Source organism: Haliotis cracherodii, unplaced genomic scaffold (genome assembly GCF_022045235.1).
Source record: "Haliotis cracherodii isolate W230 unplaced genomic scaffold, xgHalCrac1.p SCAF_2, whole genome shotgun sequence".
NCBI lineage: Eukaryota > Metazoa > Mollusca > Gastropoda > Lepetellida > Haliotidae > Haliotis > Haliotis cracherodii.
The window spans coordinates 30,133,877-30,422,234 of NW_027266275.1; the positions used below are offsets into that span (position 1 = coordinate 30,133,877).

General features: G+C 39.4%; 7 protein-coding genes and 1 pseudogene across 8 annotated transcripts; 4 read left to right on the plus strand and 4 right to left on the minus strand.

Annotated features, from left to right (window-relative positions):
* The first annotated feature begins 8,308 nt into the window (after positions 1-8,308).
* Positions 8,309-14,111, plus strand: LOC139467966 (uncharacterized). The gene is made up of 3 exons (XM_071249583.1): positions 8,309-8,496; positions 9,743-10,176; positions 11,874-14,111. The coding sequence occupies exons 2-3, from the start codon at positions 9,744-9,746 to the stop codon at positions 12,275-12,277; spliced, it is 837 nt and encodes a 278-aa protein (XP_071105684.1). The 5' UTR covers positions 8,309-8,496; position 9,743; the 3' UTR covers positions 12,278-14,111.
* Positions 14,112-15,550: 1,439 nt separating this feature from the next.
* Positions 15,551-57,831, minus strand: LOC139467967 (nuclear factor NF-kappa-B p105 subunit-like). Its single transcript, XM_071249584.1, has 21 exons — positions 57,637-57,831; positions 44,406-44,537; positions 43,334-43,473; positions 41,850-41,998; positions 41,099-41,232; positions 39,023-39,181; positions 37,519-37,623; positions 36,839-36,933; positions 35,205-35,343; positions 33,555-33,743; positions 32,781-32,825; positions 31,255-31,725; positions 30,466-30,625; positions 29,109-29,226; positions 27,485-27,707; positions 26,359-26,528; positions 25,070-25,309; positions 23,959-24,142; positions 22,970-23,151; positions 21,465-21,567; positions 15,551-20,567 (listed from the first exon to the last, which is right to left on the minus strand). The coding sequence occupies exons 1-21, from the start codon at positions 57,731-57,733 to the stop codon at positions 20,473-20,475; spliced, it is 3,330 nt and encodes a 1,109-aa protein (XP_071105685.1). The 5' UTR covers positions 57,734-57,831; the 3' UTR covers positions 15,551-20,472.
* Positions 57,832-69,679: 11,848 nt separating this feature from the next.
* On the minus strand, positions 69,680-98,932 carry LOC139467968 (poly(ADP-ribose) glycohydrolase-like). The gene is made up of 20 exons (XM_071249585.1): positions 98,810-98,932; positions 95,813-95,914; positions 94,811-94,904; positions 94,043-94,113; positions 92,628-92,763; positions 91,807-91,909; positions 90,954-91,049; positions 89,264-89,389; positions 87,478-87,561; positions 85,967-86,041; positions 82,430-82,522; positions 81,242-81,402; positions 80,334-80,416; positions 79,067-79,209; positions 77,132-77,279; positions 76,864-76,942; positions 76,173-76,281; positions 75,104-75,209; positions 74,687-74,818; positions 69,680-73,717 (listed from the first exon to the last, which is right to left on the minus strand). Exons 2-20 carry the CDS (start codon positions 95,895-95,897, stop codon positions 73,443-73,445), a joined length of 2,199 nt encoding a protein of 732 aa, XP_071105686.1. The 5' UTR covers positions 95,898-95,914; positions 98,810-98,932; the 3' UTR covers positions 69,680-73,442.
* LOC139468893 (uncharacterized) lies at positions 83,275-85,359 on the minus strand (annotated as a pseudogene).
* A 28-nt stretch (positions 98,933-98,960) lies between the features above and the next one.
* On the plus strand, positions 98,961-104,352 carry LOC139467969 (small ribosomal subunit protein eS24-like). 2 transcript variants are annotated; one of them, XM_071249586.1, is made up of 6 exons: positions 98,961-99,004; positions 100,041-100,109; positions 100,464-100,673; positions 101,630-101,743; positions 102,216-102,239; positions 104,276-104,352. In XM_071249586.1, the coding sequence occupies exons 1-5, from the start codon at positions 99,002-99,004 to the stop codon at positions 102,219-102,221; spliced, it is 402 nt and encodes a 133-aa protein (XP_071105687.1). In that variant the 5' UTR covers positions 98,961-99,001; the 3' UTR covers positions 102,222-102,239; positions 104,276-104,352. The 2 variants fall into 2 exon arrangements, with proteins under 2 accessions (XP_071105687.1, XP_071105688.1); XM_071249587.1 differs by lacking the exon at positions 102,216-102,239.
* A 3,589-nt stretch (positions 104,353-107,941) lies between these two features.
* On the plus strand, positions 107,942-118,081 carry LOC139467971 (pentatricopeptide repeat-containing protein 1, mitochondrial-like). Its single transcript, XM_071249588.1, has 9 exons — positions 107,942-108,012; positions 108,917-109,506; positions 110,074-110,191; positions 110,715-110,855; positions 111,814-112,131; positions 113,284-114,114; positions 115,176-115,292; positions 115,816-115,998; positions 117,727-118,081. The coding sequence occupies exons 2-9, from the start codon at positions 108,944-108,946 to the stop codon at positions 117,904-117,906; spliced, it is 2,451 nt and encodes an 816-aa protein (XP_071105689.1). The 5' UTR covers positions 107,942-108,012; positions 108,917-108,943; the 3' UTR covers positions 117,907-118,081.
* Positions 118,034-125,503, minus strand: LOC139467972 (Golgi apparatus membrane protein TVP23 homolog B-like). The gene is made up of 7 exons (XM_071249589.1): positions 125,451-125,503; positions 124,786-124,859; positions 124,307-124,461; positions 123,417-123,496; positions 122,468-122,593; positions 121,661-121,789; positions 118,034-120,455 (listed from the first exon to the last, which is right to left on the minus strand). Exons 1-7 carry the CDS (start codon positions 125,466-125,468, stop codon positions 120,405-120,407), a joined length of 633 nt encoding a protein of 210 aa, XP_071105690.1. The 5' UTR covers positions 125,469-125,503; the 3' UTR covers positions 118,034-120,404.
* Positions 125,504-125,746: 243 nt separating this feature from the next.
* On the plus strand, positions 125,747-131,410 carry LOC139468983 (uncharacterized). The gene is made up of 2 exons (XM_071251122.1): positions 125,747-126,233; positions 129,879-131,410. The coding sequence occupies exons 1-2, from the start codon at positions 125,804-125,806 to the stop codon at positions 130,157-130,159; spliced, it is 711 nt and encodes a 236-aa protein (XP_071107223.1). The 5' UTR covers positions 125,747-125,803; the 3' UTR covers positions 130,160-131,410.
* Positions 131,411-288,358: the final 156,948 nt, after the last annotated feature.

Here is a 288,358-nt window from a genome sequence, read left to right on the forward strand (position 1 = left end):
TTTAACCACTAGGCTACCCGACCGCCCCCTTCAAGTTTGAACTCACTTTTCAGTCGATACCATCAATTCATTTCAAAACTAAAAAGGTTTCAATTAAAGTGTGTGTGTCCCCCCTCGTTATACGGCTTTCAAGTACAAAGTAAACAAATATACAAACAACGAACTCATAGCAACTATAAACATATCAATTTCTGATCGCAGGAGAATAAAAATTGAGCTATGTGTTGTTTATAACGCCGCACTCAGCAATATTCCAGCTATATGACGGAGGACTATAAATAAACGAATCTGGACCAGACAATTCCGTGACCGACAACATGAGCATCGATCCACGCATTTGGGATACGATGACATGCATCAACCAAGTCAGAGGGCCTGACGTCTTGATCCCGATCGCCTCTTCCGACAAGCATGGGTTGCTGAAGATCTATGCTAACCGGGATCTTCACGGGTTTTGAGGTCTGGATACTGGTCACATTATGTGAAAAGTTATGAATATGATGCTGTAGTCGGCGTGGACGTCAGCAGGTGGGGCTCCACGCCGTGCACGTCTTAATCACGGCGGGGCGTTCATTGTACTACATCCCCAAACTGTCCGTTTGGAAATACGTAACATTACTGATGTTGAGAGTGGTAGACTGGCAGAGTGACACAATGGTTTGAGAGTAGAAGGGTGGCACAATGATTTGAGAGTGGTATAGATGCAGCATGAGTTGAGGGTGGTATAGATGCACCATGAGTTGAGGGTAGTATAGATGCACTATGAGTTGAGGGTGGTATAGATGCACCATGAGTTGAAAGTGGTATAGATGCACCATGAGTTGAGGGTGGTATAGATGGACCATGATTTGAGAGTGGTATAGATGCACCATGAGTTGAGAGTGGTATAGATGCACCATGATTTGAGGGTGGTATAGATGCACCATGAGTTGAGGGTGGTATAGATGCACCATGAGTTGAGAGTGGTATAGATGCACCATGAGTTGAGGGTGGTATAGATGCACCATGAGTTGAGGGTGGTATAGATGCACCATGAGTTGAGAGTGGTATAGATGCACCATGAGTTGAGGGTGGTATAGATGCACCATGAATTGAGAGTGGTATAGATGCACCATGTGTTGAAAGTGGTATAGATGCACCATGAGTTGAGAGTGGTATAGATGCACCATGAGTTGAGGGTGGTATAGATGCACCATGAGTTGAGGGTGGTATAGATGCACCATGAGTTGAGAGTGGTATAGATGCACCATGAGTTGAGAGTGGTATAGATGCACCATGAGTTGAGGGTGGTATAGATGCACCATGAGTTGAGGGTGGTATAGATGCACCATGAGTTGAGAGTGGTATAGATGCACCATGAGTTGAGGGTGGTATAGATGCACCATGAGTTGAGGGTGGTATAGATGCACCATGAGTTGAGGGTGGTATAGATGCACCATGAGTTGAGGGTGGTATAGATGCACTATGAGTTGAGGGTGGTATAGATGCACCATGAGTTGAGAGTGGTATAGATGCACCATGAGTTGAGGGTGGTATAGATGCACCATGAGTTGAGGATGGTATAGATGCACCATGAGTTGAGAGTGGTATAGATGCACCATGAGTTGAAAGTTGTATAGATGCGCTATGAGTTGAGAGTGGTATAGATGCACCATGAGTTGAGGGTGGTATAGATGCACCATGAGTTGAGGGTGGTATAGATGCACTTTGAGTTGAGAGTGGTATAGATGCACCATGAGTTGAGAGTGGTATAGATGCACTATGAGTTGAGAGTGGTATAGATGCAGCATGAGTTGAGGGTGGTATAGATGCACCATGATTTGAGGGTGTCTTGTCATGACATATTATAATGTTCACTAAGGTTCTAAATTAGCGAATTGATATCAATCAAAATTATTTTCAAGAATAACTACCTTTAGGTCACATTCTCTGAGTACTAATACGGGAGTTAACCAATACATTAGTTAACCCCCGTATTACATCGACTATTGACTACTGAGAATGTGACCTAAATATATACATATATATATACACCTGGACAAAGTGACAAAATCATATTGAAATTCGGAAACCGAAATCGGTTGTCTGATGGCATGTTACGCAACTGTTCCATTGCTATAGTTACATGACAACCATGTGACCAACTGGTGAAATATACAATGCTCTGTTGTCATGTAGGCATTGTTAGTGTATTAAATATTCATCTTGAGATTGACGTTATATGTGGATATTTCCTCAAGATACAAACGTTCGTCATATATGCAAATAAAGAACGATCGGTGTTTAACACGTTTCTGTCTGTATAGGTGTACGGTGACAATATCTATAACGTACGAGCTCGAATGTCAAACCTATATACGGCATTTGACTTTTTTTAAAGATTTTTTTAAAAAAAACATTACCCATCATGAATGTTGCATAAAAATGAAAAAAGAAAAACATATTTTATTGACAAGTCAAAATGCTTGGACAGTGAATCCACTGGTTTGCTGCTAGCCTGACTTACATTTCAACAGGTAGTTGCAAGATTGTAATTGGATACCAAGACAAGATGGGCGATGAGCGTGGTATGTACAGGAATTGTTATATGACAAATTCCCTTGTTATTGATACAAGCTGTTCAGATTTTATAATTATATATACCGGAACTGCTTCAGTTTGTTTTTAGCCGATTCCTCATCATCTTAAACACATTACATAAATCAAATCAATAATCCTATGCTAATTGGATGTAAAGAATACGTTGTAAGAGTAGCTTAATTAAGTAAACATAGTAGACTCAATAAACGGATCTCGAGTAGGTGATCTGCACCGTAATCCGATAATCTGTTTCTACAATCATGTTTTAGTGTCGGCGTGCATCAAAGGGAAGGACATCACGCGCTGCATCAAACAAATTGGATCAATCATCACAGGCATTTCCGGTCTCACGACTGTTTGTTTTTTAAAGAATATTTCAAAGGTGGTAGAGAAGGTTCGTTTGAGACACTTTTTCACCCGTATACAGGTAACGTACATATTTTAAATATACAATAATACAATATACAATATACAATATACATTATCTGTAGAAGGAAACAAAGGAAGTGGTTCATTAATCCGACTTCGAGCTTTGTTAGGGTGCTGTTTTGTATGATGCTAGTTTTGGAAATTAAGAAAAGTATTTTGAGGTCTTTGATATTTTGCCGTCTAAATAACATCTCTCTACACTGTACAAGAAACAAGTTCAAAGAATAAGATTGTTGCAATACACAGAAAGGAATAAATGTCAGTATGTCATTGCACAAAACGGAAAGTTATGTTTACTTGCCACTCCCATCTATAGGCATATTTTTATATACAATTATTTTATGAAATGCCTTAAAAACGATAATCTAAATATGTTATTTTACTTACAACCCCCATCAATAGGCATCTTAACATATCTAACGTTATCGCCAGCCTACAGAGACAGCGATCGTGCTGTAACTTAACTCAGATAAGACTTAAAATGCACTTTTACACTACCGGTTATAACCTGGATACTATTATGAACGGAAACAATGAACTTGCTCACTCTGAAAACCAGATATTAGTTGAATCCGTCCACGATTTCATCATCAAGACGAAACGTTTCAGCTCTTCACAAATTAATAATTAAATTAACCGGACAATAACCTCATGATTGACTATTACTTTTGTATCAAACGACTTGTTAGACACACACAAGCTGTAATTTTCTATTTATGTTCACTTTGTATTTGTATTTGATGTTATATGTAAAAACATATTATTTAAATAATGTCTATATCGATGACGTCACATCTTTCATTTCAATATGTGATATATGGGAGCGGTGTTAACATAAGCTGTAAAGCTTGTTCACCAATCCCAACTCATTCCAATGAATAAAAATATGTTTAAACCGTCGTACTAGAAACTGTACTTTAGTAAGTCAGTGTTTATTCATGTCGCAACTACTGTAATCTTCCGAATAATATGTACAACTTTATAAAGGGATATGACTTGGCGTAAAGGGATATGACTTGGTATAAAGGGATATGACTTGGATTCAGTATTTTATGGAAATGCTACATCTACTGATACTAACCTTGCTATTGTACAATCTGTCCATTTGTTCATTGCAAAATCAAAAAGATTTAAAATCTAAATATGACTTCATAACGATTACATCGACCAAATAGTTCTTTGTACGTGTGATATGCTGGTATGCTGTTTGTTTATGTACCGATATATGTATGCGTGTATTTTAGTATATGTGTATTTGTGTGTGACTTGTATATCATCATAATATTTACAACAGTAGACATAATCAATCTAAATTTATCATTTTATGTACAGTTTACTCTTATTAATTGTTCAATGTTCTTTGTAGGGAGAGGTGTTTAAATAGGTTGAACCTGTTCACCAATCCCATTCCTTTTTCTTGGAAATAAATATTGTTTAAATCAAGTGTTTATTCCATGTATAACATTTGTTACATCTGACAACTTTCTATATGGCATTGTGTGTTGGTAACTTTCGGCAATGGGAGCCGTGCCAATGTACATATATCAAAGGGGTACACAATGTACGTGATCTAGACTTCCAGATCTGAGAGTGTGGGTTCGAATCTCTTCGAAAAAAAAGTACTAAAATTTGTACTTTACTAAGGATGTGTTTATCCCGAGTATAACATTTGTTACATTTGACCACTTTCTAAATTCATTTGTATTCATCTTGATGTATAAATTATTTATGAAATGCTTTACAAAAGGTTAATCTAAATATGTTTATTTGCTTTCCATCCCTTCTATAGGCGTTTTAGTGTATCAATTATCATATGAAATGCTTGCGAAAAGAGAACCAAAATAATACATTACTTTCCTCCCCAATCCGTAGGCATCTACCAATATCAGTAATTATGAGGACCGGGGTTCAATCCACGGGCGCGTCATACCAAAAGACGTTAAAAATGATACTTGTTGTTACCCTGTCTGGCGCTCGGCATTAAGGGGCTAAAACAAGCACTGGTCGGCTCGGAGTCAGTAGAATGTGTCTGAGTGGGGTATTCATGTTAAACTGCGGCATGGTATCTCAGTTGGCTAGCACTATGAATCGGCATCAAACGGACTAGCACAAACAGCCACACACACGCACACACACGTGCATGCCCGTCGCTATATTTATAAGTGCAATAATCTAGCGACGTTAAACCCCATTTCACCTCACCTCACCAGTTATTATAAGACAGATTTAGAACTGACAGTCAGAATTATTTTATCTGTCCACACTTTCATCACATTTGTAGTAGATTAACATTTAATCAGTACTCTAAACACTCACATATAATATCAAAATATGTATACACCTTGAATTTCTTCTGTTACTCGGTTTTTATATAGGGAGAGGTATTAAAGTAAGTATTGTCATGTTTACCGATCCCAATTTTAAGTCGGAATACAAATATGCTTAAACCAATTACTACATAAATCCTTTACATAGGGAGAATCTAAATACAAGAACGATAAAAATTCAAGGCAGCTGCCGGAGCACAGTTTGAAACGTGGCAATCTAAATTTTGTTTTTTTCGTCGTGTGACCTGGCAAAGTTTATATTTTCATGACTTTCGAGACACAATGTGTTAATTCTATACCTACATATATGTATGGAATATTAGTTGAAGGAAACATGATATTATAACTTCATTTGTTTCATGTCATTAGTCATTTCGCATTATCTCAGGAAATGTATACCTTCTTACACAGGAGTATGTGAGTTGCTCAGTCTACCACGTCAGCAAAGGACGGGGTAGCGAAACGTGTTCTGTATCAACTGTTAAATACCGGAATACGCTAATTCTCATCTGCGCATTATTTCAGAAGCAAGTGTATTGTCAAAACTAGTCAATTAATGACTGGTTGCATGGGAAACAATTCCTTGAGCGGAACCTTAGAATAAAACTATATTCTATTTGTAATTTTTTTTTATCCAGATTCACTGAATAAAGATATGTTTAATCAAACATGGCAAGAAAGAACGAGTGAGTTTGGTTTAACGCATTAAACCAGTTTGGTTTAACAGTATTCCAGTCACAGCTCAGCTCAATGCGGAAGGTGATGCAGATCTTGGGTGTTTACCACACTGATAAAATCCAAAGAGTACGTGCTGACACACCGGGAATGAAAACTAGGGCGAACCTGGGATTCGAATCAACAGCAAGAAGATTCTGACACGCTTACTGCATGACGTAACTCTGTCTAAATTCTGCACCTCAGACGATAGGACCGACCCCCACTCACCACCCCACCCCACGGAAAGAAAGACACTGGCAAACTTTAAGAGATTTTACGAGCTCTTCCAGCTATTGATGATAGTACACACATCCATCTATCTCTTTCCTGAATCCATCTCTTGATTTTGCTGGAAATGGACCTAAACACGGTTTCTAAAGATTCTTTCAGATACAAATGTCAGCAATATCATGGTTGTATTCTTGACACAATTATGTCGATATGAATGATTATTTCTATTTAAGACGGGATATGAACAAGGAATTGAAGGTTCAGTTATGTCTTTACGTGATGATATAAATATATAAAGATAACTGCATTGTATTTATTGTGTGTGTGTCCGTGTCTGTGTATGTGTGTGTGTGTGTGTGTGTGTGTGTGTGTGTGTGTGTGTGTGTGTGTGCATGTGTGAGTCTGTTGTGTCTGTGTGTGTGCGTGCGTGCGTGCGTGTGTGTGTGCATGTGTGAGTCTGTTGTGTGTGTGTGTATGTGTGTGTGCGTGCGTGCGTGTGTGTGTGCATGTGTGAGTCTGTTGTGTGTGTGTGTGTGTGTGTGTGCATGTGCGTGTGTGTCTGTCTCTGTCTGTGTGTTGTGTCTGTATCTGAGTGTGTGTCTGCCTGTGTCTTCTGTGTCTGTGTCGGCGAGCATAGGAGCGCAACCTCTCCACCACATGTTTGTTTGATGGTGGCTAAAAATAAAACACACAAGAAGTGATTATTCGCCGGTGATGTATTTCATAGGGATATCATAGCCGATATTACATTTACATCATATTAATGATTGTCTCACAACAGCTCAGTCGTTTTTAACTTTTAGGTCACATCCAAGTTTCAAGTGTACATGTACACCTTTTTTTGCCCGTCAGTATATTTTACCTAACTGTTCAAAAGTTTGATATTCTTTACTGACATGTATTGATTTAGGAGATTTTGTTGTAGTCCCACCGTAGAGGAGATACCTCTTATTTATACATTTGAAACCGAGCACTTTAATCTTCAAACATGTAGGTTGACGTTTAAGTTAATGTTGCACTAACTGTGACTGGTTATACACAGATTGCATTGCGCATTGCACACACTCTATGACACCCCGTGGGGACCCGGGGTAGAATGTGTCCCCAGCACCCCATTGCTGGGCCCCACAGGCGACTGAATTTACAAACACGTGAAAGTCTGGGTTAGAATTGGTCTTCAACAACCCACGTTTGTCCTATGAGGCGACTAACAGGATCGGTGACGCGGCTGATGCATGTCATCTATCCCAATTGCGTAGATCGATGCTCATGGTGCCAATCACTGGATTGTCTGGTCCAGATTCGATTATTACAACGAATTATGTTTGTATTTTCCATCAAATATGTATTTCTGGATTTTATTATGCAATTTTGCAACATTATATGTACTGTGTTCGTAGTCATTGCAGGTAGATTTTATATAGACATTTATTTACATTTTGTTTACTAATATTCTTCCCAGTATGTAATATTTGGAAATAAATATTGTCAATACAAATATACCAGTAAGAAGATTGAAGAACATCGTAAGTTAACACTTTTGTCCGATCCTAATGTTTTTGTCATAAAATATGTTTAAACGATATCCCTTACATTTCCTGATCTCGCATGTCCCCCAGAATTTGTTTTGATACAATTCGGCGCTTAACGTGTTGAATACATTTTGCTTCAAATGGGTTGGTCAACAGCAATGTCTATTTGAGGACCTCACCGATACAAACATGCATATGAAATATATCACAACACACAGTGGGTGGTAAAAGGTTCAAATGCGTACTTTAAAGTCCTTCAAAAGTGTTTTGTTTCACACGCATGAACAAATACTATTAGTTTAATATCTACTTCACATGGCAGAATTTACATTTCCAAACAGCACGGTTTTAAGATCTTACCCTTATAAGAAATTTGATGTTTTGTCCGTATATGTTATAAGGGAGATTATCTTAGTGCTGAATGTAAGTGAGAGAAGCGCCCCAAAAATCCCATCCCATTGCATTTGTTTACATTGTCAGTTCAGTGACGGAACTTCCTTATGACTAAGCACAATGACTACGCGTTTTACGATATCAGGTTCTCGGAACTGCCGTTTCTTCTGGAAATACACTATATGTATGCAATATATGACGTGACACCCAAGTAACAGTTACATGGTGATATCCGTTTGTGCGTAAATTACATCTGAACAAGTGATTGACCGACGCTACACAAACAGGTAAGAAGTAGCAGTTTAAGTACCATAACATAGACGATGTTGGGTCCTACTGACTAAGGGTGGTGTAGCGTGTTAGACAGGGAATGTGTATGTATACTAACAGAAGCTGGTGTTAGATGTTACGCTGGTGTAGGTATAACGTACTGACTGAGGGTGGTGGAGGGTGTTGGGTGTGTTCGTACCAACAGATGACGGTATAGGTTGTTAGATGGGGGTGGGGTACGTACTGACTGAGGGCGGTGTAGGTTGTCAGAGGGGGTCGAGTATGCTCCGACTCAGGGTGGTGTATGGTTTTAGACAGGGGTGGGGTACATATACTGACTGAGGGTGGTGTAGTGTTTTAGAAGGGGGTGGGGTACATACTAACTGAGGGTGGTGTAGGGTTTTAGACGGGGCAGGGGTACATACTGACTGAGGGTGGTGTAGGGTTTTAGACGGGGGAGGGGTACATACTGACTGAGGGTGGTGTAGGTTGTCAGAGGGGGTCGAGTATGCTCCGACTCAGGGTGGTGTAGGGTTTTAGACAGGGGTGGGGTACATATACTGACTGAGGGTGGTGTAGTGTTTTAGAAGGGGGTGGGGTATATACTAACTGAGGGTGGTGTAGGGTTTTAGACGGGGCAGGGGTACATACTGACTGAGGGTGGTGTAGGGTTTTAGACGGGGGTGGGGTACATACTGACTGAGGTTGGTGTAGGGTTTTAGACGGGGGTGGGGTACATACTGACTGAGGGTGTTGTCGGTTGTCACAGGGGGTCGAGTATGCTCCGACTCAGGGTGGTGTAGGGTTTTAGACGGGGGTGGGGTACATACTGACTGAGGGTGGTGTAGGGTTGTCAGAGGGGGTGGAGTATGTTCTGACTGAAGGTGGTGTAGGGTTTTAGACGGGGGTGGGGTACATACTGACTGAGGGTGGTGTAGGGTATTTTACAAGGAGTAGGGTATGTTTAAATGACAAGAGTTACTTCCCTTTCCATATTAATGCTCCCCCCCCAATATTAATCAATTAATTGATATTTTTGTTTAAAGCATTCAACTATAGTAAGTTATTCAGTAATGAATCAGTAATTAGTGACATGTTAAACTGATATGGTCTCCGTGTTATTAGGTTAATGAACAATTGCTAGATTTGTATGTTTTATATAAATCTAGTTTTTAAGAATGGTTTTGGGAATGACTTGAACCAATGTTGCTTGGACTTCCATTTAACTGTCTGTGTGGCAACAAAGTACGTTCCATGTTCCAGCATGTCTGAGACTCTTCAGCCAGTAGTGTTCCTCTCCCACGGCGGCGGCCCCTCCTTCTTCATGTCAAGGGACGACTTCCCAGCCTTCAAAGCAATAGACAAGGACTCCAAGGCCGCTGACTACCTCAGGAACATGGTCGAGAGAGAAAAGATGCCCCGCCCCAAAGCCATCCTGGTGGTCAGTGCCCACTGGGAAGAACCCCGCCCCACAGTCATGACCGGCCCCTCCCCACCCCTCTACTTCGACTACTATGGGTTTCCTAGTGACACATACAAGCTGAAGTGGCCCTCCCCTGGGGCTCCGGAATCGGCCCAGAGAACCAGGCAGGTGCTGGAGGCAAGGGGATTTACTTGTGGTTCCGACCGAAATCGAGGCTTTGACCACGGTGTCTTTGTCCCACTCCTCCTGATCTACCCTAAAGCTGATATTCCAGGTAGGTCAGATTGGTCCATTTATGTAATTCTGTAATATCTGTAATTGAGAGTGAGATTTGGTTTAATGCTGAATAGTAATAACCAGACACTGGTACATTTTGTACCAAAAGTCATTTTCCAGTCAACTAGCCTCATTTTGACAGCAGTCTATTTGTAATTCTATTATCAAAATGGATGATTTTAAGCTGTGACCAAACAGAATGTTACTAGACTTGGGATTCAGATGAGTGGATTTAGTTGTAAACTGCTGAAACATACCAGCTGGTCTTTTGGTTGAAAGATATGTACATGTTTGTGATGACTTGTCTGAATTGTTATTCAATTGTGGCTCTCAATCCGACATCACTTTTGTAACTGGTTGGCACAGTTACAAAAATCTATTTTTTTACCTGCTGATCTCTGTTAGGGCATGTGTGACATGGAACTCAGGGATATGTTTTTTTTCATTTGATTCGATGCAAGAACTCGAGATACAATAACTTCTATAGTATCATAATGCACTGATGCATCGGTCATTATATAGACTCACAGCCATACCAAAACTGTTACAAAAGTTCTGCGATAGAGATTTGGTTGCTCTTTGATTTATATTTATTTGTCTGACTGCTATAATTTTGATGAATTTGAAAAAGAAAAAGAAATGACTTAAAATTCACATAGAGTGACTGTAATAATTAGTTACAGATCAAATGTAGGGGAGTCTCTTAGTGACTGTAAACATATAAGGAGAATAATGAAACCTTTCTCTGAATAAGTAAATACATGTACCAATGCTTGATACTGTAAACATTAACACCCTAACTTGGTAATTTGTTAGTGAGAAACATCCTTTGTATCTCCAGGGCGAGCATTTCGGTAAATCTGCACTAAGCCCTGGATCCATCCTCGTGGTTTCTCGTGCAATCTTACATTACCTGCCCTTGATTTTCATTAACATTTTACTGACCAATCAAAAGTTAAGATAAGAAAAAAGAAAATGGATAAGGGAGATAACTTGTATTGCCTAGAAACTAAAGCCCCCGCCAGTTTTGATGGACAAGAAGACATGCTTTCCACCTAAAGGATTTTTGACGGCCTTCTTTTGTGTTTTTCAATGTTGAATTTCCCTCAAACTCTATCGATATCAGTGAGACTGGCCAATATGTTGTTGATATCGCCACCTCAACATTGAGACTGGTTTGTAACTCGCATTCTGATTGGTATGTTAGACCTTGTAGCGTAGCCAATCAAATTGGCTAAACGAAAACAAGGGCGGGTAGTTTGAGATTGCGAGGATCACAGGGATAGGGTCCAGGGGTTTAGTGTTTAGTGTTTAGTGTTTACGAAATGCTAGCCCTGGAGATGGTGAACTGAGCAGTGTTTACATGGTGTCCCCTCAAGGGAGAAAGAACAGCATTGCAAATTCTTCAGACCATATTGAGGGACTATTGTGACAACATGTGATAAGCCTGGTACTTTATTTCCTTCACATGTACATTTACTTACCTTTCTGGCACCATATGAAAGCATATGTTCAATGTTGAGTAGATAAGAAGAGAAGGTGCTAAGGGAGGTAACTCTGATTTTGGCCTGATCAAGTTATGAACTGCTTCTAAATTGATTACTATGTTACTTTAAACAAAGATTCTTTGGGTTAAAAAAACAAGTAGTAAAGTTCTCACAACAGATGTTAATTCAATGTGTGTAATGTTTTCAGTGTTCCAGCTTTCTCTCATGTCCAACCTCAATATGGAAAAGCACCTTGACCTTGGTGAGGCATTGTCTGACCTTCGGAAAGAGGGTATCCTGATCATCGGCAGTGGCTTCACAACCCATGGAAAGAACATGCTGGGACCTCCGGGTCCCCCTGCCCCCTGGGCTCTGGAATACCAGAAGTGGCTGCATGATATCCTGCAAAATCCGGAATATACACGGGAAGACAAACGGAGGAAGCTGATTGGCTGTGTCAGTAAGCAGGAATTTCCCGTAGCACATCCGCGTATTGAACACTTTCTGCCGATTGCAATGACACTTGCTGCTGCAGGCTACACAGTGCCGAGGATTGGATACTCAGAGTACATATCTACAGGGGGGATTCTGGAACATTATGTGTTTCAATGACTGATCTGCCACTCTGACTGTTTCATGAATCTGCCACACTGACTGTTTCATGAATCTGCCTCCCTGTTTCATGAATCTGCCTCACTGACTGTTTCATGAATCTGCCTCCCTGTTTCATGAATCTGCCTCCCTGTTTCATGAATCTGCCACCCTGTTTCATATATATCTGCCACCCTGTTTCATGAATCTGCCTCCCTGTTTCATGAATCTGCCTCCCTGTTTCATGAATCTGCCACCCTGTTTCATATATATCTGCCACCCTGTTTCATGAATCTGCCTCCGTTTCATGAAAATGCCACCCTGTTTCATGAATATGCCACACTGACTGTTTCATGAATATGCCACCCTGTTTCATGAATATGCCACACTGACTGTTTCATGAATCTGCCACCCTGTTTCATGAATCTGCCTCCCTGTTTCATGAATCTGCCTCCCTGTTTCATGAATCTGCCACCCTGTTTCATGAATCTGCCACCCTGTTTCATGAATCTGCCACCCTGTTTCATGAATCTGCCACCCTGTTTCATGAATCTGCCACCCTGTTTCATGAATCTGCCTCCCTGTTTCATGAATCTGCCACCCTGTTTCATATATATCTGCCACCCTGTTTCATGAATCTGCCACCCTGTTTCATGAATCTGCCACCCTGTTTCATGAATCTGCCACCCTGTTTCATGAATCTGCCTCCCTGTTTCATGAATCTGCCTCCCTGTTTCATGAATCTGCCACCCTGTTTCATGAATGTGCCACCCTGTTTCATGAATCTGCCACCCTGTTTCATTCAGATGGAATAAGGATGGTGTGACCCGGTATTATGATGAACATTATTGTAATATAGATATAGCAATTAGACACATAAGATTCATTTTGTCGTATAATGTCATTTTAAGTACAAGTGTTTATCAATAGTATACACTGCATAATGATGAATTCCCTTGTAATAAACACACATTTACAAGGAATTACATGGACATAGTTCCTAAACCTTTCACACTCTGTCAAGACATTAAAAGGGGTTTTGTGTTATTTGTGCAGGTGAGTCTAGTGATGACACATGGGGTTATGACTCGACTCTCTTGTAAACACTTTTGAGACGGTTAAGCTGAGATAGGATCTATCTTGTTTTGGTGCATCTTCCCGAGGCAAGAGAGTGAACTGACTTTAAAAGTTCAGTTTCCACCCTTGCCGAACTAGGCTGGAATTCCTGGGCTCGATCGTAGCGCCACCAGTGGTTATTACGAGTTATGTCCCTTCTAAGCCTCTCATATGGACCAATCCGATTCCATCACTTGCATTTGTTTCAAACAAAATGGCGGCGTCCAGTCAAGATGATCTGATCGATAATCAAGATCTGTATTGTGATAAAAAAAGGTCTTACATCTGAAAGACAGTTTACGAACCGGGTTTCATTGCGCGATGTCGATTGGACTATGCATAGACTCGTTAGTCCAGCCAAAATGTAACTCCATAATACCAGCCTAGTTTGGCAACGGTGGAAACTAGACTTTTTTTAATGAAGAACCATAAAACTTAAACTTCACTTGGCGCTGAGCTGTTGTGAGGGGCAGTGGGGTAGAAAAGTGGTTAAAGCTTTCTCTCATTATGCTGATGCCCTGAGTCGATTCCCCACATGTGTACAATGTGTGAAGCCCATTTCTGGTGTCCCTCGCCATGATATTGCTGGAATATTGCTAAAAGTACACCACACTCACTCACTTTCAATTCACAAGTATGTGAATCCTGTTTTATTTTGTTGTTTCTTCTTTTGTTTTTTTTTATGTTCAAAGATGTTGAATCTGTTATTGTTTACCATGAATGTGATTTGAGAATAAGACTGTACAATAAATCTTGAAAATAAACAACCATGTCTTCTGTGTTTGCTGCACATGAGCAGATGTGGATGTGTGGATTACAGACATCTTAAAAGTAAATTGTGAGTGAATATAATGAAGACATAACATTCGTTCTACCATGAATTTGTAAAATACTCAATTTTGATCGGTCAATCAGAGGTATCAAATTACAATAAACCGTCTCTGATTGAAACAGCAGATTTGACATCCACATCACCACTGAAACTTATATTTTAGAATGGTACTTCTTATACAGTCATTGTCGGTAGGCATATTTAAATAATTATATGACCAATTATAGGCTGCAAAATGCAAAGATGCGGTTACTACAATATTCAAAAGGTGTGTGGCAATACATTTCTATCAGCAAACATGATACAAATCTACTAAGAAAATGTATTTTTCAGGATTTGAGGACAACGGAGAATTTGATAAGAGGGGCTTTTGTCATGGTGACTGTGATGTCATATGTTTTGATTAACAATGAGCAATATGATGTCATAATAATGTCGTGTGGTGTAGAATGAAACCTCTGCAAGGCTTGCTTAGATTCTTTCAGGGTGCACTTCTCCTGTTAGCTTAGGAAACTGTCGTGCTACATGCTGCCAGTGCCTGTCATAAGTTCAAGTGATATATTATGGTGAAAACAAAACTGATAAATTTAACATTTGAAACCTCACGCTGCGTATTCAGATCTAAATTCAATTTAGCACGGTTAAATCTACAGGTAACCTACCTCTACATTGAAAACGCAGTATGTTTATTTCCTAAATGATTGCTTTGTAATGTATATGATCTCATTATTTGTAACAGGTATTTACCTTGTTTTTTTATTTTGGGGGTACCAGGGACTCGCAACTGTTAATTGTAGTCCTAGGGTTAAAAATACGGGTCCCAGAGAAGTGTCACATATTGAATACAACAGTGTGAATTAAAGCAGCTTAATTCCTTCTTGATTCATCTTATATAATCTCTAATATCATATATAATGTTTGTTTGCACTTGAAGACGTACTTGACCTTCACAAAAGTTGTTGTTTTGACCAGGGTTTGAACTTCAAACTTTGAAGCACACTAACCCAATCAATACAGAGACAGCACACACCACAAGTGATATAAAATTGCTCAAGCTCAGAGTAAATAAATATGGAATTCCCCAGCTGAAATTACAAGTCCTCTCACTATAAGATCGTGAAGCTTTCAGCTGTGAATTAAATATTTTAATGATAACATAAGGAAATTATGTTTGTTAAGTTATAGCAAATCATGAAGTAGCAGCATTCATGCATACACATTTTCCACATGTCAGTGGATGCACTCTATTTCTTTTGCAAACACTTTAAATGCACATAGGATGCCGGATTTCACATCCAGTAAATCCCAGTTTTTAACCTTAACTAACAAAAACTAGAAAACCAAACTCAAAGATAAAATAAGTTTATTGGGTAATAGTAGGATATGTAGAAGCCATCACTTCACAGTGGAATACTGCATGTACAAGCAACATCTACAAGTCCTTACCATCAACAGCATCTTGTCATCTTTCCCTTGTCTGCATTAACTGCAACTTCACATGCTCCCAATATACACAAAAACTGCATTTAACAAGCTGAAGTCTAACAGAACAGTGGTGAAGATACAAACATGGCCGACGTGTGTTGTGTCCATTACCAATATCAGTTGTTTGGATACCAACACTGATGCCATCCATTTTGATAAATACCCTGGAACCATTTGCTTCCATTGTTTTGCTTTTCAGGCTGATTCGGAAGTCACAATGCTAAAACCAGTCTTCCAAACAAATTACTCTCATGTGCGAGAAAAATTGTTTGTTAACAATTCGGAGCGAATGGAGGCAGTGACAGAACTTCTTAGGTGGCAATGAGTCCAAGGTATTCATCATAATACAGAGATAAATCACACAGGATAAACGAGGATGCATGGTTTTATTTCAACAGGCCTTGGTCTGACTGCCTGGCTGGCCTTGATGATACAACGTAAATGTCAACAGCAACTACTTCATTAGCACTTTAATACACATCCCCCACATCATTGGATACACCTGCCTGGGATAAGTGCCTGACTAACAAAACACTGTCAACCAATGCAGCATAAGAACCGTGACTAAATCCTGATCAAATACCAAAACTGTCTGTGTTTCCATAGTGAACATGTCAAAGATAATCGTATGCAGAGGAGTTGTTTCAACAGTTCCATACTAGGTTTTAAGGGTTAGGATATGTTCCTTTATAACTTGTGATCAATTCCATTTGAACACTGTAAAGAGACAATTGACTCAAAATTGATAAAAATGAAAACTTGAAACGCCTGCCTTGAATAAATGCTCGATCTAAGGATCTTCCAATATGATAAACTTGCCACACTTGTTTCATGGTGAATTTCTGCAACACAAGATACTCATCATCGTGTCAGCAGTGATGCAAAGATGTGCTATGACCTTAAACAAAAGCAAGCAACTTTGCAACAGGACAGGGAACAAGTACTGAGGTACTGAAGCTCACCCAATGGGACAAAGAGTTTACAAAACGTCTTTCCAAAACTCTGATCATATAAAAACAACATCTATTACAACGTCTTCATAGTTGGTCCTGCGTCTTCAGTGGAACTCCCTGTTTTCTTTATTGCAGAATTTGACACAAAAAATCTATCATGTTACATGGTTATCTTAATAACATCAGCCAAAACCTTCATCACCTAACATGTATTACCGTATTCGACGTAATAAGCGCCCACAGAGATATTTGCTGATATATTGGCTAGTGAATAAGCCCAATTAGTATGCCATCAAATTGATCAATGTACACAAGATTTATTTATTCGGTATAATACGCACATGTGTGTTATATGCACCCTTATTTATGGGCAATTAAATTCTGGAAAAATATATCTGTCGTACATAAACATTTCAGACTGTCAGCACAAACCACGAAATTTATCTTTCAACTATGCTTTTTTTCCACCAAAATAATATTCTAATAAGAGCCCCCTATTTCTAATTTTGAGAACGCCCTGGGCGCTTATTACGTCGAATATGGTATTTGTATTGCCGTGTACTGCAGTCACTGAATGGATGTTGTCCATGCTCCTGAGTGAATGTTGTTTTACGCCAGTCAGGTGTAATCAAGCTGTCCACTGCATATCTAATGAGCTATGTGTGCAATGCGCAAGAATCATAATGATTTCAAAAGAAATACAATTCAAATATATGGATGGACAGGTGTATTTGTGATATACTTGTATATTTACATTATACAGAGACATTAACACAAGAATCAGTGTGTAAAAAATCAAATAACACTTTTATTTACCTTGTAAGCAGGACAGTGTTAAGTCTGGACAAACATATCAATAGCAAGGTCAACAAATTCTCACTATGGTAAATATAGGATCAGTATATACAGCTACTGATCCGTGGAAACAGTTACAATGTCAACCCTCAAATATATTTCCACAGAAACAGATCCAGTGTCAACCCTCAAATATATTTCCACGGAAACAGTTCCAATGTCAACCCTCAAAAATATTTCCACGGAAACAGTTTCAATGTCAAGCTTCAGATATATTTCCACGGAAACAGTATCAATGTCAACCTCATATATATTTCCACGGCAACAGTTTCAATGTCGAACCTCAAAATATATTTCCATGGAAACAGTTCCAATGTCAAAACTCAAATATATCCACGGAAACAGTTTTAATGTCAAACCTCAAATATATTTCCATGGAAACAGTTTTAATGTCAAACCTCAAACATATCCACGGAAACAGTTTCAATGTCAAACTTCAAATATATTTCCATGGAAACAGTTCCAATGTCAAACCTCAAACATATCCACGGAAACAGTTTCAATGTCAACCTCAGATATATTTCCACGGAAACAGTTTCAATGTCAAACCTCAAATATATTTCCATGGAAACAGTTCCAATGTCAAACCTCAAACATATCCACGGAAACAGTTTGAATGTCAAACCTTAACTATATTTCCACAGAAACAGTTTCAATGTCAAACCACAAATACAATTCAATGGAAACATTTCCAATGTCAACTCGACCATGTATTTCTTAGGAAACAAGGGAACATATTTTACAGGAACTCGTTTCCAATGCTCACTGTTCCCTCTGACCATTTTGCTCAATTTGTGATGACCTATAGTATATGAGTTGCCATAATGCCCTAACTAGCATCATCTACGTCTCCTGTTTGTGGAAAACGGTTCCACAGAATTTGTAGAAAGAAATATTAATAGAATAATAATGATAATGTAAAGGTCAGACTTTTTCAAAAACTGGGTTTACAAATCTGCTGACTCCAGCAAATGAACATGTGAATAAAGCCACCCATGAAAATCAGTGGGTTAGATACATTCCACGGACCAGAAATATATAAAATGTTTATAAACAAAAAAACTAAATCAATGTCACTCTCAATATAGATAAATTAAAACCTGTTGAAATATATCTTTAAAACTCCCACCCCCACTTCATTTGGAAAAAACCCATCCTACTTTCTTAACATTTGGTGGGAATAGAACAAAAATATCTAAAATTGGTATTTTTTTAACCTTCCAAACTGATTTTTGGGGGCAAAAATCGCTAACCCTCTCCCTCCCCCACTGAAAGAAGTCTGGCCTAATTTCGGGAAAAACTGTTATCTCGTACTCATGACCTGGGCCCACTTGCACAAAACGATTTTAGCGCTAAGATGATCATAACTCCCATATACATTAAATTAGGCTTACCATAATCTTAGCGCTAAGATGGCTTTGTGCATGTGGGCCTGGGCTGTGCAGACAGAGATTTCAGTGTTCATATGTGATGACAACAGAAGCAATTACTTGTACAATTATTACACATAGGTGCATATCTTAAGCATTCCACACATACATATTCCAAACCTGAACAGATTGAATGTCCAAATAATGACGTGAAGATCATCAGAGAGGGATGAGGAATGGTTTAAACAGTGAAGAAAAATGACTTTATATTTTCTTGTATCACAGTTGCTGAAGTGATGCTGTGGCACATAAACTGATATCCCTAAACGTACAATAACATTTCGAACAATGTCTTGAAGCAATATAATGTTAGATCACTCATACTTTTTTTGGTCATGTTCCCTCGTCTTTTTCAGTTTTGTTCTTGTTTAATGCCACACTCAACAACATTGTAGCTATCTGACAGTAGCCTGTAAATAATTGCGTCTGGACCAGACAAACCAATGATCGATATTGTGAGCAACAATCTACATTGTACAATGGCATGCAATCAACGAAGTCACTGATTCGGCATGATCCATTTGGTTGCCTCTTACAACCAGCATAAGCTTCTGGGGACCAATTGGAACCCGGAATCCCCACTGGGGTAATTTTTACTACATTAGTGTATACTCTCCAGGGAGTTGAGAATGCAATGTCAGTGCACACTGATCTTTTAACAGGGGTTATATTGTAGCAGGGCGTGGAGTCCTTCCCCTCCATAATCTGCAGTCCAGAGCTATTGAGTGGTAAATTATTATCATTAACAGAATGAGTGAGTGAGTGAGTATGGTTTTACGCCCCTTTAAGCAACATTCCAGCAATATCACGGCAGGGGACACCAGAAATGGGCTTCACACATTGTACCCATGTCGGGAATCGAACCCGGGTCTTCGGCGTGACGAGCGAACACTTTAACCACTAGGCTGCCCGACCGCCCTTATCAGAATGAAGTGGAACAACTGTGGTGAAAGTGTTCACCAGTCTTGGAGGGTGCAGGGTGCTCAAAGAATCATGTGGAGGGTCGAGTGGGATATCAGCACGTATTATACATTTACTGGAATAATCTGCTATATGGGAACAAACAGGAATGAATTAACATGGAAACTAGTACCACAGCACACTGCCAACAGGCTTTATGACTTGACAGACTAAAATGTAACAACGAGAGGACATTCATGAGTATATTTGTAACAACAATGATGTATGGCAGAGGCTGCAGAGAGATTCTAGGCAGAACTCAGCGCCAGGAGCCAGACTTCCAACTCTCGGGTATCAAACACCTGAAGTTTGTAAGTGCATGTCTCATATGCATGTTCATTTAATGTAAAACATAAAAAATGTGATAAAAAGTTTTTATCTAAATGAATGCCTTTAAGAAAGTAAAATATTCATTTCAATATCCCGATGTATGAGAACATCAAAGAACAGAGATGTAACAGGGTAGGCCTGAACACTACCTATCCTGTCCTACAACCTGTCCCGCTGTGCTAGGGGGATCCTAATTGTGAGTCTATGTACTTAATGGACAATTTAGGTGTGTTGACCTCAGTTGTGATGGATTCTCTATGATGATGTGAGGTTGCAGCGTGACGGGAGGGCCTTCCCCCCCATACTCTCCACCCCCGAGTCAACACGCGTGTCTGTGGCTGTCTTGTCCCCTGAAATAATAATTAAGGACTAACTTCTTGTGTAGTTCCTGTACAACAATCACATATTAAGGCCTTTTTAAATTTGGATCAAAAATCCGAATAATTGAAATTTGAAAAAAATAACAAGTGTTTTTTTATTCTGCTGACAAGAAATAAGTAAAATGCTACAAAACCCAAACCCATTCACCAGTCACTATCAATATGAAATTCAGCTTAAAAACTCCCCCCAACCCCCACCCCCGCATTGTTTTATTAATTATTTTTTGTCACAAGTAACTTTACATTTTGAGGAAATAAAGATGATAATTGAATTTGGAGTTTATTCATATATATCCCTTCATTGAACCCTTCCACTAGTGTTCTTCCATGACACTGAAGAATGCTTAATTCTGATTGGTCAAAATCAAGTATCTAATTTTGTCTATCCCCAGGTATCAAATTGTTCAAAATTAACATGCTCTGTCACACAAAATGCTTGCTGATAAAAACATCAATCTAAATTATTTGAGTATGTTTTCACTACTTTTACAACCTGTCACCACTACAAATACAATGGAAGACATCACGTTAATTTCCAAGAAACAGCTTGTGATGAAATCAAATATACATCTATGGAGGGTTATTTCATCAATTCTGTTTGAAAATTTGTGTATTTTGTAACCATTATTTAGAACTAGTCAAGAATATGAGTAAAAAATCATGAACTTGAGTAACATTTTTTTATTTTTGTCACTTTCTTTGACCCCTTTTCTGCACGTTCTAAGATAGCTGGGCCAAGTGTTTTTGAAGTGCTTCTGTTATCATGGTAGAAATGGTGATAAAAAAACCTACTAGGTTCTAAAATTGCCCAACACAGTGAGTTTATGTCTTAGTTATACAGTGGGAAGTTTCTTACTCTGTACCTACCAGGTCTGTCTGGTGAGAGGGCTGAGTCAATGATCGTAACAGCGTCCTGTCGATCCATCACTTGCAGTGAGCTGCGTAACTTCGTCACTGTCCCATCAGATGCCTGTAGAGAACAATGGATGTAGTCTAATTCCCATATGTTCATGCAGGTATAATGTCTTTCGTATATACTTTTATCTTACTATGCCAGAGCTGCTTGATATATATATTACTAATAAAGATGCTCTTAATTGGTATACAAAGTGTGAAGCCCAATTCTGGTGTCCCCCGCGTGATATTGCTTGAATATTGCTAAAACCGGCATAAAAGCATACTTAGTCACTCTTATTGGTATCCTAGTTAAGGGAGATAACTGATATGAGAAAATTACCTCCCTTTCATATACATTGATCCTTTCCCAGCACATGACACCTTTATTGCCATTCCGATATGGTGCAGCCACCAGTGTGTAAGCGGCCATTACAAGAATCTTGAAAATTTTCCTCACATTCGAACAACATATAGCTTTGTGTATGTCTTTTGGAATGCCATAATAGTTAATTTGTAAAAGGTTTAGACTAACTGACAGATGGATTTATGTTTGTTTATCTTAATCAGATTGATACAAGATTGCAGACTCCCGGACAAGCATCAAACTTCCCCCTTACATTCTCACTGGGGGAAGAGTATTCAGCATCCAAACAATCTTCACTTGTTTGTTAACAAGATAGTGAGTCGGTTGCAAGTTAAACTCCATGCATGGTTGCAGTGGGAAGCTGTGACTGGTGGCAACGATACTATAGAGTTCCATGAATGAGCTATCAATGTGAGGAGCTTGGACACTGATGGTGTTCAACAGTACTAATGTACAGTGTTTGAAACAATTTCTCAACAAGACAGTCGGGCAGGGGACCCATAAATGTTGCCTGCCCATCTTCAAACTTACCTGCTCGCATTCAACATTATAAATATTGAAAAATCGCGAAAACGAAAAGAGACAAATCACGTCTTGATTCAGTTGAAATAATGCAAACAATTACTTGAAAATCTACAAGGTGTTATAATAAAACTGAATATGTAAGAAGTCTTAAACTTATCTGCCAGACAGGTGGGCAGGTGGAATAAAATTCCAGACAGCCCAACAGAAAACTTACCAGCAACGGGCAGGCGGGCAGGCAGTTATTTTGGACACTGATAGATAGAGTGAGTGAGCTGTACCAGGAATACTTCTAGGGTGGGGCTTTGTGCTTTTAGATGCTAAATTTGAAAAAAAGGCCCACATTTTCAAATACAAAGGGGCATTTTAACATTGTGCTGTATGGGCAAGTGTGGGTGTACCTCTGGAATATTTGGAATTTTCACCCATGTCAGAAAATTCCTAGAGTGAACCCTGGAGTACACTGACACACAATCATCTAGGTCACAAACAAAGAATATTTTTCAGAATACAATCAAGTTTATGAAGCATCCCACAGCAAAAGACTCTTCACTCACGGGGGGACATCAACAATAACAGCGTGACCTACCTCGAAGTAGTCGAGCAGGAAGCGGGTGGGGCTGGACTGTTCCTTCATGGCCTCCAGGGCGTTGTGGAGGTTGAAGTAGTCCAGCCTCTCGGCCAGGGAGAAAACGTCACGGCCAGGCTGCATTGGGTCAAGCAACTTCGCCAACTCGATTCGTGTCAGGAAATCCAGCTTCTCAAGGTCACCTAGGTCACAGAGGTGTATGTGTTTTACATGTTGACTTGTTCAGCCGACAGTGCCATAAAATAACATATATTCAATCTTCATACAAATGAGTGAATGACTTCTAATGCCATTTGAAAGTATTTCAGTAATATTGCCATGTGCCAACTCAATGTGGGAGAAAAGCCCAAATCGACAGCCATAAACTTTGGATGGTGAATAATCTTAAAGAAGGATCTTGTTCTAATAATAATAAGGCTATTTGTATAGGGCAAAATACACATCACTGAGGGACATGCTCAATATGAAAGTTCAGCATATGTACATATATACAACAGAGAGGGGACAGTAAGATAGTAAAAATATACAAATTCAGTTGTAGTCCAGACTTAAACCAGAGACCATATAATATGGTCTCTGCTTAAACACAATGATATGAGGTGCACCTTTGAGGCTGAAGGGAAGGGAGTTCCATAGAGAGGCACCAGCATTAGAGAAGGATCAAGCACCAAAGGACTTTAGTCTGTATTTTGGTACGGACAGGAGAACATACGTTCTAGGCAAATCTTGGAACCAAACCCACAACCAGCAGATCCTGGCATGACTAAGGGACACAACTCTGTACAGCAGTGTGATAGTGTAAGTGAGTAAGCGTGTGGTAGGATGAGCATTGCCAGAGTAAGATACATTATGACCTAAGACTGAAATAATGACTTGTTGATACTGAGTGTATTCTCATTATTTTGATAGGTCAGAATCTGGCCCAGCTTAAATTAGTTTTTTTTCCATAAGCAGCAAAATTTTCTCTTTGTGATGTGGCTGTTGTTTACCTTGCTGAAACAGTTTAAAATTCATACTGTCCACTCCACTCTCGTTACGGCACGAGTAAATAGACGTAATCTCCGTGGTCTCCCGGTTGTCCGAGGGCACCGAGTCCTCCTGAAGGTCAAGGTCATCAAAACCACCCAAGGGATCTTGTGGGGTGTATATTTCACCTTGCAGGATGCTCAGGATCTAGGTTGCATGAACACAGGAATGGCTCAGTATGAAATCGCTTAAAATCTGTTCCTTTATTAAACAACATAAGATGATTGGATTACCCTGTACTCATCTGTTATATATTCTATACCCTTCTCTGTATTCACCCATGTGTATGTTATACCTCACCTGTATTCACCTATGTGCAACATACCGTACCCTGTATTCACATACATGTATATGTCACATGAGCTATATATCTATGCTGTATTCACATATGTGCAACATGTGCTGTATACCATACACTGTATTCACCTATGTGTTATACACCCTACCCTGAAATTCACATACATGATATGTCACATGTGCTATATACCCTACCCTGTATTCACCGTTGCTCAAGATATGATATATACCATACCCTGTATTCATGTATGTGCTATATACCCTACCCTGAAATATCCTATACATGATATGTCACGTGTGCTATATGCCCTACCCTGTATTCACCATTGCGCAAGATATGATACATACCATACCCTGTATTCACCGATGTGCAACATGTGCTATGTACTATACCCTGTATTCACCTATGTGCTATATACCCCACCCTGAAATTCACATACATGATATGTCACATGTGCTTTATACCCTACCCTATATTCACCGATGTGCAAGATATGATCTATACCATACCCTGTATTCACCGATGTGCAACATGTGCTATATACCATACCCTGTATTCACCTATGTGTTATATACCCTACCTGTATTCACATACATGTATATGTCACATGTGCTTTATACCCTACCCTGTATTCACTGCTGTGTAACATGTGCAATATACCCTACCCTGTATTCACCTATATGTTATATACCCGACCTGTATTCACATACATGTATATGTCACATGTGCTATATATCTATCTATCTATGCTGTATTCACCTATGTGCTATACCTACCCTCTCATTCTCCTGAGTGTAGTCCGCAGGCCTCATGCCGTGCCTCTCTCCCCAGGAGTCCAGACTGTTATCCTCCGCATCATCCCCATCCTCTCCCAATGGGGGGATCTCCTCGTTCTCGATGTTGGGATCAGCACCAGCCGTCATCAGCAGCGCCACCATCCCCACCAGCCCACGCCCACATGCAATGTGTAGTGCAGTGTTCCCATCAAAACAGCGTGCATTGACGTCGGTATCAGTCTGGAATTGCAGATAGTTTGAACACTATGTGTACTTTGAACGCTGACAATGAACAGAAGTACATGTGGAAAGATTTGCAAAATGTTTTTAATCATGGCACACATCTTGATTGTTGTTGTCAGTGTCAGTGCGGCTGTCTTGGTCGCTGACAGTGCTGCTGTCAGTGTCACAGCATATTCACAGCAGCTGGCTGTCAGTGTCGTTGTCACTGTTGCTGTCAGTGTCACAGTCACTGTTCCTGTTGCTGTTGCTGGCTGTCATTGATGCTGTTGCTGGCTGTCAGTGTTGCTGTCACTGTCACGGTCACTGTCAATGTTGCTGTTGCTGTCATCGTTGCTGTTGCTGACTGTCAGTGTCGAGGTCACTGTCATTGTTGCTGTTGCTGGCTGTCAGTGTCACTGTCAGAATCATTGTTGCTGTTGCTGGTTATCAGTGTCATTGTTGCTGGCTGTCAGTGTCACTGTCAGAATCATTGTTGCTGTTGCTGGTTGTCAGTGTCATTGTTGCTGGCTGTCAGTGTCGCTGTCAATGTCATTGTTGCTGTTGCTGGCTGTCACTGTTGATGTCACTGTCACTGTCAATGTTGCTGTCATTGTTCCTGTTGCTGGCTTTCACTGTTGCTGATAGTGTTGCTGTCACTGTCACTGTCAATGTTGCTGTCCTTGTTGCTGTTGCTGGCTGTCACTGTTGCTGATAGTGTTGCTGTCACTGTCAGTGTCACTGTTGCTGTCATTGTTGCTGTTTCTGGCTGCCAGAGTTGCTGTTACTGTCATTTTTACTCTTGCTGGCTGTCAGTGTCGCTGTCACTGTCATTGTTGCTGTTGCTGGCTGTCACACAATTCACACTGGACACTTCTCACATCTGTTTGTCCAGCTAGCTGTATAAATACTGGGTACCCATGAAAAAACCCTTTGGTATATGAGAAAGAACACTGGTTGTGCTTGTCCTCTACTCCTAGTCTGAAAACATGTGCAATCACTGAGCAGCAGTATTAATGCATTAACCACAGCAAGTGTATATTCATATTCATCATCATCTTACAACTGACCTCCATGAGAAGATATCCTGCTGTAGGAAGGTCGTCAACCTCAACAGCGTGGTGGAGTGGAGTACGACCGCTCTTGCCGTCCTGGAGATTCATGTCCGCCTGACCATACACCAGCGTCTTCAGCATCTCCACGTTGCCGCATCGGGCTGCCAGGTGGGCGGGAGCATACCCTGCAGACAAGTTGGGAGAGAACGTTATGGGCGGGAACTGAATAATCCTTCATATTTGCATTACCTGAACACTTTAATACCCTTAAAGACAAAACTGTAATAATTCTTCCATTTTTATAATATACTACTCAACTTATGAGAAAGATACACTTATTATTTCGTGACGCTGATTACTGATATGTATTTGTAAATGTCATGAAATATCACAGTATCCAAATACAGAACTCTTCATAAACCTACTGCAGGTTGGGGATTATTAGGGCTGGGATGAGTCCAAATGGACTACCCGGGTGCCCAGCCCCCTATTATCCGACCCTACCCAGGTACCCACTGTTGGTCTCAAGATTGGTACAAATGTTCATTTGGGAATAGTTGTTACCGGAGCACTGGCAAAAAGTATTTAGATATAGTATAAACCAATCAGATCATGCATATACTGAAATTGACTGAAGCCTTGTCTTTACTCAAACAAATAAAAGTCAGAGGGAATGTGTGCATAGTCAGAAAGACTACTAGTGTAACCATGGAGTCTTATTGTTATTGTCATTAAACAATGTATCACATGACTAACTATGGGTCCGGGTCGTCCTATGGGTATCCAGGTCCTACTCAGGACCTACCCGACCCGCGTACCCGAGTTACCTGTGACAGTACTAGTGTTATAGATGGAATGAAATATGATCCTCCTTTCCCATCATTTGTTTCAGAATCGAACTTGACCTCTTTTGCTATTTTGAGGAAAAAACAACCAGCCAATGGCTTGCAGAACTTCTTTTGCAATTTTTTTGAAAAACCAACTGTTTTTGAAGACTTCTGTTAAAAAACCAGTAGGGAACTCACTTATTTTGAGTTACCAGAAAATGTTTCTACATACTTAACACAATCTGCTTGTAAGTAGATAGCACCATGATACAGCCAATAAATAGCACTATGATAAGGTAAACAAACAAATGTACCCTCAAAATTCAGATAATCCAACTCTGGGAAGGGCTTGTTCTGATTTGCTGTTGGCTGTATATATCTGACAAGAGACTGAAGACAGTCTACACCTGCACCCAACACAGCCAGGTGTGCCGGTGTGTTGCCATGGCGATCGGAGAGGGTGGGGTCGCCCCCAGAATGGAGGAGAATCTCGATGACGTTCTTCTGTTTTGTGATGACGGCTAGATGGAGTGCAGTCTGTGAGGAGAGAACAATAATAAGTCAAATGATTAATTAATCAACTGCCATTTTAAAAAAAAATGCATTTTGAATAAATATCAAGATAAATGTACCATTACATAAGCAAGAATTTGCAACTGATGAAAATATTCTGAAAGTTCCTGTGAATCTAACTTAAACGGATGTAATGTATTTGCCTTTTTGAACACGGCTATAATGTAATCACTGGAGTTTCCAAAACAATAATTAACATAAAATGGTCCGATATAGTAGAGGTATCATTACTACAATTAATGAAAGTCTAAGAACAGTTGTTGAGCAAACATTACTTATACCTTTGCCAAAAACTTTCAGTGTAACATAAGTAATTTTCTGTTTAGATACAGTACAAAAACTGACAAGAACTGGCATAGAGATTTAAGAAATTCAGGAAAATGTGTCCAATTACAAATGTCATCTGGATAGAAAAGAATTCCTACACGTGGTTGAGAGCCATTTCCTTCTTCATTATGATGTGGCTTTGTCCACAAGCATGTACACACTTGACTAACACGTGTTATATCTCCATTCTATTAGGACAAACACCCTGGACCTATTTGCAAGCATAGTTCCTCTTGAAGTGATATCCCTATCTCCATCTCACATACATGTACCACCAACTGAACACAGAATGCTCTCGTTCATGACAGGGATTTGATTGGATAGGTATTTATTTGTGCTGTGCCATACAAATCATGCTGAAAATGAAGCTGTTGTGGCAAATTGTGTGAATTTTTAAATATAGAATTGAAATGTAATACACAGAGATTAATATACGATTATTTTACGAAACGAGTGTCAGAATTCTTGTATTCCCAGGCGAAAACGAGGGTAATACATGAATTATGACTCGAGTTTTGTAAATCAGAATGACAGACATGTAATAATTTCTTTATTACTTATTATTTTACTCTTTTTGAGCTCCCCATTAGTAAACAAATACACTGATCACGACCGCCGTCTTAGAAAACCACAATTGTCGAATGATGTCAATAATATGACGTCTTTTCTAGTGAGATATCATTACAACCCTATGACACCATAAGATTCGAATGACGTCAACAATGCCGTCCAGATGATGTAAACAATACACTGTTGCACGTGAAATGATATTTGCACTTGTGCACAAACAATTTTTATGAACTCGGTTATTTCTAACCCTAAGGTCATAAACTGGATGATTTCCCTACATTAATTACTGTCATTTTGAAAATAATGAATTCAAGCTGATTTTTTATGTTGGGCCAACTGTTGTGTCAGAATGTTATAAGCTGCAGAAGTCAAAATTATTTCTGCTACACTGAAATATCAGGAAGCTACGGGTTGACGAGACTTGTGGCACATGCATTTAAGGAACCAGACGCTGATGTTGCAACTGACCTGTCGGAGGAGGTTGAAGGCGTTGACCCTTGACCTGGCCTTGGGGAGCGTTCCCATTACGTCCAGCAGGTACTGCAAGGCTATCACCTGGTTGTTGATGACTGCCAGGTGGATTGGGCTGGATAGGTACAGGAAGGAGCAGTTAGCTTCAAATTGGCATTTATTCAAGCCTTCCATTCTTTAAATGTTTTTTTTAGATTATTTGCTTAAAGGCATTGGTCGATTATTTGTTGTTGTTGGGCATTGGTTGATAATTTGTTGTTGTTGTTGTTGGGCATTGGTTGATTGCTTGTTGTTGTTTTGGGGCATTGGTCTATTATTTGTTGTTGTTGTTTTGGGGCATTGGTTGATTATTTGTTGCTAATGTTGTTGGGCATTGGTCGATTATCTGTTGTTGTTTTGGGGCATTGGTTGATTATTTGTTGTTGTTGTTTTGGGGCATTGGTTAATTATTTGTTGTTGTTTTGGGGCATTGGTTAATTATTTGTTGTTGTTTTGGGGCACTGGTAGATTATTTGTTGTTAGGCATTGGTCGATTATTTGTTATCGTTGTGGTTGTTGTTGTTGATGGACATCGGTCGATTATTTGTTGTTGTTGTTACTGTTGTAAGAATGTAGAGCCGGTAGGATGACAAGAAAGTACATTTCAAATTCGCTATTTTCTTTCTGGCGTTCTTGTGAAATGTATCAGGAATATTCATTTTATTAAAGCATGTGAACAAATCTCCAGTGAGACACTGTTTAGAATAATAAGAAGTTGAGCTTGTTTTTTGGTCGTCTAAGGCAAAGGAAGAACAATTTTATATTCATAAGTGTGATTCTCAGACTTGGCATTAATTAAGAAAGCCTTAAACTAAATGTTGAAATAGATTCACATTCTTGACTTGTAGGGTCGGTGGATCAGTAAAGCTGGTAGCAACAATTAACACCTAACACCTTTCCAGCAATTTGTCCTTTTTACTGAACTGTGATGAAAACCAAATTAAAACTTCATACTTTCAATACCAATCTTTGAAATTTCTATTGACATTGTAAACATATTTCTCCTCTTTGGGAACCAAGTTTTCATCTATTTCACCCCCCCTCCAAAGTATGAGTAAAGGGTTACAATACAATCATGTATTTTTGCTAGATTTGTTATGAAAAAAAAAGCCAAATATAAAAAAATGCAAATCTTCAATTGCAATCTTTGAAATTTGTTTAGACACTCTTATTTTTTTTCCCTTTTCAAAATAATTGCACAAACTGTTTTTTATATTCAAAAGCTTCATGCATATCTCATCTAATGTAAAGGACACTATGCTTGGAAAGAAGCTTAACTTGTTAGTTTGATTTTCATGAAACAGACAATGCTTACAGATCTCCATTTTCATTTTGTATGGATGCTAGATGGCGCTGTACCAGCAGCAGATAGCGGATGTCCCCGGTCTCTGCGTACTCTCGGAGGGCAACAGCTGTACGCTGAGCCATGCGGATAGCTTCATCTTTCTTCTTGCTCAACTCAATCTTGCCTGGAACTGAACACATTGTCATTGTAATTTGATTGGTTTGAAAAATAACCAGGGTGCAGAACCCGATCCCAACGTGAGTGGAGGGGATGTGATAAACCTGCTGCCTTGTGCTAAAGCCATACTACCAGACACTAGGAGATTGATAATATAATTTTTACTGATATTTGAAGTTAATGTTCTTTGTTGAATGTTTTGAAGTGAAACCAAGTAATTTTTAAACATGTTACATTTCTTTAATACATTAATGCAGATTCAAATAATTATTAAATAAACAAAATACAGTCCAAAAATAAAGCAATTGTCCTCAAGAAAAGGTATATTCATACAATGCATGAGTGATGGCAGCATTTTCATGAAGAGTATAGGACATTTTCAAAGTAGAAATGCAGTCTTCAATTTTTTAAGAAAATATATTATAAAGTGTGTTTCAATTTTTTTTGGCTAACCAGTTATAATCATTACCAGTTATCTCGGAAGGTTAAACATATATAATAAAAAATTATGTAGGCTATTTAAAATCTTTTTTGCATAAATTAATACTAATTTTGGCATGTGAAGATCCAGGTAGAGAACATGTCTTCAGCATCAAATGCTTGCTGCTTATCTCATGCAGTTGCATTGATGTATTTACCAACCTTGCTTGGGGTCTTTCTTAGAGGCAGACTTGTCATCACCATCGGGTGCCTTCTTCGGAGACAAATCTCCAGGAATGGAGGATGACTCTGAGAATCCCTCATCAGTACGTGCTCCCTCTGTTGGTGCATTAGAACTGCTTGTGTCCGATCCAGAGTCCTTGACCTCGCTGTCCTTCACATCCTCAGATCCCTTCTCCATCGGCTCACTGCCAGGACTCGTAGGCTTGTCACTCAGCTTCACCGTGGCCATCTTGGCTGTTGCATCATGGATGTCTGTTTCTCTAACAGTTCCTCTGATTTGTCCTTTGTGTTTGAGTGAAGGAGGATTATCTACACCTGTGATATTCATGCTACGAGACATGTGCTTTATAGGCTCACAGTCCATTGACAGATCAGCATAGGGATTGTCCAGTTCATCCATGTCAGTGCGGTATGGACTGTTGACTGGGCTGTCGTAGCACTCTTGTATGGCTGCAATTCCAAAAATTAAAGATATCAAGTGTTTGTCAATGTCATATTTGTACAAAAAAGTTCAAAAGCTTTGAGTGAGAGAGAGTGAGTGAGTGAGTGAGTGAGTGAGTGAGTGAGGTTTTACGCCACTTTTAGCAATATTCCAGCAATATCACGGTGTGGGACACCAGAAATGGGCTTCACACATTGTACCCATGTGGGGAATCGAACCCGGGTCTTCGGCTTGATGAGTGAACACCTCTCGGCTGCCCCATCACCCCAGCTTAGAATTTCTAGCAAAGATATCAAATAATGATAAAAAAAAGTTATCTTAAAAAGAAAAATACAGAGGAAAGTCTTCTCTGAAAGAGCCAATACCTGTCACTGATGTATATCATGTGGTTTCTTCAATAACAACTAAACAAGCAACATTGCACATCTCACTACACCTTCTTAGCTATGATGTCTCATTCAAACATACGAACCAGGGCAATGGAACTTACAAAACACAATATCGCATACATCTAAACAAATAATAATCATAGGAACATATTTAATCAAAAACATCTGAGCTTTATTTATCAGTGATGCTCAAAGGGCAATGTGGAATGTCGTGTGGAGGGTGTTTCTGTTTTTGGCAGCTCTTGTGACAAGTGTGAGGTACTGGGGTCCTTCTGTGACCCAGATCCCGAACAGGTGAGTGGGTGAGTGGGTGGGTGAGTAAGTGAGTGAGTGAGTGAGTGAGTGAGTGGGAGGGGATGAGTGAGTGAGTGAGTGAGTGAGTGCTTGCGTGCGTGAGTGAGTGAGTGGGAGGGGGTGAGTAAGTGAGTGAGTGAGTGAGTGAGTGGGAGGGGATGAGTGAGTGAGTGAGTGAGTGAGTGAGTGAGTGCTTGCGTGCGTGAGTGAGTGAGTGAGTGGGAGGGGGTGAGTGAGTGAGTGAGTGGGAGGGGGTGGGTGAGTGAGTGAGGGCAGGCAGACGGGCTAGTGAGTGTGAGTGTGACAGAGTGCACTACCTAATACAGACTGCACTACCCACAACAGAGGTAGAATGGTGGGTGTGACCTGACCCTACCTACCTTGTTCAATGGTGGCAGGAACATTTCCTTCTTGATAAACCACGTCTACAAATATCAAAGACACAAAATGAAATTCGAACATTCAAGAAGCAGAATTGCATAGATTAAAATAAAAGATACCATTCTTTTCAGGAGGTATGTGTGAGAGAATGGTTATGATTACAGCACTATTCCATCAACATAACGGCAGGGTATACCCAGAATGGGTTCATACATTGCACCCATCTCAGTGAGTGAGTGAGTTAGGTTTAACGCCGCTTTTAACAGTATTCCAGTTATATCACGACGTGCCAGCTTAATGTGGGAGGGAAGCCTGAAGTTATGCAGGTTCCAGACGTTTACCACTTCAGTGAAACCCACGAGCATGGGTATGGTGCTGACAAACCTAGAAACATAATCAAACCGGGATTCGAACCCACAATCATAGGTTTCTGGCATGCCCATGGGACGCAACTCTGCACAGCAAATTGCGGCGCCCCTGCACCCATCTCAGAACCCAACCAGGCAGGAGCCAATGGTTAAACCACTAGGCTATCCCACTGCCTCTCAAGCTGCTGGAAACAAGTTATTCTGTGTTGTTTTCAGCCAAATTTGCTAACTGATCAACTCAAACAAAGATGTGTGTCAATGCACTACATTAATAATACACACAGCAAAAAAACTAAACTTCTTCACAAACTGCATACAGTTTTAATTCATAATATATTCTGGAAATACAAGAATTAGTCTATCAGATCTTGAGATTTGTACAACATAACTTTTGACTGTACTTACTTCCATTGGGCAGTAGAACCCTGTGGGGGACTTGTCCTCCACCCCCACCCCCTCCGCCATCAGACCCACCGAAACCTCCCCCACCCCTCGAGCTGCCAAACGACCCCCCTGCACCCCCAAAATATGCCCCCCCAAAACCATCCAGTGATGGCATGGCCTTCCTCTTCTTCCTGGCTATTCCATCTTTGTCTGTGGAGAGAACGAAATCAAATGCAACAAACATGTGACCTTCATACATGTGAACATCATACACATTCCACGAGACCCATGGGATCGGGTTGTCAGGCTCGCTGACTTGGTTGATGCCTGTCATCGATCCCAATTGCGTGAATCGATGCTCATGATATTAATCACTGGATTGTCTGGTCCAGACTTGATTATTTACAGACCGCCGTCATATAGCTGGAATAATGCTGAGTGCAGTGTTAAACAACAAACCAACCAACCAATATATTCCATGACTTCAGTACTCAGGAATGAAACTTAAATCTAATATACATTTTGAAGGTTCTATGGTATTAATCTTTTCCTGTTTGAAGGCTCCATATGTTTTGTGGCCAAATTACACTCCGTCTATTAATGGTTGCTGTAAGTTTGGAGCCGTAAGCCTGGAGCCATAAGTGTTCTTGCAGGGTTTCACTGGAGGACATACTGTGTTGGAAACAATGTAATACTCATTAGTTAAGATACCTTATGTACCACTTTCAGTCTGAACAAAACTAATCTTGTTAATCCCCATGGCCAATTCAATCACAAAAGGATGTTTTGGGCCACTAAAATAGTTTTCAAGGCACAATGAAGGGAACCAACCTACATACAGACAATATGGGGCACCAACCTACATACTGACAATATGGGGCACCTGTCTAGATACAGACAATGAAGGGCACCAACCTACATACACACAATATGGGGCACCTGTCTACATACAGACAATATGGGGCACCAACCTACATACAGACAATATAGGGCACCAACCTACATACACACAATATGGGGCACCTGTCTAGATACAGACAATATGGGGCACCTGTCTAGATACAGACAATATGGGGCACCTGTCTAGATACAGACAATATGGGGCACCTGCTGAGATACAGACAATGAAGGGCACCAACCTACATAGAGAAAATATGGGGCACCAACCTACATACAGACAATATGGGGCACCTGTCTAGATACAGACAATATGGGGCACCTGTCTAGATACAGACAATATGGGGCACCTGTCTAGATACAGACAATATGGGGCACCTGTCTAGATACAGACAATATGGGGCACCTGCTGAGATACAGACAATGAAGGGCACCAACCTACATACAGACAATATGGGGCACCAACCTACATACAGACAATATGGGGCACCTGTCTAGATACAGACAATATGGGGCACCTGCCGAGATTGTGGGGGTAGTATGTGATGGCCTTGACCCACCTACCGGGATTGTGGGGGTTGTATGTGAAGGCCTTGGTTCACCTACCAAGATTGTGGGGGTTGTATGTGAAGGCCTTGGCCAACCTACCGAGATTGCAGGGGTAGTATGTGAAGGCCTTGGTTCACCTACCAAGATTGCGGGGGTAGGATGTGAAGGCCTTGGCCCACCTACCGAGATTGCAAGGGTAGTATGTGAAGGTCTTGGAACACCTACCGAGATTGCGGGGATAGTATGTGAAGGCCTTGGCCTCACTTGTCTCCTGGTCACTCTTCCTCTGCAGCATTATCATCACGTTGACGGCCTTGTCGATGGACGTGTTCCGATATGGAGGTGTGCGGAACACGATCGCATACTGAAGTGGGAAGTAATTATGATTGTCATTCATAAAAGTATAAAGATAGTTTTTAATTTTGGTAATGACGTAGAACTTCCTATCAAAATTTGCAAAAAAATCATTAGGTGTTCTCATGACATTTATCTCCAGCAAAGAACTTTGCAATATTTGCACATGTACTATTAACTATCCTGAAGCTGATTGGTCAGTGTAAGCAATGTGACATTGTAATGCTGTACTGCTGAGATGTTCATGGTGTCAATAATTCGAAAACATTCTGTTATTTCCAGATAGTTGAATGATTCAACAAGTTTCTTTTTATGGATGACATTTTACATAATTCTCTTAAATTGTATATATAAAACTTTCGATTACAGATTATCTGTCCCAAGCATTTAAAATGGAGTAATCCCAGGGCATTTAGAATGGAGTAATCCCAGAGCATTTAGAATGGAGTAATCCTAGAGCATTTAGAATGGAGTAATCCCAGAGCATTTAGAATGGAGTAATCCCAGAGCATTTAGAATGGAGTAATCCCAGAGCATTTAGAATGGAGTAATCCTAGAGCATTCAGAATGGAGTAATCCTAGAGCATTTAGAATGGAGTAATCCCAGAGCATTTAGAATGGAGTAATACCAGAGCATTCAGAATGGAGTAATCCTAGAGCATTCAGAATGGAGTAATCCCAGGGCATTTAGAATGGAGTAATCCCAGAGCATTCAGAATGGAGTAATCCTAGAGCATTTGGAATGGAGTAATCCCAGAGCATTTAGAATGGAGTAATCCTAGAGCATTTAGAATGGAGTAATCCCAGAGCATTTAGAATGGAGTAATCCCAGAGCATTTAGAATGGAGTAATCCCAGAGCATTTAGAATGGAGTAATCCTAGAGCATTCAGAATGGAGTAATCCTAGAGCATTTAGAATGGAGTAATCCCAGAGCATTTAGAATGGAGTAATACCAGAGCATTCAGAATGGAGTAATCCTAGAGCATTCAGAATGGAGTAATCCTAGAGCATTTAGAATGGAGTAATCCCAGAGCATTTAGAATGGAGTAATACCAGAGCATTCAGAATGGAGTAATCCCAGAGCATTTGGAATGGAGTAATCCCAGAGCATTTAGAATGGAGTAATCCTAGAGCATTTAGAATGGAGTAATCCCAGAGCATTTAGAATGGAGTAATCCCAGAGCATTTGGAATGGAGTAATACCAGAGCATTCAGAATGGAGTAACCTAGAGCATTTAGAATGGAGTAATCCCAGAGCATTTAGAATGGAGTAATCCCAGAGCATTTTGACATACAGCATTCATTTTTGTGGGACAGCTATTGCTATTTCTGAGTTTCAAGTTATTCTATATATTACTCATTGCCATTCTAATAAAGATAGAATATAAAAAATGGAAATGTCAATCCTACAGAGAAATCTGTTCCATACATGTTGTTGGCATATTTTTTTATATGATTAAACATAAAAGCCAGTATGCACACTGTGTAAATCTGTGACTCTCACCTGTCTATGGACATCGAGGGGGCTGAAGTTACCGAACGCCTCCCACAACACCGACCCATCCTTACTGAACTCCACGAACCTCACCGAGATATCATCTGCAAAAACATCCAACAGTTATCTCCCCTCATTCATAAGATGTTACATATTAATCTCTGGTTCTCACCTATCAGGAGTGTAATACCTAATAAAGTGTCTACTTAGCCTGTGTGAAGGCAGATACACAACCGATACAATTTCTCATAACTGTGATGCTCATCAAATGCTCAGAGTCATTTCACTGGACTGGTCTACGATTGTCAATTTTTCTGCAACCCGTTCCACAAAGTGAAGTTAGCACTATGACTATGATAAGGCTTAAGTATGGGAGTTCAGATCATCTTTTCGCTAAGATCATTTTGAGGAACAGGACCTGAAAGAATATTATTTTCTGAAATGTTTAGAACATACATCAATTCAAACAGAAATCACACAATGATTGTTTGCTCCATGAAAATAAAGTATTTGCTTTAAGAAAGTGAAAGTTTCCTTGTCTTTCATTAGTCGTCAGTCATGGTGTGAATCATACTTTTACAATACTGTACAACTGCAGTTACGAAAAGTGGCAATACTGCTGTCATACTGTCATACTTATATCAGCAGAAGTATCTTCTCACTGAACGAGTTGAGAAGCAAGAACTCACCTTTCTGGACCTTCTCACACAGGAGGAACACCTCCTCATTGCCCGTGCAACAACCACCGTACTTGTCCATCCTGCAGATCTTGAGAGCAGACGCACCTGGGGACTCTGCAGACAGGGAGGAAGGGCGTGGGTTGAGTTTATTACTGCTTTTAACAATATATACCCTTGTTACATCATGGCGTGTCATAAGGGTGTGAGGTTTTACTGGTATATCGGTAAATTGAGGTTCATTCTTTCAACGATACGTATCACAATATCATTTTTTCATGCTCGATATATCGGGTGATTTCAATTTGGGATTTTTTTAATGTTATATACTTGCCAAATGCCTTTGCTGCCCAGAGCGAGCACCCGGGGCCCAAAGATGGCTGCGTATTTATTGAATGAGTAAACGTTATGTTTTACCAGCATCTTGCTTTGTTCCATGTATGAACTGAAGTTCATACCTGAGTGTATCAGATTGTTTCTGAATTAAAAATTTAGAATTATACAATATATCTTGATATGTATTGTAATGCGGCCTAGTGCATTGCAAAATATTGTGATACACTTTAAACCACCAATACCCATCCCTAGCATGTCAGCTAGGTGTGGGAGGTGAGACCAAAGTGATGCAGGATGTAGACGTTTACCACTTCGGTGGTGAAACTCAAGATCATGCGACTTGTACTGACAAACTAAGGATCAGTATCGTGATGAATTTGAATCCATGATCATAAGTTTCTGGTGTGCCCAAGGGATGCAACTCTGCACAAAGCCATCCGTGGCCCCATTTGAGATTCAAACCCATTACCAGTGGATTTTTGCAGAGACTTCAAGGTTTGCTCCTTTTATATATGAATAAAAAGACACCCCAAAACATAAACTTTCAACATAGGGGGAATGACAAAAGTCCTCATGCTTAGGCTTCAAAAAATACAAGAATTGGTTCTCAGGCAATGACTTTTGAAAATATAGAGCAGACGGGAAGTGTTTCTTTTTTTTTTTTTGCTTGTTCAAACTAGTAAGTAACCAAATAAACAGCTGTGTACCATAAACCTAGGAAAGGGCCTCCCTACATAAACAAGCATACAAACTCCCATTGCCACTATTACCATAACATGAGATCAGGGTTAGAAACTAACAGTTTTGTCCACTAGTCCTTATAATGATAAAATTATAAAACCCTTAAAATGGGCCAATTTCTACTAGTCCTCAGGATACCTTTACTATTGGGCAGTTTGGTAAGGACTACAGGACTAGTGCCAATTTCTAACACTGGAGATGCACACTAAAGCATTGCACATGTAAAGGGAAGTAACTGTGTGCTATATTGGATCGCATTGTTTATAAGTATTAGTATTTTAAAAAAAATAAATTTTAAAATGAAAATAAAAAGGAAAGGTGCGTCAGACTTTATGATGATGCGGGCAGTGAGGAGAACCAAGACTATTATTTTGTTTAGCCTTCGTGATGAAGAACATGAATTATTTTCATTGAGTCTGTGATGACTGGAGATACTCACTGCTGTCGTAGATCGGCCTGGATACCACTTGAGGGAGATGCTTGGTGAAGTTCTTCTTCTCGTCCATGAGAAACACCTGGAAGCACAGCCGCACCACGTTCAGGGACATGCTCTTGGCCTGCTCCTGTGCTTGCTTTCGAACTTTTTCTCTGTCTTCCTCTACCAAACAGACAACAGGTTCAGTAGTCAAGTATATCATATAGTGAAAAGTGTTATCGATGCGATAAACTTGTCCGATATACTTCGTATGATGATCCGATAAATGTGCCTTTGAGATCAACATGTAGGAACTACTTTTAATCTTCATACACCAATTCAGTTTCGGCTTGATATTATGCTATTGAAAAAAGTTCCCAGGAAGTTCAGATAAGGTTTTTCCAATGTTTGGGTGATTATGTAGACGAACATGGCTGCAAATCATTTGGCTATAAGATAAATGGGACGGTTCAGTCACAGACTATATTCATCTGCAATTTCTAAACTTACTGTATTGAACGAAACTTTAGTGAAAGGTGAGGTGAAATGTGGTTTAATGCTTGGTGTAAGATTAAATTAAAAACATGAAACGGTTTGAAAAATATATGTTGACATTAGTTGACAGTATGTACATGCTTTGCAAATCCTGCAATAGACCGAAATCTGCACAGCATTTTATGAACTGGATATCAATTTCGTTACACGGTTTTGATTGGACTATGCATAGACTCATTAGTCCAGCCAAAATATAAATCCATGATTCCAGAAAAGTTGCCAGTCATGGGCAGGCAGGCAGGCAGGCAGTTATTTCGGACACTGGCTGACCGTTTCTGGAACCAGGCCGAGACTTCATTGGTTGGTTAAAAATAGCATTCTAGGGAGATGAAGGAGCATAGTGAATACAAACCCATGAACTTATGACAATAATAAACTAGCAGAGCTCCAGATAAGCTTTTGGTGTTGTGGGTATTTTACCCATGCATTTTAAAGTCATTGGGTATCAGTAATTCTATCTGCGTATTCAAATTTCTGTTACCCACTAGTTTTTACACATGTGGGTATTTAAGTTAAATATTCAAAAACATTATTCATCTAGTCCCTGCAAACTGGTGTCGTGTGGGTTCGAGAGCTTTATAGGACTAAAAAATACCACGATACTTCCACAAGAAAGTGTGATGGCAAATGATCATGGTGTAACCGTCATCATGGAGTTTGGCAAGGTTGACGGAATGCCCGTTTCTAATTTCAAAATAAGTTGCTGATTTGCTAATCGAATATGCAGGGTTACTTCACAATATTTTGATGATATGCACAAGTTTTATTTTAGTAGCATTTCTGTAATGTTCGTTGCGTATTTGATACGCTTGGATTATATTTTACTGTGTATTTCTGCATTTCTAATGCGTATTTCACGCAGATATATTTCCCATAATGCATTATTCCCCTCCCATTGCCCAATGTTCTGAAGTGCTGCAATCTACGGTGTATTTGTGTTACTTTGTCAAGATCTAATGACTGTTGGTTCTAATCCCTAATCCTATCCCAGTTATAATGTTTGGTCTGTCAGCATGATATCATGTTCATGTGTAACTATGGCAACAGGAATTGTTCATGTTTTCAAGGTTTCATATTTCTTTCAACAACCTTTTCATTATTTTGTATGACATTAAAATCATGATGAACAGAATGCATGCCTCTTTCAAGCTTGTTCATCGTTAATGACAAAATATGCAGTGGGTCAAGGCTAAATGAAAACCTGCATCCTCTTGTGGAATCATCCTGCTGCCTGTTGGAATGAGATATGATTGCTCTTTGTTTGTTTGTTGTTTAATGCTGCACTCAGCAATATTCCAGCTATGTGACAGCGGTGTGTAAATAATCGAGTCTGGACCAGACAATCCAGTGATTGAAATGATGAGCATTGATCCATGTTATTTGAATACGATGACATGCATCAACCCAGTCAGCGAACCTGACCACCCGATCCCGTTAGTCGCCTCTTACAACAAGCACAGTCGCCTTTAACAGCAAGCCTGGGTTGATGAAGACCTATTCCACCCCAGATCTTCACGGGTCAAATAAGCAATGACAAAAACGTACTTGTGATGGGTATCTCAACATTCATGTGTCCCTGCTGGACCTTCCTCTCCAGGACGAGGGACTCAATGATCCGTCCCTCCAACACCTCGGTCGCCTTCTTCCGTGTCACATGCAGCACGCACAGGTTTGGGAAGCTGGGGACACAGAAACTGCTTTAGCATCTTCACTTCAGTGTGCTATTTGTGGGGATGAGAGTGCTTTGAATTTTTTGTAATTATCTGTACTTAATTTTTGTTTTAAAAAAAAAATATACACTGTTCACTGGTCAGTCGTGATGTTTAAATTGCTTGGTTCTTCCTTTCCGGAAAACACTCCAAGAATATTATTTGGTTGGTTGGTTTGTTGTTTAACACCGCACTCAGCAATATTCCAGCTAAATGACGGCGGTCTGTAAATAATCGAGTCTGGACCAGACAATCCAGTGATTGATATCATGAGCATCGATCCACACAATTGGGATTGATGACATGTATCAACCAAGTCAGCGAGCCTGACTACCCGATCCCGTTAGTCGCCTTTTACGACAAGCATAGTCACCTTTTACGGCAAGCATGGGTTGCTGAAGACCTATTCTACCCCAGGATTTTCACGGGTCCCAAGAATATTAAATGGCTGGACCACATCTAGAACTGCCCATGTCAAGTGTTTGTGTCTTGTGGTTGTGAAGTGAGGAGTTGCTTCATTACCGAAACTGTCCCCGAAAACGTGTCTGTGTCCTGTGGCACCTGATTGGTAACAGTAAAACACTTACGAAATAATGCCACTGGTTGACTGTGTCTCTTGCACACAGATCCCATTTTGACAGTTCCTTCCCACTAGTTTGTGGGCGTGGTGTTTAGGACTATCCTCGTCTGTAACCAGGCTCACCACAATCTTAGCTGGACCATTGTAGTTCTCAATCTGCCATGAAATATTGAAGTGATACTCTATGACAAGCATATGTTTAACAAATGAAGTCAGGTAACATGGGGTTTAATGTCGGCTTGAAGATTATTGCACATAGTGAAGTGCATGCAGAGTGTACGTGTGCGGCTGTTTGTACTAGCCCTGTCTGGTTTATAGTGCCAGCCCACTGAGATACCTTGCTACAGTTTATCATGGATACAGCCTCTGAGCAGACCAGTCCTTGTTTTATCCCAAATCATAAATGCTGAGTGCCAGGCAGGCAAACAAAACGAACAACCTTTTGACATCTTTTGGTATGATGCGGCCAGGGAAGGAAGCACCGACCGTGTTGCTAGGACACCCCTGTGATAAGAACCCCTATCTAGTTGCTGTGATGAGAACCCATGTCATGAGAAGCCCTACCTTGTTGCTAGGATACCTTCATGATAAGAATCCATGCAATGAGAAACCCTACCTTGTTGCTAGGATACCCCTGTGATGAGAACCCATGCAATGAGAAGCCCTACCTTGTTGCTAGGATACCCTTGAGATGAGAACCCATGCAATGAGAAGCTGTACCATACCCCTGTGCAGAGAACCCATGTGATGAGAAGCTGTACCATACCCCTGTGCAGAGAACCCATGTGATGAGAAGCTGTACCATACCCCTGTGCAGAGAACCCATGTGATGAGAAGTTGTATCATACCCTTGTGCAGAGAACCCATGTGATGAGAAGCTGTACCATACCCCTGTGCAGAGAACCCATGTGATGAGAAGTTGTATCATACCCCTGTGCAGAGAACCCATGTGATGAGGAGCTGTACCATACCCCTGTGCAGAGAACCCATGTGATGAGAAGCTGTACCATACCCCTGTGCAGAGAACCCATGTGATGAGAAGCTGTACCATACCCCTGTGCAGAGAACCCATGTGATGAGAAGCTGTACCATACCCCTGTGCAGAGAACCCATGTGATGAGAAGCTGTATCATACCCCTGTGCAGAGAACCCATGTGATGAAAAGCTGTACCATACCCCTGTGCAGAGAACCCATGTGATGAGAAGCTGTACCATACCCCTGTGCAGAGAACCCATGTGATGAGAAGCTGTACCATACCCCTGTGCAGAGAACCCATGTGATGAGAAGCTGTACCATACCCCTGTGCAGAGAACCGATGGGGTGAGAAGCCCTACCTTGTTGCTAGGATACCCCTGTGCAGAGAACCCTTGGGGTGAGAAGCCCGACCTTGTTGCTAGGATACCCCTGTGCAGAGAACCCATGGGGTGAGAAGCCCTACCTTGTTGCTAGGATACCCCTGTGCAGAGAACCCATGTGATGAGAAGCCCTACCTTGATGCTGGGGTAGGACTTCCTGCTCTTCTCACTCTTCTCCCCCTGCAGGCCTCCGTGGGAGGGACCCTCGCACTCATAGCGGAACCGGAACCCACGCTGCTGGGGCTCCTCCACGATTTTGATGTGAGGCTGGAACTCTGGACAAACAACCACACTCTAGAACTCACACTAGAAACACCACAATATACACACCATGGTGCCACATGCTCTGAGCTGGATGAGTGAATGGACTTTTATGTCCCGTGAGCTCTGTACTCATGGCCGGTATTTATCTAGGACTTCAAACTTAGTGCCCTTGGCTGGCAAATTGGGAACAAATAAATACTTCTATTCAATTTGGATTCATTTCTAAATTCGTATTTTCTGCAACTGTGTTTTACAATGCATTGAGTGAAATGACATAAAACTAAGTAAATATGCATATATATCACTGCTGGTTCTGTTATTAGTGAAACAAAAGCCACTGATACAAAGCAATAACATAAGTTCATTATTATGAGTTGAGAAATTTGTATTTCCAATTTAGGAATGTCTACAAACATCTGTAACAGATTTAGAGCCAAATATCGGCCTCTGAGAATGTGTAGACAAATCTCTGCATGGTAGCAACTGAGTGTCTGGATAAGACCCACCCAAAACCAACAGCTGAAAGAACTGGAAGACACATCTGGATGTGACCAACACAATCTCAGTCCATTACAAAAACACTGGTGTCTACTTATATAATATTTTAAATAGACATTATTGTCAGTAGATTTTCGTCTCTGCATGCATATGGACCAAAACAGCTGATCTTAATCATGAGTTAATTAACTAAAAGACAATAACTAGACTCAGTCTTTGTACATGATGGCTTAAGTCAGAGACTGCACCCTGGGTAGGACGACACAGAAAAAGTCAAGTCATAGCTTGCCCGTCTTTCAGTTTATTGTTGGGCTCGATTTAAGGAACTTGGTGTAACCCCACCAAAGCATTAGGCTAGGATTAGGTTGTAACCATAGTAACAAGCTCAGGTATTATTTCACAACTAAAGGAAGTAAATTCACATAGAGTGTATGCGAGTACCTACCCAACGTCCCATTTCCATTCACCATGGTATAGTCACCATTGTCGACAAACTTGGTCTGCAAGTCGACAGGGAGATGGGACTGCTCCAGTGGAACTTCCACCGAGTCATTGGAGTCACCAGTGTCGTCCATTCCTGGAAACATTAGTCAACATCCATCAGAAAACACCTACCCATAGACATCAGTTAACATTCATCAGTAAATACCCACCAATAAGACATAAGTTAACATACATCCGTCAACATCCATCCATGAAACATCAGTTAACATCAATCACTGGACACCTACCCATGAAACATCAGTTAACATTCATCTGTAAAAAAACACAAATGAGGCATCAGTTAACATCCATCGGCTAACTTCCATCCATGAAACATCAGTTAACATTCATCTGTAAAAACCCACCAATAAGGCATCAGTTAACATCCATCGGTTAACATCCATCCATGAAACATCAGTTAACATCCATCCATGAAACATCAGATAACATCCATCGGTACACACCTACCCATGAAATATTGGTTTACATCCATCCATGACACATCAGTCATAACATTTCAACCCTCATCATTTGCCTACAATACACTTTCAGTATTCAGTGATCTACCCTACACTTACAGTATTCAGTGATCTACCCTACACTTACAGTATTCAGTGATCTACCCTACACTTACAGTATTCAGTGATCTACCCTACACTTACAGTATTCAGTGATCTACCCTACACTTACAGTATTCAGTGATCTACCCTACACTTACAGTATTCAGTGATCTACCCTACACTTACAGTATTCAGTGATCTACCCTACACTTACAGTATTCAGTGATCTACCTGACACTATCATGGTAACAGTATTAGTATGATGTTACACCACATTAATTACAACAACATGGTCCCAGAGCTATACAAAATGTTTTCCTCATAACAAGGAAATTTACATAATTCATTGATCCTTTGTAGAATACATTTTTCTTAAATACATGCAAACCATTTACACCTTAACACGATTGCTTAACAGGACGGTCAAACTGTTTGCCGATTCAAACCTTTTCCTTTGGAAGGCATTGTCAAAAACCTCATCTCATTGTCATATCTTTAACCTTGGCCTGTCACACCTTTTTGTACAGGAAGTAATGTCATGTTGCAGTTGAACATTGAACTTGGCATAAATACCCGTAACTCAAGCCTCAAAGTTGCAACTAATTTGGTTGCCATGGTGATTGAAATTTCAACTTGGCAAAAAATGTTATTTAGGCAGTTGCCACTTGGCTACTTGGTAAAATCAAGCTGGCAACCTGATATTACTAACTGCATAATATTAGAACTTAGAGACAGAATTACAATACATTAATAAATACTGATCGACTGAACTGAAAGTCATCTAATCTGAATTGTGAGGTAAAACCTTATCGATAAGTATGTCAGGTATTTACAAAAATGTAATTCACAACAAAGCTTGTTGGAAACGCTATAGCTGCAGTTTGTCTCACCCAAATTGTCAAGATACCATAAAGGCACATATGCCAAGGTTGAGTTCTTCCACAATCCAATGCTTGTTACCCAAGGGGTAAAATGGATTAGTCCCAGTTATACCAAATTTGCCAGACATCTCGTTTGTTCATTCGTTCGTTCGTTCGTGAGTGAGAGTGAGTGAGTATGGTTTTACGCCACTTTTAGCAATATTCCAACAATATCACTATATGTGGTTATCATGGATATTTTCTACATGTGATTATCATGGATATTTTCAATATGTGATTATAATGGTTATTTCTATATGTGATTTTCACGGATATTTTCAATATGTGATTATAATGGATGTTTTCTATATGTGATTATAATGGTTATTTCTATATGTGATTTTCACGGATATTTTCTACATGTGATTATCATGGATATTTTCTATATGTGATTATAATGGTTATTTAAATATGTGATTATAATGGATGTTTTCTATATGTGATTATAATGGTTATTTCTATATGTGATTTTCATGGATGTTTTCTATATGTGATTATAATGGTTATTTCTATATGTGGTTATCATATCATGAATATTTTCTAGTTGTGATTATCATGGATATTTTCTAGATGTGATTATCATGGATGTTTTCTTTATGTGATTATAATGGTTATTTCTATATGTGGTTATCATGGATATTTTCTAGTTGAGATTATCATGGATATTTTCTAGATGTGATTATCATGGATATTTTCTATATGTGATTATAATGGTTATTTCTATATGTAGTTATCATGGATATTTTCAAGATGTGATTATCATTGATATTTACTAGTTGTGATTATCATGGATATTTTCTAGATGTGATTATCATTGATATTTACTAGTTGTGATTATCATGGATATTTTCTAGATGTGATTATCATGGATATTTTCTAGATGTGATTATCATGGATATTTTCTAGATGTGATTATCATGGATATTTTCTAGATGTGGTTATCATGAATATTTTCTATATGTGGTTATCATGGAAATATTCTATATGTAGTAATCATGGAAATATTCTATATGTGATTATCATGGTTATTTCTATATGTGACTATCATGGATATTTTCTAGATGTGATTATAGCGGTACCCCGCTAGGAACGCATTCGCACGTGCAACTCGCAGTAAACACAAAATTCAAAGTTCGAGGATTTATTCAGATGCATGTCAAATACGGGAGCCATCGCACATCACACAACATATATAGTTACTCAAATACACATCGTAGACTCCGTGAACACCATGGTGCCTCTTCATTTACATCGAACATCGCAGTTTTCCCCAATTCTCAACCACATGCTTTCATAACAACAACTCGGTTTTTTCACTAAGGGAGATAATTCTATAAACACATGTTCTGTGCATACCACTAAGAATATCTCGTTTCATCGCTTTCTCCTACCGCTACACTCCCCCTCAAAATTAGGATAATCTAATTTTAAAACGTCTAACATCATCGTCACATTTGCACCTACAATGACTACCTACATATGACAAGCACATAATCCTTCATAACATTTCACATCAACTTTGATTATTGCAACATAACCCCTACAATAAAGTAAGACCTCATATCAACTTGAATCTCAATATCAACATGATAAAATTATAACAAAATGTTCTCAAATAATGTCTTAAAAGATCAGTTCAACTAGAACTGAACACAAACTGTCCAAGGCAACTGTTCAATTCAGTTGTTTTCACACTCCAGGAGAAGTATTAACTTCTGAATCGGACGCTCAAGATAGGCAATGGGTGCTTGCCATCTTCCTTTAGAGTCCAATGTTTGATCTGCAATTTGCAGCTTTACTTTACGAACATGTCCATCTTTACTTGGAAATGTCTCAACAACTTTCCCAAGCTGCCATTGGTTTCTCGGCATGTTGTCATTCTTGATGATCATAATATCTCCAACATGAACATCTCTACAATGGCGAGTCCATTTTTGTCGGGTCTGCAGATTTTGAAGCACTTCCTTCTTCCATCTGGACCAAAACTCATTTGCATAGTACTGCACTCGACGCCATTGCTTACAAGCATACAAGTCAGTCTTCTGGAAGTTTCCAGGAGGAGGCAGTATTATCCGACTCTTCATTGTCAACAAGTGATTTGCTGTCAGAGGTTCCAATGAAGAAGGATCATGCAACGATTCTGTTGACAGTGGACGACTATTTACAATGGCTGTAGCCTCACACATCAAAGTTCTGAGATTCATCATTTAGCTGTTGACTGGCTTGATCCATCAAGACAACAAGCACTGAACGTACAGACCAAATCTGTCGCTCCCATATATATATACCACCCATGTGGCTAGCAGCAGGCACATTCATCTTGAATTCCACCAAGTCACAGTTAGATTTCAGAAGGAAATCTCTTACTGTATCATTCTCCAAACAGTCCCTCAATTCATTCGAGGCACCAACAAAGTTTGTTCCTTTATCCCATCGCAGTTCTCGCACTGGTCCCCTTATAGCCTGAAACCTTCTCAAGGCATTGATGAAAGAATCAGTGGAGAGTGAGGATGCAGCTTCTATATGTATGGCACGGCAGGCTAAACATGTAAAGAGAACTCCATAACGCTTTAGAGTATTCCGACCATCTTTAACCAGAGAGGGTCCAAAGCAATCCACTCCGCAGTAGGTGAATGGTGGTGATTGGTTGACTCTTTTGGATGGAAGATCTGCCATTTTCTGCTGCTGGGCCTGACTGCGAAGCTTTCTGCATTTCACACATTTGAATATGTGAGTAGACACTGCCGAGCTACATCTGACTATCCAATAACCATTGGACCGTATCTCGTTCGTTGTCATTCCACGTCCTTGGTGACATGTCGTCTCATGACAATAACGAATAAGAAGGTGGGTCACGTGATGCCCTTTTGGTAATATCACTGGATGTTTCTCACTGCAAGTGACGGACGACCATCTGATTCGACCTCCCACACGAAGTACACCGGTGTTATCCAAGAAAGGATCAAGGCGGTACAGGGAACTTGTTCTCTTCAATTCTTTGGATGCACAAGGATTTTTCTTCAAAGACCTCAACAATCTAATCTCATCTTCATATGTATTTTGTTGAACAAGTTTCACAATCTCCCATTCTGCTTCCTTCATGTCCATCACAGTGACATTAGTACATGGTCCAACACTTTCCCTAGTTTCACAATCTCCCATTCTGCTTCCTTCATGTCCATCACAGTGACATTAGTACATGGTCCAACACTTTCCCTAGTTTCACAATCTCCCATTCTGCTTCCTTCATGTCCATCACAGTGACATTAGTACATGGTCCAACACTTTCCCTAGTTTCACAATCTCCCATTCTGCTTCCTTCATGTCCATCACAGTGACATTAGTACATGGTCCAACACTTTCCCTAGTTTCACAATCTCCCATTCTGCTTCCTTCATGTCCATCACAGTGACATTAGTACATGGTCCAACACTTTCCCTAGTTTCACAGGCCTCATCACTCTTCTGTTTCAAATTGATTCTCAGTTTTCTCTTTAGTTTCAAGCACATCGCAACAACACGCTTTAATTTGAACCAATCTGAGACACGCTCAAATTGTTCTACATCAAATACCACATATCCAGTTGTCATCGCAAGACTCTTGATACACCTCACTTCTGGATCAGCTGCTGTCAGCGAACTACATTCTACTTCTCTATGCTGCTCAGGTACATGCTTGTTCCAGAGGAAGAGGGGTCCCTTCAACCAGTCAGATTTGGTCATCAAGATTTGCGGTGTCAACCCCCTAGATGCATAATCTGCAGGATTCTTTTCACTCTCAATGTACTTCCACTGAGACGGTTCAGTTTTCTCACGGATCTGTGATACTCGATTGGCTATGGAATCGCTTAGAGTCATTGTTTATGTAGCCCATGACTACTTTGCTATCAGTCCAGAATACTTGTTGCATATCTTCATACTCTAGTTCTCTTGATAACAAAGTACTGATTCTAACTGACACAAGCGCTGCTGTGAGTTCGAGTTGAGGTATGGTCACTTGTTTTAGAGGGGAGACTCTGGATTTTCCCATCAAGAATGAAACGTGTACCTTCCCATCATCATCAGTCAATCGGATATAAGAACACTGACCATATCCCAGGTTACTTGCATCAGAGAAATGGGGAAACTCCACAGTTGTCACTTTGCCAAACTGTTGTGGTTTAAAGCATCTGTCCACATGGAGATTTGTCAGTTCTAGAATCTCGGTTCTCCACTTCTCCCATTGGGGTCTTAAAGATACAGGTCAGCATGATCACGACACATGCTTTGCAGTATAGTCTTTCCAACCATGATAATGGGCGCAATACATCCCAAAGGGTCATACACAGAACTGACTGTCGATAGCACACCTCTTCAGGTAAGTGGACTATCTTGCAACGCAACTCTGATTGAGATTGTCTCTACACACCAATGGATTCCTAAAGGCTCTACAGTGTCTATGCCCTTAAGCAGCTGCAACTCCTTTGGGTTGGGACTCTTCAGGTGGGACTGTGGCTAGAACCTCTTTGGAGTTTGACACAAATTTGTGTAATCTAATGCCACCCTTCTCACAAAGCTCTTTGCTTGCACTGACAAGTTTGACAGCTTCCTGAACTGTCTGAACTGACTTCAAACCATCATCGACATAAAAATTGTTTCTCAGAAAATCAGCTGCATCATGTCCAACATCTGATTCATAGTCATTTGCGCATTGTCGAAAGCCACAGTTCGAACATCCTGGGGAAGATGAAGCACCAAACAAGTGTACCTTCATGCGGTACTCCAATGGCTCAGAATTAAAGTCACCTTGGTCAAACCACAGGAATCGCAGATAATCTCTTTGTCTCTCATCAACTCTAAACTGGAAGAACATCTGTTCTATATCACAGGTGACTGCAATCTGTTCTTGACGGAATCTGTTGAGGACCCCGATCAGGGTATTGGTCATGTCAGGTCCCTGAAGAGGGTGATCATTCAGGGATTGGCCATGAAATCGAGCACTGCAGTCAAAAACAACCCTTATTTTGTCAGGTTTTCTTGGGTGGTAAACCCCATGGTGTGGAATATACCAAGTGTCTTCTCACCATTCTCAACTCCTTCTATTGCAGGGGCTCTTTCGGCATGTCCATTTTGGATAATCTTGTCCATGAATGCCACATAGTCATTGTGGAATTTGACATCCCTTTTAAATCGTGATGACAACTGTTGCAAACGATGAGTTGCTTGAACTTTGTTGTTAGGTAACTTCGGTTCAGGGAGACGAAGAGGAAGGGGCATTTGATATTTATTGTCTGAGCTTTGATGAATTCCTTCCTTCATAATCTTCAGAAATCTTGTATCATCATAGGACATCACTTTATCTCTGGTCTCATGTTCAACAAAGTCTCGCTCAGGCGATTGGGCAACTTGAGATGTAAATACCGCTTCTCTCACAGTAGTCTGCAAGGATATCATCACTCTGTTCAAATTGTCACATGTCTCTTTAGCCTCACATCTTGAAGATAACTCTGGTGGGACATCATATGTGAGGATTCGATGACTTGTTCCTATAGGATCTCCATCTGCAGCCTCTGGATCCATTACACCAACTACGCTCCATCCAAGATCTGTCCTCACTGCAAAAGGTCCACCTAAATCAGAAGGAATTACATCTCTGGGTGCGAGAGCCCTGGGGCAATTGTACCCAATCAGGATACCAACTTCACAATCTTTTAACTCTATCAGTTCGTTCGCAATGCCAGCTAGATGTGACCATTGAGATACATTCTCAGGGGTAGGAATGTGATTGTGATTTGCAGGCATTATACCTCTGGTATACGATGTTGGCAAGGGTTTTTCAGAGAACCGTTGTATCCTCTCACTGTCAGATGTTTTATCTTCTGGCATTCAATAGTCTCATTTTCAGCATGCATTGTGGATAACAGTGTTCCACTCACTTTCAGTTTATCACATGTGTCTTTCATAATGAAGGTTGCGTCTGATTGTGTGTCTAATAATGCATAACTCAGTATCTCCGAATCTGGATTGTCTTCGTGGGATAACCACACTGGTACGATCATTGCACACTTGTTGCTATGAGAAGTGTCATTCAGATGGCTCACAGCAACTTTTCCATTGTCTCTTCACCCACTCTTTGTGGCTCTGACTTTCTGTCACCTTTCACAAATTTTACATGTGTCTCTTCACCCAATCTTTGTTGTTCTGATGTTTTGTCACCCTTCACCTCACCATGATCACCATGAAACACAGTAGAGTGTTTCCTGGAGCAAACTTGACAAGTTTTTCTAGCTTGACAATCCTTGGAGCGGTGACCCTAGTGTAGACAACCGAAACATATTCCTCTTCACATCACAAACTCCTTCCGGTCATTCGTGCATTTCTTCAGGAAAACATTACAATGTTCAAGATCGTGATCCTTGCTGCACAGGAGACACGACTTCTTCTTCAGTTCTGTTGACAGAGATACAGCTGGTCTCTTATATGCTGTCTGCATATCTCTGACCTTATCTCTGTGTGAAAAGGGCTCTTTCATCTTGTCCTGCTTCATAATAAGAGCACCTGTCACTGGTTCAATGCAATATTTGCTTCATCAACAACAAACTTCGCAAAATCAGCAAATGATGGATATTCGTTGCTTGACCTTCGTTTCACAACTACTCGACTCCATTTTTGGATCAAGGCTTCTGGCAATTTAGAAACTAGCATCCTATTCTCCTTTTCAAAATCAAGGGCCTTCAGACTTGGAATAGTTCTTGATGCTATTGAACATTGTTTCAAAAAGTCAGCATACTTTCTCAATGCAGTCCCACTTTTTCCACTCAGTTTCGGCCATGTATCTAGTTTGTCTCTGAAAGCATCTCCTAAAATGACTTAATTTCCATATCTTTCATCAAGCAACTTTTTTGCTTCATCATAGGCTTTGGGAGTTCTCATGAGAAAGAATCCTTCAAGGTCATCTTTCACACTGCCACCAACATATTTCTTTAAGTAATAAAGTTTCTCTAGAGGCTGAATTTCACGAGTTTCAATCAAGGTTTCAAAAGCAGTCTTCCATGAAGGATAGAAGAGAGGATTGCCATAAAATATACCAGGTTCAGGAACAGGTAATCGACTCAAACTGAACTGCTCTGCAAAGGTTCTTGTCATACTGGCAATCTCATTTGCTGCTGCCAAAACACTGTCCATGTTCTCATTTTCTGGCCTCCGACCCCTAGGAATATAATCAGGTGTAAACTTAAGTGTAAATTCCTCTGCACCAATGTTCAGTTTTTTGTAGAAGCAAAGGGTTGCCTATCACAGGCACTGTTCATATGTGTTTGTGTTTCTTTCACGGGAACAGGTGTAGAATCAAATCTTGATTGGCCTCCTTAATCAGGTAAATTATCATGACCATGTTTAACAGGTTGCTTATCAGCATTGGCCAGTGACTGAATATAGTTTTCCACAAGTCCTTTCTTGTTTTCATCTTGAATGTTCATTTGTTCACTATAATCAGGAGGAACTTTATCAGGACTAGCACCATAATGCAATGTGTCACTCAGTTCAAATTTCTCAAATACCTTTACCTTTGCTTGTTCCATGTCATATTTCTTCTGTAATTCAAGCTTCAACAGTTCACTATGTTTACTCTCTTCCTTGTCAATATATTCTAACTGCACACGATACTCTGCGGCTTTAGCTTCGGTTTCCATTCTCGAGTCACGTGACCTTGCACTAGTTGTAGATATTTTCTATATGTGATAATCATGGATATTTTCTATATCTGATTACCACGGTTATTTCTATATCTGATTATCATGGTTATTTATATATATAATTGATTTCCATGGATATTTTCTATATGTGGTTATCATGGTTATTTCTATATCTGATAATCATGGTTATTTCTACACGTGATTACCATGGATATTTTCTATATGTGATTATCAAGGTAACAACCAAACAATGTAGTTCTGAAGGGAATGTCATTAAACATCTGACTGTTTCAGTTTCTTACAAACAACATTTGGGTTCAAATAATTTCCTGTTTTTTTTTGGTGGGGGAGGCATACCCCACAGTGAATGAAACACTATAAATGTTGAGTCATACATTCACCATCACCAACACCTACTGAGGCCAGGGCCCTCTTGCACAAAGCAGTCTTAGCACTAAGACTACTTAAGCCCTTGATTAAGGATAGGAGTCCGGATTGTTTTTGCGCCAAGACCACTTTGCGGAACGGGGCCCTGATCTTATTTTAATTTGTTGGTTTACAATTTCAAACGATGTTCAGTTCTTCAAAAGTGATCTGAAATATGTTGTCATGTGTACCATCCCTAATACTGTCTCACAGTTATACATAATTGATTTCTGAGGTGCGGAATAAGATAAACCTCCTTTCTGATGAGGACAAATGTTAAATGAACATGCTTTATCTGATAACCATGAAAATTCACCATTTTACATGTTAAGAAATATATCAAATTTATTGCTTTCCATTCTTCATGTTAGCATATGAACATGGTAACCTAACCAATTTATGTTTACTGGTCTGTTAAATAAGTATTTAATGTTTGCGAATTGGTATTTCAAAACTATTTGTAATTAATCTAACTCTCCGAATAAGGAAATAAGAAGAGATTAGCATTTGTTTTATTGCACTTGACATGCTTGTTAACAACCGCCTCCAATTCACACTTTGCAATAATGCTACATAAGGAAAACATTCACATTGTTAACAGCTTTGCATAAATATATAATGGTATTTAACTTTAAAAATATGTTAACCACTAGCTTTATCTCAGAGAAAAAAACCATGCCATTTATTTGTTAGGGTGCAAATGTTTTCCCAAATCAATAAAAAAATGTGCATTTATACGTTTCCCCCAATTTTCAAACATGTAGCTCATCCTTGGATATTGGGTTATCATTGTATGACATCACACATAAAAAATATACAGCAGTGATGTCATGGTTTAAAGAATGCTGGGACAATTTTTCATCATTGTATCCTTTTCATGTCACAGGTCAGAGATCTCGTTATCAACTATGTCATAGAATGAGCTAGCTGATACTATTTACTCAAACACTACTCACAATGGCAATACACTACACTCCTCCACCTTAAATTCAGGGTTAGAAACTAACAGTTTTCCTCCACTAGTCCTTATAATGAAATCGATAGCAACACCCTTAAAAAGGGAAAATTTCTACTAGTCCTTATGATACCTTTACCATTGGGCAGTTTGGCAAGGACTATTTTCTAACGCTGAAATTCATAACAGGTCAGAAGATATGTTACCCTTGACTTGACACTATAGTAGCACAAATAGAGAATCTCACCCTCGTGTCTTTTATATCAAATATATCAACACAGGTTGATAAAAGTGGAACAATTCAGAGGCTTGCCGAGAATTTTTGCCACTTTTATCAACGAGTGTTGATATATTTGATATCAAAAGACACGAGGGTGAGATTTTATTTATCATCCAACATCATTCTTTCAACTTTTTCAATTTGTAGACAGTAATTAGCAGTGTCTTCAGTGTAAAAAGTACTGCAAACAGCTTCAGTAGCAGAGCCGTTAGTGATGTCATTTGATTGTGACGTCATGGTAACCAGTGATGTCACAATGGTCTGCAAAGCATTGTGATGTAATTTCATTGCAGCGATATCTACAGTGTAGATATCGCTTGATCTCATCAAAGTGATATCTCCTGTGGGAGCAAATTTTGGATGATAAATGACATTCACCATCTTGCTACTTTGATAATACTTTAGAATATCCATTTGACAATTACCCGGGTCACTAATAACGATAATAATAAAATTCACATTATCTGATAACTCATTAACTTTCAAAATATCCTTCAGTGTTCAACATATTAGAACACATTTTAATTGTAATACATTTTAACCCAACTACTTTCCGGACAACATATTTATCATATCCAACAATATTAACATACAAATGCAATACGCAACGTAGAGATCACTGCAAAGTTCAGTCTGCTGCTAAACATATGTCGTAGGAATCTAACATCTGTGAATATTTCGTCCTTGACATTTCAATGCTGACAAAATGCAAGTTTATCAACACCAGAGAGCTGAAAATACTAAATGAGTTGGGTTTAACGCCGCTTTTAACAGTATTCAAGTTATATCACGGCGTGTCAGCTTAATGTGGGAGGAAAGCCCGAAGTGATGCAGGTCTAAGACGTTTACGGAGAAACCCAGGAGCACGGGTATGGTGCTGACAAACCTAGAAACATAATTGGGGCGAACTGGGAGTCGAACCCACAATCATAGGTTTCTGGCGTGCCCACGGGATGCAAACTATATAAGTGGAATAAGCTTGTACATGACGTTAATCCCCTCCCCACCTCCCCTCACCTCAAATAATCATCTAGAAAGTTTGTTAGTGTATTTATCCCTGTGGCATTTGTGGGAAAACTAAACTCAGCAGCTCCTACAGTCAGTTGTACCCTGTATTTACTCAAAGTCATTGTATTTTTTCCACCTGGGTCTTGATTTGTTACGTACGTTCACATCAAACTAACATCTGATCTGTCAGGATGACATGACAGTCAACAAAGTTGTCTAATTTCGATGACAGTTCTTCAATACTTTACAGAGAAAATTTGAAATGATAAATCCCTGCATCTTCTCGAGTTAAAAGGCAACTACTAGACTTTTTATCAAAGTCTTGTTTCCACCCTTGCCACATCAAGACCAGTGTCCTGTGCTGAATATGATTGGACAGTCGCACATATCAATAGTCCAATCAGAGAATGTTTCACAAAATCAACATCCACAACTGTGTACACCTTTGTAGGAAAGTGATTTTCCGCTGCCTGTCTTTCTTGACACGAATATGTCTTTTTCATCTTTTAAACCCCCCAACGATTGCCTATGTTTTTGTGTCAGGGATGAAATCTTGAGTGTTTCGATATCTGATCGACTAGGTTGTCGCCTATGGTAGTCGCCACCGAAGAGATAAGAACAGCAATCTGATTGGATACCGAGTTTTCATAACAAGGGGCAATCTTCATGAGGTGGTGTCAGGGTCGAGCCAAGAAATGTGGCCTTGATGTGGCAAGGGTAGAAACTAGGCTTTCATATAATGGGAAGATGAGATCCCTGAAACACTAACGTAAAGACACAAACTGAACATACAATTGGATGTCAACTTACAGTTAGAGAATGACCCTTCAACTCAAGCATTAATAGTCATGCCCCTGGTCAGAGGTATTGCGAAACAATGGTGTGTGTTAAAGAGCGACTTTAATCCACCTGGTGCCCATTTTTTGTCAAGATCTAAACATTGTAATTCGTCAAATTTGTGAGAAATTTGCATGCTGCTTTAAATCAAATACTTCTAACATTACTCTATGCTGAATCTGTACGGGTGTTTCTTTGAAAAATGCACATGATATGGTTGTTCCAGTAGCAAAGTGTCTGATCACAATAAAGACATCTTTGAATACTTTTCCTCAAAATATATCAAAAGACTTCAATTCTTCAAACAGTGATTCTCCACTGAATCCTAGACAAATCCCTGATCTATTTACTTCCTGAATGTACCATCAGTTTTAGGCGATTAGGTTCGTTCAAGTTATGGCAGGTAATGAGTATAGGGTACATATAATATATCAATACTAATTCATAAAGGAAATACATTTGTGATGGCGTCCGATCATAGTTAAACTTTGGGAACAATAAGTTTAATAAGTGTAGCAGTATCGATCTAAATCACCTGGACCACTCTGTACCACCGCAGATGGCAGACATTCTGTGAAATATACGTCTTTCATGCCAAACAAACTGTGTCGTTGCATCTGCAAGTCACCCATACTGTCAACATAGTACACTGATCACAAACACACTGATGAATGGTTTAGTTCAAAGACTTTTCCTCCGAAATCAGCGTAGTAAAAAATGTACGTGTGAATTCCGAGAATCCTGTTGTCTAGTGTGTAAATATAGTAACAAAGCAGGAACTTGAAAGTAAAACTTGCCTGTTTCAACCAACCACCGTATGCTGGGCCTTGTGTTTGTCTTTATTTCTTGTTGTACAGGGGGCCCAGAGGGCGCATCTAATGTCGGGAAGATGTCTCCCTTTTCCACTCGACTATACTAACAGACGTTGTGTTTTCGAAATGTTCTCAGCTTTATGAAATCTGGTAATTACAATTTGTATTTTTGGTCGTTGCACTTCATCCGCCATTGGGGGATTCCTATCGGGGAATCCCCGCATCTCATGCATTGGCCGAAACCTACCACGTGACTAGTATCTGATTGGTTCATGGTATTATCAGTTCTATTAATAGAATAATTCGTCCTCATGTTGTTGTCTGTCGACCAAAAACGAACACTGGGTTCAGTCTTTGATGTCGAAAAAATTAAAACAGACTTTCCTGTAAACGTGTTGGTACTCAAAATGTAAACGTGTTATCAGCTAGTTGTGTAAGGATCAAGGCAACTAGAACTAGAGTTATAGAATACTTTTCTGAACGATGAACAATTAAAGAAAGGTGTCTCAGGTGATTTCCTTTGTTAAATAGTTCCATTGATTTATATCTGACATGTGAAAAAAATGTCACTAGGAATGGAAGATCCATAAAATGTTCAACCCAACATGTGGACACAGATTTATCTATATTGTCTGCATGGGGACTATTCTCACAGAGACTGGTTCCTTACTGTACTTGTGCTGCAGAATCTTTATGAGTTGGAGACATTTAGCCATAAAACTATTGTGTTTTCCCTTTTGTTAAACAGCCACTGTTTGCTATAGGCAGAGTAGTGAATATAGTATGGGTTAGATATTTTCCCCCACCAATAAGAATTAATTTGGATAAACATTTAAATAACAGGAATGTTTAAGCTGACTACCACAGGTTCAGAAGCTCACCTTTATTCTTTGATATATACCCATCACTTGGACACCGTTATTTTTATTTTTCAAGTTCTTACAACACTTAATATATGGTAACCTTTTTCAGTGACCTTGTTGTTTGTTGTCTATGTAGAAACCAGCTATTTTAAAGTCATATTTCCCAAATATCTACAATTCCAGTCTAAATCATGTAAACAGACACTCAGAAACATATTAACAGTGACATTGAAAAAGGTTATCTTGAAAACGTTATGTCCCACGTGAAACCTGTATCATTGGGCATGACCTTATAAATAAACTACTGAGAAATCTATTGTTGAAAACAGATGGATATTTGGCATAAACAAAAGAGTGAAGCCAGTAATCTAAACAACAGGATGATCACTGATTGTTTGTTTGTTTGCTGTTTAACGCTGCACTCAGCAATATTCGAGCCATATGTAAATAACCGTGCCTGGACCAGACAATCCAGTGATTGACATCAAGAGCATTGATCTTCGCAATTGGGATCAATGACATGCATCAACCAAGTCAGCGAGCCTGACCACCCGATCCCGTTAGTCGCCTCTTACAACAAGCATAGTCGCATTTTGTTTGAAGCAAATGCAAGTGATGTGAGAGGTGGAATCTGATAGGTCAATAGGAGGGACATAGAAGGGACATTACTCATGGGCGGATACAGCTTTTTTGAAAAGGGGGGGTGCACAATTAAGATCTATTTATTGTCTTTGGTGGTAATTTATACAGAAATAACGATTTGTTTTTAAATAAAAAGGGGGGGTGCGCACCCCCCTCTGTATCCGCCCATGTTACTCATAATAGCCACTGGTACGAGGATTAAGCCCAGATATCCAGCCTAGTTCAGCAAGGGTGCAACTGGACTTTTATAGTCAGTTAATTCCCTTGCCTAAGGAAGATGTAGTTTATGAGAAGAAATTGGGTTCTAATCAGTGGAAGGCAAACATGGAGCCATAAAGTTAACATTGACAATGTGAAGGTGACAGTGAGTTATTCCAAATTTCACTTCAATCTTAAATGAATTGATGAAGTATTACAAATTCGCAAAACAATGATATTGCTTATCACACAAGTAATGATGCCTGGTGAAATCACTGCGAGTAGACATGGGGTTAAATGTCACGTTCAAGATTATTGCATTTATGTTCAAGATTATTGCATTTATGTTCAAGATTATTGCATTTATGGCAACGTGAATGCATGTGAGTGTGTGTGCAGACTAATATCTGTTTTATAGAGCTAGCACTCTGAGATGCTAGCAACACTTTGACATGGATACCCCACTCAGACAAAGTGTATTGATTCCAAGCCGACCAGTCCATGTGTAATCCCCTTAATGTTGAGTGCCAGGCAGGGAAACAACAACTACCATTTTTTTTACATGTTTTGGTAAGAGATGGTAAGAGGGGATTGAACTGACATTCCACTCTCTGGGCAGATGTTCTATCCACTAGACCATGTAGGCTGTCTAATAACTGTGACATGTAACATATTGTATAGTCTTACTTTGGGACTTGGGTTTTTACAATTACATTTTAATGAGGAAAATTAGTGAATTTGGTTTAATGAGGCTCTGAGTCATATGAGGTTGCATCAGATAAATGTGGAAGGAAAGTCCAAAGTGATGCAGGTCTAAGACATTGAACACTTTGGTAAACATGGCCGCAGTGCAGATTTCGGTCGATTGCAGATTGCAGATCATGTAGACCATTAAGTGGACATTAACAGTTGTTTTCCAAATCTTTTCATGCTCTTAATCAAGGTGCTCAAGTGATTTGATGTACTTCGCGAGGTAGAACCTATTTTATTACAATAAAGATCTCGATTATCGATCAGATTGTCTTGATAGGGCACCCCCATTTTGTCAGCAGTGCAAGTGATATGAGAGGTGAAATCTGATTCATCAAAGTGAGGGACATAGAAGGGACATAACACATAATAGCTACTGGTGGTGCTGTGATCGAGCCACGACAATTCCAGTCTAGTTTGGCAAGGGTGGAAACTTGACGTCTACAGTCAGTTATCTCCCTTGACTCTGGAAGATGCCTAGAAAGATAATCAGGGCGAACTGGGATCCAAAAGCCATGATCATAGGTTTCCGGCCCGCAACTCTACAAAGAGAATTGTAGTGTGTTGGGTGACAGGGCAGATCATTACTGCTTGTAAATTATCACTTTGGTGAAACCCACAAACATTGGTGTAGTGCTGACAAACCAAGGATCATAATCAGAGCAAAGTTAGAATTTAAATCTGTCATCAGCATATCCTGGCACAACTAAGGGACATACTTCTGCGCAGTGAGTTCTCGATTGAGCGCTGCCATTTTGTTTGAAGTAAATGTAAGTGGTATGAGAGATGAAATCTGATTGGTCAACAGGAGGGACTTAGAAGGAAGATAATTCATAATTGCCACTGGTGGCGCTTGTGCGACGAAATTCCAGTCTGGTTCCAGACTGGACTCTTACAGTTAACTCCCTTGCCACGCGAAGACGTACAGCGCAGATCTCACTCTACCATGCACTCCTGGTTATAAGAATAAGCACTATCAGTGAGTAGTATGATGTCTTGGAACAGCATGGATACCAAATAAAACAACAGGAGATGCATGGTTTCACTATTATTGGATGTTGTTCACAAAGGGACATGTTTATTTGTGACATAATATCATAAACAAATCGTACACATCACACAATGTCTACCACAATAAGTTATTCATGACAATAATTACGTGATTCTTACATACCTTATGAATTACACACACATTTATTTACATTTTCAAGTCATTTACAAAAACATGCCACATTTACAGACCAACATGACAATGACAAGCCAATTGGTATGGATGGTATACTTATTACTATTGGTACGCCAAGACACTGCTAGAAGACTGACATCGTCCTAACATCTGCACCAGCCTTCCAGCAGATGAATACATTCACTTAATTTTGAAGCCTCTGATGCTATGTATGCATTAATTGTGATGTATACAATGAGTGAATGTTTTAATAACTGGATGGATGTACATTTGAAAGACATAATAATCTTACAGAATATCCTCCAATCACAGCCTGCAGATATCCCTCTATCTGCACTGAAGGCTCCCTACAAAAAACGCACTGTCTAAACTGGTTCTGATTTGGTGTAGTAGAACCTTAACTTCATGTTTAACTTAACTGTTAAAGTTGTACACTAACCCTAGAGATCCTGAATACAAAGTAAGTTAAAGATGTTAAACTCACAATGATAATTAATTGTAACCAGACCTTCATCATAATTACTTTCTAGAAAACTCAACACTTAATAATGTGTTAGTATGGGGCTGACAGCCAAAGGATCATTATTGGCAAATCTTATATATATTGTATCATTGGATCCTGGCATGGCTAAGTGATGCAACTCTGCACAGCACACTGCACTGCTTGCTGCCATTGATCCTCATCATGCACCAACACTGAGTCACGTCAGGGGACTGGTCTTGCTCTGGATCGCTGTACATCATTACCAGGTAAACTGCAATACTCCCAAGTACTGTATTTGCCATTAAGTGCCCCTGACCAATATTTATGCCAATTGGCAAGTAATTTGTATAAGCACCATAAAAACAGTGTGTATTTTCTTGTGTACAATACACATTTTTACATAAAATACAATGCATGAAAAATTACCTTGACATATTTAATTTTTTTAAATACATATCTAAAAAAAAGCAACTTGACAAAGGACATGTCTGAGAATTTTATTCTTGGTATTATGATGGTCTCAGATTAGTTTCTTTCAATCGTTGCACTACACAACCGAGGAATTAAGATGTGGGTAATTTTTTACTGAATCACTGAAAGCGCACAGGATCAAGGGTAAAATATATAGCCTGTTATTGTCAATTCCAGGTTGTCATAATCATAAGAAAATCTCCCTCAACAATACTGTATTTATCACAGTATTTATGGTAACTATAAGATGCAATTAAACTTGTTAATCATCTTGTCTAACTTTTAGCATCATGAATGTTAGAACAATTTTCTAAGTGGCTGGTGTACTTGTTATGGCAAATACAGTAAAAACATGCTATCATTGGTAATTTAAAGGTCTTTGTCCATGTTCATACTAATCAAAGTGTTTGTGAGGCAGAATTTGATTTGGTGGTCATAACGGATGTTTCAGGTGGACAAAAAGGGTTGCTTCAGGTGGACAAAAAGAGTTGCTTCAGGAGGACATAGAGGGCTGCTTCAGGTGGACATAAAGTGCTGTTTCAGGAGAACATAAAGGGCTGTTTTAGGAGGACATATAGGGTTTCTTCTAATGGACATAAAGAGCTGTTTCAGGAGGACATAAAGGTCTGTTTCAGGAGGACATAAAGGTCTGTTTCAGGAGAACATAAAGGGCTGTTTCAGGAGGACATAAAGGTCTGTTTCAGGAGAACATAAAGGGCTGTTTCAGGAGGACATAAAGGTCTGTTTCAGGAGAACATAAAGGGCTGTTTCAGGAGGACATAACAGGCTATTTCAGGACATATAGGGCTGCTTCCGATGGACATAAAGGGCTGTTTCAGGAGGACATAAAGTGCAGTTTCAGGAGAACATAAAGTGCAGTTTCAGGAGAACATAAAGTGCTGTTTCAGGAGAACATAAAGTGCTGCTTCCAATGGACATAAAGTGCTGTTTCAGGAGAACATAATGGGCTGTTTCAGGAGAACATAATGGGCTGTTTAAGAACATAAAGGGCTGTTTCAGGAGAACATAAAGTGCTGTTTCAGGAGGACATAATGGGATGTTTCAGGGGGACAAAAGGGTTGCTTCAGGTGGACAAAAAGAGTTGCTTCAGGACATAGAGGGCTGCTTCAGGTGGACAAAAAGGGCTGCTACCGATGGACATAAAGGGCTGTTTCAGGAGGACATAATGGGCTGTTTCAGGAGGACATAAAGGTCTGTTTCAGGAGGACATAAAGTGCTGTTTCAGGAGGACATAATGGGCTGTTTCAGGAGGACATAAAGGTCTGTTTCAGGAGGACATAAAGTGCTGTTTCAGGAGGACATAATGGGCTGTTTCAGGAGGACATAATGGGCTGTTTCAGGAGGACATAAAGGTCTGTTTCAGGAGGACATAAAGTGCTGTTTCAGAAGGACATAATGGGCTGTTTCAGGAGGACATAAAGAGCTGTTTCAGGAGGACATAAAGTGCTGTTTCAGAAGGACATAAAGTGCTGTTTCAGAAGGACATAATGGGCTGTTTCAGGAGGACATAATGGGCTGTTTCAGGAGGACATAAAGTGCTGTTTCAGAAGGACATAAAGTGCTGTTTCAGGAGAACATATAGGTCTGTTTCAGGAGGACATAAAGGTCTGTTTCAGGAGAACATAAAGAGCTGTTTCAGGAGGACATAAAGAGCTGTTTCAGAAGGACATAAAGTGCTGTTTCAGAAGGACATAAAGTGCTGTTTCAGGAGAACATATAGGTCTGTTTCAGGAGGACATAAAGGTCTGTTTCAGGAGAACATAAAGAGCTGTTTCAGGAGGACATAAAGAGCTGTTTCAGGAGGACATAATGGGCTGTTTCAGGAGGACATAAAGTGCTGTTTCAGGAGGACATAAAGTGCTGTTTCAGAAGGACATAATGGGCTGTTTCAGGAGGACATAAAGAGCTGTTTCAGGAGGACATAAAGAGCTGTTTCAGGAGGACATAAAGTGCTGTTTAAGGAGAACTTAAAGGGCTGTTTCAGGAGGACATAATGGGTTGCTTCAGATGGACATCAAGGTTTTGCTTCAGGAGGACATAAAGGGCTGCTTCAGCTGGACAAAAAGGGCTGCTTCAGGAGGACAAAGGGCTTTTTCAAGTAGACATAAAGTGCTGTCTCAGGTTATTATAAGGAGGAAAAGATCCTCTATGCATGGGAAACAAACTGACAAGAAAAACAGATTTCAAAAAAATATTTATTGAAGCATCTCATTATCTCTGACTGGTTTGACAACAAATTATTTCATCACGGCGCTTAGTTCTGTCCTTAGAAATAACATTATTGAATTGAATTTTACATTATATTTTACATCTGACATTCGAAATATACATATAGCCATACATTCTGGTGGTAAACCTACTGAATACAGATAAAGAAATTCAAACATGGTATTTTCATGCTTAAAATCAATGATTTTCTTACAAATGTAAATAGAGTTGAAAACAAATTTTATAGAAAAGTAAACAAACAATTGTCTGATCATGCTGATGGAAATCTTTAACTCAAAAGAACTATTTGAAATCCTTTGAACATATTGCATCAAATATCAACAATATGGCACTCAAACCAAGGTTAATACATGCAAATGTGGAAATTAGTACCGCAATATCAATAACTTGTGGCAGTGATAGACTATGTCAATAGATATACTGACAGTCCAGACCCTCGTAAATCCAGAAAACCCACCTTCTGAACCATTACGGCTGGGCATGAATACTAAGTTATATTACTCAATACCATAATTCTTTAATCCAAAAATTGGTTAACCTGGGCGATTTTATGGGGAATGCTACCATCCAGATCAACACAATTTTTCACTTCAAAATGTGAGTGGAATTTTCATTGCCTTAAACAGATCATGTCATATTTTTGACATCCAAATGAAATATAGTTACAATATTATCAGCACAGCAGCTGAACAGGAAATATGAACATGTCAAGGTTGCACTGCACATTATTTGCACACTGATCACTAGTTTCTTAGCCATTCAAATGACTATCAAACCTGCATTCCCATTATACAGCGAAATGCACACTCCTGTAATTAAGTACCACACTACCTGATGCCCAGCGGTAGAAACTAACAGTTTCAGTCCACTAGTCCTTATAATGATAACATATAGCAAAACCCTTAAAAATGGCAAATTTCTACTAGTCCTTATGATACCTTAATTTACTATTGGGCAGTTTAGCCAGGACTATAGGACCAGTGCCAATTTCTAACCCTGGATGCCACATGTATGAGTGAGTGAAAAGGGTTTCAGGCCACTTTTAGCAGACTTCCATCTATGACATAATGATCTGTACTAAACATTCTGTATGTATGTATGTTGTAGGATGCTACACTGTATGTAGCTTATTATTTGGTTTATGGATGCAGCTTAGAGAACCCCTGTTACCCTTGCCGAACTAGGTTGGAATTTCGGAGTTCTGTTTTGGCTGGACTGACGAGTCTATGCACAGTCCAATCAAAATCGTGTAATGAAATGGACATCAAGTTCGTAAACTGACGGGCAGATATGAGTCGACTGCAGGATTTGCAAAGCATGTTTACCGCCAACTGGGCATCAACAGATCTTATCAAATCTTTTCATGTTTTAATCAAGGTGATCAAGTAATGTGATGCAATTCTCAAGGCAAGACCCATTTTGTTACAATATAGATCTTGATTGTCGATCAGATCATCTAGACTGGGCTCTGCCATTTTCTTTATAGCAAATGCCAGAAATATAATAGGTGGAATCTGATTGGTCAAAAGGAGGGGTACAGAAGGGATGCATCTAGTAATAGCCACTGGTGGTGCTACAATCGAGCCACGGAATTCCTGACTAGTTTGGCAAGGGTGGATGCTCGACTTATATAAGAAACTAACTCCCTTGCCTCGGGAAGATGCACAGGATGCGAAGTCAGAAGAAACAAACTGTTCCAGATTGACAGAATCACAAGCTTCATAATGAAAAAATAATAAAAATATCATGGAGCTTTCACCAAGATATCATAGATTTAAGATTAGCATTACTCATGAAAGTACGAATCATAGAAAATGTGTGTGTGTGCGTGTGTGTGTGTGTGTGTGCGTGCATGTGTGTGTTAACATCAGCACATACTGATGTGTTCAACAACCCAAATATTTAAAAGATGATCAACCACGAAAATAAGCAGTAGTTTGCATATTTTGGGCAAAGAACTGGATTCCACAGTAAAATCTAAGTTCACAGTAAAATCTAAACCTATGTTTTGTGCAGAAAGTTACATTAAAACAACAGGGTTTGCCCCAACTGGGCAATGAAACAAGCCTGCTTGTCAGGGAGGTAACAGACTATAAACGTCTGGTTTCCATCCTTGCCGAACTAGGCTGGGATTATGGAGTTATATTTCTGCTTAACTAATGAGTCTATGCATAGTCCAATAAAAATCACATAAAAAATCAACATTTAGTTCGTAATCAACATGGTGACTGCCATGAGGATTTTGGTCAATTGTGGGATTTGCAGATGACATGTACCGTCAACTGGGCGTCAACAGATGTTTTCGAAATCTTTTCATGCTTTAAGTCAAGGTGCTCAAGTGATTTGATGTACTTTCCAGGGTAGCACCCATTTTATCACTGAAAAGACATTGATTATTGATCTGATTGTCTCGACTGAGCGCCGCCATTTTGTTTGAAGTAAATGTAAGTGGTATGAGATGTGAAATCTGATTGGTCAACAGGAGGGAAATAGAAGGAACATAATTCATAATTGCCACTGGTGGCGCTTGTGCGATGAAATTCCAGCCTGGTTCGGCAAGGGTTTAAACTGGACTCTTACAGTTAACTCCCTTGCCACGGGAAGACCTACAGCGTAGATCTCACTCTACCATGCACCCCTGGTTAAAAGCATAAGCACTATCAGTGAGTAGTATGATGTCTTGGAACAGCATGGATACCAAATAAAACAACAGGTGATGCATGGTTTCACTATTATTGGATGTTGTTCACAAAATGATTACAAAGGGACATGTTTATTTGTGACATAAAATCATAAACAAATCGTACACATCACACAATGTCTACCACAATAAGTTATTCATGACAATAATTACGTGATTTTTACATACCTTATGAATTATACACACATTTATTTACATTTTCAAGTCATTTACAAAAACATGCAACATTTACAGACCAACATGACAATGACAAGCCAATTGGTATGGATGGTATACTTATTACTATTGGTACACCAAGACACTGCTAGAAGACTGACATCGTCCTAACTATAGTCCTCGCCACATGAAATAGAATCACAAAGCAGATTCACATGACTGACGATCCTCAGTCAGATTGTAACCACGTGATCAAAATGTGATCATATGAAGATGTTTATTGCCAGGAAAATGGATATTTTTTTAAAAGCGCACTTTTCATTTCTAATCATTACTGTAAGTAATATTCCTAATTGCTGTCAAGACTTGTTTTCATTTGATAAGTATTAGCACACATGATGCTATCTTTGTTAATTAATCATTTCAAGTGATTCTATTTCAAGTGGTGAGGACTATTGTGGAACACAGGTGGGTAATATTGGCTACCTTCTTTATGAGGGCTCAGTGAGTGCATAATGCATTGTGTCTTTGTCTATAATACTTCAGCTATCTTAGATCACGATGACCTGTAGGTTGCACAGCCTTGATATCAGACTGTCCTATGGATCGGTGGATGAACAAGTCACCAGTATCCCATGCCTGTTGTAAAAGTCATCTGATGAGGATCTGGGCCCTCTTGCACAAAGCAGTGTTTGTGCCAAGTCTATAATAAATATGTTTGCTATGGTTATAGCGTTAAGACTGCTTTGTGCAAGTAGGCCCTAGTGGTTACAATATATGTCAACGGGCTGTTGATGTTGATTGATCATCTTAATGGACCAATGGTTCATATTGCCAGGACTATTTACAGCCTTCGGTGATATTGCTGGAATATAGCTGACTGTTGCTCCATCCACTGATGTGAGTGTGACCCTTCATCTGTGCCTTGGGGGCATGCCTGAAACCTATGATTGTGGGTTCAAATCCCCGTTTGCCTGATTATGTTTCTAGGTTTGTCAGCACAATACCCGTGCTCGTGGGTTTCACCGAAGTGGTAAACATCCGAGACCTGCATCACTTCGGGCTTTCCTCCCACATTAAGCTGACACGCTGTGATAAAACTGGAATACTGTTAAAATCGGCATTAAACCCAACTCTCTCACTCACTCACTGTGCTATTGCTGTTTTTGTTGTACACACTGCAGTCAGAAACATTGCAGAAATAACATGGTGGCATGTAAATAAACGAGTGATTGATATAAGCAACAATCCATGCCATTGGGGTGCGATGACATCCAACCAAGTCACCGAGTCTGACAACCTAATCCATTCAGTCAATAAGCATAGACTGCTGAGGCCTTATTTCAACCAAGAATCTCCAAAGGGCAACATAGTAGCAATATCGGGCGCCACAAATTCATGTTTCAATGACAAAATGAAACTGCGTCTATAGATTTCTCATAATGATTGGATGATTCTCATAAAATGGAACATAGTTAATGAAATGTATTGATCATCAAAATGTCATTAAAATTGTTGTCAGCACCAAACTGGGACAAAAACAGAGATGGACAATAAACTATTACACAACTGATCCTTAAACATTTCACCGACTAATGGGATGAAAATCACGGGATTTTGTTGGTAACTGGATGTAAGATTAAGACAATTAAAATGAAATATATGGTTTTAAAGCACTGGTTGAAAATTATCACTCAACTGGACACCCTCCATACTTCCTCATGTTCATGGATACTATGAGGTGAATGCTTGTAAACTGTGTAGGCACATAAGCTTTGAGACCCCTTACCCAGTGTTCATTACGAATAAGTGAGTTGCGTTTTATGCTGATTTCGTTCCAGCAACATCTTGGCGGGAGACAAGATATGGGCTTCAGATATTGTACCCATGTGAGGAATCGAACCCAGGTCTTCGTTGTGAGGAGTGAATGTTTACACCGCTAGGCTTCCCAGCCACCTTGTGTTCATTTGAGGCTTGCGGATTGCAAAGATGTGGGCCAACATTGGTAAACACACATACCTCATGCATGGAGACATCACTATAACAAATGTGATGATTTTTACAAAAATCAACTCCCGAATTAGTGTACTGCCTGCTCATCGAGTAACTATTCAAATAAAAACATAATATAGAATTCAGATACTAAATATGGCTGCCATTATATCTTCATAAGTCAGGTGAGCTACAGGGCCTTGTGGCTCTGTGTTTCAGACTCCATTCCCAGCGGCCATTGCACCATTCTCAAGCTTTCAAACTTCACACATTAAAACTACTGATAATCCACCTTAATTATGAAGAAATGATAAATTATGATATCACTAGTCAGAGATACCATAGATGGGATTATTCATACAAGGTTTCAGCTCCATTGGCCTGTAGTTTCAGAGAAGAGGTCAAAAAGGTAAAAGTTAACAATGGACGGACAACCAGATGACAAAGCAGTCAAATGATCTAAAAATGTGTGGAAATGTACACCTTCAACTTCTGAAATACTCGATCTCATTAAAATCAGACTTTAGTTCTCTCTACCGCTAAACAAAGATCTGAGGACATTCCATTAGGGGTCACGTCAGAACAACCTTTCATCTGACCAATCAGAGTGTCACTTACCAGATCATGAAAGTGACAGTCGGAATGTGATTTCTGATCATGCAACCTCGAAAACTTTAAAACGGGGTATTTCAAATGATTGTTACGGGCTTAATGACTGAATCTATAAAATCTAGACCATGTGTTATTCAAGCATGTTCTTTTGTTCAGGTTTCAAATTTTATGTGAGAATTTGTCAAAATATGTTTCGAAGCGTAGTCACCAATTTGAAATTAGTACCGTAAAGCACGAGAAAGCTGCCTTCTGATTGGCTAATGTCGACTTCTTGTCAGTAATTCCATTGGTCAGTCAGAGTAACCTGTAATGGGATGTCCTCAGATCTTTGTTTAGCGGCATTGGCTGCATACTATCGTGTCACCAGTGTCTGTTGTTGACTGTAGACAATATATTCCCAGTAATGAAGAACAAACAGAGGTAAACACAATTATGCGGGTAGGGAATACTTATTTTGTTACACATTATTGGTGCTTTTAATTGCAGTGGTTCAATATTTCACGCTAACACTTAGCTGTGATACGTTATTTCTCAACAGTACTGATATCATGAATTTGCCAATAAATTGAACATTTTATTTGAAATGTCTTTTTTCCCTCATGATTATCATTTTTATATCAAAATCAGAATTCTATGTTGTGAATTTATAGAACAGCCCCAAACTATCAAGAAACGTCCGTTATGGTCCGTCTCACAAGTTGTTACCAAGTTTACATGTCACAAGAATATGAGCTGCAGTCCTACTTAATACATACAAACACATAAATTTGTCAATGATATGGCTTAGTCACTATTAGATTGAAGTAAAAATGGGTCAATTCTTATTTCGATGAAGTATGAACTAATTTACATGATAATTATCAATGATTTTGAAAAGGGTGGAAAAATTACATGTGATCTGTGAAAAGGTGGTGTGAATTACCTGTGACTAGTTATTGGGCATAGCTATTCCCTACCCCCACTTAAGGAACTGTTTTCCAAATAAAATAGTTCATGAGAAAGCCTGAAGGGATAAAATAACACAAACTGTACAGTACTGACTAAAATGTCCCACACAACATAAACATCTAAAACTAAAACAATTTTTAACAAAGTGGTGTACGAGGGTATTTCATTAATTGACACAATGATTCTACATGATGTTGACAAGTTGGATAGAGTGTATACCAACATTTCGGAAACTCCTGAAACGGATATAATCGTTTATGATGAAAATATATACTACTCAAAACAAGTGTAAGAACACCCACAATTGGAATAACTGGTTTCCATGCAGTGTTTTACTAAAACATGTATGAACAAGTTTGCAACATGGGTAATTTTTTGTCTTTCATGCAGATGGTAAATTATTTCATGGTTATTATGCGATGCTGACTAATATTGAGACGTGAAATCTCTGCACATCGTCCAGCTGCCGATGAAGGATGTTACTGCAAATACCTAGAGGTGTGGGAGGGGGTACGCAATCAAGCCATGCTCCCTTGTTGGGGGAGTCAAAGTGGGAGTGGGAGTTGTTGGGGTTTTTTTTTTTTGGGGGGGAAGTTTGGTGCATGTAACCATATAATTAATCACGGAAGGTTCTTTTTGGGTGTAATCATGACAGGCTCTCTAGTAGCGAGTTGAGGTGGGTAGGGAGTGGGGGAGTGAGTGGGTCATCTTGCCAAGGCAAGGGAGTTAACTGACTATAACATTCCAGTTTCCGCCCTTGCCGAACTAAGCTGGAATAATGGAGTTATTTTGGGGTTGCCAAATCCAATCAAACTTACGTAATGAAATTGACATCTAGTTTGTAAACAACATGAGGACTGCACTTTGCGAGGTAAGACCCGTTTAATTGCAATAAAGATCTTGATTATCGATCAGATTGTCTTGATTGGGCACCCCCATTTTGTTTGAAGCAAATGCAAACGATGTGAGAGGTGGAATCTGATTGGTCAGTAGCAGGGACATAGAAGAGACACAACTCGTACTAGCCACTGGTGGTGCTACAATTGATCAACAAAATTCCAACAAAGTTCAGCAAGGGTGGAAACTGGACTTTCACAGTCAGCTAACTCCCTTGCCTCGGGAAGATGGAGTGGGGTAAGTTTGGTGCATATAATTAATCAAGACACACCCTCTACAAGGTGTAATCAAGACAGAAGTGAAGCCACACTAAGGACTGGTGCAGTCAGTGGCTGCCAAGCTATATCCACTGTGACACTCCATGAGGATATTGCAGCCTCCCTTGTGTATGTGTGGAGACAGGTGGGAGACACTGGCTTTTACAACCTACTTGTTGATTATAGCTTCACACAGCCTGTATTTAACCCTTTCTGTATGGATGAGTGAGTGAGTGAGTGAGTGAGTTTGGTTTTACGCCGCTTTTAGCAATATTCCAGCAATATCACGGCGGGGGACACCAAAAATGGGCCTTACACATTGTACCCATGTCGGGAATCGAACCCGGGTCTTCGGCATGACGAGCGAACGCTTTAACCACCAGGCTACCCGACTGCCCTCCTCTGTATGGAGGAAGGAAGACTGGGGAGTCTACTGTGTACACGACTACAATCTAGCTGCTACATCACTACACTACCACAGATTGACATAGCTACCCACATAATGGCGTTGCCACCTCTGTCTCGTCTAACTTCCAGCCTCATAAATTAGCATTTACCTATAGTCAGAGTGCAAAATAACTGCTAGCCCATGCCTAGCAAAATTTTGTCGGGATAAATATTCTCAAATGTTCCAAACCAAACTGGCTATTGATCTTGTTACAGTAAGTTTTAATGTTTTATTCACTCCTCTTAGTTGACCGAAATAAAAAAGTTCTTCCATCTAATCAAATTAAATTGGTAGTGAATTGACATTGCGAGATCAGAAATACCAACCATCATAACGTTTGACTCATGAATTGCAGGTTGGAATTATTTTATCGATACCTTCACAGAATCAAATTTCTTGTGAAAAAAAGAATGTCACTTTTTTAAGCGAGTGAAGTTTGAAACGGGACAGCAATATTTTGAGACTATTTCACACACTGCTTATACTTCTGTAGTTATGGTTGATACATAGCCAGACAACCGCAAACACTCATTACAGGAGTCTACAACATGGTCAGGGTGGGATAAGATGGCCGACTGACTCCCTTGGTGATTATGATACATGTCTTCACAAGTTTATGTTTATCACAGCTTCATTCAATCTGGCTGACGTAAACTCCATTTGATGCCAGTCACTTATGGTGTATTTGCCTTGTAATCAGGCTCAATCACCTTTTCATCCGGCGTGATATCAACCTCCACTTTTTCTTCGTTGCCATGGTTACTGTCGTCAAGGTCTCCTTGGGCTTCCAGACTTCCCTCACTGAAGTCATCCCCTGTAGTGTCTGAATCAAGGGTGCCTTCAAATGCTGCCACTATGTATTCAAACAGGTTCTTCTTTGGTTTAGCGTTCCACCATGTCTTCTGCATAACATTGCGGCTGTACTGATCAATGAGCTGCATCACATTGCCTGAAACACAGAGTGAGTGAGTGAGTGAGTGAGTGAGTGAGTGAGTGAGTGGGTTGGTGGGTTGGTGACTGGGAGAGAGTGAGTGAGTGAGTGAGTGAGTGAGTGGGTTGGTGGGTGGGTGACTGGGAGAGAGTGAGTGAGTGGGTGAGTGAGTGAGTGAGTGAGTGAGTGAGTGAGTGAGTGAGGGGGTTGGTGGGTGGGTGAGAGTGAGTGAGCGATTGAGTGAGTGAGTGAGTGAGTGAGTGAGTGGGTTGGTGGGTGGGTGACTGGGAGAGAGAGAGAGAGAGAGAGAGAGAGAGAGAGAGAGAATGTATGCGTGTGTGTTTTTGAGAACGTTACAAAATAATTGAATCTATTTGACCAAGCAATGCTTTATGCCATAAATGTATCACGACATGCAAAGAGTCTGGATTGTAGTAGAAGTTTAGAACTATGTATGAATCTTTGACATTGTTACTATTAATGTTTCGGTGATCATTTACTGCTAGAATAACATTTGAATTAGCAGAGTAAGTTGACTTAAACTTGCTGTGAATTGGCCTGACCCTTGTTCAATGCCACACTCAACAATATTCAAGCTACATGATGGCAGTCTGTAAATGATCAAACCTGGACCATGATTGACATCATGAATATCAAACTATGCCATTGGGACACAAGATCAACCATCAACCAAGTCAGCAAATCGGACCACACTATCCCACGTGATACTAATAAGAAAGAATCGGGTGATCGCCTCTAACAGGTACAAGACTCTCCAAGTACCATCCTTACTTGGCAGTGAGATGGGTGTAAACAGATGGTGTAGGAACTATTCTAACAAGGCTAACCATGGGGAAATTCACATTAAAGGTTGTGGCCAATATGTCTGACAGGCTGGACAACTGAAGGACAATCATATATGTATAAGTCCCCTACAGTCAAGCAGCAGAACCCATTTACTTCTAACTACATAACTGACATACATACCAACTTCCAACCCGTTTTCATTCTTGATGAAGGCATGTATTTTGTACAGCTGGTCCGTCAGGTGATCGTCATCAAATGTGAAGTAGCAGACATCCCGCTTGGCAACTGATGCGGCCATCATTTGGATGAGAGCTGAACACAACATGAACACTTTGTGAGCAACTTTTCAAACAATTACAAGCCAATGATAGCACGAAGGGTCACATTTCAGGTCTGGAAGTGAAATTGAAAGATATCTTTAAGAATAACTGGGATTATTCCTTGCACTAGAGTGGCAAAGACATGGTAAAAAAACTCCCAATTGAAGAAAATAAGAATTCAGAAATGTGCCCAAATGTTTAACCAAATATTTTCCCTAACTTTGAAATCCCAGATAAATCCCTACTAAACTGTATGCAGTACAAGTGGGAGTCCTACCTTTCAGACTCTTGTCCCCTCCAAAGGCGCCACACCCCCAGTTGCCGGTACAGACTGCCGACAGGTTTTTGGCGGACTCCTCCCCACAGTGGAATCCCACATACGCCTGCGGCATAAAGAACTGGGTGAGTAGAGATACATAGCTGCTGATATTCCCCGTAACTGTTCATCATGAAGACTTTGAATACCATCACACAAAACACTCTCTGACAAACATAATACTCCTGACTAACAAGGTAGCGATTAAGGAGGATCCCGACTAACAGGGTAAGGAATAAGGAGATCCCGACTAACAGGGTAGCGATTTAGGAGGATCCTGACTAACAGGGTAGCGATTTAGGAGGATCCCGTCTAACAGGGTAGGGAATAAGGGGGATCCTGACTAACAGGGTAGCGATTTAGGAGGATCCCGTCTAACAGGGTAAGGAATAAGGGGGATCCTGACTAACAGGGTAGCGATTTAGGAGGATCCTGACTAACAGGGTAGCGATTTAGGAGGATCCTGACTCACAGGGTAGCGATTTAGGAGGATCCCGTCTAACAGGGTAGGGAATAAGGGGGATCCTGACTAACAGGGAAGCAATTTAGGAGGATCCTGACTAACAGGGTAGCAATTTAGGAGGATCACCTCTAACAGGGTAGGGAATAAGGGGATCCTGACTAACAGGGTAGGGTATAAGGAGGATCCTGGCTAACAGGGTAGCGATTTAGGAGGATCACCTCTAACAGGGTAGGAAATAAGGGGGGTCCTGACTAACAGGGTAGAGAATAAGGGGGATCCTGACTAACAGGGAAGGGTATCAGGAGGATCCTGACTAACAGGGTAGCGATTTAGGAGGATCACCTCTAACAGGGTAGGAAATAAGGGGGATCCTGACTAACAGGGAAGGGTATAAGGAGGATCCTGACTAACAGGGTAGCGATTTAGGAGGATTACGTCTAACAGGGTAGGAAATAAGGGGGATCCTGACTAACAGGGTAGAGAATAAGGGGGATCCTGACTAACAGGGAAGGGTATAAGGAGGATCCTGACTAACAGGGTAGGGAATAATAGGGATGCTAAACAAACCTTGTTGAGTTCTCTCTGCACACACCACTTCTGGAACTGTTTCTTCCTGTCTCGGATAACCAATGCATCTATAGCAACCACTTCTGTATGAAGACGGCCATTCACATCCCTGTTAAAGGAGAAATACATCTCCAATTTTAGCAGGTAAATACTGTAAGCATTGTCAATTGTCACAATCAGACGGTGAGCGAATGCTGTAAATAATCAAATCTGGGCCAGGCAAAATGGTGGTTGACAGCATTAGCAAGGATCCACACTGATGGGGTAACATGACACGCTATCAGCCAGGTTCCACATTGTAAGCACCCAATCCTTCCCAATGCTCTTGGGACATATTCTACCGTGAACAGTAGGAATAATGTTCTTGGTGCCTATTCTAAACAATAAGGGCTTTCACTAGCATTTCAAGATAAGTGCCTTTGTCTGGCAAAATCAGAAAAACAATTGTGATATTGTTCAAAATTGGATTTTTTACAATTGATATTTTCAATTGATAAATTCCGCAGACTCCTAACATTGGCCTCTCAGCAGGTCTAGATAAATCCCTGAAAAGGTGTTGATTAAAACAGGAATCTTATCAGCTCAAAGTTACTTACTACTGTACACCATATTTTCTATGACAGCTCTACACATAGTTCATGTGCCATGGTCACAGCTAAATAACAGAAATACAAGAGAGAGGTTGACGTACCTGGGAGTTTGATCTTGGAAGTCTCCATTCCAGGTGAAGGAGTCTGCATAGCCCTCGTACTTGCTGAACTGTTCACAACCTGCAGGTATGGCAGTGTGTGAGTGAGTTGGTGCAGCACAGCTTTCAACACTGCTTCAGTAACTTAAGTATTCACTTCAATATTTTTTGTGTTTATGGAATAAACATAAAACTTGGCGTGTACCCAGTGTGAATTTGTGTACATATATTTGTCCCATATGCGTATACATAATTCAGCATAGAAATTTACCTAGCATGATAAGACTCTCATTCTTATCCAGCACCTCAGTGAAGAGTCGTGTGATGATCATCTCGGGGCAGATGAGGAAGCGGATCTCCTCCTGTACTGCCCCCATCCCCAGCACTCCGCCCCCAATGTACTTGTTGGCGAAATCCACCTGCAGGGGATGCACATTATCAATATTTAACAGTCAAACATTTGCTCACAATTTTTATACCCATCTTTTACTCTGATATACCTTTCTGATGACACCTCCACAGAAGGTCACCTCAGATCAACCATGACTGAACTTTGACTGCACAATCTCAGTGAAAGATGCGTGCGTTCTTGAGCCAATTAGATGTCAGCTTCTTAAAATGATATGGCTTAATTTCTTTACCACCTCGATTCAGAGATTTTGGAAAATTGCCCTCAATAGTACTACGGCACTTGGATGTATAAAATTTCAACAACAATACAATAGTGTGCGTAGATTTTTTTGCATTCGAATTCACTTATTTTGGTTACTATGGGAACCATACTGATCATAAGATTAGAACCTCTTGAACATATTGTTGAAAACATGCACATGATTTTTTTAGCTTCATTTTTCAGTGTATTCTGAGGAGATGACGTTTACAGTGCAAGGACATGAATTTGAGAGAACATAGGAGCCTGGTTAATGTCAAAGGTCAAATCAAGGAAAACAAAATGATTTTATGAAAAAAAGAATACATGTGTTGAGCCACACCACTAACTACATATACACTAAATTTCATTGTATATTTAACAGAAATCTCCCTTCTCATCATCCTCTATTGTCTCACCTGTGACATCCCCTTCCATCATCCTCTATTGTCTCATCTGTAACATCCCCTTCCCAATATCTTCTATTGTCTCACCTGTGACATCCCCTTCCCAACACCTTCTATTGTCTCACCTGTGACATCCCCTTCCCATCATCCTCTATTGTCTCACCTGTGACATCCCCTTCCATCATCCTCTATTGTCTCATCTGTAACATCCCCTTCCCAATATCTTCTATTGTCTCACCTGTGACATCCCCTTCCCATCATCCTCTATTGTCTCACCTGTGACATCCCCTTCCCATCATCCTCTATTGTCTCATCTGTAACATCCCCTTCCCAATATCTTCTATTGTCTCACCTGTAACATCCCCTTCCCATCATCCTCTATTGTCTCACCTGTAACATCACCTTCCCATCATCCTCTATCGTCTCATCTGTAACATCCCCTTCCCAATATCTTCTATTGTCTCACCTGTTACATCCCCATCCCAACACCTTCTATTGTCTCACCTGTGACATCCCCTTCCCATCATCCTCTATTGTCTCACCTGTAACATCCCCTTCCCAATATCTTCTATTGTCTCACCTGTAACACCCTCTTCCCATCATCCTCTATTGTCTCACCTGTAACATCCCCTTCCCATCATCCTCTATTGTCTCACCTGTAACATCCCCTTCCCATCATCCTCTATTGTCTCACCTGTAACATCCCCTTCCCATCATCCTCTATTGTCTCACCTGTAACATCCCCTTCCAAACATCCCCTATTGTCTCACCTGTAACATCCCCTTCCCATCATCCTCTATTGTCTCACCTGTAACATCCCCTTCCCATCATCCTCTATTGTCTCACCTGTAACATCCCCTTCCAAACATCCCCTATTGTCTCACCTGTGACATCCCCTTCCCATCATCCTCTATTGTCTCACCTGTAACACCCCCTTCCCATCATCCTCTTTTGTCTCACCTGTAACATCCCCTTCCCATCATCCTCTCTTGTCTCACCTGTAACATCCCCTTCCCATCATCCTCTATTGTCTCATCTGTAACATCCCCTTCACATCATCCTTTATTGTCTCATCTGTAACATCCCCTTCCCATCATCCTCTATTGTCTCACCTGTAACATCCCCTTCCCATCATCCTCTATTGTCTCACCTGTAACATCCCCTTCCCATCATCCTCTATGGTTCCAGCTGAAGACACATGCAGATTGCTAAACTCGGTTCCCAGCTCATCCCACTTGGGAAATCTTCCAGGAGCAATGACTTTCCGCTGGAATGTGACTGTACCTAGGGGCACTGCAAGGGTTGTGAAAGATCATTCAAGATACTGTACTTAGGGGCACTGCAAGGGTTGTGAAAGATCATTCAAGTTACTGTACTTAGGGGTACTGCAAGGCTTGTGAAAGACAGAAACAAGTTACTGTACTGGGGAACACTGCAAGGGTTGTGAAAGCCAGTTCAAGTTACTGTCCTTAGGGGCACTGCAAGGGTTGTGAAAGACAGTTCAAGTTACTGTACTTAGGGGCACTGCAAGGGTTATGAGAGACAGTTCAAGTTACTGTCCTTAGGGGCACTGCAAGGGTTGTGAAAGACAGTTCAACTTAGTGTACTTAGGGGCACTGCAAGGGTTATGAGATACAGTTCAAGTTACTCTACTTAGGGGCACTGCAAGGGTTATGAGATACAGTTCAAGTTACTGTACTTAGGGGCACTGCAAGGGTTATGAGATACAGTTCAAGTTACTGTACTTAGGGGCACTGCAAGGGTTATGAGAGACTGTTCAAGTTACTGTACTTAGGGGCACTGCAAGGGTTATGAGAGACTGTTGAAGTTACTGTACTTAGGGGCACTGCAAGGGTTATGAGAGACTGTTCAAGTTACTGTACTTAGGGGCACTGCAAGGGTTATGAGAGACAGTTCAAGTTACTGTACTTAGGGGCACTGCAAGGGTTATGAAAGACAGTTCAAGTTACTGTACTTAGGGGCACTGCAAGGGTTATGAGAGACAGTTCAAGTTACTGTACTTAGGGGCACTGCAAGGGTTATGAGAGACTGTTCAAGTTACTGTACTTAGGGGCACTGCAAGGGTTATGAGAGACTGTTCAAGTTACTGTACTTAGGGGCAATGCAAGGGTTATGAGAGACTGTTCAAGTTACTGTACTTAGGGGCACTGCAAGGGTTATGAGAGACTGTTCAAGTTACTGTACTTCAGAGCACTGCAAGTGGCATGAAACCAATAGAATAGAGGGAATATTATCATCAAATAGAACTGATGATAGTATATTTAATTCCTTACATTAGTCGGGTTTAAACATCAGTTCTTGCATTGTTACTGAGGTGATTGTAATGGGACATCAGGTACTGTTATGACAAGCATTCACAATACTACAAATCAACTTTGGCACCACTTCTCACCTACCTTTGTCTGTTACTCGTTTAAAGTAGTGGATGACACACTGTAGTTTCTCCATTTTCCTCCGACTGGGGTGGCCCTGGAACAATCTGCAAGCAGTAGTTATCATACCATGTTTTGTTGGGTACAGTGCAATACAAACCTCCATTCTTGGGTACAAGTTTTTGGGCAATTGCTATTTCAAGTATCGTGAACAGTAAAAAAACCTACAGTAAACTACGGTTATAACGAAATCAAAGGGACCACTAATTTTAGTTCGTTATAACCGTAGTTCGTTATAAGCATATATATACAGAATAACGACAGCAAATAGTCGGGACAATAAAGTAAGTTTGTTATATCCGTCAATTCGTTATAAGCGTGTTCGTTATAAACGTAGTTTACTGTACATCGTTTTGCTTCAGGTGAATGAACAGAAGATAATTAACATGGTCAATGAAAATGTGAAATTTGTGATTAAACATGAATTGAAATATAGATTTCCCATTTCAAACTTCCTGTTACTCTTGAAATTGTCATTATAGGCAGAGATGACAAAATGACAAACGATAAATTTATTATTACAGTATTACCCTTGTGTGCTTGGCACAGCATATATAATACAATTTCATTCATAAAAAATGATAATTACAATATGGAAACACACTCCACTAAAAATCCCTAATTTATGTTACTGCCATATTAACCTTTACTACAATTAGAAAACAAATAAAGATGGAGATACAAGCATTTGCTAGCAGGAATATTGCCAGACAAGATTCTATCTATGTTAGGCACTTTGGATCACATACATCTAAAGACCATGTTATGATTTACAGATTACAGATTCAGTCAGCTCTTACAAGTACAGAGTGTTGAGATGAAGACCTACTTTGATATTTCTCAAATTCCAGTATAAAATAGCTTTTACTTACACATTAAAGTTGATCTCTGGGTAATTTGAGTACTCTGCATGCCGCTGTCTTGCATTCCGGCGGGGAAATGTACAGAAGAAGGCATTGGCAAGAAGACACGCTACTTGTTGTTGACTCATGGTTATAGATTGTGGCTTGCCTTGCTTCAGCAGTGGAATAGGCTGGGAATACATGATACCAACAAGTGAGTGGGTGAGTCATAATGTTAGGACAATATGTCAGCTTTATTGTGACTAGGTGAAGTAATGCATTTATAGTTTCTAAAAACCCTGTCTAAGGACAGTAACATTAAACAGTAAAAAAACCCTGTGACATCACAAATTTGTATTTAACGCTATTTTGAAAAGAATTTTAAGAACAGGCTATTAACAACGACACAATATAAAACTCAGGCCATAGTTCGCCAGCAATCAAACGTACGCCATCTTCCTAGGGACCATGGGGGCTTAAGGTACCTCTGCTACCTGCATGGTGCACTAGCAGGACTGACACCAACTCTCTAGCTGCGCATTATAATACTGGTAGATATAAAAATTATTTGAATGACTATGGTTCTATGAGACCCTTGAAGGGGATGATAGTTTTACACTACTTCAACCCCCCATCCAGGGCACAGACACTAACAGTCTCGGTTAAACATGATAAAACAAAGAATAGTTGGTCATGTATTTATAAGTCACCTCACTCACAAATTGCAAGGGGTGGTCGGGTAGCCTAGTGGTTAAAGCTTTCGCTCGTCACGCCAAAGACCCGTGTTCGATTCCCGACATGGGTACAATGTGTGAAGCCCATTTCTGGTGTCCCCTGCCGTGATATTGCTGGAATATTGCTAAAAGCGACGTAAAACCATACTCACTCACTCACAAATTGAAAACGACTCATTTATTGGAAAAGAAGTGATTTACTTATAAGCCAGGTAAAATGTGTGTGTGTATGTATGTGCCTCTGTCTGTGCATGTCTGTGTGGGCATGCGTGTCTGTGTGTGATTGTGTGTGATTGCGTGTCTGTGAGAGAGTGTGAGTTTCAAATCAATCAGACAACTTTCTGATTAATTTATCTGAAATGCAATGTTACACAGTATTAATGCTTGACTTTGAAACCCCATCATGAAACCCCTCCCCTCATGCCACCCAACTCCCCCAACTCCGTCACTGAATCAAAACAGTAATCACTAAATGACCACTTACCGTTGTGCACAGCAAAGGTAGTTGTAATGCTAGTTTTACCATCTTGGGAAGAGTGTTGGCAAAAAAGTCATTACGTTCTTCTTTCCTGATAAACTGTAATAAAAGATATTAGTAAAATCTAAATATTTTTTACATTTGTATACTTATCCTGCATTACTCCATATTGCATTTACTGCTGTCTTTGACAGAGAGACGAACTGTGTGAGATCCAGCTGCTGAAGAAAGTTGTTTCCATCTGTCTTGGAAGCAGCGCCCCCTCCCACACAGTCGGCTCGTGACCCGGAAGACATGACGTCATGTCAAAACACATAACTGCTTTAACATAACATCGGAAACTTCGTGGGGAGGAAGCGGAGCGCAGGGGGGCACTTAGACTTCGTAATGCAGGATAAGTATACAAATGTAAAAAATATTTAGATTTTACTAAATTTTTTAACTTATCCTGCATTACTCCGTATTGCATCTTTATCAGACGGCACGGCCGGTGGGCATACCTTCAGATGTGAGCCAGAAGAAAACCCTCGACAAAGGTCCGATGAAATCGCACCGCATGGACAAGAGATGACCAGAACACCAGCGACCATTCCTGTCGAAGGAAACGAGGGTCGAGGCAAAAGAGGGAACCCGAAATAACAGAAACAGTAAGAGGCAGGAATGCCAAAACTAAAACTGACCTAAGAGCGAATGCGGAACGCAATAGAGCCCTCTAATCTGGGGTGATAAACACCAGAGAGTTCGACGGGCCCCGCTCAGGGTAACGGAGAATCAGTGGCGTCGGGGGTTGGTGACCTGTTGAGCTACCACCAGGGGACCAAAGCTATGAACGCCGGCGACATCTTCCAAGGCTACATCACGGAGGTAGTGGTTGGCGAAAACGGTGTCAGATCGCCAAAAACAGCCTTCCATGATCGATTTGAGGGAACAGTTACTGTGCAGAGCCATGGTAGACGTGACCGCCCGAATCTCGTGGGGGTTGTTAGCCTTGGGGGGGTCCAATCCGGCGACTTAATAAGCTTGGAGGATGACCGCCCGGAGCCACAGGGAGATAGTATTCCGGCTGACCTCCGACAGCGACGAAGGGGGAGAGCGGTAGGAAAAGGCGTTTCCTAGACTTACAGCAGGCTTTAGACCGTCGCAGGAAAACCTTCAGGGCCCTAACTGGGCATAATAAAAGCTCCTCCACGTCGTCGGCACCCACAATCGACGAAAGGGGAGGGATGGTGAAGGATCTATCAGGCTGTCCGGGGAGTTGATTCTTTGCGATGAAGTCCCAGCACAGCCCAAGATGAACTGCTCCATGAGTCCCGCGTTCGAACCGGACCCGAGAGACGTCGAGGGCGTGGAGCTCACTAACCCGGGCGGCCGTAGCCAAGGCCAGTAGAAACACCGTCTTCTTCGTTAAGTCGTAAAAGGAAGACGTGTGGAGTGGTTCGAAGGGAGCCTCCCGAAGAGCCTTTAAGACCACATTCAGATCCCACGCAGGTGGTCTGAACTTGGCTTTCTGGTCGTCGAGACGAAACGAGCGCAGCAACGCCTGGAGTTCGGGAATTTTCGTCATTCTCCGGTCGTCCGGGATGGCAAGGACGGAGTTAATGGCGACCAGGTACGTGGAGATGGTAGAGCCTTTTAATCGACGCGTGCTGCGCAAGTACAGAAGAAACTCAGCCAGGAACTGCGGTGATGCCGTCATCGGATCCTGATGCTTGTCAGAGCAGAACGCCTGGAACGAGGACCATTTATCATCATATAGTCCCCGTGTAGATGGACGATGGGCGAAAGCAATAGCCTTGGCCACTCTAGTCGAATAGCCCTTGGCTCCTAGGGCTTTTTGCAGATGTGCCAGGCGTGCAGATGAAACCGAGCGGGACTTGGGTGGGGCAACCGACTGTGTGGGTGGAGCAGCAGGTTGGACCACGCTGGCAGTTTTAGAGGGTTGTCTCTGGCGACGTTTCGGAGGTCGACAAACCAACTTCTGGCCGGCCACCAAGGCGCGACCAAACTGGCGGGAAACAACAATACGCTCGGAAAAACCGTGACGAGAGTCACAACCCGAGCGAGAAACGTTACCAATTAACAATAAAATGAAGGCAAAGGTAACAAGAAACAGCACAGCAGACTTTTGTCGGAGTAATCGATAGAAAGTCAGGACCAATAAAGCTTTAATAATTCCACTGAGGGATACAGTTCATGTCCGATCCATGTGGTTGACAAAGCAGTTATGTGTTTTGACATGACGTCATGTCTTCCGGGTCACGTGCCGACTGTGTGGGAGGGGGCGCTGCTTCCAAGACAGATGGAAACAACTTTCTTCAGCAGCTGGATCTCACACAGTTCGTCTCTCTGTCAAAGACAGCAGTAAATGCAATACAGAGTAATGCAGGATAAGTTAAAAAATTTGTAAATTTTATATGAAATTGTTTACTCACTTATCCTATCTCACAATAATCCTTTCTTCCTTCTTCTTTCGATGCTATGTGGAAATGTTCTTGAACAAAGTTTCCAGCTTCTAAAAACAAATCACCAAAACACATCCCGGCGTCACCATGGTCACCATCCAAAGAAACGGGTCATGCACTGTAATACGTGCATAGCGACCTACACGACCTGATCATGTGAATAATCCTGCGACATCATTAATTTTCTGAGCTAACAGGCTAGAGGGCCTGATGTGAAGGGCATATGGCGTATGAAATAGGATAAATATATACATATACAATTTGATGTAAAATTTACAAATTTTAAACCTTTTCTACCTCACACTTGGATGTTGGGGCTCAGATACCCTACCCTGTTGTAGACTACAAACTTAAGACAGTGAAGTTCGTGCGGGGCAGTGACACAAATAAATAACCTACAACACTTCCTAGAGGAGTAGAAATGGTCGTTCTCCATTCAAGACAGGCTGGGTGAGGTTTCTTATTTGTACTCATCTTCCCTCAAACATTAACGTAAAGTCCTTCCGATATTGGTGGGAAATCAAGCCAAAAAGCAAGAAAGTGTATTCTCTGAACTCTCAGTGCACGTCTCCACATTGAGAAAGAGAAGTATCAGGTAGTATTCATGCTATCGGGTTGTGTAGGTCGCTTTGTACAGGATGGCAGTGACCATGGTGATGCTGGGATGTGTTCAGGGGATTTGTTTTTAGAAGCTGGAAACTTTGCTCATGCACGCTACCACACAGGATCGAAAGAAGAAGGAAGAAATGCAAAGTGTGAGATAGACAACCATAAGACTTAAGATAGGGATTTTGTCTTTCTCAATCAATATGCTCAGCAATATTCCAGCTAGATGACTGTGGCTTGTAAATAGTCAGGACCTGACAAACAAGTGATTGATATTATGAGTACTATTTCAAAGGTACAATGTCAGGGTACAATGACATGCTATTAAGCACGTCACTAAGCCTGGCTCCCTGGTCCATTTCATCACCTCTTACAACAAGCATAGGATGCTGGAAGTATTTCAATCCCGGAATCACAAACAGCAATCAGCTGTTCAATGTTATATTGTATGATGAGAAAAGGCTAGTATACATACGTCTATAAAGTATTGTTTCATAGCTGTGAAATTCCACTTCTTGGAATATCTCTGGTTGTATGTAAGTATAGCATCCTAGAAAGAGAAAAAAACATCCCAATATTGACAAATAGGAGTGTCTGCGATAGGAAATATTAGTATCCATATATCGACTCAAAAGTATCATGATATATTGAAATATTGATTAATTACAAAATCAATTATTCTGTATGTGTTTTGATACAAATTACCTATATGAACTTGGTTGATCCATTAAAAGTTTAAAACTGAATTTTCTGCTCCTCATCATGGAAATATTAATAAATTTTAATGTTTTTATTAATTCAGTATCAACATTCATAAATTTGTATTGATCCAACATCAACATTAAAATATTACTGATACATCGGTATTGCAGTCTACCAATCTCTTTAAAAACATTTCTAAGTTCTCGCTGCCGCTAAACAAAGATCTGAGGACATCCCATTACGGGTCACGTCAGAACGACCTTTTGCTAACTTTGACAGACCACTGAAATAACTAACAAGAAGTCGACATCAGCCAATTAGAAAGCAGCTCTCTTGGGCTTTACAGCACTTGTTTCAACCTGGCTACTTCCATTTCAGACTATGCTTTAAAAATATGTTGACACAGTTCTCGATTAAAATTTTGAAAACTGAACAAACGAACATTCCGGAATGTCTAATATATGGTTGAGAATGTATGGCAGTGCTTCCCACGTACTGTACAACGCCTCCTCTGTTCAAATGTTTATCCCACGGAAGTGAGAGATATTAACGTTTTCGAGGTTGCAAGATTAGAAAACAAATTCCGACTGGTAAGCTATGCTTTTATTGGTCAGATAAAAGGTCGTTCTGATGGGATGTCCTCAGATCTTTGTTCAGTGATAGCGAGAACTAAGATCTGATTTTAATGAGATTGTGCAGTCTACAAATACATGACTTGTGATAAATAATGTGAACATCCTTGTAACAAATGTCATGTAGGTTCTTTAAGTTCGGTTAAATCGTCCATTCAATCTATTAAAGATCTTTTATTTTTTTTGCCTTGGCATTACCAAATGCTAATTTTCAAATTCAATGAGACACAATTGGTTGATAAAATCCCTGCAGTTTCCCTTGTGAATTGGTGGAACAAAGCTCATGGTTTCCACAGTTGAGAAAACATCAGTTTGTGCAATTATCAAAACTGGTTTATCTGATTGGTTTGTCGTATTTTCGCACATAACATTCATCGAAAGGGGGACAAGTCTTCTTGCAGGTTACGGAAAGGGGCGAGTGGTGACGAATGTTTACAACTACAAGATAAGAGATTATAAGCCATTGTTAAAAATTAGTTGTAGTGAAGAGTTCCTTAAACTAACAGTGTGAACATCATGCCAGCCACATTATATATACACTTCTAGCCAACAAGGACAACGTACTGCTTTTCTACAATATACAGAGCTGTTACAGCAGGCTATCCTTCAACACAAGGAGGAAAATTCTCTTGTATTCCAAATATATGCAAACCTCCAACTCAAAAGGACCACTGATTTTTCCTGATAAAGCTTCTCCAATGAGATCCCAGCGTCGACGAAGTGTTGTTTTGCTGGTCTGCAGTGAAAATATTACACAATCTCTCTAAAAATGTCATAACAATGCACATTTTAATATAGGAAAAACAATTTCAGTATTCCTGAAATATGAAAAATATTAGGCACATACCCAGATACCCAAAGCCAATATTGAGTGAGTAAGCAAGTTAGTTTTACACTGCTTTGAACAGTATTCCAATTATCACGGCTTGGAAGCTTAGGCTTTAAAAAAAAAGCCACTTTCCCAAAAACATTCTTTAAACTTTCCGTGTCGAACACGACCCCGACAGTGAAATGCTACAATACCTAAAAACAACACAATCCTTTACATGTGCACTGCTTTACTTGTGTTATGGACATGGCGGCAATAGGAGTTTGTGTGCTTGTTTTGCCATTTGCAAAAATAGTAAACGAAAACATGAATTTTGAATGAAACATCACTAGACATGATGATTTACAAATTCAATGGTATTTGTGTACCGTAAGCCGGACAATGTTTCTACGCTGGGATTAAGGTTACTTGTGTATTTGTCTCATACAATATGCCGGAAATAGCAATCAGCTGATCACACATTTTCTCCCGATCTATTAGTGATTTAGTTTAAAACATACTTAATGTCATGGCCAATATCATAACTGAAATAAATTTCATAATGTTCATTACAAGGCGAGTTCATGGTGAGTTGATGTGATTTGCCGATCAGATCATACACGATTTTGCAGGTAGTCAGCCTCTTGTATGTATGTCAACACACCCAGAACCAACATTTCCTAGTTGCAAATGATTTTCTAATATACAGACAAATGACAAAACAGTGATCATATTACGCATGTAAAGAGAGTAATTTGCTTTGGCAATTTTGTTGTTTGTTTCTTTGTTGTTTGTGGTTGTTTAACGCCGCACTCAGCAATATTCCAGCTAATGACAGCTGGCAGTAAATAATCGAGTCTGGACCAGACAATCCAGTGATTGACATCATGAACATCGATAGACACAAGTGGGATCGATGACATGCATCAACCAAGTCAGCAAGTCTGACCATCCGATCCCGTTAGTCGCCTCTTACGACAAGCATAATCGCCTTTTACTGCAAGCATGGGTTGCTGAAGACGGTCTTGATGATAATAAATAATCTTTTGCATCATATGTTATTGGCCACCACCGAGGTCTAATGGATAGAGTGTGCGCCCGGAGAACTGAAAGTCAGTTGTTTGATTCCCCGGTTGCATCATACCAAAAGAAGTTAAAAGAAGACACTTGTGGTTACCCTGCCTGGTGAGTTGCATTAAGGGGTTAAAACAAGGACAAGTCAGCTTGGAGTCAGTATACTGTGTCTGAGTGGGATATCCATTTTAAACAGATGTATGGTATTTCAGTGACCTAGCACTACAAAACCGTCAAGAGTGCATTAAACTGGACAGCGCCATTAAACCCCATTTCACATCACCTCATGTATCAGCCAAATCTCTCTGAAAATTCAGCAGTAAACCTTCCCATCACAAGTTAAAACAAGGAATTCTTTTTTTAACGAATTATCAAATAGTTGTATGTGTGACAATGAGTGGACATGGGATCAATATCTAGTTTAAATTACAGGAAATAGTTTTTGGACAAAATTTGTAACATAATTCACTTAACCATATTGGGGGATTTTGTTCCACATTTTGCGATGATTCCACCAAAATTGCAAAGGTCGGCATCACTGTAAGAGTTGTCTCACCTTGGTTTCGACTGGGTATTCATTCTGCGTTGAACAAGGCATGCGCACGTGATCCTGATCCCATTTGTCCAAGAAGCCTGCTGGATAGGGCAACGGAGGACAAGTATCTTTGTCACTGAACATGTACTGAAAAATAAGACACAAAAGTTGAAATATTCTTCAGTACCGGGTACATAAAACCTTCTCAGCAGTCCTTTTATTTTCCCTGACATGTCAAACACACTGGCCTTGATTTGCCCAAGGCTGGACACACTATAGTGTGGTTTGTAATTGAAAGTGTTCACATTGAACAGAAAACTATGGTCTTACCTATGCCACATGTGGCATATGCTAAGAGTACATATTGAGCATGTATTAGAACATAGGTTTGAATACTGTAAATCTGTTAAATTTAGCGCCATGTTGGTTAACAATAACGTTAACTGTGGCTGGAAAGTTTTGCGACACCCTGTTGATGAAAATTACCTAAGATCAAAGCTACTTGTTGCTTTAAGTGTTTAAGAGGTCGCTTTCTGCCTTAGGTACTCGTATCTATTGTGAGTTTTAGTATTCTGTTTTTGTATTGACAAAAAAGTTCTACTTTCGTATATAGATATGATTTCATTTTTTTTTATCTTTGGCTGCTCTGTTCGAATATGTTCGAATAGCTGTCCATCTCTCAGAAATACAGCTAGTTTGACCTTCTCTATTGCATCTCTTGGCTTCAGGTGAGGTGAGGTGAAATTGGATTTAAGGTCGCATAACTGACTATCCCACACAGTACACTGACCCCAAGCCGACCAGTCCTTGTTTTAGCCCCTTAATGCCGAATGCCAGACAGGGTAACAACAAGTACCATTCTTTTAGCTTCTTTTGGTATGACGTGGCCGGGAGTGAACCCCGGACCTCCCACTCTCAAGGCGGAAGCTCTACCACTAGACCACTGAGGCAGTCTCAGCTTTAGGAGATCTATGACAGATAGCGGACCTAACTGCAATTCTTGTTTGAATTGTAACTCAGTGTCTGTAAGATATTTTAAAACTAAAGCTGTAAGTGTTATAGTTGAGAAGGAATTGTTTGAGTAGCATGTGTATCTAACAGTATAGACTGACTGGTGCATGTCTGGACTACTCAGTGTTAGGCAACTTAACAAGATGTGGCAGGTTCTTGAACTTTCCTGATTAGGCTATGGACACTGAGTGACACAGGATGTGAAGGATTATATATTCAATCTGACTGGATTAAAAATGTGGGGAAGGGAATAAAAGAAACATGCTGCACTCCGTATTTGGTGTTTTGGTCTTAAACAACTGTGTCATGAAGCTATTGCCAGTGTGTGCTGCTCAATTTTTTTGCAGTACTTTCCTGCTCGTAAAACTTTCCAGATTTACAGTACATCACGTTCCTTTTCGTCCATATGCAGCGTTCTGTATATAACCTCATCTGGACAAGACAATCTTGTGATTGATATTATGAGCAATGCTGCAGGTGGTCAAGGTATGAGGACACACCAGCAACCAAGCCTGACCTCCCAATCCCTTATGTCGCCTCTTATGACCATAATAGGCTGCTGGTGATCACAGATCTAAACTCTCCACAGAGCCAATCTTCAGAAGGGCAGTGTTTCCAGACTATCGTGATAAACATGGTTTCCCATGTACAGGTTCTGCATTTAAGAAACATGCTTCAAAAATGTCATTTGGCAACTTACTGGCAGTTTGATAAGCACTGTATGGTCCTTCTTGCTGAGGGGTTTCACCAATCCTAAGCAGTTGGGAGTTGTCTTCAGGTCTTTCAGCTTAATGCCCTGTGTACAAATTAGAGGTGAAATGATACAACAAGGTCATGATACATTGGTCACAAGGCAAGTGAACAAATGAGTTTGCATTCCGAGGAAAAGCTCTTAATATTTGTTCCACTTTTCAATTTTTATGGTTGGCAAAATCAATAAACTAACTTATTAATAAGTTTTGAATAGTCATATTAGTGAATTGGGTTTCACACAGTTTGAACAGTATTCCAGTTATGTCACGGTATGTCAGCTTACTGCGAGAGGAAAACCCGAAGTGATGGAGGTCTCAGACGTTTCCCACTTTGGTGAGACCCACAAGCATGGGTATGGTGCTGACAACCTATGACATCATATGAATGAATTGTCGAAAGATGTAAAGAAGATGTCATTCATTGTTCATGACATCACCGACAATTCTATGTGACATATTTGCAACCGTATGCTGAGTGAATATCTCCATCTCAAATTAAGAAATCTATGTATTTCTATGTTTTCTCCATCAAGCTGTTGTGACAAGTAGGTTTGTTTGATTGTTGTTTAACGCTGCTCTCAGCAAGATTCCAGCTACATGATGGCGATCTGTAATAATCAAGTCTGGACCAGACAATCCAGTGATTGACATCATGATCATCATCTTCACAACTGGGATATGATGACATACATCAACCAAGTCAGTGAGTCTGACCACCCAGATCCCATTAGCCACCTCTTATGACAATCATGGGTTGCAATTCTAGCCTGGATCTTTATGGCAAGACAAGTAGGTACTCACCCTCCAGCTGCTTTCTCGCTGCAGCATGCTGGGTTTCTTGTTTGGGATATCAATCTGATTCACTTCATCCAGGGAGTCATCAGATGCTTCTGTCTTCTGTGAGCTGAAAGTCCAAGTGTATACCGCCATTTACCCACCAAACTGCCCAGATGATCAGCTCTATAGCCCATCAGAAACAGTGACCAAAACCAGTTATGAACAGATTTTATGAATTAATGAGTAAATGCTGTTTTACACCAAAGTTAGCCATTTTCTAGCCACATCATGGCAGCCTTCATATAATTGACTCAAGGCCAATTCCCAACAAACCTTTTCCACCAGAAACATGGCTCGTGAATTATTTTGACTTTACAATTTCCGGTGAAAGCAACATCTATCAATATTCATCTTTGATGCCTAATGATAGCTAATACAGTACAATTACTCTATAACTAATAATAATATACTTTTCCATTATCCCTAAAATTACATATGTAATCTAAATGCTGCTGAAGGGAATCCAGTCAAAAACGATTCTAACTTCTCTTGAATGTCTGTGCACGTCTCCACTATGTGGCAATGAGAAAGAGAATGATTTGGTAGGGGTAGGTATGTGAGCATGTGGTAGGTCACAGTGCACGGGATTTCAGTGCAGGACCCTATCATTTAGGTGGTGACCATGGGTGTTTGGGTGATTTGTTTTTTAGAAGCTGGAAACTTTAATCAAGCATGTTTCCATATAAGGATTGAAAGAAGAATTGCAAAGTGTGAGCTTAGAAAATGTCTAAAGCTGTATGGTGCGTGGTTATGCATGCATTGCAGAGTACAAGAAGCAGACATACTCTCCTGGTTCTTCAGGGGTCATCTCGTACTGCATGGTTGATGCTTCCTCGTCAGGCTTCTCCTTTAGGGGATCCACCGAACTCCCAGCCGTTTCAGAAATTCCTTCACCAGCTTTCTTTTCTGTGGGTTTGATTTCTAAACACACAACATAGTCATATTAACCCCCGCCTTGGATGTGATGAGTGAATCAGTTTGGCTTGATGCCGTTTCAAACAGTATTTAAGTTCTATTACGGCATTCAAATGGGACACAACTTAACCTTTAGCCTGCTGAATTATTTTCACACTTCTTACCCCTGCCTGCTGGATTAATTTTAGCATTAGGCGCTCTAAAGAGGGTGGGTGATTTCAGACAGTCGGTGCCTCATTAAACAAGGGCCAATTGAAGAAATATTTTGCACATTTATTCCTGATAGAAAACTACACAATACTTTATAAAAATATCCCGGTGTTTTCAATCATACCAAGGTTAAGACCAAAGCGAACACAAAATTTGTAAATTTTCTTGAACTTACCTGAATTGCGTTATTAAAGGTGGTTTGCATTTCATGCTAGGAACCTTTTAATATTATAACATTTGTGCAAATTGATTTCAATAATCATACCTCCGATATCTTAATTTTAATTGAGTAAAAATTCTTTTTTTTTTATCAGCATATAACAGCGCGATGGTAAATTATGAACCATTTTTATGATCGAATAGGAAAAATGATAAAGAAAATATCGAACTGCATGCCGCTCAGCGTGAAGTGCCAAAAGTCAACAATGGCATTTTCTGGTAGTTGTGTGCCGACAAGTTTGGCCAAAACTTTTTTAACTCACGATATTTTCTTTTTGAGGTAAATAAATTACTGACAGTTTTGATATTGGGCAAGCTGAGCATTTATGCATGTCATACGTAATTTAAATTTTACGCAAAGCCTTCTTGGTAAATAGATATGGCGAGTTTTATATTGGGGTGTCGTTATACTATTCGCCTGTCGAATGGGTTCGACATCAGATGCACGGGAAGTGACACCTCTGTTGAATTGGTTCGACTTTAGCATGCAGAGCTTTAAACAAGAACGCCACCTGGTCCCCACCCTAGCTAGAAGCAGATAGAGCATCAGCAAACTTGAAACTTTCAAACTTTCTTAAATGTTTTCCTTGTAAATGTTGAAACAGTGATGACTACAAGGCACCATATTGGTGTCAATAAGCAATTATTTGCTGCAAATCAGTTTATTTTATATCAAGTGTACATATTTGAGGCATTAAGCTGCAACTATACATCTAAAATGTTCTAACTTAAGGTTGGTTTCACAAAAATGAATGAATGAATGATGATGATGATGATGATGATGATGATGATGATGATGGTGATGGTGATGATAAATGTAAACATATAACTTTGAACAACAAATTAACTTGAGTACCTTTATCTTGTTTTGGTTCTGTGCCTTCCTTATTGTCAAAGTACTTCGAAGTTTGAGGCTTCTTGTCATCACTATACAAGAAACAAAAAGTTCATACATATATACAAACAAAACAATTTGTGAATCTTGAGGGCACATGGCGTGTTTGCCATCCAAAAGTCACCTGAGTAAAAGGTGAAACTTTCGACTGCATTGTGATTACAGAGTGAGCAGACATTTGTCGCTTCATAGATGCCTCTGAACAACATGAGATCCTAGTAGCTACTTCAACACTAGGCTACTGGTGTTCCTACATTCCTTATTGGGCGCAAATATTTTTTACAAATAAATTGACTTTTAAATAGGGAGTAAGTGAATGTACATGAACTCCTTGCTCTAACCATTCATATCCATAGGCCTTAACACTATTGTCTATGAGTTGATTAATCATGTCTGTGGTAACGCCAGGGTCAGTTTTTCAGCCTGGGCCTGGAGTTGGTTTTAGTGTTGTTTAACACCACACTCAGCAATATTCCTGCTGTTTGATGGCAGTCTGTAAGGAATCAGGTCTAGACCAGACAATCCATTGATTGAAATGAGCATTGATCTACACATTTGGGATGCCATAACATGCATTTATCAGGTCAGGGAGTCAGGCCACCCCATCCCGTCAGTCACCTCATACAACAAGCATGGATTCCTGGAGACCTATTCTGTAATGGATCTTCTTGGCAGGGACCTGTGGTAGTGGTAGCTGAAGTGGTCATATTCAGATCTAACTGCTCATACCTTTCCCCAGGAGAAGCTGCCGAATTTGCCGCTCTCTTCTCTGCAGCATCGGCAGCCTTCTTCCTCTTCTCTTCTTGTTCGTGGTTATCCCGATCTGGTAGAATATGGGAAATATGTGATTTCATTTTTCAATATATAAAAATGATTTAGTGTATAGTCACAAGCAACTATCCAGCCCCTGTCCACCCCTCCAAGAATATCAAATGGCCAGACCTTAAGCCTGACCTTGTATTTATATACATCTTTGACCAATTCCATGACGTGAATGATTTAATACAAAATGGACCAGAGAACATGAATTACAAATACACTATTAACTCAGTGACCATGACTTTTGGGGCTTATGGGAATGCCAGTCTGCGATTTTAGCCACTAGTTTTGTAGCCCAGGTCGAGTAAAATTCTGTTCAGTCTAGTAAGCTCAGCTAATGAAAGTCCATATGATAAATTGAAATGTTCAAACAAATGATGCTAAGGCCAAGTTTAAGGCTTGGAAAGTCTTTGGTACAGACTGTAAAACATTATTAATTATATATCATTTACTGCTAATCCTACTAATAATATACAAATAATTACTTTGGAAGAGGTCAAAATGTGAAAACAATGATCCGAGGACCTGACCCCTGAGGTGGTGTGACCAGGCTGAGGATGCATGTCCGGTCAGACCGCCGAAGGGATCGGGTCCGAGGGTACTTGTTTTTGCAAAACGTAATCAATCACTTTGTTATACAGAAATTCATTTTAAGTTTATGAATCCTTTAAACCATCCTGTTTCATTACAGTAATTTAGCTGCAAATTGTGAAATGTTAGTACCAGACGCCATGTTTCAATATTTATCAAGTGACAGGTAAATACTGATTATGTGAGGAGTCAATATTTGAGGTCAGTGTCAGTCACATATTTGGGGGTCAACATTCAAATGTAATCTTTCGTCACGTGGTATGGATTAACCAATAGAATTGCAAGATTCTTATTAGAGGTATAACAAGAATAAATATTTACCCATTTTCCTTTTCTTTGGTGAACTTGGTGTCAGCTTAAACTGCAACGTAGATTGTCGAAGTTTCCTATGGGATGATTCACTCATTGTCAACAAATGGCATCCTGTAGAATGATGTGACAAAAATCTCACAATTTGGTTACATACTAGTATTTAAAACACAGTATCCAAAACAATTCATCTTAAACACTGACCAAAATGTAATAACAATTCAACCTGTATAAACATAAGGTGACTAGACTGTGATTGATTAGGAAGTTTGGTATCAATAAATCAATTCAAAATTATTATACACTGATTTACAGAGCTCCAGATAACTTTTTGAGCAATTGAGTTTTTAATGTAGGGTTTCTATTTTAATTGGGTTATTACATTTTTCATTGGGTAACCAATATTTTTTCACTCATCTATTCATCACTCAATTGCGTTTTCCCAAAATTAGTGAACATTTTAAGATTTAAAAAAATATATGAAATATCAATATATACATGATAGACTTGACTCGGAAAGTAAATTAGCTGGTAATTGTGTCTTGGAAATTAGCTCCTTTGTACGCATGCTGAAAAAGCTTCATTGGGTATTAACACATGCTGTTTTTATACATTTGAGTTTTGAATTTGATGCATTCATTTCTTTACGCAAGTTAATTGAAAGTAATTGGGTCTTGAATATTTTGGGAGGGTATTTTACGCAAATACATAGCATATCTGTAGCCCTGATATATCAATTAATAACAAAAGTTAGTTTTTCTGTATTTGTACAGGTAATGAATACCTTCTGGACCTGCAATTTATCAAATTAACATGCATAATGCTAAGTATGAATGAGGGTGATCCATTTAATGTTCAAAATAACCTTCTTATTGTGCCATCAACCATGGCAATCTCAGCAAATGTAAACATTTGTGTGTTCAATTTAGTGTAGATATTCATCCATTTACTATCAATATTCATAAATTTGTATCGATACAATACAGACATTAAAAATGTATTGATACATGAACATTGCGATATACAATGACATCCCTACAAGAATGGGGAACAGTACTAAGTGAAAAGCAAAATAGTCCTTCCCATTTGAAATTGAATCGCGAAAATATCGCGATGATTAATTCGTGAAGACAGTAACAAGTTTTGATCATGTGGTTACAATCCAACTGAGGACCTGCAGTAATGTGACTGTGAGCGGCTATATTTAGCAGAGTGTCCATCGTACGTACATTACCAACACAAACTGAAACCATTGTAAACATGTGATCAAAACTCATAATGATGTTTATCGCTAGCATAATGGATATTTCTTGAAAAGGGAACTTTGCAATTTTGGACTTTACAGTAAGTAATATTCCTCAGTGCCCGAAAGGAATGTTTTCACTTTATCAGGCTATCTTGATTAATTAATCATTGCAATATTTCGTGATTCTATTTCAAGTGGCGAGGACAAAAAAGTCTAGTGCTAAATTACATTGGTTACTGCAAACTTTGTTTTGTGATAGATAATTCTAGCATGTGCACTGAGACTGATGTGGCAATAAACTGAAGAAGTAAAAAATACAAATACAGGGGTGCAAATTGGGACTAGCTCCATTGATGACCAAGAGTCAGTTCATCTAGTCTTTAAGGTATCCTGGGAGATTGTATATTTTCAGGCATTATAGGGGGTGCTCCTTTAATGTTAACAATATTCTGGCTAGCATATATGATTCAGGTTAAGTTGTATCCTTAAAATGTGTCATTTTGAGGAGCAAAAGGCAGTATTTTGTTATTTATAGTAGTCATAGTTGATAAAGGGAGCATGTCTGGTGCTTTTTATTGTTTGTTTCTCTTTTAATGCTACACTCAGCAATATTCAAGCATTGTGATAACTGCCTGTAAAAATCAAGTCTGGAGCAGACAATTCAGTGATGGATATTATGAGCAATAAAGCATGCCATCAGGTTATGATGACACACTAGCAAGTCATAAAGCCTGACCACCCGATCCATTATGTTATCTCTTTTGACCAGCTAATTCTAAACAAGAAACTCACATGATTCATATATTTACCCACAAGTTGATTTAAGCAAAACATTTGGAAATCAGGATCTCACTTATTAATAATGAAATGAAGTAAAACAAGCCATTTGAAAGCCAACAGTGATGTAGTGTGGTTGCAAGAATTGTGTACATCTCGGACGAGGAAGTAATAACCATGTTGATGAATTCAGTTTGGCCAGTTCACCCTCAATCACTCTCTTCCATCACTTCTTATTAGGGGCAAAGGGGAGTGGGGACGTGTGTGTGACAAATTTGTTCTCAGGTTTAACACACACACTATATAATAATATATAATAATATCAATCACATACACTTGACATGCTGAATGTCCTAGTGTTGTGGGTCAAAAGAATTGCCTGGCTCCTGCTTTCAAGGAAAATAAGTGTGTGTCTTAAATTGGTGACTGAATATAGATGCTATCCCAGCCGCTCCCCAGAATATACTATATTACATGGTTGGTCCGTTCTTCTAGCTTCTATATTTCTAAACTTTTAAAGAAACCATGCATTTCAGCTAATAATAAACAAAGCACTGTCAAACACAATCAGCCTTGATCATATGAACGTATCATACCGATTTAGCAGTGCTAGATGATTCGTTAGTAGCCTAAATAGATGCTATATTTCTAGCTATTGGTTCTGGTGACTGACACTATCACTGATAGTATGATATATATATTATATACGCCATCATCTGCACTGGCCACCCATACACTGAATACCAAACAATGTAAACTTACAATGCAAGTTGTCATAAATGGCCAAGAATCTAACTTCATAGCATGTATAATCATAAATGATGACGAAGCTAAATGCGATATCATATGTCTTTCGCCTTGACTTGAAATTGAAACAAGACGATTCTTGCGTACTCTTGTTTAATCGATGTGTAAATTCTCGGAAAACCTCGCAGGTGCCCCCAAAGCAATGTAAACAATGTGATCATCGTAACCACTTGACTCACTTTTCAAACTGAACAGCACACGCCTATGATGCCAAAATGCAACTCGAAGCAATAAATGAATGATTGTAGCAGTAACTGGGAACTGTTACTTTCTGTTTAGAGCATATTTTCACTATTTGAAGATCTCGCGTGTGACTTCCGTCGATAACTCTCTACTTCCGGTCTTTTCCTAGCGGCCATTAAGACCTCAAAATGGTACATGTGATGTGCTCTTGAACATCCAAATAAATCTCTTTCTTTAGGGATAATCCATCTTATTTAGAACACCCACTACATAGTTTATCAACTTTACGCAATATATGCGATGTTTTGTTTTGTTAAATGATTTTATAACCGTTGAATTTACCGTCTCAAATATGTCAACATCGGTAGTGGGAACTTCGCAATGTGTTATTGCAGAAGCAGATGAACTGACATCTCTAACTTATTTAGTATATTTTGGATATAAGGAGCTTGTGATCTTCATTATGTGGTTTATTAGGGCGTGTGTTAGTTTCCGCAAACCAGCTAAAATAGCGTAATGTCATGGGGGCTTTTAGTATGTAAACTAACCCGTTAAAATAAGCGAAAAGGCACCAGGGTATCGTTATCTAGTCATGAAATATTATTTCACATTTAAAACAAATTTATCACCCGAAATTTGCCCACAACCTTAGATTTTAAAGTTATTTCCTAGATATTTTTGTTATATTTATTATAATAACAGTAAGCTTATTGGAATGGAAGTAGTAGGCCTATATTAAGGTACAACACCATTTCTTTATGACATTTTGTTTGGTATTTTCATACCTTTGTTGATACAGATTGCCATGACAACATTGTAGGAAGATGTAGTCATTTTCCATGATATTAACTGACTCTCCATGAAAATTAATGCACTCTGATACATTTTTTGATAATTTGACAAGAGCAATGATTACTTCATGCTTCTCTTGCTCAGACTTCCAGCTCAATTAGGTTTGTCCTGTAGGTCTGTGGGTGTGAATTTGGTTTGCCATGATTATATTTCTTGATTTGTCAACACCGTTCTCCTGGGTGTCACCAAATGGTTAACATGTAAGATCCGCATCAGGTTTGGCTTTCCTCTTTATACATCAAGCTGACATTCTGTGATATAACTGAAATACTTCAATGCAGCATTGAACTTGCTTACACTCGCTGGCAAAGGGAATTGTCTGTATGACCTTCGTATTCTTGTTGTTCAGCATTTGTATATTGTTATTTTTTGCAGAGCGAAGGTGCGGCCACTATCAGAACGCGGAAGTTCATGACCAACCGCCTGCTAAGCAGGAAGCAGATGGTATGAATTGTTCATATTAGAAGTTGTATTAATAGTTCTTGGATCATTTAAAGCCACTGCTCTTATGAAAGGTGATACACTTTTATAATTCATACTGACTATCCTGTGTTCGAAATGATGCATGATTGTCAAGGGATCCTTGTCATAGTTCATAACACAAGTGCTAAAACTTAAAGATTTAGGGAATTGTTTCATCAGCTTATGCTTTGCTGCATTAAGCATTTAGAGGATTTGTTTGCTCTGCTAGCACACGTACAGGTTTGCTACATTAGATGAACAATTACACCATGTCTTTGAAGCTAGCATTGCTGTTGCTTGTAAGATGTTCTAATTTGAAATATCTATCTGTTCTAGGTTGTGGATGTAATCCATCCAGGCAGGGCCACAGTTCCAAAAACTGAGATTCGTGAGAAGTTGGCCCGCATGTACAAGACAACCCCAGATGTCATTTTCTGCTTCAGTTTCACTACTCACTTTGGAGGTGGGAAAACCTCAGGATTTGCCCTGATCTATGACACCCTAGATTATGCCAAGAAATTTGAGCCCAAATTCAGATTAGCAAGAGTAAGTAAATGTTTGTTTCTTTCTGATCAAAGGTTTGATGAATCGTGAATTGTAATTACTTCAGGTTTCACAGACAAGTGAAGATCCAGGGTAGAATAGGTATTCAGCAACCCATGCTTGCTGTAAAAGGTGACTATGCTTGTCGTAAGAGGCGACTGACAGGAACTCATGGTCAGGCTCCTACCTTGATGCATTCCATAGTATCCCAATTTCGTGGATCGATGCTCATGATGTCAATAACCCCGATTGTCTGGTCCAGACTCAATAATTTACAGACCACCGTCATATAGCTGGAATATTGCTGAGTGAGGCGTTAAACAGTATGCAAAACAAAACAAAAAAACAATTCACTTATTGTTAAAACTGAATATCAACCATGAGGCATGGGTGGCCCAGTCGTCTACGGTGCCGCATTGTGCTGTGCATCCCTTGGACAAGCCAGAAACCTATTCTTGTGGGTTTGAATCCTGGTAACCCCAGTTAGGTTTCTGATTTTATCAGTACCATTCCAGTGTTCATGGGTTTCATCCAGGAATGTTTGGGGCTTTCCTCCCACATGAAGCCGTCATGCCATGATATAACTGGAATATTGTTCAAACTCACTCGTGCTTTGCAATCATGGGCATTTATTTCATGTTGCTCATGGTTATATGATCTGGCTGATAATTGGTCATACCCCAACAATACATGCAATAAGGAGCTTTGATTTCCTATCATTCATTAGTTTGCAGAGCCCAGACTTAACTGACTGTTGGAAATAACTTGAATATTGCCAATATGTTCTCACTCACTTTATGCCAAATCTTTTCTTAGCTAAGTGTCATGGTATTGACAATTGATTTGAAATGACACCAGTTATGCTTCTGTGTGATAATAAGTAATGAAAACACCTGTGCATTTGTTTGTAAGTTCCTATCTAAAATGTTCATCGATGTTTTACAATCTTGTGGTTACAGCATGGCCTGGTTGAGGTGAAGAGGACAGGGAGAAAACAGAGGAAGGAGAGGAAGAACAGACAGAAGAAAGTGCGAGGAACAGCAAAGGCCAAGATAGGATCAGACAAGAAGAAGGTAACATCTCACTACATAATCCTGTATAATGGGATTTCGGGGTTTGGGGTGTGGGGGTTGACGCTCGTTTATTCAACAGCTGGTCTCCCATTAGCCTCATGGAAAACAAAGAATACCGGAATTTGCAACTAGTTGTTTGACATTCGAGAGTTTACACATAGGGTCAATTACTTATGGTAGGAAGGTGACTTTTTCAAATGAATAATTCAAAGTATAAGAAAGTTTTATTGGCCCAAAGAATTTATATAACATCAGGGCATTGTTTTTCGTGTGTCTGTCTAATATTCCCTCTGTTATAGCATATTATTAATATTTTGATCCTGTCTGCAAGAGCTCTGTTGGATCAGTTAATAACATGTATAAGAGAGCAGGACACAATTGCCTATTGACAAGTAGGATCAGTTCATGATTATTGTCCATGTATGGATTGTCACTGTCCGTTATAGTTGTATGTATCTATTTTACTTTGCAGAAGTAAACATGGTGCACACTCCAGGTACAAAGTTTGATTGTTTAAGCCCTTGTGATATATAATGCTTGTCTAGATGTGATGTGGAATGCACTAATGCTTGCTGTTAATATGCATATCTAGTTCCTTCACAACTTCACTAATATGCACTAACATGTTGACTTAATAAAGTTAGACACTAGTCCACCATTCTGAGATCAGTGAAAGTCTGCAAGGCTTGTTTTCTTGCAAGATCCACTTATTTAACTCTATTAACCACTAGTCCAAAGTGAGGTATGGACTAGTTGAATTATGCTCATAGTTTCTATCCCAGCTTAATAGGTTTTGTACAATCCAAAGTACCTCACTCCTACTGTTCAGCCTGCTTAATATGTGCACACCTGTTTGATAACAAGTGATGTTAGGTATGACTTGTTTGGAATGCTTTGAACATGTTCATTGTATTGGTAGTTTTATATAGTGTTCGAAACTTGTGGATCAGAGGGGGTTCTTCGGGTTTGCTTCTATAGTATTTGAATGTAGACGCTCCCTAATTCTTGTGCTTTTAACATCAGGGTTAAAACAAGTACCCCTTGACTTACATGCTAAATTTCAAAAACTGCCAACCAATTATTTGTAAGTATATAACAAATAAGTGTGAATTGTTTTTTTGGCATGTTAATTGACTAGCATGTTAAATGGCATGTTCAAATTTTATGTCTGTGTAGCTTTATTTTACTTCAAATCATCATTTAATACTATATCCACTACTCGAGTGTATCTTTAATACTAGAACCAGTGTGCAAGATGGTGTATCAATAAAACCAGATCCACTATTCAAGTATGTGTATCGTCAATACAGATAAATATTTAAGGGGTGTATCTTTAACACCAGATACAATATTCAAGGCAATTTATCTCTGGAATGAGTCACTCACTGGTCAAAAGGTCACCTTAGCAGAGTGGAATCCAATCCTGCAGTTACTATTTGTTTAAGTTGATGTAGCAGCTTATTGCAGATTACATTGTAATCCCGTTCGTGTTAAGTTTTTGATGTTATTTATTTTAGTGTTGTAAATTTCTACCACCAGTTGCCTTTTCTTCTTTCCGCCACCATCATCAACTTCTTTATCTGACACCTCTGAAACTGCAGTGACTTTCTAGTGATTTTCCCTATCTTTCTTTTATTAAACTTGTCCAGAGGACAAGTGGAAACCTTATTCCACTAGGACTTGTAGGTAGTCCTGCTTGAACAAGATAAACATGTTTACTATGCAGTATTTAATTTTTATTCAGTTATCAGTTATCACCTATGCTTATAATAAGACTTCAGAGTTCGGTGACTTGGTTTATTACATGTTATCGTATCCTATTGCTCATGGATCGATGCTCTTCTCAAAAACAGACAACTGTCATATAGCTGGAATATTGCTGAGAGCAGTGTTACACAACAAATGTGCACACACGCATATTGATACAAAATATGAATTATGGGGGGAAATCAAAATAGATCAGTTTATGAAGAATGATGTGTAGTTTCCTTGCTATATTTTGATGTAGATGCTCCATCAATGACAGCTCTTAAGTTTACCATGATAATCTAATTCAATGTAAATTGATATGCAGTGAGCATGGTGAGTACGGGTATGTTACCCTGTGGGAGTTCAGTGTTAGAAAAGGTGCCTGGCAACTTCTGCTAGATGGTTCGGGTCATCAGACTTGGTTAAATTGTTGAGTATGATCATACCCTGACCTGATTGACCTAATGTCAGTCACTGGTTTGTGTTGTCCAGGTTTGTTTTTTTACATGCTGCGCTCATGTTGCTGGAACATTGCTGAGTGCAACATTAAACAACATAAACATGGCTTATGCATGATCAATTACAGGATGGTATCCCCCAGGTCCTATGTCATGAACCACCACCAGGATCTGTCAATGAAAACTGGAACAAAACTGCTTTTTTGTGGCTATATTTTGATGTATTCCCAGCGGAACAGCAATACAGTACACTGATGCCTAGGTGTAGGATTGGTGTATAGCTTGATACTGTGGATTCTAACAAATGGTTTTTCTTGTGTTTCAGTGATCAAGTAAGAAGACCTGTCCTGATATGTACAGTGATATATGTGTCTGGGATTAAAAAAAATAAGAAAAATCTGATGCAGTAATGTTGTTTGTCATATTTTGTGTAATTGACACCCATTGTTTTGAAGTTTATGAAAATGCTGACTCATTAGCCATAGATGAATTGTATTTGTCTAACAGGGAATGGCAGCATGTAGATGACAAGTCGAAATATTGATAGCTCACATCGATACCATGCTTGACTATTTGTGTTTTCGGCAAATATTAGCAGTGAAGAACATATTACATTGTAAAACAAATATGTGTGTGTGTGTGTGTGTGTATGTATGCTGCAATCTGACTGGTGGAAAGACATGAGTAAAAGGGATTCGAAGCCCAAAAGTAACTGGGCCTGAATACATTCTTTTATAAATGTCGGTTTCTATTTCATTTCAATCCGCCTCCTCTGTGGTTTAGCAGTAGAGTGTCTGCACCGAGAGCCCTGAAAGGTCCAGGGTTTCGATACCAAAGACGTTAAAAGAAGGTTCTTGTTCTTACCCTGTCTGGCGCTGGTCGTTAAGGGGCGAAGACAGACTGGTCGGTTTGGTTTGGACTTGGTTTGTTGTTTTATGCAGCACTCAGCAATATCCCAGCTATATGGCGGTCTGTAAATAATCGAGTCTGGACCAGACAATCCATTGATCGACATCAGGAACATCGATCCACACAATTGGGATCGATGACATGCATCAACCAAGTCAGCGAGCCTGAGCCCGACCACACGATCCCGATAGTCGCCTTTTTTCGACAAGCATGGTCACCTTTTACAGCAAGCATTGGGTTGCTGAAGACTTAATCTACCCCGGATCGTCACAGGTCTCAGTATACTGTTTCTGAGTGGGGCATTCATGTTAAACTGCTGCTTCAGTTAAACTGGGCTAGCACTATAAAGCGGCATCAGTCTCGGCTAGTACAAGCAGCCGCACACACACACACAGGTACATGCATGTTGCAATAATCGTGGACACGACGCTAAACCCCATTTCACCTGGGCCTCATTTCAATCCAATGACAAATCCCCCGCCCCGACAGCAAAGACAGTCTTCGTGGTCTAGTGGTAGAGCGGAAGGTTAACTCCCTTGCCCCGGAAAGATGCGGGAATCTACGAATCCATCATTATGATTGTTGTTTAACACCGCACTCAGCAATATTCCAATGTAAATAATCAAGTCTGGGTCATGCAATCCAGTGATTGACATGAGCACCGATCCACGCATTTGAGACACCATGACGTGCACCAACCAATTCAGCGATCCTTAGTGGCCTCTTCCGACAACCGTTTTCGCCTTTTCACCTATTCTATACCCCGGATCTTCACGGGTCTGATAACATGTCTGATAATATTTGGTTGTTAAAGTAAAATTATTAATAATTGTTTACATTATTTTGTTTGTTAAAAACATTATCCGCCCTAGTCCTTGTTTTGTCCCCTTAATGCCGAGAGCCAGGGAGGGTAACAATAAGAATACCATCTTTTAACGTATTTTGGAATCACACGACCAGGGATCGAACTCTGGGCTGACAGACGCTCAATCCACTAGACCATGGAGGTGGTCACATTGAAGAACAGACCCTGAGTTTTATGGTATTATAATATTATGGAACTTAACGAGAAAAGCACTCCTACATGCTGGATTGTGAGAGCGAGGTCAGGTTTATGCGTCCAGAACACTGTTGCCGTTACACCTTGACTCTAACTGTGGATTCGAACCCACGGCCAGCGTATCCTGGCATGGCAAAGGGATGCAACACGACGCAGCAAAATTGTGGAACCTTAGCCACCCAGGCGCAAGTTTGAAAGCTAACAAAACTATGCATCAAACATCATGCGCGTAATTTTACTAGACTTGAATTGTTCCTGTTGGTTTCCCCCTGTACATGTTGAGAAAAACAAACTGTCCCAGTCAGAAAATATCTGTTCAGTAATGAAATAAAATGAGTGGTGGATATGGTTCGAGCTTGACTCCTGCATGAGGGTTTGTAGGGCATGCCTTGATACACTGATACACGACGTCGTGTTACACTTGGTGTAGGGCTGGGACGGGTCCAAATTTACTACCCGGGTACCCACTGCAAGTCTCAAGAGTTGGGAACAAAATGTCTGATTGGTAATTGTTTTACCGCAGCCCTGGCTAAAACTATTTGGAAACATGTATAAAAAAATTCAGGTCATGCGTTCACTGAAGTTGATTGAAGCTTCATCTTTATTCAAACATTCACAAGTCAAAAGGAGTGTGTGCATCGTCAGAAAGAATTGCGAACATTAGCGACTTGTAGTGTAACCACTGAGCTATAGTGTACAATATATCCTGTGACTAACCATGGTTCCGGGTAGTCTTGTGGGTACCCGGACCCACCCGTCCCAGCCCTAATTTGGTGTCTCCTTAAGCAAGAGATATGCCTCTCTTCATCCAGTAATAGTGTTTAAATGGGTACACGGTAGGGCGAGACTGTTAACCTTTCAGTGCCTGGTTTAGACTAACATCTAGTCTCTGAAATGAACACATCTTACATAAAAAAAACAGTTGTTCAGTTATCTTAATAAAAATATGATAAAAAGGAGCCCAGTGACTCTCTTCATTTCCTGATACTGCAGTGATCTAGACTTGCCAAACATTATAGACTTTCATGGGCTGTATTTGATATATATTTGTATCAGGGTCTGTAAGACAGACTACGCCTGGTTGTAACCCCCCGAGCAGAGACCATTAATCTGTCTCTGTCCTGTCCCAAGGGAGCCGAGAATTAAAATCGGGTATGCGCTGATCCACTGACGAGGTAATAATTTAGAGCTTTTGGCATGCTTTTGGGTTTGGATTTGGCGCATTATAGATCTGAACATTAATAAACTTAAGTTTCAGGCTTAGGTATACCAATATGTGTTCAAACGTAAAATAATTCTCTGGGATTAAAGAGAATTAAAGGACAATTTAGTTAGGGTACATTGTGTAATGATCGTTCAGTTTACATCACTGTACAAATCTAGTATATTTAGGTGTTATTTTTTATTAAAATCGGTTAATATAGTGCTTGGTTTACGGATCCGAAGCCATAAAAAAATCGATCAAGTTTGGTATTTATCTAATTTAATTTAATGTATTTTTTCATATACTTTTTCCGTTATATGTTGTGTTTAGCTTGCTGCTAATCGCTGTAATTTCCCTTTAAATGTCGCCAGTCCATAGAAATGAGAATAAAAGTAACAACCCCATAACAAAACCATTCCCCAGATCCTTCATCTATGCTGTTGGACTGTTTACCTGAAAGCATCGACTTTTTTCACGGATTAGACCTACGTACGGCCAGAGACCATAACATGTTATATGGTCTCTGGTATGCCATATGATGTCAATACGTACCCTACCAAATATATATTCATATGATGATTGACCAAAGATTTATGATTCTCAGCAAGTAAATACATCGGTCACCGTCATATTCAAGGCATTTATTTTCATAAGTGATACTTTAGATTCTAGACCAATTGTTGATATCATATGATTCACTTGTACACTCGTCGCGCTGTGTGGAAAAGTTGTTGCTGTATGGAGCTGTACGAAGGGCTCTGCGCATTGCTTATTTCTCGATGCCTATCTAGGAGACACTAAGTAGTCTCCGCACTTCTCAGAACGGAGCCTAAACCCAATCGCAAAATGGCGTCCTCCATCACAACGTGTTAGATGACTTTAGAATTGTGTAAGATTACGTTTGTGTTTGTATTAGATAACAGTACCACGCTCTCTATGCATGAAGTAAATCGGTTGTTGAACTAGGCAGTGGTGTTAGACCCGAACTTCATGTTCAAGGCTCAAAGATATGACCTCGATCTCTGAATGTGATCAGTGATGGTCGTGATGATTGAACATCAACTAACCTGCTGTTTATTTTTAATAATTTTAACTATATACTGTAGGGCTGGGACGAGTCCAAATTTACTACCCGGGTACCCAGCCCCCTATTAGCCGACCCTACCAAGGTACCCACTGTAGGTTTCAGGAGATGTCTCAAAATGTCAGAATGGGAACATTTTTAGCATAGCCCTGGCGAAACGTATTAAGATACACGTATTTAACAATCTTTTCATTCATACACTGAAGTTGAATTAAGTTATATCTTTATTCAACCATATGAAAAACAGTAGTGTAACCATAGAGTTCTATATAATTTTGGTCATTAAACAATATATCACGTGACTAATCACGGCCCTGGTCCTACTCAGTACCTACCCGACCATGGTACCCGAGTTACCCCTCCCAGACCTAATATACTGTATAACTGAAACTTGGATTTCCAACATGGGAACACTGTGTGAAGACCATTTCTGGTGTCCCAGACGTGATATTACTGGAAGGTCGCTAAAAGCGGCGTAAATCCATGCTCAACTACTTCAAGAAAGCCCATAAAATTAATGTCCGTATTCTAAAAATTAACGTTTGATTATTCTTTTTGGGATGAATCGAACTGTAACATTTTTAAGGACTATATTTCATAGATGTTATGAACTATACCATTGTATACTGCAGTATAATGCATGTTATGTAGACGATATACATATTTCTGAATCTATTATTTAACAAAACAAATCCCTGTTTATTTTCAGTTAATCAGTTGATAGGAGCTAAACAAAATGGCAAGTATGCATTTGAGATTGTCATGTTTATCTCTGAGAGTGCACACTTTGCTGAGACAGACAGAAGGATTGTCAAGCAAACTTGGTGTTGGCAAGAACTTGTTGTGTAGAGAGCTGCATGCAGGTCAACAACTTCACAGCAGTGAGGAATTTGGTCCGGAAGGAGATCTCCAGAGGAATGAAAACTTTGTACAAACATTTAAGTCGAGACGAAGAAGGACACATAAGTTTTCAGAAGTTCATAATAGAGTTTTCACAAACAAAGACAAAGAAAATGAGAGAAAATATTTTGAGCAAGATGTAATGTCAGTTGACTCTGATACGTTTGGTCAGTTAGGAAAGGTGGAAAGTTTTGTAAAGTCAAGGAGGCCTGTTCAGGACATGGAGCAGTCTTTGGGGGCTCGTCTTAAGGAACCAACACACTTTAGTCCAGTAGAAAAGAAGAGAGTTCAGAAGAGTTGGAACACGAAAGAAAGGGACACGTTTGGTACTTTGGCTGATGAAGAGAGAAGCTTATGGAAAGAGTCCCTCACATCCGAGGTTGGATCACATAATGAACGGTAATGGTTGGTTGTTGATTGGTTTGTTGTTTAACGCTGCACGCAGCAATATTCCAGCTACATGATGGGGGTCTGTAAATAACCGAGTCTGGACCAGACAATCCAGTGATTAATATCATGAGCATTGATCCACGTAATTGGGATCGATGACATGTATCATCAACCAAGTCAGCGAGCCTGACCATCCGATCCATCCTGTTAGTCGCCTTTTACGACAAGCATAGTCGCCTTTTATGTCAAGTACGGGTTGCTGAAGACCTATTCCACCCCGGAATCTTCATGGGTCCAAGGGAATAATAACCACAATCATGTTTACTGGGTACTTATGCTTAAGCAATTTATACATTTTATGGAATTATGCTTTTTCTGAAGCACATGTTAGAAATTACTTTCCTGTCATGCAAACTTTGGAGAACCCACAAATCAGAGCAAGGCTCGGGCACAGTTAAGGGAGATAACTCTGTAAACCCATGGTGGTACCTTGGTCTTGTTACCTGTTCCCCTCCAGGAATAGTAAATAACTTTGTAACACATGAAGACGATTGACCAGATGACTCTATTTATCAGTTTTCAAGATGATCTGGATGAGGAAGGGAAGAGTCACATTCGCTTGTCTGCTGGCAACAGACGCCACAGCCAGGACTGGTATGGAAGGAAGATAGAGAAGTTTGGCAAGGCAGGACAGGTAAGGTATTTGACATATCATGGTAGACTGATTTAACGCCTGGAGAGGTGAAGGTCGGTGTCATTCCAGAGAACAGAGACTTGTCAGCCTGAGTCAGTATACTGTGTCTGAATGGGTGTCCATGTTAAATTTCACATTGGCTTGAGGGTGACTTGGATTGTGCAAGTTTGATTCAAGTTGTTCAGAAACTATTTTGTCCGTCTGCCATCTTATTTTTAATGCAGATCTTTAATTTCTGATAGGTGATTGTTACCCTATTTACGCTGATAATATCTATGCATGAAATCATTTTTGCTCTATTTGATTTTCAAAGATTGAAAAGAAAAATTATGAATTTTCTGATTTGCTGAATTGCAGTAATTGAAGAATTATGATTGTGGTACTTTATTTGCCTTAAGGGTTTAGATATGATAAACATATTAAGGATGAGGAATGACAATTCTTTTCATGCTTATGTTTAGCTTTGAATTGAGTGTAGAGATGACTTATTTCGACATCAACATTTCTGTTTTGTGTTGTTCAGATTAAAGAGGCTGTAACTGTCTTGGAAGAATGGATGCTGCAGAACGACCGAGTGATGCCAACAGCATATACATTCACAGTTCTCATCGGGGTGCTCGGGAGGGTGGGATATACCAAGAAGGCGTTCCAGCTCTTCAACAAGGTAAACTAGAATCTGTCTAAACTGGTCTTTTTTGGGACTGAAAGTTTAGTGTGGTTTAGAAAGAAGTGTTTAACACCTCTTCTAACACTATTCCAGTTATATCATGGTGTGTCAGCTCCATGTGGGATGAAAGTCCCAGGTGATGCAGGTGTCAGACATTTATCACATTGCTGAAACCCATTTGCTGACAAACCCATTTGCTGACAAACCTTGATACTTTGAAAGCAGTTTTGATTGTATTATCCTAAAATAATATTGTTAATGACATGTTTAGGTTTTAGGAGCCGAGGAATGGCGATAAAGATACTGCTTCTGTATTTGCAAGTACTTGGAACCGTCTCTTGCTTTAGTGTTTTACTTGTAAATAGTCCATGTTCCAGTAAATTGAACCCTTTTGTCCAAAAAAATGAATGTACCAGTATTTCTAAGTGCTGCCGTTCCAGTAAACGGAAACACTAAAGTTAGGCAAGTGATAACTGCATTGTGCAATCAGATTTAGCGCAGTGTTTTTGTAATCGTCCGTAAGGTAAGGATAGCCTGATTAATTATTAAGGGATTGCAAATCTTCGTAAGGCTAAAAAATATCAGGCACTGCACGCATCATCATAAAGTTCGCCACACGCTTCATTTTTAATTTTTAAATTTAAAAAAAAAAAATCCTTTAATATTCCAGAACCAACAGTAGTCAAATACTGTATTGCAGTATTTTACCCATCAAGGAATATATTTATGTAGGGAGGCCCTTTCCCAGGTTGATTATTCTTTGTTTATTTGGTTACATATTATTATGAAAAAACTCCGCCCGGAAGCACTTTTTTTAAAAAACCATTGCCTGAGAACCATTTCTTATATTTTTTAAAGCCTAAATATAACCTTTTTGCTATGTGAATCATGTCAGACAGAGTCATCCATACCTGTTATCTGATACATATGATCCTGTCCTCACATTTATTTTCAGATGAAAAAAATGGGCCTGCAACCAGTAGATCTGACATACACATCCCTGTTCAATGCCTGTGCCAACTCCCCCTGGTCCGAAGACGGTTTGTCAAGGGCAGACAACTTGAGACATCTCATGCAAGGCAAGGATTATGAACCCAACCAGATCACATACCAAGCCATGATCAAATGTTACGCCCTGCAAGGAGATATCCAGACTGCCTTTCTTCTGATGGATGAGCTGACAGCAAAGTTCCGACCAACTGCCGAGACTTTCAGCTTCCTGTTGATGGCTTGTATCTCAGACAGGAAGGCAGGATTTAAGTTTACGCTGAAGGTGATCATTGTATATTCACGTCTCTTATTATGATTATTCAGAGAAAAGTTGGTTGGTTGGTTTGTTGTTTAACGCCGCACTCAGCATTATTCCAGCTATATGACGGCGGTCTGTAAATAATGGAGTCTGGACCAGACAAACCAGTGATTGATTAGCTGAGCATCGATCCACGCAATTGGGATCGATGACATGTATCAATCAAGTCAGAGAAATGAAGTTGCTTTTCTAACAGTGAATTACAAGTGGCATTGATTTACCTTGGTATATTTTCGTTGCCTTTTCTTCTTTACTTTGATGAGTCTCATGATAATATTTTAGTATAGGTCACCAGCTTGTGGTAATAGCTGACTCAATGATCCTGTGTTCTCTCTGCCTGGTTGATTGTCAGCATCAGTGGTTAAAGTGTTCGCTCGTCACGCCAAACACCCGGGTTTGATTCCCGACATGAGTACAATGTTTGAAGCTCATTTCTGGTGTCCCCTGCCGTGATATTGCTGGAATATTGCTAAAATCGGAGTAAAACCATACTCACTCACTCACTCACTCATGCACTCGACCACTAGTTTGCCTGGATCCTGCTCCATTATTTGCTGGTGGCAGTTATGTAGAGGGGAATATTACTGACTGCAGTATTATCCCTCACTCAAGATGTTGGTATATTGGGGTTAGCGTCAACTCTGCCCTATGTGTCCTACAAAAGGAGCCTATTTGTCCTACAAGGGGAGCCTATTTGTCCTACACAAAGGGAGCCTATTTGTTCTACAAAGGGAGCCTATTTGTCCTATAAAGGGAGTCTATTTGGCAGCCTGTAAGTAATATACCAAAGAAATCAGTGATTGATATTATAAGCTATGTCTCAAAGTCTAGCAGACTACTTATTCCTGATTGGCTGATAAGAGAGAGGGTGGAGCTTGGGTTGTATTATTGCGCTGAATGATGACGTGGATTCCGTATTGTTGTCTACGCTGTTTTTGTGGTAATGATTAGATGAGTAGTCTGTGAAGTTGTTATGAGGATTTACACAGTGTGCACACCGGTTTTACATTTATACCTCCATGAATACAAAAATATTGAGGTCAATTCTTAAGTAAATGCTTGTGTAAGAGTATCTAGCCATGCAGCTGCTGATGATTGCATCTGATTGTGTGTCAGGTGTGGCGTTTGATGAAGCAGTTTAAAGTGAGCCCGGACCTGCCTCTGTACAACTTGCTGCTGAGAAGCGTGCGTGACTGCGGTGCGGGAGACAATGACTTCTCCAATCTGCTTCTCCCGGGTCAACAGGAAGGTGACAAACTCACACCAAAATCACCTGAGATGTTGAGCCAGAACAGTTCAAAGTTTGTGACATCTGGTAAACATGAAGTCATTGGCCGTGTCAGTGATGAGGCAAGGTCAGTTCAAGGACACGGGAACGGGAATGTTTCTGACATAGAACAAAATGCCCATGACTCTGGAGATTGTGAACCTAACATCCATCAGCTTGAGAGACACTCCCATGACTCTGGACATTGTGAACCTAACATCCATCAGCTTGAGAGACTCTCCCTTGACTCTGGAAATTGTGAACCTAACATCCATCAGCTTGAGAGACTCTCACTTGTTTCAACCAATGCTCAGTGGTGGGAAGTGCCTGCGGATTATGCCAGTTCTGACATCTCACGTCTCAAATTGGCTGAGATACCAAATCTGTTAAGAGCTGACTGTAAACTGGACCAAGTGATCTCCATTAGAGAGTTAAAGTATCCAGACGAGAGACTGGCTGTGATTGGTGGAATGCATGGCATCCTGGATGCCATGGCAACAGATGGTGTCCAACCCGATGTTCGGACATTCACCCAGCTGATAGAAGTGGCCCCTCCCACGGCCGATGCGGAGATGGCCCTCCTGCAACGGATGGAGGACCTGGGGGTGAGGCCAGACATAGCCCTGTACAACTCACTGATTCGCAAGAGATGCTTCAGGAGAGATGCAGAAGGTGCCAGGGTGAGTGGTCCCACAGCTTCATCGTATTAAATGTTCATCATCAGGGCATCATCAGTTCTTCTCAGGTCTGTATACACTACATTCCCCCATCACCTCTGAATATATAGGACTGCTGTTGCAGTATGGTAGCTATTTGTAACCATGGTTACCAACGAATCAAACAGTGCTGGAGGAAACCAGTGAGAGTTCATATCAACCAGTGTGCAACGTGTCATAGTGTTGTGGCAGTCGTCTCTGTACATTGCTTCAATAACAGGCAGTGGTAGGCTTTGCACAAAGTTCATGCACATAGTAGGGTTCATTTGACCTTCTGGACCCTCTTGCACAAAGCGATCTTAGCGCTAAGATGATCATAACTCCCATACATTAACATAGGCTTACAATAGTCGTAGCGCTAAGATCGCTTTGTGCAAGTGGGCCCTGGTCTTGTTTCATTAGCCTATTGAACATAGAGCATTACTACCATACAACAGAGCAGCTGTGTGTATTCATGGGTGATGAAGGAATGTACTGTATTCAACCCTGTGTAGACGACCCCCCTTGAGAGCCCCCTAATTTGAGGTACGAAAAACTCGCCTTATACACAGCGATACGGTAACCTGTAGTTATCTGAAGTGTTGAAATCTATAAAACAGCCGTTATTTTTAGGCATGTCAACAGATAACATCCACTTGTGGTGTCTTATAAACACCAAAAATTGCTGTGTTATTCGCACCAAATAATTGTTTGTTACCATTGCCTATCTTGTCACACTTTTAACCATATCTTACCAAAATTGAAATTTTAAAACTCTTGTTTCATATTGAAAACAAGGATTTCTACACATATTTATGTTTTAATGATTTAAATAAATTTAACATCTTACACAACCAAAGGTTAAGAACACTGATCTGATTTTCAAACTGGCAGCCATGTTGTAAATGTTTTTGTAAATAATATAACAATTTATATAAATATAAGAGTTATATCTTACTGTTTAGAATCACAATATGTATCAGTGATTTCCTTTCGATTTGCAATCTGTGCTTTGTTTCTTAGTTTATGCTTGTTTCCTCTGACAGAATGTACTAGAGCTGACGATGGCGTCTGGACTCCAGCCAGACATGATGACGTTCGGAACTTTGGCAATGACATGTCGCTTCAAGAGAGATGGCATGCAGTTCCTCAAAGACATGGAGGTGGGTCGTCTTTCATTTGTATATCTTTAATTGTCTTAAAGGCATTATTACTCCGTTTTCTTAATCATCCTGAACTGATTCACCAAGCTTGTTTTGAGTCTGGTTCGAATGACAATGAAAATAGCCTTCCAATCAAATTACATTATTGAAATAAGAAGCGTTATAACCATTATTTGACTCACCTTGTTGCTCCCCCAACCCCTCACCCTGATATTCAGGAAAACATCTTTAAGACAAAAATATATCAAGGACTGCAAGTTTTAACGTGCATCTCTGTCCAGCACTCTTTAAGAAGAGTCATTCTGGTTGGCTTTTGACCCTAAGCTCAAGTTTCATTAGATAAAATATGAACATCTACTTAGAGAAATTACCTAAATAAAACTTTGAAAAAAGTTAATGCTGCCATTTGAGAATTGTCCAAAGATCCCCATACTAATAATGTTCATCCTTACTTAAGAAAAAAAATATATTTAAGAACAAAAAAACTATTTGCATGTGGCGTAATTCTACTTGTTTATGACAGCATTATGGTCTATCACCAAACATCGAGGTTTTGGGGACACTGGCATATGCAAGTCGCCTGGACTTTGGTTACAAGTTTGCCATCTTGAGAGAAGTGGAGAAACGTGACCTCAGCCCTAATGACAAGTTTGTGGAGGTCGTGGAGCGCAGCATTGCTCAGGCCAAACAAAGAATTGTCCAAGTGGTACGTAAACTCCTAATTACCCTCTTCGTGTGGAGCCACGCAATGTAAAACATTCTATTGTTTGTCATCTTCCTGAAGCAAGTGAGTTAACTGACTATAAAAGTCCAGTTTCCTCCCTTGCCGAACTAGGCTGGTATTATGGAGTTACATTTTGGCTGGACTAACGAGTCTATGCATAGTCCGATCAAAATCGCGCACGGAAATCGAAATCCGGTTTTTTAAAGTGTCATGCAGATTTCGGTTGACTGCAGGATTTGCAAAGCATATGCACCGCTAACTCGTTGTCAACAGATATTTTCTAAATCTTTTCATGTTTTTAATCAAGGTGCTCACATGATTTGATGCACTTCGCGTTGTAAGACTCGTTTTATCACAATATAGATCTTCATTATCGATCAGACCGTCTTGACTGGGCGCCACCGTTTTGTTTGAAGCATATGCAAGTGATACAAGAGGTTGAATCTGATTGGTCAATAGGAGAGGCATAGAAAGGACATAACTTGTGATAGCCACTGGTGGCGCTACGATTGAGCCCAGGAATTCCAGCCTAGTTCGGCAAGGGTGGAAACTGGACTTTTAGAGTCAGTTAACTCTCTTGCCTCGGGAAGATGTTGTTTGTTTGTTTGTTTGTTACTTGTTACTTGTTTAACATCGCACTTCCAGCTATATGATAGCGGTCTGGAAATAATCAAGCACCAATATACGCAATTGGGATATGATGACATGACCTAACCCCCCAACCACGTTAGTCACCTCTTAAGACAATCATAGTCGCCACTTTCGACAAACATGGGTTGCTGGAGATCTATTTTAACCCTGATTTTTATGGTTGGTAAAACATTCAAACACTAACTACACTTCAAATTTGCTGTATGTATTAATGAGTCAAGTGAAATATAGACAATGATGTGCCCTGTAAAACATTCTTGGGCACATCATCATCAATACTTCACTTAACTCATAAATGCATACGTCTGCTTTGAAGTGTATTTGCTATTTCAACCAACCAATGAAGCCTCGACTTCAGCGAGTGCTCAGATCACATTTGCAATCTTTCTGGTGCATCATGTACCACAGCCTTACAGCCACCTATGCTACACATTGCTTCAATATCAGGCAGCAATGCAGTTTGCACAAAGTTTATCATGTACCGGGTAGGTCTTCATTGAATTTCATGAGTTATACAAGGCCTACTTTCATTGCTGGACTATCAATGGACGTGTTTCACCACTACACCACATATTGGCTGTATGTATTCAGGGCTGATGTATGTATACAAGCCCATTAAGTAACGATGAAGGCATTTTAGTGGTTGGTTGGTTGGTTGGTTGTTTAACGTCGCGCTCAGCAATATTCCAGCTATATGACAGCGGTCTGTGAATAATGGAGTCTGGACCAGACAATCCAGTAATTAATATCATGAGCATCAATTCACGTAATTGGGATTGATGACATCCATCAACAAAGTCAGATCCCGTTAGTTGCCTCTTACGATAAGCATAGTCTCCTTTTACGGCAAGCAAGGCTGCTGAAGACCTATTCTACCCCGGATCCTTTAGTGGGTTAATATAAGTTGTAGCAGGATCACGAGGGGTACATGGGGTTTTATGCGTCCCGTGTTAGGATTTATACCATGAGCTGGAGGACTTGCTACAACTCATTTATCTTACCAATTTATAATGCTGCAATTATCTGCTTAATTCCAACCCAAACACTAATTTCTTCCAGGAGAAAGGCCTCACCACAGATAACTTCCTTTCCTCACAGTACTTCCAGACAACATTTATGAAGTTTCTGGACTACTATGAAACATGGCTGAGGAAGACGAGGCCCCACCAAGAGCCGCACCCATGGAATGAGTTCAGAAAAAAAGTTGAAAAAAGTTATGTGTCCGAAGCCAGAAACTGACAGGTGTTCATGATGATAAATACTTGAAGACAGTTGCAGTGCAATAACCATTTGGTTTTCACCATTAATTTATGAAACTGAATTTTTCACCTTGAATTTGGAATATATGTTCATGTCTGCATGTATATTTAGTCAGAGAAATAAAATAGAACTACAATCATGACAATAAATTGTTTTGTTCAGTATATTACAGTTTTTTTGTTTTGTTTGTTGTTTAACGCCGCACTCAGCAATATTCCAGGTACATGATGGCGGTCTGTAAATAATCGAGTCTGGACCAGACAATCCAGTGATCGACATCACGCACATTGATCCACGCAATTGGGATACATTAACATTAGAATAACTTGTGAGTAAATACTCAATGGCTCTAAAACTATCTGGATCCCCGCAAGGTTTAGCTGCTCTTGCTTTATAACACTGACAGAAAGGGACCATTACAATTTGTTTGTAATAATGTGTCTTGTCATGCAATCGGCAAAGATCTGCTATTGCCATATGAGAGGCTATCATGTGTATTGTGTGGTGTGTTTTACTGCATATAACACAGACACATGTTCGTTATCTGGCTCTTTAATGAATGCAAAAGCATTATAAATTAGCTCCCAATGTACAGAATCAAGAAGGATCTTGAAAGTGAAACAGTATGGACAAGATTATGCAAGCTGGAATGTCCTCTATTTACAGATGTCATGACATATTTACAACATGTACAACCAGTGACACAACACAAAACCCAACATGAATATCAAAACCCCACTTGCACAGATACAGAAAATAGGTGGTCCGACAGGTACCACAAACAGGTGGTCCTACACACGACTGTTTGTATCCTGACAGGTCATGGATACGTCACAGAAGTACCCACGCTTTCCGTGGTGTACCTGTCAATATCCTCCAACTATGGTCGCCCAAAACTAGTGACAATGACTAGGGATGGGTCTTGGAGGTTTAAAGTGTAAAACAATATTTTTCAATGCACAAAGCTGTGTTGTGATATATATCAAAATATATTGTATAATTCTAAATTTTAAATTAAGAAGCAATCTGATACATTAAGGTATGAATTGAAGTTCATAAATGGAACAAAACAAGATGCTGGTGCAACATAATAACTCATTCAATAAATATGCAGCCATCTTGGGGCCCTGGATGCTCGCTCCTAGGCAACGAAGGCATTTGGCAAGTATATAACATTAAACACCTGATAAAAATCCAAATTTGAAATCACCTGATTTATCGAGCATGAAAAAAATGATATTTTGACATGTATCGTGGAAAGAATGAACCTCAATTTACCGATGTACTGGTCACCCCTCACACCCTTAATAATGACGGATACAACAAGGAAGTGTGGCTTTAAAAGATTTCTACACCACTTTCGGTCAAGTTAATCCCGATTAAATTATTTAGGACACCAACACGTTCAGACACTGTCAGACTTGTGTCTTTGTTTGCAATACTTCCCTACACGGCAATACACCTACACTGTTAACGAAGGAAGCCAAGGCAACAGTACCAGAAGTGGGGTGTAATACATGACACCCAATCAATCTTCACATACAATCTCTGCAACATTTATTCCATCACAATTTAATGTCATGTTCATCATGATTATCAGTGTCTTGTGTCTACCTTGTTCCTTAATTGGATGCGTGTTTGAAATCATTTTAAAACCCAACAAGACAGTCAGGCAGGTTACCCATAAGTGTTGCCTGCCCATCTTCAAAGTTGCCTGCCCGTAGTCAGACATTATGAATATTGAAAAATCACAAAAAATAAGAGACAAATCACGTCTTGATTCATTTGAAACAATGCAATCAATCACTTGAGAATCTGTACAAGAAGTATTAGATATAAATATACATCATAAAACTGAATATGGAAGTAGTCATAATTGCATCTACAAGACAGAAGGAGGAACATTTCATGCAGCCCAACAGAAAAGTTACCAGCCATGGGCAGGCAGCCAGGCAGTTATTTCGGACACTGATTGGACACTGATTGTTCCACACAGCATGTTGCAGGACTGGTTGTTGGCAGAGTAAAACACCAGCGTTTGCAGCATTTGTTCATCACAGATGGGAGATAGTTCTTGACATTTAGATTAGCAGTAGATGTGTTATTCAATCATTCATTAACAATTTACCAATTCACAAAATATTTCCCAACAAAAAAACATGGCAGTACATACATAGTACTTAAAAGAAGTTAAAGAACAATCTTATTTTTATATGATATAGTTAATCTGTCATGTGGAGTGTTCTCTGATTTCTTTTGAGTAGTATATTCTGTATGCAAACAAACATGGATAGATGATGATGGTACAATCAAGTTGAGCTGGAACAAGATTTCTTCAGACATCATTACCAATTTGGATTTCGGAATATGTCCACTACATGATTTTTTAACACACTTGTTGCCCATTGCCACAGTATCATGACTGCCCATCAGTGATAGAACTGTCAAATTCCCACGATATTCTCTTGCGGACGTCTTCACTTCTGTTCTCCTGATGACTCTGCAGGCTTTGTGGCTGTTGATAACATCTGAAATACACGTGTATTGCAATATTAACTGTTTCTGTTAGTTCCCCTTGTTACATGGATTGATGAGTGAGACCGCACCTGTGGTCTAGTGGATAGAGCGTCTAGGTTGCTGTCACATCATTACTACAGCATTGCCGTCACATCATTACTACAGCATTGTCATGACAACACGTGTCATGGTACCGAGAGTAAATAACTTGGTGATTAAACATCATGATTACAGTATGGGTAGTGAGTCATGCTGTTACACACTTTAACATGTGACACAGACCAGCAATGTTTATATTTACAGTTACCATGGTTACACATTAATCTCTTATGAGTGATTTGGGTTTAACATTGCTTTTAACAGTATTCCAGTTATATCATGGTGTAACATGTGAGGAAAGCCCAAAGTGATGCAGGTATCAGGAATTTACCACTTTAGTGAAATCCACAAGCATGGGTATGGTACTGACAAACCTAGAAACACAATGGGGTCGAACCAGTATTCGAACCTACGGTCATCAGCTTTCATCAGGTGTCTGGTGTGACCAAGTGACATAACTCTGCAGTGTGTCGACTGGGCCACCCATGCCTCTTATGAGTGAGTGAATGTAATTTAAGCATTTGTTTAAGGAGGAAATTTGACAGTTTACATTTAGACAAACAAAATTAATGGCAATAATGTACTGCTGTCCATGGTTTTGGGTGTGACACACAATCAGTCATGACACACATTGTTACAACGATCCAAGCTCTTGTAACCATGGTAACAAGCATGAGGTACATGGATTTACCAGTACTCTGCCCTGGCACCACCTTAACACACCTTTATGACCAGCATTTGTGTGTACTCATCATTGATTAAATTTGACAATTCACATTTAGACAAACAAAATCAATGGCAATAATGTACTGCTGTCCATGGTTTTGGGTGTGACACACAATCAGTCATGACACATATTGTTACAACGATCCCAGCTCTTGTAACCATGGTAACAAGCATGAGGTACAGGGATTTACCAGTGCTCTGCCCTGGCAACACCTTAACACACCTTTATAACCAGCATTGTGCGTACTCATCATTGCTCATAGGCCACCCTGCAAAACCATCTTGTCTACAGGGTTATGGTGTGGACAATTAATACAATGAATTCAGACAGTGGTTAGACTTCAGAAAACAGCAGTTAAATCTCCAGCAAACCCAAATATTGATTACTTACAGATCTAAACAGTTGAGCACCAAGGAAGTTTGATGCCACAGAGGACAGCTTCTTCTTGGCTCCAAGTTTACATCTGATGTATCCATAAAGGTTGGCTCCATTCATGATGATTCCCACTATCACAACCATCTAAAAACAAACAAACATGTCAGACAATTCATTCTAGTTGCCTCTTTTAACTAGCTGGACAATGGGGTACTATAGGTCTTTCCTTGGAGAATCTCCACAGGAAACAAAAGGGCTTCATCAATCGACCGAGTTAGAATGATTCCAATTTGAACCATATTTCAGTTATATATCATGGCAAGGCATCTTCATGTGTGAGTAATGCTAAAAGGGACTGGTTACATTTTCTGCTGGAACCAAACTTGGGTATGATGTAAGAGAACAAAGATGATAATAAGGGTAACACCTGGGCTCAAAAATCTTCATCATCATATCCTGGCACAGCCAAGGGACTCAACTCTGCACAGTGTACTGCAGTGCCTTACACTAGTGTGTCACCCATCCCAAAAGTGATTACAGATGTAGTTGCCAAAAACACTACTAAATACTATCTATGATTACTATTATACTGTGATCATGGTGATTACTATCACTGTATCAGCCACTCTTGTGTGTTAAATTCTCACATCTGACTTGACATTTTAATTCATTATTTCTAAATATTTTACAATCTTACTACTTTTCATTTTTTAGAATAATATACAGAAAGCTAATACACAATACGGAAATGAACATTTTTTCCAGTTGAACTTATTTCCACAAGGTAATTTTCAATAACACTGACAAACACACAATACTTACAATCCATTTGAGGTTAAAGGTGAATATTGTGCCAAAGAAAAGGATCATCCAAATAACTTCGCTGATAACTAGAGACAGCCAGAAGAGCCTGGACTCGACTGCAGACACCTTGCTGCCACCTTTGTCCTGAAATGTGAACAGTCTGGGTGTTACCATCACCAGTACTTCATGGGCTTGTGTACACCATTTCCTCCCTCATCTGTCAATACTTACTAACATAGGACTGCTTTGTGCTGTAGTCGCTAGCTTCTACAAACGAATCAGCAAAGGTCTGGTTCCAGCAAAAGGGAAGCCAGTGAGTATTTCTTGCATAATATGTTCGTACACTATCTGTGAGTGTCATACCTAAATATCCTATTTTGCAGTTTGCATGGTCACCAGTCATATTTAACACACGGTCTGTGGTACCTTAATCGGGCTATAAATGTACTGCTTGATCAGATGAGGATGCTTCCCAGGACAACATCTGACAGAGCAGTTTATTTTACACAAGGCCGGTGTCTTCAACCTGAGAAATGCATGGGTTTTTTTAATGAATAGTCCACTTCTATTTCTCTAATCTAGTCTCTAGTTTGTAACCCGTCCTGCTTGAACAAGACACAAATGTTTACTATGTTTACTTTTTCTGCCCATTTGGACTTGTGTTAACCTAACTTCACTAGTCATCAGAGTTTGTGCCTTGTCCTAGTGTTGAACAAGACAAAAATGTTGACTATGTTTACAGTTTCCGTCAGTTTTATTCAATTCCAGTCTGAAACAAAATTGAAGCACTGAGAACTGGTTGAGAATTATAGCCCTGAAATGGTACTACTAATAGTCAATGAGGACTACCATTATTAGATTTTTCTTGTCCCTTTAGTAGTCTCAGGCTAATGGACTAGCATGGATTTTGAAGGCTGGATACTTGGTGGGATGACCGAACATTGGTACATTACAAATGTCAACTGACCTTCCGAGATTCATATATCCAGTGACTTTTCCCATCATCATCAACATAATTCCACCATCTTAGGCCAACTAGGAGTCTGCCTGAAAGAGGAATAGCATGCATGGTAAAGAAAAACAGATGACATTCAGGCTTAATCTATTGTATGTGCAGCATGTTCAAGTGGATTTTTAACCATGTTAACAGCTTATGCTGAAGATGATTTAAAAGGCACATTATACAGAATGATACAAATAGTACTGGTGAGGGAACTTTAAAACACATCTGTCACATCATTCTATTGTTTGAGGTCTCCATTACATTTCAGGAATAGACAGTTGGTTGCGTACTCTGTAGCTGTTGCATGTGCACCAAGTTCTGTCGATGGATGATCTTTACAATGCATGGTACATGGCTCTTTAGAATATTTTGTCAAGGTGTAAGAGTAGGGATGTGTTTTAAGTAGGGGAATCTTCTCATAACTCTCCATTCCTTTAAGTATTGGGCCTTCGCTCCATTATTTTTATGGAAAGCAGAAATGATTTGACATTCACCTCCACTGAAAAAGTAAGGCCAAATAAAATAATGTGTTTCCATTTTCTACAAGACCCTGTTCATGATCATACTTGTTTGTTGTTTAATGCTGCACTCAACAACATTGCAGCTACATGGAGGAAGCCTGTACATAATCAAGTCTGACCAGACACATCAGTGATTGATATTACAAGCAACGTCCAACATTGTCAGAGTACAATGACACGCAAGACAACAAGTCGCCAAGTCTTATGACCAGCATTTAGTTGTGTCTTATGACCAGCATTTAGTTGTGTCTTATGACCAGCATAGGTTGCAGGGGACCTATTCTAACCTGAAATCCCCACAGGGAGATACTACAATGAATACGTCAGAGCTACCTGTAATGTTTTTCACTGTCCAGAAGTCCATTGAGAGGAGAATGACAATGACGACAAAGTTTGTGATGAAACTGGTACTGAACAGTCCACAAAGCAGGTAAGCAACAATAGCACTGCCACGGAATATCATGTGGAAGAACACTGCCACTGGATGTCTGTAAAACATGACCATGACAATGACAAAACATACAATAAATACATCTGCAGTGAGTTGGCTTTCTGAATTCAGGAAACATAATAATAGACTCCAAACAAATATATGCCTAAATAGTGTCTAAATGTACTTTACTCTCATATATGGCTGACAGTGAAAGTGACAGCTATTTTATAAACCAACATGAACTGATGAAGTGGGCACACTCAAAATAGACCAAGCAAGCCTTGCAAGGTTCAGCTCTGCACCTCACATCACCATTGTCATTATTAAAATGACGTTAAAGTTGGATATACATGCTAATGAAAATCTGATCATAGCTCACTTCAACTTTTTTCTTCGATCCAGTTCATCCTCTTCACCGAAATTCAGTGGAACTTCTGTTTCCTCCATAATAACCTATATAAATAATCAGAAAAGCAATTAAATCACCACTAAAATTTCTGAATAGCATGACTTTTACTGGATACCTCAGAAAATTCATCCTTGATTTTCCAGTATATGACATCTCCATTCTATTATGATTCGGTAATCTTTCCGAGACATTATGTGGGAAGATTTCCAGGAAAAAGTTTCAAATCCATCATGTCCATGTAACCACGTTTTTCCAAACATTCAGCATTCACAACACTCACAAGACTGCAATGTCACATCTGCTTGACAATGACTTGGTTTCCTGCTTCATAATTTTGGAGAACAAGATGTCTTTCATGACAACATTGTTTATTCATGACTCAGTATTTATCACGAAAGTAAGGCAATTTATTTAGGAGTAATGTAGGACTGGAGAAGAAATATAGCGCGCGGAATAAAAGTGCACGAAAACTGGGGTTCTCTTTCGCCGCCATTCACAAGTCAAAACAATCGTGAATGTTTATTTCACGATTTAAAGACAACTAACATATGATACAACGACCTTTTACTACATGTTTCGGTTAAAATGGAAGAACGTCTATAAGATACAATAAAAGAATATCAGCGGTTACTTACAGAGCTTGAATCTGTCATTGTAAACCGTGAACGTCACACCGGAAGTGAGCACCTCAAAGCGGAAGTAGAACTTATCGAAATACCACAAACGAATATATAGCTTATATGTATTCTTCTAGATGTTATAAAATATCCAAAATCATAATCATATAATAGTTTCCATGCTATGGCGAAATACAGTAATTCGGATGTTAGTCAGAGTTGCAAACAAATAGATAAACTTCTTTTTCTAGTCGATTTGGTTTTCGTATCTAGTACGAATCGTGTTTTGAGTGGGAAACCCCCCTTCCCACGTGACATGGTTGTATCGTACGTCCAATATTGTGTCTCACTGGGTGATACACACATCAAGAATGCCTGATCGATCCTTCGTTATTCAAAGCGCTTTCGTTTTTGGAGCGACGCTGACAATAGGAGTGTTAACAGAGATTATCTATCAAGGTTTGACATGGTGGAGAACACGAAGGAAAGAAAAGAACCAATTTTCAAAAGTTTTATTCTTCCCTGACAGAGAAGTAGCTTGTAAGGCTCACTTTCAAACAAGAGAAGGCTGTAGTCATGTAAACTGCAGATATTCCCACAAAGACACATCACTCAGTGAACTCTACAAGCACCTTGGCAGGGCAGAACACAGTCTAGATGTGTGTGTGTTTGTGATATGTTGTCAGGATCTGGCAGACATACTGATTCAGCTGCACAAGCAAGGGAAGGTGGTCAGGATTATCACTGATGATGAACAGGTGGAAATGGCGGGTTCACAAATATGGCGATTCAGGAAAGAAGGTGTGCATCCAACAGTTTCATAGACATTTATCAACGTTATCCATTTCATATATCAGCATGATCGGGTGCCCAGTCGTCTAAGGCGCCGCTATCCGCTATGCAGAGTTTCGTCCCTTGGGCATGCTAGAAACCTATGATTGTTGGTTCGAATCCCAGTTTTAGGTTTGTCAGCACCATACTCGTGCTCCTGGGTTTCACCAAAGTGGTAAACGTCCGAGACCTGCATCACTTTGGGCTTTCCTCCCACATTAAGCTGACACACCGTGATATAACTGGAATACTGTGAGAAGCGGCGTTAAACCCAACTCACTCACGATCAGCATGATCATAGAATGCCAGACCCAATGATTTAAAGTGTCAGGCTCAGACATTTCAGTGAGTGAGTTGGGTTTAATGCCGCTTTTAACAGTATTCCAGTTATATCGTGGTGTGTCAGCTTAAAGGGGCACTGATCTAACGCAATTCCCCGGGACTGGTTGTTGCCTTTGTTATTGTTTTTCCCCAGTGAGTACCCGGATGTATAGCAGAAATCTAGACTAGTTCGCGACCTCTGCTGCGCCATTCGTAAGCGCATTAGTCACTTTTATTGTTAGTAATAAGGGCGTATGGTCAAATTGATCAACAAAATGAAATAGCATCGGTAATGGTGACGAAGTCACTTGCTTGGTAATTTTGCGATTTTCGTTCACACTATTTTGACTTGCAACACAAAGTAAATATTTCACCCGAGCATTGCTTTTTTTATAGTGTGTATATTTTTTTTACTGTCAAATGTGTAACACATTTATTAAACGTCTAAATATTCAGTTATTTTACAAAGTGACTGAAAAACATTTCTATCTGTATTATCATGATAACAAATTCCAAACATTTTGATGTTTAATGTCATCACCAAGAGACTGAAAATGTTACGTTGAAAAGCTGCTAATCCTACATAATAATCTGTTGTGATGTTTGTAGGCCTTTTTGATCGTCTTAATCAATCTGGACAGATTTTTTAGTCGAAATGACTGAAATATTTACACATTTTATAAATTGCCTGAGAGAATCACATTTTACAAATTGACAGTAATATATACACGCTTACAAAGGAAAAGACCTGTGAAAATAACGTCTATCGCGCATTGAAGAATTTCCCAACCAAGACGTAGAGAAACAAGAACGAATCGGTTCAAAAGAAGGAAAACAAAATGCAAATATCATAATCACAACCTACCAAATTTATGTGTATAAATTTTAGGCAGCTTCCTTGTTCGAGGAATGTATCCATGAATATCCACACAAAGGAACAATATCCCACTCGTCTGCAGCTTTACAAAGAAACTTATTCGATGTCACGTGTCTCACTAACAATCAAATATTTTAAAAGATATATATCGTTTCGGGATATTATAACCCGTGTTCGTTTCTCAACTGATCACTTGGATTGTTTCAGGTGTTTTACATAGGTGTCACGTCTCAATGGTCGGCTGAGAAAGCCCACGTGACAACTATTTTCATAACGTCCACGGTTCCTAAAAAATGCATTGAGTGATAGATAACAATGATCAATCAATCAACGTATTATCAGTTAACCATTTGAACAAAGTATGTTGTTTTTACAGCGGCACTTCACGCCAATATATGAGTGTATTCCCTTTGTATTAGAAAACCTAGACATGTAAACACTCACTCTTGACATATCCACTGTGCAAGATAACAGTGATAAATCAATCAACGTATTTTCTGTTAATCCTTTGATGACTAGGAACGATCCCTTGATTTACAAAACAAAGTAAATCAACTGATCATTCATCTCTTGCTGGGCTGCCACGTGCATATTACATAACACACATTTCACCTCACTTCAAACCTGGATTTAGATTGAATAATTACCCCAGACACAATAAATGCCAAATGGGAACCTTTGTCAGGTAATGTAAGTGGTGCTACCACTAATTGCACCTGTAATAAATTCATTAACTGAGCATCAAATGAATGACGACAAATACACAAGTGTAGGGTTATACGAGAAAACGTGGATGACAACAAGGGAGTAGTAATCGTATTATCGACGCAAGCCGAAATCCGAAAATCCTTTCACTGCATGGATACTCTTTTTAGTATTAAACTATAACCATCTGGGGTATTTCCAAGTGACATCTGATGAGCTCCGCTGTTCTTTTTGTCTGTTTGTTTAGGCTGAAGAAATTAATTAACATGTGTCCTTTGTCGAAATCTGTATAGATCACAGTTAACCAATCAGTGTTTATGCAAAAATGCGTAAAACAAATATTGCCTCCAGCCTCCAAGTTTATTTAGTTGTCCTTGCAGACGGTAGCCCAGTCTCTGGTCACGCTCAGTTGCGTTGCGTATCATCCGGGTACTCACGGGGGAAAAAACAATAACAAAGGCAACAACCAGTCCGGGGAATGGCGTTAGATTAGTGCCCCTTTAATATCAGCTAATTTCAGGGGTAGATAATAGCACCTAGTTTCCTCAACATAAAGGTATCCTGAGGGCTAGTATAGGTTTGAATATTTTAGGTGATATTCTTATATGTAAGATGACTTGGCAAGTGGATTTTCCTTCAAAGACTAATTAATGCCTTCTGTAAAATGTTACACTTTTAGGGTACTGATGCAGTTATTACTGATTGGTCTGGATAATAAAATTGAAATTTGAATTATCAAACAGCCATAAAATAAGCCCATAATTTCTTCACAATAATAAAGGATATTTCTTTTGTACCATATGAACCCTCGAGTGCATGCTTATAGCACTACTTAATGCATGAAACAGAAAGCAAAGTTAGAGAGAAAGAATAGATGGGAAGTAGTGACATCTGAAGACATGGGTTTCAGGACTGACTGAAAGAGGAAGGGAGACTGCTTGATGTTGTAAGGGAGAGAATACCGAAGTATAGCTGCTGCATAGACTCATGTTCTGTGACCTAAGGGCTTGAGGTTTTTTTTAGGGGTGCAGGAGAAAAAGACCCCAGGCAATTTGGAGGCAATGACCCCATATTTTAGTGAAAATGGCCACAAAATTTCGAGAAAATCTCTGTAGTCACTTAGGTTATATGTTGTTTAGACATTTAGACATTACTTATAGATATTCTTGAATGTCACAATGTCACATGATTTCCAACTCCAACTCCAACTTCAACTCCAACTCTTCCTGTGTTTTGTTCATTTGTTGTTTAATGCCACACTCAACAATATTCCAGCTATATGGTGATGGTCTGTAAATAATCAAGTCTGGACCAGACAATCCAGTGACTGACATCATGTGCATCGATCTCAGCAATAGGGATATGATGACATATATCAACTAAGTCAGCGAGCCTGATCACCCAATCCCGTTAGTTGCCTTTTTCGACAAACATGGGTTGCTGAAGACCTATTACATGATAGCAAGTAAAGCTATTGAGTGAGTGAGTTAGTGAGTATGGTTTTATGCCGCTTTTAGCAATATTCCAGCAATATCACAGCGGGAGGACATTTTACTCATGTTGGGAATCGATCCCGGGTCTTTGGCATGACGAGAGAACGCTTTAACCACAAGGCTGCCTGACTGCCCCAGTAAAGCTATTGTAACAATGTAAGTATAGGAGGCATTTTAAGATGAAGCTTTGTTTTATGTGATGTTCTTTTATTGTTGCAGGCGTCAGTGTTCGAACTGATCATTCATCATTCTTTATGCACCACAAGTTTGTTATTGTGGACAAGAAGATTCTCATCAATGGTTCCTTCAACTGGTCAAGGAGCGCCATCACAGGCAACCAGGAGAATCTGCTCATCACAAACAATCCTGACTTTGTCGTAGCATACCAGAAGGAGTTTGAAAAACTCTGGAAAGAATTTGACCCAAGAAACTTTAATAAATCAGACTTGCATAGAAGGAAACATCAGCTGCCCAACTCTTCAACAGCTAGCTGGGACTGATGCTAGGCTGAGCTGCAATGTTAGCTGTCACCTTTTAGAATTCTTATCACATGATCATTCAACTGCAGCCACTTCATTTTTATATCTTTTAACCCATTTTTACCTGTTTTAATCACATTGAAGGAACCTGTGAAGATCTGGGGTAGAATAGGTCTTCAACAACCTATACTTGCTGTGAAAGGCGACTATGCCTGTGGTAAGAGGTGACTAAATGGATCGGGTGGTCAGGCTCGCTGACTTTGTTTGATGCATGTCATCGATCCCAATTGTGTGGATCGATGCTCATGACATTAATCACTGGATTGTCTGGTCCATACTTGATTATTTACAGACCGCTGTCATATAGCTGGAATATTGCTGAGTGCGGCGTTAAACAAGAAACCAACCAACTAACCAACATTGGGGGAATTCATGAATACCTGGTAAACACGATATATACTTTCATTGGTGGGATATTGTCAGCCTTATGCTTCACACATGCCAGAATTAACCAGATGTCTGTTGTTTTATCCTTTAACACATTCAAATCCATATTCCATGTTGTATTATTCCATAAATATTGAATGGAATGTTAAAAGAAGTGTCAGAGTTAAAGAGAGAAAAATTAAGGTCTAAATGTGACTTGATAGTTTCATTTTATATTTACTGAAGTCATCAGCATTATTTTCTTCTAGGCTCAGCTTCGTCTGGTGCACTTCCAAATAGGTTCACATGATCCTGTTAAGATGATATATGTTCAGTTTTGCATCACTTGTAATATATTCTACTCCAGAGCACTTAAAGAACATCTAGTTGTTTCATATGACCCTAATCATGATGGTTAACCTCTATCATAGTCCTGGCCATGTCAGATGAACTATAGTCATTAAAAGACTGTGTGTTCTTTAACTTCTTTTGAGTAGTATATCCATATTTGATAGCTGTCGGTGATTATCAAATTGCTTTAGCATTTTACATGGACCTTTTTAATTTCCATTGTTAATTTTGTCAAATTCTATATTTCATTTTAAATTGCCAATAGGCTTTTTTAATAGGTTTTAGAAACCAGGCACATATACATGTAAATGTTTTTTTAGTCTTCTTGAGGAATGGAAAAGTTAATTTATTTGTTAAATATATATAATCATGCCAAGGATTCATTTAATTAAATGAGAAAAACCCACAGTAACCATGAGATATTCCACTGAACACAACACAATCATCTTAAACTGAATTACCAATGAAAATGCCAAATAAAATTTTAATTTTCTCTTTTTGTTTTGATTCTACAGTTGGTGTATTTATTTAAAGCCAGACTGTAAATTTATGTGAGTGAGTGAGTGAATATGGTTTTATGCCTCTTTGAGCAATATTCCAGCAATATCACGGTGGGGGACACTAGAAATGTGCTTCACACATTGTACCCATGTTGGGAATCGAACCAGGTCTGTGGAGTGAACAGCGAACGCTTTAACACTAGTTAACCTGACCGCCTCGCAAATTTATGTACTGCGTGTGTCAATAGGTAGATTAAGGGCCTAACTGGCCCACGAGAAATGTAAAATTGTAAAATTGCAGGAAACTTTGACATATTGAAATAAAGAAAATCAGACATTTCTTTACACTTTCTTACACTGACAAGTTTTGTACTATAGAAGTATTAAAAAAGGGCTATTTATTTCAGTTTAAGAGAACATCTAAAGATGATTAAATCTGTGACCCTATTTGAACATTTTTGTAGTGGTATGTTTACATTTCCAAAGAAAATCAGCGAGGGTCAAACACTTGCTCATATTCTAATATTAGAAAAAAACTGATAAAAATAATTGTTAACCCTTTGTAATATTTATAAGTCACCTGAATCACAAATTGCAAGAGGCGGTCGGGTAGCCTAGTGGCTAAAGCGTTGCCTCATCACGCCGAAGATCTGGGTTCGATTCCCGACATGGGTACAATGTGTGAAGCACATTTCTGGCGTCCCCCACCGAAATATTGCTGGAATATTGCTAAAAGCGGGGTAAAAACAAACTCACTCACACTCACTCTATCTCCAATCTCATTAAAATCAGATCTAAGTTCTTGCTGCCGTTAAATTTTGTTAAGCACAGAACTAAGATCTGATTAATGAGATTGCTCTAGGTCAAAACAAAAATCCCAGCCACTCCAAGGGAGATAACTCCACCAGTCATGTTCATGGACAGAAAATTTTGTCAACAACACATTTTATTACTACTACGTACATATTTAATGGACCGCCGCTGTGGTCTAGTGGTAGAGGGACGGCCTGTAGAGTGGAAGGTCCGGGGTTCGATCCCCGCCCGCGTCATACCAAAAGACGTTAAAAGATTGTACTTGTTGTTACCCTGTGTGGCGCTCGGCATTAAGGGGCTAAAACAAGGACTGGTCGGCTCATAGTCCGTGTACTGAGTCTGAGTGGGGTATTCCTGTTAAACTGGGCATGGTATCTCAGTGTGCTAGCACTATAAATCGGCATCTGTTCGGACTAGTACAAGCAGCCACACACACATACACCTGCATGCACGTTGCTATATAAGTGCAATAATCTTGTCCGCGACGTTAAACCCCATTTCACCTCGCCTCACCTACATATTTAATGTCTTGTGAGTGCATGCCAAAGTGCATCAAACGTTGAGCAAGACATCATTCAAACGTGTCATCATTCCGACCTATTCACTTCCCTTTGAAGTGATGCTGTAGAATGATTTATTCAACCACCGTAGCCAAGGAAAGCCTTTTATTTTTTATTAGTTTATGGCGGTTTTATAGTGCTTGCTCTCTGAGATACCATATTGCAGTTTAATATAGACAACCCACTCAAACACCGAGCCGACTAGTCCTTGTTTTGTCCCCTTAATGTCGAGCCCAAGGCAGGATAACAATGAAGTTAGAAACATGTGAACATCCGGGTTACAGTTGGTCTTCAGCAACCCATGCTAGTCCTAAGAGGCGCCTAATGGGATCGGGTGGTCAGTGCATGTCATCGTGTCCAAATTGCATCAATCACTGGAGTGTCTGGTCCAGACTCGATTATTGACAGACCGCCATCATATAAGAAAACGTACAAATAATAGATACTTCTGGTTCATTGCACATGCCGATTTAATGCGTGATGGCGAGCAAAGGAAAATGACATATAAATGTCTCTATCCATTTGAAACTGCCGAACATCGCTAGATGATGGAAATATCCAGGCATTTAAGTGTAATGTGTGTTAGAGAAGACAACAATTGCTATAGGCTGATTTTGAATTTGTTTGAATTTAAAGAAATGAAAATCTATAGAGAGCCTATTCTAGTTAGGCGCTTCTGTGTAACAGAATATGACGAATAAGAGGTGATCCGGGACACTTTTTAAAAAAAATATGATAGGCTTTATACCTTTTAGTTGATTTACGAAACCGACTGACAATAACCAACAGAAATTCGAAATCAAATATAATGACCTTTGTCAGACACTATTTTATAATCAGATAAAATACGTACAAAACCTACCAGATTTTATCACCGCTGTTCGTAAGAAATGGAAAATAATACGTATACAAAATCTTTATTCTAACAAAATTATCTTTCGGGATCTTGACATATTAGAACTTGTTTGTTTTTCATTCATTAGTAGGAGTACTAATCTTGAAGTTGAAAAGTATTTTATTCCGACCACCTAAATTGAAGGGTAGAGAATAGGTCTTCAGCAACCCATGCTTGTCGTAAGAGGTGACTATATTTGTCGTAAGAGGCGACTAACGGGATCGGGTGGTCAGGCCCGCTGACTTTGTTGATGCATGTCATCGTATCCCAACTGCATAGATAGATGCTCATGATGTCAATCACTGGATTGTCTGGTCCAGATTCGATTATTTACAGACCGCCATCATATAGCTGGAATATTGCTCAGTACGGCGTTAAAAAAACCCAAGAGAAACTAAATTGAATTTAAGGCCAAAACATTTGTAAACCAACTCATATTAAATATAATTTCATATAATCAAATATTAGACTGTTCTACACATTGTCCTAGATCCCATATTATGCACACTTTGCTCAGGCACAGGTCATACAAATACATTATTGATGTTGTTGGGAGCAAAATATGTAAAACCACGATCTACGTTTAACGATCAATTATCGTGGGAAATCTCCCCAGTGAACAAACCCATGCAGCGACACATTGTACGTAACGTCGTACATCAGAGCAGGAAAACCATCATCTACTGTATTGATGCTATTTTGATCGACATGCACGCATGTTAAAATCCGTGGCAATACATTGTGTTCAACTCTTCAACAGCGGGGTTCCGATTGTAATGTGTGCTGTCGCAATGGACATGTCCTGTTTGTTTCATGTAATTGATTAATGGAAGCGACAGAGACAACCGTTACCGCAATGTGAGGCATATGACAGATATTCACCCACAGCCCAGAATATATACTACTGAAAAGAAGTTAAAGAATACCAATTCTACCATATTCAGCCATACCTCAACCATCGATATAAGGTATATTCAACCATACCTCATCAATTGACACAAGATATATTCAACCATTCCTCAGCCATCAACAAGATATATTCAACCATTCCTCACCCATCAACAAGTTATATTCAACCATACCTCAACCATCGATACAAGGTATATTCAACCATACCTCAACCATCAGCTCAAGACATATTCAACCATAGCTCAACCATCGATACAAGGTATATTCAACCATACATCAGCCATCGAGACCAGCTATATTCAGCCATACCTCATTCATCGATATAAGGTACATTCAACCATTCCTCAACAATCAACAAGTTATATTCAACCATACCTCAACCATCGACACAAGGTATATTCAACCATAATTCAACCATCAACACAAGATATATTCAACCATACCTCAACCATCAACAAGATATATTCAACCATACCTCAACCATCAACAAGATATATTCAACCATACCTCAACCATCAACAAGGTATATTCAACCATACTTCAACCATCGATACAAGGTATATTCAACCATACATCAGCCATCGAGACCAGATATATTCTGCCATACCTCATCCATCGACACAAGATATATTCAACCATACCTCAACCATCAGCTCAACACATATTCAACCATAGCTCAACCATCGACACAAGATATATTCAGCCATACCCCAAACATCAACACAAGGTATATTCACCGATGGTTCAAGTATCGTTACAAGATATTTAATACTTCTCTAGATACAATCGCTGATAGTTCAATCATCGACACAAGATATATTCACTGATAGCTTAACCGTCGATAGAAGGTATATTCACTGACAGCTCAACCACCGACGCCCGATATATTCAACCATAGCTCAACCATCAACATGGGATATATTCACTGAAACAAGATATACCAGTTGATATGTCAACCACAGCAACAGGCGACATCAACCAATATCTAATCTCTGAGAAATCGGTTTCACGGTAAAAAAATTCATTTCTCCAAAATCATCTTCAAACCTTATAAAAATTGGAATACTCCGTGATTCGCTAGACAAGCGATGGAAACTTATTCGACTTCTTAAAATGTTTCATGTAAAAAATAATAATTATATTTTCAATTTGCCATTGAAAGTGACGTGTAGAGAGGCTGAAGCTATGTTATGAAGGAACATGTATTGAGGACGTGATCCCACAAACCTTTATAATTCGAGAAACAAGCAAAACCTTTAGAAAGCTTAAAGCAACGTATCAGATGTGTTCATATGAACGAGAATTAGGCTGTTTCCTGCTACCTCACGTTCAGTACTCATGACAGCAATGGGTGTAGATATAGAATTCAGTATATCAGGTATGAACAAGACTGATAGAATATCTCTTCATGTAGCGTGTTTAGGTATGAACATGACCAAGTCTCAAACCAAGGTGACTTTCTTAGCATATCCAGTGTGAGCGAGTGTCTGTTGTTTAATGCCGTACTCAGCAATATTCCAGCTATATGATGGCGGTCTGTAAATAATCGAGTCTGGACCAGACAATCCAGTGATTAACAGCATGAGCATCGATCCACGCAATTGGGATACGATGACATGCATCAACCAAGTCAGAGAGCCTGACCTAATCCCGTTAGTCGCCTCTTACGACAAGCATAGTCGCCTTTTACGGCAAGCATGGGTTGATGAAGACCTATTCTTCACGGGTCTCTTAGCAGATCCATGTGAAGGCAGATGAAACTTGGCGAAAAAACCTTCTGGAGTCATCTTGGACATGATCGGTGTTTTAAAGATCGCTATTTTCCTCCAAGTTTCCACTATCCTCTACTGCTGTCTCATGGCATATTCCAAACCTTGGCAGCTTTAAGGGGGAGGATGGTACATGCAACGCATATTAACAAGTTAGATAATTTCCATCACAATGTTTTAAAGCTCACCGTAACTTTACAGACTGACTTTTTATGACATGCCATACACGACCTGTATATCACCTCTTCCTTCTTTTGGGGGCACGGGTGGCCCAGTCGTCTAAGGCGCCGCGATTCGCTGTGCAGAGTTGCGTCCCTTGGGCACGCCAGAAACCTATGATCGTGGGTTCGAATCCCGGTTCGCCCCGATTATGTTTCTAGGTTTGTCAGCACCATACCCGTGCTCGTGGGTTTTACCGAAGTGGTAAACGTCTGAGACCTGCATCACTTCGGGCTTTCCTCCCACATTAAGCTGACACGCCGTGATATAACTGGAATACTGTTAAAAGCGGAGATAAACCCAACTCACTCACTCACTCACTCTTCCTTCTTTTACATGTAACCCTATTCCTAATGGGATTTGGTAAAGACATGTTCACTTTCTAATTTCATGGATCAGCTCAGCATGCATCCACGCCATGTTATAGTTCCGACCAATGAAACATCGGAACTATAGGAGAATCCCCCAAAGGTCCATCATAGATATATTCCGCCTGCTGACAATTTCACCGAGATTCAATGGAATGTCCACACAACGCCAACATAAGAGTAGAGAGTAGTCTCCCGGAAGGCAGTTTTGATTAGTCACAACATACTGCCCTTGCAAAATCATATAACGTTTTGGTGAAAAGTTGCATCAGCCGAGGGTCCCCCCGAGACAATACTTACCCCCAAATGGGTTTCGTTTCCCTCATTCCTTAAAACCTATCACGAAAGTGAGTTTTTAGTGGCCAGTTTTGTGACCGCCTAAAATTAGTAGAATGCCCTTATAATCACTTTACTTGACGTTGCCCCGCAACGAACGGGCCAATGTCATTGCCATTTTGGATTAAAAGCCTTTCATCTGGTCTTTGGAGAGCAGTAAGGCAGCCTATCACGTTTTTTCTATCACTAATATTCTTAATCGAATTGCGGTCTTATCACAGAGCGCCTTGAAGCGTGACATATAGAAGCTTTTTGGCGCTCTCCCTCCATCGCTGGGACAGCCTCTGACGTCTCAAGTTGTCTCGTCCCACACAGTACTTTCCACATACAGTAGTTCCTCTGATAAAAATATACAGACTGGCTTATAAAAAAGCCCAAATATATATATATATATATATATATATATATATATATATATATATATATATATATATATATATATATATTCGAGACGGTGTGAATTTATAAAATTAGAGTGGTGTTTGTGTTTCTGATAAACATTTCAGCAAATGCTATAGTTTTCACATGGAGGTGAGTTGAAATGGGGTTTAACATCGCGTCCAAGATTATTGCACTTATACAGCAACGTACATGCACGCGCGTTCGTGCGTGCGTGCGTGTGTGTTGCTGCTTGTACAAGTCCTGATGCCGACTTATAGTGCTAGCACACTGAGATACCATGCCGCAATTTAACATGAATACCCCACTCAGACACAGTATACTGACTCCGAGCCGACCAGTCCTTGTTTAAGCCCCTTAATATGACACACACACACACACACACACACACACACACACACACACACACACACACACACACAGTGGTGGCAGATCGCCATGTGGAAGAACACCCTGCCATACATTGGTGGCCCCTACGGAAATGAATTAGGGCCATGGCATTATTTATTATCTTGAAAATACAAGATACTTATAAGTTGAAAAGTTGAAACGAAGTTGAAGGATTAACTAGTGTATACTATCTTGAAAATTCAAGATAAACTGAAATCAACAAATGAACTTCCCAAGCCTCACCTTCTGCTTTGAGCTGCCAGATAACAACTTAAATTTTCAAGATAGCATCTTGAATTTTCAAGATAACAAAATATATTTTGTGGCCCTAATGGTCTTTCGTAGGATCCAGTAATGCAGACACTGACTGCAAGAGGGAGACTGCATGTAGTAGACAGTTATTGAGGGAGATACTGTAAGTGATTCACCCTGCCTTCTCCTATATCAGGGTCGGACTTGCCAGCAAGCAGGAACGCGTGCCAACACTGTTAAAAAGTTCATTTTACGTTGCAGATCAATGCGTTATTTGAGCTTCAAATTCGCAATGAATATGCAGAAGATAGTATTGGGTCGATAGGCAAAGCCTAGAGACACAGCACTTTCTTGCGTGCCAGGGACAGTAAACAGACAATGAATATTGAAGAAAACAATGCCAGGGTGAGTGATGGACAATGGCAACCCATCACTCTCTGTCCTTCCTTGGTTCAGACCGAGAGTGGCAAAAGGATTCCCATATATCTTTATAGTCTGAACTTTAACACCACTTGGTATTCTGGGCTAAATAGTTACAGCCAGGTCGTCATGTGAGCGTATCTCTTGGATTCTCTCTCCAACCATCCACGCTGCTGGCCTTCCTCGGTACTAGAAAATCTGACATCATAATCGTTCGTTTTCTTTTCATGTAATTTACACAGTTCACCTTATCAATACGTCCCAGGATTTGCACAAGGAGATCGCTGTGTGGGCCCAACGCGGCCATTGTTACCGTGTCGGTTTCCCTGAACGAGAAACACATCGGAAGAAAGCCGGCGGATGTACGAGCCGGCAAATATGCTAATACACGGAGATTGTGAAACATTACTTTATTTTGGAAACTGATTTCCATTTCGCTGTAAAATTTACATAATTGATGTAGTGTTTAATGGGAAGGCAATATTTTCGACATTTTGCGTAACAAAAATATTTGAAAACTTGATGTGGAAAAAACTGAAGAGCCCTATCCAATTTGAGAACTGTAATGAATAATTACCCTTTTACGACAACAGCTCGATCTGTGGGGAACACAAGCGTCACGGCTTCCTATTGAAACATTGCTCATGAATTTTCATAACTAACGTATTTCCATTCAGAGGGATTTGAATGCATTGGTTATGTGAACACATTGCTTTTGCTCCGTCCATAATATCATGTAATTATGTTTATATGTTTTAAGAATAGTATATTATTTTGTTTTCTCAAATATATGTTACATAGTTAACGATCAAATCATTCCGACATTGCCGTTCATGTATTTGTTGAGTCTTGTTTCGATATTTGTCATTATCAAACTCGGAGTTATCTGAAATTATGACGAAATAATAAAACTATTATATGGTGTATACTAATTGAAACTCGCCTATCATTAACCACTGATGCATGTTAATCCAGCTTGTATAAGGAGACCAATAGACCAATAACGGTATAACAGAGTTCAACTCGAAGTTATATCGTCTGATGGGAAACCGTGAAAAAAGGTTTCCCAACGGCGTGAGCAGATACCCGCCTGGCACAGTGTATACTGTCGGTAGTCTCACTTACAGACTCCAGGACATACATTTTAAAATATTCCACTCTCATCCCATCCTCTGCTCTAGCAGCCTACACTCATCTACTTTTCAGCTACTGAAATTACAAGGCTTGAGGTCTCCTTTGTAGAAATAGTATTTTTAACCTTATACATAAATTCATGTCTGTGACTATATATCTTAGTATATAGTATACAGTGAGTGAGTGATTATGGGCCCCCTGTAATATTTCATGACTCCCCATCTCCCGACAGTCCTAGCTAACCGACCCGTTCAAGTTTATTAATTTTCGCTAACTCGACCGGCTGAACATATATTACCCGGCTCTTGAACTTAAATGAAGGAATTCTCATTAATAAAACTTCTTCGCTGTATGATAATGATAATTGAAGAAGGAAATTATGTCTAACAGCTTCATTTTTCACCGCCTTGTAATCTATCTTTTTTTGGTATTTTGTTTGAAGAATGTATATAGGACCATTAGGAACTTAGACTGAAGATATAAGGGGAGTTATATAGGGCAATTAAGTACTTACATTGTAGATATCCGGGAAGTTATATAGGATAATGACGTACTTACATTGAAAGGACAATTACGTACTTACACTGCAGATATCCATTATAAGTTACATAGAATAATTACGTACTTACACTGCAGATATCCGGGAAGATATATAGGATAATTACGTACTTACACTGCAGATATCCGGGAAGATATATAGGATAATTACGTACTTACACTGCAGATATCCGGGAAGATATATAGGATAATTATGGACTTACACTGCAGATATCCGGGAAGATATATAGGATAATTATGGACTAACGGTGTAGATATCAGGGTAGTTACACAGGAGAATTACACTTTATCACTGTAGCTATCTTGGGAGTTATATAGGACAATTACGTACTTACACTTCAGATATCCGGGAAATTATATAGGATAATTATGGACTTACACTGCAGATATCCGAGAAGTTATATAGGATAATTACGTACTTACACTGCAGATATCCATTATAGATTATATAGGATAATTACGTACTCAACTGCAGATATCCGGGAAGTAATATAGGATAATTATGGACTTACACTGCAGATATCCGGGAAGTTACATAGGATGATTACGTACTTACACTGCAGATATCCATTATAAGTTATATAGGACAATTGCATACTTACACTGCAGATATCCATTATAAGTTATAGGACAATTACGTACTTACACTGCAGATATCCGGGATGTAATATAGGATAATTACGTACTTACACTGCAGATATCCGGGAAGTTACATAGGATAATTACGTACTTACACTGCAGATATCCATTATAAGTTATAGGACAATTACGTACTTACACTGCAGATATCCATTATAAGTTATATAGGACAATTGCGTACTTACATTGCAGATATCCATTATAAGCTATATATGGTCATTAGAAGCCGTTCCCGCGAAGCAAACTACAAAGTAAACCAGGAAACTTCAATGATACTTTCTGTGCGAGCATTTCAGAAAAATTGAAATCCCGTTTTGTCTCGTCTCATCAAAGAAGATATGTGGTCTCCACTCACACGTAATTTTATGGTTTCTTTATCGGTAGTGTTTGAAATTTGATGTTTTATTCCTGAGTGCTCACGGCTCTGATCCAGGATAGGTTGACTGGCGGGATCAAAGGCATGGGCGTCCGAGGATGCAGAAGAGAGGTATTAGAGGGAGAATGATGCTTACTGTCATTTACCATTAAGATCGTGTAGTGCTGCTATTTCAGAATGAACACCACATAGCCATTAGGGATATGAAATTGACACATCTAACCTGATTCTGTGGGCACTACTCTGTAGTGTTTTAGATATGTCAGTTAAAGGAAGGTTATGTATGTTCCCTGGGACTTATTTAAAGTCGTTATCTGGAGTTGTTCTTATTGTTATTCAGACATTGTGTGCTGGGTATGGAAACAAGATCGCGGCCACCTCAAAAATCTACTTTTTTGTTTTCAATCTGGAACCCTTATTCAATGTTCATTTCGATGAAATAAAACATACGTATTTGGAGGTAGGTGATGAAGAAAAAGAGTGGTATATCGATTGCAAAGTATTTTATGACTTGTAGCTCATCGGAGATGTAGACGAGCGCTGTAAATCCAACAGCGCGCATTGGCAGACTTTTCTTACGGTACAATCCTTAGTAGTGACATATAAAAACACTGATATAAATGGGGAACGGATTATCGGCTGTGATTTTGAATATAGAACAATGCCGAACTCGCGTTCAGATGGGACCTTTAGATTGGTTGAATTCTTGAAGCTCATGAACGACAGAAGTTGACGATAAGAGAGATTGAGCTGGCGACATTACTTCCCAAACGAAGTCATGGCGGCGAATGGATCCAGGGTATTGATCATAACGGAATAGAGATGCAATACACTGGGTAATCGAGGATGGGAGTATTTGCTTTGATAAGAAACTGAATGTGGACGTCGTTACTACAGATTTGCAACGCAGAAAACAGTTGGAAAAATAAGATTGTCCAATGTGTAGCTTAATCCCGTCAAAGCCTGTTAGAAAATGTAATGCTACTTGCAACGTTACTCTTAATTTCAAGGACGCGACGCCCGTAGACTTTGTTTGGCAGAGTATTAGGAATACAATACGGTTAGAAAATGTGTCATGCCCACTGTCGCTTTCCTCGCCGTTATCATATCTTCATGTGCTGGATTGCCTCAACTGATCTTTCTGTGCTGGATTGCATCCACTGATCTTTATGTGCTGGATTGTCTCGAAAGATCTTCATGTGCTGGATTGCTTCCACTGATCTTTATGTGCAGGATTGCATCCACTGATCTTCATGTGCTGGATTTTCTCCACTGATCTTCATGTGCTGGATTGTCTCCATTGATCTTCATGTGCTGGATTGCATTCACTTATCTTCATGTGCTGAATGGCTTTCACTGATCTTCATGTGCTGAATTGCTTCCACTGGTCTTCATGTGCTGAATTGCATCCACTGATCTTCATGTGCTGGATTGCATTCACTGATCTTCATGTGCTGGATTGCATCCACTGATCTTCATGTGCTGGATTGTCTCCACTGATCTTCATGTGCTGGATTGCATCCACTGATCTTCATGTGCTGGATTGTCTCCACTGATCTTCATGTGCTGGATTGCATCCACTGATCTTTATGTGCTGGATTGTCTCCACTGATCTTCATGTGCTGGATTGTCTCCACTGATCTTCATGTGCTGGATTGCATCCACTGATCTTTATGTGCTGGATTGCATCCACTGATCTTCATGTGCTGGATTGCATCCACTGATCTTCATGTGCTGGATTGTCTCCATTGATCTTCATGTGCTGGATTGTCTCCACTGATCTTCATGTGCTGAATTGTCTCCACTGATCTTCATGTGCTGGATTGCATTCACTTATCTTCATGTGATGAATGGCTTTCACTGATCTTCATGTGCTGGATTGCATCCACTGATCTTCATGTGCTGGATTGCATCCACTGATCTTCATGTGCTGGATTGTCTCCACTGATCTTCATGTGATGGATTGTCTCCACTGATCTTCATGTGCTGAATTGTCTCCACTGATCTTCATGTGCTGAATTGTCTCCACTGATCTTCATGTGCTGGATTGCATTCACTTATCTTCATGTGCTGAATGGCTTTCACTGATCTTCATGTGCTGGATTACATCCACTGATCTTTATGTGCTGGATTGCTTCCATTGATGTTCATGTGCTGGATTGCTTCTACTGATCTTCATGTGCTGGATTGCATTCACTGATCTTTATGTGCTGGATTGCTTCCACTGATCTTCATGTGCAGGGTTGTCTCCACTGATCTTCATGTGCTGGATTGTCTCCACTGATCTTCATGTGCTGGATTGCATTCACTGATCTTCATGTGCTGGATTGCATCCACTGATCTTTATGTGCAGGGTTGTCTCCACTGATCTTCATGTGCTGGATTGTCTCCACTGATCTTCATGTGCTGGATTGTCTCCACTGATCTTCATGTGCAGGATTGTCTCCGCTGAACTTCATGTGCTGGATTGTCTCCACTGATCTTCATGTCCTGGATTGCATCCACTGATCTTCATGTGCTGGATTGTCTCCACTGATCTTCATGTGCTGGATTGCTTCCGCTGATCTTTATGTGCAGGATTGCCTCCACTGATCTTCATGTGCTGGATTGTCTCCACTGATCTTCATGTGCTGGATTGCTTCCACTGATCTTTATGTGCAGGATTGCCTCCACTGATCTTCATGTGCTGGATTTTCTCCACTGATCTTCATGTGCTGGATTGTCTCCATTGATCTTCATGTGCTGGATTGTCTCCACTGATCTTCATGTCCTGGATTGTCTCCACTGATCTTCATGTGCTGGATTGCATTCACTGATCTTCATGTGCTGGATTGCATCCACTGATCTTTATGTGCAGGGTTGTCTCCACTGATCTTCATGTGATGGATTGTCTCCACTGATCTTCATGTGCTGGATTGTCTCCACTGATCTTTATGTGCAGGATTGTCTCCACTGATCTTCATGTGCTGGATTGTCTCCACTGATCTTCATGTCCTGGATTGTCTCCACAGATCTTCAGTTCCTGGATTGTCTCCGCTGATCTTCATGTGCTTGATTGTCTCCACTGATCTTCATGTGCTGGATTGCCTCCACTGATCTTCCTCGCTGACTTGGTTGACTACTACTACTACTACTACTACTACTACTACTACTACTACTACTACTACTTCTACTACTACTACTACTACTAATAATAATAATAACAACAACAAACAAAACATCTAATTGGGAATCACTTCAGGGTCCGCTGCGCCGAAGGATTGCTCAGTACAACAAGTTATTCTTTATTACTGACGTTACTTTCAGCGTACTGATGGAGTACGTACTTATTGTAATTAGGATTTCAATGGGCCAAACAAAGCACAACTGATAAAACACCGAAGGCCATTAACAAATGTGATTCATCAAAGGAAAACACCGCACACTTTGATGCCATTTGTCAACTAATCCATAACAATCGACTTTTGTTAGTTTTAAAACAATTTTGTTTTTACGTTAAATTAAAATTATTTAAAAATATCCAGTATTCTTTGAGTTACTTTATATTCCCGATATGTTGTCTGTTGAAATTCTTAAAAGTTAAATTTCACCAAACTTGGAAATTGCGTTGTAAAAATACGTTAAAACAGTATTATGTGTGAGATTCTTCGGTTGAAAAGGAACTTCTATACTTGAGCCCCCAGGGAACGGGTTTCGTATAATGTCGGCTCTGAAACAGCAACACATTATTTTCATTTCTTATTGAACACATTTCCTTCTCTTGATGGTAAACGTTGCTGCCCAAGAGACCAACGATAATGGATTTGTGGTTCTCGTAGGAAGCGACGAAGCGCCAATGCCTTCCAAAACATCAAGGGTGAATTATTAATCACCTCCTATCTTTTATTATTTCCACTGATGGTCATAAAGATTAAAAGTCATTCTGATGACGAATCACTTTTAAAATTATGGAGCATCTTACGGTCGACATTGCCCGCAGAGAATCACAAATTTGTGAATGGTGACTGGGCTGATGCATGATTTCAGCTATTACAGTGACGGGCAATGTATTCTGATATGATAACGTTTGAAATGTCCATTAGGTGATCAAGTGATGCAACCAAGGATGACATATACTTGAGAAACTATTGCAAAATGTGAAGTATCAATTCAAAAATGCCATCAATGATGTCAATGTTGTGCCGAATGTCATTTGGCCCGGAGCGAATCTTTGACATCTGTGATAATCGACGCATTGCTCGTTGTAATGTTTTCGCGCACCTTGGCATATTCCGTCCGTTCATCTGTTAGCACTGAATCCAATATACAACGTCAACGGCAGAGAATAATCAGTCTCGACTGTCTGTGGAAACAGAGACCACTGGGCGCAATAGGTAAAATAGTGATGACAATTATATGAGTGGTCACTGTAAATCAGTGATGGTACAAGGTGTTCACGAGAACTGTGTTCTCAAAACAACGAGAAAGGTCATTCGCGCAGCAGATCATTCATACATGTATTTGTTCCAAGTAAGATTTTCATTATTCTCTTGGACCCGTGAAGATCCGGGGTAGAATAGGTCTTCAGCAACCCATACTTGCCGTAAAAGGCGACTATGCTTGTCGTAAAAGGCGACTAACGGGATCGGGTGGTCAGGCTCGCTGACTTGGTTGATGCATGTCATCGATCCCATTTGCGTGGATCGATGTTCATGATGTAAATCACTGAATTGTCTGGTCCAGACTCGGTTATTTACAGACCGCCGTCATATAGCTGGAATATTGCTAGGTGGGGCGTTAAGCAACAAACAAACATTATTCTCAATATCAAAATGGACGTAATACCCACACGAGGGTCAGATTCTAAATGGTCCTGTGTTCGTAATATTATTCTTCATAATGGAGCGTGTTTTTCTTTCTGGCTTTTCTCTTCACCCCATATTGTTTATTGCAGTGACTGCAAGGTAAAATAACGTTTTTCAATGAGCCGAAAAGTGAAAGAATCACTCCTAAAATATATAAAAAAAACATTAGAGTTGCGACAATATAATTTAAAATTTAAAAAATCTTTGAAAACTTGAAAAAAAATACATTTTATTATATATCTTGTGTTAATTTTAATTGATTGGTTTGGCTATGCCTTTGTTAATGGTATGTAATAAAACTTTTTTTGCAAATGTCACTGATAATGTAAAGGATACATGAACCCAACAACCATTACCAGTTAACTGCCACAACCTACAACCACTATCCCAGTTAACTGCCACAACCTACAACCACTATCCCAGCTAACCCCCACAACCTACAACCACTATCCCAGTTAACCCCCACAACCTACAACCACTATCCCAGTTAACCCCCACAACCTACAACCACTATCCCAGTTAACCCCCACAACCTACAACCACTACCCCAGTTAACCCCCACAACCTACAACCACTATCCCAGTTAACCCCCACAACCTACAACCACTATCCCAGTTAACCCCCACAACCTACAACCACTATCCCAGTTAACCACCACAACCTACAACCACTATCCCAGTTAACCCCCACAACCTACAACCACTACCCCAGTTAACCCCCACAACCTACAACCACTATCCCAGTTAACCCCCACAACCTACAACCACTATCCCAGTTAACCACCACAACCAACAACCACTATCCCAGTTAACCACCACAACCTACAACCACTACCCTAGTTAACTGCCACAACCTACAACCACTACCCAAGTTAACCCCCACAACCTACAACCACTACCCCAGTTAACTGCCACAACCTACAACCACTATCCCAGTTAACCCCGACAACCTACAACCTCTACCCCAGTTAACCACCACAACCTACAACCACTACCCTAGTTAACCACCACAACCTACAACCACTACCCTAGTTAACTGCCACAACCTACAACCACTACCCCAGTTAACCCCCACAACCTACAACCACTACCCCAGTTAACTGCCACAACCTACAACCAGTACCCCAGTTAACCCCGACAACCTACAACCACTACCCCAGTTAACCACCACAACCTACAACCACTACCCTAGTTAACCACCACAACCTACAACCACTACCCTAGTTAACTGCCACAACCTACAACCACTATCCCAGTTAACCCCCACAACCAACAACCACTACCCGAGTTAACCACCACAATATTCAACCAAAACCCCAGTTAACCACCACGATCTACAACCACTACCCCAGTTAACCCCCACAACCTACAAACATTCCCCCAGTTAACCACCACAACCTACAAACACTCCCCCAGTTAACCACCACAACCTACAAACACGACCCCAGTTAACCACCACAACCTACAACAACTACGCCAGTTAACTGCCACAAACATCTGCATACTACCGGATTCGTTGTCATGTGGGTAGCCTACTGGTTAAAGTGCTTTGGCTTGGCATACCGAAGATCCGGGTTTGATTCTCAATGATATTGTAGTGGTGGTAGTACTGTTAGTGCGCTGATCACAATGCTGGAACACTTTTTGTCTAAGAGAAAGCTTCTGGAGGAAATGTCTCTCCTTATGAGGGTTAAACATCAAGCTACGTACGCCTATGTCCTTTATACAAAAACTCCTGTCGTTTCAGACCTAATCATCTTCAAATTGGCCGGAAATTGGTGTATTCGAGTTCTGATAAGCAGGGCCTTGAAAAAAGGCTAAAGCAAAGCATGGAAGAGGGAAGTGGTTTTCTTAGCAGGTAATTTAGTGTGACCGGCACTCCGACCGTTGTGTTTTCATTCAGCTCAACCGCTTTTTAGCCACCATCTTTACTCATGTTCCTCCCTATGCCTCTGTGACTACATTCTCCAACATGGAGGCAAGACACCAAGAATCAGAATTGATTGACTTTCTTTCTCACCTCTGTCTATAAGCATAAACATCTCTCTGTCTTCACCAGTCTAAAAAGAGAGTTTGAGTTTTCACCTTAGGGCGTCTGAGAAATGGTCTTGGCTTACGTGTGTTGTGTATTAATGGGTTTGAATCGATTTCACTCAGCAAGACGGAGCAGTTCTATAATTTAACTGCCCACTTCCACAAATGTGATTGTGCCATAGTTCAGTCGTTTTCTCACTTAGCAGAAAATGCTCATAATGTGTTGAGTGTAGGAAGCAGCGCTATGCCGAAGAACGGATTTGTAGTCTTTGTCCGTAGACTGTTAGGCTTCTGCTCCCCCCCTCACCCCCCCCCCCCCCCACCCCACCCCGCCCATACCCCATCCCATCCAACCCTCTCTTACGTATAGATGCACATTAATCATAGTCTACATACACATTATCAGAACACATTTGTCTCTTTTGTCGTGTGTACAGGTCCAGTATCGATTGACCACGCACTGAAATGAGATTTGAGAACGTTTGTATTTAACAAGTGAATTCTGGCATACATGTAGAGGTCAGACATGGTGATGCACTGTCTCCTGTAGAATATGTAACAATAAGGCTGATGTCAGACAAGGTTGTTAGTCTCCTGTAGAATACATGTCAACAAGGGTGATGTCAGACATGATGGTATACAGTGTTCTCGTGAAATACAGGTCATTGGGGAATATACAGTCTCCTGTAGAATACATGTCAACAAGGGTGATGTCAGACATGGTGGTATACAGTGTTCTCGTGAAATACAGGTCATTGAGGTATATACAGTCTCCTGTAGAATAAATGTCAACAAGGGTGATGTCAGACATGATGGTATACAGTGTTCTCGTGAAATACAGGTCATTGCGGTATATACAGTATCCTGTAGAATACATGTCAACAAGGGTGATGTCAGACATGATGGTATACAGTGTTCTCGTGAAATACATTTCATTGAGGTATATACTGTCTCCTGTAGAATACATTTCAACAAGGGTGATGTCAGACATGATGGTATACAGTGTTCTCGTGAAATACAGGTCATTGGGGTATATACAGTCTCCTGTAGAATACATGTCAACAAGGGTGATGTCAGACATGATGGTATACAGTGTTCTCGTGAAATACAGGTCAATGAGGTATACACAGTCTCCTGTAGAATGGAGTTGGTGAGGTGAGGTGAAATGGCGGCCGGGGATCGAACGCTGGACCTTCCACTCTCTTGGCGGACGCTCTACCACTAGACCACGGAGGCGGTCCCCTGTAGAATGGATGTCAACATAGCATCAGACATGATGTGAACACGGCTTGCCCAGTTGTCTAAGGCGTCGCGGTTCGCTGTCCCTTGGGCACGCTAGACACCTATGATCGTGGGTTCGAATCCCGGTTCGCCAAGATTATGTTTCTAGGTTTGTCAACACCGTACCCGTGTTCGTTGGTGTCACCAATGTGGTGAACGTCTGACACCTGCATCGCTTCGGGGTTTCCTCCCACATAAAGCTGACACGCCGTGATATAAGTGGAATGCTGTTCAAAGCAGCGTTAACCCCATCTCACCCACTCACGCTTACCAAGCTTACAAATTGAGTTGTATCTTGGATTTTAACTAAGTGCTCACGGCATTCAATTTGGGAAAAGAAAACATTTGCCATCAGCCAACTTTCTCGTACACTCAGACATGGTACCTTACAAACAGTAATCTTCGGCCCCTTCCAAGTCCTCATTTTGTCAGATTTTCATAATTTATGTACATTTGGGACTACACAAACATGTAAACAAAGAGTAAAGTACTCATATATTTCCAGACCGTGAGTGAAGCATGACACACGTCTCTCCGAAAGTCCTCGATTAGAATAAACGTAGAGTGGACTTAGTGTCTACAAGGAATCATAAATCTTACCACAAGACTAATCACCATGACTACAACTCCTCTGGGGGAGTGACTCCCCTTTGCTATAGCCAGTGGTCGTTATATATTGATTGGCTATATCTTAAATCTGTGGATATTTCAATCGCTAGTAAATAAAATATGATATTATAAGAGCCATTTATAAGGCAGCTGTAGTTTGAGATTTGCTTTGAGTGATGGAGTAGTCTCCAGAGCAGAACCCCACTTACTGTTACTGAGAAACCTATGATTGTGGGTTCGAATCTCGGTTCGCCCCGATTATGTTTCTAGGTATGTCAGCACCATACCCGTGCTCGTGGGTATCACCGAAGTGGTAAACGACTAAGACCTGCATAACTTCGGGCTTTCCTCCTACATTAAGCTGACACGTCGCGACATAACTGGAAAAATGTTAAAAGCGGCGTTAAAACCCAACTCACTCACTCCTCCTCCTACTACTACTACGTACTTATGGATGCAAGTTAGGGACAAAATTCAGAATGCCCATTTCAAGGAAAAAATTGCAGAATAAAAATGTAGGCTAAAGCAAATCTGGATTTCAGAGCTGAACGCTCGCAATAAAGTCACAGCCTAAAATACTTATGCTGTACTAGTTCTTTTAATATTGACAAACTCACACGAAGAATTATGTCAGACACTAGATCCCCCTCCTCTTCTCTCAATCGCTTGTATTTACCAGTTATAATGTGAGGACCTGGTTTGATTAACGCGGAGGCTCTTCATGGTAGAATGTATTGTTGCACTTTTGCACACATTTAATGGTCTGATGATTCTCTTTGAATCATGCCATGATACCTGATGACAACAAGGCATTGCAAAGTTTCCTTAAACGGGCCAAGGATGTGGGACATAATCTCAATATCAGAGTTGATTTTGTTGATAATTCTGTTCTGCTTGACGGTACAGAAATAAGTGTCAACCAAGCGAAGTGCCTAAATCGGGCCAGCCTCAGGTTTTCGAGGAGAGGCTGTATGAAGGACTACTGCATCGATTTTATGCACAATGTGTTGAGAAGATCAGCAACCCTACAGAGTCCCTCGATTTGTTTAAGTCGGCTGGCTTGAAAAGTGACACAGAAGGCTTTCTGTTTGCTGCTCAGGACCAGTCACTTCCCCCTCGAAACCGCCAATGTGTGATTTTGCATCAGAAGGTAAATATTAAATGTAGATTATGCAATACATTTATTGAGACTGTCCAACACATTGTCAGTGGATGCCCAGCTTTGGCACAAACACAGTATCTTAAGCGACGTGATGAAGTGGCTCGATCATTTTATTGCCTTCTTCGCAATGATTGTGGTTTTGACGCGGAGGTGCATCCATGGTACGACCCAGAATATGTGGAGGGCGTCATTGAAAATGATAAACACAAAATTCTTTGGAATAAGCCCGTATACATCCTGATCAAAATGAATGCCAGAATTACTACTACTACTACTACTACTACTACTACTACTACTACTACTACTACTACTACTACTACTACTACTACTAACAATAATGATAAATACAAAATGAAAATAGGAGCGTGCACAGCCTCAGACGTATCCAGGCCAACAATCCTGACCTTATCCTTTTTCATAAATCCAATGAAATCATTTATATCATTGAATTTCCTGTCCCTTTTGATGCTAATGTGATTGACAAGGTTCAGGAAAAACATGGCAAATATGCAGACCTCGCATTCGAAATGTCACGCTTGCATCCGAAGTACCAAGTTGTCCGACTCCCCATTGTTCTCGGTGCCTTAGGTTTGGTACCTTCCAATCTGTTGACTGACATTGGGAGAGTACGCGGGTTTGCTATCAGGAGTACAGCCCTTCTGACAATCTGGGTAATGCAGAAGGCTACAGTGTTGGGGAGTCTTCACATTCTCCGAAAGATTCTGGGTGGGTTTGACTAGGCAGCGCTTCCTGGGAGAAGTCCCATTCGCTGTCTGGACTGCGTGTGTAGGGTGGGCTGCGTGACTGTGCCATGATCACCTAAACCCTCTTTGCCGCATTATTTATTTTAATCTGTACATAAAACTAATACTACTAATAATAGTTCATTTGTTTGGCGCTTTTCATCATATCAAGCACATTATTACTCAATGGAGATATTTAAAAACAGCACCTTCCGGATCTGGCGCTACGGTTGTCGTCAATATTTAGCTACAAGTTACGACAGTCGTATCGCTACGAAGTCTTTGTGAAACAGGGTCTCGTTATGCAATCACATCTGCATTTATTGTAATATATTGGTCACGCTTATGTGTGATAAGCCGTATCAGTGCTGTGCCCATTTAAAAGGATTACGTACTTACATCGACTTTTATCCAAGGAAATGACGTTCTTCATTCCTCAATCCCCAGCTTCACATTCGTCTTATTCTCATTACAGGAGTTAAGTTTTTGTATTTCCCACATCGAAAGACGATATTTACATTCTCGTGGTTGCAGTTAGTAATCATTGTTTAAAACATGCATACAATTCTACTTCTGTTTACTCGTCTCTTACTTTTTAGATTTTTTATGTCGACGAAAGACCCGATTTAGGTCGGAATCGCCGTCAGTCTATTTCACAACAATGAATGCTATTGATCAAAATCGATCGCGACAAATTTAATATCAACATCGCTATTTTGGCCAAAGGAAAGTCAGTGGGGAGGGTTTTCCCTTCACTAGGGAAGCGTTAAAACTCAATAATTGGATTCCAGAGAATTTGGCATGAATGGTTCTGTTCTGCAAAAAAGTAAAGAGCAAAATATCACGTTATGGGAATCCAGCAGGAAACATGGCGCTCTTGCAGGAATTAGTCTGAACATGGAGCGTGTTTGAGCTGCATAATCCGCCATTGGTGTCACTGAATACAAAGCCCAGAGACTGCTGAGATACGGACGATCCAGAAGAGCAATAATAACATTAGCCACGGTAATGTCACCAGCCCAACTTTAATCGGGAACGATTATTGTGTATCTTTGAAGTGGGTAGGGAATTATTGGTGTAAGTTTGAACGCTGTCCAATTATCAGTCTTGTGTTCAGAAGTACGTGTGTATGTTCCCAGATGGTGGTTTAAATTTAGGTTCCAAGTAACGATCGAATAAACCTTTTATCTGTAACACTGTAACAATATCAAGGCACCAGTACCAAACGCATGTTGTTTCCAGTTATTTGAAATACACCTCGTTCCTCTCACAGTGTGAATTCTTCCCTGGCTGGCAAACATGTCCAAATCCTCCACTCTGTATTCAGTACAGTATCCTTCCTACTGTCGATCTTGGGAATAGCAGTGACGCCTCAGCATGGTCAGCGAGGCCAACGCCATACGGTCCACATAAACAGAAATACCAGCGCCAAAACCGTACATTTGTTTGTTGCTTGACGCCGCGCTGAGAAATATTCTAGTTATATGATAGCAGCCTATAAATAAGCAGCCTGGACCAAACAAATCAGTGGTTGATATTATGAGCATCGATCAACTCCTTCCGGTTACGAGGACACGCAGGCAACCATGTTACCGAGCCTATCCGCTGCAGAGGCAGATCCAGGATTTTGAAATTGGGGTGAAGGGGATCGGTGTAGGGGTGGTTGTGGTGGGGTAGGCTGGGAAGTGGGTGTGGGTGTGGATGTGGGTGTGGGTGTGGGTGTGAGGTGTGTGGGGTGCGGGGTGCAGTTAACATGCCAGGTGTCTGAAAAAAGAGGGCGTGTCAGCACTCACTGCATCACCCCTTTGGATTCGTCAGTGCACTGAGTCGCTCCGTACGAAAAGAATACGGGGTTGTTCGTAGGTTGCCGGGGACCCGATCTAAGCCGGAAGCCCTACAGGCAACCCTATGTGGGTATAGGAACCATGTGGTCAGCGTGAGACAATACTGCTGTCAGTGTACCCCCCCCCCCCCCTTCTAATCACATTCATCAGGAATACTAATACTCTATGGGGTGTAATTAACAGGAATCATTTATCAAACCTCTGTGATAAATTTGGCATGAAAACACTGTGTGTTGTGTTGTGTTGTGTTGTGTTGCGTGAGTGAGTATGTTTTTACGCTACTTTTAGCAATATTCCAGCCTATCACGGCGGGGTACCCAAGAAATTTGCTTCACACATTGTACCTATGTCAGGAATCGAACCTGGGTATTCGGCGTGATATGCGAACGCTTTAACAACTAGGCTACCCGACCGCCCCGTTGTGTTGTGTTGTGTTGTGTTGTGTTGTGTGGTGCGACGTTGGTTTTACGCCACTTGTAGCATTATTCCAGCATTATCACGACGACGGACACCAGAAATCGGCTTCAAACATTGTATCCATGTGGGGCATCAAACCCAAGCTTTCGGTGCGACGAGCGAACGCTTTAACCACTGGGCTCCCTCACCGCCCCATTTGTCAAGAGGGAGATATTACATACGAGGGCTGTTCATTAAAGATTTCCCCTAAACCACTTATCATATTTGGTTGAAATTTCACATGTGTAATGTTACATGTATCTATGGGTTATGTCTGAATTTGCAGCACCGAGCTATTAATCTTACCACTTTTACAGGTGTTATGATCGAGTAGGGTGTGACAATGGAGCCAGTAGAATACCGAGCAGTGATTAGGTTTTTATATTTGAAAGGTCGCACACCAAAATAAACTTTCGATGAAATGAAAGCAACTTATGGGGAAGATGCCCCATCATATGGCGTTGTTAAACACTGGCATCGCCAGTTCAAGTGTGGTCGGACATCTGTCGAAACAGCTGCCGTTCCTGCTCGCACCCATTCAGCCATTGATGAGGACACTTTCCATCAAGTGGAGACCGCCATTTTGGCAGACCGACGTATAACTGTTCGCCAGTTAGCACAAGATGTCAAAATCAGTGTAGGGTCTGTGGAAAAAATCATCCACGACAATTTGAACATGCATAAGGTGTCTGCACGATGGATTCCCAGGTTGCTCACACCTTTCCAAAAGCAGGAACGCGTTAATTGCTAAAAGGATCTTTTGGACATGTGCCAAAAAAAACAGGCAAACTTTTTTGACAGACTTATCACACCATCTGACTTTCCAACCATGAAGTCGTTTTTGAAGGGAAAACGTTTCACAGATGATGAAACACTAATTTCAAGTCAAGGCCTGGTTTGAGACGCAAAATGAGGGCTTTTATAAGCGAGGTCTCCATAGTTGCATAAAACGATGGGAGAAGTGTGTAACTCTTGGTGGTTCCTATGTGGAGAAAGACTAATACCTATGCCAAGTTTCATTCCACTAGGTCCATCGGAAGTGGGTCAGGGGAAATCTTTAATGAACACCCGTCGTATATACACTGACCTGTGTACGTTAAATGCAAATATCTCAAGTAATAAAATGGCAATTGCGTATTCTTTGACAAAGCTACATAGCATGACTGATTGGTTGATTGATTGATTGATTGATTGATTGATTGAGACTTTTAAATATAAGTATATGGGGTTCAAACATTCAAAGAAAAGCACCCAGGACTTCAGCGTGTTGAGCAAAAGGTTTAGCCTCTAGCCTTACACCCCCGCCCTGAATCAGACACGAGTACTTCTAAACGAAACACTCTCTTCCCATCAACAAGTAATTAAGTTGCAAATGAGTCAGATTTCCTCACCTTTCTTATTCCGTTAATGACGTTATCTTGCTATCAATTTTCATTCAGCCACAGAGTGATCATTTTCGAACGCCTGAAGCCTTTGTTTTCATACGTGAAAGTAGTGTCCGGTATTTATGCAAGAATTATTTAAGAATGTCGTGTCCGGAAACATCTCAGAAAACAAATCTGGAACATATCACGTTACTTACCATCCATGGCATTTACGAAGATAGTGGACGTTCCTCGCCCTCTGAGCATCATCTCGCTGTTCGCTGTCAGTGGGATTTGTCTACTTGTGTGATTTTGTCCGACTAATGTGTGAGTGAGTGAGTGAGTGGGTGAGTTGATTTTAAACAGTACTTCAGTTAAGTCACAGCACGCCAACTTGATCAGGGATGAAATGCTTTTTACAACTTTGGTAAAACAAATACGCACGGTGCTGACAAACCAAGAACCATAATCTGGGATTCGAACTCATGATCATAGCTTCCTGGGACGCCTAAGGGACGCAACTCTGCGCAACGAAGTGCGGCGCCTTTGACGACAAGGACACCCTCCTCCCAGTTTGGAATGACATTTATGAATGCTGATCAAACTCACGGTAAATATGGGACATGAAACCACGACCTGCAGTCATAGCACCTTGGAAAAATAAGTATCAACAAGAATATAATCAGTTCAGAAGTACTTGTAATACTTCCATATCGATATTTACAGATGAATCAAAGGATGGTGGCGCTGTTACCAGATTAACTTGATTACATTACAAGCTTTTTTTTCCATTTTTACAGCCGAATCAATAGCGATTTTACCAGCTCCAGAATATGTCAATAAACAGTCTATACAAAACCAATTAATTATAGACTCTCTCTGTCCTGTTTTCAGGCTATCAAAAATAATTTGTGTCAGCATCCATATCGTCTTTTGTTGGTTACCTAGCCATGTTGATATCATTGGTAACACAATGGCCGACGCTTCTGCCAAAGCAGCACTCAACAAATATGTGAAACCACTTCTGATCTCACAGAGTGATTATAAACCTTTGATGAGAAGTTACACCAGAGATCTAATGCAAAAGAAGTGGGACATCCAAGTAGGTCTTAATAAATTAAATCAAATTAAACCAACAATCAGTTAGTTAGTTGAGGAGATAGATACACACATGAGTATTTATTAAAAAGGTGTCCTCCATTTTGTGTCCTTTGTGGTGACAGAATCACGGTCAAGCATGTCCTGCTTGACTGTTATGATTTTTCAATCACAAGGGATAATTATTTCAGTGTAAAACAGTCAAGGACCTTTTTAATAATGTTAATTCTCATTTATTTATCGTTTTGTAAAAAAGAAATTGAACTAATTCCTACATTTTGATGTACAAAGTTATGGTTCCTAGTGTGGTGGCTTATCTGTGCTTGGGGGTGATCAGTAACCATTTTTTAAATAATACAATGTTTTGTTATGTATTGTCATATATTTTTTAAGATCTTATGCCAGTTTTTTAGATATAAAATTGTGATTTTATTTCCCTGTCCTTTTTTTATAGTAAGTTTAAATGTATTTAAATGTATTTTGTATAACATTTGAAAGTCACGATATGTCTGAAATACCGCTGATGTTACGATACATTTCAACTCACTCACTCACTTAGACAAATGGGCCACCCATAAGGTAAGGTAACAAACATAACAGCGGTTAGTGTTATAACAAAGGATCAAGGATTTGGGGCAAAGAGTGAGTGAGTGAGTGAGTGAGTGAGTGAGTTTTCGTCGCCATTACCAATATTCCAGCAATATCACGGCGGGAAACGCCACAAATAGGTTTCACACATTGTACCTGTGATGTGTACGAACCGTTACTGTTCGTTATATATTTCTCGGGGGATTTAGTTTTAATGTTCCAAGAACATTTATGGCTGTACCGTTACCTTGACCTAAACAGACAAGGTATTCTCAGCACTTCATGAACACAAAAAACACAATTATTCGGGGATGACGGTACTGATAGGTCAGTGTATAATAAGGCTCTCAATGGCTCATGTAATTAGGAGATAAACATACTTTCTTTTCAATGTAGAGCTAGGTTACCTGTAGATTTAACCGCACTAAATTTAACATTTGAAACCTCATGCTGCGCGTTCGGTTCCGAATTCAATTTAGCGCTTCACTGAAAACACTTGTCTGAAGTTTGTTTATCTCCATTCTACCATGACTAAATAAAACACGAAGTCATTGGTGTTTGCAATATACTGAGTGAAGCGGCATGGGTTGAGTCCAGTGTTCTTAGTGGGTTATCGATCTAAATAACGGAATCACCGAACAAAATATGGCGCTGTATATACTCAAGCAGTTTGTTTACACCGTAATACTTCACTCGAACATATGACTGGCCTTGAAAGCATATAAGCACGGCAACTTGGTAAGCTAATATGAGGTGGGAATCCCTAAAGAAAACAAAGCAAGCTTTGCAAGGCTTTCGCACTACATCGCACGTCTCCATTATGTCGTCATATCGCTCTTTGTGACGCAAATGATGTGACGTCATAGTCGTATAAAGAAAAGCGCCAAAATTCCAAGCTCTCTGTCGGAAATACACTCCGTTTGTAGATTTCTATCGTGTTTTCTGCACGAAATGTATTGCCAAATATCCTTTGAATATTGTAGTAACTTCATCTCTGCATTTTGCAACCTGTAATTGTAGATATAATTATTTAAATATGCCTACCGATAATGACTGAAAATAGTACTATTCTATGAATGTGAGCTTCCGCGGTGATGCGGCTGTCAAACAAGCTGTTTCAATCAGAGGGGGTTTATTGTGATTAATAGCCTCTGATTGACCAATCAGAATCGATTGAATTCCAAATTCATGATAGAATATGCGTGTTCGGTTCCAAATTCAATTTAGCGCGGTTAAATCTACAGGTAACGTAGCTCTACATTGAAAACACAGTATGTGTATCTCCTAATTGAAGAAAACGGAAAATCATTTTGGTATGACTTAATGAGAATCAGACCTTAACACTTTCATGTTTAGAACTTACAACAAAATACTAAATGGATACGTAAGGCTAAAATGTGGTGAAAGGATGATTTAAGAGATTTTCAAGAATTTATATCAATGTCGATAAAAATAGATAATTTCTCTACGCAACCGGCCAATTTCACTCATTTTAGCCATACTGATGTGGTTTATCATATCCTAAGCCACACACTGGCAAGTGTAAGGAAGTTGTCAGGCATTTGAACATTTAATTTTCAACTTTAAACCCTTTACCTTTCCACACGTAACATTTCTGTATTTATTCAATATGTCAAAGCCCAATAAGTCAACCTTTTCCTAGTTTCAGAAGATATGCTAATTGAAGATATGTAGCTAGTACCTAGATGCGACCAGTTGATGTTATAATATGTCCTCGATTCATTATCTTTCGTCACAAGGGTCGCAGAGACATTATTCCTTGTTATAGATTAGTGCTGATTATCAAGAACATTGAACTATTGTCATAGCATAGACTGGTATCTTTGTATTGTCTAATATAAAACCCTGAACGAATGGATACATACGTGCCCCTTCAAGCAAAGTGTATGTTTGGATCAATATCAATAGAAAAGTAAATAATTTAGATAATGTGTATTTTTCTCCAAATATCTAATATTCCGTCTAATCTTGTCATCTTGACATTAACCCTGATGGCCCCAATCTCCACACAAGTAGAACAAGACTATCTGACGGCCTGAAGCTATTGTGAATTCCTACAGTCGCTCGTGTTCTAATGAACCATGGACGCGTTGTTTCAACATGACAACGCCAGACCACTAACTGTATCATTCTTATGGAACAACAGTGCACAGGTTCTCTGAATTCGACAGATCTAAACCCGAGAGAACATCTATGGGACGAGATGGATCGCGATTTAGACAACGTCATCCCAAATCATACAGTGAAACCCGAGTGGGCTGACATTCCCTATCGTGTGAACGGTACACTCATTGGACAGTAGGGGCAAGCAAACGGAACCTTTGTCATTTTCCGTATATTGTTTCCGTATTGGACACATGTCCACTGTCCACTCTTTGCAATATGTAATTACTCATCAAGTGGACAGATGTTCAGTGAATGCGTGTTTCTTTATGTTAAAATAAGATTATGTGGTTCTTTTTAGATTTAGAGCAGTATATTTCAAAATAGTTTTAGCCTGAAATTACGGCAGCTGAAATTATGTAACCCTCCAACTTAATAATATTAAATGTAAATGCAAACGTGATATTTGTCGTTTTTCATTTTGTAATAGCATCTTTATTGCTTTGATCATTGTTATTGCAAAGGCCATCGCGTTCCCCAAGTTTCCTAATTGACTTCTAATCGTGTTCCTGTCTGGAGCAACCGCTGTGCAACCGGAAGCAGGGATTGTCTGTTAATTTACTGGCATTATGTCCCAGTCGGCCGTGTCATGCGGCTGCAGGATATTCTCTGCCAATATTCACAATAGCCAAGACGCATTCTAACATTGAATCATAAGCATAGCCGTAGGGAGACTGGGTTTCCATTATTCAAAAGGCAAGACCGTTACATAATATTAACATGACAGCCACTAGGCAGAAACGTAAAAGATACACAAAGAACATAAAAATAACACGTCCACGCCAGAGAATAACCAGCAACGACTATCCACCGAAACGGATTCCATTGGGTGCAAAAGGCAATATAGCGATGAAAACTAGATTAATAGATCACTCAAAATCAGTGATGATACCTGGTGCCATCGAAAAGAGCAAGCATGAAATTCGATATCTATAAATTGCTCTAAAAATTGGTTTAAAAGATGTTTACTTTTGGATGAAATACCTTGATTTTCAGAATGGTCATTACGTATTCAACCCTTCATTGTATCATTGGGATGTTTTACCACGCATTCACTACATCTGTGGGGCGGTCGGGTAGCCTGGTGATTAAAGCGTTCACTCGTCACGTCGAAGACCCGGTTTCGATTCCCGACATTGGTACAATGGGTGAAATCCGTTTCTGGTGTCCCCCGCCGTGATATTGCTTGAATATTGCTTAAAGTGTCGTAAAACCATACTCACTCACCCACTATATTTGTACTATGTGTAACCAAAGAATCATGTTATCTATACTGTGTGTAACCATGGATTCATTGTATCAGTACTATGTGTAACCAAAGAGTCATATTATCTGTACTTTGTGTAACCAAGGATTCATTGTACCAATACTATGTGTTACCATGCATTCATTATGTAAGTAATATGTGTAACCATGGATTCATTATATCATTAACATATCATACCATAGATTCATTGTATCATTGATGTGTGTAGCCATGGGTTCATTGTATCATTTATCTGCGTTACCATGGATTCATTGTTTTATTGAGATATGTAATCATGGATTCATTCAGCATACCTGGAAGTCGGTATTCTGAAAGACCATGTTAAATAATCAACACAAAGTCATGCGTGGGACATACGGCTGAGGAAGTAATCTAGGGTGCCGAAGTTGCTGAGTCGTGTACCTTCGAGATAATGCGTCTGACACCACAGTTTCGTAGTCTACTATTTAACAAAGATCGCCATACGTCTTCGACCTACGACACCGCCTACATTGAACTGACACGCTTAAAATTTCCGGAATTTAGAAAATATTATATAGACGTACCTCTCATGATCGCCCGGAAGATGGGGTTTCCAGATTAAGGTTTTTTTTAATTGTGTAACGTCTCATCTGACTTGTTGATTTTCAGTGATCAGTTCATATAATTTTCACCGTTAATTAGCCTTTTACGCTCAATGGAATCTCTTTCTGTGGATAATCGATAATAGAGCTTTTCTCCTGCCTTTATGGTTTATTTTGAAATTAGAATAAAACCATACAATCGACACTAATTATGTACAATACATCTGATGAAACGTACTGTTGGCAGTTCAGAGTCTGGAGGATGAAAGGACCCAAGATGCCGCCGTCGGCTGGTTATGCCACGGCCGACATGATACAAACTCTAGTCACTCAAGTGTCTTTATAATGAGAATGCTATTTTTGAGTGTTCTGTTTTTGTGGTAAAGTGACACTTTTATTTGTACCTATGATAATTAAAAGATTAATGAAGTTAGACTGTGATGTGGTGGTGGTGACATGGGGTCACACGCCGCGTTAAAGATTGTTGTACGTGTGTGTGTGTGTGTGTGTGTGTGTGTGTGTGTGTGTGAGTGTGTGTGAGAGAGTGAGTGTGTGTGAGAGAGTGAGTGTGTGTGAGAGAGTGAGTGTGTGTGAGAGAGTGAGTGTGTGTGAGAGAGTGAGTGTGTGTGAGAGAGTGAGTGTGTGTGTGCGTGTGTGTGTGCGTGTGTGTGTGCGTGTGTGTGTGTGTGTGCGCGCGCGCGCGCGTGTGTGTGTGTGTGTGTGTGTGTGTGTGTGTGTGTGTGTGTGTGTGTGTGTGTGTGTGTGTCTGCTTAAAATAGCCCGGACTAATGCCGATTTATAATGCTAGCCCACTGAGATACCATGCCGCAGTTTAACATGAATGACTCCGAGCCGGCCAGTCCTTGTGTTAGCCAGACGTAAAAAAGATAATAATTGAACTTGTTGTTACCTTGCCTGAAGCTCGAAATTAGGGGCATAAAATAAGGACTGGTCGGCTGGGAGTCAAGTAAACGTGTTTGAATGCTTCAGTGCATATTTGCATGAGTATGACCAGAGAGCAGAGTGTAACTATCAGCTATTCAAGGACCATCTTTTGCTATGCCGCGGCCGGGGATCGAACCCTTGTCCTTCGCTCTCCGAGTGGACGCTCTACCACTAGACCACGGAAGCGATCTAGTTTGATTTTGGTGTTATATGGCCCTTCACTATGTTATCAAAGTACATTAGCAAATCAACCAATATGCTTTCAAATCTACAAGTCTTACGCCAGCTGGGAAAGGCGTTCTGCCACATCTTAACGTCCGTTTCCAGCTGTGCTTGTAGTGACGTGTTCCTTTGATTTTCTGCCCTGTAGGCCACCGTTTCAAATGTAAATGTCAGCGCGTTGCTGGTTGGGGATGGGGGAATATATAATACGACGATCGGCGGACACTACGTCCCAAAGGAAACCATGGTACGCTGCACTGACGCTGGAAACACTACTCGAGCAAGTAGTCAGAACACGTGACAGATCGACATTGATCATAGGATGGATCATTCCTCTGGAAGTTGAAATATGATTAATAAATACTGAATATTAGACAGGTGATGGAATTTCTGATAAAAATCCAGTGGAGATACATTGATCAAACCTACTTAATCAATTTATACATTTTCTATTTTGCAATCCCGCGATATTGCTCATTCAGCGTTTGAAATTGATATCTGAATTATGGATTCCATATAATGGAACGATATTGTACTTGTTAATTATATTTATCCAGCCGAAAATCTTTTAAGGTAACACCTTCAAAATCAGACAGTCTGTTTATTCTTTACACGAAGTTATTCAATTTATGTTATCAGTCGACCACCCTCTTCATACTCATATGTTGACAGAGGATGGGGCACAATGATGAATAATTAAATAAATGTCGGTAATGAAACGTTCGTATTCATACAGCGTCCTAGGCAGTTTAGGAGAGGCTTGGTTTCATGGTTCTGGCTCGGTTTTAATAATGCCCTGAGAGCTGTGTGTGGGCCTCCATTGTCGAGCTCATGACGAGCTGTGTCTGAGCACCAATTAGCGACAGCATCAGAGATCAAGAGTTGTTACGTGACAACTGGACTTTAAATGGTTTGGCACAACTAGCCTGAATTAGAAAAGCTGTTCGCAAGCCGATTTGTTTCCGGTGTTGACGTATGGCCTGCAAAATTGGGAGAAAATTATATAGCTTGATTGTCACAACAACAACACTTGGAAGGCCATTCCTGCACCTACTTTGGATGCAAATGAGAGAGATTCCAATCATCAAAGATAAACTTGGGACAGTATAGCTCGACTGATTTTTTTTCGAGCTCGAAATGCAGTCGAACCACTGACACTTATGTTGTTTCTGCACTTTCATATTCTTTCGGCATCATTGATCGGACCAAACAAGAACTTCATGGAATTGACACACACACCAGACAGATGATGCCAGACAATAGGGGGGTCACACCACAGTTCTTCCCTTAATCGTTTATATATGTCAATCAATTCTGGAGGACTTTGTTTCATTAACGTGGAGGATTTACAAGACAACTATTCTGTGCACCTTTGCACACACCTACTCGTCTGATGACCACACACCTACTCGTCTGATGACCTTCTTGTGAAACATGTCAAGACCAAAGATGAAAGCGGATTATTCAGTAATTACTTGGCTCGTGGATGGACAGAAGTTAAACATTAATGTTGATTATGGTGCTGTACTGCTAGACAATTCAGAAGTGTATGTCAGCCAAGCAAAGTCTCCTTTAAAGCCCGCTCAGGGTCGTTTTTGGAGTCTATATTTCATAACATTAGAACTACAAACGAGCATGCCCTTTCTGCAATGATTTCAAAGAGCGTCATACTATTCTTGCCCAAAAGTTGTTTGATCGAGGTTACAAGATTGAACCACTTATTAAAGTTTCAAAAGTCTCATGTAAGACAAAATGTTTGATGTAATTCTCTTTTTTGACTTGTACCATATGTTCCCGTTTTTTTCTCGGTGAACAATTGACTTTCCTTTGCATGTGTTTAACCGCATGTTAACATGAGAAGTGTAATCATGTATATAATCGATATATATATATATACATTCTCCATGGTGAAACCTGCGTCATTGTTTTACATGATTACATATAGTGATATATATATATCCCGTTAGATACCACTTTTATTACGAGTGTATTTCAAAACGTATATAACGACAGAAAGCCTTTATAAAACGATATCTAACGGGGACGAATGTAGTCATTTATCTATGACTCACTTAGACTTGCACATTAACGTTGAAAAAACCCGAGCTGGTACAAGGGTGGCGCATGAAAACAGCATTCATAGCTGATGATTCGACCATGGACTGTTCTCTCGAATGAGCAGGTTCATCTGTTCTGAGTCTGATTGCAATTACCGACACGACACGAGATAGCGTCGGTCGACATGAGGACGACTGTCCACTTGGCCCAAGGGGCGCTACTCTAATTTACAGGACGAAGTCGTAAGAAGACGAGTTGGTAAATACTGTGATGATCACTTACAATAATGTGTTTTTATGTTTATGATGTTGTGAACACTATTACTACAATGCAGAAAAGAGCCCGTAACTCTCTCTATTTGAAACGTATTCTCCCTATGCTAGATCATAGGCAACTGTAAACACGCCCGGACTAAAATACACTCTGAATAAACCCTGGATTTTTTAATGTGTTCAATTAAATGTGCATATTTCATTTATTTGATTGACACAAGGATGACACTTAACGTGGTGATAGTCACATGTTCTGTAGATATAATGACAATAATGGGTGTCCTGCCACGAGACACGAACGTCCATGAATATCTTGTGTGACCTTCATGTGCTGTTATTACTGCTCTACATCCCCTTGGCATAGAACCGTGGACCTGTGGTAGAGCGTACACACACACACACACACACACACACACACACACACACACACACACACACACACACACACACACACACACACACACACACACACACACACACACACACACACACACACACACACACACACAGTGTATGCACGTCGCTATATAAGTGCAACATTCTTGGACGCGACGTTAAACCCAATTTCACCTCACCTTACCTCCTTGGCATACACTGAATAAGCCTGCGGATTCTGTACTGTGAAATACTCCTCCATTCTTCATAATACGCCTTGGCCATTTTGTGGCGTGATTTGACGTTGACGTACACGTCTATCGAGTTCATCCCACAGAAACTCTAAATCGGGTTCTGATCCGGAGATCTGTAAGGCCATGGCAAGACATTGACGTTTGAACTATGAACAAAATTCAACAGTGACACGAGCCGTGTGTGTCGTAGCGTTGTCATGTTGAAACAACTCCGACTGTCGGTTGATAATCGGAAGAAGGAGACGTTGAAGAATTTGGTCTAATTCCCACCTCTCGCAGACGATTCCTGATTGTTTGATCCTATACCCTCCTCAAACCAGGCACACGTCATACAGTCTCTTTGCAGTGGCATGTCGATGACGTAGAGTGAAAGACCCGGTTGTAGAATTGTTGTACAATGGTTGTGACTTAAGGCAGGTATACCGATCCCATATACGAGAAATGGAGCTCTGGTGTCCGTTGAAATGACAAGCAAAATTTAATGCAGACTGGAACTCTCCAGTTTCACGACGTCCTGTGGCGATGTTGCGATTGTCAGCATTCAGTCTCGGCATTTCCCACTTCCAATAAAACCGACTGAAGTTTGACCTTTAAAAGTCCTTGTCAAGGCACATGACTGGCACAACTTGCACGTGCATTCTGGTGTTAATTTCCTTTCCATGACATTCCACCAAATAATGAACATGTTGATGACTAACAACGTTCAATCAACATCAACATTCTCATTACTTCTGTGCCTTTCTTTTTTTGATTGATTGATTGTTTGTTGTTTAACGCCGCACTCAGCAATATTCCAGCTATATGACGGAGGTGTGTAAATAATCGAGTCTGGACCAGACAATCCAGTGATTGATATCATGAGCATCGATCCATGCAATGACATGCTTCAACCAAGTCAGCCAACCTGACCACCCGATCCCGTTAGTCGCCTCTTACGACATGTATAATCGCCTTTTACGGCAAGCATAGGTTGCTGAAGACCTTTTCTGCTCCGGATCTTCTCGGGTCTCTTGAAGAGTGTAAATCAACAATACAGTTTTGATATGCATGCGTAGTGCGTCTGAACATCGCTTGTCTTTAGTGCACAATATTAGTGTCTATCAGGAGTAGATTATCCGACGAGGAACAGAGTTAGACTACATAGTGCTAACCCCCTTATTCTAATGACCAGCTGATGCCAAAGTATTACCGCCGGGACATTATATTATTCAACACCGTTTAATAAAAGAGTTTGTTTTTGAACGGGCGATCTCGTCACGGTTGATTAATAAATATAAATACAACACACAAACCATTTGCAATTCCACAGTTTTTATGACCTCAATTTAGAAGAACACAATGGTCACATTGAACATGTGACCCGAATGTGGTATATTAAAATGGCAGCATTATTGGAAGACACGTTAAAGGACAATATTTTTTAACAGAACAGAACACAGTTATATCAGTTTATTGAAAGGAATACGTAAAAATCACTATAAAGTCCATAAACATTATATATTTTGATATTCCACTCATCATCAATACTTGCATATGTAACTCACTAATTGGAACTTATACATGTCTAAGCTAAAAATTCGTTAAACAACATTGCAATTCTAAAGTAAACCGTACTTTAATGTTGCTCCTGACTGGAATGTAATGGGGTCGGGATAACACGTCCATGGGATTCAGCCTTTTCCCCAAGCAATGTCTTTAAAAGACACGCACCTGTATGTATTTCTGGCAGGCTGTTATAGACTTCCTTAAACAGTCTTCACGAATAACCATTTTTTGGTGCATTAGCACAAAGATAATTGTTTCTTTTAAAACATAATTCCAAACCTTTCATATCAAAGGTATATTATGTAAGGTTATTAGACTTTACTCCTTTAATTTCTGTTCAGCTTCACTAGAAACAGACTAGCCTTGACATTTACCAAGCCATTGTGTCATCGTTGTACTTGACTCCCCGTGTTGTGATGGTCGACGTTGCTGTCAGGATGATTGGGCGTAATGATATAGGTTATTTGTCTGTCACATTAGTCATCTTTAGTAGATGACAGAATGACGGTTGTCACTGGTAACGTGCCACACATAATACCAAATTAATCTTGAACCTTTTTTTCAACATGCTTCATATACTTTCAATTACATCATGTGTTATTACTCTTGATATAGTGTCATGTACGTGGTGCACACGCTAATGTCATCATCAGTTTATAATAACATTGTTCAAATATTACAGTACAACCATTATGTTTTGCTTCTGTTAATAAACACGGAACCCCGACTCTTGAATCATGAAACATGATTTTACATGAAGGCGACGAAGGACGCATCCCTCTCAGTGAACGATCGCGAGGAGCAAAAAAAGTAAAGAGGAGCTGGGCAACGCAGTAAGATATGATGTGAATCCATTATCTGTGATGCTGTTGATGTTTGAGAAAATACTGTCACAATGGATGACGTAGTTCGTGATCACTGTGCTACTAGTTCTATAATATTTACGTGCATATAAAGCTAAAGCACGTTTTCTGAGAATATATTTCCTAGACAGTCCAGCTGATGCTGATGAGTATGGATTTACACAGCTTTAAGCAATAGTCCAGCAATATCATGAAGGGGGGCACCGGAAATGGGCTTCAGACATTGTACCCATGTGAGGAAGCGAACCCGGGCCTTCGACGTAACGAGCCAACGCTTTAACCACTAGGCTACCTCATCGCCCCTTTAGTTTGAGACGGGTATATTATCGGCGTGTCTGCATGGACATTGATATTTACTAACTATCGTCACAGGTGCATGCCGAACCAGAGGACATTTTGAGAACATATAGCCTTGAGCTGTGTCTGTTTCTATTACCTAGAAAAAAGGGAAAGGCGTTCATTCATTCTGTTATTGAAACAAAATCCTTACAAAGGGTAGTTGTAACGTTAAATGTAATTTTGTTGTTTGATGATGGCCAAACAAAAGTGTTGGTTTTGTAAGGTTTATTGTATCTGGAATAAAATACACAGCCAATAATTTCAAACGGATTTCCGTCTTCACTAAGCAGGCATTGTCCTGAACTTATTTTACTTTGCCCACCCCCCTTTAACAAAGTTTGATCACATCCTTCGCGTTTGATATACACAAAGTGGTATAGTGAGTGAGTGAGTTGGGTTAAACGCCACTTTTAACAGTATTCCAGTTATATCACGGCGTGTCAGCTTAATGTGGGATGAAAGCCCGAAGTGATGCAGGTCTCAGACGTTTACCACTTCGATGAAACCCACGAGCACGGGTATGGTGCTGACAAACCTAGAAACATAATTGGGGCGAACCGGGATTCCAACCCACAATCATAGGTTTCTGGCGTGCCACAAAGTGGTATAGAAATGTGACTACCGATCATGGTACTCAGAAGAAATCAAAGTAATCCCTTGTGAGAACCTGAAACTGTCACGAAATAAAACACCAACTACTCTGCCCGGCCGCTTGTCGCTGGATTGGTGTTAAATAACAGTCACGGGGTCAGGAGAACTGTGGGCAATAGAATTATTTCAACAATAGTGCAGGCATAAACACGTTAAACATGTAATACATATTAACAGTAATCTGGCTGTGGAATACGATAACTGGGAGAGTTTCCAACAGCCCACAGTCGGACAATAGGACAAAATACAAGGCAGTAGTTAACCTAACCTTAGGGTAAACAAATAGAAAACTGACTCAAAGTAAATGACTCGTTGACTGCTACAGCTATGATGTCTTTAAAAATACTGTAGTGCCAATACACTTTTCTCATCGTACAAATTCTAATATAAGTCAGAAAATATGAACGTATTTCTTCACTACAACAATTACTTCTTGTAAAAATATTGGTTCTTGAAACTAATGTCAAATTACACAGATCAAGGTCACATCTCAAGGGACTTCAGTATCAGCACATTTACTAAGTGAGGTAGCTCTTGCATGGTTGAGTATACCTTAAGTGTTAGACTTGGTACATAAATAAAATCTTCCTGCTTCTAGGTCAGGCACAGCGTCGTAAATTACAGCGGACGACGTTAGTTTCAGACGAAACAGATAAGCCAAGTCTGGCCGACACCTACACATCGGTCTTTGATGGAAGCAACTTTCCCTGAACTGCTTGAGAAATGGACCATGGGGAATCACTGTCTCATGCCATTACAATCCGACTCACTAACAGTATCACATGAGCATAAAACGCGCCCAATATTTGCCAGGGATGCTACATCTATGTAGGTTTCAATGAATATGATCAGGTAAAGATTAATATTTCGAGTTTTATTTGTGAGTGATTTACTTTTATGTTCTTTTTAGTTTCCTCATTCAAATACTTTCACCTACCAATATGTCTTTGCGTTAACTCATCTTGAGACCTGTATCTGTTTCTCTGAGGCGTTTCTTTAGGAATAAATGATTAAACTAAGGATGTAAACTCTGAATCTCATGTATCGTGAATTCCGAGTCTTCAGTGAGAATTTCAATATGTCTGTATTGACCTACTTTCAATGCTCACAATTCTTTCTGTATAAAACCTATGAAATTAGCATAACTGAAAAAAGACATTTGAAAATTGCAACTGTCCCCTAAGACGAGACACCGACTTCATAACTTCGAATTGTAATTTTGACCAGGACTTATGTTTTTGTAAAGAAGAAGCGAACACTTTGGGTTGGGTATTCTTAGTACTTTAGTACTTTCTTGGTCGTGTTTGGGATAGTAATTGCCATGGGCACGATACATCCGTCTTTCATGACACCACATGGCTGAAATCTTCCAGGTAAGCGTTATGGCGGACAGCCGTGTTGGAATTAAAGACGGGGGCCCTCTACTTCCATATCTTCAAAGGGAAGCCATGTATGGTGTTGATCCATGCAATACGATAACCATCACTTCACAGAACTCGGACAGAATGCTCGGCCGAGCTCCGAATGTTTCTAGTCTTCGCTATATTGAGGAGGACTGTTTATAGTCCAATAATGGGTTTAACGATGCTGTCATGTTAGGACAATATGTCAATATGACACGTAGGACTGTTGGCTGGACTAATTGTATCATACATAGATTTATCGGACTTGACATACAATAAAGGAATTAATTGGAAAATAGGACAATATACAGACAGACAATACTTTATTAATGGCTCATTTCTGTACAAACATGAAACAACTTCGTACAATTTGATGTAGTAAAATGTTATCCATATTTATAATGCTTTCTACGAATAAGAATTAAACAAATGTGTTAAACACACAGGCAATACTGAATATAAAACCAACTTTGATGATATCAGGTTTATCGAAAGGATTCTGAGACTTAAGAATGCATTCATTAAAAGAGTTGCCCTGATATCATCATAAAATACACAGTGAAACAAAACATGAACATCGTCTTCTACGCTGTCATTACAGTGAAAACATGTTCTATCTTTGGACAGGTATACCATCACAGCGATCGGTTTCAACTCTAATAGGAGCTACGCGACACTTAAACTTGGCTTTTGTCGATCTATGGTTTCTGGGTATGTTATTTAAAACATAGTCTTCTGCCCTATATACAAGGAAGTCGTTTAACCTTTGGATCAAACTGACTGAATAGACAGCTGGATTAAAACATACGACTTGCTGGCTGCTATTCACTGATGTCTTAATAAATACTGAAGTGCAAATATAAATATATATACATTCTAATATAAGTTGGAAAATATGTACATATTTTTTCACTGTAATATATAACGTCACCATTATCAAACGTTTCCACATCCTTCATGTTCCATGTGTACACGGTGTTATATAAGAGTGAACAATGGATCAATTCTCTATTTGTTTTCTTCCGTCTGTCAATATCGACCATCTGTCAATGTTTATCTCTACTTTCACCGTTTGTTAATTTTAGAACCATTTTCCTCTGCTGTTGTGTGATGTGAATTCATCTCACCGTACTATTCATGTCTGTACTATTCATATTTTCTTTCGGACGCTGTGAATTTCATTTGGACAAGAATCTGGCAAAACCATCTGAACATTTGTCCAGCGCTGTCTAGCGCCATCTTATTTCCCTGTTCCGGACTTCAGAGATCATTGAGACACAAAAAGAAGATAGCCCTTTCAAGTTTCGACAGCTTTAGAGCCTGACTGTCTTTGGAAAGAAAGGTTGTTGTTGTTGTTAACTAATATATATATATTCAACCTTCAATTTAATTTATATTTTTAAAGAAGTTAACTGGCCCAGTAAACACGAATTGAGTCATATCATTTTACTCTTTGTTTTCAATGCCAACAGCTGCCATGATCAAAACCTCATTGATGGCTCAGATCGAAGCAATATCTTTTGTTAATTGGAACGTGTGTTGAAGATGTCGTTCGAGTTTGTTATTTTATTATCTGGAGCTAGTTATTATAATGTTAAATGGTGCTTTGAAGTCAAGAAACACACTGTGTGGATAAAGGCTTCATTTGGTTCGTATATTTCTTCTGAGCAAATAACAGGCATGTTGACCTCCTGCAGACCTTGATTAGCTCGGCACAGGAATAAGGCCAGTGGAGGAATTAGGATTATCTTCTTGAAGAAATTATCAAAATATTGTAAAATAGTAACGGCTACATTTAAATAACTATTAAAGCTGCCATCACTATTATACGTCGCATCTCCTGTTAAACCTCAACATGCTACATTTTGTAGCCTTGGGCGTAATAAAGTTCTGTTCTGTTCTTTCGGAATCTAACAGACAATTCTTATGACTATGTAAAGGGTTTGTCGTTTTTCTTGGTATTTCTTTTCAGTGAGGAATAAATGACTGTCCAGTCCAGTTAGACCAGTTACACTATCTTCCATTCTGACTAAAGTATAGGTTCCATGGCTTTATTGACCAGACTTCTAAAGGCTGTGGTAAAATGTGCATGAACATTACCTACGGATAAGCTCATCACTAACCGTAGCTCACCTAGCAGTTTAAATGATTTGTGCATGCAATATGTTGAGTTCTTAATAGGATTTAGCTTCTTGTTTGCCCCTCGCCATCTGTTCTTTGAATAATGTGACTTCAATCGATGTCAAGGGAATCTCCCCCTTGTTTCCATTTGAAATCAATTATTGTCTGAAAGTCTGAGTTACGTCCCTTTGGAGAACACACCAACATTCCTGTAGTCTCCGAGTATTTGCTTTAAATATCAAAATCAAGGCAACCTGGCAACATAAAAAGGACATTTGGTAATGTGTGAACACTCTGTGGATACGTTATGAACAAAACATGGAGGATCTAGCAACATACAGAGCTAGAATCGGAACCTTTTGTCATCCACCCGGGACCCGCCAAGTCAGCCACGTTGACAGGTACACGCCATACACATGTCATGATAACTCAGATATGCCGTATCGCATTATTATATGCACTTTGCTGCTGACTGCGCACCTTTCGTTGTCCGCATTACTGATCAGTAATCAATATGTATTTTTGAATCTGATATTTGATCACTTCACGGCGACAGAAACTACATTCTTTTGTGTCTCATGTGACGTCACCAACCCGAGTTGTGACCTAGTTTTGTCACCGAATCTTGCCTCACCTGCACGTGAAAAGTGTTTCCTTGGGGGTGACGCGATTCCCGTGGGAGTCATAACACAGCTCCTACTGTGCTCTAACGATATAGAGACAAATCCAGGCCCAATAACTCTCCAAGAAGTACAGGAGAAAATACTTGCAGAAATAGGGAGCATGAAATCGGAGTTACGAAACGTCAAAGCAGATTTAAGCACACAAATTTTAGAACTAAAGAATGACATCCACACTATCAGTTCTAAATGTGAAAAACTGGAGGAATCTGTTACAGAATTACATCGTGATCTAAACACTATGAAACAGAACCATGATATAATGTATGATGACATTGATGCACTTTCAGGCAAGGTGGATACAGTGTTTGATCAGATGTCAAAAATTGATCACGAACTAGATAGACTTGAGTCCTATAGCAGACGTGATAATATCCTCATCCACGGAATACCGGAAGCTGCAGGCGATGAAAAATCAATGGCATGTAAAGATACTGTGTTATCCGTCCTCAATGAACATGCTAAATTCAAAACGTGGCAACCATTGGACATAATACGTGCGCACAGACTTGGCGTTAAACGTGTAAATGCAAATCGCCCTCGCCCAATGATTGCTAAGCTACACTCGTCTGACGACAAAGTTCGTACATTGAAAGCGAGACCCACATTCAAGGAAGGGGGACTCGGAATTTCTAGTGACCTAACGTCACGTCAGCGTCAACAGCTTCAGGCACTTAAGGGAACAAACACTTTCGGGTATTTCAAAGATGGTCGTTTGGTAACAAAACCCCGCACCATGGAAACAACATCAACAACGTTTAGCACTTCAAACACGACACGAGGAAGCCGATCTTCTCATAGAAGAACGGATGGAACAACAGTGTCACATGCTTCTATCAGCTAGGATATCGGCCGAGGCCCGGATAGTTTTTCGCAAGATCCTAACACTATCAACACCGGTGTTACGTTAAACGCTGATTGTCCAAGCGAAACATTCACCTTTCTAAGTTGGAATATTAATGGACTTCGAAACAAAATTGATGATGCTGATTTTATATCATACTTACAACAATTTAAAATAGCATGTCTTGTGGAAACTTTTGTCGACTGTAGTTTTGATAATAGCTGGTTAGTTGGTTATGATATCTATTATAGTCCAGCAATAAAATTATCTGACTACGGAAGGCTGTCAGGTGGTATTTGTGTATGTGTCCATCAATCCGTCAGTAAATTTTGTAAGTTAATTAAATCAGATGTAGATAATCTCCTGTGCTTGAACATATCAAAAGTGTTACTTACAATTGACAAGAACGTAAACTTGCTATGTACATACATACCACCAGCTGGTTCGCCGTATTATAACCATGCGGTCTCAAATTGTTGTATTGATCATCTTGAAGAGTTTATGTTAGATAATCAGTCGCAGCTTAAAGATTCTATCAGTGTAGTCTGTGGAGATATGAATGCTCGTACTGGTCAACAAAACAATCCTCTAGTCGATATACAAAACGATTTTGTTCATAGTAACTGTTCATACCCAGAAGATGAAAACGTATGTGTTGGAGATCGGAAATCCCATGACACCGTTATAAATAAATTTGGTCAGATACTGCTAGATATGTTGTATACATTTCAGTTGTTCATTGTCAATGGGAGAGTGTATGGGGATACCCTTGGAGAATTTACCTATTGTGGAAACCAAGGTGCGAGCGTTAATGATTATTTTATATGTTCCCCCGATTTCTTCGATTATATTAAGATGTTGAATATTGGCGATCGTCTAGAATCTGATCATTTACCTTTGGAATTGACCTGTAAGTTCCCTCATATGAATCAAACACATACCAAATTAATATATGAGGGTGTCACTAAGAAGAAACTAATATGGAATGAAGAACTTTCGAACAACTTTCTAAGCAAACTACAAGAAAGTATAACATATTCTAAACAGTTACTTCTAGATAAACTTGATAACAATATTGAGGGGGCAATTGATGACTTTGTTGAAATTATGCTAACTTCAGCAGCTTGTATGAGAAAAGAATTAAAACTGAACATGGATAAAACTAAAACTTTTAATACTGGATGTAGAATCGCAAGGCGTAACGCCCGCAAAGCGCTGCGAAGATTTAGAACAACCCGTACTAGTCTTGACAGAAAAAAATATTGCGAAAGCAGGAATAAATATAAAAGTTGTTGTCGGAAATACAAATTCGATATGCGTAGACATAGACAAGACAAACTGAAAAAGTCTATTAACGACCCTTCAGCGTTCTGGAAACAAGTACGATCTCTTAAGAATAGATCTTCTGCTACAGATGACATAACAAAGTCGCAGTGGCTTAGTCATTTTAAGAAGGTTTTTTCAAATGATGCAATATTCACTATGGCAACTGATGATATGCAAAATGATTTTAGTGAAAGCTACATGGATGTTGATGAAGTTCTGCTAGATTCACCCATTGTTGAAAACGAAATATTAGATGCGATAAATCACCTCAAGAAGGGAAAAGCAGCTGGTCCTGATGATGTAGTTATCGAAATGTTGAAGTGTTCTAAGTTTGAAGTTATGCCTTTTCTTTGCAAATGTTTTAATAAGCTATTTGAAAATGGTGTTTTCCCAAGCAATTGGTCATGTTCTATAATAATCCCCCTGCATAAAAAAGGAGACAGGAGTGACCCAGATAACTATAGAGGCATTTCATTAATGAGCATTTTAGGAAAAGTATTTACTACAATATTAAACAATAGAATTTCAAAATGGGCGACCATGCGTGATAAGATTCCTGAATTTCAAGCTGGCTTCAGAAAAAGTTATTCCACCGTAGATCATGTATTTACACTATATGCACTTATTCAAAAAACCTTGTCACGGCGTAAGCATAAACTGTATGTAGCATTTGTAGATTTTAAAAAGGCTTTTGATTCTGTCAATCGCTTTAAGCTATGGACATGTCTACGAAAAACTGGTTTACGTGGGAAAATGTTTACTATTCTAAAATCAATGTATTCTAATGTGAGATCATGTGTTCGTTGTGGGGATAGTTTAACAGATTTCTTTGATTGTCCTTTGGGCCTAAGACAAGGCTGTATTTTGAGTCCGATCTTATTTTCATTTTTCATTAATGAATTATATTACGAAATAGCTGCCAGTGGTAAACATGGTATCCAAATGTTCCCAGATTGGATAGAAATACTAATGCTACTTTTCGCAGATGATGTCATTTTAGTGTCAGATACTGTTGTCGGCCTTCAAAGGCAATTAAATATTTTAAGTACGTACACCAAAGAATGGAAATTATCCGTAAACTTGGAAAAAACTAAAATTGTGATCTTCAGAAAAGGTGGTCCAATAGCGTCGAAAGAGAGATGGTCATTCGATGGTCAGTTAGTCAATATAGTAGATCACTACACTTATTTAGGAATCTGGTTCTCACACACAATGAATTGGAAAAAATGTGCCCTTGACTTGTCCTTGCGTGCAAAGAAAGCTTTAATAAGTGTAATGTCTATTTCTCATAAAGTGGGATCGATGTCACCTAATATCTTCTTTAAGCTTTTCGATACCCAGATACAACCAATTTTATTGTATGGTTCTGAAGTATGGGGATTTCAACGTTATGACTGTTTAGAGAAGGTTCATTTATTAGCATGTAAAAAGTTTCTTTGTGTCGGATCTTCTACACCAAATTGCATGGTTTATGGTGAATGTGGTAGATACCCATTATATATTAATTCTCAGATCAGATGTTTAAAATACTGGTTTAAAATTCTTCATATGCATGAACAACGTCTCCCCAAATTAGCCTATAACATGCTTCTACATTTAGATAACATGGGAAAGAATACTTGGACATCGCATATAAGAAATCTTTTATTTTCGCATGGTTTTGGTTTTATATGGCTATGTCAGTCAGTTGGAAATGTAAATATGTTTCTTAATGAATTTCGGAATCGGTCTATAAATATGTTCTACCAAGAATGGCACTCCACTTTAGAGGATAGTTCGCGTTATGAATATTACAAAACTTTCAAGACTTTACTTCAACCAGAAATATATTTATCAGTACTCACTACGGAAAACTTAAGAAAACAGTTAATTAAATATCGACTTGGTTTGCTAGACCTATTTGTAAATGAAGGAAGAAAACTGTCCATTGAAAAAGTGAAAAGAATTTGTCCATTGTGTAAGCTAGAGATAGAAAATGAAATTCATTTTGTGTTTGTCTGTCCATTTTACAATGATCTCCGAAAGAAATATATAAAAGATTATTTAATAGCAATGTCACCGATAAACGCCTTTGTAGTTATGCTGACGACAAAGAACGAATCAAATATATTAAATCTTTCTCTTTATATTAAGCATGCATTAGCCAAAAGAAATGAATTAATCAAACAACGTGTATATCCCAATGTGTAACAAATGTAATTGTATCTATATGCGTAACTCTTTCTTGTATATGGGCCGGTGGCCTTTTGTACAATAAACTTCTTTGATTTGAGACTACTGCAATATAAGCCTTCTGTTCTACACTTAAGTGACGTTGTATGTACCTAAAATGTTAGAGAACGGTCACTCACCTGCTCTTCGTTTTGTTGATCCGATCATTAAGACCTTATCAATTAGGCCAGTAAGGTAATACGATGAAGACAATGACCACTTTGCTGATCGACTTTAGGTGCATTGACTTCAATGTAGGTCAGGGTAGATGGGAGAACGAAATTAAGTGTGTTTTGTTTTCAGTGTGTAGTGTGTGTGTGTGTGTGTGTGTGTGTGTGTGTGTGTGTGTGTTTGTGTGTGTGTATGTGTGTGTGTGTGTGTGTGTAGTGTGTGTAGTGTGTGTGTGTAGTGTGTTTGTGTGAGTGTGTTTGTGTGAGTGTGTAGTGTGTGTTTGTATGAGTGAATGTGTGTATGTGTGAGAGTGTGTAGTGTTTTGAGGTCAGTATGCAATGCAAGGTTAGCACTGGACACTGACAGTAACACACATATGACTGACGTATACCAGTGATTCATTCTTCTTCTAATCTTTTAGTTTGCAAGGCACGTAAAAAAGGACCCGTGAAGAATTGGTCTTCAGCAAACGATGCTTGTCGTAAGATGCGACCAACGGGATCGGGTGGTCAGGTTCGCTGACTTTGTCGATGCATGTCATCGTTTCCCAATTGTGTAGATCGATGCCAATGGGGTAGATCATGATGTCAATCACAGGACTGTCTAGTCGAGACCCGATTGTTTAAAGACCGCCATCATAAAGGTAGAAACGTACTGAGAGCGGCGTTAGACAACTAACAAAACGTAAAACAGAAGTTACAAGTACATAAAGGTTATTTTATCAATAGTTTTTAAATATTCATTATGCAGAGTAATCTGTTGTTATGTAAGAACCTTTGTTTGAATCACTTTTTGGCGTTCAAAGTGCTGGTAAAGTTTTGTTTTTTAGTTGTATGACTGCCTGTATTGACACATTAAATTTAACAAGAGCGTGAAAGTTGCGAAAATAAAAAAGGCATTTGAAGATTTTAAAGTAATTGCCATATATGTCAATCCACATATGCCACACGGCTCTGTGATTGGCTGCTTTACCCACAGCTTCAGGGTTGATTTACGAGTTTGGATTTGACTATGACCATACTTAGAGGACATGTCCGGGATATCGCTGTCCCGATCCATTAGAAAACACAATACTCGCAAAAAGGTTTACATGTAATTGATGTTGTGTTACTTGCATTGGAAGTAGCATGTTTACCCGGATAACATATTGCCCTTCAGCAAAGTATTTAATTTGATTTGGGGTGGGGGTTCAAAACAGGAATCAAAGTAAGACACATGATGTTTTTTCAAAACGTCAGCGCCAGAGAATAATCAGTCTAGCTTATCTGCCGAAACTGATTCCATAAAAAGTATAAAAGGCAAACTACGTGAAAGGTTCACTGAAAATAAATGATGATACCAGGTGTTCGCGAAAAGGATAAGAATGTTAGACAACAAGCCCTAAACCTACGTAAGACTGAGGGCGATGAGCTTTAGTTAAGGTTTAAAAGACACTGTCCAGTAGTCTCCACTTGATTGTGTTTTTAGTTTTCATGTCCGTGCTATCTTACAGACCCCTTGGAGGCCTCACTGAGATTCTGATCATGTGAAATGTACTTTGGAGGGGGGCGGGTGACCTTATAGTCACTGAATATCTTCATTAAAATACTGTATGGGTAGCGTGGGACACTGAATGTTACACACATATGACTGACGTACACCAGTGATTCATTCTCCTTCTGATCTATGGTTTGTTGCAAAGGCACGCAAATGTCCGTTCTGTCTTTCTGGCATACTGGCATTTGGATTAAACGTAGCATCATACATAACCACAGTTTCTGGTGTTTGGTCTGTGGCAATTTGTACGTGTTTGTCAACTTAATTACAAACCTTGGGTAGCAGATCTATGTAGACTTTCATATAATTCTATTCTGTCTTCCATTTCACTACAAATCCTAGAATTGATATTTGCATTCCCTGTGTTATAGCTTCATGTTGTGATGGCTAAACCTGTTGACAGCATGATTGGGTGAAATGATGTTGGTTATTTAACTTCACTGTTGTCATCTTATCTCAGAGTGTAGATGGCGGAATGGCGGCAGATGTCATTCTGATCATGCTGCAGTCTTTTAAAATAACTTTGAACCGATTTGTCAGTACGATATGTCACATACAAGTATGTAAGCATGAGTTTCATCATCACTGTCGGATAACAGAATGTTAAGTAACCATCATTGTATTTTTGTGATATCGCTGAAATATTGCCGATATCACTCACTCACTCACTGTATTATCATTGTATAGTATTCAAAGTATTAGACATTAATACTCTGTACACAAACATCTACAAAGATTCCTGGGTATGTAGCACGGCGAGGTATCTTTAACTATATGTGTATTTTTTTACTAGCTGCTATCAGACACCATATAATAGTCTATTGTATAGGCTCTGCTGCTATTAATGACTTTACTTGTCCTATTTGTAATATAACTAGAAGCGCTATGTACTATTACACAAAGGGTTTTGATTCTGAAAACAGTATTGTATGGTAACAGGAATTCAAGACGGCCGACCACAACGTACTTATGTCTGTCCATGAATTCATAGAAAAGTGTGGTAGTTTTGTTCACTGAGTGTAAATATATAATAGTCTTATATACACATGAATGTAGTCTTGGTAACATGAGTGGTCTTCTTACTATCTAATTTGTATTGCTTCTGCTTGACCTTAACGTGTTGATGTAACTATGTAACAGCGAAGCAGTATTTATATAAACCAGTTTATGTTGAATAAAATATGTTTAAACTATGGAAAGATGACGTTTTTAATTTAAACATATTCTATTGTCCCAAAATACAATGGGATTGGGCACAAGTGCAACCCTTATACCTGCCTTTTCCAGCCGGTAGATGAGGTTGGCATATCGTGAGTGATGCTCGGCTCCTGCTGAACTTATGAATGTATTGTTAATTGGCACGACCATGGTTTGGCTTAAACATCGACTCATTCATTCTTCCTTTATAAGCAGAAGCACGAAACTCGGATGAACATGACGTTAAAGAGAAAGTTTTTCTTCCCTCTAATTTTAATCAGTGGTTCCTCAGTCGTGGCTTGCAAGGTCACCGCATGTCAAGAGAAAAGGAATCGAAAAGATCCTGTAAAAGTGAAAGTATGTTCTCAAAATATAATATTGATTTCACATTGAGAATTTCAAGTTTGTAATTATACATGTAATTTAAGTTCTGGTGTATGGGTTTTACATTAGTTTTATGAGGATTCACATGGATAGAATCCATTTCACCTTCCTCTTACAATGTTTCCATGTTGTCTCCGACTGCAATCTCGGTGTTGCAAGACCCCGCCTTCGTTCTCAAATAGGTTTTGTTGCTTCAATAAAGGAATTAAAAAACGTGTGTCAAAAATAACACTATCAGTGTTTAAAGCATTACGTTAGTGAATCAGTTGGTGATTTAATGGTAAAAGATGAAATGCGTAGAATGCTTGGGCTGAGCTATTTGTAAAGTGACATAAAGCAGTTCCACTCACTGACTATTTGCACAATGTAGTGGAATACAGGCGCATTAACGTTGATATGTTCTAGAAATACAAGTGGGGAAACTGCATCGGATTGCATGATTTTTGCGTCATAGTCGACTTTATCCAATCACGATCTTTTAGTGTCACCTTAGAAGCTGGGAAGACAGGGTTGACTTATGGATTTCAACTCTTTTCGTTCACTGCGATGTTTCGGTACAGATTTTAGCATCTTTATCAAGTGATAAACAACTGCGTAGGACATGGCTAGTCAGTTGAGATTACATGTACAGTGATTAACAACAAAACACAAACAAAACGGAAAGAACGAACGAGCAATGGTAGAAAATGATAACAGTGGATGGAGCCAAGAGTGTAGCTACACTGTTATTCTAGTTGATGGGGTGATGGTAGACTGACGTCGTGAAGTAACCCTGGTCTCGGTTGATGGTCGGTTTGAGTCTTTTGATGTGGATGGCTTACGTTTGTTTTCTAAATACGCTCTACTGTGGATTCACTGTATCAATAATGTGTGTAACCATTCATTGTAATATTCATATGCTTTACCGTGGATACATTGTATCATTAATATGCCATTCCACGGATTCATAGTACCACTGATGTGAGTAACCATGCATTCATTGTGTTATTGATGTGAGTAACCTTGCATTCATTGTGTTATTGATGTGTGTAATCATGGATTCATTGAGCATATCTGAAAGTTGTTTTTTTATAAAGACAATGTTGAATAATCAACAGAAAATATCAATTAGGCCAACATACTTGGCACATACGGCTGACCAAATGATCTGCGGTACCGAGTCGTGTACCTTAGAGCTGATAGATCCTCGTGTGGGTCTGACACCACATTTCCTAAGTTCTACTGATTCACCAAAATCGTCATACGTTACCGCCTACATTGAGGTGACACACTTTAAATTTCCGTAATTTAGAGTATATTATATAGACGTTCCTATCATGGTCGCCAGATCAGGGTTTTTCCAGAAAAACGATTTTTTTCTGTGGAACGTCTCATCTGATTTGTTGAGTTTCAACTCACATCAACTGTTTCGGCGAATAATCGAGACTTGTTTTTGTCTGGACTTGACATTCTTTATTACATGGGTTCGACAAAATAATACTGTCATCAGCCTTGTCATTGTGCCTTTAAATTCAACCTTGCCAGCTTTATGGTTTGATTTAACCATACAATCTAATTATGTACGACGCATCTGTTATCCTGCTGATAAAACGGAAGAGAGCCGACTATTGGCAGTTGAGAGTCTGGAGGATGAAAGGACCCAAGATGCCGCCGCCGGCTGGTTATGCCACGGCCGACATGATACAAACTCTTGTCACTCAAGTGTCTTTATAATGAGAATGCTATTTTTGAGTGTTCGGTTCTCGTGGTTAAGTGTCACTTCTTATTGTTACATATGGTAAGTAAAGGATTAATGTTTGATTGTGGTGATATATGGCCTTACACAATGTTATCAAAGTATCAAAGTACATTAGCAAAAATCGTCAAGTCATGTTTCTGTCTGCAAGGAATCTTTTATTTCTACCTTCGACGGATTATCGGAAAAAATACGGTAGTCATTCGGATGCATGCCATTTATGACGACACCTGGCAGCGTTTACTACTCAATGTTCTCAATATGGGAATTGTTTCGTTATGAACGTGGAAAGAATAGCTTATGGTTACACGATGCGGTCTGGTCGTACTGATGTAAATATAGACTGAAGCACCCAAACACATTACAATGACGCCAAGGCGAACACTCCTCGTTTTATACCCTTAATGCCGAGCGCCAAGTAGGCTCACAACGTACCATCGTTTGACGTCCTTTGGTATGACGGGGCTGTTGGTCTAACCCCAGACCTCCTGCTACCCTGACAGATTCTCTTTCCACCAGGCCACAGCGGCGCTATGTAAGCCTCGTGTGGGAGGAAGCTCCAAGCTGATGCAGTTCTTGGACGTTCACCACTTTGGTATTGTACCGACAGACAAGGATCAAATCAAGGCGAATATGGGATTCAAACGAACGATCAGCAGATTGTGTCTCAGCTATGGGACGCAACTCAGTACAGCGAAATGCCGAGCCAGAGCTAGGCCACCACTGCCCCATTATATCGGGGAGAATTACAATAATTAATACCAAACAGCAATATGATACTCGTCAGTTTGATGGTATATGAATATATATTGTGGTTTGTCTAATATATATTTAAAAAACTACCAATATTATTTCAAAGCTAATTCCTTTGATGTGTTGCTCTGTAGGCCACCGTTTCAATTGTAAATGTCAACTGGTTTTGGGGAATGGGGAAATAAACAATAAGACGATCGTGGGACACTGTGTAGCTAAAGTAGGCCTATTAGAAAATCCTGACGATGGAAACCCTTCTCGTGCGAATAGCGAACACACATGACAGATCGACATTGGTCATATGAAGAATCATTCCTCTAGAAGTTGAAATATAATGAATAAATACTGAATATATGACAGGTGATAGAATTTCTGATTAAAAGCTAAAGAAAAATTGATCAAACCTACTTAATCAATTTATGTACGTTCTTGTTTGCAATCCCGCGATATTGCTCATTCAGCGTATGGAATTGATATCTGAATTATGGATTCCATATAATGGAACGATATTGTACTAGTTAATTATATTTATCCAACCTAAAATGTTTTTAGGTAACACCTTCAAAATCGGACAGTCTGTTTATTCCTCACATGAAGTTATTCAATTTATGTTGACAGTCGACTTCCCTCTTCATACTCATATGTTGACGGAGGATGGGGCACAACAATGCATAATTAAATAAATAACGGTAATGAAACGTTCGTGCTCATACAGCGTCCTAGGCAGTTAAGGAGAGGCTTGATTTCATGGTTCTGGCTCGGTTTTAATAATGCCCTGAGAGCTGTGTGTGGGCCTCCAACAATGAATAATTAAATAAATAACGGTAATGAAACGTTCGTACTCATACAGCGTCCTAGGCAGTTTAGGAGAGGCTTGGTTTCATGGTTCTGGCTCGGTTTTAATAATGCCCTGAGAGCTGTGTGTGGGCCTCCACTGTCGAGCTCATGACGAGCTGTGTCTGAGCACCAATTAGCGACAGCATCAGAGATCAAGAGTTGTTACGTGACAACTGGACTTTAAATGGTTTGCACAGCTAGCTCGAATTAGCAAAGCTGTTCGCAACCTGATTTGTTTCAAATGTGTCCGTATGTCCTGCAAAATTGGGAGAAAATTATATGTGCAGTGAGATTGAACAGTGATAGTATGACAAGTTACACCTGGGAGGCACACAATTTATGGCCAGTTAGTAATGCCTCTAATGGACGTGTTATATATTATTTCCGAAAGAATTCAAAACAGATTAAAGACTGATTTTCACACACTGACACACATGTTACAAGTGGTATCTCTTAGGTAAGATACTTTGTTCGAAATAAGTCTTTGTTCAGACACCAGTGAATGGGTAACCGGTGGGATGAGGTGGTAACTGTTACCGTTCTAGTGCCCTATAAAATAGCTTAGGTTGTATACTCTCCAGTCTCATAACAACAACAACAGCAACAACAACACTTGGAAGGCCAATACCACACTTCTGTAGGATTGCAAGTGAGAGGGAAATTCCAGATATGCCCACGTCAAAGAGAAACTTGGGACAGAGCGTATAGCTCGATTGAAGAAAATCTGGAGTTCTGATTTCAATGCTTGAAATCGAGCCAAGACCACTGACACTTATGATGTGTCGGTTCTTTCCTGAAGATTGTTGATCGGATCAAACAAGAACTTTATTGTCCTGACACCCTCACCAGACGGATCATGTCAGACAATAGGGCCCACGCCCAGGGTCATTTCACTATTGATATTTGTTCTTCATTCACTGGCACATAAATATCTCAGGAAAAAAGGAGGTACATTTTACTGTTTGTTTATTGATTTTAAGAAAGCTTTTGATATGGTTCTTAGGACAAAATTACTGTTACAGTATTTAGGCTTGACACAATGCTTCCATTGAAATTTATTTAATGTACTTAAATGTATGTATAGCAACGTTAAAGCTTCTATGAAGCTTAGTTGTTCGCATTTTACCGATTTATTTGACACTTCATGCGGTGTTATACAAGGATGTATGCTTTCACCGCTACTGTTTTTGATGTACATAGACGAACTAGTAAATGTTATGAAGAGTGATGACACTCGTGGTATTTTCATTGTTTGTGATATTGATGAATTTTTTTTGCTCTTATTTGAAGATGATGTGTCCATACTTGCTGATTCTATTATAAATCTGCAAAACAAAATAACTAGTTCAGAAAGATACTACTATAAATGGAGACTAACAGCAAACATTCATAAGAGTAAAGGTATGGTATCACAACGTGAAAATGGTTTATTAATAGTGAACAGTTTGAAGTGGTGTCATACTATAAATATCTTGGTATTCTAATTTCATGTAGAAATATGTTTACTCAAGAATGTGTTACTTTACATAAACAGGCAAACGAGGCTCTAGTACCAATTAAAAGAATGATGGTAAAATATCCAGACGTAAACGTTGATACATACTTTAAAATACTTGATTATAAAATTTTACCCGTTTTGCTATATGGTGTGGAAATATGGTGTACATAGGGAAGAAAAAGCATTGAAATTATATATACTTAATTTTGTAAATATACTTTGAAAATAGGATACAAATCTTCAAATGCTGCTGTATTAGGTGATTTTGGAAGAACGAGAATGTATGAACATATTGTTGTGAGAATAATTAAATATTGTATAAAGCTTTTAAGAATGCCTCTGGGTAAATACCCAAAGCATTGCCATTTCATTCTATGTAAATATGATGAATTAGGTTATAAAAATTGAGTTTCATTTGTAAGATATACATTGTTTAGTTATGGTTTTGATTATGTATGGTTGATGCAAGATGTCAGAGACTGTGATGTTTGTATTTATACATTTAAGGAAAGAACAAGATATTTGTTTATGCAAGAATGGTCAGATTGTATATCCAATTCACCAAGGCTAGATTTATATTGCACTTACAAATCCTTACTACAACCTGAAAAATATCTATCATCGGTTAAGACTGTAAATTTAAGAAGATCTTTAACAAAATTTAGATGTTGTTCAAATGATTTTAAAATACATAAATATAGAATGTCTAGTGACCATGACTTTGCTGACAGTCTAAGTAATATCGGTAAAGAAGACTTAGATGATGAATACCATGCACTAATCATATGTCCAGCTTATTCTAATTTAAGGATAATGTATTTGCCCTCGTATTATTATCAATATTCTACCCTGCACAAGTTTGTATTGTTACTCACAACAAATGACGACAGTATGTTATTTCAGCTAGTTTTTTATATTGATAAAATATTTAAACTTTGCAATTCCAAAGCCAGTATTAACTGAAGCGCTTTGTCACAATATGTCAAATATTATCCAACCATCTGTACTATTGGCCTCATGGCCAGACTATACGAAATACATTCTGTTCTCTTCCTGTTCTGTTCTGTTCTGTTCTAAAGGAGTTAGATACCGTATATTTATTACGAGTGAACTTCAAAACCTATCTAACGACAAAAAGCTGTATTAAAACGGTAGCCTAGTGGAATGAGTGTAGTAATGTATTTAGGATTCACTTAAACTTGCACATTAACGAAATCCAACATTGAAAAAAAGTGAGTGAGTGATTTGGGTTTAACGCCGCTTTTAACAGTATGACAGTTATATCGCGGCGTGTCGGCTTAATGTGGGAGGAAAGCCCGGAGGACTGGTGCTGGTAAAAGGATGGCGTATGAAAACAATATTCATAGCTGATGATTGGACCATATTCTGTTTTCTCAAGGTGCAACTTGGCAACAAAGTGCACAGCTTTCTCTTAGATCGATTATAATACACAATCAGATGCCGATTATAAAATCATGTCCACAATACCATGTATACAAATAAACACCACCAACATCTGGATTCAAAGGAAAATCTAGCTTCAAACTCGGTTCAGTTTAGGTGAGGGGCTCATCGAGTCAATATCATTTTGTCTATGTGATTTTATCCGAATCAGGTTGTTTATCTGTCCTGGATCTGATTGCAATTACCGCTACTGACACGACGGACACATTGAACATTTGATCCGAATGTGAAATATTAAAATGGCAGCAGTATTGGAAGACATCTTAAAGGCAATATTGGTTAACAGTGACAACAGAACGCAGGTTTGTTCTTGTGTTGAAACGGAAAAGGGAAAATTACGATAAAGGCCGTGAACAATGCATATTTTGATAATCCACACATCATCAATATTTCCATTAATAATTCAATTAAACACGGTTGCAATTCTATCAGGAACAGGTATGAAAAGTCGAAATAAATCGTGGTGAGATACTTTAATGTTGCTCGTGACTGAAATGTAATGGGGTCGGGATAATACAACAGACAGACACGTACATGGGATTCAGAGTTCTTCCAAGCAATGTCTTTAAAAGACACGCACCTGTCTGTCGTCCTGGCAGACTTGGCTTTTATAGACTTCCGGAGCTGTGTACATATACAGTCTCCACGGATAACCATGTTTTGAGCATTTGCACAAAGGTAATTGTTTCTTTTAAAACATAATTCCAAACCTTGAATATTAAAGGCATATAATGTAGGGTTATTAGACTTTACTCTTCCAATTTCTGTTCGACTTCACAAGAAACAGTCTACCCTTGACATTTACCAAGCCGGTGTGTTACCGTTGTCGTCGACTCCCCGTATTGTGATGGCCGACGTTGCTGTCAGGATGATTGGGCGTAATGATGTAGGTACTTTGTCGATCACTTTAGTCATCTTATCTCAGTGGGTGGATGTCAGAATGGCGGTTGTCACTGGTAACGTGCCACATTGTACCAAATTAATCCAGAACTTTTTTCATCTTGCTTTATATAGTTCCGGTTCTTGATGTTATATTACTCTTATTAGAATGTCATGATCGCGATGTACACGCCAGTCATTATCAGTTTGTAATAACCTTATTCAAATGTTACAAGCATTGTGTTACTTCTGTTAAGGAAATGCATACATTGTGCAAGTATATTTAGACAGTGTATTCAGTATGTAAGGCCATATGGCCCACAGCACAGTTCAGTTTTAACAAATACATGAAAATCAACGTGATGTTGAACATAGCATAATATATAATGATATGGTATATTTAATTGACTATGTGAATGGCTGACAAAGTGTCTTCTGTCTATGGAGAAGCGGTGGTGTAGTCATGTGGTTAAAACAATCTCTCGTCACGCCGACGGCCCGGGTTCGATTCCCCTAGCGGTTACAATGAGTGAAGCCAATTTTTTGGTGTACCATGCCATAACATAACATAGACATTTTATATAACATTATCTCATGACCCGCATCCTCACCTCCTATACATGAAACATTTTATTATGACTCCACTCCCTTTAGTAAATGACCGGTTCCAATGTTCCAATTTATAACCTTTTTTATGTAAGAATAATTTCATGGAAATAGAACTGTGTTATTTTGTCATATATTTTTTCTCTTGACTAAAATGGGCCAAGAAACCGTGACACACCTTGCAAGTAGTGTACGTGGCCCATGATATTTTCAGACGACCCATGTTGAGTTAATTATGGTACCCAGAGTAAATGATAAGAATATTAATACATAATTGTGTAACTGTATATGTAACAGGCAAGTGCAAACCGCATAAGTTTTCATTGAAAGTCATGCTGTTTAAATATTGACGCCACGAATGATTGATGTTATTCTGATTTGAAATTCCTTTGTGATATTATTGTTAAAAGATGAAACGTATGATCGCGGTACTACTAGATATATAATAATTACGTGAAATTATTTTGAAAATGTGTTGTTTTATTTTGAGACAGGTATATTACCGGCGTGTCTGAATTGCCATTGATGAAGTGTCATTGGTACATGCTTAACAAGAGGACATTTTGAGAACAAATAACATGGGGCTGTGTCTGTTTCTATTACCTGGAAAGGTGAAAGGCTTTCATTTTATTTGTTTTTGAAAAGAAATCCGTACAAAGGATAGCGCGATAAGGTTAAGAGTAATTGTGTTTTTAATGACGGCCAAGTAACATTGTTTGTTTTGTAAGGTTAACTCTACATGGAATAAAATACATTCAAATCCCCAGGCAATTTCAAACGGAGTTCCTCTTTTCTAAAAAACTCGAGTATGCAACACAAACAATGCTCACTGTGTTAAAAGGTCTTCAGAGTTTGCCTTTATCATTGATGCCGTGCCATAGAATAAACAAATTCACGAAATGCATTTTGCAAAGATATAGGCAACGGAATCTTTTACTGATCACACAGATATAAAATGTAGGCAATGGTAGTGTATTGTCATGTTGGTTGAATACTTCTCACAACTTTCCGAAGGATAAAATGATATATTGCAAATAATAGACCAAGTGTTCAACATGGTTCGGATATGAACAAAGCAAACATTAGGAAATGAGGTTTTCTGTTCGGAAGGAAATCAAAGTTAACCTTTATAATGGGTTGTCCAGCATAACATAGCGATGCAACCTTTTACAAGGCCTATAAATTAGTCCTGAGATCATTTCCCAGACTAGGCCAGAAAATTAAATGCTGGTGTATTTCAAACCAACATTGTCGAGTTTATTATGTTAAATTGGAAAAATGAACCCCCTGAGCATATAATCATAATTAAACATGTTATGTTTCAATGATTATTTCCTACTTTCAGTTTGGAGAATTATATACAGGACATGTTGACTTGACTACAAGAGTGAACAATAAAGTCGCATGAAATAGATCCACGCTGGCACAAACCCTTCCTTACCGCCTTCTGTAAAACACTCACACACGCACACATACTCTGCGGCATTGTATGTTACTTCGTCCACCCCTCTCCATTGTGTTTGATCACATCCTTCGTGTTATAGTGTTATAGGAGTGTGTTATAGAAGACGGGATCAAGGTACTCAGAAGAAACCAAAGTAAACCCTCATGAGAACGTGAAGTTCTCACGAAATAAAGCACCAACTGCTCTGCACGGCCGTTTGTCGCTGGATCGGTGTTGCGTTATTGTCACGGGATCGGGAGGAGTGTCGGTAATAGATTTATTGCAAGAATTGTCCATACATAAATACGTATAACATGTAATATATAAAAACAACTATCTAGCTGTGCAATACGATGACCACCAAGGTTTTCAACAGTACCCGACAATATACAGAAAAGCAGTTTTTTAATCTTAGGGCGATTAGATAGAGAACTAAGTTCAAATAAACGACTTATTTACTCTATACTGTCTAATCTAGCTGTGGACTACGATAACCAGGAGAGTTTTCAAACAGTTCACAGTCGGACAATAGGGCAAAATACATGGCAGTAGTTTAACCTTCGGTTAATCAAATAGAAAACTGACTCAAAACAAACGACTTGTTGACTGCTTTAGCACTCAAGTTAGAATACACACTTCTCATCATACAAAGTCTGATATAAGTTAGAAAATATGAACATATTTCTTCACTATAACAATTGCCTCCTCTGAAAAGATTCGTTCTTGAAGCTTACAGTAATGTGTTATCATATCAGTTTACACAGATCAAGGTCTCATCTCACAGGTACATTTACTAAATGAGGTAGCACTTGCATGGTTGAGTAAATCTCCAATGTTAGTCTTGGTACATAAATACATCTTGTTTCGTGTACTCCTGAAAGAGTAGAAAGTGGCGCTACGAGAATGTGCCTTTCGAAGAAAGTTATTGTTTTACTGTACAGATTGTATCGAATACAAAAAAAACATGTTTTACTTTTATACCCTATGTAACCACTAGAGGACCAACCTTCTGAATACATGTAGCTTTACTCTACTTTATTTCAATGTCTTGTACAGACAGATTTACTGGTATTTTAGGAAATCCAGATCTTATATTTTGCGTCGCCAAAACTAAACGCTTCGGCGTCTTAAATTACCGCGGATGACATTAGTCTCCCACGTACGTGCATAAGCCAAGTATAGACGACATTTGCATATGCATGCAACTTATGCATGCAACTTGCCTCGAATTGTTTGAGATTAATCATGCACCAGAGAGAATCGTCGTTCATGCCATGACAACTTAACTAACTAACTATCACATTGGAGAAAACGCACCCAATATTTGCCTTTGATCAGGTAATGGTTATTATTCCCAGTTTTACTTTCTGAATGAATTACTGTCATGTTCTCTGTCATGAGTTGTTTGAATCTATTTTCTGCTACATCATCTGCTGTTTGCTGTTTGTAACTTTCCTATAAGACAACAAGATCATTCAAATACCTGTCGTTGCATTAGCTCATCTTGAGGCCCGATTCTGTTTCTTTGAGGCGTTTCTTTAGCAATAAATGGTTAAACTAAGGATGTTCATGATTCTTGAATTCTAAGTCTTCGGTGAGAATTTCAATATACAATTTACATGCGAGATGTCTGAATATGTCTCAAGTGACCTAACCTTTTCAATTGACCTAACATTGGCAGTTCCTGCTTTTTAGACACTACAAGATTAACAAAATTGAAAACTACATTTGAAAATGGCAAGAACTTTGCTGTTGTCAAATTCCGAGACGCCGACTTCATACTTTCGAATTGAGGTTTTAAATATATACTTATGCCTTTGTAAAGAAGTACTGAACACCTTGGGATGGGGGTGTACTTTACTCGAGTACTTTCTTGGCTGGCCGTGTTTTGGATGTCAAAGGCATGACACATACATCTCTAATGAAACCACATGCCGTTGGCTGAATCTCCAAAAGTTCACAGAAGTCGAACAGAGTGGTCGTGTCGTATCGAGGCCATCCTTTTATAGTCTTTATGGGAATAATGACATTTCACGATGCTGTCACGTTAGGACAGTATGTTATAATGACATGTAGGGCAGTTGAGTAGACTCATTGTATCATATATAGATTTATCGGACTTGCCATACAATACATGGATTATGTGAACACTAGGACAACACAGAAAGGAGTAGTTTAACCTTATTGTGATTAAATAGACAACTGTGTCAATATAAACGACTTTTTACTGATACGACTTGGATGTAATGAGAATACTAAGTTGGAAAATATGTGCGTATTTCTTCAGTATCATAAAAACGTCAACGCGAGAGAATAACCAATCTCGGTTATCTATAAGTGGTAAGTTTCCACATCCTTCGTATTTTATTTGGACAAAATGTTGTGAACAATGGATCATTTTTATATTTGTTTCCTTCAGTCTGCCACTATTGACCAGCCATCAATTATAAACATTGTCACAGTTTTCTTTTCTGTTGTGCAATATCTGTTCATCTTATCGTTCTATCCTCGACTGTCGTTTGGGTAAAGCTATCTGAAAATTTGTCCAGCGCAGTCTATCACCATCATATTTCCCCTTTCCAGTTAAAACGAACCTTTCGGCTAAGCTAATCATGGTCTGCAGGAGTACAAAATGGGGCATAGCAGTATTTGCTCAGAAAGAATATACGAACCAAATAAAGCCTTCATCCACACAATGTGTATTCTTAGTTTCAAACCATCATTTAAAATTCTGATAACTAGTTACATATACATATGTAATGAAATAAAAAAACTTGAACGACATCTCCAACACACGTTCCAGTTAACGAAAGATATTGGCTTCGATCATCAATGTGTTTGTGACCATGGTTGCTGCTGACATTGAAAACAAACAGTAAAATGATACATGCATGACTCAATTCGTGTTTACTGGGCCAATTTACTTCATTGGAAATATAAATAAATTGAAGGTTGAATATACATTAGTTAACAATAACAACCTTTCTGTGACTTGATTTCCAAAGACAGTCCAGTTTCAAGGCTATCGAAAGTTGATAGGGTATCTTGTTTGCGTCTCAATGGTCTCTATAAATAATAGATTGGCGTCACTGGAATTTGTTTAAGTGTAGATCAGCATGCCGACTGCTTCCATAACATTTTCTGTTTTGGTATTAACAGGATAATGAACCGTCCCTGGGACGTATGCTGACAACTTAACCGAAATGAATGTGGAAGATCATCAAGATGCTTATTGGATTCCCAATAACTTAATGCTACCCTCGTACACCTATTGTTTTCCACTTGATTGTGTTATAGAATGGCATCTGCATCTAACAGATGATTCATATCGCTATGTAAAGGGTTGGTCGTTTTTCTTAGTATATATCTTCAGTAAGGAACAAATGACAGTCCAGTGTTTGTTAGGCCAGTTATACTATCTTTCATTCTGACTAAAGTATAGGCTACATACTTTTGTTGACCAGATTTCTAAAGGCTGCGGTAAAATGTCCATGAATCAGAGCATCACTTACTATTGCTCACCTGGTAGTTGTAATGATTTATGCATTCAATATGTTGAGTTCTTAATAGGATTTAGCTTCTTGTTTGCCCTTTGCCATCGGTTCCTTGCTTGATGTGACTACAATGGATGCCAAGCGTACGTACCTCCTGTTTTCATTGGCAATCAATTATTGACTAAAAGACTACAGAAATATACGCCTTCTGTTCTCCACTTAAATCCCATTTCATGAGCCTAAACGGTAACTGAACGTTTAATCACCTGCTCTTCGTTTGTTGCTTCGATCATTAAGGTTTTATCAATTAGGCCTTTAAGGAATTAGATGAAGACAATGACTACTTTGCCAATCGATTTGAGGTGTATGTACATTAAATGTTGATGCTGACAATCTAAGAAACATTACCAGGAGGATACTCACGATCCTTAACTGGAATCAAAGAATAATTCTTTGAGTGACACAGAAAGTCTTTTTGAGGTTAAATGTGTTTCATACGTAAAATATAGGTTACACAGTAATCTGTTGTTATGTAAGAATACCTGTTTGCAGTGTTGGGATTCACTTTTGGAGTTCATGGTGCTGGTAAGGTTAGCATTTTTAACTATATGACTACCTTTATTGATAACACATTAATTTGAACAAGATCGTTGCGAAAGCGAGAGGCATTTCTAGATTGTAAAATAACTATCATTTATGTCAAACCACATATGCAACACGGCGCTGTGATTGGCTGCATTACCCACGGCTTAAGGGTTGATTTATGAGTTTGGATTTGTCTATGACCATACTTAGAGGACATGTCCGGGATATCGCTGTCCCGATCCATTAGAAAACACACACAAAGAGGTCAACAAATAACTGATGTTATGTTGGTAGTGGAAGTAGCACGTTTACCCGGATAACATATTGCCCTTCAGCAATAGTGTTCAATTTTACTTGAGAGTTGTAAATCAGGAAACTAAACTAAGGGAGGCGAAAAACAATTTCATTCAAAACGTCAACGACAGAGAATAATCTCGGTTGTCATCGAAACCGATTCCATTGGGCGTAAAAGGCAATATAGTGATGAAAAGTATATCAATGGATTACCGAAAATCAGTGGAAATACCTGGATCACTGAAAATCAATGATGACACATGTTTTTTGCGAAAAGTGTAAGAATGTTAGAAAACAATTCCTGTGGAGACGTAAGCGTTGCACAACTGTTCAGTCGAGGAATGTAGACTAAGTGAATGAGAACATAATAAGACCGTGTTCCAAACTGTATGTGAGTTACATTTGTTATGTAGTGCCCTTCTTACAGGCTAAGATCACTCATTAACTCTGCCACACAGACAAAGATCGATATCAGAGACAGAGATCAATGGAAAAAGTTGAATTTGGCAGTAAATGGAAGAAAGCCGGCTGAAATTGTATTACTAGTTATCTAATTCCCAATCGGGCAAGATGGATATTTATAAATCAACATGATACCAACACTCGTTCCAAACAAAATGCCCCGTGTGTTGTTCTCCTGATGATCTTTATTATAACTGAATCTCTCTTCAGGATAGTGAACTCAAGGTTTTAAAGACAGTGTCTAGTAGTCGCCATTTTTGTATTATTGCAGTTTTCATGTCGCGCAATTTCTCATCTCACAGAGGCCTCACTCAGACCCTGATCATTTGAAATGGATTTGTGTTTCCACATATTTTAGATCTAGTTTAAACTGTCGTATGCAATGCAAGGTTAGCGTTGGACACCGACTGGTACACACATCTGACTGACGTATGCCAATGATGCATTCTCCTTCCAATCTATAGTTTGCTAAGGCACGCAAATGTCCGTTCTGTCTTTCTAGCATATTTGACGTTTTTGGCATTTGATATAAGCCTAGCATCAATACATAACCACAGTGTCTGGTTTTTGTACTGTAGCTATTTGTACATGGCTTTCAACTTAATTTCTACCTATAATAACAGATGTAGTGTTACATCGTCTTCCATTTCACTTCAAATACTACAATTGATGTGTGCATTCCATGATATTATATCCCCGTATTGTGATGGCTAACCCTAATGTCAGGATGATTGGGTGAAAAATGATGTTGGTTCTTTGTCTTTCACGGTTGTCATCTTATCTCAGAGTGTAGATGGGGGAATTGCAGCAGTTGTCATTGGAAGCCTGCTGCAGTCTTTTAAAATAACTTTGAACCGATTTTCTCAGTTCAATATGTCACATTCAGTTATGTAAGCATGAGTTTTCATCAGGAGTTATTGCTGATAACTGAAAGTTAAGTAACCATCGTTGTAAAGTATTCAAAGTATAAGAACTGTTTATATTTACAAACATGCCAAGGTATACAGCATGCAGAGGTATTGTTTATAAAGTGTGTATTGTTTGAAATATTTCCTGTCAGTGTCTTTGTTGGTCCTAATTGAAAGCTCAATGTACTATTCATCAAAGGGTTTGTTCTGAACAGTATTGTGTGATAACATGAATTCAGCAAGAGATGTCAATCTACAACATACTTATGTTTGTACGTGATTTCATATGAAAGTGTGGTAGGTTTGTACACTGAGTATAAAAATATCATATTCGTATGCGCATGACTGTAGTCTTGGTAACATGAGTGGTCTTCTTACAATGTTGTTTTGTTTCTCCTTGGCCTTAACGTTTTGATGTCCAAAGTAACGTAATTATATAACAGGGAGCGGTATTTACATAAGCCGGTTAGAGCTGTTTACCAATCCATTTCAATATATGTTGGATAAAATATGTTTAAACTATGGGTAGCTGCAGTTATTGTTTTAAACATATTTTATTGTCAAAACTGACAATGGGATTGGGCTCAAGTAGAACACGTATTGCCGTCTTCTCCTGGTAGATGAGGTATAGCCAGCCTTATCATAAATAAAAGCGACAAAACCCGTTCCATATTCAAAAGAAATGTCTGCCAAAAGCAGAGCCGATTGAACGGTTATGAAGATATCATAAGCATGTGCTTGTGAATCACTATCAAATAATGATAATCCCAAGTGTTCTCTAAAAGATGAGCGTATCCTTCCGCTTGGGTGGCACTCGTCACAAACACATTCAATCAATCTTTATTTCACAAACTGAAGAGGCCACAGGCATATCGTACAATTTGAAGAATATACAATTTTATACCATTTACGTACATATCTCACCAAATCACCTCACGTCATTCCACCTCGCATCTCAACGCAGTCGCATAATTTCACACATACAGTACAATGCCATACCCTGTAATTTCATAATTTCTATTTTACCATATCACAACTTGTTATATCATACAACATATTCTATAACATCATATCATATTGTATCATTATTATAAGATCATACTATATAGTATTATTTCATATACCATTATCATATCATAATATACCATACATACCATCGTACCATATATCACACCTATATTATATCACATTTCAACATGTCATATCACACAACACATTAGCAATTAAATTTCATAGCTTGTCCCATAATATCTTATCATATCATACCATAAAATGCCATGTCATTCCATGCCAATTTATTTCATATCAATCAATCAATATTTATTCAACACTGGAAGACCACAAGCCATATAATATGTACACCAAAAACAGTATTTACACAATTTCTATAAAAACACATAACATATTCCATCATATCCCCTCATGTATCATATGACACCACAACACTTATCATATCATATCACATCATGTCATGTCACATCATATCATTTCATATACATATAACTATACTAAACCATTTGTAATATCACGTCCCACAATATCATATGACAGCCTGGTAGTTTAATACCATTTCTAACTCTTTTGTTTGTAGTTTATTCAGATGGCAAATATCTATAAATATGTACTTAATGTATTTACACAATAGTTTCCTAATACCAAGCAGCTAAGATTATTCTTTCATAAGGTTCTGTCGGTATAAAGAGGCATAATATATGTACATGGAAACATTTTGTAAGATACTTCTTTTTGTGTTTGACAGCTGTGTAACAAATTTAATAATATTAGGGTACCTGTAATAATATGCTTGCAGGTATTTTTCTCTAAGGTGTAAATACACTGGACATACAAGTAAGAAATGAAATTCATCTTCTACTGAGTTTAAACTACATAGATTACAGATTCTTTCTTCACGAGGAATGTTTACATTGCGCCCTGTTTCTATTAACAGGTCGTGAGAAGAACATCTAAAACGTGAAAACACATGCAAAGGTACATGGTACAAAAACAAGGGAATTGCAACAGACATGATTTTTGTCACTGATGCGTCTAATTTGGAAATGTCCTCCACATGTCGACCAAAAAAACGTTTTGAAATCTTGACTTCGACCATGAATATTGGAATCTTGATCAAACAACTTCTGAGCAAGAGTCGTATGACACTCTTTGAAATCTTGGTAGAAGGAGCATGCTCGATTGTAACTCAAAGTTGTGAAATGTAAACACCAAGCTGCTAGAATACTGCTTGATGTTAGGCTCCTGTGGAACTTAGGGAAGTATCGTTAATTATGTTGGGACATTGTTTGGCTTGACCCCTTCATTCTTCCTTTAGAAGCAGAATGGTTTTATTGTGGAACTTTGACACTTGAAGCATGAAACGCGGGTGAAAATGACGTTAAATAGAAAATATTCCCACTTCAGTTTTGCTTTTCTACCCCCTAATTCAAATCAATGGTTCCTCAGTCGTGGCTTGCAAGGTCATCGCTGCCAACAAAAGAGGACTTGAAACGATCCTGTAAAGGTGAAAGAATGTTTTAAAAAATATATTGATTTTACAATGAGAATTTCAAGAGTGTAATTAGACATGTAAATTCAGCTCTAGCGTATGGGTTCTACATTAGATTTATGAGGCTTCACATGGATAGAATCCATTTCACCTCACTCTGACAATATTGCTATGTTGTCTCACAATGCAAATTCTCTGTTGCAACTCCCCTTCCACCTTCGTTCTCAAATAAGTTCTATTGCTTCAATAAAGCAATTACAAAATGTGTCTCCCAAATAACACTATTAGTGTTTACAACTCTACATGTGTGATTCAGTTGAGGATTTGATGGTAAAAGATGAATTGAGTAGTATGCTGGGGCTGAGCCATTGGTAAAATGACATAAATCGATTCCACTCACTCATTATATGCACCAATTGAAGTGAAATACAGTCGAATATTTTGGCGCAGTAGTCTATAAATGTTCCAGTGTTGTATATTCACGTGGGAAGCTAAGTGTGATTATATACGTTGCAAGTTTGCAAATCTGCTTTATCCAATCACTATCTTTAAGCGTCATTTTAGAGTGAGTGAGTTGGGTTAGACGCCGCTTTGACCAGAATTCCAGCTATTTCACGGCGTGTCAGCTTAATGTGGGAGGAAAGCCAGAAGTGATGCACGTCTTAGACGTTTACCACTTTGGTAAAATCCACGACAGGACACAAACCGATAAGCATAGCCGGGGCGAACCGGGATTCGAACCAGCGAAAACATGCTTGTGACGTGCCCAAGGGACGCAACTCTCCTCAGGGAACTGCGGCGCTCCAGACGACTAGGCCATACGTGTCCCGGTCATTTTAGAAGCTGTATCAAGGAAGAAGGAGTTCACCAATGGGTATCAACTTCTCTATTCGTTCACTGCGATGTTTCGGTACAGATGCTAGCACCTTTATCAAGTCATAAACAACTGCGTAGGACATGGTTATTCACTTAAGATTACATGTACAGTGATTAACAAAACAACAGTTTCAACAAACAATAGTGGCAAAGTGAAGAAGCCTGTAACAACAAGGCAACTATTTATCGTTTGTTGTCACAGAGTGTTACATTGCTATTCTAGTTGATGAGGCGATGGTAGGTTGATGGGTGCAGTCACCTTGGTTTCTATTGATGGTCGACTTGAATGTGGATAACCACATGGTCATGATATAGTCGGAATCGTACAATCGACTCTGCTTTATTCAGAGATTTCTGTTGGATATCGAAAGGGTTTTGTGGCTGTATTTACGTACGTTTTCTGGCGCTGTCGTTTTTTTAGGTTGGAGGCGAGGACGATGGGGTGTTCCACTGGATCTGGTTTGCTGCATATGATCTGAGAGGAATAATTTGGTGTTTTGTTTGTCGGTTGCACAGTGGTGTTCTGTGATGCGGATGTTAAGGCTGTTTCTCCAAAGCATGTTCCTCAGCAGCTGAATTTGATTTTGTAGAATGTGCCTCATGGGGTTTGACTGTAGTTGGATTTCTTCTGTGACCTGGATGATTGTCTTCCATGTGTTGTTGCTGGTGCAGATGATGTCTATGCTGGATTATTTGAGGGGTCTTCGCATATTCTGGACCGCTTGTCCTATGTGTAGGTGGCATATCGCGAATGGCTTAGCAGAAAAATGACAGAAGCAATTCCTTTAGTTTTTCACGTTTCGAAGAATCAGTAAAAATAAAGTAGTTCTTCAACAACCCCGTGGGGAATCACTAGGATTGGCCCCATCCCATCCGTCTGATCGCCATTCTTGTTCTTGCTCTTCGTCCTATCTGTTTTTCTAACTGTAACTGCCTATTTTAATTACTTTAATAAGTCTACGTCTTAGTATGGACTTGTGAAGGAAATACTGGTCTACTTTCTGTCACTTGAAGTCGGACAAGAAATTATTCAATCTTTACAGAAACAAGGGCATGTGCCATTTTACCTAATATGAAACATGTAATGAATATATTTCATATATCTCCAAAGCGTCACCTATCTTACTGACACTTTGTCACAGTAGAATTCACAGAGATTCAGTTCGCAGAACCTTTAACCTCCCACCCTGATAGTTGGTTAGAACAGATAGATCGAACATAGGTACACCCCGTAGACATCGATATCCACAGATGGCTAGTCCTAAAATAGAGAAATCTCCAAAATTGATCAATGTGAACTAAACGAGAGGATAATAGCACGAAGTGATCAATGGATAAAAAAAACCCAAAATAAATACCACTCACTCTGCATCCCGAAAGAAGCACTTATGGTAAAATTAACAAAGCAACTGCACAGACACACGCTGTATTAACAGAAGAACATACACTGAAGGAAAAGGAGTTGGGCACAGGATTGAGACGTCTTGTAAATCAGTGTATGAATGATGCTGAATGTTGCTGACACTGTAAATATATTAATTACGTGCATATTAGTTTAAGGCACTTTCTTTGTGAATTTATTTCCTGAGGCGCTCCAGTATTAAACCTGACAGTTTAGACAGGTATATTCCCGGCGCGTCTCAATGGCCACTGAAATGTACTAATTAGCGTAATTGTACATGTCGACTGACAGGATATCGTTTATGTGTAGCTGAACAGAGCTGTATTCACGCATGCCGCAATCAGCGGCTAAGAGCCAGGTGGCCAGTTTGATATAACAAGGCCGAAATAGCAATTACTCCCTGGATCAATGATGATACAACTAACGAATAGGTTATTAACTTTCGTGAGTTACCATAACGTCACTTCCGTGCACACACATAGGTTTCCTCCTGAGTTCCTTCAAACGTCAGGTCAGATAAAGGCTACAACGGTGATGTACGCGTTGAAGTACATGTTTCCAAGCTTCATAACTGAGACTCCTGTGGCTCCTACACTGACAGGGGGCACGGGTGGCCCAGTCGTCTAAGGCGTCGCGATTCGCTGTGCAGAGTTGCGTCCCTTGGGCACACCAGAAACCTGTGCTTGTGGTAAATTTTGTAAACGTCTGAGACCTTCATCACTTCGGCTTTCCTCCCACATTAATCTGACACGCCGTGATATAACTGTAACAATGTTAAAAGCGGCGTTAAACCCAACTCACTTACACTAACATCATCAGATTGATGAGATTGAAAGTGATTGATAACTGGTCATGTATATTCAGACTAGGAATGTGAGGGCTGAATGGTGTGTCAATGATTTAGGGAGTGACATAATGTTAACATTATAAAGGTTTAACATTTGCAATGACTACGATTCTGCTTAATGACTACTATGCAGGACGTGCTTACATTCTCGCGAACACCTGGTGTCATTACTGACTTTGAGTGGTCCATCCCTATAATTTTCACAGCTATTTTGCTCTCTACGCAAAATGGAATCTGTTTCGGTAGATTATCAAGACTGGTTATTCTATTGCATTGAAGTTTTATAGTAAATATAAGACGTCAACGCCAGAGAGTAATCAGTCTGATGTTTTGCTATGTCAACTGATGTTATGTTATGTGCACTGAAAATAGCACGTCTACCCGGATAATATATCATCATTCAGTCATAGTGTTTATTTTTAAGTGTTGTAAATCAAGAATTCAGTTATGACAGTTTAAACAATGTTAATTTAAAACGTCAACGCCAGAGAGTAATCATTCTGATGTTATACTATGTCAACTGATGTTATGTTATGTGCAACGAAAATAGCACGTCTACCCGGATAATCTATCATCATTCAGTAATAGCGTTGAATGGAGTGTTGTAAATCAGGAATTCAGTTATATCAGTCTAAAACAATATTAATTCAAAACGTCGACGCCAAAGAACAATCAGTCTCCATTATCTGTCGAAACTGATTCCACCGTGCGCAATAGGCAAAATAGTGGTTAAAGTTATATGAATGGATCACTGAAGATCAATGATGACGCCAGGTGTTCGCGAAAGGATGTCGATGTCAAGGATATCAACGTATTTTTTCACGTCAGAACAGATTATTGACGCAACGTCTATAGTAATAACCCTCCTCTCTACGAGTCACTTCATAAACAACAGAGTCCAGCTATGAGGTGACTGGACGTTCTTTCACCGTCCTTCACCTGCTCCTTGTTCTTAACAATCATTTTCACCTTCACCTTTGAGACATTTCAACGAACTAGTTTGTATGTGGTCTGTCAAGAAGCTGAGGTCAGATAGGCATGAAGATAATGTACCTTTTATCATGACTTCAGTCGAGTAATATTCTCGAGGGTAGACGACACATGTTCGTATCCATGTTTTGTTGACTTGACCGTCATACAACCGCTAAACTAAAAAGGAAGTGACATGCACAGTATATTTGTGGTGATATGAATGTATTTTCAAGCAAGATTTAAAGCACAAGGAGAGAAAATTAGTAATGTCATTTTTTATAAAATGTAAAAGAAAGTATTCTTGATTCATGAACAGTTATTTATGTACATATTGTAGTGTACAAATCAAGTCGTGAAGTCTGCATTTCACATTTCAACTGGAATATCTCCAAGCAAGATGGCAAACACTGTCAAAATTCGAAACACATTGCTGAATAAACTTGAATTATTAAGTTTATACATTGTAAAGTAAATAGCAATACCATTCTTCGAAAACATATTGCTGACCTAATCTATTACAAAAAGCAACAACCACACACAACAGTGTAACATCTAACTGATGTACACAAAATAATATAGATCCGCGTTGAAAACCATGTGTAGCATGCGAGTATTATTAATCATAAGGAAAAGGTTAGACCGAATTATCCCCGTTAAAAAGCGACGAAACGGTTTCCATAATCGTCAAATCAGAGTCCATTCTACGATTCTGACTGTATATCATAAGACAGTGTTTATTAATTTCTTTGAAATTGTGACGATACTAGGAATTCGCGAAAAGGTGACCTGTGGCACCCGTCACAGATACGTGCGATGGTAAGGCAAAGGTTCATATGATAGCTGCAAGATTGCTGATTGCTCACTCACTCACTCACTCACTCACTCACTCACTCACTTTACAATGGTAGCCTTGCTCATGTATTACAGGAAATTGACTATGATGAATAGCACAATAACATAAGATGTCTAGTCATGCGACAATATAGCTACACGTTTAAAGAAATCTTGGCGTCCAAATTGTTTATTATATGTTTTTGACTATGTGCTGCATCATTGTCAGGTGTTTTTGTTTCGCCAGGTTAAACTCTCTCATTCTGCGACCTTTTACTTTTACCTACAGTAATATTACGGCGGGGGACACCGGAAAATGGGATTCACAAATTGTAAACATGTGGGGAAACAAACCCGGGTCTTCGGCGTGACGAGCCAACGCTTTAATCCCTAGGCTACCTTCACGCCCCTTCTACAAACAAAGATATATCAGAGACAGAGGGAGATCATGTTTCTGTTACTAAATGCGCCATAATAAGCACTAAAAGGAAGAGATTTATCTGCGATCAGATTCCTTCCTATCGTTTTCCCACGCCAGAAGGAAGGAAGTATATAAATTAAACAGAGAATCCGTCCTTCCAATATGTTTTGATTCGTCTTTTTCTGTGATCTGTCTACTCGTCATACTTAGACTGGTCGCTAACTAAGTCTTGTTTTGATGCCTATGGAATGAAGCTCAGATGTTTGAAACGCCCAGTGTGTGTCTGGTAGTTTTCACAGGGATGTTATTGTGGTATTTTGGAATGTCTAGTGTCTCAGTAAGTTTCTGGTTCTTGGAAATATATTATTTTAGATTTGAATTTGCTTAACCAGCCTCAATATCCACATGATATTTATTTTGCATTTTATTCATTTTCTCATGATATTCAAAGTTGGACACCGCATTTCAATCAGACTACTATACGTAACTGCATAACATTTTGAGAACAGATAACATAACGCTATGCCTTTTTGATTCTCTAGAAAGTTGTGTTATTACTCATTCTCTAATCGAAAAAAGAATGATGCTTTCAAAGTATAGTGAAGATGTTTACTCTTTTGTAAAGATGGCATCCTAAAATTGGTGAGATTGTTTACATGGGATAAAATGCATACCAGAAAGTCTGTTTCAAACTGGATATGCTTTGTGCTTCCCTTCTAGCGGATCTGTTTCTTTATGCGTATGATTCGGAATTTCTGCTCGGATTTGGAAAGTCCAAACAAGGTACTTTGGCCAAGAAAATTAACTTAAGCTTTAGTTATATTGATGATCAGGTAGGTATAATCAGTGGAAGGGAATCGCAATTTGAAATCGATCGCCAAAATCTGTTTCATATTTAGATCTATGTATAAAGATTCAGAGTGACAAAACACTCTCCACAAGACTGTATGAAGAGAGGAAAGACTTCAACTTTCCAGCTGTCAACTTGCCCTTCATGTCGAGCAATATTCCAGCAGCTGCAGCCTTAATTTGGTGTTTACATTTCACAACTTTTTAGATACAATCCAGCATGCTCCTTCTGGGGGAGATTTCAAAGAGCATCATGCGACTCTTGCTCAGAAGTTGTTTGCTCCATATTCCAACATTCAAGTCCTCAGTAAAGCTTTAGACAACTTTTATAGGAGACATGTGAAGGACTTTTCCAAATTTGACGCATCAGTGTCAAAATGATGTTCAATGCAATTCTCTATTTTGACTTGTTCCATATGTTCCAGTGTTGCTTCAGGTGAACAATTGACTTGCCTATGATGTATTTGTGACGGGTGCCATCGAAAGGACAGGATACGCTCACCTATTCGCGAACACCTGGTATCATCACTATATGATAGTGATTCATAAATACATGCTCATGATATAGTCGGAATCGTACTATCGACTCTGCTTTATTGAATTGGAAAGGGTTCTACATTCAACACAAATGAGTGAGTGAGTGAGTTGTTTTTAACGCCGCTTTTAACAGCATTTCAGTTATATCGCGGCGTCTCAGCTTAATGTGGGGGAAAGCCCGAAGTGATGCAGGTCCCACACGCATGAATCCCTCTAAAGAAAGTCTTCATTTTCTGTGGTGTCTGGCTTCATCTTTTTCGACTGATCGCTGTGTCTATCGGTAAGACGCAAACTTATATGGCGTCATCATAGTCAAGAAGTCGTGGCGTCATATCAAGCTTGGCGTCATATAACAATTGAACTGATTGTCTATTCACGGATAAGACATCATTGCAAACATGAAGTCATACAATAATGAAATCTGTCACGGATCTGAGAATACGCCACGGATTAGAATCACTTACATAAAGAGTGAGTGAGTTTCATTTTACACCGCTTTTAGCAATATTCCAGCAATATCAGGGCGGCGGACACTAGAAATGGGCTTCACACATTGAACCCATGGTCGGGAATCGAACCCGGGTTCTTCGGTGTGACGAGTGAACACCTTAACCATTAGGCTACCAGACCGCCCCTACATAAAGAAAATGTCACCCGAGTGTCAAATATATCTGCACGAGGCTTTTTACGACGAGTGTTGATATATTGATATCAAAAGGCACCAGAGGGAGAGGGATTAGTGATGTCATTTGATTGTGACGTCATGGTAATCAATGACGTCACCATGGTCTTCATAGCATTGTGATGTAATTACATTGCAGCAATATATCCTAGGATAGATCGTTTGATCTAACCCAAGCGATATATCCAACGTGGGCCAGTTTCTGATGATAACTATGTTATATAGTATATGTATTGTAGCTTTATTTCTGATGATTGTGAGTTGCAGCAGATTAAATGAGGCGCTCATAAAATGCGTTCTGTTTGCCCGTGGTGATACTCCCTGGGCAGCTGTAACATAGAGTGACCTCCCTTACTGTTTACAGTCTAAAGTCCGTCCCAGCTCTTGACACGCTTAAAACCCGAAGTGACGTTGGTCCTCAGATGTTTACGACTTTGTTGAAACCCACAGGCACGGGTATGGCGCTGACAAACCTGGAGACATTATCGGGCCGAACCGGGATTCGAACCCACAATCATAGGTTTGTGGCATGCCCAAAGGACGCAACTCTGCACAGCGAATTGCGGCGCCTTAGATGACTGCCGCGGGGCAATCTTCACAAAGCCTGACACGGTAAATATATATACAAACAATAAAAATTATCTTTAATTTTTAAAAAAAAATCGTTTTGCATGTCAGTTATTTATCGTATGGTCTTATATACGCATGTTGGTGTTGATAAGTTTTTCACGAGACTGTATTCTTGAAATTAAACATTAACGGACACTCCTCCACACTCCTGGGGAAACTCCTGGGAATTTTTCCCAAGCACGAATAAATACAGAAGCGTTGTTTCTGATCATTTAGACCCTTTAATCATGAACTTAGCGTTTTAGCCTATACTGGGATAAACATGAGAACTTAACTAACTGCCTGCCCATTAAGGAATGTCCTCGCTACGACCCGTCCTTGTGAACAAAACGAAGAAATGCACATCAAAACTAGACTCGATCCGTGTCTAGACTGGTAGTGACAGTCTACAGAAAATTAACCAATCTATGAATTTATCTTAGTATCTATGTGACACATCTTTACACCTTTCAATGATCGGCCAAGTGATCAATGACGACTCTTGTAATCGCCGCAGGTTCATTAATTACTTTCGAAATCTCTACCGTCACGTTTATCGTGTCGACCATTTTGACGTTTTGTACTCGATGTAAATATACTGGGACGCGCTGTCACTGTAACTCACTTGCTGAGGTAGTTCTTAACATACCTTTCTCACCTAATGGTGATTTTTTAAATACATTTGTTGCAACCAAACTACGAATGATGTCACTTTAGAACAAAGTGAGCACACATACGCTCTTGTCACCTCCCCTAATGAGGAACTACTTCATTACACCGCAGAACTGATTGTTATACGACTGTTGGTGCAACCATGAAGTCACATTATAAGAATTGACTTTCACTTTGTGTAAGTTCACTGGAGTATGAACCTTCATTGAGTGAGGGCCAAACTGTATAGATGTCGGAGCTATATATTGTGCGTTTGTCGGCAGGTTTTATTGATAACCATCTCTCAGTCATGTGCCGTGTCCTTACAGAAGACGTTCAGTGAAATTGAGGGTCTCACCCACTCACAAATTATGTGGTCAATGAATCCCATAAAATGCCATTTTAATATCTAGTCATTCGTTGAACCATGTTTAGCAATATTATTTTGAATATGATATACTATATGAGACAGATTGTTTTTTGAGTGTCTGTTGAATTTCAAAGACCAGGAATGTGTGAGTGAACATTCCAGCAACATGATATGTACACATGTTGGGAATCAAACCCGGGTATTTCGCATGACGAGCGAACACTTCAGCCATTAGACCACTCGACTATCCCTCTAATATCAGCTAGTTCTATGCCTAGCATTTCATTTGCACATAATATGGATTCCTAAAGGATCAAATATTAGACGTGTAAACTGAAACTATTTTTGACTTCTCAACGAGAAGCACGAAGTTGTCAACTGGAGCGGATATCTGTGAAGTATTTCTCAGACATCAGGTGGCCTTTGTACACGTTTTCAATATTTTCCAGACATGAGATGATTTTCAATAGTGCCCAAATGTTTCCATGGATGCTTGTTGAGTGATCTCAAGAATGAACCTATTCTTGTCTTTGGTTTGAACAGACACTGTAGGATTGACAATAAGTGGACGCAGGTCTACTGCTGGGACAGAAGTGGTCAACAGATTCTCGTCCACCGCCTCCTCAACAAAACTTGTGTGGGCTAAAGACATATTGTAGCGGCCTGTTAAATTCGACTGAGACGACGTTGGCGAACTGGCTGCTTCTACTGACATCTCAAGTTCTGCTCGAACAGACACTTTTCATTGTAATTCTAAACTTTATCAACAGCCTCCAGATCAGTCAATATTTCCCCACTAAGTGGGGTTTATGAGTTTATTGCATTTGTCGAATTCATAATTCATGATAGACAAGGTAATATGTGACACCGCAGTTATACTTCTTGTGGATTCAACGACTCCAAGAAACTATAATTGTAGAACTATTCAAAAGAACTAATCTAATTTTTTTCACAGAAAAGGATAACCATTGATCCCCTCAAACTCTATCATGTGATAATGGAATTTGTTGTCAACAATGTGAATTGTGGTATCAGGTCCATGGAGGTAAAATTATTTTCAAGGATCAAGGTTAATTTCAAGGGCACACTCTTTTGCTGGATATCGAATCCAGGTTACACCTGCATTTTAATGACAATAATATACATTATGTAAATGGTTATAATGTGCATATTTATAATGCGCCAAATCCACACCCTAAAGCCTGCTCAAAGCGTAACATTATTACCCCGTTCCATGGATGCACTCGATTTTCATTCTCAGCTCTCTGGGGAGTATACATCCCAAGCTGCCCGTGAGGGACTAGAGAATTTACAGCCACATTATCATCCCATTCACAGCTGGGTGAACTTGGGGAGGCCTACTTCGAACAACGTCACTTGCCCGAGGAGACACCATATATGCTGCACGTGCTTCAGTGTGGGGCAGGACCGAAGCCCTAGACACTCTCAGGAGCCAAATTGCCGAAGACGGTCCCTCATCCAAGGACTCTCCGTGATCAAAGTCATCTGAATTGTGACCCGTACGCTTTACACAGGATCACTTGCAACCATGCCATTGTTATTTATTTTTTATATATCAGATATCATTAATTCGTCAATATAATATTGATACGTACATCAGATCAATGTGTTATCCAAACAATTAATTCTATATCCCGCTGAGCATATTCAATGTTTCTGTCATCCGTTCACGGAAACTATATCTTGAGTCGAACAAGTTACATGCGCCAACGACAGAGACAGATATATGGGATTTTAGAAAGGTTACACAGAAAAGAATGGATGACATGATATAGTCAATAAGTGTTTCAGTCGCTACCAAATTCCAGGAGGCTAAAAAGGCTGACTTGCCTCGTTCGATTTCATTTGAGGTTCAAATGTAAAAGTTGACCGCTCTTTCTTCCTTTGTCCTCAATTAAAAGTCAAAGAAGTACCCACTTCATCAACTAGAAAAATGCCCATATGCCCGAGAAAGCTTCAACCTTTTTTTTATGGATATGAATCCTTTAGGTTAAAATCCTAATGTTTGTAAGAGGGAATAGTTTCTGACCTTCAACGCTGATTTTACGAATATCACTGACTTCTCCGACTGTCATCACTATCCATAACAGTGAAAATTAAACCCATGGGGACCCCAGTTAAAACAGATCCCCAAATATGGCCCCGATGGCGCTCGACGCAGCTCATAATATCAACAAATTGATCGTCTTGTATACACTCGATCATTTACTTGCCGGCATGTTATTGGCTTTGTCGTAAAACAAACAAACAAACAAACAAACAAACAAACAAATATAAAACGTACAGTTTCAGAATCATCAGGGGTCTCAAGTACCAATCAGACGTTTGGTCAATTATTTAGTAAAGAGAAATATCTATGCTGTTGTCCAAAAGCGATGCACCCCATCCTTTCGGTGTTTTATCATTGTTTTATTATATTTTTTAAACACGAACGATGATTTAACGCTTCTCTGCGCATGCCAATTACTGCTCACGCCACATGAAACCTAATCATAATTAAATTATGAACAGTTATTATACTCATGATAAACATTAGTATAATAATAACGTAGGATATTTGATACTTTTTTCCGTTGATGTTGACAATCCCGATCGCATATTTCGATGATGAACATGTTTCCGAAAGGGAAAAGGAAGCACCTAACATGTGATGATTACAAAATAGGGAATCATAATTATTATAATATTGTTTTTAAATTGCAGACATGTGATAAAAGCACGTACGTTTTGACGTCCTTTAACACGTGCAGATGTCTTCTGAATAAATCTAGAAAGTTAACATTCGAGGTTTGATTGATAAGTTCTAAACCTCACATAGAAGGAATTGCGTAATAATGTTATCTTTTGCTGCGGACATTACATGACTAATGGGATCGGGTGGTCAGGCTCGCTGACTTGGTTGATGCATGTCATCGATCCCAATTGCGTGGATCGATGCTCATGATGTCAATCACTGGATTGTCTGGACCAGACTCGATGATTTACAGACCGCCGTCATATTGCTGGAATATTGCTGAGTGACGCGTTAAACAACAAACCAAACCAAAACCAAAAACATGATGTCATTGAGCTAGAATCACAGAAACTTGAATCAGCTGAGCAAAGTGTGACAAGCAAGTAAAATAAGCAGGGATCTGTGACCATTAGAAAATGGACAAATTTGAGGAAGGCACTTGCATAAATATGGCACAAAACCAAAAGCCATCTGTGAGGAGTACAACACTAGGGGATGATATCCCTTCGTATGCCACTGTAAAGAGGTGCGCAGCATAGTTTTAGCGTGGCAGAGAGAGCCTTGAAGAGAGTATCCTCTCGTTCTGTTCAAAAACTTCTGACATCTGATCAAAACCCCACTCTCGAATATCAGATTGCTAGTACCTTGTGTATGAAATAGTCAAGTATAAAAACGGATGTAAATTCAAGGAAGATCTTCAGATTTCCTCTGCCTGTTTTTCTAGCAAATGTTTCCTCATATATAATTCATCGAAAGCAGTACTTTTACCGCTTCAGTGACTATCAAACTTGATTAACAGTCAAACAGTGATAAATCCCACGTGAATACACTTACAGTCTCATCAATCGCAACCCGCGTTTGGATCACCCACTCCCAACGAAACAGGATGTGCTACTATTCCTACTGGAAAATGGTAACACTGCCACGTCATAGGGAGCTTCATAGATGCAAGCATAATCGATGTTGGCCTGAACAAGTCTCCCCGGGACACTCCCGGCAACCAGTTCCCTGTCACATTTGTCTCGCCTAGGCTGCTAAGTTGTCGTTTACCGTGGTACTATAGCAATATTTTAGCTATAAAAGCATGTAAATAATCCAGTCTGGATCAGACAGTCCAGTGATTGATATTATGAGCAACGCCCAAAGCCGTCGGGATACGATGACGCGCACTCACGATCCTGACCACCCGATCCATTAAAGCCTTTTACGACCAGCACAGATTGCTGGGGACCATTTCTAACCCGGAATCACCACGGGGCTAGACTACATTGTGATGAATACTGCAAATGATGAATAATGCTTGTATTAATGTTATATTCTTACTTTGCTGCAAATTTCAGTAAGTGTGATATGAAAAGTAAAGAATTCTTTTGTGTCCTTTTCATATTAACATACGTCATTGTGTGTGTATCAGTCACCATGAACTAGGCCACTGTTCGATGAACCATTCGGAGATTTTATGCTGAAGTCATATTTCGCTTATATTGTCCGGTAATATGTGGTGAAAACCAGTTGATCTTCGTACATTCCTTCGCTTCCAACAGCAGACTCGTAGCTTTCAAGAACATTTTCTTTGAAGTTGATTTTGTACATAATCATATCCAAATGTATGATAAAGAAAATTTGACCTCGTGTATTTTTTATAATTTAAGTTTATATTTTAATTCGCAATTACAGGGGTGGTGAAACGTCCCTGCGTGTTAGGTCGGGAGAATTTACATCACAAGGTTTTACATTTGTAATGACACAAATCAATTTAAAAATTAAACTACATAAAATGTATATAATAAATAGGACATTTCATGTGTCTCGTGAAATATCATGTTTCTCTCATCTCGTAACGGGGGAAAGGAGATATTCACTCAACGTATGAAATATCCTCTATTTTCATATTTACGCAACGAAGAACATGTTCCATAACTCGAGTTGTCTGTATTACCTGACAGCATAATTGTCACAGATTTAGATAATATGCTTTACCATTTTAAAAGTACAATGCTATTTTTCTCTTGAAACTAGATGTTTATTCGGCGTCATTAATATGAAATGTTGTAATCATGATTCACGTGAACTTATAGAGGTACCATTTATCATATATTTGATCCTAACAACGATAATAAAATGACGATTATAAGAGACACATTATTATGGTATCTTTGGGTCATAATCTTGGCTGTGTATCATATTAAGCATTTGTATTGAAACAACACGAAATGTCAAACCAGAATAATTCAATAAATGACATGACAAGGGATCAGATTATGGTCTTGTAGTTGACGGTGTGCAAGAACACTTGCTTATCAGTATATATGCATAAACATGTACTAGTATTCCGGCAAAGAAGCTCACATGTCATCAGTGGAGTAAGTGAGTTGGGTTTTAACGCCGCTTTTAACATTATATCAGTTATATCGCGGCGTGTCAGCTTAATGTGGGAGGAAAGCCTGAAGTGATGCAGGTCTCGGACGTTTACCACTTCGGTGAAACCCACGAGCACGGGTATGGTGCTGACAAACCTAGAAACATAATCGGGGCGAACCGGGATTCGAGCTGGCGTGCTCAAGGGACGCAACTCTGCACAGCAAATCACGGCGCCTTAGACGACTGGGCCGCCCGTGCCCCCTCATCAGTGGACAGTGTTTGGGAGCGTTGCATGTTATGTATGTAAAATATTTTCGATATCTTACGATCTCTACAGTAGGCGTGACCACATGTATATTTAAAATGTCAATTCTTTAGAGTATCAATATTTGTCCCAAGAAAGAGACAATAATACAATGATAATGGATTTGAATCTATCCTCATGAATCAATGTGTTCACGCGAGGCACTTGCCATTGAACCAGGAGATGAGGCTGTAGCAGTAACACCATAAACGCATCAATCTATTTTCCACGAGAGCATACAGTATGTTTCGTTTTAGAACTGACTTGGCATACACGAAAACATACTCCAGCAAAATGTATATCGAGTGTAGATTAGAATACAATTGTTGTTCTGTGGCATTCCAATTTCCGAGAGTGAAAAATCTTTGAGGCCTTCCGGCTACACGTTGTTCATGCCATCATTCGTTGATTGAAATAACTATAAAACCTACCTTGTATTGTTACAACTCAGAAAACACTAAATGCTCACGAGGCCAAACTTGATTGGTTCAATGGTATGTGTAAAGGCCGACTAGTTTGAATGATATGGACTGCGATATGTTCATACTGAAAACCGTATTTCTTAGACAGGCCGTTGACCTTCTGTCAGTTGGGTATTGACGAAATTACCTAGACTTGCGAATACTGATGGTTTTCAGGACCAATGGAACCAAGAACAATGGGAAGTCGGACAACTTGGTACTTGTGATGCAAGCGTGTTATTTCGAAAGCGAGGTTAGCATATTTGCCATGTTTTTACTTAATCTTGTCAATCACATTGGTATCAAAAGGGACAGAAAATTCAATAATATAAATGATTTCATTCGATTTATCAAAAAGGACAAGATCAGGTCTGTTGGCCTCGATACGTCTGAGGCTGTGCACGCGCCTATTTTCATTTTCTATTTATCATTATTGTTATTATTATTATTATTATTATTAATTCTGGCATTCATTTTGATCAATTCCTTCAACATATGAGGTTATTCTTTGCAACACACCTGTATCAAGATGCACTTCACAGATTCTGAAAATGCGGTGAAATGGGGTTTAACGACGCGTCAAAGATTATTGCGCTTAGATAGCGGGGATCGAAGCACCGACCTTTCGCTTTCCGGGCAGACGCTCTATCTACAAGACTACGGAGACGATTACACAAGAAAGAAGGACTTGTAGCTTTGTGATCCCTGACCAAATACTATTTACAACCACTTTATATTCCAAAATATCAATAATATTGGGGAAAAGATTGCATTATAAAGCACATTCACCTTTCATATAACGTTTACCTTCCGACCTGCTGTGCGCAATGTGTATTTAAATCAAACAGGACAGAAGAGCAAATATGAGAAGTTAAAAGTAAGTGACCAATGTGTGTTGATACGGTTGCGATACCAGCTTCATTTTATGGGGTCCTTCGTTTATGAAATCCAGTAAGAAAGGCATATGGGCTGACCTACCTATTTCTCCATTTGGTTTCGCGTGTGAATCAGGGTTAGAATTGGTCCTCAGCAACCAAAGCTTGTCGTTAGAGGTGATTCAATGGATCGGGTGGTCGGGTTCGGTGGCTTGGCTCAATGCAATTACAACATGTGTTTTCTCATAAAACCGAGAGGTCGTAGGCCGATAGTACACGTTACATAGTATTGGGTATAACAGAAGTGATGCATGACCGAAGTGATGCAGGTCTCAGACATTTACCACTTCGGTGAAACCCACGAGCACGGGTATGGTGCTGACAAACCTAGAAATATAATCGGGGCGAACCGGTATTCGAACCCACAGTCATAGGTTTCTGGCGTGCCCAAGGAACGCAAATCTGCACAGCGAATCACGGTGCCTTAGACGACTGGGCCACCCGTGACCCGAGTGTGATACATTTATAAGGTAACAAATGTGGAATATCTTAGCTTCACGGCATGCACTATGTCCACTGACAGTGTTTTTCGTTATTACTACATTCATACTTGACATTAACGAAACATATTTCTGTAAACTTGGATACCGGATATAATAGGTATCAATGAACTGTTTTCTGGGTTCAGCATACAACGGACAAAGTAGTAGGAATAGTATTGATTCACTTTCTACAGTGTTTCAATCACAAAACTGACAAATTCTTTCACGATCCCCATATATCTTCCCGTCTCAATAAAGAGTTCAATTAGAAATGGTTTTAGTGTTACATTTAATAGATATTGCTCTCCACAGAAACTGTTTTCAAAGAGGGAATAAGTTGATAGTTTATTGGATGCTTATAAGTAAATTCAATATGGTCGATAATGCTGAATTCGTGTCATCATACCCGACGGAGTGGATAGCAGCTTACAGCAATAACTGCTTTGTCTGGTCCAGACTAGATTATAAATTTTACATACCGCCACCACAAGGCTGGAGGTCGGGTTGGTTGGGGTGGTGTGTTGCAATGTTGAAGTTTAGGTGCACTTTCTAGTTGCGTCAGGGTCTATGTATACAGTGGACGTGTATGTTGTGTGAGCGTGTAGTTGCTGCGTGAGGGTTGTGTATAGGGTATAGTGTATAGGTGGGGCGTGCATGTTGTGAGTGTATAGATGTGTGAGGGCCTATGTATATAGCGTGCAGGTTGTGTGAGTGTGTGGATGTGTGAGGGTCTATGTATACGAGGACGTGTAGGTTGTGAGAGTGTGTGGATGTGTGAGCGTGTAGTTGCTGCGTGAGGGTTGTGTATAGGGTATAGTGTATAGGTGGGGCGTGCATGTTGTGAGTGTATAGATGTGTGAGGGCCTATGCATATAGCGTGCAGGTTGTGTGAGTGTGTGGATGTGTGAGCGTGTAGTTGCTGCGTGAGGGTTGTGTATAGGGAATAGTGTATAGGTGGAGCGTGCATGTTGTGAGTGTATAGATGTGTGAGGGTCTATGCATACGAGGACGTGCATGTTGTGTGAGTGTGTGGAAGTGTGAGGGTCTATGTATACGAGTGAGTGTGTGGAAGTGTGAGGGCCTATGTATACGAGTGAGTGCGTGGACGTGTAAGGGTCTATGTATATGATGACGTGCATGTTGTGTGTCTGTGTGTGTGGATCCGTGAGGGTCTATGTATATGAGGACGTGCATGTTGTGTGTCTGTGTGTGTGGAAGTGTGAGGATCTATGTATATGAGGACGTGCATGTTGTGTGTCTGTGTGTGTGGAAGTGTGAGGATCTATGTATACGAGGACGTGCATGTTGTGTGAGCGCGTGGACGTGTAAGGGTATATGTATATGAGGACGTGCATGTTGTGTGTCTGTGTGTGTGGATCCGTGAGGGTCTATGTATATGAGGACGTCCATGTTGTGTCAGTGCGTGGAAGTGTAAGGGTCTATGTATATGAGGACGTGCATGTTGTGTGTCTATGTGTGTGAGGGTCTATGTATACGAGGACGTGTGGAAGTGTAAGGGTCTATGTATACGAGGACGTGCATGTTGTGTGAGTGTGTGGATGTGTGAGAATCTATGTATACGGGGTTGTGCATGTTGTGTGAATGTGTGGAAGTTTGAGGGTCTATGTATACTAGGCGTGTATGTTGTGTGAGTGTAAGGATGTGTGAGAATCTATGTATACGGGATTGTACATGTTGTGTGAGTGTGTGGATATGTGAGAGTCTATATATACGGTAGCATGCATGTTGTGAGAGCGTGTGGATACGCGAGGATGTATATTCGCGGGAGGTGTGGTTAATAAGGGAACTAATCACTGTGTGCATTTACTGTAATTATTTAGTGCAAATGATTTACCACATCCTTCAATTGGCCATTTTATACGAAACATAAAATTCTCCATTTAATGAAGCATTAATGTGATGCTTATCTCGATAGCGTCGATCACATAAGCCAATGATTTGTGTTTCCGTGGTTTTCCATCACTCTTACTTCATTGTCTCAAACACCACAAAGGTCATCATAATGTCTGCATCTACAAGATAATCAATCTGCCATGAATGGACTCAAGTCTAGGTTAATTCATGCACGCCCCGCTGAAGGTTCACCACAAAGTGAAGGTAATTCATTTGTCATATTTCAATTCTGAGTTTGTTCATCTCAAGCGTTCGCAAAATGGTTGAGCATTGCCGATGCGACATTACATGTTTCTTTACTCACTCACTTTCTTATATCAATATACTTCCTCCATACATCCTGCTCTTAACTAGCAACTGTTTAAACATCCTTTTATTCCTGTCAAGATATCCTCACCGTTGCACTTCTTAAGTTCATAAGAACTAAAGTGCCTTCATGAACAACATACATGGATCATAAATTCAGCTCTAAAGTAACAGTTGCTAAAACACCCTTTTATTGCCTCCCGTAAAATCACGTCAAAGACCAGAATTCAGTCTGGCTGTCGCTGCAGATCATTGAATTGTTGCCTGATGCAGCGTTAATCAGCACTCCTTTGCTCTCACACCTGCTACCTCATTCCAACCATTGTCAGCTTCCCTTTTGCTTCATCATTGTGTCCTTTCACTGTGTTAGTTGTTGAGTAGGTCTATGGTAACTAAACAAGCGCCCAGGGCAGATGATGACAAAGATAAACGTCCTTAAGTGTAATGATACTGTATAAGTCATGGCGGATGACACATGTCGGTTTCCATGGCAACTAACGGTATGATAAACTGATCTTTGGCATACTAATGCTACCCTTAAAACAAAGCCTAATTCTTAATCTATAACGTTATTGGGATGAAGTTTATGTCATTTTTAAGGGAAAAAGGGGTCCTGTCGAGAAGGAGATGTAATCGATTATGTAAGACACAGTTTCAAGCGGCAACACAAAGTAATTTCTCTTTGAGCGAAACTGAAGACTTTTAACAACGTCAATTTAAGTCGTCTCAGACTGCAAAATGTAAAGACAGAGGTTCCAGAATACTTAGGAATGGAGCTGAGGTAAATATAGTTTATTACACGAGAATGTGTGTCATATTGATTTTTACGAAACGAGGTTCACGATTCTTGTATTTCCCGAAGAGAGCATTTGATCAGTGTTACGCACATCTGAGTGTAATAATGTCTGCATTAATCATTATTTCTCAAACCTTTAGGACAAATGCATTGATCACGAACGCCGTCTGAGAAAACCACAATTGTCAAATGACTTCAACAATCGTCAGCGATGACGTCGTTTCCAGTGTGACGTATTCCTGCCTTACGTCACAATAAGATTCTACTGACGTCAACAATGTCGCCCGGATGACGTTACTAATACACTGGTTCGAACCGATATTTGCACTTGTGCACCTACAAGTTTTATAAATTTAGTTATTTCTAACCCTGTGGGTAATAATAGAGCTTAACTTTAAAGTAAGCCTAATAACTGATTTGTATTGATGCAGTTAGATTGGTATGTAAGGACTCATGCCACAACTCGCTAAACTCGCTAAACTTTAAGCATCGATCATAGTTTCCGCGACCTGCTTTTTTCACTTGATACTCTTGTTAGCTTTGCCGTACTAGTTGGTAATCTTAATAAGATCCATAGGTAGATTTATGCGCGTTTGTGACAGAAATCGATATATTTTTCCAAACCCTATTTAGTCTTGTCACTTTTAATCTATGTCAAACTGCAATGTTCACAGGAAGTAATTATCTCTAACCCTGTTACTTGAATACTTGAGCGTGTTCCAAATACTACCAATTATGAATTGGATACATGTCTCACAAGGCGAGCTTTGGAGTATGTATAAGTATAAGACATTACCATTGTGCTAACGTAATTGTTTTATGAACGTAGTTTCGCAGTTAAACATTCATAGTCTATTTTAACGTGAATTATTTTCGTCCTTAGTCAGTATTGACGAAATGGTGGAAGTGAATATTAACAAAAACAATACATATGTTACAGCAGAAGCATTGCATTACAGCCCAGAACAGCTGATAGAACTCTATATACTTTACATATACTGACTGATGTATATATGTGGGCTATACTGGCTGATGTGCACTGGATAAGATGTACATATACTGGATGATATATTTGCATATACTAGCTAAGATGTACATATACTGGATGATATACCTATATATACTAAGATGTACATATACTGGATGATATGTTTGCATATACTAGCTAAGATGTACATATACTGGATGATATATTAATATATACTAAGATGTACATATACTGGATGATATATTTGCATATACTAGCTAAGATGTACATATACTGGATGATATACCTATATATACTAAGATGTACATATACTGGATGATATATTTGCATATACTAGCTAAGATGTACATATACTGGATGATATATTAATATATACTAAGATGTACATATACTGGATGATATATTTGCATATACTAGCTAAGATGTACATATACTGGATGATATATTAATATATACTAAGATGTACATTTACTGGATGATATATTTGCATATACTAGCTAAGATGTACATATACTGGATGATATACCTATATATACTAAGATGTACATATACTGGATGATATATTTGCACATACTAGCTAAGATGTACATATACTGGATGATATATTAATATATACTAAGATGTACATATACTGGATGATATATTTGCATATACTAGCTAAGATGTACATATACTGGATGATATACCTATATATACTAAGATGTACATATACTGGATGATATATTTGCATATACTAACTAAGATGTACAAACAATACTGGCTGATCTCTACATATACTAGATAAAGTGTACATATATTGGCTGATACATCTACATATACTAGATAAGATGTACATATATTGACTGATATATTTACACATACTGGAAGAGATTGACATCCACTTCTTGATATACAGGAAACTACGGTTTAACACACTCAACGGGACCTAAACAGCAGTCGTTACATCCGTCAGTTCGTTATAGTCGAGTTCTTCATAAATGTTGTTTACTGTATTTACATGTAATGGTTGAGATTTACAATCTTATAATTGTTATTGGCTTAGGTGAGTCAGTGAAAATATACACACAATATCATTTACATAGAAGCGGGAAACCCATTTACATTATCACAGGACATATACCATAGACACTGTGCGATTCAGACCATATTATTCGCGTGTGTTATTCACAGATAGTACAATAACATGCATTGTTAAAGAAACTGCACAATCCCTTAAGATGACATAACTGATGGTACATGTACATGTAATGTGACCACTACCTTCACAGAACCATGAAACAACAAATAGGTGACATGTCACACTGATATCTATAGATTAAAGCGGAAACTATACTGCTCAAAGGAACTAAAAATAACACCCGATTCTTTCATAGTGCAATACATACATGTATGTAACCATAGTTAATGTCAGAACTTCTTTTGTATAGTATATTTTGGACTGCCTGGAAAACCGACCAATGCAGACATCGTGCAATTTCTTGAAAGATAATTGATTCCTTAACTAGTGACCTTGGGAAGAATGTTTTCGGGCAATTGTATGGCGACACAAGTTATGTTTACCCTTTTGAACCATAGGTAGTTAAGTCTGCATACAAAAAACCCGCCGATATTGACATTAAAGATAAAAGGACAAGATCTGTCTCCAGCGTTGTGTAAATGTCAAACATAAGTTAAAACGCATTTACTTGAAACTTGACTCATCCTTGAATCTTTTCCAGCATCATCGATCGTTAGTAACAAACCTGTGATATTCGTCAGAAAACACCATAACCAAGCCAAAAAACAAGTTGATCGGGAATCACTTTATATTCAAGAGGAGTTACTCAGTGGGAAGGTTGGGGCATAGGATTAAATAGCATCAGGTTCCGTGTGTTGTAACAATGACCCAACTATCTCGGCCTGAGTGAGTCTCATCAGTATTTCAGTTGTATCAATGCGGGTCAGCGTCTTCGGGGGAAGACAGGACATGGCAGGGTTCGAAGACGTTTGCCACGGTGGAACCACGGTGGAGAGTAACTATCCTCGCCAGACTATGGGGTAAATCATGTACATCAACACACAGCAACTGAGATCACTTTGCCATCCACTTTACCAGTTGAATTTAAATATTTGTCACATCTTTATAATTATACATAAAAAACATATTTCCTAAAATCATCCATTGTACGATTCCGTCCATGTTCTGAGCATGTGTTTGTAGGTCACTATCAAAAAGTGATGATGCCACGTGTTCGGGAAGTAATGAAAAAAATCTCAACCCCACCAATAGGATCGGCCTATAAGTAGTGTTGCGTCTTTATGACAGATATCTCCAATGCTGGGCTTGATTCAAGGATTCGCTTCGAATTTGTTCCTTTGGGCTTCAGCACCTAACAGATTTGGAAACAGGTCGAGTCGGGGTTCGAACCAACAGTCATAGGTTTCTGGCGTGCCCAAGAGACATAACTACATTTCCATGCACTTCGATATACATTTATATGCGTTTAACAACAGTAAACAAAAGTAAAGTTTCCAAAGTGTATTTACCCACATTGCCTAAGGAGTCAATGCGTAAAAAGAAATCTGATTAATAGTCAAACGATGAGAGATCTAGTGCACACTTATGGTCAAAAACTGTTGCTGGCTTCATTCACCGATCATAACTTCCATTAAAACTACCTGAAATGCCATTTCATCTGGTAGAATAGGTTTTCAGCAACCCATTCTTGCCGTAAAAGGCGACAATGCTTGTCGTAAAAGGCGACAAACGGGATCGGGTGGTCAGGCTCGCTGACTTGGTTGATGCATGTCATCGATCCCAATTGCGTGGATCGATGCTCATGATGTCAATCACTGGATTGTCTGGTCCAGACTCGAATACTTACAGACCGCCGTCATATAGATGGAATATTGACTGAGTGCGGCGTTAAACAACAAACCAACCAACTTGAATCTCGGTGAACAATAATTTTACACGAAATCACAGATCAAGCGTAAAGCGTGCGTCACTTATCAACTATTTTCAGAAAGGCTAAATATAATAATACTACCGCCTACTGGAATAAACATGAGCTTTTGCATTCCGATAGAAAGTTCTGGTTTGACCTGATGCAATAGCCTTTAGCGCCCACCTTAGTTTCATCATCTGGCTTCGCGAGACTTCCATCTTGTTCCAAACAAGAAGAAAGCTCTGGCTGAAACACATTTGGACGATGACTTCAAAGCACCTGTGAAGAACCTTTCAGGCAACCAAAAGAAGGGTTTCTGCGAAACGTGTATGACATCCACCCAACATCGTTGGCAAACGTGTATATGGAAGGGAATTATGTTGAAAATTATGTGAGGCTCAGAATTTATCAATCAATCTTCGTAGATATTAAGATTGTATTGTTTAATTCTATTACATGTATTGTTTATGGCTTCCTACAGTAGACCGGTATGATTTCCTGCCACTGTATTTGAAGACTGACCACAATCCCAAATCTTCAATTGTTTGCGAGAGAATTCCTTTATGACCTTCAAAATCTTTACACGTTTACAATGACTTTCACGCATATTTACACTTTTGCAATGACTTTCACACACATTCACATGGTTGCAATGACTTTCACACATATTTACACGTTTGCACTGATTCGTGAATGCAAGCAAATCATCGAATCTGTTTGGAATTGCCGCTTTCTGGGTAAAGATCTAATAATGAGAATGCCCACAAGGTAATGTGACATTTTAAATTTACTGTGGATTAAGTGTTGAGAAACATAGCCAGGTCCAGAACAATGCATGGTCCAGATAAAACGTCCGCTTTTATTTCGACTGCATAGTAGGGATATGATGATGAGATGATACTCCTTTGTCGGCACGCCTATCTTTTTAATTGTGTGTGATCAATATACCTGAAAGTCAATGCCTACAGAAGGACATTGTCTGAGGTGCAGATGAGAATGTATTTGTTCGAAGAAATTAAAATCTTTGTAAAGAAACGAACGACAAATGTCAGCTTCAAGGTTTTGCTTGTGGTACAAACGATAATTTGAACGAGATATTCCCTCTCTAGAATCTGAGTCCAATCTTTGGTCAGCACCTTTCTCGGGGGATTAATTATCCCACACTGTTGCATGAAGCTTATACTCCTTTAGCTTTGAATCTATCTGGGAAAGCGGGCCTCAGCTTTGATTGATATTGATTTGTGACGTTTGAGGATCCAGCATGGCCTCCAAGGATGGGGCGAGTATTTTACATAGAGAAGTTTGAGGATAGCCATGATCTTCGTTACCCATATCAACATCTACTTGACGAGTCGCCATTGAACTTAGCGTCATATGCACGGGCCGTACGTGTCTGATCACAGCTTAAGGGAACATGCACCACACTACTGGTATAACATGGTCGTAATATATTTATGTTTTCATAGTGTACAATACATTACATGATTTTAGATTATTTCTCTACAGATAATTTGATCACACTACATGAATTTTTTTATCTGCTAATTTATAGTTCAGATCATGTGATCCATACAGCGTTCTCTGATAACGAAATATAGAAGTCAACAGGTTTGAAAAAGTCAGTAGATTCGTGCATGTCTTCGTGTCAATTTTTACAAACTGAAATCAAGCAGGTATATAAATCGACAAAAACAATTTCTTCATCCTGCTTGTTTTGCTTTGTTGTCGTGTCCCTTCCGTTGATCTTCATCATTAGAGAATACATTACGGAAGCTAGCTTGATGTTCGGGAGATTGAGACATATTGGGGCTGTGATATTTTCCTTTTAAGTGTTAGTTAAGTGTTTGGTCAGTGCGGACCGCCTCCGTTGTCTAGTACATAGAGCATCTGCCCGGGGAGCGGAAGGACGGTAGTTCAATCCCAGGCCGTGTCAAACATGGTACTTGTAGGCTCGGAGTCAGCTTGCTGTGTCTGAGTGGGTTAATCCATTTAAAGGTATTCAAAGTGTTTATCAACAAGAATAATCCTTTCTGATCACGAACTAGAGCATTGGTGAATGATAAATTATTATCAGCAATGATCAGAAATCATTGTTAGTTTCAAAGAAAGGCAAGGGAGCTGTGTCGATATGAAGTTACCATTTCAAAGCTCTTCACACTTGTTATAGCGCAATGGTCATTAAGGTTTTGAATCAATATACAGTAAAACCTCGTGAACTCTCAAATAAATCGACGACAGATTATCGTTGTGCAGCTAACTGATATAGGATATATGTTTCCAGGATGAAATGTACATCACAATTTGATGGGAGAATAAAGAGTTTATTGTACCTCACATTAACTGATTAAAACGCAATTGACGGTGTTAATTACACAATAATGACTCATGCTGTTAAAACACGTATTGTGTCTATAGTTTATGTAGAAAATATTTTGCAGCAACCTTAATGACATATAAGTGTGAATATGCATGTAAAATGACACATATAATGTATATTGACATTAGCTTTATGGCTGTCACTTCAATGAATACCATCATGGATTGTAACTGTAAATATTCAACTCATTGTAAATTATTTTTATTTGTACAATTGAAATTGTTTTTGTTATTTCCGGGGCAACATGCTGTCTTTGCTACAGAATGCTGTCTAGATATCACACGGCTCTATTTTGGAATTCATTTTAAAATAGTTTAACAGACCACAAACATCTGGATTCTGAGCATGTCTGAATAAAGGACTGTGTTTTCAGGCGATACAATAGGAACCCGTGGCAAATAAACAACTGAAATAAATCCCCAGTGCTGCATTTATAGAGATGAATATAATTGCATGTTATCATTACAGTTTGACTGATATAATTGAGCATTAAAAACGGACAGATATCAAGCATAACTATTTATCACAAAGGAGGATACTTGATAAAAAACACCTGTCAAGTGCAAAGTCGATCGTCTTATCAATTCCAACTCATCTGTAGATGATCCTTTCCCAGTTAATGTATATTATAACCGAGGAATGTCTAGCTGTCAACCGATGATTCAAGCAATACACTTCATCTTTCATATCATCATTTGAGACGACATTATTCTGAATCATGCATACAGTCAGAAGAGAGCTATAGTATTGCGGTATATGTCTGCAGCGCGGGTCATATGAGACGCCTACATAGCCTTATCTTTGGACAGCAAGGTGTTGCTACGTCTCCCAGTAGTCTGAGCTCTACTTGGTAATCTGATTTCTGATGTCTGTTTTCTGTTTTCAGGGTAACAACACACTATGAACAGAACTGAGTGACGAGCGGGAAGACATTCCTCTTGTGTCGAGCAATATACCAGCAGCTTCATCCTTTGGTGTCTACATTGCAAAGGTTTTGAGACACTATCTATCATGCTCTTTCTTCGAAGAATTCAAAGAGCGTGTATGCCTCTTGTTATATCAAGTGTCTGTTCAAGGGCTGAGTGAAGCTTTCGAAATATTTACGGTAGACATGTGGGGGATATGTCCAAATGTGACCAAAATGAGGTCCGATGCAATTCGGTTTTTCTATGAACATGGAAGAACTTTTGTCACTTTGATTCTTATATCAGGTTGAAGGAAAACCATATGAACATGTGGTATAAATATGAATACATGCTGGCACGTCTCATCTAAGCTGTAAGGTGAGCCTAAAAATATTACGAATAAGACGACTGTATCGGCGCCATTGTAACACTAAATTTAGTGCAGCTGGGATTTGTGGATGTTACAATAATATTATTGGTGTCGATCGATGTTAGAGTTTTGGTTACGGATGGGTCCCCTCCAAAGCACCGCAATTCGTTGTGCAGAGTTGCACATCTTGGGCAACTGTGTACACCACTATCCCACACGACACACTTCAGGAAAACTTCATTCCTTGATCTAAGGATCATTTGACACTAAACTTAGTGACCATAGATAAAGTTACATTTCTACCTCTATGATTGAAGACACTTTGACAAAATTTGAAGAAAATGTCGTCTGTAGTTTACTGAGAAATGAAGATATGAAATGCTGGACGTACTCCTTGGTCTGTTTCATTATGCATATGAGTCAGATTGTCTTGTTCACATTCCTGTGTGACCCGTGACGATCCTGGGTAGAAAGGTATTCAGCAATCCATGCTTGCCGTAAAAGGCGATTATGCGTGTCGTAACAGGCGACGAACGGGATCGGGTGGTCAGGCTCGCTGACTTGACTGATGCATGTCATCGTATCCAATATATCACTAGATTGTCTGATCCAGACCCGATCATTTACAGACCGCCGACATATTGATGAGTGCGGCGTTAAACAACAAGCAAGACATTCCTGTGTTTGCTAACTGGGTATTTCCTACTTTGCCTGTGAGAATCTTTGCATAATGTTAACTTCCTTGCAGGTATTCAAAATGTGTCAAAAGGCTGTTATTTTTATGTTTCCAGAAAGGAACAAGTACTTAAGATGACCTGTGAAATCGCCCCATCTGTCACCCGGCGATGACGTGGTGTCAGAATGGGTCCTCGGTGTGGGCTGTGACAGTGGAGGTGTCTGCTCGTCAATCGTCGACGCACGGTGTCCTCACTAATGTGTCGCTGGTGAGTCCGAATGGTCTGTCGCGCAGTTTCCGCAGCAGTAACAAAGCGATCTGGAAGATGCTGTCGCACAATCTGACGATCCTGACGTCGGGTGGTGACCCTTGGTCTTCCACTACGTGGTCACTCATCTGTAGTGTTGGTGGTCTGTTACCGTTGCTTGAGCCTGTATACGGTCCTTAAGTGGACTTGAAATGCATTGGCTACTTGCCGGGAGGTTTGTCCAACTTGCAATCGTCCAAGGGCTTGGTGTCGCTGATTTCTTGTAAAACTTGGCATGTGGTAGCAAGTCAATAACGAATGAATGTTATCCGATCTGGGTGGATATTTTTAGTGCAAGAAATGGGGGAACGCATGTGCATTTCAATTTGCACGGAACTCACGTGCATCGGGTTACCATGGCCGTTGCCGTGATGCGTTTGGGCGATCGGTTTAATTGTCATCTGCTTTGTTTTTTCATCATCAAATTTTTTTTTCCGGACAAGGTAATGTTAAATTTTACTTTGACTTTAACTTTGACAAAAATTACACATACATTTAAATCACAACCTTTCATGCAATATGACTTTCTTTTGCAGTTCAGTATAGATTTGCGTCAGCATTTCAGGCGCAACTGCAGGGGGTCACTAGTCACAGCTAGGTCAGATCACTTGGACAGATTCCCACAAGACCTCAGTATCTAGTCACAGCTACATGTATGTAAATCTGTACGGACAGGTCCAGACAAGATCACATTGACTCAATATACGCAGCAGAAAGCTACTGTCCGCCCTCTGTCTGGTAGTTTGATGTTTTTCAGCTTTATACAAATACTAATACACACTATTTATGATGCAATATGCTGATGGATAATGTGTGAGAAATTAACGGTATCAATGAAGAAATAATCTAAGAATATCGACTTAAAGGCTCAACGTATACCACAACCATTATTTGAAAGAGATATTTGCTAACGTAATGAAAACAATAATGAACTATTTCTATTCCAAGTCAGATCTCAGTCGATATCTTTCTTCATATTTATTAGTCTACACTGTGGCACGAAACCTCCACTGCCCTAGGGACACATCTGGAAGAGTACACTGTCGTCCTTCTTGATATGTATTGTGCCACTCGTGAACCATTCCTACCCAAAACAAAGGGAAGAGTGAGCGGAGCCATTATCTCGACATCCCTTTTGTCTGGAAATGGCCTCCACGTGTACGCCCGTCCTGCTTGATATCGATAGTGATACTCGAGAACCATTCCGACCAAAAACAGGAATTGCACCGGATATCATCACCCAAAGCAAGGATCGCACGACACTATCCGCAAACCCCACAGAAAAAGCATGCCCGACTGTAAACCCAATGATGCAAAATGCAGACAGGAATGGCCTGAGCCGCTGGAACACAGGCCGACCCAAAGGGAACCCACCGGAAATACGAGGCCTATACATCCTGCCACATATCCCTGTTTTAGGCAATGACAGATCAAATCTAAGATTTAAATAATACTAATTTCGGCAAGAACTACAAACCAATTTCGAGGGAAAGAATGAATGCATATAGAAGTGTAGATTGTATAGAATTGTATGTGTGATAGCCAGGGACATTTGATGAGTCTGTCCTTGCTTCAAGCAACACACCATTGCTGCTGGAAAAGCGACAAATGCCTTTTCTGACAATACTACACATATATCAATGTTGCATTTTGACACAATATATATTATTTCTGAAACAGAAATCCAGAAAAAAGTGAGAAAATAATTTCCTCCCAGGTTATTTTAACAAACACACTTTTCGGCTCCTGTTTTTTTAATAAAAAAAGTGTATGACTTGAAGCAAATACTGAGAGAAAACATTTTGTGTCCAACAATAATCAAAGGTAATATTGCAAATGAATTTCGGCATATCAAACAAACACTTCCCCGAAATATATTTCTGAAAACGGTTGCAGCGACACCGAAGATTGATAAGTAATTTGCTATAGCGTTATAAGAGCAATCTATCTTTCCATGACAATACAACTTTTAATTATTTCGCAGTCAGCTATGGTTATTTGTTTTCTTAGAATAGTGTTCCGATGTCAGTTTAAGCTATTTCTATTTCTTTCTAGTCAATGTGTACGTGATTAATAGATATTCAGGTTTGTAAAATTACAAAACCTACTCCACAACACGATTAGAAAAGTCACTTGACTGAAAAAAGCGACATTGCTGCAATTTGTTTCCTTATTATTGATTTGGGAGACACCAGTGGGGTATAAATCAACAGAATTACAAGTCTTCCTTCCGAAATGTATTCATGTTGATCCTAGTCATTAGACAAATAGCTAACTGCAGTTCACTTCGTGCTGGTGACTGATTTGAGACAGGCTATGGCTACTAGTCTGTATTTGAGTGCTATTGTAGTCTTTATGTCCTCTCCATTTCACACAGTACAGACGCAGTCTCTGGCATACTCGGCGTGTGTTGAGGACATTTCTTTGTTGTGCCATGTATTTTCTGTTTCATCACTGATACATTTCTCGAACCAAACTGATTTATTTGTCCAAACTCGTGGGGATTCCGGGTAAGAATATAGGCGACTTAATGAATCTGGTTGTTTGGCTCGGTGACTTTGTTGATTGCCTGTCATCGGATCCCAATTGCGTGGACAGGCGCGTCAGTCACTGGAATGTCTGGTCCATACTCGATTATATACATTCTGCCGTCATGTAGATGGGGTGTTGCTAGGGCGGCGCTAAACAACAAACAAACAAATAATATGTCCAGCCATCTGATTAATAAAGTAATGTCTATATATGGAATAAGCACTCGTTTTTTAATTTGGATCGTTGAAGAATATATTCGTTAAATAATATTTTTATATAACGTGAAAGACCAACATTATTAACACGTTTCTTTCCAGGCCCATGGGGATTCCGAGGTCTCAGGCACCCGGCCCCTCCCACCAAACACGTTTGTCAACGGAGGCGACTGAATGAATCGGTTGCTCAGACTCGGCGACTTGCTGATAGCTGTCATTTTGTACAGGCCACCGTTTGGAATATTGGTAATCGCAGCGTTAAAAAACAAACGAATCCCAACATAAATACTTATCATCATCTTATCATCTATAATGGGTGGCATTTGGTTTAAAAGTGTGATATATACCGTGAATTAACACATATTATTTCATGTTTCGTTCTGCATACAAATATTATCTACCTCGTTATCAATTGTAAAACACATTTGTACTGGCAAATGTTTACCTACATGTATATATACCTAGTTTTAGGTTTCTACGTGCACGTCCAACAACGCTTTATGTTTTATCCCATGTCGTGGCCACATTTGGCTGAACAGCAGCACAAAAGCATCAACCAACCTAGTAGTCAAGACAAACAGCGTGTTATGGGCATAGGCCCCGAAGGGACTTTATGCTTGTTTTAAGAAACAACATTGAGTTTCGGATTGTCAGAATAGGTGACTTGGCTGGTGATGGTGAGGATAGAGTTAACCACTGGTTTATATAGGTAAAACTCGATTATTTCCACACGTCCGTTATATAAATTACTGGACTATTGATCACTGCGGTGTTGAACGAGAGTCACTCACTAATGCGCGATCCGTGGGGATCCGGGATTGAGTAAATCTTCAGCAACCCATGCTTGTCGTAAAAGGCGACAATGTTTGTCGTAAGACTTAAGGGGATCGGGTGGTCAGACTTGGTTGCTGCATGTCATCGTTCCCAGTTGCGTGGATCGATGCTCATGATAGTAATCACTGTATTGTCTGGTCCAGACTCGATTATTTACAGACTGCCGTCATATAGCTAGAATGTTGCTGAGTGCGGCGTTAAATAGCAAACAAACAAACAAAACAAACTAATGCACATCAGGGTAATGCAAGTCTCACCTCTATCCTTTTGCTGTGAACCCCTTATGGGAGTATCAATCTTCAGACCACCTCAGTCAAAAACATTTTGCGAGGTAACTTTTTAATAATGTGCTTCTAGAAATTACATAGCTACACTTGGTCTGTTGCCAAAACTATGAATCACTCCCTTCGGGTAAAAACACACTAGATCTGATGAGTCACCATTTTATTTGCTGTTCCATGCTTCGAATTTCTTTTGACAACACATAAAGCATTATGTGACAAACAAAGAAAATGATGTCAGGCTATGTGTAACTGTGGCGACACAATCCAGTCCTGCTACCATATGTTGCAATGCAAAAAGATAAGTTAAACACAGACGGCCATGATGACCTTTGTGAAACGTACGTACAGAGAAAACGCACGTCAAACCAGGTGTTTGCTCACTACCGGTGTGCATGTCCTGGCAACGCCAGTAATGGGTGAATGTGTAAGGTCCTATACAGCTAGAAATATAAATATGAAACGTCAACGCCAGAGAACAAAGTCTCGATTATCTGACGAAACTGAAACCAGCTAACTAAGCAAACGCCAAACGTCATCACAGTTTAGGAAGAGATGATGTTTGCAGGGCCAAAAATGCATTTCGAGAAAAAAAGGAGCAGGGTCAAAAACGCAAAGGTCAAATTACAGTGTTAAGTCCATTTCATGTTGGACATAAATGGCTAAGTAATAGCCATAAACAGGCGCTTTAAAAACTCTCGTACAATTGCGGAGAACAGGAGTTTTACGACGGACAAGGCAAAATAGCCATGGATATTATATGAATGGATCGGGGGCACGGGTGGCCAAGTCGTCTAAGGCGCCGCGATTCGCTGTGCAGGGTTGCGTCCCTTGGGCACGCCGGAAACCTGTGATTGTGGGTTCGAATCCCGGTTCGCCCCGATTATGTTTCTAGGTTTGTCAGCACCATACCCACCATACCCGTGCTCGTGGGTGTCACCGAAGTGGTAAACGTCTGAGACCTGCATCACTTTGGGCTTTCCTCCCGCATTAAACTGCCACACCGTGATATAACTGGAATACTGTTAAAAGCGGCGTTAAAACCCAACTCACTCACTCACTATGCATGGATCATTAAAAATCAGTGAAGAGTCGACAGGATACTAATACCATACTAAATATGTGCACAAAAAGTAGAGGGCTTTATACACCGTGGCTGTGTAGAGATTCAAACTTGTACTGTCCAGCTGGTGAGTGATATCTCTGTCGACTGTGGGAAAGAGGCTGAATCTGTGTAAATAATGAAGATTGAGCTAGACCGTAGTTCTAAAGACCTCTTTCTTATGATGGTTGTTTGCTTGTCTACATGTTACATGGAAATTCTGTATTGATGTTGTGTGCCAATCTTCAGGAGCATTACATGTCATTGAAACCACATTTTTTTAGTCTTAATTTGATCAAACTGTAGGGTAGTAGGTATTCTCGCGTGAAATCAGTTTAATATGTTCACTGTGGACGGATCAAAGGAAAACCAATAGCAGTAACGCCAAATAATTAGATGTAGAGTACAATGGAAATATTGTCATATTTGATTTCGAACCTTTAAAATATTGGGAATGGGAATGTCTAGAATATAAAGCTTTATTTCAAAGAAGAATATTTAGACATGTACGAAAAGAGTAAAGGGTCAGTGAAGCAAATCAATAAGCAACCATCGTAGGTGATAACGCATCGGATGAACTATTCTAGATTGTTTAGGACCCGTGAAGATCCGGGGTAGAACAGGTCTTCACCAACCCATGCTTGCCGTAAAAGGCGACGAACGGGATCGAGTGGTCAGGCTCGCTGACTTTGTTGAAGCATGTCATCGATCCCAATTGCATGGATCGATGCTCATGATGTCAATCACTGGATTATCCTGTCCAGACGCGATTATTTACAGACCGCTGTCATTTTGCCTGTATATTGCTGAGTGCGGCGTAAAACAACAAACCAAATCAAATCAAATCAAAGATAGTTTAAAAGTTATAATGAACTACATATGGCGAGGTCCCTATTACTATCTATGTGACTTGCAACCGCGTTTCTGTTAACACAATAACCAAACGTACTACTTATATCCCAAACGTTTCCCTCCTTTAACTGAAACTAAACTTAAATTCTAATCCTGCCAAGAGTGCTGCATGTTAAAAGGACAGGTTATCAGTACGGCTTGATTGATGTTGTGCTGGCGCACATTGGAATAATCTTCTCAGGTTCTCTTATGTGCTTTTAAGCGAAATTGTCTGCAAATATGACTGATCAGAAGCAATACTTTCCAACTTTTCAATTCGAAGCAGATTTGATTAAAAGGCCCTTTTTGCCATTTCCAATCCCCAAGCGAACATGCTGATCTGCCCATCAATTCCAAGTCAATTATGTATCATGCCTTGCCTGAAGGAAAAGTATGTCTCATTGCGCTTCTTGCGACAAATGAAAGCATGAGCGTGTCGCAGGTTGATTCAGTGATACATGTGGGATACTGGCTAACATAGAGTCTCAGCTTCCCTAAGCGGTTTCCACAATCTATTGTGTGTCAAAAACATTTTGACTGGCACCTTGAAATAACATTATCTCTACTATTGCATACAGTTCTAGAACTTGGCAGACACAATCACTTAATGACATAAATGTTCCAGTTTTCTCTTAAATAAGTCTTGACCAAACGCATTGTGCATAATCGGAATCGTACAATCGACAGAGATTTCTTATGAATATAGAAATGATTTTGTCCCTTGTGTTATTATGAATATGGAAAGGGTGTCATGTATTGCAACAATCTTGTAACAAGAACAAACCCTTCTCGGATGTATATGAATACTGCACAGCCTGCATATTTTCCTACTAAACCAACCGCTAGGATTCGAACCCACGTTTAGCATATTGTGTAAAGGATAAAAACCGTCCCGGAGGTCGTGACTGAGAAGGTAAGAGGTTTATCAACATTAAAGAGAACCCACTCATACAGTAGTGTTCAATCACAAAAGGTTTAAACACACGAGGGATGACTTCAACGTTCCAACAGTCCGCTCATCGTTCCTTGAACACCTGGTAGCATCACTGATTGAAAGTAATTATTCACAAACACTTTCTCATCATGTACAAGTAGTTGGAATCTTACAATCGACTCTGTTTTGGCAGAGATTTTTTATGAACATGCAAAGGCTTTTTTGTCGCTTTTATTTACAGTTTCTGGTTTTGAGAGCTACACTGCAGAACAACATGAGACATCGTAGCCCATTTACTAAAAAAACCAGTTGACATTTGGCATTGAACAAGAAAAGTGATCTTCTTGTTTTCCATACGATAATTAAAGGGTCTATATGTCTTTCCGATGTTTTTCTATTGAAGAGAAACTAAACATTAATTAACGCAAGTCGTCAATTTTCTTCTGATTACAGCGAGGATGGGATTGTGAGATTTGGGAATGTCATGTTGTCTTCCAGAGTCAATATTCAGTCACGTGCATTCAACCCGAGCGCGAACAAACTGTTTTTGATTGTACACAGAGGAATTAGATATCGTTCTGTAATGCTGCTCTACTTCTAGATTTCTGAAATCTGTTTTTGGACAAACAACGCCATTGTTGAAATTACTACACTCCTAATATACCTAGCTTGTCTATTTCTACAACGTTCAGTCGTTTCATTTACAATGTCATGTACTTAGATGTAAATTCAGATGCGTTTAGTTAACAAAAATATACACAAGTTTAATTTCCAAATATAGCAAATAGTATATTAACTGACATTACCAAAACAATCAATGCGTGAAAAGAAATCTGATTAACAGATTACAGCCTATTGATTTCCGACGATGAGAGGATCTATTGCATCCCCATTGCCAAATTCTGTAGCCATCATTCACCGATTATAAATTCCATTAAAACCACCTGAAATATTTGCAGCATGTTTTCAGTGAACAATAATTATACACTCAACCAAAGGCCAAGCGTCAAGCGTGCGTCACTTAGCAACTATTTTCTGAAAGGCTAAATATAATTATAAAACCGCCTACTGGCAAGAACGAGGGTTAGTTTTAACCTGATGCATTAGAGACAAATATTGAAAATCATTATTTTCGAGGGTTGATTGATAAATTCACATGGAAGGAATTGCGTAAAAGTGAAATCTTTTGAAAATGGACAAATTTGAGGAACGTGTAGTGATGGTGTACTGAAGAGAAAAGGGCTTTACACAAAAAAAGCCATCCGTGAAGATATGGGTAAAGCACGAGGGAAGGATGAACGTTCTTATGCACCTGTAAAGAGGAGGGCAGCAAAGTTCAAGTGTGGCAGGAAGAGCCTTGAAGACGACACCGCCCTGGCAGATCTTTGACGTCAGCAACACTAGAGAGAAAGTTCATAGAAATGCATTTCCCAGGATAGTGTACTTTCCATTATCACAGACACTTTAGCAACGAATAAGGTATCAGTTCGTGGAGTTCTAATGCAACTGACATCTGATTAAAAACGAACCCGACACAACAGTTATCGTAGCTCTGTTGAAAGCTGCTCTAGAAAGGTTTGTGGAACGATTTCTGGTAACTGCTTCCAGCCAGACAACAATCAAAACAATGGAAGCATTTGACATCACCATCGCCACACATGTCAAATCCCATCATGATATGGTCTCTATACCCTTCGGAAGGTATCATTATTGTAAAGTATCTTGAGTTCCAAAAGGACAGGCAATAAATGGAGCATATTATGCTGTACGTTTAAGACACTTACGGGACGTGCGAAGCACTGAGAAGGTGTGCTCTTCAATCAGGACAATGCTTCAATGCACAAATCAGTCATTTCCATGGCCCAAGACCACGAATGCGGCTTTAAATTCCTTCAACAGCCGCCTTATTCTCCTGATATGTCTCCGTCAGATATCATGTGCTCTCAAACATCCAGAAAGCTCCAGCCTATTTGATTTTCGTTCACATGTTACTTCATCACCGACGACGACTAAGGGATACACCTGCAACTGTATTTGAAGACTGACCACACTCATAAATGTTGTCATCTTCAATGACTTGCCAAAGAAGTCATTTGAGACATTCACGCATATTCACAGTTTTGCAATGCTTTTCACGCATGTTTTCACATCTACAATGTCCTTTACGCATGCGTGCCCTTTACAGTGACCTTCTCCAAGCTTGTTTACACGTTTGCAATGATTCGTGAATGTATGCAGGTTCTCACATCTGATTGGATACACTCAAAAATATAATTATTCTGTGGATTCAGTATTGAAAAACAGATAACGAAGGAAGCCGGGTCAAGAACAATGCGCGCCGGATCAACAACAATGCGCGGTCCAGTTAAACCTTCCGATACGTTTCGACCAAATATAAGAAATTTGATGAAGAGTTTATACTCTTTTGTGGTCAGGCCTGACGTGATAGTTTGATGTATGCTACTTTTGATTGATAGAACATGTAATAGCGTGTTAAACTCATGCCTACAAAAGAACATTGCCTCAGGTGCAGATGAGAATATATTTGTTCGAATAAATCAAACTCCCGGGGAAGAAAAGAACGACGGATATCAGCTTGAAGGTTTAGCTTGTGGTACAAACGATAATTCGAAAGAGATACTGACACAATGAAGCGATTCTTGCGAGTCCAGTCTGAAATTGGTCAGCAGCTTTCTCGGGGGATCAATTAGCCTACACTGTTGCGTGAAACCCCTATTCCTTTAGCTTCGAATGATTCTTAGAAAGCGTGCTTCAGCTTTGATTGATATTGATTTGTGACGTTTGATGATCCAGCATGGCCTCCAAGGATGGGGGAAGTAGCTAACATAGAGAAGTTGGAGTATAGTCATGGTCTCCCCGTTACCCATATCAACATCCTCTTGACGAGTCACCATTGTTCTTAGCGTAATATGCACGGAGTGCAGATGTCTGATCACAGCTTAAGAGAACACGCACCAAACTACTGGTATTACCAAATTAGTATTACATGGCCATTGTATAGATTATAACAAAACAACGCATTTTTACATGTATTTATATATTTTCTACCATGCATTACATAGCTTTAGATTATTTCTCCACAGATAATGTGATCACACCATATGGATGTTTTTACTGTTACTTCATAGTTCAGAACATGTGATCAATAAAACGTTCTCTTATTACAAACTATAGTAGTTATCGGGTTTGATGACTCTTTCATGTCTTCGTGTCAATTTTATCAAACGGACACCAAGCAGGTATATAAATCAACAGCAACACAATTTCAACATCCTGGTTGTTTTGCGTTGTTGTCATATCTCTTCCGCTGATCTTCATCATTAGAAAATTAGTTTGCGCTTTACTGAAGCTCGCTTTGTGTTGGGAAAATTGAGAGATATTGGGACTGTGGTAGTATTGTTACCCTGCCTGCGATCGTCATTAAGGGTGAAAATAAAGCCTGGTCGGCTCAGGGTAAAAAATATGTCTGAGCTGGTTATCCATGTTAACCTTCTTACAAACCAGGGAAGTAAACGGGCATTGGAGTTCAAATTGAGATATAATCCTTCACTTACACAGCTTTAATAATCCATGATACTTTGACAATAGCTTCATATCACCCAACTTCTACACACCACGTAACTATATGCGACTAACCGGATCGGGTGGTCAGGCTCGCTGACTTTGTTGATGCATGTCATCGATCCCAATTGTGTGGATCGATGCTCATGATATTAATCACTGGATTGTCTGGTCCAGACTCGATTATTTACAGATTGCTGGAATATTGCTGAATGCGGCGTTAAATAATAAACCAACCAACCAACCAACATAACTGTATGTGACATCATCATCTCGCATCTGAATTGCATTATGATTCAGGCACGCCTACAGGACGCCACTCTGCACAACGCATTGCGGCGCTACAGATGACTGTGGTTTGGGCATCAATGACAAAATGCATTTATGTTTGTTATTGATTTGTGCAAGTACTATAGGAAGTTACTGATGCAGCGATGCATAACCTCGTTGATACATCCAGACAGCCTTCGCCACAATGTTGACGCATGTTCCACCAATGGAACAATTCTGTTTGTCAGCACCATATTGACTTTTATGCGTGCTTGAAGTACTTCTCGATTTCTACAATAATGAACTTAGTGGTATTCAAAGTGTTTATCTACCAGCATTATCGTTTCTGATCACGAACTTGAACATTGGCTTTAAAGTAAATGATATATTATTATCAGCTATGATAAGAAATCATTGTTAGTTTCAAAGGAAGGGTACAAGAAGCTGTGTTGTTTCGTCGATGTGGAGTTACCATTTCAAAGCAATTCACTCTTGTTGTATGGCAATAGTCATTAAGAGTTTGAATCAATATACAGTAAAACCTCGTTAACTCAACTAGCGAAACACTATCGAAGTGGAGCTAACTGATATGGTATGTTTCAAGGATGAAATTAACAACATCACACTTTGATGTGTGAACAAAATGCTGATTGCACCGTACAGAACATTAACTGACTAAAACACAATTGACGGTGTCAATTTCATAATGATGACTCACAATATTAAAACATATGTATTGCGTCTATGTTATATATTGAAGTATGTTTTGCAGTAACCTTAATGGCATATGACTGTAAATATACATGTAATAGCTGATGACATGGGCTTTATTTATTATGGCTGTCACTGCAAGAAATACCAACATTGCAATTATAAATATCAAGTCATTGTGAATAATATATATTTGAACAACTGTGATTGTTTATATATATTTCCGAAGCAGCCTGCTGTCTTTTTTAGATGATGGTGTGTAGATGGTGTGTAATTCATTTTAAGATAGTTTAAGAAAGTCAAATCATCCGGATGCTGAACATTTCTCAATTAAGGCATGTGCTTTCAGGCTCTATTTAATAGGAACCACAGAAATAAATCCCAAGTGTTGCATTTGAAGAACTACAGATAATAACATGCCATCAGTATATTTAAACTGATATAATCGAGCATTAAAAACGGACAGAATTCAAATAATGTCCACATATTTCCCTCCGTGTTGTTAGCATAATAATTTGAAAATATGTTTGACATACGGCAGCACTTATTACTGGGAAGGACACTTGATTAAAAACATCTGTCAAGTGCCAAGTCCATCGTCTCATCAATTCCAACTCGTATGTAGATTCCCGGTTGATGAATGTTGTCTTGCTGCGCCGATGATTGTCTTGCTGGCAACCGATGGTTCAAGCAATACATTTCATTTTCCATATTATCAATCGAGGCGACATTATTCTGAATCATGCATACAGTTAGAAGAGAGCTATGTTATTGTGGTATATCTCTTCAGTGTAGATAATATGTCGTTAATGAAACACAGCCTACTCAGCCTTATTTTTGACAGCAAGGGGTTGCTATGTCTCCCAGATGTTCCACTTAATAATCTGATTTTTTATGTTAAACTTTGTTTACTGTTTTCAGATATTAAGCAGAGCTACTTGATAAAAAACACCTGTCAAGTGCAAAGTCGATCGTCTTATCAATTCCAACTCATCTGTAGATGATACTTTCCCAGTTAATGTATTTTGTCTTTCTGCGCCGAGGATTGTCTAGCTGTCAACCGATGATTCGAGCAATAGATTTCATCTGTCATATTATCATTTGAGACGACATTATTCTGAATCATGCATACAGTCAGAAGAGAACTATAGTATTGCGGTCTATGTCTACAGAGTGGGTCATATGAGACGCCTACATAGCCTTATCTTTGGATAGCAAGGTGTTGCTACGTCTCCCAGTAGTCTGAGCTCTACTTGGTAATCTGATTTCTGATGTCTGTTTACTGATTTCAGGGTAACAACACACTTGTGTCGAGCAATATACCAGCAGCTTCAGCCTTTGGTGTCTACATTGCAAAGGTTTTGAGACAGAACAAATAATGTTCTTCCTGCGAGGATTTAAAGAGATTATGCGTTTTACCTTGTTTAAGCAGGGTTTAGTTAAGCTTACAAACTGTTTGGTGTTAGGCACGTGGGGGAAATTTCCAAATGTGACCAAAATGATGTCCGATGCAAATTGCTATTTTGACTATATGTTCCCGTGTCTGTTCTGCTGATCAAATGACTCGCCTTTGCATGTGTTTGTGACGGGTGCCACCAGTGGGGACAAAGAGATGTTAACGTTTCGCGAAAACATATCATTACTATTTGATATTGCCTTTTTTGTTTCTTTGTTGTTTAACGCCACACTAAGCATATTCCAGCTATCTGACGGCGGTCTGTAAAATAATCGAGTCTGGACTAGACAATCCAGTGATTGACATCATGAGCATCGATCCACGCAATTGGGATCGATGACATGTATTAACCAACAGATCCGCAAGAATGAGAGCACAATTGGTACCCATGGGGATGTCAACTTTTTGTCCTGTCCCCAAAACGTCACGCATTTCATAGAGTTCAGTAAACTTCAGATGACATTTGCTTCCATTTTTGTCAAATTGTCTTCAATCATAAAGCTAACTTTATTAATGGTCACTAAGTTTAGTGTCTAATGCCCCATTGATCAAGGAATGAAGTTTCTCCTGAAGTGTGGTGTACACAATTGCGGCGCCATAGAGACTGGGACCCACGCGTAACTTGAAAAAACATGGAAAACTCTAACATTGACACCAATGATTGAAACATCCACAAAACCCAACTGCACTGCATTTAGTGTTACAAAGGCGCCGATACAGTCTCATTCACAATATTATAGGATCACCCTATGGCTTGGATGGGACGTGCTGGCATGTATGATATTCATGCCGCAGGTTCATTTATTTTTTCTTCAGCCTGATATTAGAATCAAGTGACATTCACATTCATGAGAAAAATTTCCCCTATATCGTGAGTATGTGTTTATAAACTATCAAATTGTGATGATACTATGAGTTCGCCAGAAGGTGTGCACAGGTGGCCCCGTCACAAACACATGCGAAGGCATGTTAATTGGCGATGTAAAAACCCCACAAGAACATATGTGTATATGTGAAAATAGGGGATCGCTCTCGACATCCCTTTTGTCCCCTCCGAGGTTCTCACACTTCTGCCAACAACGCTTGAGTGCCCGGATCCCACTCAACATTGAGGTGTAATGAAGTCATAATCAAATGGAATTCTGACGGTGCCAAATCTGGTGAGGATGGATGCCCAAAGAGTTCAAAGCCACAGTCATGTATGGCAGCCGTGGCGACGACAGATAGGTACATTGTCCGTGTGGAACACATTGAATGTTCCACGGCGTTTATCCTTGATATTGGCCTTCAATGGCACATGTATGTACTTTCAGGAGGTTGTCCACCAGTGGGATCCCTTTTGGAATCCCTGAAAACTGAAGCTACCACCTTGTCAGGTAATGGAACAGACTTTGTCTTCTTTGGAGACGGAGATGTTCGATGTTTCCACTGCTTTGACTGGTGGTTGATACTGGTTTACCCAAGACTCATCCCTGGTTACACACCGCTCAATAAATGTATCTGGGTCAACTTCAAAATGATATAAAAGCCAATTATGTGCATTATTATCAACAGGAAATACCTTGTCACGTTGGTGCTTGCAGAAACATGCCTGGTTGTGTCCCGCAGACGCAGAATTATTAAAACACCCCTTGTATTTGTGAAAGCGACAAAATCTCCATTGTACGATTCTCACTATATCATGTATATGTTTATGAATCACTATCATGGGAATATGAATATATGTGTAGGTTATTACATCGTACTCGACCCAATAACTGATCATAACACAACACATATTTGATAGACTTTCAAGCATTTGGTTTTCATCAATATTTTGACGATGAGTCATTTCAGGAATCAGCCTTTGCTTTAGGTAACATAGTCTTGTAGCTTCGCTACTGGAAAAGTGCAAGTATACTACATACAAGTCAATGTCGCAGATTGACAAGGCGTATTATTTCTGAAAAAAATCTGGAAAAAACTGGATGTTCTGCTCCTCTTTTGAGAAAGTAGTTTATGTCTTGAAACAGGAAACAAAACTAACCACAATAACCAGAGGTAAAAGTGCAACTGAAACAAATTGTAACTAAAATCAAACCCCAGTCCCCGAAATATAATTCGGAAACAGCTTGCAGCGACTCCGACGATTGATAAGTAATCAGTATTGCTTTATAGGAGCAGTCTTACTTTCCATGACAATACAACTCTTAATTAATTTACAGTCAGCTATGGTTATTTGTTTTCTTAGAATAGTGTTTCCTTGTTAGTTCTATTACTTTCTCGTTCATTGGCGTCAATGTACACGTGATTAATAGTTAAACAAAAAAACAAACAAAAACAACAACATGTGATTAATAGATATTCAGGTTTGTACAATTACAAAATCAATTGAACCACACGATGAGAAAAGTCACCTGACAGAAAAGGCGACATCGCTACAATTTGTTTCCTTTCTATTGATTTCCCAATCAGACACCAGCGGAGTATAAATCAACAGAATTACAAGTCTTCCTTCCGAAATGTACTCATGTTGATCTTTGTCATTAGACAAATAGCTAACTGCAGTTCACTTCGTGCTGGTGACTGATTTGAGACAGGGTATGGCTACTAGTCTGTATTTGAGTGTTATTGTGGTCTTTATGTCCGCTCCATTCCACACAGTACAGAAGCAGTCTCTGGCATACTCGGCGAGTGTTAAGGACATTTCTTTGTTGTACCATGTATTTTCCGTTTTATCACTGGTACATTGGACTCGATCCAAACTGAGTTCCGAGTAAGAATATAGGTCCTCTGCATTCTATGCATGTCATAAGAGGCGACCAAATGGATAGGGGTTGTTAGGCACGGTGACGTGGGTGATTGCATGACATCACATCCCAATTGCTTTGGTCAATGCAAATGATATTCTTTCAGTGTATCCGTCACTGTAGTGTCTGATCCACACTTGATTATTTGTGCGGCGTTGAACATCAAAGACACCAACCAACCAAACAAATAATAATGGGTCCAGCCATCTGATTAATGAATTCATGTCCAAACATAGAACAAGCTGTCGTCTTTTTATTAGATTAGTCAAATAAAATATTTATATACCTTGAAAAACAAACACACATCACTTCATATGTTTCTTTCCGAGCCCGGGGAGATCTGTAGTCGAAACAACAAACAAACAAACAAACAAACAAACAAACAGCGTCTGAGAAGGATCCCAAACAGCCCATGTCTTAAGAAACTGCCAAGAAGATCGGATGGTCAGACAAGGTGATATGGCTGGCGATGGCGTGGATTGATTCTCACCGGTTTATATAATTAAAGCTCGATTATTTCCAGATGTGATATGAATGGCTGGAATATACATCGGACAACTGGGCAGGATGATGTCACCTTTTCGCGAACACCTGTCATCATGACTATTTGATAGTGATTCATAAACACATATTCATGATAGTACAATTGACTGCTTTTAGCAAATATTTGTTATGAATATTGAAAGTTTTTAGTCGCTTTTATTATTCTAGAAATGACAATCAAAATAGATAACATGATTATAATTAAAAGTTGGTTATACTTCGTCTTCTGTCAAAACCATAAAGCAGGTAAGCCCTTTAGGTAAATAACACACCAAATCTGTTGACTCACCATTTTGTTTGCAATAATATAATTCCAAGTTTCAAATTTCTTTTGACACAGACCGCTGGCTATATGTTACAGTATCGACACTATTCAAATCCTGCACCCATATGTTGTATCGCAAAAAGACAGCCTTGGCGACCATACTAAAAGCAATTCGACCCTTTCAGCAAAGTCAGGTGATGATTTGTGGGAATTCAAAGGACAGATCAAGGTTGAAATGATAAACAAACACCATATACGTCGCACTCCTAACAACACACATACAAATGTCATTACAGTTTATGAAAACACAACAAAAAGTGAGCTTCATACACTATGGCTTGTCGAGATTCAAACCTGGACTGTCCTCATAAGTGATGTATCTGTCTGCTGTGCTCCTTCGAGGGAAAGAGGCTAAATCTGTAAATAATGAGGATTGAGACAGACTGTAGATCTAAAGACCTCTCCTATGATGTCATTTCTGCTGTTTGCTTGTCGTCCCGTAATTACGTTTTATAGAAATTCTGTATTGATGTTGTTTGCCAAACCTTGTGAGCATTAAATATCAAAGAAACCACATTTAACATTTTTTCAGTGTTAGTCTTATCAAACTGTAGGGAAAGGAGGTATTCTCAATCAAAGCAGTTTAATATGTTCACTGCTGCGACATCAAAGGAAAACTGAAAGCAGTAACTCCAGATAATTGGATGTATAGTTCAATTTAAATATTGTTATATTTGATTTCGAACCTTCAAACTATTGGGAATGGGAATGGGAATGTCTAGAATATAGAACTTTATTTCAAAGAAGAATCTTTAGACTTGTACAGACATAGTGAAGGATCAGTGCCAAAAAATCAATAAGTAACCATAATGAAAACAGGTGATAACGCATCAGATGGATTTGTTTTGATAGTTTCAAGTTTGCTCATCTAAAGGTTATAATCAACTGCACATGGCAACGACCATATCAATAACTAAGTGACTTAGCGTTTCTGTTTAACACAGTAGCTTACTTAACAAAATGCACAACACTGACATTTTGGATGTTATATAGGGAGATGGATCATCTCTTTGAAAACTACTTATGTCACTAACGTTTCCCTCTGCAACTGAAACTAAACTTAAATTCTAAACCTGCCAGGAGTGCTGCATTACAAAAAAGACTTTTTGATTGATGTTACTCTCGTGGACATTAAAAATAATCTCTTCAAGTTCTCTTATGTGCTTTTAAGCGAAATTTTCTGCAAATATGACTGATCAGAAGCAATATACTTTCCAACGTTTCAATTCGAAGCAAATTTGATTAAAAGCCCATTTTTGCCATTTCCAATCCCCAAACGAACATGCTGATCTGCCATCAATTCCAACTCAATTGTGCATCATGCCTTGCCTGAAAGAAAAGTATGCCTCATTGCGCTTCTAGCGACAAATGAAAGCATTAGCATGTCGCAGGTTGAGTCAGTAGTACATGTGTTAACATAGGTTAACCATTCCTAAAACAGTTTCGACAACTTATCTTGGGTCAATAAACATTTCGCCTGGCCAGTTGAATTAACATTACCTTAACTATTGTTCTTTTACTTGTCACACAATCATTTCATGACATCAGTGGTCCTTCTTTGCAGTCCTGCCTGGTTATTTCGACAACGAGGTAACACTTTAAAAAAAATATGTAAACGATTTCAACCAAGAGCCATAAACAGAAAATATTCTAGTCGTTAAATGTATATGTATATTACCGTCCTCTCTTTGGTTGATTATTTGAAAAAGCAAAACATAGAATTATAAAACAAGAAACTGTTTTCTCTTCAATAATTCTTGACCAAACGCATTGTGTGAAGTCCCTGACAAGTGTGTATAGTTCATGAATATCCCAGCTGGCCATGGTATCATCACTATTTGATAGTTATTCTTAGTCACATGCACATGATGAAGTCGGCATCGTACAGAACGACTCTGCTGTTACCAAAAAATCCTTATGAATATGGAGTTTGTATTTACCGTTTCAGGTTTTGAAAGCTACATTGCAGAACATCACGAGGCACCACAGCTCGTTTGCTTAAACAGTTGACATTAGACATTAAGCGAGAAAACTGATCTTTTGATTTTACTGTACGATTTAATGGGTATGTGTGCCTTTCTGAAGTTTTATCTACTGAAAACAAATCTACATAAAATAATACAACTCGTCAGTTTAGTTCAGATTACACAGAGAACCAAGACGGTGTGTTGTCTTTCAGTGTCAATATTCGGCATCAATATGCATTCAATCCGAGTACGAACAAACTATTTTAACTGTACACAGTTGAATTAGATATAATTCTGCTCTAGCCCAAGAAAAACCCACGCAACTGTTGAAAAATACTACACTCCTAATAAAACTAGCATTCCTATTTTCTATTAAATTGAGTTTGTCTGTAAACTGTTCGAACACATGCACAAACGATAGCAGCAACGGGAGACAGATGGGAGTAGCTGGTAATGAGATGTCTCGACTAGATCCTTCAGGGGTTTCTGAATAGTATCAGTGACAACTGAAAATTAAAGATGTCTTGTGTACGAAGATTAAAGCATCCCTGATAACAAACCAGCTGGTGTAATTTATGTAACAGTAAACTTTCAAGTGCATTATGTCCCTGTGTAATGCTTGCTGATTGCAAGAAAGGGAATGCATAGTTCCAATCTAATATTTAATGTGTGGTTGACTCCTTCAGCAATATTCCCGCTATATCAAGTCGGCCTGTAAATAATCATGTTTGGGTCATGGAAACCGGTGACGACGGCAACGGGTAGAAAACATACAATCAGCCAGGTCATAGTGCCCGAGAAGGTAATTCGGTTCTTTAAATCCCGGAATCCCCACAGCGGAAAGGCGCATCTGGCTCTTTGACAATCGAATGTCAAATATTAACTTTTTTCCGTATTGGGACAAACTGTTGTACAGCTGAAGTCGTCTTAGACCTTTGAACAGAGAAGAATATTGTTATATTTCGGTGTGTTTTGTTGAACAATGACTGTAACTGGGTTGCATTTTTTTTCTGTTGAGATTCGGTAGACGCTCATTGCATTGTGTTTGGACAGTGATCAGTCGTCACGCATTTCATCGCTTGGGAATCAGCTTTCACGTGTGGATCGCTCATCATCCCCGATTCCCTGCCTAGCCCATCTCGGAAGATTGACCACTGTCGCCGCTGGGTATATATATATTATTATCACAGACTTTTGCTATCACCATTATGTTTTTTTATTTGATACTGCACTGCCATCATAATATTATACTGTCATTGAATATTGCACTACGACTTTATTGTGTACTGTCATTGTACTTTCTGTGCAGTAATTTGTATTGATTTGTAAACTTACATAATGTTTGAAATACATTTGTTGATTGTATACCACTTGTTGGTTGTTTGTTGGTTTCATACTTAGTTCTTTTACGTACAGATATTTTGTGTGAACATATTGTTTCAATTTTGGAATCGACACGTAACAATATTCATTTAACTGTGTAATATCATATACGCTCATGTGTATGCAGACAAAAGAGCAAACAAACAGTTCGACAAAGATATGTCCACAAATGATAACGATACTAGATAAAGAAATTACATTTGAGTTTCGAGACAAAACCAAGCCACATCAAAATATTGTATTTGAAATCGAAAACTACAAAGAACATTGACTAGTTCCTGGTGAAATGGCATGAAGAATTCTAAGTGTGACGTGCAACACAAATATTCCATGACCTGATTTTAAGAAATTCATCTTGTTGTTATAGTCTAATACATTATTACTTGGACATGCACACAAAAAGAGGCATGGCATATTTACAACTTGAGGCGAGATCGTCACTTTTACATATTTTTCAGCAATATTACAGCTGTATGACGGTGGTCTGTAAATAGTCGAATCTGGATAGAACAATATAGTCTTTGATGTTATGAGCAACGATATACGCTTTCGGGATGAGGTGACACGCAATTTACCAAGTCACCGAGGTCTGACCCGATACATTTAGTCACACATAGGTTCCGCATGGGTTGCTTAGGAATATTCTAACCCGGAAACCCTCAATGGGCCATGATGAAATGCCATGTAGAATGCTCAGTAATGAATACATCATTTGTGACCACCTGAAGTATGTCCATCACTCTGACAATTCTGTTCCCTCCAGATGGGGCAAAGTTCGTAGCAAGTGCTCCAAAACAGGATGAGCGTGCTTGACAGGTTTCACATCAAGCTGGGAGCAACATTGTCAAAGACTGTAAAAGTGATGTTAGAAGCCCGTGAATCAGCAACTGAATCCCATCCAGGCCTGACAGGTCGATGAAACCCGTGCACATCATCAGAAACATCCGGCCAACAGCGAAGCAACAGGAACTGTTTATCACACGTGGAGACACTTCTTTAGTGCCACAGCACAAAACCGGAAATTTTAACGATCCGCCTGATCGGAAATAACCGCTACATATCGCGAGAGAAAACAAACCATTCCCAGACAAACACGCACAAAACCCAACGTTATGGCTAGGGCTGACATGTCAGTGTTATGTTTTTTGTTAATACTGCGACTGATAGTGGATAGCCTTCATAACATTTTGGGATTCTTGTCTTGGGATTTATGATCGAGAAGACTTTATTATTTCACACATACATTTTCTTCACCATTCAGAGATGACATTTAATATTCCTTCATATGCACTAAAAATGACTAGCTCTCATTTGGAAATGTAACTACATTTTATCTAAGTTATTTTAAAAATGTTTTCCTTACGTCATATACATAAAATGTCAAGCCTTCTATTTCTCTATTTGTTATTTTTAGAACTATTCATTCAAAACAAAATTCAGTTGCCTTAAGATATGAACAGTTTCCTCCCTTACTGAAAATGAAATATTTCTGTCAATGTCATTGTATTGACATACACTACATCTGTGGTCTTATACTTCCCAGCGAATGTATGCATTATACACGAGTCTAGACAGGAGGTGTCGTTTGTGTTATTTGGGAGCAGTGATCCGGGTACGTTTGATTCCCTGCTGGTGAATTCATATCACATAAAACAATACCATTCTGTCAATAATCCTTCGTATGACGCATGTTAACACTCATTTTACAGTATAGGAAATAATTTGATTTAAATATTGACATTTATTAATCAATACTAACTCACTCTGTTTGTTCAATGACAAGAACAACAATTTTTCCGACATCCGCAGCTTTTACTCTTTCATGATTGATATTAGCCGATTGTTTGCCGTGAATGTGGACATTACTCGATTATGATTGGTCAATCAGAGGTTGTCAAATGATATTAACATCCTTTGATTGAAACAGCCGAATTTTAAATTTGTAAATCTACAGGTAACCTCTACATTGATAACACATTCATCTTCTCATTATCTACAATAACTACATAACAATACTGACACCTCTATGTTCTTGAATTTAGATCAGTCTTATTTTTGTCATATTAAAAGACGAACAAAATACCAGCGACACATTCAAGAACCGACGCTCCAGAATTACTTTCAAATGGTCACAAACCGGGCATCCTGTCACTATATAATTAGCACTAGGAAACATTTCCCTATAACCAAGTCAGGAACTCTCTTTGATAACTTAGATAACTGTGTAAGATGTATTCTTGGGCCTTGGGTGATAATTACAGAGTAACCAAAAGAGAGACAAGAAACAACAGAAATATTTTTCCCGAGTGAATGACTGATTGGAGCTTCGAGCCCATGGTGAAGAACATTACTTCATTGTTTCGAGAAGGATATATTATACCCATTGTAATTTAGAAGGAAAGAAAACGAAGAACGTATGAAATATCAGATGAACACGTCAGTCAGTGAGGCACTGTGTTTAGATGGCTTTATGTGTTACGTTTTAGACGTAACAAATAATGAATGACGTCATCTCATATTGTTCCCAAGAATGAAACAATGTGGCATAATACCGCTTCAACTAATCAGTCAGCACTGACAATGGCTAAAATCTACACGTGCAAAGTTTTTACTCTCGGTCTTTTTAGTACCCTTATGAATAATGCATATAATGCTGTTCGTAACGACAGCTCGTGGTCTGACGTGCCAGTTGGACATTACATTTTGTCCCCACGAAGAAAGCAGGCAATGCATGGTGGATTGATGATGACCGGAATATTCCAGAAGAGTGGATGACCGCTGCACTTCCTGCATCATCTGATGTTGACATTAGGAGGAATGTTTCTCTAAGAAATCGGATTCACCACAACAGAGGTTTTGCCAGGGTTCGGCGTCTGGGACAACCTTTCGAAACATCTGTTTCTCTGAAAGGAGATGCCAAACAGGTTTGCATTTACCTAAATGACATGATCTTTTCAGAACATCCAGCACGACCTAAAAAAGTCCTTAGCTGTCTTATCTGGAGATTGTTCAATAGGGTTACACTAGCAAGCAGTTCTAGCCAACATGTTAGGCGTGACCTTTGTGATTGTCATCATGACAAGACAATGAACTCGATCAGATAAACTGCTTGACGTTCATAAATCAGGTTAATTGCTTGGCGTGTAGAACAAACATTACAGTTTGAAATTAAAGTATCAAAGATATTATACGTCTATGCACAGGCCTTTTTACAAAGTTGAAATCAAGGCATGATCTTGATGCAATAGATTTTGATATTTCTTTGATTTACTGTTCTGGTAGATACATTACGGATGACTTGAATGCACAGTCCATTACTTGACTGTTATCCATGATGTCTGCCATTCGATATTAAGAGTATTTTTCATTTTTTCTGAGATAACTTCCAAAACTATCTTTAGGATTTAACCAAACTGACCATGGTCAATAGAGGCGAAGATAGGTGCGGATCTGGTTTCGCCTGGCGTACTTGTTAACTTGTTAAAATTCCATTTTACATTGGAGGCAAATAGGGCAATCACTCAACATTGTATACATAGAATTAACATTGATAACTGTTCATTTCTAGAATACGATAACGGCATATTGATACAACCTTAATCGCTAAGAAATCAATATGTGAGTGTGATAATTCAATAAAACATTAATGCATATCCCTCAATTTCTAACGTGCAGCGAGGTTTGGGTTGCTATCCATTTTTGCTGGCAATATGACACCTCCACTGTATCTTTGACGATTTTACGTTAAGTATATGATCAGAGCCAGTATCGCGTAATCGGTGATAGCTTGATTTAAACCTTGATCTACACATCAAATGAGTAAATGAGCTGAGTTGTGTTTAACGCCGACTTGAAAAGAATTTCCATATTATCACGGCGTCAGCTCGATGTGGAAGGACGGCTCGAGGTCTCAGGCAATTGTAAGTGAGTGAGTGAGTGAGTGAGTTGGGTTTAACGCCGCTTTGAATATCATTCCAGTTATATCACGGCGTGTCAGCTTAATGTGGGAGGAAAGCCCGAAGTGTTGCAGGTCTCAGGCGTTTACCACTTCGGTGAAACCCACGAACACGGGTATGGTGCTGACAAACCTAGAAACATAATTGGGCGAACCGGGATTCGAAACCACAATCATAGGTTTCTGGCGTGCCCAAGGGACGCGACTCTGCACAGCGGAAAACGGCGCCTTAGACGACTGGGCCACCCGTGCCCCTTAGACAATTGTAACTTTGGTGGAACCTACAAGCATGATTATATGCTGACAAACCTATGAGAGTAAATATCGTGATTCGAACACAGTTGTTCCCCACAGTAAATGACGTAAATATCAAACGTTAATGCCAGAGAACAATCGGTCTCGATTAGCTCCCGAAAGAGATTTGATTCGGTATGAAAGGCAATATAGCCGTCAGAATGATATGCATGGATCACTGAAAATCGATGATGACACCAGGTGTTCACGAAAAGGGATGCATTAACTTCACCCGAAATAGCTGGAATCCAATATGATGTGTGAGGGAGAAAGTATAATGTAAACCAGCCTTGCTTTATGCTAGGCTTGGGTGTGATAAACCCGTGTTTTTCTCAACAGTACAGGAGTGAACATAGGAAGCTCAATTAATCTACTTGTATATGATGATATGGAATATTGGTATGTAAATGCCTGTCGTGGTCAACTGCGTGGAGATCGTTATGTTTTTTCTTACATTTTGCCTTACTATTCGAATATCAATACACGTATTGCATTGTCAGTGATTGATTTCCTAATACTTGGGGTCACTAGGAATGGGAGTGGCACACGTGGAGAATCTACCCCTAATCTTCGTCATGTAGATATAACACACACGGCTCCATAAGGCTCCACCCCATCCTTCTAATCCGATTTTGGGAATTTGTTAGACTTTTGGGTTAAGGATATCAACATAAATACAGAGAAATACGTACACACATACATACACAGGAAAGAGAATATAAAATCTGTGAATTGTACCGCGTCTCGCTGTATTTGCAAGAAGTTTAAGTCACCACGATTGAATGCTTGAGTGAGTGAGTACGGTTTTACGCCGCTTTTAGCAATAATCCAGCAATATCACGATGGGGGACACTAGAAATGGGCTTCACACATTGTACCCATGTGGGGAATCGAACCCGGGTCTTCGGCGTGACGAGCGAACGCTTTAACCACTAAGCTACCACACCGACTCCTCACCGTGATTGAAGATTGCAGATCAGAAGAAGATAGAAGGACTCTGGCAAGTCGATAAGGAGATGAAGTAAAAGGGGATCGTTGTTCCACTCCCACTTCTTTCGGTCTGTTATCTAATTTCCCCTTTTTCTGTTGACAAGATGACTCCACAAACCTCACAATCAATAGGAAGCATTCCTCCCCATATAGATCCGGGGCTTAAGTAACGAAGGTTTCACGCAACAGTGTAGACTAATTAGTACTCTAGAAACGTACTGACTGACTTGAGATTGGACTCATATCGAATAGACTCAAGGGTTGCTTCATTTTGTGAATACCTCTTCCAGATTACTGTCTTTACAGTAAATACAAGTTGGAACCCGATTTATATTGATCGATTTACGCCATGGTACATCCTTGAATGTGCACCTCTAACTGTTTCTTTAGGCAACGACTTGCAAACGAGGAATGGAAAACAGAATTGAAAAGAAAGCCAATAACCACACCTTTCTGTTGCATCCAACAACTTAGTCATGTGTCATGGCAGTCTGACCTTACTTCTGCATGCAACCATTTGGTCATATGTTAACTTATCCAATGGCCTGACCTCTGCATGCAACCGCTTGATTATGTACTGAACCACATACTGAACCACGCGACATACACAACCACGTGACATACTGAACCACGTGAATCACGGGTGTGACACACTACATCACGTGAATTACGGCTGTCATATCCCACGTGAATCACGTCTGTCATATCTCACGCGATTCACGGCTGTCCCATACATGTATCGGGTGAATCACAGCTGGCATATCTCACGTGAATCACGGCTGTCACATACATGAAACACGTGAATCACGGCTGTCACATACATGCATCATGTGAATCACGGCTGTCACATACACGAATCACGTGAATCACGGCTGTCATATGTATCACGTGAATCACGGCTGTCACATACATCCATCACGTGAATCACGGCTGTAACATACAGGAATCACGAGAACCACGTGAATCACGGCTGTCACATATATGTATCACGTGAATCACGACAGTCACATACATGTATCACGTGAATCACGGCTGTCACATGTATCACGTGAATCACGGCTGTCACATACATGCATCACGTGAATCACGGCTGTAACATACAGGAATCACGAGAACCACGTGAATCACGGCTGTCACATATATGTATCACGTGAATCACGACAGTCACATACATGTATCACGTGAATCACGTCCGTCGCATACATGTATCACGTGAATCACTGCCGTCGCATTAAATGTTTGCTAAAACCTTTGATTCGATTCCCTGCAATTCCTCAGTGTTACAATTGTGAGATTTAAAGAGTTTGTAAAATTTCCATTCAGAAGACATAACAATATGCAAAATGTTGACGCACTGCCATATCTTGCATGCTTTGCGTCATTAGCTGTGTTAATGCTATTTATTGAGCAAAAATCTAGAAAATAAATATCTTAAATAGGCTAGAAGATTTGAATGTCTAAGGTTAACCGATATATTGGTAGGTTCACAGCTACACTGTGAAATCAGGAAAAAACGACACAAGAACATTGAACAATAAACACATTGTATTGAAACGCCCAGGGTTAGGTTCACAATGACAAGGGGCAAAATATTGGATCAAATATGTCGTAGCAGTAATAATTAACATGCACTATAACACGTCAGTACACTCACGAAGCCTACGCGTCATTGCGGATACTAATACACCTTTCTCAAATCTTCAAATGGATGTTTGTTACATTCGTTAATATGATACTTGGCTATTTCCAATATAACCTTGACTAGTATTTGTTATACCATTAGTCCTCCTTCACGCGGTATCCAGAATGATTAGGAAAAGTACACGTTCACAATACTTGATAAAGCAACCTGTTGATTTGTTATCCGTTCTAACACTAAATAAATCTTATCTCAGGTTCGTCCGTCAGTGAATGTCGGATGTAGCCGCAAAACGCGTAATGGATGATGGGAGAGACATTTCATTACCAGAAACCAATTTCCTCGTCTTCTTGAAAGATCATGACACCTTCATTGAAGTGAAATAATGTTAATCGTAATTGAAGTTGGCATCAGCAGGAGCCGAGGTCACGGGTGGCCCAGTCGTCTAAGCCAGGATTTGCTGTACAGAATTGCGTCCCTTTCGCGTGTCAAAATGTTATTGTTTCTGGTTCGAATCTCAATAAGCCCCGATTATGTCATTAGGTTTGTCAGCAGCTTACTCTTGTGTTTCACCAAAGAGGTAAACATCTTAGAACTGAATTAGTTCGCACTTTCCTCCCACGTCAAACTGACACGACGTGATATAACTGAAATAATGTTCAAATTAGTGTGAAACAAATCTCACTCATTTAAACATTGTTCATGAAAAGAAAAAGTCCGTAACTCCCATAGTTTAGGAGCTGTAAGCAATAGTATGTCACTCACTCCCAAAGGTAGATATAAACTAAACAAATCCACCCAACTAGTCCACAAACATGTGGTGTATGAACTGTGGCGTCCAGTACTGTAGGTGCCGTATCTAAGCTCCTAGTACTTTTAGTACAAATAAAAGCGGCAATACCCTTTCCATAATCATAAGACATTTTGGCTTAAAGCAAAGTCCATTGATTTCAACTATATTATAAGCATGTGTTTATGAATCACTTTTAAAAAGTGATGATCCCAGGTGTTCGCAACAAAGGTGACCGTATCCACCGCTGGTCCCCGTCACACACATGGAAAGGTAAATCAATTGTCCACCTGAAAAAGACACGGAAACATATACAGTTTAACTGGTCTCTTTTATTTCTAGTTCAGGTGTGTAAATCAGTGGAAGGCAATTGACTATTTGGCCATTAATGAGCGATTTCAGATCAGTGAAATACATAAAACTGAACTTGTCAAAATGTCCTTGTTTGATTTTGATTTCGAGCAGAATCTCTGACTCGTATGCATAAAGAAACACATCATTAAGGTGTGGAGCACAATTGGTGCCTTTGGGGATACCTACCTTTCGCCTAATTGTCCTATCCTAATATTATCTATTTATTATCTGTTATCTATAGGAAGTCATGCATGTCACATATTGTTATCTCGGTAAACTTCAGTTGACATGTACTTTCATTTTTGACAAATTCTCCTAAACCTTTAAAGATACATGTAACTTTGACAATGGTCGTCACATTTAGTGACACATCAAGGAATGACGTTAATCGTAACGGTTGTCGTGTGGGATAGTGGTGTACAAAGTTGAATATGCATCTCCCGCTCACAGGTAGCACCCGTCATTCACAGAATTTGCAACATCCTTTCTTTAAATATGATTAATCTTTGAGCTGGGCATTTAGTTTGCTGTACCCAGTAATATATTTTTAACGGATTTTTATGGAGCTTTGAAATCCAGTACAAAAGAGGAAATTGACATATCTTTGGGTTTTAGAAGAAGCAGAAGTTAATAGTACTGATAACTAGTCTTATATGTAGCATTATATGATAGGTCAGTTATACTAATTTTTTTTATCAAATAATTAATGTAGTGATGATTACATTTGGTGTGTTATTTGAGGCTTTGTCAGCAGAAATAATTACAACCTTTTCATGCAGGGAAGCCAAACTTTGGATGACAGCTGGCTGGAGCAGAATGGGTTTATTCCAAATATGTCTCCTCCTTTTCAGTGTGTGCATTCTACCGATGACAGCATCATGCACTGATTTAACCCACTCTCAAAACATATTCAACAGATTCATTTTCTGTAGTACCCCATCGTTTGGTATACGCTTCGACAGCATCAAATATATCTTAATGTGATCCCAATGGATATCAGAATGGACTGTTTACGATGTTGTGAACCATATATGAACAGATAACAAAGGTTGTTATAGTCAACAATAGAGAAGTCACTTGTGATTACATAACCAACAGCTTTGCAGCAGGTTGAAGAATCGTGCAACCACAAGTAGTGGTCTTTGTATCATGAGCTGCCAGTCCAAGCTCTGCAACATGTTCCTATAATTAGACAGCTTGGATGAAATTATGTTCGTTTCGGAAAATAAAACTTTTCATGGTTCGTGAAATGTAAAATATTGCAAATTTCACATTCAGGAACAGTCAGTCTTTTTCCAATTCTGAGGAGTTTCTGGTTTGGCAAAACGCATCAATGCAATACCAAGAACTATACTCTCGATACACTCACTTTAAGGCGAAAGACAAAAAGGAGAGCATTGCCATTGTCGACACACAATTTTAAAGGTGAGGTATTGTAGTTTGAAAAAGAAACGAAGACGTTGTTTCCTAGCTTATTGCAGTCTTATAGCTATACTGAAGCACTTAGCTAACATGATGCCATAAATTCGGTGACTTTATTCTGATATGTAGACGAATCCTGTAATGTCCCTTGCTAACAAAACACTGAATGTTTATAGTGTTTTCTTAAATTTGTGCTAGATATTTACGTATCAAATCTTTTATTGTATGCAGACACAAGAGGCATTGTCTCTGAACGGAACTCTTTCGTCTCATTACCATTAAACAGTAGTCACTCCGTTGCTACCAGGATGTATGTAGATTAAACCTTGCTCCAAACTGTTTCTATACATACACCGAAACACTGAAAATGATTCAGATGCCATTCTCCTACTGGACAAAACTGACAGTTCTATGACTTTAACAGGGACAGGTTCATCACATGACATAGCAGCACCCATGATCAACTGTACAAAACGCCGTGATAAAAAATAATGTTCTTTACACAACTGAATTTCAAATTGCGCTGCATTACTTTGACCTGAAACCGTTCACTAGGCGGTACGTTTTTTCCCTCATTACCTCTCATAGTGGGCGTCCAGACATTGCCTGCAAATAGGAAGGTAAATACCTTTGAATGGGTATAGATGCTGGCTCAGATATTCAGACTAAAGTTAACGAATTGGATGGATCCACAGTGGGGCGGATGAGTGTAAAGAATGGTTAGCATTAGGTCGCTGGGTGAACCAGCGACAACGTAATACCAGCATTTGTTGCTGAGACCGCAGTGGTGGGACATGGGGTGATTGGCAATCGAGTTGGTATTGATGATCATGATATTCACAGGGGACCTGACAGCAGTACACTATGACTTTCAATGAAGTTTGCTTTGCACTTAGACTGGGAAGCATATTACTCTTTGGCAATCACATTTGAACATTTCGCTCAAAAACACGAAAGAGGGCTTGAGAAGATTATTCAAATCTCTGTCCGCTTTTATAATCAATTATTTCAATCACAAAGGACTAGAATCTGAAATGTGGTTTGTATTTTGTAATGCATTATGTGTAAGCGATTTTCGAGATTAATATTAGTTTTCGTTGCCGAGAGGCAAATAGATACAGTTGGTAGCCTTTAGATGAGTCAATAGATTAGAATGCTATTCTGATATTGAAATGTCAATATTTCATAATTAAAATATGCCTCTTTCACAATCAATCTATAAAGTTTATGGTATTACATGAATTTTAAAGAACAGTTGATCATTTTCCTAAACGGATAAGTGGAAAAGCATTCACCATTTATTCATTCATAGCAGCATGGAGCAGAAGTTTTTAAGTATACCCTTATCGCAGCGTATCTGCTTATGTTTCTGCTTATGAAGTTTCCTAAAAACATTTAAATGTGCATAACCGAGAAATAATTAGCAGAGCAAATCTGGAATTCGATCCCACGAGGTACGAACAGTGGTTCCTCGCCTAATAAACCGCGTTGCTTTAAAACCCTTGTTCACATGTTCTCTTTTTATTCAAACACTAAGCATGTATTTTCATTAAAGTTACTTTTTCAAAGCGAACACCCATGTTTACTCTTCGCAACCAATAATTCCGGATGATTTCTGAAAATGTGTTCTCCCTAAAAGCACAATGGTATTTGAATGCCGTTCGTTTCAACATTGCCATGGATCCTGAGGGGTTACCAAATCACTCGCCGTTACGCATAGCAGGACAATGTGTCCCAAATGAAAACAAATGTCACATGAAGGTTACTGAGGACATTATGTGAATTGCGTACTTCCTCATCGATAACATCTATGTGTGTGTGTGTGTGTGTGTGTGTGGGGGGGGGGGGGGGATTTATATATTTAGGAGTTTAGTTAATTTTACAGATTGCTAATTAAAATGTATGAAATCAAATTAGAGCACTGTATTCTATGGACACTTTTCTGTAAATATAATGATTAATGGTCAGTGCAGGAGAATTACCAGTCTAAATTATATTTATTGTGAGGAAACCGCATGGTTCTTATAATGCGAACTATATGTATCGCGGGCATAATAATTGTTTTCGAAAACATTCCGCCTCCCGGAGGGAAAAGGTTCCTCCATTGGGCAAGAAGTATGTATCCCCATGGGTACCAAGTGTGCTGTCCCACCTTGCTGCATTGTTTCTGTATACATACACAGAGCTTGATTTGGCCAAAGTATTTAGGGTTCAGGTTAGCCGATTTCGGTTTCATATTTATGTAATTAGATAAAGAGTACCGTTGCAACTTATGGTAGCAGAGACTCACATTACGTTATCGTTAAAGAGTACCATTGCAATGTATGGTATCAGAAACTCACATTACGTCATTGTAAAAGCATACCATTACAATCTCTGGTATCAGAGACTCACCTTGCGTCAACGATTGCAATTATCATGTCGAGTAGAAGCAGTGTGAAGGTATAGACAAGGTTGGTTGGTTGGTTTGTTGTTTAACGCCGCACTCAACAATATTCCAGCTATATGAAGGCGGACTGTAAATAATCGAGTTTGGACCAGACAATCCAGTGATTAATATCATGAGCATCGATCCACGCAATTGTGATCGATGACATGCATCAACCAAGTCAGCGAGCCTGACCACCCGATCCCGTCAGTCGCCTTTTACGGCAAGCATGGATTGCTGAACACCTATTCTACCCCGGAATCTTCACGGGTCACTGGGCTAAGTAATGACACCAGTTCACATCATGTGGGCTATCAAAATAATAACAGAATTCATTGCAATTTAAACACATATTGGTTAGGATAAAACACAAGCTCCATTTTATGATTTTTCATTTCAACATTCTATATCAGGTACCATAACACCAGGGAATGTACATCATTCCAAACAATTAAATCAACTTTTAAATCAGATTTTATGTCATGATATGATGCAGATGTATCGGGATAAGCGTCTAGTTCCGGAATACACATAAGTTTGCAATAGCAGCTGGAAAACACACTTAAATTGTGATGTCCTTGAACGATATAAATATTGGAACTTGCTTCACAACCAAGATGATTTTTATATTATTGCATGCGCGAGTGAGTTTGGGTGAACGCCGTTTTGAACAGTATTACAGTATTACACCGAAGTGGTAAACGTCTAAGACCTGCATCACTTCGGGTTTTCCTCCCACATCAAGCTGACACGCCATGATATAACTGGAATACTGTTAAATGCGGCGTTAAACCCAACACACTCACTCACTCATTGTCTCATTCAAATATATAAATAACACCATATATTTGCCAAGATAAATGAGTATCTTCAGCTCATCTATCCCCCAGAGTTGGCAATCAAAGAAACGACCGTAAAACCTTTTCAGTGTCCGTCTGGATCTTTGCATAGAAATTCAAAATGGTGGCAACCTTTGTACCAAGCTGTATGATAAGACTTCGATTTTCCCATCGCGAATTTTCCCTTGAGCAATGTTGAGCAATATACCATCAGCTCCAGCTTAAGGCGTCTACATTCCCAAGTTGCTTACAAAGTAATTACGAGCATGTACATATTATTCAAATATCACGGAAAGATACTTTTTGCTTACAGCTAAGCTTTCCAATAATCGCTCCCCAAGGAAAGGAAAAGTCAATTCATCCCCCAAAATGCATGGTAGACATTCAGAGGAATTTACTAAATATGACACGTCGTTTGTCAAGAGGATGCAAAATGTTACCCCATGTTATGCCCTTTGCAGGCAGTGTTCACACCTCCTTACTCACTGACACTTAACAATATGGTGTCTTACCCCGACAACGTGGATCAATGCGGCGTGCTGGAACATGCATCACTTCAATCAACCTTTGAATTGACACGAAAACCTGAAGACATGTCATTTATCTTTTCTAAGTGATTTGAAAGCTCCATAAGAATCCATACAAAGAAATATATATTGTTGGGTACAGCAGATGTTGAGATTTGGTGCAATGTTTACACTATGAGAACCAAGAATGAACTAAGTTCCATTCTGTCAAAACATTTGATTTTTCCAACTTTTTACACCACAAATTGACACGACAACCTTAAGGGACAACTTCATTCCATGATCAGTGGGGCATTTGTTACTAAACGTGGTGACCATATATATTAGTAACATCTCTATCTGCGGAAGTTCAGGACAAGTTCCAAAAAACGAAAGCAAATGTCATCAAAAGTTACTGAGAAAACAGTATTTGATAACATCTATGTAAAATATGGGGGCTAGACGTTTTGGCTAGAAGGAGGTATCCTCATGGACAGCATTTGTGATCTCCTTGTTTCTTGAATCGGAATGTCTCGAAATAGCAAAATCAAAACAAGGTTTTTGGCGAAGACGATCAACTTATACTTCAGGAATATCAATGATCTGATATCGTTCCGATATTTCGTTAACTGTGGGGAAAAGCCATTTCGGCAAGATATAGGCATCCCCATGGGCACCGTGTGCTCCCCTCCTTGCTACTCTGGCCACGATCTTAAATTCGATGATCTAACAACGTTCAATAATGGCCAAATAGCCAATTTCCCCACTGTGTTACCCACCTGAGATAGAAATAGAAGAGTCCAGTGAAACCGCCTCATCTGTTTCACATTTATAATTAAGCATATGCTTGAAGATTCAGTGTAAAAAGAAGCCTCCCAACAAGACTGTATGACAAGAGGGATGACTTCCCCTTTCCAGCCAGCCAGCCACTCCAGCCTTTGGTGTCAACATTTCACAACTTTTGAGGTACAGTCGTGCAACGAAAGATGTAAAATGAAGACACCAAAGGTTTGATCTGCTGGAAAATTGCTCGACATAAAGGTAAATTGGACTATTGGAAATTTGAAGACAATTTCTGCTGTCGGTACATTAGCATACATATGTATAATATCAATCACTATTTGACTTGCAGTATCAGAGCTAAATCGATTGTTCAAGCTGTCCTTACCAAAGTTATGCCATTTATACCTGACACATTCTGTTTATTTGATGCGTTTCACTTTATATGGAAGTTCTGGAACACAAGAAAGAGGTAGATTGACTGATTACAAAAAAAACCCATTGAAACTTGTATTGACACTTTGGAATCTAAATGGAAGTTCCAGAACACAAGGAAACTGTTAGATAGTGTTTTCGTATTACTGAGAGACGTTGTCTGCGACGGGGTAGTGAACTGGACTCCTGAATAACAAAGGTCGATTCTTATGACAGGATGCAGAGCTAAGGATCTGTACATCCCGCGTTTCCACGATATATTTGATTAGGAAATGAAATATCCAACGACACTGATTTAATGGATATGTGTATAATCAACTTTTTACCCACCAACAATACCATTCATAATACTTAATTAATCACTATTCCTTATAACAAGCTCTCACACGTTCACAGGGGAACGCGTGATCCCATCTAACCCACCCGGGGTTCGTCTCCAGGAACACAGTCTGCATCGCTAACATCATAACCCTGGCATTGGATGTGTTGCCCTCCAGTCAGCAAGGAGACATACATGGCGTTTGTTCATTGCACATGATACATGGTACGTTGCTAGTGTTGAACTATGTCAATGTTACGCTTGTTGACGTTGTCTTTAAACTTGACATTGCTGCCATCACAGAGAGAACACATGTAATGCCATCTTCCATATCTACGCCATAAGTATACAAACAAGTAAGTAAGGGACACCATTCTTGATATATCCTAACACTGTGTAGTAACATGGATTGCACGGTGGGTCAGATGGGACGTGACTACTCTGATATGAAAATAACTTATAATATCAGCAACGTAAATTCATTATTTTGCTCACCAAGATAGTGTTACCTGAACATTTAGTGCGTCTCTGACCACTGAGCAAGCTCCGCTTAGCTTTCCTAAAAAGAGCATTCCCAGCACAGGTATTGACTTACGATCTATAAAGGTATATCACGACAATATTCCGTCTGTCAGAAGGAGTATAATGCTGAGTGATTCATTCGTCACAATGTACAATGTCACATATTTTTGTGAGGAAGGTTCATAATGGCATTTGTAGTAATTAATTCAAATATATTTTTGATTATATGTAAAGAATTTGGACATGGCAACAAATTACTTCTTTATTTAGAAATGCGAAAGGAAACCCGTAGATAGAAGGCAGAAGAAGACATTGTCAGAGAGCATCGCTGTTTGTACATGATACTGTCTAAACTGCTACTCTGACTTCTCAAATCACAATCTATTCAACGACAATAGATAATTAACCCTAAACAACATGACAACGAGGCGATCAACCTGAACCCAAAGCCTTCCATGTAACTGAAACATGTTAATTGTAACCACAAGGTCATTTAAACTTCACCATTAACAACCCTGCATTCTTTTGGTCCACTATTGATATAGCTAGACAACGATTGTTTAGCGTCAAATGTATCAATTGGAGACCATCCTAATGTGAAGGTTCGATATTTGTTTTGTTTCAAAACATATCATAATGAAATATATCATAACGAAGTTATTTATTCAGAATGGTTGTGACGCTCGCAAAATATACTGAAACACATATGACGGCTTAAAGTGAAATTGATATACTTGATTAACTTGAGGATTAGGTACTAGGTTTCCAAAATCACTTTTGACAGGCGTATCTCCGGTCGTGCCTACATTTAATAACAACAACCAACCGTTTCCTTGTGAGGAGACACAGATCTATTTACATCATTATTTTGTTCCAAGACAGTACTCTGTATCAAACGTAACATGTTGTAGATAACAAAATATTCTAGCAAATGTAATATTTGGGATAACACTTTCTTAGTAAAGTACAGATTCTAGTATTTTTGGGGGTTGAGTCCCGTCCGGGATTCGAACCCACACTTGCCAGAGTGAGGCACCTAGTCGCCAGCACTCCAATTCAGCGATCTAACCCACTCAGCCACCGAGGCTTCTACAAAAATGAAAGTCCGACAACTGGAAGTCTAGATAACGTACTTTGAGCACCCCTCTGACGAGTGTAAGATTGTAACCAAATTTTACTTGGTATCTAGTACATAGAGTGAGTGAGTGAGTTGGGTTTAACGCCGCTTTTAACAGTATTCCAGTCATATCACGGCGTGTCAGCTTAATGTGGGAGGAAAGTCCGAAGTGATGCAGGTCTCAGACGTTTACCACTTCGGTGAAACCCATGAGAACGGGTATGGTGCAGACAAACCTAGAAACATAATCGGGGCGAACCGGGATTCGAACCCACAATCATAGGTTTCTGGCGTGCCCAAGGGACGCAACTCTGCACAGCGAATCGCGGCGCCTTAGACGACTGGGCCACACGTGCCCCCCTAGTACATAGAGTGATATTGAAGAGAAACTCATGAGTAAGCTAGCTTATCTATTTATAAATATCCCATATTCCTGTCCATGTCTTGAAGGTTCTCTTCCCCTACATTTATATTTGGAGTATGAAGTGGCTGTAAATGGTATTTGCTCAGGGATCACATAGCTACTAGATTTTATTTCTTACCTAATCGCCTCCGCGGTCTAGTGGATAGAGCGTCTGTCCGGAGAGGGGAAGGCCGGTGATTTTATCCCCTGGCTGGTCATATCAAAATACGTTAAAAGATAGTAATTGTTGTTATCCTCCATGGCGCTCAGAATTAGGGGATAAAACAAGGACTGGTTGACTCGGAGTCAGTATAACGTGTCTGGGTGAGGTATCCATGTTAAACTGCGGCATGGTATCTCAGTGGCCCAGCACAATATAACCGGAATAAGTCCGGACTGGTACAAACAGACACGTGCATGTATAGCGTATGTCGTCATATGAGTGACATAGTCTTGAACGCGACGTTAAGACCATTTAACATCCCCCCTTTCTTCATTTGTCGTTGATTTGAATAAAATATGTTCAAACCAAACGAAGCACTTAACCTGCAAACAATATTTGGCACAAATGGAACCCACAGCTTTCTTTAATTTTGGCATCGTTCATACCTGCTATCCCACCAAGTGTCGAAGGAGCGAGCACATTACAAGGCTAGCATGACACCACGTGTTCCATACAACGCATCCACATCAGTTATGCATTTTCGGTGTCAAAATGCCAGACCTTCCCGCAAAATGTTAACATCAGAATGAGATCATAGGTAAATTACAATATCATCGGCGCGGCAACAGGACCTGGTGAAGACGAGCCTTGCAACAAAACCGGGAGCTCTTATGAACCGTCCATCCGCCAAAAGCTTCGCAAATCATGATAGTAAAACAAAATATTTGGGTACTGTGAAAAAGGTAGCTTCCTACTTTCGACATGAAAAATAGGCAATGTGGCTGCCATTAACTTCAATAATCATTTTACACGTGTACCGTGAATTGCTTGGCGCCTATTCAAAGCAATTACGGCAAAGCAATTTTCAAGTGTTGACAATTATTGTACATCTTTATAACTTCCTACATGATCAATGATGTCTAGACATACGGTATTTGTGATCAGCGAGGTCATATAGTGTGGCAGCATACATAAAACCACCAACATTAATTTGTATGGTTTGTATTAACATTAATACACCTGGAAAATAGCTAAGCACCAATATATTATTTCCATATATTTTGACACTTACAATTAGATTAATATACACTTTTTTCAGATATATAGATTACCTCATTTCCTTCAACATTGTCAAATGAACATCTTCACCTCGCCGTCCATCAGAGTTGGAAATTAAAGAAACTGAGAAATCATCTGACTCATCTGAAACTGTTCATATAAGTTCAATATGACGGCATCCTCTGTACCAAACTGTGCGACAAGCGGGATGATTTCCATTATTCAATCGTGAAGTTCCCCTTCATTTCCATCAAGATAACATCACCTCCAACTTGTGATGTTTAGATTGTTAAATTGCTTTTTAAAAGCATGTATAATTTATTCCAAATCCACGGAAATAGTCATTGTGATAACAACTAAGCTTTTCAATAAAAGTTTCATTATCATATCTCTGGCTAAGTCATTCCGAAAATGTTACGAATAATGAAAGACATTCAGGGGAATTTACAACACATAACATGGTTTTGTCAACATGATGCGATGCAATTCACCACAATGACAATTGAATGGAATGGTCACACCTCCTTACTCATTGTCATTTTTGAAAATATGTTTGGCGTACCAGCAGAGCAGCACACCCTTAGTCTTTTTTCGACTTTCAGTGATGCTTTCATATTATCTGCGTTGGTATTTTGCCTTTTACACCCAATGGAATCTGCTTCGGCATATATACTGAACCGTAAACAAATGTCATGTTGTCACTGTCCGATGTCGTTTGGACCCAAACAACATGGCATGTCGTCGTCCAGGCAACGGTCCTCTACTCACAGCTCGTCATCTTCAGACGTCTGCAAGGGGCCCTTATCATTGACGTTATCGGCAATGGAAGACCATCGTCTTCACAGATGAAAGCAGGTACTGCATGTCAACTGCAGATGTCAGAGCCAGGATGTGGCGATGGTGGGGCGAACAGTTTGTAAATGCATGCGTCATGTAAGGGGGCCCATGGGGAGGACCAAGCATAATGGTTTTGGATGCCACTGGCTTGAACCAAAAGATAGGGCCGGTGGTCTTCCAGAATATCGGTTCGTGCGAGGTCATTGGGTCACCGATGTGAGGTACATTGACCAGGTTCTGAAACACCATGTTGCGCCCTACTCCCATCCCACCTTCCAGCAGGGCAACGCCCGTGCCCACACAGCCAAAGCTCAGTAAAATTCAGTTAAGAAATATAACACATTTCATTTGGATCAAGGAATGAAGCTTTTCTTTACGTTTGTCACGTGGGATACCGGTGTTAATAAAACAAATGTTTTGGCATAATTATGACAGTGTAAGGCAACAGTGTTTAAACTTTGCCACCTGGCTATCTGTGTGCCATCATTGTTCATGCTTTCAACAGCTTTTAATAATAAAAGATCGATTACTTACTGCAGTGACATATGTACATGTACATACTCACGCATCCTCCAATTAACAAGTAGAATGTATAAGGGCCATGGTAAGGATTTATATTCCACATAGGTCAGGTAAATTTTTGCTGGTGACAGAAAACGTATTATTGTATTAATGATAGGTATTTTCGCTATTCACTAATCATGTATTTTATATCCGTTGGTACACTGCATATGCGACTAATGTGCATTTATAAATGCATTGAAAGGTGTGTCCATCATGTGTTTAACTGTGTACATCAATCAGTTATTAGCTAAAAAAAGGTCAAGCAATCACGTGGTGAAATAAACACTCTCGAAAACTGCACTGTGCCTGTAAGATATAAATCGTGCTCGCATTAATACCACAATAACACTCAACTGCAGACCCCGAGACATCTCGTATATCTTACCCAGAATTCATCAGCACGAAGTCAACTTAAGTTGGCGCTTTGTCTAATGATGAAAATCAGCAGGAGATAAGTCACACATGAGATCAGCGCAAAACAATTCGTAAGGAGGAATTGTAATTCTGTTGATTTATATTCCTCCTTGTTGTCTGATTGGGAAATCGATAGGAAGGAACGGGCCTACAGCCATGTCGATTCTTTATAGCATCAGTTGACTTTTTCTAATGGGGTTGTCTGGTAGGCACTGTGATGGTAGAAACTTGATATATCTCTATTAATAACGTCGGTATTCATCTGAACGAGGAAGCAGTAACCTGAGCTGTAATCGGTGTGAGAACATTACCCCATTAGAAATAATGAAGGCAAGTTGACCCAAGAACGTCCAATGAGGAATAATTTGGAAATAATTGGAAAGCAGTAAATATACGCAAATATACATTGTTTGGATATTACAATTCCAATAAACAAATACCAAGATTATATTTGTCTGTCTGTATGCCTGTCTGTCTGTATGTTCATCTCTTCCTTGTCGTCATCCTGTAGCAGCACTGGCATCTTCGACCAACAAGTGCATTAAATCTCCATTGTATTGAGATAAATGCACTGCCCGAATTCGCGTTTTGTTCGAATAACAGCCTAAAAATAGATATCCAATCATTTTCATCTCCTGATATCAGCAGCACTCGACTCTACTCTTGCATGTCGCCCCAACAACAACCGGAATGTCTCAAAGCAAACTGATTTCCCCTGTCTTTGTACATCATTTCCAGCTGAAAGTATAACTGCCTTCAGATTTGAATAAATGTAATGAGGGCTCGCTCTGAGGAGGCCGTGGTTTTTGAATGGTGATATACGCCGGACTCGTGTTCTGGAGATGGGAGGTGAGGTGAAATTGGGTTTAACGTCGCGTCCAAGATTATTGCACTAAAATAGCGACGTTGTGCTCAGAAGAAGCATTTGGTTTGCTTACTGATTTCAAGCTAAGGACCAAGAGCAATTCTGTGCTCAGTAAGTGATAAGAGAGCTGGAGCTGGAGCTGGAGCTGGAGCTGGAGCTGAAAACGAAGCTATGGTGGCGAAAGGGTTCAGGGTATATGTCATATCTAATGGTAAATTGGATATCTGACACACTGGATAATCGAGGATACAGCACTGGTGTCTGTTTCAGCATTCTATCATGTCTAACATAATGTGATAAGACAACCGACTGACCGGCTTGGAGTAACTACAATGTGTGGGAGTGGTGTATCCATGTTGAACGTCGGCATGGCACCTCAGTGGGCTACTCTGTAAACCGGAATAAATCTGGAGTAGTACAAACAGCCACGTACACACGTACACACGTACACGCACGCTACATCCTATCTCACCCCCAACCTCCTATGTGGTCTAGTGGTAGAGCGTCTTCCCGGAGACTCGGTATTAACAATGATCGGAGTCAGTAAACTGTGTCTGAGTGGGGTATTTATGTTAAAGTGCTCTCTCTCTCTCTCTCTCTCTCTCTCTCTCTCTCACACACACACACATGCATGCAAGTAGCTATATAAGTGCAAAAATCTTGAACGCGACGTTAGACCCTGTAACATATAACCTCGCCTATTTCCCACCCAACTCCCCTGTCACCAGCTGTGAATAAACTTCTGCATTCAGCTTGTTTTCTGATCCAAGGAGACAGGCACGTTACTGACATACTTGCACAATCTAATAACTAATTTGCTATTCTTAAATTTTATATTGTTCATGTTATATTTCATAAAATCAATATATTCCATTTCCTAAACCGAGGTTACAATATATCTCCATGGCCTAATGGACAGCTTCTGCCCTGAGAGCGGAAGGTCGGTGGTTCGATCCCCTGGCCGTGTCATACCTAAAGACGTTAAAAGATGGTACTTGTTGTTACCTTCCTATGGCCCATGGGTTATCCATGATAAACCTCGGCATGGTCTGGACTAGCAGGAGCCGACACACACACACACACACACACACACACACACACACACACACACACACACACACACACACACACACACACACACACACACACACACACACGCACGCTCGCACACACGCGCACACAGTGCAGGTGCCTGTTCCTGCTATGTGTGCAATCATAAACACGACACTAAATTCAAACTTAACTGTAGACGCATAAAGGAAAATCACTCACCGCCTTAACAGTTTTGCATACGAGTAAAATAAATGAATGGTTTATAATTGTGTACATACATATGAACACAGCGTTCGGCCATAGAAAACCAACATAATGCCAGTGTGCAAAATTTTGAGTTTATGGATTAAAACATGCGCATTTATGTTCCCCCAATTGCTAACGTGTGTCGACAATCCATAGATGACTGTGACGTTAAGCCACGAATGTACAATAATGTCATATCATAGTTTAAAGAACGCTGCAGAGTAAAATTTGATTTCCTTTTCGTTTTGTTTGGAATAATACGCGGTCTGTTTTACGATTTGACTGTAATGCCTCATTGCTTCATATTGGCGATGGACTGGACAAAAATATGGCGGTAAAGAACACGACACAATATCACATGAGCCATCATTCAGGGAAAGACTTTATGCACTCTTAGACGAATAGCCATCTGTCATTTTCACAGCAGGTATTTGTGTTACAATAGCTAAAGAAATTAGCAACAGTATTGCAACATGTTCATTCGTCAAGTTACAAGACAAAATGACATCTGTGCTTTGCATTGTTCTGAAATGGTGCCTCCTAGTCATACACCATTTTTGTGTTGCAAGGATTGAATTTCAAATGTCAGTTAACGTTGGAATAAGCATGTGTTGACAAACGTGGCATTAAGTCAATTTACCGTACTTCCTGTTTCAGGGGGTGGGAAAGCCCAATGGTGAAAGCGTTCGCTCGTCACGCTGGAGGCCCAGGTTAGATTCTCCACAAGGGTACAATGTCTGAAGCACAATTCTGGTGTTCCCCGGGTGATATTGTTGGATAATTGCTAAAAGCGGCGTAAAACTCCTCTCACTCATTCTTTCCAAAAGACATATAGGTCATTGTCAATATACACTTTGATATCACGCAAACTGTTTAAACGCAAATATACAAAAATGGATCTCAAAATCTGTGAGATCATTTGAGAATGGACCGTCGTAAGGTTAGGACTATATTGAACAATTTTTAAACATATGTTCACATCTGGCGACATTGGCTGCATCAACTTATTAACAATGCCACAATCGTTAATGATATATGACTGTGAAATAAGATTGATGAAAAATTGAAATCTCTGCATTGGAATAAAACTATACATGTCCTATTAATATTACTATATTTAAAGAAATTGACAGTGAATGAGATGACAGAGTTGTATTTCACAAGTCGATACATCGAAACTCTGATATAAACAGTCACATATTTACTCAAACCTACACGCACGTATCCCTGTAATCGTCATCTGACACATCTGACGGTAAACTGGTCTATTCCATCGATATTAACATGCAATCATTATGGGTACCCAATAGTGATCATGTCACCTTTTTCACATAATTCATTCACGTTCATTCATGGTCATTGAAAATGTGTGTTGATAGTTATACCATCATCCCCACAGGGAGTCCAGATTAAAACTGGTCCCCAGCAAGTTAACTGTCATTTGAATTACCTGTGCTTGTCATACGAGGCGACACAAAGGACCGGGTGTTCTGATCCTCGAGCACCGACGTAAGATTGCTGAGTGCGAAATTAAACAACAAACAAAACCACCTGATCGAAACCTTCAACAAAAGAATTACAAACTTGATAAGCAGGTGTTGATATGTTCAGCAGTGGCATTATGGCTTCAGCTTTCCTGCTTTATGCCTACTACATGTGTTTCCCATGCTACGGGCCCTGTTGGATTCCCAAACTAAACGGTCAATGACCAACAGCGAACAGGACTTCTTCCCAGACAGATCCGATATTCCATGCAATCATTTCGGCTAATTAATCCCCTGAAAGGTGATGACCGACCTCTGATTAGATTTTAATCATCATGTGGCAGGCTCTCTTTGTTTGGTCGATACGTCTTCTAAATTGTCATCTGAGCCATCAATATAATCTTGAAGCCGATATTTGGGATTGTTTCTATATATGGATGTGATTAGAGCCCATCATATGTGTCACTGGCTATATGTTTCTCCCAGTCACTTTCAGCTGTGGATTAGACAGAAATTAATATATACCCAGGGTACACAAGACCATCACACACTTGTAGTCATTAGCTATGCCTTATCAAGATGACCTTCTTGAAATTAAAACTAAACCATCCCACATGTTTTTTTTCTGTCACAAGTGATCAGTGTGTTCCCATTGTCTGCAGATGACAATGACCAAAAATGGACTTCACACATTGTAGTTTGGGGGAAGTCGAAGCCGGATCTTCAGCGTGATTACCAACCACTTTTAACCTTCGACTACCCGATCTCACCGATTCATGTTACAGAGCTACGCTTCTATATGTCAACCTTTTCCCGGTTGTTTCAAAGACATTTCGGGTTCAAGCCCTTTCATTTATTTGTACAAATGGATCCACTTAGTGGGAATATGTAGGCAACTCTCCCACTGACCACACTGATGTCCTCAAGGGAACTTTCTATTTTATTGACGCTGTGTAGCTGAATAGGTCATTAGTTATCGCTAAGTACTGACAATACCATGTCAGAAATGTTGAATCGATTAAATGGAAAATGACCGGAAGTGCACATGGATCTTTCAGCAGTGGAAATCACAAAACAATCAACCTATTATTTCCCCATCGTTTACTTTCATGTTCGTCTTGTCCTCATCCAGGCATGTACACTGTGGACGTGGTGACCCGCACTGATGAACAAGAACAATATATCAGCAAATATAAATACTGGAAGTGTTTGAAGGATTCGTTTTCATGATGTGACACTCCATCATATAAAATTTCAAGTAATTTACCTAACATATCAATTTATTGTTACGTCCAAATTGAAACAATACGTTAACACAAAAATCTATACGTAAATAAAGCGACAAAACCCTTTCAATATCCAATAGAAATCTCTGCATTAAGCAGAGTCGATTGTACGATTCCGACTATATCATGAGCATATATTTTTGAATCACTATCAAATTGTAATGACACCAGGTGTTCGCGAAAAGGTGGGCGTATCCTGTCCCACCGAAAGCGGCCGTCACAAACACATGCAAAGGCAAGTCAATTGTTTACCTGAAAATTCTCGGGAACATAATACAAGATAAGGAATTGCATCGGACATCATAAAAGAGTTCAGTGTAAAAGCTTCAAAAACAAAGCAATGGAATTCAGTTGTGTTGTAAAATAAACTAGGTTTACAAATCAATAAAAATTACTGCACAGCAATTGAAGTGGCAGTACACAATAGAGTAGCAGTACAAAATTCGATGTCAGTATAAAATATAATAGAAGTGGTAATACTATTCAATACTATTCACCGAGCAGCAACAGTGGTCAAGCTTCTAAAAAGGACCAAAGGTGGATATCTAGGGCAAAAGCGTGACCTTTACACAACCGCTGGTCTTGATGTTATGTGATATGTAATCCAACTGAAATAATGAAACACATTTGCAACATTATTTAACAATAGATTACACAGGCATATAATATCATTTAGATCTAAGTTCGGGTTGCATTTGATGATGAAATGGACCAAATTTCAGATGTAACCTGGCCAACTGTTTAACTAGTAAAGACCATGTATTTAGACCAAAATCAGTAAGCAACACACAAATGGACATTACTGGAAGACCCCATTCAATCACTCCATTTTTATGATATTTCTTTACGTGTAATTAAATACCCGAGGTCTATGTTTTAGCACTTCCTGGTTTCCTTTAAACAATGACGACTGTGATATAACATTAGCATGTGTCACATATTGTTACCTCTTTTTAAATTAAAAAAAGACCAGTCTAAAATATATATGTTATATCCAGATAAAACATAGCTGATATCATGTTGCATTTCTTAATGACAAAGAACACTTCAAACAAATTCCATTGTGTCTTTGATATTGATATCAAATTTGAATCTGTTGTTTCCTTAGAATGGTAACCTATATCTTAAAAAGGAAATATCACTTTACGGGTTGTCAGTCTGTTTTCTATTTAGCCAGGCTACATAATAATGTCGTTTCTGCTTCTGTATAAAGTGGGTGGTTTTTTTCAATTATCACTCGATGTTTGCATCCAGTTTAGACTCTTCGTCTGAACATTGACACGTCTGAATCTGGAGTATTGTGATTCAAAATATCACCATGCACTTAGTCTTTTTGTTGAATATTTCAAGATTTTAGAAAACAATATATTTGGAATACACAGGAATAACCTCATGTTCGGACTTTAAAACACGACACAGTCCAAACATCGTAAAGTGGCGAGTGCATCGTTCATAACATTTCCATACACACCAGAACGACTATTCATCTAGCTCATAATGCGGTAATGATTTACTTTTGGTGCTCAACCTTTATTTCATGTATGGTTAGAGTTTCTGAAAGAAAAGATTTCAATCCTTCAATAGTAAATGTTAATTTCCGTTCAGGTCAAGAAATATACCCTCAACCTCAACATTGTTGGTAGCGCTTTACACATATTTGATGGCAACTTCTTTTTATCTTTGACACCGCACCCAATGTAGTCCTCCATAACGAAATTCTTTTCCACCACAAAATCGAATTTCTGGACATTTCAGTTAATGTACAATTTATCAAAGTAACGCGTCCTTCGGGAAATCTTTGCATCACAGGCAACATTGAGAAATAGCTACTTCGTGGATGTTTTTTTGGTTGGTTGGTTTGTTGTTTAACGCCGCACTAAGCAATATTCCAGCTATATGACGGCGGTCAATAATAATCGAGTCTGGACCAGACAATCCAGTTATTAATGTCATGAGCATCGATCCAAACAATTGGGATCGATGACATGCATCAACCAAGTCAGCGAGCCTGACCACCCGATCCCTTTAGTCGCCTCTTACGACAAACATAGTCGCCTTTTACGGCAAGCATGGGTTGCTGAGGACATATTCTACCCCGCATCTTCACGGGTCACTTCGGGATGTGCAATGTTTGTAAAATCATCTGGTAAAAGGCATTGTTTTCATCTGATTAATTAGTAACCTCTAATGTAAGTTTGAGAATAGTATCATCCTCCCATTACTTGAGATGGAAATATTTCCAGGCCTTGATATTTTTCTTTGACAACTTGCATATTTATCTCGATCTTCACGTGTGGATCGAGTAGTGCAGGACATGCTAAACCCATCTCTCCGACCCATGACATATTTGTCATGCTCAGCTGGTTATTGAGTTTTCTGTACAATTATGTTTCTTCCATATTTTCTTATTTGATCGATATGCGAATAGGAATCCCTAAATGCATTGACGTTTTAATGTAACGTACATTTTATGTTGGGTATCCGAAATTAACCTTAATCTTAGTGCCATTTTCCTCCGTCAGTTTCAAACCACGAAGATGGTCATAAATTCGACTTGTAAAAACCTAGTGACGTGTTTGAATTGTTTTAACCCCTGTGCTTCCTACGTGATCCATGGTAACCTTCCCAAACCGACAGCGCAACTGCAAACTGCAACAATCTGCACGTTACACTGTTCACGTATGCATGGAGCAATGAAGTACAACTTAATATCCTGGTTTTGATTTCTATTTTATGTTCCAAGACCCGAGTTCCGTGAGGTCTTATTGCAGCCTGAAAGCGCTTCGTGGTTGAAGACAAAAGTGGAGTAACATTACTGCGTGACAGTGTGTCCTCTGATGGCCCAGCATGGAGAGGCTGAAATATGTGTGCTGCTGGTATTACCTAATATCCATTTTTGGGACGATTGCTAAGAACTGAAGCGAGATGGATTGTGACTGAGCAGGGGATTCGGCAATTACCTTAAGTGATTCCCAAAACAGCTTAATGTTTGACCTTCGTGTATCCAATTTATTTTGGCCTCAGGCTTTGTATCTTGATTCTGTTCATGAACCTGGCGCAGTATATGTCTCGGGCCCGTTTGAACTAAGAACCTGGCTTATTGTGACTCGGTGGGCCTCAAAGTAATAAATAGATGGTTCACAATATAATTGCTAATGAAAATGATTTGAATGTCTTTGCTTGACCTTTTTTTACGTCGTTTGTTATGGTAATTCACAATACTGTGCCATCATGAACGTTTTTAATGAACTTGAATGGATGTGGGAGGAACCGAGCAGCTGGTGACATTCCCTTGATCATAGAAGACACCAAAACTGAAACATGGGCACTTAATACTTTTCCTTGGGAATAAGAAGTGGAGAAATGCAGAATACAGGTTGAGTTGGAGAAAGGATGAATATACATACGTACTCAAGGGAACGATGCTGAGAAGAGGAAATGATCGTGATTAAATATGTGTATGAATATTTATTTATCTTCAGGAATATTTTGTCAGTTATTGTCAAATAGCCAATTTCCCTTCCAATGATTTACCCACCTGAACTCGAAATAAAATATACTCATCTGTTTAGATTAGATTTAGATTATGCATAAAGCATCAACGGGAATGACAAGACTTTTATTCCATGTTTGTTTCAGGTGTCTATTTAAGGAACATTTTATCCTTGTTCTGCTGTCCTAGATGTTCTAATATGACTTTATCTGAGCACCAATTGGGTTAGAATTTGTCCCAAGGACGACTAAATGGATCGGGTGGTCGGGCATGGGGACTTCGTTAATAGCGTGTCACCCTACCCCAAGGGCGTGATCGTTGTCCATATCACTGGATTGGTCTGGTCTAGATTCGAGTATTTGCACGTAGCTGTTGTATCGATGGAACAGCGGTGAGGGCGACGTAAAATCAAACTTTGCACTCCATATGTTTTGGGTATTCGTTTTGGTTCTCCGTTGTTCTGTAACTAAATGTCGCCACATCATACGTCAGAATCGATTTATAACCCTCGTTGCTAGTCGTGCTTTACAATATTACAATATATCAATACATGTAACCTTTCGGGATAAGTCATAGTAGTATGTTGTCAGTCGACTCATTGTGCATTGAAACCATATATTATTCCCTGATGAAATAAAAACAAAAACAAACAAACATTTATCGGACTGAAAATTGTGAAAATGAAAACAATGCATCCGAGAGCGTGAGTGTTGTTGTTACCGCACTTCATACCTACCGCAATAAGTGTACTCCCTTCGGATGAACTACGTGAGAGACAGAGACATGTGTTGAGACAGGCATATTTCGGCCGGTCTCAAGGCCACGAGTGATGTCCGATGGTTTGGACCAAAGCACAAACGACGATACAGATTCAGCGTCAGCAAGCACACTCAGCGGGTCAAACATTGTTGACCAAGCGATCTTTATGTTCGAAGTCTCTTACGGCAAACAGAGCACACTGGGGACTTATTCTTCACCGGATGTCTAAAGCAGTTTATATGTAGAACCTTTTTACGGAACTATATATTGTACCAGAAATCTCTCTCTAGAGTAAAACTAAACTATCGCATATAAAATATCAAACGTTTACTTTTGAACTATATCATGTCCTTCTGAAACCCACATGGATTCTTAAATACGATGCTTTTTGTAAATGCCAAACATTTAAATCGTAATGTATTGCTTGATGGTGTACGAAAATATACATTTCGAGTTGATGAATTGTACAATAATTCTGTTCTATCGGAACTGACTGATACTGCTGCACCAATCCATTAGAAAAAAACAATACTCACATAAAATAAGTAATAAAAAGGGAAGTGCATTGAAACACAGAGGGGGCATTACAGAAATAATGGAACACCGGTTCCCTCAAGTGTAATCAATAACGCTTGTAAAGTAGAACAATTTAGTATTTGTCTGTAACTTTGTTTCAATCAGCACCAAAATAGACTGGCCTTAAAGATACAGAAGCGGTACTCGGTTACAAGTCATCTACTTAACGACATAAGGAACACACTTATTATATCACCCGATCAATTTGCAACAATTCCAAACAATTCTGCACCAATTGGGATGCTTCAAAAAGTAGTATTTGTCTACTTGTCACGTTATTTCTCCAAAGGGCAGATCAAGATTGATCCAAATAATAACCAAGAAGAGATTATCATTATAAAAACGGGATGTACTTGCTGACAGTAAAATGAAAAACCTGGCTGCAGTTTTATCCCTATATCGATTTCCCAATCAGACAACAATGAGGTATATAAATCAAAAGAATTACAGTTCCTCCTTCCCAGTTGTATTGCGCTAAACTCATGTTTGACTTATCCCCCTGGTGTTTTTTATCATTAGACAATTGAAGCTCGCTTCATACAAATGAAATGTTGCCATGATATTGTGTGTAATAGACTTCACGTGTTATTGTAGTCTTCCTTCCACGCCATTTCTCATCTTCCAGACACAGAGCCTCTGGCAATTGCACAGATATTCTGATTGGAAATGTGTGGGTTGTACCATGTATTTTCTAGGCTAGCGTTTTAAAGCACAAACATGGTCAACCTGTTTAGTGCTGCACACAGAATTTCCTGATATGTCACAGTGACCAATGTTAATTGGTGACATTCTCAATTTCGATAACATACGTTATTGTCTTCTACTTCTGTACGATTGTAAAATAAACCTTTACTGTTTATTTAAACATGGAAACTATATTTATCTGACAAATACATCCATAATCCACTTGTGTGAAATTACACTTCTGCCGGAACTTCTTTCAGTCCACCTGATATTATCACTATGGGTTAAGACAAAGCCGTGTCATTAACCCGTGTCGTTCATTGCTGTATCACTAAGATGATGTGGAAACAGTTTTAGGTATAACATTTGAAGTGAATATGAACCTGTTTCAGTCGTTGACATTCTCCATTAGAATAACATGGTGATATAGAGCCATAACAGTTCTATACACAGTTCGGTTGTTGCTTACAAAAGGTTTTAGTATTCAACCTGTGTTTCTCAAGGAAAGAACGGAAATTAGCATTCCAGAATGGGTTTGTACCAGAATGCAAGTAACTGCCCTTGTGTACATGATCATGGCTGGCGGGATTTCTAGTTTGTGGATGGGACAGGTTCTAACACATGGTTGTATAAGAGCGGCAAGAGAGCAATTCGATTTTTGTATCATATTTGTTTCTTATCTACTTGCAAAATGCAGTTTTAATACTCTTTCGAAAACACTGAATTCCTAATAGGTTCCATGTTTGCTTTGTTTGTTGTTGTAATATTCCAGCTATATGACAGCGGTTTGTAAATAATCGAGTCTGGACCAGACAATCCAGTGAATGATATCATGAGCATTAATCCACGCAATTGGGATACGATGACATGCATCAACCAAGTCAGCGAACCTGACCACCCGATCCGTTAGTCGCCTCTTACGACAAGCATAGTCGCCAATTACGAAAAGCATGGGTTGCTGAAGACCTATTCTACCCCGGATCTTCACGGGTCCATTCAAAAGTGATAACGTTCTGAGTAAACTAACATTAATTCTAGGGCCGGTTACTTATTGCTGCTGACACTTATTTGACCCATCTATTTAGCCGTTTAACCCCATACTGTTTGTATAAATAAGGTTTATTGATCATTCATAATTTCTTCTTGTGTGGTCATTTACTGATTTCTTAATTTAGTTCTGTGCGAGCTGATTTCTGGGAAAAGCCGTTTCAAATTTGAAATCCAGCAAAAGTTGGGTTTTCGGTGCCATTTCGGTTGAATGATGAAAACGTGTATGGTGATGATAAACCTCACTTTATGGACAGGGCGAATCTCATATCTAATACTTTCGCAAGTTATAAATATTACACACAATTTGTATGCAACCAAGTTCAGCGTGCAGGGTCCCGAATGTCATTATTTATCTATTACGCCGCGTACGCTAGAGTAACGCCTCACCCACCGAAGAACCACTCGTAATTAGGAAAGGACGTGAATACACACACGTGATTTCGAAAAATAATTAACTGGACAGACCGATTGCATAAGTGCGCATTGACAAAGATGTACTAACTAATATTTCAAGGATTTATTAACACTAATTTACTAATCTAAAGCATCAAGGATTTACGCAAGCAATTAACAGTTGAAACCCACAACATATTCATAAGTCAGGAGCACTGAAAGTAACATGTCAGTTTAAATACACAAATGACCCGATCTAAACACACTGTAAAATCTCCTGGACGCCAGCCTACATTGATTAACATGCATTGATCAACCACGTGTTTCGTCACCAGCTTCTGTATGCACAGCTGGACGGCATCTCCCATCTTTGAACTTCCGTCGGGCCATCGACGCTGTCGTACGGACTAAAGAGTATGGGAGTATCTCTCAGACAATATGTTATAATAGGTGACGTAAGGTGAAATTGGGTTTAACGTCGCGTCCAAGATCATTGCATTTATATAGCGACGTGCATGCACATGTTTGTGTGGCTACTTGTACTAGTCCGGACTGATGCCGATTTATGGTGCTAGCTCACTGAGATACCATGCCGCAGTGTCACATAAATATCCCACTCAGACACAGTATACAGTCTTTGTTTTAGGCCCTTAATGCCGAGCGCCAGACAGGGTAACAACAAGTACCATCTTTGAACGTCTTTTGACATGACGCGGTCGGGAAAACGAACCCCGGACCTTCCGCTCTCCGAGCGGACGCTCTACCACTAGACCACAGAGGCTGTCCTGTTGAAAAAAGCTTCTATATTTGAGAGACAAGAAAGCGCGGAGGTCGGAACTGGCACTTCAAGCAAAGCCAAGACTACTGAATGTGTTTTTCATCAAACTGTAATCTGATACCATGGGTTAGCCTTTTAACTAACGCAACAACAAAAAAAGACACATTCTTCGGAAAGGCAGTAAAGCAAAATATGAAAGAAGAAATTATTATTCAATAGAACAACCGTTCCCAGTCTAATACAAAACACCGTTTGACAGGTATTATGTGTGATTGCATGTATGATGGCTGAGCAACATCACTTTCATGAATGGTGTGTCCACAAATTGCAAATGACGGTAATTGCAGTTATTCCCTTCCAACGATTTACCGACATGAACTACAAATAACAGATACGAGTGACACCGCCTCATCTGTTTCATATTTAGTTCTGCGCATAAAGCGTCAGAGTCAATGACAAGACTCTATGACAAGAGGTAAACCAATACTCAACTTTCCCTAAATGAAGAGAAATATTTCAGTAGCTCCAGCCTTTGGTGTCTACATTTACAAGTTTTATATTGATTATTTATATCGCCTGGCGAGAAACTGCCTGACAACCTGAATTGATACTTCCTTTGTAGCATGGGTTTCATGTGCCTTTCTAACGAAAAAACCCAGGTTCAAATGTGATATCTTTAATCAAAACAAAAAGGAGTTCATTAGGAAATGCAACATGACATTGGAAAAGGTTTTATCAAGATACATTTGTGTCAGATTTTAGAAAAAATCCCAAATGTGTCACAGATATTTGGACCTTTATGCCAAACTTTTAATCTGTTTCAGAGCATAATCTAGAGTAGTTATTCTCTTGTGTTTTATCTGCTACTAGAACATGGTTATTGCACGTTTATTTTATACCATTTATTATATAACTGACTGCTGGTCAAAATGGTGATCACCTTTTGTATAACCTGTGGTGTGTAAAACCCTAAACTTACATTTCAATGGAATGTTATTTCTCTTCATGTGCCTTGAACACAAATGTATAATGGACTCAGTGCGGATGACTCATTGTTCTATATCGTGCTCAGTTGCCATAAAGGGTGTTGATTCATAAATTGAATACTGTTCACGACAGTTGTTCATCTGATGTGATTCGCAAATCATTTAAAATATAGCATGAGGTCATGCTACCTAAACAGACCACGCGATGACGTTATGGTGCTGCTGACAATACAACATAAATTTTGCATTGATAAGACATGCCTACAAACCTTATATACCGATATGACTAACCTAATACACTGATGTAATACCCTGATGCAACAAGTATCAGAATCCGTTCTACCTCCTCTCGGAGCACGGGTGGCCCAGTCGTCTAAGGCGCCGCGATTCACTTACAGATTTGCGTCCCTTGGGCACGCCAGAAACCTATGATTGTGGGTTCGAATCCCGGTTCGCCCCGATTATGTTTCTAGGTTTTTCAGCACCATACCCGTTCTCGTGGGTGGTAAACGTCTGAGACCTGCATTACTTCGAGCTTCCCTCCCACATGAAGCTGACACGCCGCGATATAACTGGAAAACTAACAAAAGCGGCGTTAAACCCAACTCACTTACTCACTCTACCTCTTCCAACATTTCAATGCTCGTTTTCAAACAGCCTTTAGTGTATTATTCAATATATCGTTCTGAACATAGATATGATACTAAAATAAACAGTATTATTTGGAATGCTTGTTGTGTGGAATAAATTGTTGTTTGTTTCAACATGAAACACTTACATGCATTTGTATAGCTGTAAGACCTAACCATAAGCATGGACGTCCACTGTATAATGCTGGCTATGTCATATATCTTTCATATCATGTGTTTATGAGTCTCTATCATTTAGTGATCATACCTTGTGCCACAAAAAGGTGAGATTATCCTGCCCTACCGGTGGCGCCCGCCTACCATAACTTCTTTTGAAAACTTTAAATTAGTAAGGACTTGAATGATGTTACCCTGATTAAATAACTTTTGTTTTCCTGCTTGTTCATCAACCCCGATCATTTCAAGTCTCAGGTGTCTGTCTATTTTAGAAATGTTTCATACTTGTTCTGCTATCACAGATGGTCTAATTCTATGACTTTATCTGTGCATCACGTGGGGATTTCGGGTTAATATTGGTCCAGATCGGGTGGTCGGGCATTGTGACTTGGTAGACAGCAGATCACCCTACCCCAACGGCGTAAATCGGTTTCATATCATTCACTGGATTGTCTGGTCTAGACTAGAATATTTTCACACCACCGAACTATTGGTGGAAAAGTCCTGAGTGCGGACTCACTGTGTGTTTTGGTGTATTCGGTTTTGTTATGCGTTGTTCTATAACCAGATGTAGCCACATCATACTCCAGAATGGCATACCCCCTCGTTGTAAATTGTGCATTACAAACTTTACACAATATATCAATGCCTGTAACCTTTGCTGATTCCGGATGAATCATTGAACTATGATGTCAGTCAATGCATTGTACATTGAAACCAAATATTGTACCTGTCGGTGAATTGCGAAAACAACTTTTAACGGACTAGAGCTCCAAAAGAAAATAACGTATCCGAGAGCGTGACTGTTGTTGTTACCGCACTTGATACCTACCACTATACGTGTACTCTCTACGGATGAACTTACAACAGCACTGTGAAGGATCCATCTAAATTCTGACTTGTAGTGAGACAGATATATTTTCAGCCTGTCTCAAGGGCACGAGTGACGTTCGATGGCTTGGACCAAAGCACCGATATAAAGGTTCAGCGTCTGCAAACCTGACGATAAGCAAGAATATATTGCCGTGTTATATCAGAATGTTTCTGAAATGAAACAGAAAGTTTGTCGCAAGAAGAGTACTCATTTAGTTTTATATTCATTTTAAATGAGTTACAATTGGCACATGTTATAATTATGCAAATCGTCTCGATATCCTATCACGTTAAGCATGGGGTCAATACAGAACATGGAGAGGGTGAATCTTGTACGTCACAGTCAGATATTCTGGTCACATCAGGCAGACTGTAAATACTAGAATCTGGGACAAGTGCGAATGCGGTTGATGAACAACGACCCACACACTCAGTAGATCAAACATTGATGACCACCCGATCTTTATTTTGGACGTCTCTTACGGCAACCATGGCGCACTGAGAACATTTACTGCACCGGATAACTAAAGCCGTTTAAATATGGAATCTTTTTCGGAATTGTATGTAGTACCAAAAATCTGTTGATATTTGTTTCGTTCGTGACTCAAGAAGAGTTCAATAAATTGTGCAGTGGTAAGGAACGATTTGATGCTACGGTTGTTCAGCATCAAGAAAATGACTGCATAGGTTTTACACAATACAGAGATGAAAAATAATTATAAAGCTCATACAATTACAATAGACGGACGTAGGGGAGGGAGTCTGTATTTAAGCAAGTTTAATTATCCCGGTAAAAGCGTAATGGCTCACGTATATTTCTCAAATATCCCCACAGCATGATTGGAAGGCACTTGGTAAAACTAAAATATGGCACGATCATTATAATTGTAAAATATCAAGCGTCTGCTTCAATATATTTTGAAATATTTTATGTCCTTCTGAAACCCATATCGATTCTTAGTTACTATGGATATTGTAAATTCGAAACATTTAAATCGTAATGCATTGTTTGACGGGTATCAGAAACTATGCATATCGAGTTAATGTATTGTAAGAAAAAATGTTATATCAGAACTGAGTGATACTGCTAAACCCATAGAAAAAAACAATGTCCATAAGAAAGAAGGGCCATTATAGAAATAATGGTATACCGAATTTCTCGAGTGTAATCAATCACTCTTAAAAAGTAGGACAATTATATATTTGGCTTTAACGTTGTTTCAGTCAGCGCCAACACACACTGGTCTACCAAATACAGAGGCTATACGAGAACTCAGTTACATGTCATCTAGTTAACGACATAATGAAACACACTTATTATATCACCCGATTAATTTGCAACAATTCCAAACAATATTGCCCCAAATAAAGCGCTTTAAAAAGTGTCATTTGTCTTACTTGGCACCTTATTTCTTCGGAAAATATCCTATTCCCCAAAGGGCAGATGAAGATTGGTCCAAATAATAGAGTAATATCAGGTTTCTAAAATTGAAAAAGCTATAAGATATAGATTATCATCACAAAATGGGGACGTTTTTACTGACAGTTTAATGAAGAAACATGGCTGCAGTTTTATCCCTATATCGATTTCCCAATCAGACAACAAGGAGGTATATAAATCAACAGATTACAATTCCTCCCTCCGAATTGTTTTGCGCCCATCTCATGTGTGATTTATCTTCTACTGATTTTCATCATTAGACAAATACCCAATTGAAGCTCGCTTCTTGTTGATGAAATGTTGCCATGATTTAAGAGATATTGTGTGTGTAATAGATTTCACGTGTTATTGTAGTCTTCGTGTCCACGCTATTTCTCATCTTCCAGACACAGAGCCTCTGGCAGTTGCAGAGATATTCTGATTGGAAATGTGTGGGTTGTACCATGTGTTTTCTAGGCTCATGTTTTAAAGCACAAACATGTCTAACCTGTTTAGTGCTGCACACAGAATTTTCTAATATATCATAGTAACCAATGCTATTCAGTGACATTCCCAATTCAAATAATAAACGAGAAAATCTTCTGTTTGTGTGTCATTATAAAATGAACCTTTACTGTTTATTTAGAGATGAAAACTATATTTATCTGAAGATATGCATCGATTTTTCACTTGTGTGAAATAACACTTTAAGTCGGAACTTCTTTCAGTCCATCTCATTGTCATTATGGTTTTCAGACATATGATATCACTTCGAAAACACGGTAATGAATAGAACATTTGTTTTTCCCATAACATGTCCATCTCATCGAGCGTCCCGAAAAACAACATAAATCCTGCATATAAGTATAATTTTGTTATAAATACCTCTGGTATTAGCCATTATTGATATTTTAAGTGAGTTTTAACCAGAGTCGCTGTCAAAATAATATATTATATCTATAATGGCGATGTTACGATATTATGTAAATTGCATTAATAAAGAATTAAAGTTTCACATCAAAGTCATTTTTATTCCTCATATTAACACAGCAATATACTACAATAGTTAGCTTCATAATCTAGTATACATTATAACTGATTATTCGTTTTAACTGTGAGCAATGTTAGCATACGAACTGAGTGAATCAGGTGTTGCACAATATCCCAGCATGTTACACGTATTATACACAATACCTGATTATACCGTTACGCCTTAACTATAACATACACCCCTGTATACTGTTCAAGGTATCATGAAACCGTTCATTGACATGCAACCAAGATGATGTAGAACCATGTACTAGATATAATAGTAAAAGTGAATACGAACCTGTTTTATCCGTTGACGTTCCCTATTATAATAACAAGGTGTTACGAGTAATAAATTCATTATTGTTGTTTAAAGTGAACATGAACCCATATTATAACAAAAATGGATAGAATTATCATTAAACCGCTCGCACGTTATCAGAAATGAGCGGGCCACTGTAACTTGATAATGCCCTCATATTGCTTGACGACGGGCCATTATCGAGCCCGTTGTTAGGTGACGTCATTGGGTAGAGAAAGTGACGTCATCTGTTTTGTTCTATGACGTTTCCATATTTGTAAAAGTGGGTCAGTGACATTCGTGTTCATTGCAGTAAATGTTTCAAAACCGATATTGTTGTTTCTTTTTATTTGATAACAAATTCCACCCATTTTAGCTATAATAACGGTAACGCTCTTTTTCAGGGCATTATCATTTGCAGAAGCCCTCGGTCTTTTCAACTGCTCTCCTTCGTTGGGCAGTTAATGGAAGACCTCGGACTTCTGCAAATGATAATGCCCTGAAAAAAAGCGTTACCCTTATATGAACATGCTTCTGTCATCGACATGTCGATTATGATAACATGGTGATAGTCATAACTCGTTCTGAACACATTTCATTTGTTACTTACTAACGTGTTTCGTGTTCAATCTTAATGACTTCTGTGGCAAATGCCAACGCGATTCTCAAAGAAATAACAGCTAGTTACAGTTACTAAGTCATGTTTTCACCCCTATGTTTTGTAAAACAGACCAAATCATATGCTTCGCGAAACCGTAATTTTTCTCACACAGCACACTGAATGAATAAATGCCCATACTCGTATTACCTCATTTGGTTACAGATAGCGTCGTGTAAATAATTTAGTTGTCATAGAAACTGTTGCGGTTATATGGGTAGTAATTGTCAATGGCAGCAAATGTTGGAACAACAAGTTAAAACAACTATGTGCATGGCCGGATTTGAACAGCAGTCAACGGCAGCGAGTGGAGCTCTCCAGAATGGTTTGTACTAGAATTTGAGTTGCTGCTCTTGTGGTGTACAGGAACATGGCAGGCGTCATCGTTTCTGCCTGAGATAGAAAAAAGAGACACACAATTTGTATGAGCCAAGGATCAGGGCCACCTGCCGCATCATTGCACCCACCCCTTCTATTAAGATAAAAGGTCATTTATCCAGTTAGTTTTCTAGGAACGTCCAGCTATTGCAGAAATATTTTGTTTTGTGCTATATCGTGTGATAAGAATAGAAAGTGCTGAAGCTGCTGACACATTATGTCGCTGCTGATAACATCAACGGTCCTCTAGGGTGCATAGTTTGCAGCCTGAAACAAGACATTCTTCTGAAAGACAGAATAGCAAAACAAGACACGACAGAACAAATCATTATTAAGTAACAACTCTTTCCCAGTCTAACACATAACACCGTCTGTCATGTATTATGTATGATTGCATATAAGATGGCTTGGGAATATCACTTGCAACTATGGCGTGGCAACAATTTACTTGGAACATATGAGCAAAATGTTTGTATGAGTGTGATATATGAATATGGGAGCTTTGGATAAGTTCATTTCTTGTAACGCTCTATTCGTGAGTGAGTGAGTTAGGTTTTACGCCGCTTTTAGCAATATCCAAGCGTTATCACGGCGGGGGACACCAGAAATTGGCTTCACACATTGTACCCATGTCGGGAATGGAACCCTGGTCTTCGGCGTGACGAGTTTACGCTTTAACCACCAGGCTACCCGACCGCCCCACGCTCTGTCGTCTCTCGTGACATGAAACAACCATTTCCAGTTGGACGGTGTATTCGATTAATTCTGTTTGCCGCTTCCACGTACACCTAGTTTCATGTTTGTAATATACATTAATGGCGAGGGTAGTCTGTGTTTTGTTATATAGACCGACGTGTAGTGTTGCGTCCCTTATTTGAACCAGGATCCACTGTGGAATCGAATAGCTGATAACCAAATGACAATCATTGGTCTATCAGCACAGGGGCGTATTGATGTGTTGCACCTAACTACTAGCTATTCGGCTTTCATGACTTGGGGCCTCGCGCAATGCTTAAACTGAAAATCTGTAAACATATTGTTGTTATATGGCAGTGTAATTCAGTGTTGCACCGAAGAAGGAAGTTGAATACATGCTGGGCAATGCCATTTTTGAAGTCACAGTGACTGTTGTTCACCTTGCATTCTTTTTTCCCGAAACTTGATTGTAGTTACAGATGCTATACAGACATGAAACAGGTGAACGCTGTTTCTGAAACTGATTCTTACCCAATACCGTTAGAGGACCCGTGCCTTCTTCGAGAGACTAAGAGAAATTACCCCATCGTTAGTTTGCAACAATTTGAAGTGTATGTAGGTAATATTCTTTTTCCTATTCACGTATACACTGACTCCAACCCACTGACTTCTCTTCGTAAATTCGCCTATTGCGCTAGAGCCTGTCTTTGGAGTTTGAATTTGATTTCAAAATCAAACATATTAAAGTCAAAGACAACATCATTGCTGGTGCATAAACCTGAGTTGGTTGAATTTGATAAGTTTTGTCTGCAAACAGGATGTACATTTTGTAGAAAATTCTCATTATTATCATGCTTAGTGTTTACTATTATTTACTGAACTTAGCAGTTTTTGTATTTATATTAGCAAAGAAAGTTCTCACTTTTTTCAAACTTTCTTTCACCGATGGGGAGAGTGTTATATGGCAGTGTAATGTAGTGTTAACGAATATTATATATTGTTTCTGTTGACATTCAGTAGAAATTCTTAACATTGGGTTTTGACAATAATTAGTTGTGAGGAATGTGTATTATCATCTAATGTCATTAGTGGTGTGGAAGTTACTATATTTAGAAGCTTTTGGAGTCTAGTGTAATCTCGAATCTTCTAGAAAGGCTAGACTAATGCAGCACTGTATAAAACTTTCTGGAAGGTATTTAGACTGTTAGGAGCATGAGCGTGCCTATATCATTTCACATTACATCAAGACCAGCGGTTGTATGAAGATAATGTTTTTCACACTTGATGTCCATTCTAGGCCTAATTTGGAAGCTTGACCACTGTTACTGCTGGGTGAATATTATATCGTTTTTGCTATTGCCACTGGTATTCTATTTTATACTACCATTGAATTTTGTACTGTCTCTCTCTTGTGTACTGCCATTGTAATTTGTATTGATTTGTAAACCTAGTTAATGCTATAATACAATTGTTTATTGTATTCCATTTCTTTGTTGTTGTTTGTTGGTGTCATAAATGGGGTAAACCAATGACGGGCGAGCTCAGAGTCAGTACACTGTGTCTCAGTGGGGTTTTCATATTAAAATGTTGCGGCACGGTATCTGAGTGGGCTAGCAATAAAAAACCGGTATTTGTCCGGACTAATACAATAAAACACACAAACACGTGAATGAACGGCACTTAATGAGTAAAATATTCTTGAACGCGACGTTAAACCCCATCTAATCTCACACAACCACTTAAATCTTTACAAATTGCAACACACATAAATAGATTTCATCACACAAGTGTGTTTGAGGATGGTCAATATCATGTATTCGGAATAAACTGTGTACTTAGCGGACGTTGGCGAGCTGAATACATATTGGGCTTTTTTCTAATACAGGATATTGATCATCCCAAAACACACACACGTTATTATCTCTTTATCATTTAACGTAATTATTAAATTCCATTACCGATGAATGTGTTCTCCAGTAACCCATGCTTGACGAAAAAGGCGACTATATTTGTCCTTTGAGGCAACTGACGGGATCGGGTGGTCAGGCACGCTGACTTGGTTGATCCATGCCATCGTATCCCAATTGCGTGGATCGATGCTCATGATGTCAATCACTGGATTATCTGGTTTAGATTCGATTATTTACAGACTGTCGTCATATAGCTGGAATATTGCAGGGTGTGGCGTTTAACAACAAACAAACAAACAACATGCTAAGAGTGACTGGTTTGCCAGTTCCAGACTCGATATAGCCAGAACATTCCTGATCGAGGCGTTAAACAAAATTCACTCGCTCATACATTCATGTGTTTATTCTTCACACAAGGCATTCCCTAAATTAGATTACATGAATATCGGTAGTCAGCATCTTCACACGTACATGTACAGTGGCTGTAATACTTGCATTCCATGGAACAAAATTTCATAAATATAGAATTCCGACAGACATTGGAACAAAGTTTTATCATAACCATAAACTTTGTAAACGTGGCAAGTAATTTTGAGCGTTTCTGTAAAATTATTGGTAAAAAACAGAAACTGCGCACAGCTGGAATATAAATCGAGCATTTAAATTGGTGCAAATAGTGGCATCAAAATGTTATATTGATTGAAACAAATGATGTAATTAGTTTATATAAT

Excerpts from the sequence above, each read along its gene's own strand:
- LOC139467969 (XM_071249586.1), top strand. Across the intron at positions 100,110-100,463 it reads TGCTAAGCAGGAAGCAGATG|GTTGTGGATGTAATCCATCC; the intron begins GTATGAATTGTT and ends TATCTGTTCTAG. Across the intron at positions 100,674-101,629 it reads CCAAATTCAGATTAGCAAGA|CATGGCCTGGTTGAGGTGAA; the intron begins GTAAGTAAATGT and ends TTGTGGTTACAG.
- LOC139467968 (XM_071249585.1), bottom strand. The coding sequence starts at position 95,897 with ATGAGTGAATCATCCCATAGGAAACTTCGACAATCTACGTTGCAGTTT. Across the intron at positions 86,042-87,477 it reads GTGGTCCTTTTGAGTTGGAG|GATGCTATACTTACATACAA; the intron begins GTTTGCATATAT and ends TTCTCTTTCTAG. Across the intron at positions 73,718-74,686 it reads TGAAAACGGGTTGGAAGTTG|GCAATGTGATGCAGCTCATT; the intron begins GTATGTATGTCA and ends TCTGTGTTTCAG.
- LOC139467966 (XM_071249583.1), top strand. The coding sequence starts at position 9,744 with ATGTCTGAGACTCTTCAGCCAGTAGTGTTCCTCTCCCACGGCGGCGGC. Across the intron at positions 10,177-11,873 it reads CCCTAAAGCTGATATTCCAG|TGTTCCAGCTTTCTCTCATG; the intron begins GTAGGTCAGATT and ends TAATGTTTTCAG.
- LOC139467972 (XM_071249589.1), bottom strand. Across the intron at positions 124,462-124,785 it reads GATCGAAGAAAAAAGTTGAA|ACATCCAGTGGCAGTGTTCT; the intron begins GTGAGCTATGAT and ends CATGTTTTACAG. Across the intron at positions 122,594-123,416 it reads GGATATATGAATCTCGGAAG|GACAAAGGTGGCAGCAAGGT; the intron begins GTCAGTTGACAT and ends TTCACATTTCAG.
- LOC139467967 (XM_071249584.1), bottom strand. The coding sequence starts at position 57,733 with ATGGGTGACTTGCAGATGCAACGACACAGTTTGTTTGGCATGAAAGAC. Across the intron at positions 32,826-33,554 it reads GGTTCTACTGCCCAATGGAA|ACGTGGTTTATCAAGAAGGA; the intron begins GTAAGTACAGTC and ends TGATATTTGTAG. Across the intron at positions 21,568-22,969 it reads TCCTGCTCGACTACTTCGAG|GCATCTGATGGGACAGTGAC; the intron begins GTAGGTCACGCT and ends TGTTCTCTACAG.
- LOC139467971 (XM_071249588.1), top strand. The coding sequence starts at position 108,944 with ATGGCAAGTATGCATTTGAGATTGTCATGTTTATCTCTGAGAGTGCAC. Across the intron at positions 115,293-115,815 it reads AGTTCCTCAAAGACATGGAG|CATTATGGTCTATCACCAAA; the intron begins GTGGGTCGTCTT and ends TGTTTATGACAG. Across the intron at positions 115,999-117,726 it reads AACAAAGAATTGTCCAAGTG|GAGAAAGGCCTCACCACAGA; the intron begins GTACGTAAACTC and ends AATTTCTTCCAG.
- LOC139468983 (XM_071251122.1), top strand. The coding sequence starts at position 125,804 with ATGCCTGATCGATCCTTCGTTATTCAAAGCGCTTTCGTTTTTGGAGCG. Across the intron at positions 126,234-129,878 it reads ATGGCGATTCAGGAAAGAAG|GCGTCAGTGTTCGAACTGAT; the intron begins GTGTGCATCCAA and ends TTATTGTTGCAG.